Source organism: Delphinapterus leucas, chromosome 11 (assembly GCF_059928025.1).
Source record: "Delphinapterus leucas isolate spDelLeu-1000000601 "Yukka" chromosome 11, BTC_Dleu_Yukka2, whole genome shotgun sequence".
Taxonomy (NCBI): Eukaryota; Metazoa; Chordata; class Mammalia; order Artiodactyla; family Monodontidae; genus Delphinapterus; species Delphinapterus leucas.
The window spans coordinates 82,324,752-82,581,626 of NC_143139.1; the positions used below are offsets into that span (position 1 = coordinate 82,324,752).

Below are 256,875 nucleotides of genomic sequence, written 5' to 3' on the forward strand. Positions count from 1 at the left end.
AATAGATCGGGTCCTTACGGGAAGATACACCTGGAATTTTTTGATTGCCTTACGTGATAAATTGATGGGCGATTCGGGTGACAGTGTGCAGTGAGCTGAGACCCGGTCCTTAGGCACGTAAGCAGTTATAGAGGAGAGGAACAAGTCTGTGCTACTGGTTGCCTGCGCTTTCATTCAACAAACAATTTTGATTCCCAACAGTCTCTCCTACAAATGATAGTAGTTATAATATCAGAAATATTTAATAAGCCTACCATGTGACATATAACATGCTTGGCACCTTGTACATTAACTAGTGTAATTCTTACTATTACCCTTGATATAGAAATCATCTCCATTTTTCAAAAACGGAAGCTGGCCAAAACACTTTCCCAAGGAAACGGTAGAGATTAAGATTTTTACTCCAGGTCTGTTACAGAATTTGTTCTCTTAATCACAATGCTATACCTTTGTAGAGTACAAATGTAGACACATGTTAAATGTAGGCACAAAGATGTACACCTAAATGAAGATACCTGAAAGCATATGGAAGACAAGATCATTTCCGGTAGTAGCACTCAGTATTTTAAGTGGCTTGCCTTGAAATATTACTAATAACACGAGTCATGCCTGTAAAGCAATGTGATCCTCAGGTTTTTCTCCTAAAAGAGGCCCTCCGGCCAAATAAGCCCTGGCATAGGTGTATTTCAAGCCATCCTTGTTCATCTTCATACATCTTTATAATTTACCAGTTGACCCTTGGTAAACAATCCACAGAATGCATTTAGCCCAGCCTAGTATGTGAAGAAAGCTATATCAGACTATTTTTTTGTAAACTGACGTTATGTGTATAACACTTCTGAAAGGAAATAAAGAAGGAAATATAAGCTAAATCCAAGTAATTTAATTATTTAAACAACTACATGGTTTGGAATTATGTCCCAACTGTGTGAAATTTACTATGTTTGCACTATAATATTATGACTCTCTTGGACAGAGACAGTATTTTCTCCTACTGTCACCACCTGGAGCTCAAACTCTCACCATGAAACAGCACCATAAAGTTATAGCATCCACTACATCTGGGGTTCTTCCATCTCCACACAAACTATAGTGCTTTACTTTACGACCCCTCCCAAGATTCACTGTGCACTGCCAGTGTAGTCTACCCCCATTAGCGTCCTGCCAGAGGATTAAGTGAGATGATATGGTCTCCGGAGATGATGGCCTCTGATTGTATGGAGAGAGAGGCATTTTGGTGGAAAACACCCAGACGACAGAGGGTTGGCTGTCCAATTCTCTGATGATGGGAGATGTTATGACTTTGAACCCAGCAATAGTAGTAGTAGTTGTGGGGAGGACAAGAGGTCTTCCCACCTACTTTTAGGGAGACATTTCCTTTTCAAAATGCACCACGATGCATGTTTTTAGTCCAGTTAAATGTGACTTCCTAGCAATTCATCCTACATTTTCTGGCCCTTGACCAGCTCTCAGGCACCTTTTCCTACCACTTCTTTTTTCCATTTACTCTACTCCAGCCACATTATCTTCTCACTGTTCCTGGAACATGCCAAGCCTGTTTCTGTCTCAGGGCCTTTGCATGTGTTGCATCCTCTGCCTTGAATGCTCTTCTTCCAGATATCACCATGACTCTGACCTTCACTTCATTCAGGTCAAATGTCATCTCCTCCAAAAACCTTCCCTGCCCATTCCATCTATCGCTTTCTACTCCCTTACCTTGTTTTTTTTTTTTTAATATACAAATACAATCTGACATAGTTCTTTGTTTATCTTGTTTGTAGTCTGTCTTCTCCCACTGGAATAGAAGCCCCATGAAGGCAGGGACTTTGTCTCTCTTTCGTTCATCACTATACTCCCTGGGTCTAAAACCTGGTACATGGTAGTTATTTTAAAAAATATTTGTTGACTATGTGAATAGAAAAAGGAAGGGATTATTAGGAAATTCTCTCAAATAAATTGACTCAGTCTTGGTTTTTAATGTTGCAAATTTCATCTTTTTTCTGTGTTTCATAGACATTTTGGAGGAAAAATGAGTGAAGCTACATCAGGAACTACTTTTTATTTTAAAGCTACATTTAGACCTACAGCAGTTATCTTTATCATTATGTTTTCTTTACCCATTTTATCAATTAATATTGCATTTGGCTGAGAACGACAGGAACCAAAATAACAATGGTGGAAGCAAGATAAATGTTTACTTCTCTTTCACACTTAAAGATGTCCAAAGATAAGTACCTGAGGATTGAGGTGGGGAGAGGGGTGAGGCTACATGAAATGATTTGGGATCCAAACTCCTCTCTTACAGTTCTACCATCCTCAGATTTGATTTCCATCTCAGCAAGAGGAAGGAAAGGGCTGCTTAGGGTATGTCCACATCCTTCAAGGACATTTCCCGTCAATTTTATGTGACAGTTCCACTTATAGCTCATTGAATAGAACTTAGTCACATGGTCACATCTAGTTGCCAGAGAGACTGGGAAATGAAGTCTTTGTGCTAAGGGGCCACGGGCCAAACTAAATTTGGGGGCCCTACTTCTAAAGAAGAAGAGGAGAATAGACACTGGGGGATGGCCAGCAGTCTCTGCCACATCTAACTTAACCACAACCTTCACCAAACAAACTTCTTTCTCAGGGTTTCCCAGGAATGTTTATTATTTCCCCATGGGTCATCCTTAGCTGACAAAGTTAGAAGTCTTCAGGTTTAAAAACACAAATCAACTGTGCCAATGACTAGTTCCTACCTTACCCTTCTCTACTTAAAGTTGATAGTCTCTGGTTTTTCCTCGTTTTGACAAACAGCTATTCTCTCCTCAAGAAACCACTCAGAAGACCCCTAACACTAGGGCCACACAGAAGCAGACAGGAGCGCGAGTGAAGTGGCTGACTCAGAATGGGGGACACAGAGGGACGCTGCGGTGCCCGGTCACAGCGGGCTACCCCTTACTCAGTCGCTCACAGCCCTTGAAGAAAGCATTTCTCAAGTGCATTTTGACATGTGATCTGCTGGTTTTATAATCAATGTGCATTGATTTTAGGAACACACTTAGTACACAGGATGTTGTAAAGTCAAAGCTCATTAAGATTAGGTACAGGCACTATCCCCAACTGTCTTGTTATACAGACTACATTCTTTTAAGGAAGAGTCATGGCTGTAATAGGAAACACTTCCCGTGATACACAAAATGTTGCAATGACATCCGTTGTAATGGGATTATATTTGTGTCAGACACTTGGTGAAGGAAGGACAGGATTTCAAGCTCACAGAAATTCTAAATACAAGGCTATGATAAAGATTGGTTTGGGGGACTTCCCTGGTGGTACAGTGGTTAAGAATCTGCCTGCCAATGCAGGGGACACGGGTTCAAGCCCTGGTCTGGGAAGATCCCACATGCCGCGGAGCAACTAAGCCCGTGCACCACAACTACTGAGCCTGCACTCTAGAGCCCACGAGCTGCAACTACTGAGCCCGCGTGCTGCAACTGCTGAAGCCCGCCTGCCTAGAGCCCGTGAACCACAACAAAGAGAAGCCACTGCAATGAGAAGCCCATACACCGCAAGGAAGAGTAGCCCCCACTCGCTGCAACTAGAGAAAGCCTGCGCATAGCAACCAAGACCCAATGCAGCCAAAAAATAAATTAATTAATTAAAAAAAAAGATTGGTTTGGGAACAAATAATATTTAAAATTATTAACAAGTCAGCAGTTAAGAAAGTTACATGAGCTGCCTTCAAGTTTAAAACATCATTGGCTTATTGACTAAAAGTTACTTTAGTTTATAAACCAGGTCCCTCCCTAAATAAGGTAAATAATATTAGCTATAGGGTAGAAGGTCTCACTTTTTTTGTTTCTCTCCAGAGCTTTCCTACTGAGTTCACTTTTATCCCTCTCACTAATCAGTGTACTTATAAACATATAAAAATACACAATAAGCTTATTCATGCACAGTTTATTCAGGTTTTAGAAGTATATTCACATTTAATATTTTGTGAAGAACAGCAACTTAAACCACAATAGGTTTATATTACACCTTTTTCCCAGTCCCATTTATGGTATGTTTTTAAAATTTGGCAAAATAAACTTTTTCCCCAGAAAAGTAATCGGTGGCCCTGAAAATTGGTGGCCTGCTACATCTGAAGGCTCTAGATATAGATGGCCAACAGAGCCAAACAGGTTTCCTTGGAGTGAAATGATGTTTGGTATTCCTATTACTCACCTCACACTGCTGGGAACATGTCTATTTACCATTTACCCTGAAACAAGGAAATAAGAAATTTATATTGAAAATTACAGCACTGTATTATTAGTTGCTTCACACATCTTTTTGTCTTCTGTAGAAATATAAGAGTTTTTCTGAATGGCCTCTTTAATTTTTTTTAAAGCAGAGTAGCTAGGGAGGTCAATGGGAACAGACTGACACTTGTTGGTAATTATGCTCAAGTGGAAAAAGGACCTAGAATGTGCTGACACGGGTCATAGCTCATGCGAGGAACTCAAACCTTCACAAGAAGACAACCAACCCCACTCACCTTGGCACATGCCTCGCCCCTAGTTTTCTCTCCCATCTATGGTTCTGTATAAATGCTCTCACCCCCACCTCCTCCTGGGTGAGATGGGTGATAGAGTCTCACTCATCATTAAAGGTGGACTCAATTTTCAACATTCTTCATGAAATATTTCACTATTCCTAATCCTACCAGCCCACAACCAGATGTACTCTCTCCCTGCCTTGAGCGCTTTTACCATGTTTGTACTGCATTTTTGGCCTTCATACTGGTATGGTCTTGTAGTCATTTAATCAAGGCTATTAATGCAGGATAATCTCATAGATTCCATGAGTCCAAAAGCAGGAACTAGAAAGCCACTCTACATACCTGCTTCATTTTCCCCTCTCTCTCCAGATGGGTTTTCTCTGCACTGCCACAGTTATAGGGCCAGAAATGTCCAAGCCAGTGCTTATATGCCCTTAATTCAGTAAACAACAGAGGTTGATTAGCACCTTTGAATCTTAATTCTCAATCCCTTGGAGAGGAAATCTGATTGGTGCAGCTTAGGTCCCATGTCTCTGGACCCCAATCCCATCAGCAGTGGCCGGAAGGGCAGGGTTCCCATTGTGGCTGCACAGATTCACCCTGAGAGCGGGGAAGGGGGACTAGTTTCCCATGTGGGAGGTGGTGAGCTGGTGAGATGCTCTGAAAGGTGCCTCCTCTATCAAACATCTATGCCATTTTGTTATCTCCTGTGAGAGTAAAATAAGCTCCTTGGGAAAAGGGACTGGGCTTGCTCATCGTCATAAATCCCCAGAACCCAGCACTGTTTGTTGCCTAAAAAAAAGTGCTAAACATGCTGTTGTATCGACCCTACTTTACCGTGCTTGTCGGCATTAAGATTTTTGCCTGCTTTCAAGATGGAGGAAGAAGCCACAAGTCAAGGAACACAGGCTGCCCCTAGGAGCTGGAAAGGGCAAGAAAACAGGTTCTCTGGATAAGAGGAGCGGCTGTAACAACACCCTGATTTTAACCCAGTAAGACCCATGTCAGACTTCTGACCTGCAGAACTGTAAGATAATAAATGTTTGTTCTTTTAAGCCACTCAAAAATAAATAAATAAATAAAAGAATTTCTAAAAGTGAAGTTTGGAAACCTGAGAGTGATCTAATTGGATCTTGAAATCATCATACCAAGTTATTTTTCTTGCTGACAGATTTGCAACAGATATAACAAGATTTCATTTAACTTCTATTAAACCTAGGTGCGGTAAACGCATTACACTTAATGTTGATGACTCTAAAGACACATCTATATTAATTAGATCAACAAACTTAAACTAACCTTAATATCAGGTATTAACTTAATAGAGTATTTCCCTGTTCATGTGAACTTGAAACTCGTTTTGTCTAGCTTCTCTTATATTTACTTTGTAAGCACTTAAAGTCAATTAAATAGAGCTCTTTACAAATTCAGGGGTTTTTTGGGGGTTTTTTGGTTTTTTGCGGTACGCGGGCCTCTCACTGTTGTGGCCTCTTCCGCTGCAGAGCACAGGCTCCGGACACGCAGGCTCAGCGGCCATGGCCCACGGGCCCAGCCGCTCCGCGGCATGTGGGATCTTCCTGGACCGGGACAGGAACCCATGTCCCCTGCATCGGCAGGCGGACCCTCGACCACTGCGCCACCAGGGAAGCCCTACAAATTCAATTTTGATAATACTTTCCAAAGGCAGAGATATCTCATATGTATAATGTGTACACAGACATATAAACAAACAATACTAGAGATCTCATAGCGTCACTTAAAAAAACTCAGTTATGAATGGGGTATTACAATACAAACTTACTAGCTTACAAAGAACAGTTGGAATACATTAAAGTTGCTTGCTCAGATGACTAAGGCTTTACTATTTGTTCTTGATGATCCCTTATGAAGCTTATGAATTAATGTTTGGCTGAGGGAGCATTCCTACCAGTTTTGAGGGTTTTTTTTTTCTTTAGTGTTATTCCTGCATCCCTTATTTTCTTCAGTTCCAAGCAATATAGTTTGATTAGATAAACTCCAGAGATCCCAGGTAGATCATTTACATCTCAAAGGCACAGGAAGAGAAATGCAAATTCCTCCTTTAATTACTTATACAAAGCCTAGCCATCTTGGGCTATTTTCAGGGAACTTTCTTTTTTTTTCCAGGTCCCAAATATCCACTTCAGTTTAAACAAGTAACAGTAATAGACAATAATGCATATCATCTGCTCACATTCGCATGCCCCACTTTCAGCAAAACCAGGAAGAGAAAAAGGGATTCGAACTCAGGTACCGAGACACTCATTCACATACACACACACACACCCAAGATAAAAGCAATTGCAAAAGACCAACTTTGATGTAATAGCCGAGCCGTTAAGGGCTTTTGCTCTCCAGATCTCAGAGTATTGAGGCATTTTCTTCCATTTAGGGAGCATAGCTAAAGATCTCCTAGTTTTGCAAATATACCCCAGGGGACTGTAAGATGGAACAGAGCTCTGATCATCCATACTTAATTACTCATGGCCAGTGTTATCAAATATCAAGCAAACAGCAATTCAAATTGGCCTCTCAGGGTCACAGTTCCCTAGCCCCAAAAGGAAGATTCCCAACCGATGCCCCATCAGTCCAAAAGGAGAGAACCCCAACCAATGCCCCATCGGAGATGAAGCTGAATGAATGACCAAGGCTAGTTCAAAAGGGAAAATCCCAACCAATGCTCTGCCTCGGGTGAAAATAATGCAACAGGGAAGGATACCCTGGTGTCATCACACACGAACCCCATTATTCTCCAAAGACGTCTCAACTGGTTAATGCAAGTACTAACACACAAACATATGGTCCCACAAACAAAGGATCAGACAAGGCATGGTCCAGAAATTCCACTTTCATTCCCAGACGGAGGCTCCAGAGCAGACTGGCTCCTGAAAGAGAATGGACCATGAGTGGCTCACCCCAAAATGATACACACAAAACCACAAGCAACTAAGCTACGGTCACAAAGACAGAAAATCTGAAGAGGTATAGTCTAAAATTCTGCTTCCACTCCCAGACGGAGGCCTCCAAACAGACTGGCCCGGTTCTCAAAAGAAAGTGGACCCAGTGGCTCACTTCCCGCAAGGGAAGCAGCCCAGATGCAGTGGAGAGAATTCCCAGCCTGCGCAAGCTGGAGTGACTCACCCAATGACACCGAATGTGGACCATGGCTCCAGACAGACGTTTCTCGGCTCCAAACAGCCTCATGCCATGGGCGGCCGGCGCCTGTTGGGGACAGTGCCTCCAAGATTTCCTGAGCGAAATGGGCTCTGGCAGCTGCTGGAGGCTCAGGGAAGGGGCTGCCCCCTGCTGGGGTCGACCTGCCAGGGGCACAGACTCCTCGGCTGGCTTCGCCAAAATTGTGAGTGCAAGTTTGTGTGCCCGACGCACAGTGAGGCCAAACAAACAAACCGAAACGTTGGAGTTTGGAGCAAAGAAAGGTTTATTGCAGGGCCAAGCAAGGAGACGGGTGGCTCATGCCCTAAAAAGCCCCGAGCTCCCTGAAGGGTTTCGGCAAAGCATTTTTAAAAGCCAGGTGGGGGGGGGGCGGGGCATCACAGGGTATGTGATCAGCTCATGCACAATTCTCTGATTAGCTGATGGTGAGGGAACAGGGTGGTGTCACAGGGGTTCACATTATCAGTCCTTAGGCTCCAGGAGGCCTGGGGCTATGGGCTTATGGTCATCAAGTAGTTAACATCTTCCATTTGGTGAGGGGGGTTTCACATCTGTAAAACAACTCAGGAAATGTGCATCGAATACTGTTATCTAGGTACTTTGGAGAGGAGCTAAAGCAGAGGATATGGGGGAAAGGCCTGTCCTGGGAAGGCCCCACAGTGTCCTGCTCCGTTACACTTCCACCTAGGAACACTGAGTAAAGTTGGGAATTTAAAGCAGTTACAAGAGTCAGTGTTGTCGACTAAAAAAAAATGCACAACCTGAAAGTTGAGAATTATGTTTTATTCAGCGGACATACTGAGGACTTAAGCCTGGGAGATAGTCTCTCAGATAGCTCTGAGAACTGCTCTGAAGAGGTAAGGGAGGAACCAGGATATATAGGAGTCTTTGCAACAAAAACCAAGTAGTCAGAACATCAAAAGATTACTGTTAATTAAAGAAACCCAGACATCCCAAGTTAATGCATTTAGTGCTTTGCCATATCTGGGAAGATGCAAGAGTCTGAGCTTGCTGAAGTCACTCCTTTGGTATACACCTTAACTATCTAGGGCCAGTATCCTGTTTTCCTCCATCCTGAATCCCCTCAGGGTGCATGGTTGGGGGTGGCTTCAGTGACAGATGACTTACTACACCCTTTGTTTACTAATGTGGTAGGTGACATTCATCAGCCACAGGGTCACCACAGGGCTTGAGTTGGGAGAGGTAAATGACTCAGAACTACTCCCGCAGGTCTTCTTTTATTTTGTTTTCTTATCTGAGTCTCACTCTAACCAACTCAGTGTAATCAATTCTGAGTCGCAGTATTAGGTACTTCTTTAGGTAATGGGATCAACCAGCTCAATACATTTAGTAGGAGGAGTTTTATCTGATGCCCTAGTGTGCTTCCTGTTAGGGAATGAGGGCTATGAAACTCCTTATGTTTCTGTTTTTAGCAGAACTGCTATGGTAGCTCAGTAAGGCCAACTCTTGTGCTATCACAGCCCACATCCTTAGCCTGGTTTTCTGGCACAGATATTTCCCTTCTTTTGCTGCTTGACTCCTGTTGTTTTCCCCAGATTTCAATCTTTTTTGCCTATGTATCTTTTATTGCAAGCAATCTCAACTCCTCTTTTGGATATAGAAAGTTAAACACAAAGAAGGAACAATGTCTAATAAAATATGTTGATTGCACATACTCCACTACTTCCTGAAACAGCACTAAGATAACTAAAATGGCATCAAAGGAATTAAAAAAAACAATAAACAAAGAGAAGGTAAGAAGATATGACTGCCAATAAAGAGTTAGGACAATTTTGAAAGAATGAATGCAGATAAACAAGTGGAATTGACTTGGGTTTTAGATTTCTTCACCTATTAAATACCTTAAGGGAAGGAGGCCAACAAGAACAAAACAGATTGTAGCACAGTACCCCCCAGGAAGAGTCAGAAACAGAGGTGCCATATACCTTTAAAGGTAAGGATGGGAGGTAGAATGAAAAACTAGAAGGCTTTTCTGGGCAGCCAGGTAAGTCCCTCTCCATTTCCTTGTCAGAAAACTAAAAATACCCTTCCTGGAAAGGTTAAACTAAAGAACCTCCGGCTGAGGAACCAGTCACAGCTAAAGCCTGGAGTGAGGTGTTTTTCTAGAAAACAGGGATTAGAAAATGTTTGCCTGAAGAATGATGAGACACCCTCCCCATCCTTTCCACTATTTGGATCCCAGTATGCTGACTGCCAGATTTTTATACTCTCTCAGGCAGGACTGGAGAGGGTTCATTTCTGGAGAAACCAACCAGCCCAAGAGAACACTGGCATTTAGGGGTTCTATAAAAAGATAGGGCCGGGCTTCCCTGGTGGCGCAGTGGTTGAGAGTCCGCCTGCCGATGCAGGGGACACGGGTTCATGTCCCGGTCCGGGAAGATCCCGCATGCTGTGGAGCGGCTGGGCCCGTGAGCCATGGCCGCTGAGCCTGTGCGTCCGGAGCCTGTGCTCCACAAAGGGAGAGGCCACAACACTGAGAGGCCCGTGTACCGCAAAAAAAAAAAAAAAACAAAAAAAAACAACCAGAGAAAGCTGAAATTCAAGCCAGCAGTATGGAGGGCCCAGAAGTAGGCTTATTTGTGCCTCAGAGGCCACCAAAGGATTAGGATTTGGAGGTAACAATAATTCTTAAAGAGGGAGAAGTTGATGGGGAGGGGTCTGAAAACAACTGGTGGAAATGTGTACATAAGGAAATTTTATCCCAATTCCTTGCCTCCCCCCCCGCCCCCCATAGGGGGCAGCTGCCCCTTCCCCACCCCAGCAGAAAACTGAAATTTCACTCGCGGAAGAGGTTAACCCAGAGAGACTGTGGACAGAGGTCACTGGGGACAACTGTGGCTGGGCTTCTATGCTGAAGACTGGGAGATTGAGGGAGTATCTACATACTCACAAAAAGAGACCTCCTGCCTCCTTCCCCCAGTCATCTCATTCCCAAACTCTTCCCCAAGTGTGTAAATCTCCATCAATATGTCTCAATACAACATGTAATCACTGTGGACTTACTGATCTCCAGACCTGCTGCACACTTGTTGCCCTGGGATCTCAGTGTATCAGACTCCAGGGACTTGCCCAGTCTTTATCCTGTTGGTCTCTTATTACCTGAATCACAGGTTTCTTTTTTGGTATACTCCCTTTTCTGGGCTGCACACACTACCCAGAAGCTTCCTGAGAGAGAGTCCACAGGAGGTAATTCTTTTGAGAGCCAGTATGCCTGAAAACCCCTTTATTCTCCCCTCATACTTGATGAATTGTTGGGCGGAGGCTTGTCAATTATCCGGCTTTTTTATGGGGTGTTCCGGCTGGGTTCCGGCAAACCCCACATGCCAATATCATTAATGGCTCCTCCTTCTTCTTCCTGCTCTGCCTCCTTTTCCCCTCCTCCCTTTCCTCCTCCTCTTTGTCTTCCTTCTTGCCTGATGCATTCTCAAGAGCAAGAGCTCTGTGATTCCCTTACCTCTGTATGTCTGGTGCCTAGTACCATACCTGATACCCAACAGACATTTAATTTGAACTCAAATTAACAAATTAACATTGACGTCAAATGAACTTTATTCCTCTACCTGGTCCCTTAGCCTTAAATGCCATATATATGTTGATCATTCAGCCCTGGCTTCTCCCCTGAACTTCAGATTCTTTATATCCAACGACCACACAACAGCTCCAGTTGGAGGTCTAATAGGCCCCAGATATTCCTGTCTCAGTTGATCACAACACCACCTACCCAGCTGCTCAGGTCAAAACCTTGCCGTCACAAGAGGTCTTGTGTGCAGCATTTAGGAATCTCGACCCTGTATCCAGAATGCCAGGGGTCAAAGCTCAGCTCCACCATTTCCTATTGGGTCACTCTTACACAAACCACTGAACCCCTCTCTGCCTCAATTTTTCTCATCTGAAAATGGAGACAATAATAGTGCCTACTCTATGGGACTGTTGTAAGGATGATGTGAGTGATGTATGTTAAAGCATTTAGAATCTGGCATAGAGGAGGCACTAGAAAGACATTAAGTATTATTGCAGTTGTGACTAACATATGTAAAGCATAGAAACAGGGCCTGGCACAGACCATGCATTAGGTAACTGTCAGCTGTTGCTATTGTTTAGTACTGATTCCTCTTTTTCTCTGATAGGTCACATTCAACTCAAAGCAAATCCTGTTGGCTGTATATTCAAAATACAACGAAAATATTCAATATAACTACTCTCTGTGTGAATCACTGTAACCCTGATCCAACCTACCTCCTTCTCTCAGCTGAATCCCATGATATTCTCCTAATTTATCTCTCTCACCTATAGTCTTTTTTTCACATATGAATCTGTTTGTGTCACTCCTTGCTCAAAATCTTCCACTGACTTCCAAAGTACTCAGGTCTTGAGCACAGCCAGCAAGGCCCTCCCTAACCTAACACCCGGACACCACTAGCTCCTACCACCTTGCCTCCCTCACTGGGCTCCCTCACACCAGCCTCCTTGCCATTCTTTGAGCACATCCAGCAAGCTCTGCCACGTGACCTTTGCACTTACTTTTTCCTTCCCAGCATGGTCTTTTCCTAGATAGTCCCATGGTTCACTCTCTCAGGTCATTCACAGCTGTGCTGAAATGTCACCTCTGAGCAGTCAGACCTTCTTTCTCTGATTATTCTACATAAGATGTGATTCTGCTCACCCCATCCCTACTCGTCATCATCCCCTATCCTCTTTTATCTGGAGATGTATATACATATATATGTACTCTTTTCCCCCTATCACATCACTACCTGCCATTATACTGGTTAGTCCCTGGAGGGAACTGTGTCGTAGGGTTAGGTGGTGTTACAAGAAGTAGACTTAATCAGTTTGGTTTTTTTTTAACATCTATATTGGAGTATAATTGCTTTACAATGTTGTGTTACCTTCTGCTGTATAACAAAGTGAATCAGCTATACATATACATATATTCCCATATCTCCTCCCTCTTGCGTCTCCCTCCCACCCTCCCTATCCCACCTGTCTAGGTGGTCACAATGCACCAAGCTGATCTCCCTGTGCTATGCAGCTGCTTCCCACTAACTATTTATTTACATTTGGTAGTATATATAAGTCCATGCCACTCTCTCACTTCGTCCCAGCTTACCCTTCCCCCTCCCTGTGTCCTCAGGTCCATTCTCTATATCTGCGTCTTTATTCCTGTCCTGCCCCTAGGGTCTTCATAACCATTTTCTTTTTTTAGATTCCATATTTATGTGTCAGCATACGGTATTTGTTTTTCTCTTTCTGACTTACTTCACTCTGTATGACAGACTCTAGGTCCAGTCACCTCATAAGAAATAACGCAATTTCGTTTCTTTTTATGCCTGAGTAATATTCCACTGTATATATGTGCCACATCTTCTTTATCCATTCATCTGTCGAAGGACACTTAGGTTGCTTCCATGTCCTGGCTACTGTAAATAGAGCTGCAGTGAACATTGTGGTACATGACTCTTTTTGAATTACGGTTTTCTCAGGGTATATGCCCAGTAGTGGGATTCCTGGGTCAAATGGTAGTTCTATTTTTAGTTTTTTAAGGAACCTTCATACTGTTCTCCATAGTGGCTGTATCAATTTACATTCAGACCAACAGTGCAAGAGGATTCCCTTTTCTCCACACCCTCTCCAGCATTGTTTCTAGATTTTTTGATGATGGCCATTCTGACTGGGTAATACCTCATTGTAGTTTTGATGTGCATTTCTCTAATGATTAGTGATGTTGAGCATTCTTCCATGTGTTTGTTGGCAATCTGTATATCTTCTATGGAGAAATGTCTATTTAGGACTTCTGCCCATTTTTGGATTGTGTTGTTTGTGTTTTTGATATTGAGCTGCATCAGCTTCTTGTACTTTTTGGAGATTAATCCTTTCTCTGATGCTTCGTTTGCAAATATTTTCTCCCATTCTGAGGGTTATCTATTTGTCTTCTTTATGGTTTCCTTTGCTGTGCAACAGCTTTTAAGTTTCATTAGGTCCCATTTGTTTAGTTTAGTTTTTTATTTCCATTTCTCTAGAAGGTGGGTCAAAAAGGATCTTGCTGTGATTTATGTCATAGAGTGTTCTACCTATGTTTTCCTCTAAGAGTTTTATAGTGTCTGGCCTTACATTTAGGTCTTTAATCCATTTTGAGTTTATTTTTGTGCATGGTGTTAGGAAGTGTTCTAATTTCATTCTTTTACATGTAGCTTTTCAGTTTTCCCAGCACCACTTATTGAAGAGAGGCTGTCTTCTCTCCATTGTATATTCTTGCCTCCTTTCTCAAGGATAAGGTGACCATAGGTGCGTGGGTTTATCTCTGGGCTTTCTATCCTGTTCCATTGATCTATATTTCTGTTTTTATACCAGTACCATACTGTCTTGATTACTGTAGCTTTGTATTATAGTCTGAATTCAGGGAGCCTGATTCCTGCAGCTCTGCTTTTCTTTCTCAAGATCGCTTTGGCTATTTGGGGTCTTTTGTGTTTCCATACAAATTGTGAGATTTTTTGTTCTAGTTCAGTGAAAAATGCCATTGGTAGTCTGATAGGGATTTCACTGAATCAGTACATTGCTTTTGGTAGTAAAGTCATTTTCACAATGTTGATTCTTCCAAACCAAGAACATGGTATATCTCTCCATCTGTTTTTATCATCTTTAATTTCTTTCATCAGGGTCTTATAGTTTTCTGCATACAGGTCTTTTGTCTCCTTAGGTAGGTTTATGCCTAGGTATTTTATTCTTTTAGTTGCAATGGTAAACGGGAGTGTTTCCTTAATTTCTCTTTCAGATTTTTCATTATTAGTGTATAGGAATGCAAGAGATTTCTGTGCATTAATTTTGTATCCTGCTACTTAACCAAATTCATTGATTAGCTCTAGTAGTTTTCTGGTAGCATCTTTAAGATTCTCTATGTGTAGTGTCATGTCATCTGCAAACAGTTACAGTTTTACTTCTTATCTGATTTGGATTCCTTTTATTTCTTTTTCTTCTCTGATTGCTGTGGCTAGGACTTCCAAAACTATGTTGAATAATAGTGGTGAGAGTGGGCAACCTTGTCTTGTTCCTGATCTTAGTGGAAACGGTTTCAGTTTTTCACCATTGAGAACGATGTTGGCTGTGGGTTTGTCATATATGGCCTTTATTATGTTGAGGTAAGTTCCCTCTATGCCTACTTTCTGGAGGGTTTTTATCATAAATGGGTGTTAAATTTTGTCGAAGCTTTATCTGCATCAATTGAGATGGTCATATGTTTTTTATCCTTCAATTTGTTAACATGGTGTATCACATTGATTGATTTGCGTATATTGAAGAATCTTTGCATTCCTGGGATATACCCCACTTGATCATGGTGTATGATCCTTTGAATGTGCTGTTGGATTCTGTTTGCTAGTATTTTATTGAGGATCTTTGCATCTATGTTTTTCAGTGATATTGGCCTATAGTATTTTTTGTGACATCTTTGTCTGGTTTTGGTATCAGGGTGATGGTGGCCCCGTAGAATGAGTTTCGGAGTGTTCTTCCCTCTGCTGTGTGTTGGAAAGGTTTGAGAAGGATAGGTGTTAGCTCTCCTGTAAATTTTTAATAGAATTCGCTTGTGAAGCCATCTGGTCCTGGGCCTTTGTTTGTTGGAAGATTTTAAATCACAGTTTCAATTTCAGTGCTTGTGATTAGTCTGTTTATATTGGAAGGTTGTGTTTTTGTAAGAATTTGTCCCTTTCTTCCAGGTAGTCCATTTTATTGGCATATAGTTGCTTGTAGTAATCTCTCATGATCCTTTGTATTTCTGCAGTGTCAGTTGTTACTTCCCCTTTTTCATTTCTAATTCTGTTGATTTGAGTCTTCTCCCTTTTTTTTCTTGATGAGTCTGGCTAATGGTTTATCAATTTTGTTTATCTTCTCAAAGAACCAGCTTTTAGTTTTACTGATCTTTGCTATCATTTCCTTCATCCCTTTTTCATTTATTTCTGATCTGATCTTTATAATTTCCTTCCTTCTGCTAACTTTGGGGTTTTCTTGTTCTTCTTTCTTTAGTTGCTTTAGGTGTAAGGTTAGGTTGTTTATTTGAGATGTTTCTTGTTTCTTAAGGTAGGATTGTATTGCTATAAACTTCCCTCTTCCCTGTGCACCCCATAGGTTTTGGGTCGTCGTGTTTTCATTGTCACTTGTTTCTAGGTGTTTTTTGATTTCCTCTTCGATCTCTTGGTTATTGAGTAGTGTATTGTTTAGCCTCTATGTGTTTGTATTTTTTACAGATTTTTTCCTGTAATTGATATCTAGTCTCATGGCATTGTGGTTGGAAAAGATACTTGATATGATTTCAATTTTCTTAAATTTACCAAGGCTTGATTTGTGACCCAAGATACGATCTATCCTGTAGAATGTTCAATGAGAACATTCAAGTTGAGAAGAACTTGTTCTTCTCCACTTGAGAAGAAAGTGTATTCTGTTGTTTTGGGATGGAATGTCCTATAAATATCAATTAAGTTCATCTTGTTTAATGTGTCATTTAAAACCTGTGTTTCCTTATTTATTTTCATTTTGGATGATCTGTCCATTGGTGAAAGTGGGGGGTTACAGTCCCCTAGTATGATTGTGTTACTGTTGATTTCTCCTTTTATGGCTGTTAGCATTTGCCTTAGGTATTGAGGTGCTCCTTTGTTGGGTGCATAAATATTTACAACTGTTAAATCTTCTTCTTGGATTGATCCCTTGATCATTATGTAGTGTCCTTCTTTGTCTCTTGTAATAAATAATCTTTATTTTAAAGTCTATTTTGTCTGATATGAGAAATGCTACTCCAGCTTTCTTTTGATTTCCATTTGCATGGAATATCTTTTTCCATCCCTTCACTTTCAGTCTGTATGTGTCCCTAGGTCTGAAGTGGGTCTCTTGTAGACAGCATATATATGGGTTTGTTTTTGTATCCATTCAGCCAGTCTATGTCTTTTGGTTGGAGCATTTAATCCATTTACATTTAAAGTAATTATCGATATGTATGTTCCTATTACCATTTTCTTAACTGTTTTGCGTTTGTTTTGGTAGGTCATTTCCTTCTCTTGTGTTTCCTGCCTAGAGAAGTTCCTTTAGCATTTGTTGTAAAGCTGGTTTGGTGGTGGTGAATTCTCATAGCTTTTGCTTGTCTGGAAAGGTTTTAATTTCTCTATTGAATCTGAATGAGATCCTTGTGGGTAAAGTAATCTTGGTTGTAGGTTTTTCCTTTTCATCACTTTAAATATGTCCTGCTACTCCCTTCTGGCTTGCAGAGTTTCTGCTGAAAGAACTGCTGCTAACCTTATGGGGATTCTCTTGTATGTTATTTGTTGCTTTTCCCTTGCTGCTTTTAATAGTTTTTCTTTGTATTTAATTTTTTATAGTTTGATTAATATGTGTCTTTCGTGTTTCTCCTTGGTTTTATCCCGTACGGGACTCTCCGTGCTTCCTAGACTTGATTGACTATTTCCTTTCCCATATTAGGGATGTTTTCAAGTATAATCTCTTCAAATATTTTCTCAGTCCTTTTTATTTCTCTTCTTCTTATGGGACCCCTATAATTCGAATATTGGTTTATTTAATGTTGTCCCAGAGGTCTGAGACTGTCCTCAATTCTTCTCATTCTTTTCCTTTATTCTGCTCTGTGGTTGTTATTTCCACTATTTTATCTTCCTGGTCACCCATCCGTTTTCTGCCTCAGTTATTCTGCTATTGATTCCTTCTAGAGAATTTTTTATTTCATTTATTGTGTTGTTCATCATTGTTTGTTTGCTCTTTAGTTCTTCTAGGTCCTTATTAAAAGTTTGTTGTACTTTCCCCATTCCATTTCCAAGATTTTGGATCATCTTTACTATCATTACTCTGAATTCTTTTTCAGGTAGACTACTATTTCCTCTTCATTTGTTTGGTCTGGTAGGATTTTACCTTGCTCTTTCATATGCTGTGTACTTCTCTGTCTTCCCGTTTTGCTTAACTTACTGTGTTTGGGCTCTCCTTTTCACAGGCTGCAGGTTCATAATTCCCATTGTTTTTGGTGTCTGCCCCCAGTGGATAAGGTTGGGTCAGTGGGTTGTGTCAGCTTCCTGGTGGAGGGGACTGGTGCCTGTGTTCTGGTGAATGAGGCTGGATCTTGTCTTTCTGCTGGGCTGGACCACGTCTGGTGGTGTGTTTTAGGGTATCTGTGAACTTATCGTGATTTTAGGAAGCCTCTCTGCTAATGGGTGGGGTTGTGTTCCTGTCTTGCCAGTTGTTTGGCATGGGATGTCCAGCACTGGAGCTTGCTGGTCGTTGAGTGGAGAGGGGTCTTAGTGTTGAGACGGAGATCTCTGGGAGAGGTCTCGCCGATTGTTATTAAGTGCGGCTGGGATGTCTCTGGTGGGCCAATGTCCTGAACTTGGCTTTCCCAGCTCAGAGGCTCAGGCTTGACACATGGCTGAGCACCAAGACCCTATCAGCTACACGGCTCTATAACTCTGTCCAGTGCATTTTTTGCTTTGATAATTCATATCCACGTTGAAAATGAATTATGTCCCATAGGATTCCACTGGAAGTGCCACTTGTGCCAGTCACAGGTAGAGAGACTTAATCAGTTTTATTTAATACCGTCACTTTAGCTTATGAGTCATTCTTCACATTTAGGAGGATGGATTTGGATTTCTGGGGTTTAGGAAGCTTCTGAGCACATTTAGCAGATGCACCCATGTATCATCCTTGCAGTCTTGAAAATGATGAGGGGTGCCCTAAGTTTCTCATTTTAAAGGATGGACCTAGAGTCTGTCATACAGAGTGACGTACGTCAGAAAGAGAAAAACACATACCGTATGCTAACACATATATATGGAACCTAAGAAAAAAAAAAAGGTCATGAAGAACATAGGGGTAAGACGGGAATAAAGACACAGACCTACTAGAGAATGGACTTGAGGATATGGGGGGGAAGGGTAAGCTGTGACAAAGTGAGAGAGTGGCATGGACATATATACACTACCAAACGTAAAATAGATAGCTAGTGGGAAGCAGCTGCATAGCACAGGGAGATCAGCTCGGTGCTTTGTGACCACCTAGAGGGGTGGGATAGGGAGGGTGGGAGGGAGGGAGATGCAAGAGGGAAGAGATATGGGAACATATGTATATGTATAACTGATTCACTTTGTTATAAAGCAGAAACTAACACACCATTGTAAAGCAATTATACTCCAATAAAGATGTTTAAAAAAAAGGACTCATGGAGGTATTCGTCTTGTGCATAATTTCATCCTGTGCATCATTTCATCCATATTTTTAGTCTTTATTTCTCATCTTTTCTTTTTTTGCATTAAACATCTAATTACATAAACTCTGGGTATCACATGGATGCTTTGCAAACACAGACATAAGTCCTATGATAATTAATTATTTATTTATGAGATCCCTGTGTCTATTTTGGTGTTGTTTTTAACATAAAAGGGAGGCTCAAGAAAAAAACGGGTTTTTTTGTTGAAATTAATGTTAATTACATTTTCAGCCTATGAGAATTCATCCCACAATTCACCCTTTTTCAGGCATAATTTATCATCATTGGTTGGGGAATGTCATATATTACTTGTTTATGTGTTCTATGTCCACCCCACTAAAATGTTAGTTCTGTGGCACAGGGACATTGTTTTACTTAGAACAGTACCTGGTGCATGTAGACATTCAATAAAGAAATAGGAATGAACATAAAAATTACTGAAATTGTAAGAAAATGTTTTTCTTTGTTTTAAAAAACGGAAATATATATGGTTAATGATTATGGTAATGTTAAACATATGAAAATAAAGACATATGGGAAGAAAATATACAAAAATGATAATCGTTATTGGAAAGTTGTGATTATGGGTGATTTTTTTGTTGTTGCTAAAATTTCCAAGTTTTTTGAAATGTTTCATTGTTTTATTAAAAAAAGAAAAATAAATAAATAGAAAAGGAATATCCCTGGTGAAAGCACACTGAACCAGAAGTCCAGTGTGCTTTGGACTTCTAGATTCCAATAGTACTGACTATGCTGTGTAATCTTACGTAAGTCCCTGAGTCTCTCTGTGCCTCTGTTTCCTCTTCGGGAAATGGAAGATCTTAGGACTTCTCAGCTCCAAAATTCCGATTCTCCTTTCTGTCAACATTAGTCACTCCCACTCCTTCCCTCTTTAGTGTCTGTTCTTCACTCTGGGCCTGACGGCAGAAATGTCCTAGAATGTCAGGAGGCTGATCTACAGTAAATAAGTGAAGTGGTTTTCAGTACTAGCACTCTTTATCATTATTTTCTTTAATATAATAAATTCTGTTGTACTGCAGTGACTGCTCCAGTTTATGGCAGCGATGGTCTGACCTGTTCTCCCAATTCCATCCTCCCTGACTTCCAGGAACATATCAGGAAGTCCTGCATCCAGCTGGTGGCTGGTGGGAGGGAGAGGCACAGCACATTCCATGGCATTAGGCTCCTGATTTTCTGGTTTGGGTGGGGTGATGGGCTGGCCCTGGATTTGCATGGACTTCTCTTTGCTTTCATTATGCATGGTTTTTGCTTCCATGGAAGCAAAACACTAGAACACTAGAGAACACTAGAGAAACACTAGAGAACCGTGGGTAGGGTAAACTAGCTTCCACTGCCCATCTGATGGGGGAATTCTCAGGGCTAGAAGACCAAACTCGAAAACTCTGTATACTACAGGCTGTATTTTACTTTAAATAGAATCTCTTTTTTTTTTTAAAGCTAGGATTTTTTTTTTAAAGTAGTTATGTATTCAGTATTTTATTTATTTATTTTTGGCTGTGTTGGGTCTTCGTTTCTGTGCGAGGGCTTTCTCTAGTTGTGGCAAGCGGGGCCACTCTTCATCGCGGTGCGCAGGCTTCTCAATGTCGCGGCCTCTCCTGTTGCGGAGCACAGGTTCCAGACGCGCAGGCTCAGCAGTTGTGGCACACAGGCCTAGTTGCTCCGCGGCATGTGGGATCCTCCCAGACCAGGGCTTGAACCCGTGTCCCCTGCATTGGCAGGCAGATTCTCAACCACTGCGCCACCAGGGAAGCCCCTAAATAGAATCATTTTAAATGCATGTGTGATCACTCCATGCCTTATAAGATGAATTAGTCAGGGTGGTACTTGGAGAATTCTCATCTAGTGAGTCAGTCCTCTTTATGCCACAAGGCAGTGATGTGAGACCCAGTAGACTCTCAGTTTCAAAATCTCTACTCATAAAAAAACAATTTCAGGACTTCCCAGGTGGCGCAGTGGTTAAGAATCTGCCTGACAATGCAGGGGACATGGGTTCGATCCCTGGTCTGGGAAGATCCCACCTGCCACGGAGCAAATAAGCCCGTGTGCCACAAGTACTGAGCCTGTGCTCTAGAGCCCACGAGTCACAACTACTGAGCCCATGCACCACAACTACTGAAGCCCATGCACCTATAGCCCGTGCTCCACAATGAGAGAAGTCACCACAATGAGAAGCCCGTGCATGGCAACAAAGAGCAGCGCTCACTCGCCACAACTAGAGAAAGCCTGCGCACAGCAATGAAGACCCAACACAGCCAAAAATAACCAAAAAAAAAAAAAACAAAAACAATTTCTTAGTTCGTTTGCACCTCTACTTATAACACATAATGTGGTGATGAATAGGATTGTACAGTAAGTATGTTACTCTTGCATAAAATCAGGAAATAACCCAGTTTTTGAGCACAGGATGTTTTTTAAGATGATGTTGAGATGGCTGTGATTAGCTGAATCATTTTTAGGATTAAATGAGCTAACACATTTAAAGAGCTTAAAGCAGTTCCTGACATAAAGTAAGTGCTCAATAATTACCTTTGATTATTTTTATTTATGTTTTATTATTACATTCAAATATATTTGTGGCCCATTTGCCCTCTTAGGGGAAAGAATGTTGTCGAGGGCAGAGATTCTCACCCACCCCCAGTCATTGTAGAAAAATTAGAATATGTGCAAAAGAAAAAAAAGACCTAATATACTCTTAATCTAAATCATATTTTTTTGATGGCTATTCCTCAATATTTTGTATAAATAAAAGAACGTATTTGTAAATGTCATTATCAACACACAGAATATACTGAGAACTTAGTATGTATAAGATCTAGGTCAGGAATTGAGATAAAAAGAAATGTGTCATATAGTCCTTGACTTCAAGGATCTTATATTCTAGTTGTGGAGATAGGATTTATGAGGAAAGTTAACAAAGTATTATTTCTATAATAGCAGAAAATCATCCATAAAAATAGTTGAGGGCATTTTTTAATTTAGCATTTATACCCAGCCCTAGCACTACTGTGCTATACATGTCTGAAAAAGATGTATTTTAAGTAGAATTTTAATCAGTCTAATAGCCCAAGTTCCATGGTGAAGCTTTTTATAAAGACACCTATCTCAAAATAGATACCCATTCTCTAATTTACTAGGTAATTCAACTTTTGCATTTCAGGCTTAAGTGAAGATGTGCTTCTACTGTTCCTGAGATCTGGAAATGTCTAAGGGAAATGTCTTATGAATGTGGCACCAGAGAAACACGGTTGTCCTTGACTCTCAAGCTCTACGTGGCATGGGCTGCTGTCACTGGAGATTCAGGCAAAGGTCCCAGTCCAGTCCTCTCTGTGACGGAATGACGGAACTAGCAGAGAACGATCCTACTGCTGCAGTGAATGGGCCCAGAGCCTCTAATATGAGGAGAAGGGCCCATAGCAGAGAACAAACACACCAGAATTTCCCTTCTTGTAAAGGTAGAAGGGAAGGAGTGTCTCCCTACATTGCAAGAGCCCTGCTCACTGGCTCTGTGAGTGTCCCCTCTGCTCCTTTCTTCTCCTCAGGGCAGCCACCTGGATCAGGTGATATGCTGGAACTTTCTCTGACCAATGGGTGTTTGATGGCAAAGGATAACTGGCTCCTGGGGGAAGCCTGGCCCAGCACAAACATGAGAAATGCTCCCAGCTCAGCCCTGGCTGCTTTTCAAATTCTAGCAGTTGGAGGGATTTTGCTAGACAAGTGGAAAGCACCTGCAACCTAACCTAAACCCAAGTGTAAACATAGTAGACTAAGAACTTTCTCTTTTCCCCAGAGATTTGCAGTCTGATTGAACAATTCTGGAAGCTTGCAAAGTCCCACTATGCTGAATGTATTGTCGACTTTTTATTTTCCATGGCACCCCGTTTGCTTAATCTGGAAAAAGTCCTCCCCCTTAAGCGTCATCACAAGTCCCTTTACCTCTCTGAAAAGAGCAAAAAAAGGAAGGAGGTTTGAGTTTCCCAGCTCATTCTCAGATCCAAAAAGGGCCGTTGGGCCTCAAAAGTTCAGTCCCATGTTCACTTCTAGGAAAACTGAGTTTCATGGACCTAGAAACATTAGCTTTGTTAAGGCTGGTGATTTGCAATCCTCCAAGAGGTAATACTGTTCACTCCCAACATGAAACAGGAAAGAATTGAACAAGGTGACAAGGTGGGGGAAGCCAGGCTGTATCTAGAACCTCCCAAGGCAGATCTCATACCATTGTTAGTTTGAAATGTAGAAAGGCCCATCCTTATAAACAGGTTATGTTCCTGAAGTCTTATTTATTTGTGGAACTTATCTGAAACTAAGAATATATTCCATATCCTGCCCCCAAACAGTCATCTCCTCCTTTTGTTTTATTATTATTAAAAATTTTGATATTAGTTTAGTTTTAGGAAAGGTCCTTGATTTTATGAAAGTTTTAATTTTGTTAAGCTAATACGTGTATATGGGTAAAAAAGTCAAATGGTATCACAAGGCTTATCACCAAGCCAGCAATACTCGCTCCCACAAGTGTCCTCACCCTTGATTCTCACTCTCCAGAAAAACCGCTTTATGTTTTTTTAGCTGTTTCTTCTATTATTGACCTCCAGATTTCTAAGTAGCTATGTACTGTAACTATTTCCTGATGTTTTATAGTTTAAGTATGTTCTATTACCTTCCTGCCAGGGAAACTGAAGACTTAGTGCCCTTATCAAGTCCCTCCTTTCCCCACCTTCACACACATATACACACACATCTTGTCTCCAATTTTCCCAGTAGAACTATATCATGATTTGTGTTAGAGAAAATTCAGCATGTATTTTGTATGAATATCATTCACAGCCAAGGCACATAGTGTACTAAGAACAAATTGACTTTCTTATGTAACCTGTTGCTTTTCTTAGAGTTAATAATTGTTTCCTTCTCTTTTCTTTTTCATTTGGTTGTTTTCTTTGAACCTCTTAGCAATTCTTTCATCTCTAACATCTCAGTTACTTTCTACCCTTAGGCCAAGACTCAGATTTGCCAAAGCAGTAACAATTCTCAACTTTCTTCCAACTTTAGGCATCTCACTTTGTAACTAGTAAGATAAGATTGTTGAAAAACAATAATTGGCTAATCAAAGAAAGTCTAAGTTTTTAAAAGACATTTCCTTTTGACAGAATGAGAAAAGATGCCTTTCCTGCTTTCTGGCCAAATTCTTCTACTGATTGCCTTCTATAGAAAAGTAACTTTTCAGGACTTCCCTGGCAGCACAGTGGTTAAGACTCTGCGCTCCCAACGCAGGGTTCAATCCCTGGTCAGAGAACTGGATCCCACATGCATGCCACAACTGAGAGTTTGCAGGTCACAACTAAGGAGCCCGTGAGCCACAACTAAGGAGCCTGCCTGCCACAAATGAGGAGCCCACATGCCTCAACTAAGAAGCTGTCAAGCCCCAACTAGGGAGCCTCTGCAACTAAGACCCGGTGCAACCAAATAAATAAGTAAAATAAATATTCAAAAAAAGAAAAGTAACTTTTTGCTTTTAAAAACAAAACTGGAAACTACTGGAAGCACAAAGAAAATGATTCAAAGCAAATTCATGTTGAGTATAGAAGGTGTACTATGTCAGGAAGCACTGACTATATTTTAATAAGCATTATTAAAATACTTGAAAGTATACAAAACACCTGGCCATATGCCTCAAACCTCACAGCCTCAGACCTCTCATTTCTATAAGCCGGTGGTGTTTTACTGCTGGGGTCTTAATGACAAGTTGCCATCATCAGATGATGGGTAAACAAAGGTATGAGTCACTGGGGTACTCCCTTAGACATTCTCATGCTTCTTCACCACTGAAGTTAGAGGAAACAGAGTTAAGACCAGGAACTGGTCAAACTTAAAGCCAATCTGTAATGCGGAATTCCCCTTCTCATTTGTTGTTATGGTAGTACAACTTTTCTGTTTGTTTTATTCATTGTTCCCTAAGATACTTGAATAAAACCAGCTGATCTGACCAAACTCATTGAGTTGTATGCATTAAATATGTACAGCTTTTTACATGCCAATCTTACCTCAATAGAATGGTTTCTTAAAAAAAAAAAAACAACAGTTGATCTGACTCATTAAATATGCATAGGTTGATTTTAGAGAGGTTGTCAGGAAGTAGTTTGTTGTAAAATTTAAGAAATTGGTCAAGGTATAACAAACAACGTATACTAATGAAATCCACATGCTTTTTGTAGCTTGTTACCTCCTAATGTGTGCTATCTTGGCTATAATGTTATGAAGTCTGACAATAAGATAAGGTGAACCTTAAAAAAAATCTCATAATCTAGATGTGTAAATGAGGATTATCCCCTTTAAGGTAGTTGCCTTGAGAGACTGTATTTTAGTCCTGTAATGCCACCACTACACAAAGCAGTTACAGAAACTCCTCTTCTAGAATTATCTTCAATACCTGGGTAGGGATGCTAACTAAAATACAGGTGCCCAGTTAAATCTGAACTTAGTATACACACGGTACATAGTTATACTAAAAAAGTGTTCGTTATTTATTTGAAATCCAAATTTAACTGGGGATCCTGTATTCTTATTTGGTAACTCTGATAGCCCTACTCTGGGTATGTCTATGAAAACAACTAGTTGATAACAGTCTTCTGTGGAAGGTGGTTGTGATTTCGGACACAGTCTAAAGACTTTCAAAGTGAAGTCTGATGCCAAGAAGGGTAATGCCACTTTTAGTTAAAATAACGTCAATAAACAGACAGGTTTTCTGATAGGCCTTGTAAACTGGCTTTCACGGAAGTGCTTAGAGTTTTCCAAAATGTTTTTTTTGTGTGTGTGGCCGTGCCACGTAGCATGTGGGATCTTAGTTCCCTGACCAGGGATCAAGCCTGCACCCCCTGCATTGGAAGCACAGAGCCTTAACCACTGGATCACCAGGGAAGTCCCCAAAAATGGTTTTAATCAATGGCAGGCTTTGAAAGAGTATTTTGCCTTCCAAAATAAAGAAATAGCTGAGCAGCAACTAACAAAACAGAGCCACAGATATGTACATAGTATCAAGTGTTAGTGTCAGATTAAAGATTTGCATTCAACTACTGAAAATTTTATGTATTTGGCTTTATAAGTTGTGTATTAGTTTTATCATTTGCATTTAACTCTATAAAGTCTTTTGCTGTTGGGAAGAGGTGTACAAAAAAAGAACATTTCTCCAGAGAAAATCAAATGAGTTTACTCCCTGGTGCATTAACTTTCTCCATTAAAAATTTCAATCATTTGTGATACTTTTCTGTCACTCCTGGTAGACAGTAAACCTGAGATTCTATGTCATACTCACTGTTACTTGCCAAAGTTCTTGGCAGTGTATCCTCCAAGTATGGTAGCTACTCCACAAAGTATTGGTGCATTGTAGATACTGTATCATCTTATTGTTACTCTTGTTGTTATTATTTTCATAGGAGGACCATGACATGGTAGAAATTACTCCTGACTTGGCAGAAATTATTCCAGAGCTTTTGCAGAAGAGAGTACTGTGGCTCAAAGAGAGTGGATGATTTGCTACTAAAAAGCATCAGACAAAAGGCCATTGCACTAAATGGATGCTTTTTTCTTTAGGCCAAGCTGTCTCTGGAAAAAAAAAAAAGTTGAGTAAACAACATTTTGAATTTTCTTCTCAATTTGATGGTTAAAAAAATAACCCTCCAGGGCTTCCCTGGTGGCGCAGTGGTTGAGAGTCCGCCTGCCAATGCAGGGGACACGGGTTCGTGCCCTGGTCCGGGAAGATCCCACATGCTGCAGAGCAGCTGGGCCCGTAAGCCATGGCCGCTGAGCCTGCGTGTCTCCGGAGCCTGTGCTCGGCAACGGGAGAGGCCACAACAGTGAGAGGCCTGCGTACCGCAAAAAAAAAAAAATAACCCTCCAAAAAAAAGTAAGATGAAAACAATATTTTACTGAAATGTAACATCCCAAGACATATATGTTGGCTACTGGACTCTACACAGAAACAAAAACTCAGGGATCTTTCCAAAGTTACCGAAATATCAACCCAAATTGATGCCTGTTATTGATAAGGCACCTGAAGTTGTGGCCCCTAAAACAGCACTGTGATATGATAAAACATCACTGAATTAGTTTGCAAAGGTTTCTTAAATAGGATATTAAAACCACTAAGCTCAAAAGTTTAAAAACTTGATAAATTAGGTTATATTAAAACTGATAACTTTGTTCATCAAGAAACATAATTAAGAATGAAAAAGTAACCATAAAGTAGGAGAATATATTTGCAATAATTATACAGCACAAATGAACAGATCCAGAACGTATAAAGAACTTCTACAAATCAATAAGAAAAAGACACTTAATACAACAGTGGCTAGAAGACTTACTAAAAAAGAGATATACAAATAGCTAAGAAGCATATTTAAAAGTATTCATCTTGACAGTGCCCCTGCCCGCCATCCACTACACACACCGGGGTGTTGCCTCCAAAACCTTCCTTAAGACATATTTCCAGCCCTCCGCCAGCGATCTAATTCATTCACTCTGAAGTGACGCAAAGGAATCAGGAAATTCTTTTTTTTTTTTTTTTTGCGGTATGCGGGCCTCTCACTGTTGTGGCCTCTCCCGTTGCAGAGCACAGGCTCTGGATGCGCAGGCTCAGCAGCCATGGCTCACGGGCCCAGCCGCTCCACGGCATGTGGGATCTTCCCGGACCGGGGCACGAACCCGTGTCCCCTGCATCGGCAGGTGGACTCTCTACCACTGCGCCACCAGGGAAGCCCTAGGTAATTCTTAATGGAGTCGATTTTGAGGAAAGACTAATTTAGCTCATCTACATCACCTTCTCATTTTACAGGCAACACTGCAGGATTTGGAACAGAGGCGCTCCCAGTTGGAAGAACTCATTACTTCTGCACAGAAATTGAAAAACAAGACAAGTAATCAAGAGGCTAGGACTATCATTACTGATCAAACTGTGTGGTTGACACGGTCTTGGTACTCCGGTGGGGTGTCAGGCCTGAGCCTCTGAGGTGGGAGAGCTGAGTTCAGGACACTGGACCACCAGAGTCTTCCCGGCCACACATAATATTAATCGGCCAGAGCTCTCCCAGAGATCTCTGTCACAATGCTAAGACCCAGCTCCACTCAAAGACCCAAAAGCTCCAGTGCTGGGCACCACATGCTAAACAACTAGCAAGACAGGAAGACAACCCCACCCATTAGCAGAGAGGCTTCCTAAAATCATAATAAGGTCAGAGACACCCCAAAACACACCACCAGATGTGGTCCTGCCCACCAGAAAGACAAGATACAGCTTCACCACCAGAACACAGGCGCCAGTCCCCTCTAACAGGAAGCCTACACAACCCACTGAACCAACCTTACCCACTAGGGGCAGACACCAAAAACAATGGGAACTACGAACCTGCAGCCTGCAAAAAGGACACCCCAAATATAGTAGGTTAAGCAAAATGAGAAGACAGAAAAATACACAGCAGAAGAGGGGCACAATAAAAACCCAACGGACCAAACAAATGAAGAGGAAATAGGTAGTCTACCTGAAAAAGAATTCAGAGTAATGATAGTAAAGATGATCCAAATTTTTGGAAATAGAACAGAGAAAATACAAGAAACGTTTAACAAGGACCTAGAACTAACTAAAGAGAAAACAAACAATGATGAACAGCACAATAAATGAAATTGAAATTTCTCCAGAAGGAATCAATAGCAGAATAACTGAGCAGAAGACGGATAAGTGACCAGAAAGATAAAATACTGGAAATAACTACCGCAGAGTAAAGAAAAAAGAATGAAAAGAATTGAGGATAGTCTCAGAGACCCCTGAGACAACATTAAATGCACCAACATTCAAATTACAGGGGTCCTAGAAGAAGAAGAGAAAAAAAGGGACTGAGAAAATATTTGAAGGCATTATAGTTGAAAACTTCCCTACTATGGGAAAGGAAATAGTCAATCAAGTCCAGGAAGTGCAGAGAATCCCATACAGGATAAATCCAAGGAGAAACACGCCAAGACTCAAATTAATGAAACTATCAAAAATTAAATACAAAGAAAAAATATTAAAAGCAGCAAGGGAAAAGCAACAAATAACATATAAGAGAATCCCCATAGGGTTAGCAGGAGATCTTTCAGCAGAAACTCTGCAAACCAGAAGGGAGTGGCAGGACATATTTAAAGTGATGAAAAGGAAAACCTAAAACCAAGAGTACTCTACCAAGCAAGGATCTCATTCAGATTCAATGGAGAAATTAAAACCTTTCCAGACAAGCAAAAGCTATGAGAATTCAGTACCACCAAACCAGATTTACAACAAATGCTAAAGGAACTTCTCTAGCAGGAAACACAAGAGAAAACAAAAACAAACCCAAAACAATTAGGAAAGTGGTAATAGGAACATACATATCGATAATCACTTTAAATGTAAATGGTTTCAGTGCTCCAACCAAAAGACATAGACTGGCTGAATGGATACAAAAACAAACCCATATATATGCTGTCTACAAGAGACCCACTTCAGACCTAGGGACACATACAGACTGAAAGTGAAGGGATGGAAAAAGATATTCCAGGCAAATGGAAATCAAAAGAAAGCTGGAGTAGCAATTCTCATATCAGACAAAATAGACTTTAAAATAAAGACTATTACAAGAGACAAAGAAGGACACTACATAATGATCAAGGGATCAATCCAAGAAGAAGATTTAACAGTTGTAAATATTTATGCACCCAACATAGGAGCACCTCAATACCTAAGGCAAATGCTAACAGCCATAAAAGGAGAAATCGACAGTAACACAATCATACTAGGGGACTGTAACCCCCCACTTTCACCAATGGACAGATCATCCAAAATGAAAATAAATAAGGAAACACAGGCTTTAAATGACACATTAAACAAGATGGACTTAATTGATATTTATAGGACATTCCATCCAAACACAACAGAATACACTTTCTTCTCAAGTGCTCATGGAACTTTCTCCGGGATAGATCATATCTTGGGTCACAAATCAACCCTTGGTAAATTTAAGAAATCATATCAAGTATCTTTTCCGATGACAATGCTATGAGACTACATATCAATTACAAGAAAAAATCTATAAAAAAATACAAATACATGGAGGCTAAACAATACACTACTCAATAACCAAGAGATCACTGGAGAAATCAAAGAGGAAATCAAAATATACCTAGAAACAAATGACAATGAAAACATGACGACCCAAAACCTATGGGATGCGGCAAAAGCAGTTCTAAGAGGGAAGTTTATAGCAATACAATCCTACCTTAAGAAAAAAGAAACATCTCAAATAAACAACCTAACCTTACACATAAAGCAATTAGAGAAAGAAGAACAAAAAACCCCAAAGTTAGCAGAAGGAAGGAAGTCACAAAGATCAGATCAGAAATAAATGAAAAAGAAATGATAGCAAAGAGCAGTAAAACTAAAAGCTTGTTCTTTGAGAAGGTAAACAAAATTGATGAACCATAAGCCAGACTCATCAAGAAAAAAAGGGAGGGCTTCCCTGGTGGCGCAGTGGTTGAGAGTCCGCCTGCCGATGCAGGGGACATGGGTTCGTGCCCCAGTCTGGGAAGATCCCACATGCCGCAGAGTGGATAGGCCCGTGAGCCATGGCCGCTGAGCCTGCGCGCCGGGAGCCTGTGTTCTGCAACGGGAGAGGCCACAACAGTGAGAGGCCCACGTACCACAAAAAAAAAAATTAAAATTAAAAAAATTTTAAAAGGGAGGAGACTCAAATCAACAGAATTAGAAATGAAAAAGGGGAAGTAACAACGGACACTGCAGAAATACAAAGGATCATAAGAGATTAGTACAAGCAATTATATGCCAATAAAATGGACTACCTGAAAGAAAGGAACAAATTCTTAGAAGAGCAGAACCTTCCAAGACTGAACCAGGAAGAAACAGAAAATATAAACAGACCAATCACAAGCACTGAAATTGAAACTGTGATGAAAAATCTTCCAACAAACAAAAGCCCAGGACCAGATAGCTTCACAAGCGAATTCTATCAAAAATTTACAGAAGAGCTAACATGTATCCTTCTCAAATTCTTCCAAAATATACCAGAGGGAGGAACACTCCCAAGCTCATTCTACGAGGCCACCATCACCCTGATACCAAAACCAGACAAAGATTTCACAAAAAAAGAAAACTACAGGCCAATATCACTGATGAACACAGATGCAAAAATCCTCATAAAATACTAGCAAACAGAATCCAACAGCACAGTAGAAGGATCATACACCATGATCAAGTGGGGTTTATCCCAGGAATGCAAAGATTCTTCAATATACGCAAATCAATCAAAGTGATACACCATATTAACAAATTGAAGGATAAAAACCATATGATCATCTCAATTGATGCAGATAAAGCTTTGACCAAATTCAACACCCATTTATGATAAAATCCCTCCAGAAAGTAGGCACAGAGGGAACTTACCTCAACATAATAAAGGCCATATATGACAAACCCACAGCCAACATCATTCTCAATGGTGAAAAACTGAAACCGTTTCCACTAAGACCAGGAACAAGACAAGGGTGTCCACTCTCACCACTATTATTTAACATAGTTTTGGAAGTCCTAGCCATGGCAATCAGAGAAGAAAAAGAAATAACAGGAATCCAAATTGGAAAAGCAGAAGTAAAACTGTCAGTGTTTGCAGATGTCATGATAGTATACATAGAGAAACCTAAAGCTGCCACCAGAAAACTACTAGAGCTAATCAATGAATTAGGTAAAGTTGCAGGATACAAAATTAATGCACAGAAATCTCTTGCATTCCTATACACTAATGATGAAAAATCTGAAAGTGAAATTAAGGAAACACTCCCATTTACCAGTGCAACAAAAAGAATAAAACACCTAGGAATAAACCTACCTACGGAGACAAAAGACCTGTATGCAGAAAACTGTAAGACACTGATGAAAGAAATTAAAAATGATACCAACAGATGGAGAGATACACCATGTTGTTGGATTGGAAGAATCAATATTGTGAAAATGACTATACTACCTAAAGCAATCTACAGATTCAATGCAATCCCTATCAAATTACTAATGGCATATTTTATAGAACTAGAACAAAAAATCTTAAAATCTGTATGGAGACACAAAAGACCCTGAATAGCCACAGCAGTCTTGAGGGGAAAAAACGGAGCTGGAGGAATCAGACTTCCTGACTTCAGACTATACTACAAAGCTACAGTAATCAAGACAGTATGGTACTGGCACAAAAACAGAAATATAGATCAATGGAACAGGATAGAAAGCCCAGAGGTAAACCCACGCACCTATGGTCAACTAATCTATGACAAAGGAGGCAAGGATATACAATGGAGAAAAGACAGTCTCTTCAATAAGTGGTGTTGGGAAAACTGGACAGCTACATGTTAAAGAATGAAATTAGAAAACTCCCTCACACTATACATAAATATAAACTCAAAATGGATTATAAACGTAAATGTATGCCAGACACTATAAAGCTCTTAGAGGAAAACATAGGCAGAACACTCTATGACATTTCTCCTAGAGAAATGGAAATAAAAACAAAACTAAACCAATGGGACCTAATGAAACTTAAAAGTTTTTGCACAGCAAAGGAAACCATAAACAAGACGAAAAGAAAACCCTCAGAATGGGAGAAAATATTTGCAAACGAAGCAACAGACAAAAGATTAATCTCCAAAATGTACAAGCAGCAGATGCAGCTCAATATCAAAAAATCCAACAACCGAATCCAAAAATGGGCCAAAGACCTACATAGACATTTCTTCAAAGAAGATATACAGATTGCCAGCAAACACATGAAAGGATGCTCAACATCACGAATCATTAGAGAAATGCAAATCAAAAATACAATGTGATATCACCTTAAACCAGTCAGAATGGCCATCATGAAAAAGTCTAGAAACAATAAATGCTGGAGAGGGTGTGGAGAAAAGGGAACCCTCTGGCACTGTTGGTGGGAATGTAAATTGATACAGCCACTATGGAGAACAGTATGGATGTTCCTCAATAAACTAAAAATAGAGTTACAATACGACCCAGCATTCCACTAGTGGGCATGTACCCTGAGAAAACCATAATTCAAAAGAAGTCATGTACCACTATGTTCACTGCAGCTCTATTTACAGTAGCCAGGACATGGAAGCAACCTAAGTGTCCACCGACAGATGAATGGATAAAGAAGATGTGGCACATATATCCAATGGAATATTACTCAGCCATAAAAAGAAATGAAATTGAGTTATTTGTAGTGAGGTGGATGGACCTAGAGTCTGTCATACAGAGTGAAGTAAGTCAGAAAGAGGAAAACAGATACCATATGCTAATACACATATATGGATTCTAAAAAAAAAACAAACCAGTTCTGAAGAACCTAGAGGCAGGACAGGAATAAAGATGCAGACATAGAGAATGGACTTGAGGACATGGGGAAGGGGAAGGGTAAGCTGGGAGGAAGTGAGAGAGTAGCACTGACATATATACACTAGCAAACGTAAAATAGATAGCTAGTGGGCAGCAGCCACATAGCACAGGGAGATCAGCTTGGTGCTTTGTGACCACCTAGAAGGGTGGGATAGGGAGGGTGGGAGGCAGACGGAAGAGGGAGGGGATATGGAGATATATGTACATGTATAGCTGATTCATTTTGTTATACAGCAGAAACTAACACAACATTGTAAAGCAATTATACTCCAATAAAGATGTTAAAAAAATATATAAAATTAAAAAAAGAAAATGTCAAGAAAAAGAAAAAGAGGGAAATATGAAAGACTTTAAAAAATATATAAGTATTCATCTTTATAAGTCAGCAGGGAATTACAAATTAAAGCCCTAATTTAACATTTCTACTCTCCCACCAGAATGGCTAAAATGAAAAAGATGGAAAATACCAAGGCTTGGAAAGGACATGCAGCAAACAGAATCCACATACAACACTGGTGGGAGTGTAAATTGGTACAACCTCTTGCAAAACTGTTATACCAAACAGAAGCTGAACGTACGCAATCCCTAAGATGCAGCAATTCTGTTCCTAGGTATATACCCAAGGGAAATGGATCCATGTGTTCACCAAAAGACATGCACTAGCATGTTTGTAGCAGCACTGCAAATAGTAGCCCCCAAATGGAAATTTCCCAAATACCTATCAATAGCAGAATGGATAAATACATTGTGATATTTCACACAGTGAAATTTTATGCAGAAATGTGAATGAATAATTTATGACTACAACAATATGGATGAGTCTTAGAAACATAATGTTGGGCAAAGAACCAAACAGAAAACACAGTGTATAGTATTGTTCCCTTTATATAAAATATTAAAATAGGCAAAACTAATCAATGTTGTTAGAAGCCAGGGCAGTGGTTATCTTTTTTTTTTTTTTTTTTTTTGCGGTACGCGGGCCTCTCACTGCTGTGGCCTATCCCGTTGCGGAGCACAGGCTGCAGACGCGCAGGCTCAGCGGCCACGGCTCACGGGCCCAGCCGCTCTGCGGCACGCAGGATCCTCCCAGACCGGGGCACGAACCCGCGTCCCCTGCATTGGCAGGCGGACTCTCAACCACTGCGCCACCAGGGAAGCCCCAGTGGTTGTCTTTGACAGGGGGAGGGGAAAAGGGACAATGACTGAAAGGGAGCATGCAGCAGGGCTTCTGTGGTGTTGGTAATGTTTCATGATCTGGGTGCTGGGTATGAGGGTGCATTTAGTTTATGAAAATTCACTCTTATGATATGTGCATGTTATATATTATAGTTTGATAAAAATTCTCGCTGGAATTATAAAGAGATCTGATATTCCATATTTACCAGAATTTTCTTGGAAACCAAACCAAAAAGTGTCACTCAGAATCCTTTTTAGTAGCTCTGAGGTTGAGGGTTCTTGGTACACCCTTAGATTTTCAGGTATGTTAGCCAATAAATTCCATTTTTATATAAGCTAGTTAGAGTGGGTTTCTGCTGCTTGCAGCCCAAAAGCTCCTTTTGGAGGAAATTTTATATATATATATTTATATATATAATCATTATATTTATAATTTTTATATTTTATATAATACATATAGTACATTCTATATGATAAATAGATAGACAGGACATATTGTGTTCCTGTTAGTTTATAAATTCATTCTTTATCTCTACCTTACCTCCAGTTCAAATTTCACCCTTTTGAGATTATGGGAAGGAATGGAAGAAAAAGATTGCTGTATCTACAATTGAGTGGTTTAGCACAAGGGAATTTGTGTCAGTCAAACAGGGGGATAAAAAAATAAAAGCCTGTTGGCTCATGTCCAATATGGCATGTCTAGTCAGTTCAATGCTGGCACACATTCCCAAATTCACAGGCAATTTCCAACTTATAAATAGGCAATGTTTCAAAAGCTCATTTGTAAGCATTCATTAGATGGTGCCTACTGTTATGATCAGAGGTACACATGACCTGTGATAAATATGGAACAATTCTGAAGATATAGCAGTTCTCTGTCACAGGGAAAGCCTGTGTATGTTCTGGAAGGTCTGAATCAATAGCATGGAGACCTTGGCACTAGGTTCTAAGTGGGGACTCATCAATAGTGTGACTTATGTGAAGTCCCAGTATCTCTGTGGAAACCTGTGCTTTGAGTCCTATGTCCATTCCATCTACTGAGACCCTAATAAGACCAGCATATAAAGGAACAGTGGTAGCAAGGAGAAAGGGGGAAAATAAAGAACTGCAAAAATCCAGGGTCTCCATTCCCATCAAAGTATAAGTGAATGTTACCTTTGGGGCAGACCCTAAGTTCCCCACAGTTAGAAATATATGAAAAGTAACAGAATGAGGTCACTTTTGGGGGAGACCTGTAAATGAACATCTGTTGTTTTGCTTGCTCAGCGTCACCTCCTCACTCTTTCCTTTTTTTTTTTAATACATCTTTATTGGAGTACAATTGCTTCACAATACTGTGTTAGTTTCTGTTGTACAACGAAGTGCATCAGCCATATGCATGCATATGTCCCCATATCCCCTCCCTCTTGCGTCTCCCTCCCTCCCACCCTCCCTATCCCACCCCTCTAGGTGGTCACAAAGCACCGAGCTGATCTCCCTGTGCTATGCGGCTGCTTCCCACTAGCTATTTATTTTACATTGCGTAGTGTATATATGTTGATGCTACTCTCACTTCGTCCCAGCTTCCCGCTCCCACCCGTGTCCTCAAGTCCGTTCTCTATGTCTACAGCTTTATTCCTGCCCTGCAACTAGGTTCATCAGTACCAATTTTTTTGTTTGTTTGTTTCCTGGGTATATATTCTCCCACACTCTCAGTCCATGCAGTTCAGGTAACTGACTACAACACGCCAGGATGTACAGGTGAGTGACTCAGACCTAACAAATCAGAGTCACAGTGATTGGTTCACGGCTTGGAATGTGGGCACGTGACCCAATTTAGATCAATGAGTCAGCCCTGAGACTTTTGCCAAAACAATTCCAAAAGAGGCATTCACTTTTGGGCTTGTAAAACGGTAGGATGGGGCTTCCCTGGTGGCGCAGTGGTTGAGAGTCCGCCTGCCAATGTAGGGGACGCGGGTTCGTGCCCCGGGAAGATCCCACATGCCGCGGAGCGGCTGGGCCCGTGAACCATGGCCGCTGAGCCTGCGCATCCGGAGCCTGTGCTCCGCAACGGGAGAGGCCACAACAGTGAGAGGCCCGCACACCGCAAAACAACAACAACAACAACAACAAAAACGGTAGGATGTAGAACCAGCCTGAGAAACTCTCCTGGGACAGGGTTGAAGCAATATTTGAGGAGCAAACCCCAGTGTTGTACCAAAATTATTGCCAGTAATGAATGAATGGCCTAGGCACTTCAACCTTCTCCTCACTTAGGGTAGTGTCCTTTGGATTCCCCCAAAGGCTGAGGATGACCTTCATCTCACCTTTGCTAAGGAGCTGGACCTTACGTCCCTGGATCTAATCTCTACTTTCCAAAGTCCTTGTTAATAATTTTTCCAGATGGCCAGCTGTGTCTTTGTACTCTAGAATTCCTGATAACCTGCCTTGATATTGCCATTGTTCAGAAAAACAAACTTAGCATAGTGAAATCCACTATCTAAGAAACAATTTTCCAACAGTTTCCCCAAAATGCAATGGGATGTCTCATAAAGTTCACATCACTAGAGATGTTCTGATGTTCTGTTTCACTAAGACTCAAAAAGGCTAAGTAAGTTGCCCAAGATCCACAAGCGGTAAGTGGTAAAGCTAAATAATAAGCAATCACCTCTGGTTCTAAAGGCCACGAGCCTTCCACTATGCCAAGCTACACTGCTTTTCTAGTCTCTCTAGTATAGACAGATTGAGATGGTATTTTGGCTTTACTCTGTCTCTCACTTCCCTAAATGATCAGGGGTGTGCATTTTCAAGATGGGTGCCTAGCATGTGACCACAGAACAATGTGGACTAAATTACACATGATCTAAAGTTATGCCTAATTCAAAGCATAAGATCAGAGATTCTCAATTTCTTCATTAGTAAAATGGGTATAATAAAGAGTATGACTCCATTTTCTGATGTTTGACTACTGACAGCTTTTAGACCTCACCTCTTCCTCTTCCCCTTCTGCCCTGCATCTGGGGAAATGGATCAGAAAGCCCAGGTGCCCCTCCTTGGTGTTGGTGGGAGGTTCAAACCATGTGTGGGAACCCTCACCCTGATCCCAACCCCTAACCACCAAAAAATCCCAAGCCAGTCTCATTTCCTTACCCTCTCTCAAGCCAGTTTTTGCTCTGTTTGGGAGCCACTCTGCTCTCCCCAGAAAGCCTCATTATGTGAGTAATAAATGTTTTCATACCCTTTTGGTGTGTGTGCGACATCATCAGTGTTGACATCCAGACCAAATTTTGGCCATTTCTCAGGAGTAGTCACAACAATGGGAATGATACTAACTACCTTCAAGGATTATTGTGAGAATTAGAGGTAATGTAATAAAGTACAGTACTTTACAGGCACATAGTGGGTGCTCGTAAAGTTATGATAAAGTCAAAATGAGTTAATAATTATAAAGCAACTTAGGACATAGTAAGTGCTTTCTAACTGATAAAATAAAGAGCGCTTATTATCATTTCTGCTAGTGTGTAATCAATGTTTTGATTTTTGCACATGAAAGAAAATCCATAGTTGATATCTATAATTGCATCAAGAAGCATTTACTTAGAATATGATACATACCCAATCCACTTATAAGCCCATTTAAGAAAAACAATTCTGATTCCTAGATGTCACATTTATGAGCTCAGGTATAGATATATATTGAATATACACTTATGCTCCCTCGTGGTAATAACGTGGAGAATATGTTGTGGGGGCTGGCATCATTAGCACAGATAGAAATGCTCTGTTCAGGAATGGAGACCTCCCACCAGGATTCTAATGACAGTAAAACGATGGAGTTGGAATAAGGTTCAAGTCACCCCAGCTGGGGGAGAAGTCAGTGACAGAGATTCACGCGCACACACACACACATACACACACACACACACAACACACCCTAACAAACCGTCCACAGGATGGAACTTAGGAGGAGAAGGTGAGGGCAGCCTTGGAAGAAGCCTTGATAAAGACCAACCACAGCAATCTGGGCAAGTTTCCAATTTGTACTCTCTCATGCAAAAGTTAAATACGCATTTAATGCAGCTCCACTATTAAGTATGTGGTTGCAGCTAATCTGTAATCCTTTATCAAGTGAATGTCTGCAGCCCTTGACTTTAAGTATCCGTGAACTGCAGGGAGAGATGAGAGACCTGAGCTGCACCAGTGAGAACTACCAGGACCTATCTGGAGAAGGCACTAACAGACACAGACCACAGCTGGCAAAACCTTTAGGAAGAAGAACCCTCAAGGGCAGAAGCATCATCAGAATTGTGAGCCGATGTATAGAAGAGATCAATTTAACCATTCCCGCTCTTTCCCCTCAAGAGGTGGGAGGTGCCTCTATGAAAAAGGACTTCCTCCTAAACCAGTAGCGATATTAGGACTACAATGGGCCATTGGTCCCTTATTCCCATTGACTAGTATTGCCTTTCTTCCCTTCTAAGAGACAGAAGGAGGATGAGGCATTGTGGCCAACGTACTTTTAACTGGAAAATTTCTACCAGACACATTAAATTGAAACATCTAAACCTCTACATGGAAGACTACTTCTTCCATTTTTCATGACTGGTGTTTCTAACAAAAAAACCTGTGTATATGCAGCAAAGGTCAAAATCGTGAGAAGTTTCTTCTGTGATAAAACATTTTGCAATGTGTGGGATGATGTATATTACTGGAGATAATTTTAGGTGTGGCTCAGATAGGCATTAAAATTTTTAATTAAGTTAAAATTTAATTTAACTTAATTAAATTTATTCCTTTCAAAATTCTCCTCATTCCTTCTGATTACTTCCAGGGTAAACTCTCAGCTTGCTGCTGGCCTTTTAGCAGCTCTCTAAATAAGGGGCAAGCCTCGGGCTTAGAGAACAGGAAAGACAGGTTTAGTTAGAATTTTTTCTAACGTTTTGCTTTCATTAGATTTAATTTTATAGTTACATTCAATTTTTAGCAAGTGATGCCTGTCTCCAATTTTATGGTAACAATATGAAGTCCCCTTTCCAAAAAAAATTTAATTTTAAGTGAGTTGATTTAAAAATCAAATCAATACACATACAGGTAGAAAGGTATAGCAAGTGTGAATTTAGTCATCCTGCAGTGCAGAATGACTAAACTTTGGGAATCAATCACTGACCTAATATATTTAAAGTATTATAAGGCATAAAGAATTCCCAGAATGATGTCTCCAATTAGTTCATCTTAATTCTAAATCGTGACCGAAATATCTAAGAAGTGTAGGGAGGGGTGAAAGCTGAGCCTATTTGCTCCCTCCTGTGACTCCACTTTCTCTCTCCCTCCGCATTCAACTTTCCAATATGAATGCTTCATCTTCAACTGCTCTTAATGCCAAAATTTCACCATAAGAAGACTGGAGAGTCCTGTTTTATGGGTAATGAAAATAAAGTCAATGTAACCATTTTTAATTAAAAAGTAATATTTTCATCAAACCCACAGATGTATTCAATTTACACTTCTGAAAACATCTTCAGGTTCAAAAAACTATAATAATAAGTTAATTAGCTCTGCAGTTACATGAAATTAAGTATAAAATCAACTATTGCATAAAGAAATAATGGGATGGTCTTCAACTCAGACCAAAGTGCAAACTAAAGAATGTCGCTCGCCATCTGGTTCTAAAAGAATGAAGCCACTAGCCACTGCAGTTGCTGACCCTTAACGCACCCTGAAAGGAGTTCAGGGCAGAGATCAGGAATGAGGCCCTCTGTGCTTTGGGAAAGACCGCCAGAACAGGTCTTCAGAGAGTTAGATATTTTCAGGAGAAAATTTCATGAATCCAATTTCTTGCATCTTCTCATTCCTAGAAAGGCACTAAAATCATTAATGGAGACGTCTGCTCCTCGTGACTAGCAGCAACCTTCTACCAAGATGTATGCTTGACTGCATAGACCCACTTCACCAAAGCCATCTATACATACTGACCTCCCCCTCTCCACACCTCTTTGTGCGGCAGTTCTCAGAGCTATCTGAGAGGCTGTCTCTCGGGCTATAGTCCTCAGTAAGCCCCAAATAAAACTGAACTCACAGCTCTCGTTGTGCACTTTTTTTTCAGTTGACAAAGGTCAATGTAATTTTAAATGACCTGAGCTTTGGCAAAGATTAGATAGATAGGCAGATAGACAGACAGACAGACATGGGTGCACAACATATACATATATATATTCATCTCATTCAATAACATGAGACACCTGCTACAGATAAGGCACTGTGCTAGCAGATAAGTAAGGCATGGCCCCTGGCCTCGCAGACCTCAGTCGAGTCTAGGTTCCCCAAAAGACAACATATATAAACTTCCTGGCATAGAGCAAGTGCTAAATAAATGCTAGTTCTCTTACCCACTCTCCCCTTTCCACATTCTCATCCTTAATGCAAAGTGAAGGGGCCCCATGAATTCCTCTTAAGTAAAATTAAAAGAAATGTACTGCTGAGAGAGTGGCATGGACTTATATATACTACCAAATGTAAAATAGATAGCTAGTGGGAAGCAGCCACATAGCACAGGAAGATCAGCTCCGTGCTTTGTATCCACCTAGAGGAGTGGGATAGGGAGGGTGGGAGGGAGATGCATGAGGGAGGGGATATGGGGATATATGTATATGTATAGCTGATTCACTTTGTTGTAAAGCAGAAACTAACACACCACTGTAAAGCAATTATACTCCAATAAAGATGTTAAAAAAATTTAAAAATAAAAACTGTTCTAAAAAAAAACCAAACAGAAATGCACTGCTAGAGTCCCTTGGCTCTCCTAATAACGCAAATCATTTAACATGTACTAAAGATTTAACTGGAAGAGAGTCAGAATTTTCAGAGTAAATAATTTGTAGCTAGCTTTAGACTAGCTGGAGGAAAGTTTTGGGAAAGTAGGACAGAGGCCACCTCATGGGAGGCCAACAGGGCAAATTCCAGGAACTGTGTGTCCTGTCCCCACACACCAAGCCCCAACATGATGTCACCACATACTGCCAGTGTGGGCAGCTCTGGCTGCAGCAGGGCTGATACAGATGCAGATTTAGGAAGAGCTGGCATTGGGCAATCCCAATACAATCCCCACGTGACCGATTCTTGCTAAATGACAGAGTTCTTTGCAGGTGAGCCACAGAGCATGGTCACATTCCCAGGATTCCCACTCTAGTTACAGGGAATTCCTAGTCACAAAGTTTGAGAAAACAGGAAGGGTCAGCTTTTCTTTTTTAAGGAAATGGAAAATGGGCATTTTCTAGTTGCCCAGGGCCTATCATAGTACCTGACATATCTAGCAGAAGCAAAGGTTCCGCTTATACTGTACCCTTCTTACAAAGAGACACTTGAACATATGTATGGCCATGTGTGTTTCAGTAAACACACACCCACATCCTGTGAAGGTGGCACAGTCTGAAATCCTGAACTCTCTTCAATCCAGTGAGGGTTGCAGAACTTACAAATATATAGTCTCTTTCAACTGGGTTAGGAAGAAAAACCTCACAGTCCAAATTAAGTAATAGTTTGCAAACACACACCTTTACATACTAACCACACATAGAAATTCACGAACCAGACTTTGGTTTGAGATCCTACTGTGAAGAATAATCATATATTTAACTTACAGAAGACCCCAGACTGCCTTCCTGAGTGCAGTCGTTAGCTCCAAACAGGTCAGGGCTGATACAGAGCCATATAGAAAGAAGTCCAGGTTACTACAATACATCGTGAAGCTCCTGACAGTATAAAAAAGTAAAGAAATGCAAACACATGGTTACTTGATGTGTAGGTTTTCTTAAATATTTATAAGTTAATAAGTTAACAAGTTAATTTTTAAACAGAACATAATATGGAGTACAAATCGTGCTATTTAAAAGGCAGTTAGGGGACTTCCCTGGTGGTCCAGTGATTAAGAATCCGCCTTCCAATGCAGGGGACTCGGGTCCGATCCCTGGTCGGGAAACTAGGATCCCACATGCCACAGGGCAACTAAGCCCACGTGCCACAACTACTGAGCCCACATGCTCTGGAGCCCGAGCACCACAGCTAGAGAAACCCCACATGCCACACCTAGAGGAGCCCACACGTCGCAACAAAGAAGAAAACGAAGACCCAGTACAGCCAAAAAAAAAAAAAAAGGGCCTTCCCTGGTGGCGCAGTGGTTGAGAATCTGCCTGCCAATGCAGGGGACACGGGTTCGAGCCCTGGTCTAGGAAGATCCCACATGCCACGGAGCAACTAGGCCCGTGAGCCACAACTACTGAGCCTGCAACAAGAGAGGCTGCGATAGCGAGAGGCCCGCGCACCGCGATGAAGAGTGGCCCCCACTTGCCGCAACTGGAGAAAGCCCTCGCACAGAAACGAAGACCCAACACAGCCAAAAAATAAATAAATTAATTAATAATTTAAAAAAAAAAAAGGGCTTCCCTGGTGGCGCAGTGGTTGAGAGTCCGCCTGCCGATGCAGGGGATGTGGGTTCGTGCCCCGGTCCGGGAGGATCCCACATGACGTGGAACTGCTGGGCCCGTGAGCCATGGCCGCTGAGCCTGCGCGTCCACGGCCTGTGCTCCACGGCGGGAGAGGCCACAGCAGTGGAGGGCTCACGTACCGCGAAAAAAAAAAAAAAGGTAGTTGCAATTTATAAAAACATTAATTCAAAATATACTACAGAAGATGTGACTTGGTAATGAGGTACAGTTTAAAGTTGCTGGTAAATGCAGTCTTTGTGAATGGGCATAAAATCTCATTTGGAGGTAGAATTTTGAGACTCTTTTTGAGTGTCATGCCCTGAGCCAAATGGCCTTCCTAGTACGGTGTAGTAGACCCTGCTGGAATCTACGCATGGCTCTTTCTTCCTGCCTTCTATTCATTTAACATTTCAAAGAGATTATATATCATTATGTGTTCACCGGAACAAAGAATCTAAAAGCCTAAAAATAATTACAGCCAAAATTCTCTCTCCCACCTCTGCCCCCCTCATCCAGCCAGCTCCCACCTTCCCCCAAGAAACACCACTCTCACTAGTTCCTTAAATAACATTCCAGAGATTGTTTTTCTATATATACAAGTGAATACCAATATATATCTCCCCTCCTTTATACCTAAATTCACAACATACTATAGACATCCCTCTATACCTTGCTTTCTTCACTTAATATGTCTTTGAGTTTCCTCCGTATCAGTACATAAAAAGCTTCCTCATTGAACAGCGGGAAAGTATTCCATTGTATGCTTGTTGGAAAATATATTTGGCCAGTGCCCTATTGATGAATATTTGTCTATCCGATAATTTTCTTATTTCCTACAATGTTACAACGTACAAACATGCCAATCATCATTTTACTTGTATAAGGAAACCTTACGGAAGAATATTAGTGGCTAATAAACAAAGACCTCCATTCATTGATAACGTATAGGAAACATACTGAAAGAACTTTGTGATCAAGTACCCATCTAGAATGGCCTTATCTTTACCTTCCTTTCTGTTCAACTCCCCCCAAGGCTGAGGGTCTACCGCCACCTGTTTCTTAAAATGTGCTCTGTGGCTTGTCTGTATCAGAATCCCATGGGGGTAAGGATAAGGAAATGTGGCTTGCTGGAGCCCATTCCAGGCCTGATGAATCAAAATATGCAGGAATGGGGCCTTGGAACCTGCATTCTAGGCAAGTGCCTCCCACTCAAGTCATAATTCATATGCATACAAAGTACCCACTGTTGCTAGTCCCGCCTGTATCCTTGAAGCCCCGTTGAGGGCATGAGCTCCCTCCTCTGAATCCCTGAATGGTATTTATCTTCCATAGATTCACTTAGAGCACTGCTTACCTCTCACTGTTTTGCTGTGACTTAGAAGTGAAATACATATCTGAACTCTGAGCCGTACTCCATAAGTCTTAGGACGTGGCATTTATTTAAGGTTTTAATTTCACATTAACTGATTTACAATTTGGCCAGTTTGCAAGTTCCAAGTTAATGTATGAGGACTAGCTCACAAATGATCATTGGATAAATAAACGACCAACTTACCTTCAAAATCTTACTGGTTTTGTTTTCCTCAATTTAGCATTGGTTTCAATTTAGGTTCTATATTCTTATCCACCTCTTGTGGTTCTGAGAGCAACATTTGTTGCTCTATGCCTTTGACTAAATAAAGTTCATAACGATTAACCCTGGTACTTAAAAAACATCAATATCAATCAATGACAATCACCACTGATTGGGATGCATAATATTTTGCCACAAGCATTTCTATTAATAATGGTTTCTGAGGCCCTTTATGCTGTTAAAAAAAGAAGAGCCAATTTTTGTTGAGCGTCTGTTATTGCAAGGTGTTTATTATGAGAGGTGGTGTAACACAGTTAAGGGTATAGACCAGAGATAGACTACCTGAGTTCAAATCCTGGATCTGCCACTTTGGAGCCCTGTGAGCATAGCAAGTTATTTAAATTCTCCGTGCTTCAGTTTTCCCTTCTATAAAATGGAGGTAATAAAACCATCTTGCAGATTGTAAAGATGGCCACGAATTCGTCCCCTTCCTCCATCTATGTATGCCTTTACACAGATGTGGAACCTGTTTCTCCACCCCTTAAGTCTGGGTTGGCTATGTGACTTACTTTGGCCAATGCAACAAAGGCAAATGTGACACAACATCAAACGTGACAGATGCTTGTAAAGCACTTGGAGAATCAGAGCGGCTGACTGCAGCTGACTGCAGATGTAATAAGCCCAGGTGAGGCCAGCAAAAGCACTACCCCACAGAACCCAGTCCAAATTGCTGACTCTGATTCATTTACTTCCTAACCCTGTCTGTTTCCTTGCTGGATTCCTTCCACTCTTCACTTTAAATACTGGTCTTCCACAGGGTTTTATTTTCTTTTACTACTATTGTTTCTCTTTAGGAAATCCCAACTACTTTCATATCTCAACTACTACCCACGTGATTATAGCTCTGAATTTACATCTTCAGCTCCTACCTCTTTACTGAGCATCGCATATCCAACCATCTAAAGGACATCCCAAACCCAGCATGTCTAAGTACAAAGCTACTACTTTCCCCTTTCCTCCTGTATTCCTATTTCAGTTACCGGTTTCATTTGATAGCCCAGGTTGTAAAACTAGAGTCATTCAAACAGATACCAAATACTTTATTGTGCGTCCTATCAGCTCTCAAATCCACCCCTCTCCTCTTCACTTCTATGTTTTTGCCTTAGTTCAGTCTCTGCTCATCTTTCACCTGACTTTCGACCTTCTAACTGGCCTCCAACTCCAGAATAGGTGTTACAAACTGAAATGCCTACAGGTGCCAGGCGCATAACTAAATGAAATAGGTCAGGTGTAGATATTTCAGTGTGGTGGCAAACTGGGGAACACACGCCTCATCTAAAGAACTTCCAGATCTTTAAGACAGACGCAGGAGCTTGGGTTGCCAGATTTAGCAAAAAAAATTCAGGACATCATGCAATATTTAGGAAATACACTACAAATTTATTGTTTATCTGAAATTCAAATTTAAACACGTGTCCTATATTTTATCCAACAATCCTATCCAGACATTTCTTCCAAGATAAGAAGGAGGAAGGTAGAGGTGACTGACAATACATAACAGACAGTGGAGTTATGAAAAGTTAGGCTGCTGACTCACGAAGGTCTCCGGTGAATCTCAGGAGGTAGAAAAGTCAAAGAAGGAAGACAACTAGTAAAATTGTTAGAAGTTTGTGTAGTGGATACTGATTGGTTGTGGGTTGAATTGTGTCCTACCCACCCCCCCACCCCCCGCAAAAGATATGTTCAAGTCCTAAGCCTCAGAACCTGTGAGTGTGAGCTTACTGGGAAATAGGGCTTTTGCAGATGTAACCAAGTTAAGATTAAGTGATGCTGGATGAGGGTGAGCCCTAATGCAATGACTGTTATCCTTATAAGAAGGAAATTTGAACACAGAGACACAGAGGAGAATGCCATGTGAAGTTGTAGGCAAAGATTAGAGTGCTGCAGCTACAAGGCAAAGAACGCCAGGACTGCTGACCACCAGCAGAAGCTAGGAAAAGGTAATAAAGGATTCTTCTCTAGAACATTCAGAGGGAGCATAGCCCTGCGGACACCTTGATCTTGGACTTCTAGCCTCCAGAACTGTGAAAGAATAAATTTCTGCTTGTGATCATTTGTTACAGCAGCCCTAGGAAATTACACCATAGTAAACTAATTGGCCTAACTCTTCCCCTCCATGACCTCCATGGTTACAGAGGATGCTTTCTGGAGAGATGCTGGTATATGATTGCTCTGAGGCAGGGACACCAGGAGTAAAACCAGCGATGGCAGCTGAGCCCATGTCCCTTCCCCCAGTTTGTTTTGGTCATTCGCAAGTAACTGGACCTCAACTATGTAAACTTGGGAACCTATCTGTCTGTCCTACTATAAGGTCTGGAGACTCAAAGCCAATCCATCTGCAGAGATATGACCAGCTCTGATAATAAATGAGTCTCTGGTTCCAATTTGTGCCTGGTTGAGGCCCAGCCCATACCTTTGCCCTTGGTTTTCTAAGATGACCATCTGCCATTACAACAGACTCCCACTTTTTACCTAAGTTCTATTACCTGCTATCAGTAGACCCCTCCCACACAGTCTATCATTGCCTCTGTGGGGAATGGGAAAGAGTCCGTCTAGGTAGGTATACTAGTTTGTTAGGGCTGCTGTAACAAAGTACCACAAACCGGGTGAGGATAGCAGTCCAAAATCAAAATGTTGGCAGGGACGGTCCTTCTGAGGGCTGTGAGGGAAGATCTGTTCCAGGTCTCTCTCCTTGGCTTGTAGATGGCCATTTGCATGTGCATTTGGTGTTCCCTCTGTATACACGTCTGTCTCCAAATCTGCAAACTTTATACAAGGACATCAGTCATATTGGATTAGGGTCCACCCTAATGACCTCACTTTGACATGATCCCCCCTGTAAAGAAGCTATCTCTATATGAGGTCACATTCTGAGACACTGAGGATTAGAACTTCAACATATTCAACGTATACGTTTTCAGGGGGACACAATTCAACCTATAAAAGTAGGAGGCCCATCTGAGACGAGAAGTCCTGTGACTTCTAAAATGTATTAAGTTACCTTATATGCAACGGTCAAACAAAGGGCAGGTTATTTCTGGCAATGTCCCCCACCTTGTTTTCAGAATATAGCTGGGACTCAGGGCCAAAGAAAACTATGCCAACTCTAATTTCACTATAGAGCTAAGCACAGAAACTTGGTTTAAACCTCCCTGCTTCTCTCACCACCCACTGAAACATCAGTGTTCTTCAAATACCCCCTCAGACCTCTGAGGCTCCATTTCTAAACTCACAAAGTTTCACTTTGTTTAGGTCACCATCTTCGATTTTACAACTATTTTAGATATCAATTATTTTAAAACTATTGAATATTATCAATGAAGGAGAGGCTACTTGTTGTTTAGGCAGGACTTTGGAAGTTACTTTAGGGCCAGGGGTAGAAGGGGGTCCTTAGTCTAGGATCTACTTTGCAGGGGTTGAAATAACAAAACTTGCAACCTCAGATTTTTGCATATTCATTTAAAATTTTCTCTGCAGATTAACTACATTTCTAAGAAATTTCTATTGCTCAGGAAATGCCAAATTTATGGAGAGATAGTTGAATGGAGAGCTTTTCCAAGGGCTTCTAAATACCTTGGCAGGCTCTCTAAGATTCTGCTCTTGTCCTCCATTAATTTTAGGTTCAGAAATCTACCTAGACAAAACTCACGCTAACCAAGCTAATGAAAACTGATGTATAAACCAGAATGTCGAGCTCTTTACCCATGTTGGTGTACAGACCTTTCAGGACAGACTGTACTCACATTTGCTACTCAGGAGAACCCCTTTATACGAAGCAGGTGAATCCACATACAAAGCAGCCAGGTGTGGACGATGATACACACGGCACGCCCCAGTCAACCTCAGGACTGAAGCACGCGTTCCCTCAGCTGTGGAGGCCAGGATGCCCAACAGCTCACACTGTCCTCAGCTGAAGAGAGCCTCTTCATCAAAGATCATGCCCCCTTCTCAGGGGCAGCCTGCGTGTTTTGACTGATTGATACTGTGGTGAAAAGGCTTGGTCCTTTGCTCCAGTTCAAGACAACTCAGAACCAGTCTGCAGGGCCATTCTTCTTCCAAAGGGATTAGCTTAGGCCTTGGTTGTGGCACCCTTGTAGCCCAACTTTTTCCTCTGCCGCATCTTGCTTCATTCAGTACTCTAGAGGTGTTGATCCTGACAGACCTCCCCAGTAAATTGCTTACACACAAAACTCCATCTCAGAGCCTGCTTCCCAGGGAACTCAATCTACAAATATGTGTAGTCGGAGGTGCTTCTACTATCTTTTTTGACCAAAGATAAGAGGGGTAATAAAAACCAAAATCATAACAGCTACTATTTGTTAGGCAGGGCCTGGACTAGATCCTGGGGGATAAAAGGTGAATAAGACCATTCCTCCCCTTCAAGGAGCCTAACATACTCACACAGTCACAAGGCAGGGACGTCTTATGGAAGCTCAAGGAAGGTTTCCTGGAGATGATGTCCCATCTGACTTTAGAGGGATTGGTAAGAGCTCACCAAGAAAAGGAGGATAAGAAAACGTTCCAGGTAAAGGAAAGCATGTTCAGGGCAGTCATAATTATTACTAAATGTACCAGAACATGGCACTGGCTAGAAGTTTTATGCCACTGAATTCAGCTCATTCAGTAAACCAGTCACAGTTACAGAAGTGGTAGGCAGGTGGGTGGTGTGGCACCCTAGCATTCTCAGTGCTTAGGTCTTAAACCTTTAAGAAGGGAGATGAGTGGAGAGGGAGGGGTTAGTATGACCACCCACCTCTTCACCGGGTTTTTCACTTGGGGTACTGTCCACCGAGCAGGCACAGAGGTTTTCCCTTGAGCCATCTATTAGTCCACACCGCATCCTCGTGAACTGGGATCAGGGAATCCCTTCCTTCTGGATGTCTTCTCTCCTCCTCCTCCCAAAGTCTCATCAATCTTTTTGTCCCTCTGTTCTACTTCAAGGCCTCATTTCTAGACTATGACTGAGGCGAAGAGTAAATTGGAGCCATCCAGTTTCCCTCTGGCAGAGCCAGGGGCAGTCTTTGGGTGAGGAAGGAAAGGGGCTTCAAGACCTCTGCTTAGGTGATGGGGAGGAAGGAAACATCCCCAGCCTCAGAGAGAAACGTTCACAAGCAAATCGATTGCCTGCTCGTATCGGCCTACTCAGATGCTCTGGTATGCAAATGGTCTGAATTTTTTCTCCTCTTCTTAACAACAGCTTGCTCGCTTACTCGCTCTCTCTGTCCCTCCTCCCTCTTCTAAATCCTAGAGGTAGGAGCCAGAACCCTAAAAGAAGTGTGGATAGGCACCCTACCCCAGGAAAGGACATCCTCATACATAAAATGAGGCTTAGAGATGCTCCAACAAATAAGTGATAAGCCACCGTCTGACTCCAAAGCCTGTGGAAGTTTCTTATCACTGTCGTGAGGAACGAGGGCGGTGACTCTAACACGCATGGAGCATTTTCTAAGTGCTAAGTGTTAGGCATCTCACATGGGTCACCTCATCTAATTCTCTCAACAACTCGATGAAGGAGATATACATTGAAGAGCAATTCTTCTCAAGCAATTCCACCAAAATGCCCTTAACATGCAGAGGAGAGCCAGCTCTCAACCCTGTGTGATCGGGGCTGTAGGCGTGAGCAGATGCTGCAAACAAGAAATATTCATGCGGCCTCACGTTTCCTCTATAATTTCGTTAAAAATGTAGGCTTCAACTTCACAAAATGTTTAAGGTTTGTTTTCATTTTAAGAAGTGATGTTCTTTCCCCTTTAAACTCTCAAGTGAAATTGACGTTCTGATGCATCACCAAGTAGAAGTCTTAGAGTCAGTCATCAGTCATCAGTTTATAAATGGTTTTTATGGTGGTTTACGTCAGCAAACAGCAGGATATAAGTTGCATGGGAAGACAAACCCTGCCTGTCTTGTTTTTTTTTAATTCTTTTGGCCATGTGGCGTGGCATGTGGGATCTTAGTTCCCCGACCAGAGATCAAACCCATGCCCCCTGCAGTGGAAGCGCTGAGTCTTAACCACGGGACCGCCAGGGAAGTCCTGTCTTGTTTACCATAGTACCCCTAGCACAGAAAACAGTGCCTTGAACACAGTAGGAGCTCCAACAATACTTGTTGAATGATAGTAAGAGGTAATAACTAGAGTAGGCCTTTTATAAATAGTTGGATCTGTCTCTTAATCCCCATCTCCATCTGAGAAATTGAGAAACAATGTATACAACCGCATACTATGCAAATATTATATTGTATCTATTGTTATAGAAAGATGGTCTGGGTTAGTCTAAGGCTTGCCCAAATTAGGGATATAGCCCCTCTCTTGGTAGGATTTTATTCTGATTCTTGTTTTCTTTAATAAGAAAGATACTGAGGATACAAGAGATAGTAGGTGGAACACTAGGCACCATTCTACCTTGGTTCCCTACAAAATGCTTCACTAGTATACAGATGTAACCTGTACTGCTTCTATCTCTCAGCCAGGGGTGAGATTCCTCAACCATCTAAATAGTAGCCTGGTTGCCTGTTCAATTCAATTATTTTTTCCAACAAGATGGATCATGGAAGGTAGCGGTATTTTGCCCCCTTTTATTATCTTTTCTAGGGCAGACGTTATGGTCCTGTAACAATATTTGTTATGGTCTGAATGTTTCTACCCTCCCTCCATTATTCACATGTTGAAGGTGGGCCTTGGGAGGTAATTAAGTTTAGATGAGGTCATGAGGGTAGAGCCTCATGATAAGATTAATGTCCTTATAAGTAGAATAGACCAGAGCTCACTCTCTCTCCACCATGTAGGGACACAGCTGTAAGACAGCCAGCCATCTGCAAGCCAGGAATGGTGTTCTCACCAGGAACCAAATCTGCTGGCACCCTGAACTCAGACCTCCAACCTCCAGAACTGTGAGAAAATAAGTGTCTGTTGTTTAAGTCTCCCAGTCCATGGTATTTTCTTATAGCAGCTCAACCTAAGACAATATCCAATCACAAATCTCTTTTTGCCTTATTTTGAATACAAAGGGATAAGTTTCTTTCTAGTTTTTATAAAACTGTTAAAGGAAAACAAACATGATTTCTAAACAAAGGAGCTTCAAAAGTGGTATCTGTAAATGTCATTTGCTTTTCTTTCGTTATAGCAGCTATCTGGCCTTTCTCTGGGAAAAAGTCACTGAAGTTTCGGTATAACTTATTTAATAACAATAGACAATTGTAATAGTGTGTTAATCTCAACTGCTTCCCATGACAAGGAAGAATTGTTGCCTGGCTTGTCAGGAAAGTGATTTTTCCCAAGGGTTCCTATAAATAAGATCTATTGTCTTTTTGAAAAGCAGGTTATAAAATAATATGTATCGTATAATTATATTTTAATAATAAAAGTATTTATAAAAAATGTTCTGGAAGGATACCTCCAAGGGTTGTAACAGGAGCTATAACTACATATTGGAATTATGTGTAATCTTTTTAGTTTTTTCTTTTTGCTTACCTAAATATTCTAATTCTTGTGCTAATACATTGCTTTTGTGGGACTTCCCTGGTGGCGCAGTGGTTAAGAATCCGCCTGCCAATGCAGGGGACACAGGTTCAAGCCCTGATCCGGGAAGATCCCACATGCCAGGCAGCAACTAAGCCCGTGCGCCACAAATACTGAGCCTGTGCTCTACAGCCCATGAGCCACAACTACTGAAGCCCGCATGCCACAACTACTGAAGCCTGCGCGCCTACAGCCCGTGCTCCGCAACAAGAGAAGCCACCTCAATGAGAAGCCCGTGCATTGCAACGAAGAGTAGCCCCCGCTCGCCACAACTACAGAAAGCCCACACACAGCAAGGAAGACCCGGTGCAGCCAAAAACAAATAAATAAATTTATAAAATAATATATTGCTTTTGTAATAAGACAAAATGTTTCAACTACTAAAATAATGCAAGATTCAGAAAAGCTACATAAACAGTTTCTAAGAATACCAGAATTGCACTTGAATTCTACGCTTTCAGAATAGGGTAAGAAAATGAACACATATTATGTACTTGCTACATTTCAGCAATCCTGCAGGTGAGTGGTATTATTCCCATTTTATAGATGAGGACATTTGAGGATCAGAGGTTGCATAAATAGTCTAAGTCATACACCAGTACAAAGCAGAGCCGCGATTAAATCAGATTCATCTGATCCCAATGGCCTCACTCCTTCCACCTGACTGGACAGCTTCCAGCTCTGCGTAATAGAAAGCACCAGAGATGCTCTGTGACCGCCTAGAGGAGTGGGGCAGGGAGGGTGGGAGGGAGACGCAAGAGGGAGGAGATATGGGGATATATGTATATGTATAGCTGATTCACTTTGTTATACAGCAGAAACTAACACAACATTGTAAAGCAATTATACTCCAATAAAGATGTTTAAAAAAATAAAAAATAAATAAAAAGAAAGCACCAGAGAAATGGTTTAACTCATCACCACTCAGGGTGCCTTGTATACAACATTCTGTCAGTAAGGGCTGCACCTAAGTTGCATCTGAGTCAAGGTCTTTTCTTACAGCTCAGGGAAGGAGTGCGCGTCCGGCTCCCAGGCATGCCATTCACTCCCTTAACTCACCCTGAGTAAAGACGAATGGCTCTGAAATTCTTGTTACAACTGCAGTGCCAAGTGCACTACATGTGGCTTACATTCCCTCTGCCTGTGCTAAAAACCCATTATTAGGGTGACAGAGCCTTTTGATAATTCTGAGATACATATGCTCTTAAGGGAAGTATCTCTACATCATGGTTGATGGACAATTGGCCTTTTATTTTAACAACTGGCAAAGCAGCACAGCATTGCCTCAACTGCCCTTTATTTTCCTGTCCTGTTGGATGTTTTGTTAAGCGTTAATATGACTTTGATTCCCTGTCACACCAAGGAGCTTCGGGCAATTTATTTACAGTCTCTCCTTGCTGTCACATCACAAGGAGATGAAGAACATAATTGCTAAACACTGTTTTCCCATCATTAAAATCAAGGCAGTGAGGCACTGCATGCTGTACCTCTTGGAATAAATTTGGCCAAGTGGAAAGTGATCGGCAAGAAGCCAGTGTGGTAGGTGGAGGAGAAGCAAACTATGAACAGAACATGGACAAGTGCTGACACTTAGAGAGTGGAGGAAAATGATGTGGGACCTGTGGTGAGGGAGGGAAATTACCTGCGTTACAACAGGGACTCTTTATGAAGCTCTTACAATGGGCCAGACCCTGGGCTAAGCGTTTTGCACGTGTTATGATTCATTCCCGCAAGCAGGAGCTGATCCGAGTTGTCTGAGTCTCTGAAGATTATATACTTTGTGGTGGGGGTGAGGGGTGAAGTTTAGATTATAAGATTAGAAATGAAACATGCCTAAGTACCCCCTCCACCGCCATGAGGGGCTCATACAAGTGAGATGCCTTAACGCTTAAATTTCCTTAGCTTCTGGTTAAACCCAGAAGTTAAACTCAAGTAGGTATTATTCAATCTACATATAAGGAAGCTCAGTGAGGTTAGGTAACTTGCCCAGTGACAGAGCTACCAAGTGACACAGCAAGGATTCCAACCAGGCTTCCAAAATCCTTCCAGAATTTCCCAAAGTCTCCAGAGAGGCAATTCATGAGGACAAACTCCCTTGAAACAGCAGCGTGACACCTTGATGTGGTTCTGAGAGCTTCTGGGCAGGGCCCAGCCCCTGGCAGGACCTGCAGGGCTTGGGGGTGTGTAATCCTGCCAAAGACCTCTACAGGAATTTGCTTGCATCTTTCAGATTCATAGAATCTGTAAAGAAAACCTTTGTGGAGGGAGACAGAAAGACAGGTTTTAATGACTGATTGTTGTGTCCACAATCCAAAAAGCAGGGGAGAAAAAAAAATTCTTTTTAAGACACACATACTTAATTTAGCCACAGTCCAGGATAAGAAGCTACAGTGATCAAAGCTGGATGTAGTGATGGGCTGGTAAACCAGCTCCGGCGGTAGAGGGAGCCCCAATTTCAGCGTTTTCCAATTTCTATGTTGTCAGTACTCTTCCCAAGGCTGGTTTCAAGCTACCAATGGTTGTTTGGCTTGCAAAATTCCTGAATATTTAGCAATCAGCTCTCACAAGCAGGCACAAGGTGCTCTAGCACACCACTGGCTGTCATGTCATGGCTTCAAGTTCTTCAGTTTTATGAAGATCTTTCTTAAAAGTTAAAGGCAAATCTTCTTGGCCCTAAAATCTTGTCTAGTTGGTACTGTGGATACATTTCCTGATAATACCTTTAAATGATACCATATCTTCCAGATTAATTTTGTAGCAACATCAGGAAAGTGATAATTTGGCTATTTGAGGCCCTGACTCATTTCCTCTGCCTCTGCATTTTTTAGTTTTCTAGAGCTGGAAATACTCATCACTGCACAGGGAAGCTCAGAGCTTCCCAATTCAAAGACCAACAGAAAGCAGAGCCTGAGACAGGGGCTTGCGTGGAAGTAGGTAGGGAAAGGCAATCCTGGTGTGTTATTGAGTTCTGGGCATCTGGGACTTGACCCCCACTGGAACCTCATGAGAAGTCTTGTAGAATGGCTTTCAGAATTTAGGGGGTTCCTGCAATGTGGGACTCTCGGCGTAAAGACCAGGAAAGTCCCAGGAAAACCAGGATGGGTTGGTCACCCTACCAGAATCATCTACCCAGGAGCTGGAAAAAAGGAATTTTTATCCACTAACTCCTGTCCTTCACTGGTTCAATTGCCCCATGAGATGCCAACTCCTTGCACTCTCGTGTTTGCATATGTGAAAGTCAAAACACATTTCTGGAGGTGTCCAGAGAAGTGGAGTGAGAGCAGCCCCAGGGCAGAATGAGACGCGGGCCCCTGAGGTGAGGGACCGTAGGCTCACACCTCTGGCAGCCAGAGGCTGCAGCAATGGCTGGAGTAAAGCTAGGCTGAGAGGATGTGAGGCGGTGCACAAGGGCAGCCAATGCAGGGCGTGAAGGGCACGCAAACAGCCTTGGCCCCTGAGCTGGGAGGAGCTCAGACGCTCTGGGAGCTGGGGTATGGCGATGACTGAAGCCACTATGCAGTTTACCAGGCGGCCCTTTCATGAATCTACCCATGACAAGATGTTGACCCTTACATGGTTTTCCTTCCTCCCTCCCTCCCTCCTTTCTTCCCTTCCTTCTTTCCTCCATAGACTTTTTTTTTTTTTTAATGACATGCAGAACTTCCCCGGCCAGGAATCGAACCCATGCCCCCTGCGTTGGAAGCGCGGAGTCTTAACCACTGGACCACCAAGGAAGTCCCCTTCTTTCCTCCGTAACTTCCCTTTTTCCTCCTTCAATAAATATTTAGTGAACATCTATCATATCCCAGGGACTATGCTAGGTACTTGAGATACAAAAATAATTAAACCCACTCCTTGCCCTCAAGTAGCATGTAGAGGAGGGACCAATCATACAACAGTTATAATACAATATAACTCTGGGAGAGAAATGGGCAGGAGGGGAAAGGGAGAGCCGAGGCTTTACATAGGAAGTAGTACTTAAGCTGAGTCTCTAAGGATGATGGTGATGACGTAATGGTAATAACAACAGATAACTTTGATGGCTATGGATGGATACTGATTATGTGCCAGGCCATGTTCTAAGGTTGGTTTATAGTACAGTACATTTAATCTTTATAACCGCCCTAAGGAGGTGCTATTATTATCCTTAATTTAGAAGTGACAAAGCTAAACGGCTGAATAATTAAGTTTTCCAAGGTTTAAGGCACATTGGCACAGACTGATATTCACCAAAACCCATTTTTTTCCTTCCTCCTGGGCACATAGCTAGACTACATTTCCCAACCTCCTTTGCAGTTAGATGTAGCCATGTGACTGAATTCTAGCTAATGGAATGGGAGCAGAAAAGACATTTCTAGGCCTGCCCCATAAAAACCCTCTATGTATATCCCCCATATGCTTTTCCCCTCCTGGATGTCTGGAAAGGTGAGCTTGGAAAGCACATGTTGAAAACGGTTTGGTCTCCATCAATCTGGGTCCCTAAAAAGAGGAGGGCTTGCCCCATTGATTATTCACCTGTCCAGCACTGTTCTTTGAGCAAGAAATAAACTTTGATTGTGTTTGAGCCACCATAGATTTTTGGGTTTTTTGTTACAGCAACATTTCCACCTTTTTTATTTATCAAGGAAGTTAGTTTACTGTAATTAGTACAGGAACATATGAGGAAGTGGCAGAAAATTAGGTTGAAAAGGTAAATAAAAGGTGTCATGTACCACATAAAAAAGTCTTATCTTCTTTTTTTTCTAGAAGTACAGAAGAATTCTTTTAAGATGGAGCAGAAGGAAACAAAAAGGGTAGCTATAGCTCCAGTTGGGTAGAGAGGATAGCTGAGGGAGGTCATACCCAACGTATTCTTTTTTCTGAGCAATAAGAAGTAGAGTCGTCTTCCTAGGGGCATGCTGGGTGTGTGGGCATGTGGGTGGGCTGTGGGGGAGCAGGCTGGGAGCATAAGAAAAGCGGTGAAGGTTAATAATGTGAGAGACAGCAGTTAAGAGAGAAGCCTTTGAAGTGTGTATCAGTCAGATTCCTATAGGGAAAACAGATATCACTCTAGGTATTTCAAGTAGAAGAGTATTTAATACAGAAAATTAGGTGCTCACAGAACTGGCAGAAAGGCCTGAGAAGCAAAATTCAGGGGGACCCCCACTAGATTTCAGCTTCATTGCCTCTGAGCCAGAGATCTGCTGCCGTCTGACTCAGAAGTGTGCAGGAAACCATTGCCAACTTCAGAGGCCTCCACAGTCCAAGGCAGGTGAAACGCAGTGGCTACCGAAAAAAACTCATGTTTGGGAAGTCCAGTCCATTTTTAAGAATGTAACTACAAATTCTTTGAAATTCTTTCCACCAAGGCATGTGATCCCTTCCCTTGAGTCTAGGTAAGCTTCTGACTGCTTCAACCAAAGGAGCATGGCGAAATGGAGCTATGTGACTTCTAAGGTTAGTTCATAAATGGCCTTGAAGGTTCTGTCTTGCTCGCGGAGAACACTTGTCTAGGAGCTCGGAGCCGCCATGTAAGAACTCTGTCTACTCCAGGCTACCACGCTGTATGGAAGCACAAGCCACATGGAGAGGTCTGAAGGGGAGGCAGGAGGTTCAGAGAAGGCAATGAGACAATGGAAGCAGAGGGACAGAAGGAGATGTGATGATAGAAGCATAGGGTGGAGTGGTGTGGGCCACAAGCCAAGGAATGCTGGGAGCCTCAAGAAACTGGAAAAGGCAAGGTAACAGATTGTCCCTAGAGCCTCCAGAAAGAATGCAGCCTGGAGGTCCTTGTGACCTCCAGGACTGAATTGCTTTACCATACTGCTTTAAGGCACCACGTCCGTGGTAATATGTTGCAGCAATAGCAAACGAATACAATGCCTGACTCTGAGTACACCCTCAGGAAACGTTAGTAAATAAGCAGATGAACTAGGCTACAAGCATCTCTTCTTATAAGAAAATGTGGAATTGTAATCTAGTATAATTTTAAAAGATTAATTTACTCCCTGATATCTAAGTATTAGGAGTTGTGATACGTTCAGTTCCCCTAAACTCCTAAACCCAGACTAAACGTAGATAGGAGTAAGCCAAACAGAAAAATGCTGTGTTTTAAGAAACAATGACAGGCAAAATTTATTGAACACTTACTATGTGCTTTATTTACCTTCTCTCATTGAACCCTCACAACAACCCTATGTGATAAGGGCTACTGTCATCATCCAGAGAGGGGCTAAATAATTTGTCCAAAGTCTCATAGCTCATAAGTGATAAGGCCTGGACTAGAACCCAGGCTGACTGACTCCAAAGTTCAAGCATGTACTGCCTTGGCGTGGGAAGGGAATAGCACAAGATGATGGAAAGCCTGCTGTCACCAGGTAAGGGTCCAGATCCACCTCTGCATGGCCCTGGGAAAGTTCCCCAACTTTGGGGTCTGGTCTCTTCGTCTAAAAAATGTGGCGGTTGGGCCAGATGACCTTCAAAGTCTCTTTTTGGAACAGGGTTTCTATAACTCTTTCCAACTTAAAGAAAAATCACACATGTCAAATGGGTGAAATAAGGACAGGTAAGCATCATATCCTGCACTGAAGGAACGTGCTACCTTTGGTAAGCAACTGGTAATTTCCAGTATCCATTTGCTTATTTTATCTCTTTACCACCACTGTTTTATAAATGTAACAAGGAGGAGTGTGATGGATTGATTACAAAAATGGTTCTAATTCTCCACTCCTCCCTTTAGTTATGCCCTTTGCAATGAGAACTTGCAGCTCTTCCCATCAAGAGATGGAGACCATTTCCCCACCCACTGAATATGGGCTATTCTTGTAACTTGCTTTGCCAAATAGAATAAGGTCAAAGTGGTGTGTGACCGTCCTGAGCCTAGGTCTTGCACTCTTCCAGGCTGTCTCAGGCCTCTACCTGTCCATGAGAAAAGCTCAGGCTAGCTTGCTGGATGATGAGAGATCACACAAAGCAGAGCTATGTAGCCAAGTAATCCAAGCCAAGGCCACGCGAGATTAGCCAGCCCCCAACCACTTGGTCAGCAAAACACAGATGCCAGCAAGCCCAGCCAAGATCAACCAAGACAAACCCAGAACATCAGAACCACGCAGCCACAGACTTGTTGCATGTCACTGTGGTTGTTTTTTATGCAGCTCTATTGTGGCGATAACTGATACAGTTCACTTTCAGGCAAAGCAGAAAGTCTGGCAAATGAATTATGCCTGTATTAATCGAACAATTAATTAAGCAATCAGGAAAATTAATCTAGGTTGCAAGCAACAGAAATCTGACTCAGATTTGCTTAAACACACAAGGGAATGTATTGGTTCATATTATTGAAAAGTCCAAGGGTAGACAAAGCTAGATTTAGATGCTCCAAATTTGTCATTAGGAACCTGATTCTATCTCTTCATTCTATTTTTATCTGTCTTAGCTTCATTCTAATGCAAATATTCCCTCACAGGTCAAGATAGGCACCGATAGCCTCCAGTTTACGCTCTATTGTATTTAACCATTAAATAGAAAGAGGGTTTCTGTTTCCCAACAGTTCAAGTAAAAGTCCTAGGGAGGGGCTTCCCTGGTGGCGCAGTGGTTGAGAGTCCGCCTGCCGATGCCCTGGTCCAGGAAGACCCCACATGCCGCGGAGCAGCTGGGCCCGTGAGCCATGGCCCGTGAGGCCCGCGTACCACACACACACAAAAAAAGTCCTAGGGACAACATGCACTGGACTGACTAGGATCACAGACCTATCCCCAAACCAATCACTTTATTTTTTCAGGGAGATACACTGGACCTGGGTCTGGATCATGCATCCAACCCTGGAGGTAGGAGATGGGTTGGAATTAAAACCACATGCACTGAGAATAAATAAAGAGGGGATTCCCTAAAAGAAAATAAAAGTAGTGCTACCCAAAGAATATATGGAAACTACACATGTCTTCTATACTCCTCCATATTAGTAATGAATTAAAGAAAAAGAGAGTGAAGCAATGACTTCTCAGCATTGATTCTTCTGCAGAACAGTAGGCTGTTCACTGTTACCTGTAAAAACTTTTCAACATTCATGCCAAAGTAACTATTGTTATGCACAATTTTCTTCCACCCCACCAGATGAATGTCTAAAAATCAAATCTTGATCACATCTCTCTATCATGTAAGTAGATAATATCAAGTAGCCATACACATTAAGCAAGGTCTTAGGATAGTCATTAGAATTATGAGGCATCTGAACTTGATCTCAAAGACTCTTGACGTGTGCCCATGAGTCGTAAAATTGCTTGCAAGTCCTAACTGGAGAGGTAGGATAGTGCAGTGGCCAAAAGCACAGGTTCTGGATACAGTCTATGGATATTTGGGTTCCAGCTCTGACTGCTTTATGAAACTATGTGACTTTGGGTAACGCAGTCTCAGTTTTCCCATCAGTAAATGGGGATAATAACAGAATTTACCTTGTAGAAAGAGTAAATGAGTCATAATATGCAAAGCACCTAGAACAGTATCTGGTACATAGTAAGAGCTATAAAGTGTCAGCTATTAATCATCTGGGCAGACACGTGTGGCAACAAGTCTTTTGAACCTGGAGTAAGAAAGTCTGGCACCATCAATCAAAGGTGCGTGACCTCAGCGGAGTCACTTCTTGCCTCTGGGATTACTTTATCTATAATGTGACGGAAATTATATCTACTCTGCTTACCTTGCAGGGATGCCATAAGGATCAGAGGAGTTGACGGGTGCTAAATTCTTTAGAAACCTCCAAGTCCTTTATAAATAAAAGGCCTTATTAACACTAATTACCTCCATCTAGATTATCTGACTGTGTGCAATCAATGCAGTTTTTCATCCCACACTGCTTTGCGCAAAGAATCATTAGGGAAAAAAACCTGCTGCTGACAAATAATGGATACCCCAACCAAACCCTGTGCAAATGTCCTTAGGGATTGTTTTGTGACTTAATATTCACCATCAGCTTTTATACCTAGCCTGAAGTAAAGTTCATGGTAATGGAAAGGGTATTAAATTGGTGGTCAGGGCACCTGGACTCTAGTTCCCAATGCTGCTGTTAATTTACTGTGCCATCTCAAGTGAGTCAATTGATTTCTCTGGGTTTCCCTAGTCTGTAAAATGGGGAATGCTTATAATGTTGTGATTGCATAGCTCTTGTGACAGAGATGTTCCTGGGCATTGGGATGTGGTCATTCTCGGTGGAGGATTACTCATAACTTAGGTTAAATCCCCACTGAAATTCTGGAAAACACATCTGCCCAGACAGTATTTTATTACAAATACAGTATTTGCTTAAGAGAATACATCCAAGAGTATATGTTGAAATGACAATGTCTTTGTCTCTAGAATTTCCCATGAATATAAGCAAAAATCATCTTACAGATGACCAAGAAGAGGATCGCAATCTTCCTTTCTCTGGTCCCACAAGGCATCTGGTGATGTCCTCTTCCATGGACCTTCCTCCACTGTCCTTGCCTTGGGACCACAGCAGCTCTTTCTAAGAGGCTGTTTCAGCAATTTCCTACCATGGTCTATTAAGCCTTATGTGATCTGCTCCCCAACCCTCTGACTTCCCCTCCTACTTGCTGTGTTCCTGATATGCTGGGCTCCTGGCTATTCCTGGACCAGACTGAAGCTCAATCCTGCCTCAGGACCTTTGCACTTGCTGTTCTTCTGCCTGGAATTATCTTCATCTCCAGAGGTCCTTCCCTCCCTTCCTTCACGTTTCTGCTTCCCTGATTACCTTATATAACATAGCAAACCCTTCTCACTTTGCTCTGGTGCTCCCTGAATTAAGTACCAGCTAAGCTGCAATAATAAAGAAATCCAAACCCAAAGTGGCTTATACTAGATAGACGTTTATTTCCTTCTTGTGTAACTGTCAAGAATTGAGCAGTCCAAAGCTGGGGGCTCTGTCATCTTCCACACTTGGCTTCCAAGGATGCTCCAGTCAATGCCATCTCTTAGCCAGTTGGAAGGAGAAAGAAAGGGTACAAAGCAAGTGGCTTTATCCTTCAGCTAATGACCTGACTGAAAGTTACACAAAACATTTTCACTCATATCCCCTTGGACTGAACTTGGTCACAACACTATATCCAGGTGCAAAATGGAGGGTGGGGGGGAAATGTAGTCTCTAATGCACGGTCATGTTACCAGCTAAAAGTTGAGATAGGGGTTCTTTTTAAAAAAAAATTTTACACAATTTTTAAAGGTTACGCTCCATTTACAGTTATTACAAAATATTGGCTATATTCCCTGTGTTGTACAATACATCCTTGTTATCTATATTACACCCAATTGTTTGTACCTACCACTCCCCCTCCAATGTTACCTCTCCCTGCCTCTCCTCACTGGTAACCACTAGTCTGTTCTCTATATTTGTGATTCTGCTTCTTTTTTGTTATATTTGCTAGTTTGTTGCATTTTTTATTAAGTGATATGATACATTATTTGCCTTTCTGTGTCTGACTTATTTCACTTAGCATAATGCTCTCCAAATCCAACCATATTGCTGCAGATGGCAAAATTTCATTCCTTTTTATGGCTGAGTAGTATTCCACTGTGTGTGTGTGTGTGTGTGTGTGTGTGTGTGTGTTGTTTATTTTTTTGATGTTGACTTGTATAAGTGGTTGAGATAGGGGTTCTTTTTCTAAAAAATGAAAAGGGGAATGAATTCTGTGGAATAATTAAGCTTCTGTCACACTCTCTATCTACCTGCTGTATTTATCTCCATAGCACTTATTGCCATCTGATGGTCTACTAGAGATTTACATATTTATTTTTTGTTTCCCCACACTGGAATATGAGCCCCATGAAGGCAGGGAATTCATTTGTTTACTGTTGTCTCTTAAGCCTTTAGATCAGTGCCTGACACACAGTAGGCACTCAATAAAAATTCACTGAGTATGTAAATACATCTTTTTTTTTTCCCTAGCTGATGTTCTGAGTCACTCACTTCTCTTTCTGATTCACTCTGAATCACACAGATCCAAATTTTCTTGGTTTCTAGTGTTAATGAGATTCTGGTCCTACTTCCTCTTGGAGCTCCCAGGATTCAAGAGCAGGGTGTTGTCTTTCTAGATCCCATCTCAAGTAGCCATGATCTTCTCCAAAGAACTTTTGGGTTTACAAGGAGAAGGAGTTAGGAGGAGATGTAATTTTTAAAAATTAATAGGCTTTATTTTTGGAGCAGTTTTAAGTTTACAGAAGAATTGAACAGAAAGTATAGTGAATTCTTGTATACCCCCTTCCCCTTCCCATACAATTTCCCCCATTATTAATATCTTGCATTACTGTGGTATACTTGTTACAATGGATGGACCAATGTTGACACATTATTACTAACTAAAGTCTGTGTTTAAATTAGGGTTTACTCTTTGTGTTGTACTGTTTTCTTTTCTTTTTTTTTTTTTTTTTTGCGGTACGTGGGCCTCTCACTGTTGCGGCCTCTCCCGTTGCGGAGCACAGGCTCCAGACACGCAAGCCCAGCGGCCATGGCCCACGTGCCCAGCCGCCCCGCAGCATGTGGGATCCTCCCAGACCGGGGCACGAACCCGTGTCCCCTGCATCGGCAGGCAGACTCTCAACCACTGCGCCACCAGAGAAGCCCCTGTTTTATAAGTACTGACAAATGCATAAAATCATGTACCCACCATTACACAAACTATCACACAGAATAGTTTCACTGCCCTAAAAACCCCCTGTGCTTCACCTATTTGTCCCCTCCTCCCAGCCCCTGGCAACCACCGATCTTTTTGTTGTCTCCATAGTTTTGCCTTTTCCAAAATGTCATAAAGTTGGAGTCTACAGTATGTAGCTTTTTCAGATGGGCTTCTTTCACTTAGTGATATGCATTTAAGCTTCTTCTATGTTCTTCTGAAACTTGATAGCTCATTTCACTTTTTTAAATTTAATTTTTATTTTATATTGGGGTATAGTTGATTTACAACATTATGTTAGTTTCAGGTGTACAGCAAAGTGGTTCAGTTATACATATACATACATCCATTCTTTTTCAGATTAATTTCATGTTATCAATGAATAATATTCTATTGTATGGATGGACCATAGTTTATCCATTCACCTATTGAAGGACATCCTGGTTGCTTCCAAGTTTTGGCAATTATGAGTAAAGCTGTTATAAACATCCATGTGCAGGTTTTTGTGTGGACATAAGTTTTCAATTCATTTAGATAAATACCTAGGAGAGTGACAGGTGGCTCATATGATAAGCCAATGTTTCGCTTTATGAGAAATAGGTAACTGTCTTCCAAAGTGGCTGTACCATTTTGCATTCCCACCAGCAATGAATGAGAGTTCCTGTTGTTCCACATCCTCTCCAGCATTTAGTGTTGCCAGTATTTTAGAGCTTAGTCATTCTAACATGTATGTAGTGGTATCTTAATGTTTTTCAATTTGCAACTCTCTAATGACATACAATGTTGAGCATCTTTCATATGCTCATTTGCCATCTGTATATCCTCTTTGGTGAGGTGTCTGTTCAGATCTTTTGCCCTTTTTAAATTGAGTTCTTTTTATTGTTGAATTTTAAGAGTTCTTTGCACGTTTTGGATACACATCTTTTATCAGATACGTGTTTTGCAAGTATCTTTCCCAGTCTGTGGCTTCTTTCCATTCTCTTAAGATGTATTTTTTTAAATAAATTTATTTATTTTGTTTTATTTTTATTTTTGGCTGCATTGGGTCTTCATTGCTGCGTGTAGGCTTTCTCTAGTTGCGGCCAGGGGGGGCTACTCTTCGTTGCGGTGCGCGGGCTTCTCATTGCGGTGGCTTCTCTTGTTGCAGAGCACGAGCTGTAGGTGCATGGATTTCAGTAGTTGTGGCACATGGGCTCAGGAGCTGTGGCTCGCGGGTTCTAGAGTGCAGGCTCAGTAGTTGTGGTGCACGGGCCCAGTTGCTCCGTGGCATGTGGATCTTCCTGGACCAGGGCTCAAACCGTATCCCCTTCATTGGCAGGCTGATTCTTAACCACTGCGCCACTAGGAAAGCCCCAACACAAAAATTTTAAGTCAGCTGTATAAGTATTATTTTGGAGGAAAGTGACAGAACCCAATTAAAATTGGCTTAAGCATACAAAAGTGGAATTAGTGAACTAAGGTGACTGAAAAGTCCAAGGACTGGGTGGATGGATCCATTGGCTCACATAAGCTCATCTCAATCAATCTCTCCCCCTCCCTGTCTCTCATCTACTTTGCACAGAGTTCATTCGCAGGCAGACCTCTCCATGAAGTGACACAATGGCCACCAACAGCTTCAGGCTCCTATCATCTTGCAAAACTTCAAGAAAAAGAAGCATCTCTTTCCCAATAGCTCTCACAAAACTTCCAGATAGGGTCCCTGGCCCAGCTTGGGACACATGCTTACCTCTGAACCAGTTAGTTGGCCAAAGAAATACAACTTAGGACACAGGCCCTCCTAGGTGTCTAGTCTGAACTTCAGACACTAAGAATGAGGGAAGAGTGATTCCTCAAAGGAAAATAAGGATGCTGCTTCCAGAGGAAGAGAGAACAAACACTGTCAAGAAATCAACAAATGTCTACCATAACATCCAAGCATTTATTTCTCTAAACCTGTCCCTGTCCCTTCTAGTTCACACTCTTAAGCTGTGGGGTGGCAAAAAGGCAAACTGAAATTAGAAGACCTGAATTCAAGTCCTTCCACCACTTAGAAGTTCTCCGATCTTCAGATCCCTTATCTTTAAAGTGAGGATAATACAACCTACCTTGCAAATGTGGATAGGAGAACAAAATAATGATAACAGCAAATACTTATAAAAGACTAAACAGTAATAATAGTAAACACATTCTATAGCACATTTGATGTGCCAGGCAAAGTTCTAAGTGCTTTAACATACAGGAGGTCAGTGATTCCCAAACTTTAGCCTGCAGCAGAATCACCTGGAAGGCTTGTGAAAGTACAGATTACTGGGCCCCATCCCCAGAGTTTCTGATTCAACAGGCTTGGGGTGAAGCCTGAGAATTCACACGTCTAACAAGTTCCCATTGGGTGCCGATGCTGCTGCTTGGGGACCACACTTTGATAACCAAAGTATTAGGTTAGTGACTCTTCGGAACAGCTCCATGAGGGGCACCAGTATTACCCCTAACTTGGTGGTGAGTAAACTGAGGTTCACATAGCAGTGACAAGGGTGTGAGCCTGGGACACTTGGCAGCAGAGTCCAAGCTCTCCTCTCCTTCAAAGAAGCAACTAAGATGTAATAGGACAAAAGCCAATTCGGATGCAGATATAACCAAGGGGAGGGTGGGAAAATGGAGAAGGGGAGATAAATCCAAACTGTGAGACCCTTATCCTTCCTACAGAAGATGTCAAGTTAAGGATAAAAATAAAGAGTAGAAATCATGAAAGTGGGTATGTAAAAATATGTATGTGTTTAAATTGTTCAAAAACCAGGTTAATTTAGGTTATCCTCTGACATCTCTTAAAAGAAAATAAGGAATTTAAAGTTCACGACAGAAATGCCAACGGTGAGTGAAAGTGGGGAAGGAAAACAAGCTGAACACAGAAGGCAGTAGCGTGTGTGCACGTCTGTATGTGTGTTTCAGGAGGTGGGGAAGGGTGTTCCAAATATTTTAACACCGACGGAAAAACTGCACCAGCTCCCCTGTAAAATGCTGAGTCACTCACTGTATTAGACAGTAAAAGTGGCAGCAGTGTCAATGATCTGCTCTCTGGAAGAGACATATTTAAAACCGAAGACAACAACAGCCTTCTTCTTGAGCAGATGCTGCAAAATGAAACGCGTAAGGGGGCCAGGTGGGTACCTCAGACATAAACCAGCGAGGGGGTCAGGGCTTGGACTACAGGGAGTGATTGCTGCTCTTCCAAATGTGCGCCCAGGGTTGTGGATTTTTTAAATTTTTCAAGAGAAGCTAGAAATCTGGATTTTCACTTGAAATCTCCAGATGTTTTACAAATTAAAATATTTCAGGAACACTTTTGGTAAGCAAAATATATCTGTGTGTTACACTGGGCTGGTGAAGCCTACCACTTTGCAATTTCCGGTCTAATGTCTCTGATGCCTGAGGCATAAACCGGGAAAGGAGAATAGAAGCTCAATGGTCTCAGTGCTAAAAAGCGATCATATGGTTGAAAAAGAAACAATAAAAATAAGAAAGACTGTTCATATAGGCATGTATAAGTTACAAGAGACTTTGACCTGCTTTATGTCAAAGGATCTCCTTACTAACCAGCAAGTAAAAAGGCAGACTTGGCTATTACTTAAAGGTGAGGAAACTGAGGCTAAGAGATTAAGTCACTGGTCCAATTATCAGCTAATACATGGAAAATCCTAGAATTGGGATCCAAATGTTCTTCTGAATCCAAACTCCATGCTCTTGCTGCCTCCCGATTTATACACAACAGTGAACATGGTTCTCACAAGAAGGGAATGATCTTTGGGTCAGCTTCTCTTAACTACTGTAATTAAGAGTTACTAAAATATCTTCCTTGGCCACGCTTTCTTCTTTTCCCTTCACTCCCCTCTATCAGTTTGAGATCTCACTTCCTTGGTCCCTTGTTCTGAGTCAGAATCATTTCCCGTTTGATATATTGCATCTTTTGAGCCCCACCATGCAGACCTGCCCCCTTCCTGACATCACGTACAATATCTTACTAATCTTTCAAGAGCCTTGGATTACTGTTGTCCCCACTTTACAGTTAAGGAAACTGAGGCTCTCCCTACCTCTGAGTTTCACCCTGTTCTTTGTTTTACTTTTTATTAACCCAAGGATACTAAGGGTGATACCAATGCCCAATGATAACTTGAGAGGATGTGGCTTTGGATTAAGAGCTAAAAACAACCAGATTGGGCTTCCCTGGTGGCGCAGTGGTTGAGAGTCTGCCTGCCGATGCAGGGGACACGGGTTCGTGCCCCGGTCCGGGAAGATCCCATATGCCGCGGAGCGGCTGGGCCCGTGAGCCATGGCCGCTGAGCCTGCGCGTCCGGAGCCTGTGCTCTGCAACGGGAGAGGCCACAACAGTGAGAGGCCCGCATACCGCAAAAAAAAAAAAAAAAAAATTTGTATTTGACTACTTTGAACCCTTGCATATACTGCTCCTTCCCTTGTTCCCTCTACCTAGATAACACCATTTGTGTCCATGCTCCTCCCTTGCCTGGTTTTCTTCTATCCATCTTCCAGATCTCAGCTTAGATGTCACCTCCAGCTAGAAGCCTTCCATGTCTAGGCTAGGCAAACTTCTCATGTGTTCTTATAGTCCCTTGGGCTTTAAATTAGAGTGTGCACTAAGGAAACAAAGATTAAAAAGCAAAACTTCCCAATCAAGCTTAAGAAGGAAGGAAAGAAAGAATTATGTGTCTAAGTGAACTAGCTGGAATGGATGGGGCAGGCAGAACCATTGCGGTAAAAAGAAACAGAGGATTGCAAGGGGTATTTAAGGCCTTGGCATGGAGGGCAAAAGCTGGGGGGCAAGAAGATTCATAAGTAAACAGTGGTGTTTTTCGTGGCTGCTTTGGATATTCCACAGAACCTCAGAAACAGCTTTGGGAGAAACCTTAAAAATCCTGTGGCACAACCCGCATCCAGTGCCGGAGTTACATTAGTCTTGAGTTTGTCAGGGTTAAACAAAGTACTGTACACTTTGTTAATTCAACAAACATTCATTAAACTCTTAAGTTCACGGGATACACTGGTGATACAAAGTTGAAAAAGTACATGGTTTCTGCCCTTAAGGAACTTGTCAGGTAGCCAGACAGTAGACTACTTATCCATTCAGCAAACATTTATACCATTCTCTGTGTGCAATAGAATTCCTTGAAAAACTGGTATTATTATCACTTCCTTTTAATAGATCAGGAAGTTGGGTCTCAGAAAGGTTAGGTAACTTGTCAAAGGTTGTGCAGTTATGGTACCTGGCACCTTTCATCCATTAGCTTCTTTACTCTGCACAACAACGCCCTATAAGGTAGGTGCTTTCATTAGCTCCATTTTACATAAAAGGAATTGAGGCTCAGAGAGGGTAAATAACTTCCCCAAGACTACACCAGTAATAAATGGCAGAGGTAGGATTCAAACCCAGGCAATCTGGTTCTAGCATCTATGCTCTTAACCACCATGTTGTATTGATAAATTGTTCAACCAGAGCTGTCAATATTATATGGATCATATAATGAGTAACAATGCAATATATAACTTGTGTCAGTTTTTTGATTTTCATGTTTCTCTCTACTCCTTATTGTCCCATTAACTCCATTACCAAAAATAAATGACAGAGAAGCAAAAGGGCACAATTATCTGGAGGTAATTTTAGCAATAGGTTGGGAACATTGCTTAGAGTAGGGGCTCTTACCCTCAGGTAACTTCAGACTTCTCTTTGAAATCATCTATACATTTTAGTGTGAATGAGTTTATTAGTACTTTTCTGAAGAGAAGGTCTACAGCTTTCTTAGACTCCTTGAAGGCTCTATGACCCAACAAGGTGAAGAACCACCTAAAGAAAAAAAAAAAAGCCAATTAGCTTACTGGAAGCCAGTCAAACATTGGGCACTTCTATATTTTATTATTAAAAAATAAAATCCATAAATGCTATGAATCCATTAAAAATATTTACAGCAACCCTGTGACAACATAAAAACATTGATGTTGTAATGCCAATAACAATACGGAAGTGTTTTATCTACTTTACTTCTTCACCTGATTGCCTCCTCAATCCATACATATTTCGCTTCCTTTCCTCTACACCGGACCTTACTTGTCAAGGTCATCAGTGACCATCACCTTGTCAGGCTCAGCAGCTACTTCTCTCTCCTCAGTTTTCACTACAGTTGGCCACTGGCTCTGCTTCCAGGCCAGGACTAGTCTGTTTCTACCTCACTGTCTCTCTTTCCCAGTCACCTTTCTGGTCACTGCTAAATGGTGGAGCATTCCAACGTTCAACTTGGGTCCTCTTCTCTTCTTTGTCCTCCTTTTCATCACTCTCTCCCTAAAACATCTCATCCAGTTCCATGGCTTTAAATAACTTCACACTTTCTGTAAAGTGTATTTAAGTCACACCTCCAGCCCTGACCTCTACACTGAGCTCTAGGCAGGAATATATTCAGTTTGTCTACTGACTATCTCTTCTTGGCTATCTAAGATGTAAGCACCTCAGACTAAACATTTCCAAACAAAATTATTATTAATATTATCAGTCTCTTTTTCAGCTCACAGAACAGAGCATGGCCCATAGCAGACTGTCAAGAAATATTTGTTTAATGAGTAAGTGAAAAAACATACACACACACACACCTGTTTGTATAATTACGTTTAACAACAGGACATAAGAATGGTAGGAAAATACCAAAACGTTAACTGGTTTTTCATGAAACCATGAGTTTTCTTTAAAAGTCCTTTCCAATTTTAAATGGAAAAATAGTGGTTAAGAATATCAGACATTGCAGGGGTGGGATAGGGAGGGTGGGAGGGAGGAAGACGCAAGAGGGAAGAGATATGGGAACATATGTATATGTATAAGTGATTCACTTTGTTATAAAGCAGAAACTAACACACCATTGTAAAGCAATTATACTCCAATAAAGATGTTAAAAAAAAAAAAAAGAATATCAGACATGGGAACTCAGTGACCTCTGCCAGACTGCCACTTACCGGCTGCACATCCTTGCTTTCTCCGTATGCCAAAGGGACTCAGAAATATGTACCTCATCTGTAGTCATGCAACGTTCACAATGCGCTTTACTGTGAAATTATGAACGTAAAGAGCTTTGCCTGGTGCAGTATACATAGTGAGAGGTAGTAGTTGTTGGCTGTTAATGATGACAAGCATGTTTTCTTTTATGATAAAAATACATTTTTCTTATAAACCTTTACTGAAGGGAATTCAAAAAACTCCACACCCACATACGCACTGAGCCGGAGCCTCCCAGTCTCCAGCCGGCTGCAGGGGGCGGGCGCGCCTGCTCCTTCCGCTTCTTCCGCCCACGTGACCCGATCAGCCGGCTACCCGTCTCCAACATGGCGGCGCCCAGGGGCTCAAGCCGCACGTGTGAAAGAGCCTGAGTACGTGGGAGTGCAAGTGTGGGAGCCAGTTTCCCTTGTCTACAGTCAGTAGCATCCCTTCAACCCTTCCCGAGATCCTCGCGGGCCGCCGCCCCTCTGCAGCCATGAAGCCAAAGCCAGTTTCCCACAAGATCGAGAACACTTACCGGGTGAGTGAAGAAACTTGGCCGTGGGACTAGTTCTCAGCGGAGCTCCCGGGGCTACAGTGCTCTGGGCCGAGCGAAGGTCATTTGTCCGGAGGCTCTAGCAAAAGAGCCTCTCTCTCTCTCTCTCCGGGTGTAGTAAATATGGGATGGGGAAGGAAGCTTCAACTGCAGATTTCGCGCATGTTTTGTGGCGTCTGGCCTGGCTGAGACTCTTCTTCAGGCCAGAGTTAAATTCAGTGTCACAAACTAACTGCTTAGGAATTCTTTCCTGCTCTTTTATCCTTGAAGACCGAATGGGGGGCGGGCCGGTGGGAGGAGGTGAGTGATTCCAGCTACTGGCTACTACACCACTTTCCCGGTTGGCTCCTTGAGGGTTTCTTTGTTACTCTACAGCCGTAGGTCTGTATATGTTTAAAAACACTGTTGTTGCCACGACTTAGCCAGATCCTGTACTTGCAGCAGGGTATGAAACCTAGCAGTAGATCTGGCGAGGCCACGTTGCTAGCTTTTACCTAGGTCAATCCACCAGTCTAGCATGGAAATTTTGTTTGAAATGACATTTTGCAAATATATCCATAGAACTATTTCATTATCTTCGTACATTAGTGCAGTGCATGTCTTTCAGTTTGTTTTTAAAGTTATCTTTTGTGATTTGTCAGAGATGTCTACTTCTATTTGTAAAACTCAGTTATACATTTTATGATTGATTGAAAATACAACTCTGAAATTGAAAGCGAAGCATAACATTTCTAATGATAGAACGTAAGGAGGCACATTGATCCTTTAAACTTTATACTTCCACGAGGAAATTGTCCACATATGATTGTGATAAGTATAAAATGTGGATGTGTTGTAAATATACTTCTCCCCCACAGTTTCTTACGTTTGCTGAACGATTGGGAAATGTGAATATCGATATTATTCACCGGATTGATAGAACTGCAAGCTATGATGAGGTAAGAGAATGTTAAATGAGCTGATTTTCAAGTATTCATAGTTGGTTTTTTAGATTCTCTTTGAAGTGAATTTCTCAAGCCATTCTTTTATGAACATGAAATGCATTAGACCTGTGCTGTCTCAAACATAACAAATTAGATTTAAAGTAAAGTAAATTAAAAATTCTAATGCTCAGTAGCCATATGTGGCTAGTTGCTACCATACTGACCAAGTGCGGACATGGAACATTTTCCATCATTGCTGAAAGTTCTATTGGGTGATGTGGTGTTAGAAAATTTACTTGATTCTCAGGTGGCTTCTGATTCCAGCCACTCCCTTCCCATGTGCATTCTGAGCACTGCTACAGATCCATATTCTTGAAACTACAACTTTAAAGAGGTTTTGAGCAAGTCACTTTCCTGGGGCTCAGTTTCCTCCTTTATTAATAAACATGGGGGAGCTAAACCACATAATTTTTTCCAGTTCTAACCATGCTGTAACTCAGTCACACCTCTACTCAAAAATCTTGTTTTCGCTGCATCAAGTCATTATTTCTCTGCCAGCCTTTTAAGGTCCTGTATAACGTGCCTTTAAATTAGGGATTCAATGTCAGTTTTTACTGTTTTTCACTTGACTCTAGTCAGACTCCGCTCACTATCTCTTTGAATGCCTTGTCTCCAGTATGTGAATTCAGTGTGTTAATGATGTTATCTAGGTAGGCACATAATGCTTTGGGAACTCACCGTGAAGTGATCCTAACCTAGATTCTGTGAGGGTGTAAGGTGAGGTGTCAAAAAAGGTGAAGTGGACTAGGTGATACCTGAATTGAGTCTTGTTTGTATAGGTTTTAGCATGGCAAAGAGAACAGGAAAGGCTGTTTCAGGCTGAGGAAGAAGCCTTTATAAAGGAACGGAGGCTAAAGAGAGCATGTCACATTCAAGTAACTCCAAAGCATTTCAGTATGCTTATAATTGCCTGTGGGATGTTTGTTTATGTTGATGGTGACTTCAGATGGGCCAAGCGGGTAGCTGGTGAGAGATAAAGCTGAAGAGATAATCAAGGACCATGAAGGGCTTCATATGTCAAGCTAAATTTGGATTTATCCTGAAGCTATGGGAAGTCATTCTAGGATTATAAGGCAGGGGAATGTGTGACATGATCAGTTGTAAATTTTAGATCTCTCTGGCTTTAATGTGGAGGAAAGAACAACCAGTTGCTCTGGAGTCAGGGTAACCAGTTGTGATGATTCGGTAGTCATCTAAGTAAGAACTTTTCTCTCATATAAATATGTACAAATATTTATAGAGGTCTTTTTTTTTTTAAAGAAAAATTGGTTCCTACCATATACTTCACTATGAAACTTGCTTTTCTCACTTTGAAAGTATACTATCAACATCCTTCTAATTTAATAATAGATATAATTCTTTTTAATAGCAACATAATATACCTTATTATGTACAGACCATAATATGTATACCAACCATTTTCCTTTTGTTGGATATTTAGGCTGTTTTATGTTTCCCCCCACTACAATAAAGCTGAATGAATGTCTTTATACTTGTATATTTACAAATTTTATAAGAAATATCTCCAAAAAGGGAATTGCTGGATCAAAGGGCATACCTGTTTTTAATGTTAATAGAAATGCCAGATTACTTATCTATCAGGTTGTAGCAATTCATATTTCCAAAAGCAGAATGAAAGAACTGCAAGAGTCAACATTTTTCTTGGCCTAAAATTGTGAAAAACAGAAAATAATTTTTTTTTAGTGTGACTATTACTTAGTTTTAAATCTTCTGCCCATATTTTATACCTGATGCTTTTTTAGGTGTGTTAGTTAATGCCCTGTTTAAAAAAAAACTAAGAGGAGTTTTTCAACTCTTGACTATCATCACTGTCTTAACGTATTAATATATCATTATTCTTATTTACTCTGATTATAGTTTTTCTTTGAGTTGTCTGATTAATGGACTGCTTTAATCTTGGCAGGAAGTTGAAACCTACTTTTTTGAGGGCCTGCTGAAGTGGAGAGAACTGAACCTTACGGAGCACTTTGGTATTTTCTATTTTGTTTCTATTTTATTCACCCATCATTTGTACTATGTATGGTCAAAACAGCTAAATATTGGTGTGATGGAAGAGCAGAACTTATTCTTTTTTTTTCTTTTTTCCCCACCCAGGGAAATTTTACAAAGAAGTTATTGACAAATGCCAGTCATTCAATCAGCTAGTGTATCATCAAAATGAGATAGTTCAGAGTTTGAAGACTCACCTGCAAGTCAAGAACAGTTATGCCTATCAACCCCTTTTGGAGTAAGTAGCATGTTGAAAGAAAGGCAACAACATTTATCTGAATTTTAAGAAAGGTTGTTTTATAGCTACATATGCTTTAGATCTGGTGTTTGTAATTTAGAAACAAGAATTTACCTTTTTTTGTTAGATGAAAATATTAGTACATTACTGTAAAGCAGAATCTTAGGGGTATACTTTTTTGCTTTTTATACTTTTACAAGAACCTGATTTTTCTTTGACACTATAGGAATGATTGAATATAACTTGTGATGGAAGGTACAAGATCTAGCCTGATTTCTTTGCTCAACTCTTAAAACGTGAAAAATTTTATACCTCTCTTGAGACTTGGTTTAGTAGCTTTAATTAATCCTTTCATCATAGGCGATAGGTTATCATTTGTGAAACAGATTTGTAGTATTTGGTTTTTGATCTACATGTATCAGAATCAGTTACCTCTCCTTATTTTTTTCATCCAGTTTAGTTGTACAGTTGGCACGAGATCTGCAGACGGACTTCTATCCCCATTTTCAGGACTTTTTCCTGACTATCGCTTCAATCCTGGAGACTCAGGAAACGGAGTTGTTAGAATGGGCTTTCACCTCACTGTCCTATCTGTACAAGTACCTGTGGAGACTAATGGTGAAGGACATGTCCAATATATACAGGTGACCATTTCTCTCTCTCACATGGGTTTTTCTTTTCTTCTTCTTCTTCTTTTTTTTTTTTTGCTTTAAAATTTTATATATGATTCAGTGCTATTTAGTAAATCTATAGTTATGAAACCATCACCACAATGCAGTTGAAGAACGTTTCCATCATCTCCAAGAGATTTCTCATGCCCATTTGCAGTCAGTTCTGCTCCCCGTCTGCATCAGTTTTGAAAGCAAAAGCAATATACATATATCGAATAGTCAAGATTGCCTCTGGGGAAACAACTGTGTGCTTGAAGCCCCTAAGTAGAATGATCCTCTTCTACAATGATATTTTTTAGCATTTAATTTTTTAATTTTTTATTTTTCGGTCAAGGGCAGTTTTTATTGATACTGACAACAAGCAGATACTTTCTGACTCCCATCTGTATTTAATGAAAACATGTATAATACCTGTCACTTGCACCTGCTGACGTGGCTACCTAACTTTAATATGTTCTTTAACTGGCCTTTTCCCTGTCTTCAGTCTGACGCCAAACTTCCTTTCCAGCTCAGTCTCTAATTCTTTTCTTATAAAACGTTGGTTCTCCAGCCAAAGTGGTCCGTAGTCTGTTCCATCGGTCTGCATTGACCTGACCTTCTCTTATCTCCAGCTATTGAAACCAGACCCCCCACCATCAAAGCCTGACTTGAATCCATAGCTTCCACATACGTGCCCGGGCACCTTGTCCAGAAATCACAGCTTTGTACTCTGAACATGTCTGGCATTCTATACCACTTATGTCACACAACTTCTGTTATAATCGTTTGTTCTAATGTAATGGTGTCCTCTACAAACCTATAAACTCTTCAAGAACCCCATCTTAAATATTTGCATTTTCCTAGCCCCTAAAATACTGATTAAGACAAAAGAGACACTCAGTATTTGTAAGTAAGTGTGGACAGGGAAAGAGAATGAATTTTGTACCAGCTTGTTGTTTAAAGTAAGGCAAAGATTGTTTGTAATCTATTTCAATCTGGGACTTAATGGAATTTCTACTTGGCGTCCTGATTACTTCTACATACTTCAATTGGCACAGGAACACGTAAGATTAACCTTTTACTCCAACCCAGTATAAGTATGGATATGGGATAGGACTGTCAATTTTGTTTTTGTACCACCTCCCTTCACTCTATCCTCCTTTGAACACGGAATGAGAAAGAAATATTTTTCTGACCTTTACTAGTTCTCTATGAAGATTTTGGTACAACGTATTAGAAACCGAGATTACTTCATTAAACACCAGCAAGATCTCGGGGGATATATAGTTTATTTGATTTCATGACTTCTGCTGTTACTTTTATATCTCCTGAGTCAGGCTCTCTAGTTATAAATTTATTTGCTTTCTGTATGACATCTTCAACAGCCTGGATATTTTCACTTGACTGTTGTTGAAATCAAAGTCTACACATTCCTGTTCAAGCCAGCTCTTCTCATTCATTTGTGTGTTCAGTAAATATGTACTCAATGCCAGGCTTTGTTTGTTTGCCCAGTTTCTAACGGTGATACCAGCATTCTTCCCATCACTGAGATTTGGCCACTTAGAGGCATCTTTGACCCAGTTGTCTTCAAGGACTTTACATCTTTTTGATTCTACTATTCACGTACTCAATCCAGTGACTACTTATTGTACACTGTGTATCAGGCTTGAGATGCACTCACAGATAAACCAGATAAAAATCCTTCTAATGAAGTTTACATTTTATCAGGGGGAGAACATCTTGGGCATGGGGCTGGCATGAGCGAGGAACAGTGTGGAAGCCTGGGTGGTGCAGCAGCGTTTATGGGGGAGAGTAACCAGGTGATCTCAGAGATGTGGTAGTGGGGCCTGACCATAGAGGGCCTTGTGGACACTATAAGGTCTTCGGTTTCATTGCAGGGACTCTTGAAATGTCTCTTGGGTTCATCCATTGCCATTTCCCTCTGCCACTGGCCCTCTTTCATGCCCTTGTTTGCCCAAGCTTTTATGACTTGAATAACTTCCTAGTTGGACTGCCAGCCTCTTCTTTCTTCCTTTATATCACCCTATACTGGTGCCCAATTTCTCTTTCTGAAACTATTCATTTCTTATTCAGCCAACACTTATTAGTACCTGCTATGACCAAGGAACAATTAGGTGCTGGGGATATGGCAGAAATAGGAGAGATATATTCCATGCTCTTCTTTCATTTGGGAGACCAGTTTAAACAATGTGATTATATGAGTCATTATTTAGTTATAGCTGCATGGCTGTATGACCTTGAGTATGTTTCGTAGCCTTTCTGCCCCTATTTCGTTATCTATAGGATGGGGATAATAGTTCCTACACCACAGAGTCGTTGTGCTGATTAGATGAAGTAACATAGTAAGTGCTTACTTAAATGTAAGCTAGAGTCCCCACTCCTTTGCTTAGTGTTCAGAGCCACCTGTTGACTTGAATAGCTTTATCTGGAGCTGCCTTCCCTACCCATATCATCCTTCTTCCTTTAGACAGACCAGCCTCTCTGATAACTCTCTCTCTTTTTATTTGTTTATTTATTTATTTTTGGCCGTGTTGGGTCTTCGTTGCCGTGCACGAGCTTTCTCTAGTTGCAGCGGGCGGGGGCTACTCTTCAGTGTGGTGCCTGGGCTTCTCCTTGCGGTGCTTCTCTTGTTGCAGAGCACGGGCTCTAGGCGCGGGTCTGAGTAGTTGTGGCACGCGGGCTCAGTAGTTGTGGCTTGTGGGCTCTAGAGCACAGGCTCAGTAGTTGTGGTGCACGGGCTTAGTTGCTTCGTGGCATGTGGGATCTTCCCGGACCAGGGCTCGAACCCATGTCCCCTGCGTTGGCAGGTGGATTCTTAACCACTGTGCCACCAGGGAAGTCCCTTTCTGTTATCCCTTGACTGTGATCACTTCTGCCCACCCTGTGTTTGCTCTTGCTTTGATCTCTGGCAATATGCACTCCATTCACCACCTGGATTCTTCCTGTCATTCAGGGATCACTACAAGTTTCATCTTTTCATAGTCTTTCTTATATGACCAGTGCCACCAATCCTAGGATTCTTAATGTCTATGATCGTCAGTCTTCTGTTTGACATGTGGGTGTCGTGGTAATCGAATGAGATTTTAAACTGCTGATGTTATTATACCTGCTACATCTTTCTTGCATGCCTTGCACAGTGTTGGGCATATAGTTAACATGTAGTACATGTTTATTAAAATGATGATTAATTAAACATGTCTTATTTTCTCATTTATAGCATGTATAGTACACTCCTGGCTCATAGAAAGCTACATATAAGAAATTTTGCTGCTGAAAGCTTTACTTTTTTGATGAGAAAGGTTAGTTTGATCATTTATGTGTTTATTGCTCATTAATCCTCAAGAATCTGATGAACGGAAGCAGATATCTTTCATAATATAGTTATTATGGACTAATATTTTTTATATAAAGAGAAACTTGTTACTGTTTTGAGTTTATCTCACCATAAGGTGGTTTTTGCTCACTAATGTGAAATAATTGGGGTTACTCTTTTATTCTTACTTAGTGTATCTATATATTCTCTAATTCAAGTCAGTCTATGCATGAACAGTGAGATTAACAGAAATTTTTATAAAAATTGCCTGGAAGGAACTGATTGTATAGTGTCATTTGTGTTTGTTTTTAATAGAGTTTTTGTAATAAAACAAAAACATTGCTATTAAATTTCTTTTATACTCATAAAATATAAGCATACTATTTACTTTAAAAGATAGAATGTTGCCTTAGGTAGTTTTTCTTGGTACAAAGCTGCATATTATACCAATGAATTAATCACTCTTTTGTGTGACATTACAAGTGATAATATACTCTTGCAGCAGTTTGAAATCATTGCAAGTGTCACTATTCCTTTTAGAATTTTTATCCTAATTACGTTTAAATATGAATCTTTAGAATAGCAAATAATAATTATTCATTAGGATATGTTTATGTTGTAAATACAGTTTTCCATTTGCATTTTGTGTTTTAGGTTTCTGATAAAAATGCACTTTTCAATTTAATGTTTCTTGATCTTGATGAACATCCGGAAAAAGTAGAAGGAGTTGGACAGTTGCTCTTTGAAATGTGCAAAGGAGTTAGAAATATGTTTCACTCCTGTACAGAGATGGTAAATAACTGGGAGGAGTTCCTTGAATCTATGTGAAAGGGGTTAAAAGAAAATAGATAAGATTTACACAGATGACATGGAGAGAGGATTGCCTAGAATAAATAGAAAACACTCAATGGGGCGCATTAGGGCTTTAAAAAACAGTGCTTACCTACTGTAGGCCCTGGGTCATTAGGTATTTTTCATTTAAAAAACAATCACTGCTGGGGCTTCCGTGGTGGTCCAGTGATTAAGACTCTGAGCTTCCACCGCAGCGGGCACGGGTTTAATCCCTGGTTGGGAACTAAGATCTCATTTGCCATGCAGCACGGCCAAAAAATCAATCCGTCAATCAAAAAATTTAAAAAATCACTGCTCTCTTCATCCTGGGTGCTAGAAGGTGACATAAATTGATCGATGGGGGGCGGGGGATATTGTGTGATAAAATTCCCCATCCTAGTTTGGAAATTCTTTTGGGACATGTAGTTAACCACCAGAGCTGCCATATCCTTGATTATCCTGGATCAGATTTTAAGGTAGCTTGAGCAGAGTGGGGAATAAGCAGAGAGGGAAATACCAATGTAATACTTGAGAATAAGAGTGTGCATGTTCATCTTCATGATTCTTGGATTCCCACAGGCAGTGAAGCTAATTTTGCAAAAGCTAGGACCAGTTACTGAAACAGAAACTCAACTTCCATGGACTTTAGTTGGAGAAACACTCAAAAACATGGTCAAATCCACAGCGTTCTACATCTACAAGGAACATTTTGGTATATTTTTTGAATGTTTGCAAGTGAGTTCTGAGTTTTAAGTATTTGTGTGTAATTAGGAGTCTAAGAGTTAATTGTTGTTCTTAATTAAGCAGATCACTCCTGGATATTGTATTTTATAATTGTTGTCATCATATTTTTATATACTTACTAGGATTTTCCTTACCTCTATCCCCTGTACTATTTTTACTTGCTTTGATATCTTGAGATGCAATAGAGCATAGTGGTTAAGAGCACAGGCTTTGGAGCCAGAGTCCTCTGTTTGAATCCTGGCTTTGTCACTTACTGCTAGTGTGACTTGGGAAAATTTAAGCCTCTGGTCCTCAGTTTTTTCATCTGGGAAATGGGGATAATAGTATTCCCTGCCAGTGAGGATTATGAGGAAATACTCGTAAAGAACTTACAACAGTGCATTCAGAAATGTTAGCGGTTATCATTAGTGACTCCCAGTAAATGTGTCTTTTTCTTTCACAGAAAAAGAATGTGAAAATTTGAACTGCTTCACACAATATTTTCATTATTAAATTAACAGATGAGTTTGATCTTTGGTAGTTATTCTTTCTTATAAATTCTTCACTTGCAGGAATCACTCCTGGATCTACATACAAAAGTAACCAAGACTAACTGTGGGGAAAGTTCTGAACAGTTTAAAAGGTTGTTAGAAACATATCTGATACTTGTAAAACATGGAAATGGATCAAAGATAACCAACCCTGTTGACGTTTGTAAAGTGAGTTCCCAACTTAATTTGCTTAGAGCCTATTCATTAGAAGCTGATTGCTAAGTGTGCATTGTTTTTCCTTTTATTTTACAGGTGTTGTCTCAAACATTACAAATAGCCCATCTCTCCACATCTTGCCGGGCGGCCCTCTTGGATGTAATTTCTGCTTTGATCCTAGGTGAAAATGTTTCCTTGCCAGTGACCCTCATCAAAGAAACCATAGAAAAAGTAATTTACTTTTGCAAATATTAACTGAGTAGTTAATACTATGTTTAGCGTTGAGTAAGCCTTCTGGGGAATATAAATGAAGCTTGGCAAAGGCTCTGTCTTCAGGGAATTTATAATCTTGTTAAGGAGATGTGAATCGCGTGCTTTAATGGAAATAAGCAAAACAAAATGTGATAAAAGCTAAATCTGTTCAGCAAATATTCACCAAACAAATATTTACTTAACCAAGTTCAGGCTATGGACTAGATATTGTAGAGTGGACACTTTTATTTATTTATTTATTTATTTTTGCCTGTGATTTTTTTTTTTAATTAATATTTCTTAAATATTTATTTATTTTTATTTTTGCCTGCGTTGGGTCTTCGTTACGGCGCACAGCCTTTCTCTAGTTATGGCGAGCGGGGACTACTCTTCGTTGCGGTGCGCGGGCTTCTCATTGTGGTGGCTTCTCTCGTTGCTGAGCACGGGCTCTAGGCACGCGGGCTTCAGTAGTTGAGGCTCACGGGCTCTAGAGCTCAGGCTCAGTAGTTGTGGCGCACAGGCTTAGTTGCTCTGCAGCACGTGGGATCTTCCCAGACCAGGGTTTGAACCCATGTCCCCTGCATTGGCAGGCGGATTCTTAACCACCACACCACCAGGGAAGTCCTGCCTGTGATTTTTTATTGTTAGGGAAGTGGGGCCCTGGGAGTATGTAGTTAAAATCTGTTGAATCAATCTATTTATGCCACGTCGAAACATAAAGGTTAATTCTGTCTGGGGTTGAGGGACAGAGAAAGCTTTTCAAAGGACTAATATTTTGGATAGTCGTTGAAGGTTAAATAGCAGCCTGCCAGTCAGAGAAGGTGTTAAAAACTCTAGGAGAGAGAATGGCAAAAATGTGTTCAAAAATCTATGTTGCTGGGCACATGGACCCATGAAGTGTGATGTATATCAGCAAGGCTTTGCTTGGCTTTGAAAAGTTAGGTTGGATTTTATCCTCCAAGTAGTGGAGGGCCCTGGAAAAATGTTAAGCAGGGAAATGATTTAATGAGATTGGCATTTTAGTGAGTTTAGAAGATGAATTGGAGGGAAGTGGAATTGAAAATAGATCAGTTAGGTTCTTCCTAGCTTCATGTAGTGCAACAGTATAAAGTTTAGAGGAAGGTGTAAAGTCGTGCTACTTGCCCTTTTGTAATTCTCTGTAGCTGGGAAAGAATGGAGCAGCTCTTAGGCAAAGCCCTGGGTAATCACTAGAAACACAGCCCTTCGCATTTGTAAGTCCCTTTGGAGAAGGCCGAGCACTTAGAATACTGGTTGAAGTGTGCCCACCATACCTTTACTCTAGTAGCTTCTTTCCCGAGGAGGAAGGCCCAGTGCCTGTGTCTCACACCTGGTGTGTCCATCTGCACAGTGGCAAATTCAACAATCCAGTTCTTTTTGCCTTCCATGACTATTTTAACTTGTATCAAGCATCCCACACTTCCTGCTTGCAAGTTAGAGGATCTTGAAGGTTTCGGATGTTTTTATTTTCAGGAATGGGAAAGTACTCTCTTTGTATTTACATTACTATTCTTTGCCTGTGGTCCACAGATTTTTGAGAGCAGATTTGAAAGATGCTTAATTTTGGGTTTTTCGGAAGTCATGTTTGCTATGAAGCAGTTTGAGCAGGTGAGTGAGATATTAAGTCTTGGATTTGTTTTGTTTTAAATCTGTCACGATAAAATGATCAATTTAAAAATCCTGTGATTTTGTTTTTTGAAAGGAATAGAATAAGTATTTGATGTTTTAGTTCATGTATTTTTTTTAAAGCAATTATATTCCAGTTCTAGGTCATATGTGAAACTTTATTCCACATGCTAAGCATTTTAAATGATACTAGGTAACCAATTTGTTTTTCTAATAGTCTTTTAGGAAGTTATAGAACAATGTGATAAATTTGAAAAAAAATGGCTTAAGGAACTTAAACTGTGAATTTGAAGCATAGAAAATAGTTTCGGAAACAGTTTGCATAGGAGGAGCATTATGAATTTATTTCATTGCTACAGAATGAATTGCTACCTGATAGAATGAGGTAGAAATCTTTCTCATCAAATCCTGAGTTTATTTTATCCTTGCCCCTCACCCTCATCATACATTTGCCACTCCTTCTAACTGGTGATTCTACAGTACACTTCATGGAAATCTCTGTATCTCTTCTCTCATTTTTCCCTTTAGTCTTTAATAATATATATTTTCATTTGTCTCAGAAAAATACTTCTTTATACATGTCCTAGCCCTGTTGCTTCCTGCCCAGTGAGGGCTCTTTATTTCTCTCTGGTTTTCTTAGCAGCTGCCTCTTTTCCGTCTCCCCTGTTCCCTGTGGTCTTTTTTTAAAAAACTTATTTTTATCAGAGTACTCTATGTATGTTGTTTAAAAGATTGCACAGGGCTAAAAGGCACTCATTTCATTCCCACTCCCATCTTCCTCACCAGGAACAAGCACATCTAATGATTTTTAGCTATTTTTTTCTAGTATTTACTTTATATTTTTAAATCACCTGAACATACTGCTTTTCCTTGACTCATTAGTTTTAGTCCTCATCTGTAGGCTTCCTCCTGGGTAGGTGGATTTCTAGTTCTTTTACGCTTCTCATCTGCTCAACAGAGTTACATTATAAATTTTGGTTGAATTCATATTCATCAAATACTTAATCCCTATAATCAAGGAGTATTTTATAATTGCATTTCCTTTTTTGTATACCCTTTCGTTTTTCCTGAAGTTACCAATTGCCTCATTCTTTAAAAACTTGAAATTGCTGGTGAGTCTGCCAACAGCATCATAGAATGCCTTTCACGTGGCAAACTGGCAGATCATTTGGCAGCTCTTTGCTTTTCTTTTTTCTTTTTAGGAGACATTCCTCCTAGAGCCATTCAAGTCTGAACATGTTGCTTTCTCTGCCCACTGCACAGATGTCATACTAGGACTTGCGTCTCTCCTGTTTCCTGGGTCCCGTGTCTTTCTCTTATTGTAGTTTCCCCTCTAATTTTGATGAAACACATTCTCCAGAGGTTCCTGAGAAAGGGTGAATGGAAGTAAAATTTTGAGATTTAGTGCATCTGTAAGTGTCTTTATTCTCTCCTCAAACTACATCACCAGTACGCTGGGTACAGCATTCTAGATTGTCGTTTTCCCTCAGTTTTTCAGGCATTGCTCCATTGTCTTCTGGCCTCCACTGTTCCTTTGCAGAGGTCTGATGTCATTACGATTCCTGAGCCTTTATTTATGATGTCTTTTTTTCTCTGTGGAAGTGTTAGAATCTTCTCTTCATTAGGTGTTCTGAAATTTATATCTGTTGTTAATAAGTGTGATTTTCTTTCTTATTTTTAGCTTTTTCTACCCAGCTTTCTCTTGTATATTGAGAATTGCTTCCTGACTGATGACGCTGCAGTCAAAGATGAAGCTCTGGCCATTTTGGCCAAACTCATTCTGAACAAAGCAGCACCTCCCACCACTGGCTCCATGGCGATTGAGAAGTACCCTCTGCTTTTCTCAGAACAGACAGTGGGGTAAGTTCTAAGTCTTTATTCTCTGTATTCTTGGTAGGATTACCCATTTAAAAATAATGCATTCAGAATACTGTAAAAACTGAAGATCTACATGTATTAACTGGAGAGATGTCCGTGATACATTGTTATGTGAAAAAAGCAAGTTGTAGGACTTCCCTGGTGGCACAGTGGTTAAGAATCCGCCTGCCAATGCAGGGGACACAGGTTCGAGCCCTGGTCAGGGAAGATCCCACATGCCGTGGAACAACTAAGCCCGTGCACCACAACTACTGAGCCTGCTCTCTAGAGCCCGCGAGCCACATCTACTGAGCCCACATGCCACAACTACTGAAGCCCTCATGCCTAGAGCCCGCGCTCCGCAACAAGAGAAGCCCGCGTACCACAGCGAAGAGTAGCCCCTGCTTGCCGCAGCTAGAGAAAGCCTGTGCACGGCAACAAAGACCCAATGCAGCCAAAGATAGATAGATAAATAAATTTAAAAAAATAAATAAACCAAGTTGTAGAAGAGTACATGATCCCATTTTGCAAAGTTAAAACCAAAAGTATATATAAGCATAGGAACACGTGTGAAAGGATACAGAAACAGGTTATTTAACTTCAAGAGCGTGGTAAGTGAAAGAAAGAGGTCACTATTAATTTTCTTAACCTTTTATTTTAAAACAATTGTATATTCACGTGTGGTTATAAGAAATAGGACAGAGAGTTTCCATATACGTTTCACTTAGTTTCCCCTGGTGGCAACATCTTATTTGGCTTGGCCAAAAAGTTCGTTCGGGTTTTTCCACATGATTACGGAAAAACCTGAATGAACTTTTTGGCCAACCCAATACAAAAGCTTAGTGCAATATCACAACCAGATAATTGACATTGGTACAATCCACCAACCTTATTCAGATTTACCAGTTTTACATCACTCATCTCTGTGTTTGCATGTATATGGATATATAGTTCTGTGCAATTTTATCTCATGTCTATTCACAACTACCACCAAAGTCAAGATACAGAGCTGTACCATCACTGCAAGGATCTCTTGTGCTACTTTTTAATAGCCACACTCACCCTGCCACTCCCCACTCCATCCCTAACTCCTGGCAACCACTAATCTTATTCTCCATTTTTACAATTTTGTCATTTCAAGAATATTATATAAATTATGCTTTTGAGATTGGCTTTTTCACTCAACACAATTCTCTTGAGACCCATCTAAGTTGTTGTGTGCATCAGTAATCCATTCCTTTTTACGTTGAGTGTCTTTGTGTGCTATTCCTGAGTAGTATTCCATGGTAATGGATGTAGCAGTCTGTTTAAACATACACTTGTTGAAAGGAATAACTAGATCATTCCTAGTTTTTGGCTATTATGAATAAAGCTGTTATAAACATTCATGTACACAGCTTTCCATTTCTCTGAGATAAATGCCCCAGAGTGGACTTATTGGGTTATAGGGTAAGGGCATGTTCAGTTTTGGGGTTTTTGTTTTTGTTTTGCAGTTTTTTGTTGTCGTTTTGTTTGTTGCTTCGTTTTATTTTTCATGTTCAGTTTTATAAGAAGCTGCCAGATGGTTTTCCAGGGTGACTGTGCCATTTTACGCCCCTGCAGCAGCATGAGTGATCCAATTTCTCTGCATCCTCACCAGTATTTGTTATTTTCAGTTTTTTGTTTTTGCCGGTCTGATAGGATATAGTGATATCTATCTCACTGTGGTTTTAATTTGCATTTTCCTAATGGCTAAGGATGTTGAACATCTTTTCATGTGCTTATTTTCCATCTGCATATCATCTTTACTGAAATATCTGTTCATTTCCTTGGCCTGTTTTCTAATTTGATTGTTTCTTTGCTCTTGAGTTTTGAGAGTGCTTTATATATTCTAATACAAGTCCTTTTGTCTGCTTCGTGATGGTGCAAATATTTTCTCCCAGTCTGTAGCTTGTCTTCCTTTGCTTAACAAGATTTTTCACTGATGAGAGTTTTAAATTTTGATGAGGTCCAATGTATCAGCTTTTCCTCTTATGGATAATGCTTTTGATGTCAAGTCTAAGAACTATTTGCCTAACTATAGGTCCCAAGTATTTTCTCCTATTTTTTTTAAGTTTTATCATTTTATGTTTTACATTTAAGTCCATGATCCATTTTGAGTTAATTTTTATATAAGGTGTGAAGTTTGGGTCAAGTTTCCTTTTTTGCCTCTGAATGTCCACTGCTCTGGCAACATTTGTTGAAAAGGCTGTTCTTCCTCATTGAGCTGCTTTTGCTTTTGTGTCAAAAATCAGCTGGGCATAAATGTATGGGACTGTTTCTAGCTCTCTATTCTGTTTCATTGATCTATGTGTCTGTCCTCCTCTAATGCCACAATCTTGTTACTATAGCATAAAATAAATCTGGAAATCTTAAAAAAAAATCCTTTCACTGTATTCTTCTTTTTCAAGATTGTTTTGTCTATTCCTGGTCCTTTGCCCTTTTGTATAAATTTTAGAAGAAACTTGTCTATATCTACAAAAAAAAAACCCACCTTGCTGGGATTTGTTTTGAATTGCATTAAGTCTATAGGTCAATTTGGGGAGAATTGACAACCCCCTAAAGAGACACAAAACTGTTATCTTTGTTTATGACAAGAGGTTGGTAAAGAGAAGAAAGAAGTGACTATTAGCTTTTAGATTATAAACCTTTGCATTGTTTGAATTGTTAAAAGGTCTATGGATTACTTTCTCAATTTCATTAAAAACAGTACATACTCTTTGGAAGTCGAAACAAAGTTTATGTAAATATTTGAGAGGATTCTGCTTACTATTTTTCAAATAGTTGAGTGGGTGTGCCTCTAGAAATTATAGATCAGGAAACCAGTTCCCTTATCATTCCTAATAAATGTAAGCATATTAACTTAAGGCGAGTGCCACAGGTTCTGTATTTCTTTGTCTAAGAAAACTTCTATCACCCTGTAGAATAATATGTGAATGGTCACCTTTGTCTGAATATTCCTGATCACACTCCATCCACTCATCTCACAGATTTATTGTGAGAATAAAAGGAGATAATAGATGTGAAAAGACTCTTGGGAAGATAAATTTATTCTGTCATTTGATAGATATTTATTGTATCAGACACTGTTCTAGGTACTGGGATATAATAAAGAAAAAGGTTTCTTCTTTGGGGGAGATGACAATCTTGGGGGGACAGGCATGTGAGGCAGATAAACAAACAAGTTAATTTTAGATTGTGATAAAAAGAAAAATAAAACAGGGCTTTGAGACAGAGTAGATAGAGAGGCAGCACTACTCCTGTCTAGAAAGGGGACGCTTGGTCCGATTGTAATGGTGGAAGGATCCAACCTGGCAAAGAGAGGCTGGGTGAAAGGCTTTCCAGGCAAAGGGAAGCGTTCCTGCAAAGGCTCTGGGATGGGAATAAGCCCAGTGTGTTTGAGGAACAAAAGGAAAGCCTGTGTGGGTAAAGAGCATTGAGTAAGGAGGAGGGAGGAAGTGAGTGAAGGAGGAGAGGGTCGTATCACCCAAGGCCTTACAGGGTGAGGTGAGTATGGATTTTATTGGAGGAGCTCGTTGGCAGGTGTGACGAAGCAGGGGAATGATGTGGCAACTAATGACTCATCTTTATAAAGCATCTCAATATTTTATTTGTAAGATTTTTTCCGATTATTGAGTCATGGTTAATACTAGAAAGACTGTATATCAAGGTACAGTGACTTTTAGAAATTACCAGTAAAATTAACTTAGTTATCTCTCATAATTTCCAAGCATTCAGTATCCTGATAAGTATGAAACAAAAGAGAATGCAACTTTTTTGGTTAACTTTAATGATAAAAAGGTATAGGAATAAAAACCTGATATTCTACTTCTATTCTGTAATAAGTTAACCAAACTGGACATGGAGAATTAATTATAAAAACAGATCAATTTACTTATTGTTCCTGTGACTTTTATTTCCACTGGATTTCTGTCTTTTAAATAGGACTGAGGTATAGTTCATTGGCAAAAATAGAGGCAAACAAGAATACCGCCAAAGTAACAGATACCTAAACCTGAATGTCATATTAGAAAATAATGTTGGGTAACCACTTATCAGATTAAAGCCTCAGAGAAAGTCACTTCTTGCTTTTTTTTTTGGCCGCATGGCATGCAGGATCTTAGTTCCCCAACCAGGGATCGAACCCGCGCTCCCTACAGTGGAAGAGTGGAGTCTTAACCACTGGACCCCCAGGGAAGTCCAAAAGTTACTTCTAAGCCATAATCATTTTAGTGACATTTGTCAAATTCACTGTGATTCCTTTGCAACATCATTCTACACATTTGTGAAGCAGTAAAATTCATGTCAGAAAGGAAAGGGGGGATGGAGGAAGTCAGTTCATGCCAATAAATTACCTCTCCAGTTCTTAAACACATGTCCATCAGCACAAAATTCAGAAATAATACCTAAAACTGGAAGAGAGTTGCTTTAAGTTATGAAGCAAGTTAAAATAGAAAATAGAAGAAAATAGAACCAATGGTGTTGAAAAAACCTGTCACTGAAAAATCAGTAAATGAGTCACTTTTATTTAGTTATTTGTATTCAACTGTCACCACCAGTTCCTTCCTTCCCACTAATGCTCCATGCATGGAAAGGAACCAATTTTATTTCAAACTTCAGAGGGCTAGAGTGATTATATCCTCTCTTATTTTAAATATTTGTTTATCTTTTCTTCCTTCAGATCCAGTATAAGGCAGAAGAAGACCAGATCCAAGGGAGGAAAGGAACATATCTCAGTATTAGATCATCTTTTATCTATAATTCAGTTACCCCCAAATAAAGAGAGTACTTACCTTTCATGCTCTTGGGCGGCCCTTGTCGTGTTACCTCATATTAGGTGAGAAAATCAACTGTGTTTAATTGTGAAAGGTGTTTTAGCAAGCTGATGAAAACATTTATTAGCCATTTTTTGCCATTTCATGAAAAAGCCATTGAATGCTAGTTTGAGCATTTCCCTTTTTCTCCCCACTTCTTGGACAGACCCCTGGAGAAAGAGAAGGTGATACCCCTAGTCACCTGCTTCATAGAGTCACTCTTCATGACTGTTGACAGAGGGAGCTTTGGAAAAGGTCAGTTACAATCACCATTTGTTCTCTTGTCTGTCTTTTCTGGCACACCCAGAGTAACTGTAAACACATGGATACCAGAGAATAGTACTGCCGTTGTGTTGTGTTCTGGTAGAACCCCCTGTATGTAAATAGGGAAAAAAGAGGCTGAGATGGAGGCGTTACCCTTGTACCTCATAATGTGGTGGCAAAGTCAGGACAGCTTGAACATTTGCTGAGTCCAAAGGTGTAGTAGTAGAAGGCTGCCATGGTCAAAGAAATCAGACTCAACTTCAAGTCCCAGCTTGTGTCTTGTTCCTGTCTTCCACGCCCAGTCTAGCCCTGGTATACACTTGTGCTCCAGGCATTTGCTTACCTAGAGCAAGACACTTTCTTGTATGTCCCTCTGGCTACCATTGCACATGTGTCCCTTCTGCCTGGAGTCCTTTCTAGGTCTTTCATCATTTGGTGAACTCGTACTTAGCTTTCAAAACTCAGCTCAGGGCTTCCCTGGTGGTGCAGTGGTTAAGAATCCGCCTGCCAATGCAGGGGACACGGGTTCGAGCCCTGGTCCAGGAAGATCCCACACGCCGCGGCGCAACTAAGCCCGTGCGCCACAACTACTGAGCCTGTGCTCTAGAGCCCACGAGCCACAACTACTGAAGCCTGCGTTCCTAGAGCCCATGCTCCGCAATAAGAGAAGCCACCACAATGAGAAGCCTGCACACTGCAACAGAGAGTAGCCCTCGCTCGCTGCAACTAGAGAAAGCCCGCGCGCAGCAACAAACACCCAGTGCAGCCAAAAATAAATAAAATTAAAAAAAACTCAGCTCAAACACAGTACCTCTAGAAAGGTCTTCATGACTCATCCAGGCAGAAGTAGACTGCCCTGCCCCAAACACCATTTCCTGTTGTATACTTGTCCAACTCCCCCAACTAGCTGAGAACAGCAATTTAAAGTAGGTATTTTGATCAAAATAAGATTAATAAAAAAATTTTGCTACAAAAATAAGCAAATAATAGTAGGTATTTTGTTTTATTCTAGCATGGTATTTTTTTTCCTAACACATGTGTATAGTAGTCATTCATTTAAATATTAATTGCTAGGTTCTGTGTTAGATACCAAGCAGACGTGTCAGAGAATAAAGTAGACCTGCCCCATTTCCAGTGCTCAGTAGCCACATGTGGCAAATGGCTACCATATTGGATTGTGAGGACATTTGGCAGAAGTATAGAGCCTTTCTACCACTGCAGAAAGGAAGTTCTGCTGGATAGCCCTTTTCTAACTAGAGCAGGTGTTGGCAAAATATTTGTGTAAAGGACAATACAGTAAATATTTTAGCTTTTGTGGACCACATTCAGTCTTCAGTCTTTGTGGCATATTCTGTTTGTTTGTTTGTTGTTTTAAACAACCCTTTAAAAATGTGAAAAGCATTCTTAGTTTGCCGGCCATATAAAAACAGACTACCCGCAAGTTTGTGGGCCATAGTTTGCCAACCTCTGGTCTAGGAGTAAATGATTATCTAATTAATATAAATTGAGTCCGTTATACGTAGTAGCCATTGGTTATGTGATTTCTTATAAATTGGAGTCACAAAATCAACATGAGTTTTACACAAAGATAATTTCTTAGCTTTTGAAAAGTCTAAGTCTATTCTCAAAAGTTCTGATTTTGATAATACCAGTTGGTAGAACCATTGAATTTTCTCTTCATCTCAGTTGAAGGGAACATACATTTTTATTCTCTATTTCTGAATATATTTTTCTCTTAAGAAAGTTAAAATATAAGACTTGGAACCTCTTTTCAGTTCCTTTCTGTTATATTCTGACATTTGACAGATAATCCTTTAGAAGGTACAGATTCACTTTAAGAACTCTGTATAAATACCAAGTGGTAGATAAAATGAGATGTGTATAGTTATTGTGTCAAAGAAATAATGTGTTTTCTCCTGTTTTTCTGCCTTAAGGAAACTTATTTGTTCTTTGTCAAGCTGTAAATACTCTGCTAAGTTTGGAAGAATCTTCTGAACTTCTTCATCTGGTTTCTGTGGAACGTGTGAAGAATTTAGTATTGTGAGTAAACATATCTTACATTCAGCTTAATAATGAATTAAATATAAAGGCTGCTGTGTTGGTAAAATCTTGGACCTATTTTTTACCTGAGTTGTATTCCCGTAGGAAATTTATTATTGATTTAAATCCTCCAGTTAAAATAAGAACATTTTTGGATACAGTCTTTAAATACAGATTCATCTTTGTGAAAGGGTATTTTACTGTGTATGTAAATTAGTGTTGCAGGGTGAAGTGGGTGTATAATGCTGGTCACATGACCTGGCACCGTGGCTCCAACATACATGTTTCTGCTTTCACAGTGTTTCTCGGCTTGACACACTTAGCACTTCAGAAAACTTTCCTGTGGTCCTTTTACTACATACCAAAACAATCCAGTTTTGGGTTTTTTTAAGTTTATTTTGATTTGAATCATAGCACAGGGCTGTTACTGAGAGCCATTCATTGCTCAGCTTAGCACCCTTTCTAAAGGTCAGGCGTTTTAAAAATCTTGTAAAGTAGTTTGCTTCTGTTTCTGGAGTCTAGTCCGTTTTATTTACATGCTTTTAACAACAGATTTGCTCATTTACTTCATTCAATAAGTATTCATTGCTTTTCTCATGTACCAGGCCCTATTCTTGGCACTGGGAGACACAGTAAATGAAACACACAATTCCCTGCCTTCATGGAGCTAACACACTAGCAAGAAGATATACTAAACAAAATCAACAAGTAAAATATATGGCATGTTAGACAGTAGTAAAGTCGGGACAGGGAGAGTCTGGAGGCTGGGGACAAATAGGAGTTTTAACTAGGGAAGGCCTCACCAAGGAGATATTTGAGCAGAAACCCAGAAGCAGCAAGGAAGTAAGCCCTGGGGATGGGATATCTGGGACCTGGGGCACTCTGTCCCAAACCCAGGGAAGATGTGAGTGCCGAGGCTCTGTGTGGGTGCCTTGCTTGAGCAGCAGGGAACTATTGTAGCTGAGTAGAGCGAGGAGAGGGTAGTAGGAGAGGAGAATATAGGGAGCGTGGTGGCAGGCAGTGTTTGACCTTTGGCCATTGTAGGGCCTTGGCTTTTACTGTGAGTGAAAGGGGAAGCCACAGGAGGTGTTTTTGGCAGGAGAGTGGCGTAGGCCAAAGTAGGATCACTCAAGCTGCTATATCGAGAAGAGACTGAAGGAGGATAAAGGAGACCAGTTAAGAGACTTAGTGCAGTAATCCAGAATCTCTGTACATTCCCCAATCTGGGCAAGGCTACTGTCTCTCTGTTGTTAACTGAATTGCTTTAAATTTTTTTAAGGAGGAGTTTTTCTTTGTTGTCTTCCTACTTACCATATTCCGTATGTGTTCCCTTTTTTTTTTTTTGCGATACGCGGGCCTCTCACTGTTGTGGCCTCTCCCGTTGCAGAGCACAGGGTCCCGACACGCAGGCTCAGCGGCCATGGCTTACGGGCCTAGCCGCTCCACGGCATGTGGGATCCTCCTGGACCGGGGCACGAACCCGTGTCCCCTGCATCGGCAGGCGGACTCTCAACCACTGCGCCACCAGGGAAGCCCCCTTTATTTTTTTAAGTCATTCTATTTAAACTTCTCACACTGTATACTTTGGTGGGAACAATTTAAGGCATCTGTGGAGGTTTTAAAACAGAAAAGCATGCATAACAGAGTGGGATTTGTCTGTCCCTTGTGGAAGGCCAGCTGGCCTCTCGGGCAGGTGCTTTTAACCTAGGAGGCCCAGAAACCTCTAAAAGGAGCGAATCGGCTTGGAGGGTGGCAGTGCAAGGTTTCATTCGTGAAAGTTGTAGATGCAGGCCTCAGTGCTGGGTGCTGCGCTAGCTACTGGTTACGCCAGAGGTTTCACAGCCAAGACAACCTGGATTTAAACCTTGTCTTCACCGCTTACTAGCTAGATAGCCTTGAGTAAGTTAGTTAATCTCAACTTTATTCTCTCTCAAAAGGGAGTAGCAGTACTTCCCTCATGGAGATTGAATTAGACTGTGCGTTAACAATACACAAATTGCACTTATTGAATTTTTATTATGTGCCGGTCACTCTTCTGAGTACTTTCCGTACATTATTATTGTAATCCTCACAACAATTCCCTGAGGTATAGGTACTGTTAACATTGTAGAAGGGGGAACTCGAATTCTTAAATAAATCCAGAACCCCAGCTGCTCAGCACCCGCTGCCAGTCTGGTCTCAACCTCCATCTCTCACCTGGATGACTGCAGTAGGCTCCTAACGAGTTTCCTTGCCTGCATCCTTGCCCTGCTGCTGTCTGTTTTGTACCCAACAACAAGGATGATTCTTTTCCGTGAAAGAGAACATGTCACTCTTTTGCCAACAACCCTCGGAAATAGTGATTTTCAACCACGGGCCATTCTGGAGACGTTTTTGGTCATCACAGCTGGGGACTGCTACTGGGGTGTGGTGGGTAAGGAGCGCCCTGCTGTGCACTGGACGGCCTCTCAACAAAGAGTCACCTGGCCTGCGTGAGCAGAGCCACTGCTGAGAAACCCTGGTCTTGTGGTACCCAGCCTACTTGGGATAAAACCCGCAGTCCTCATCATGTTCCTCGGGGCTCTGTGTAATCTAGGCCCTGGCTTCTGACCTCGTCCCCAGCCACTCCTCCTTGTTCACTCCGTCCCAGCTGCACTGGTCTCCTCGATTCTCCTCACAAAGGCAAGCACACCTGTCTGGGACTTGGCGTCGCTGCTCCCTCTGCCGGGAATGCTTTTCTTCCAGGTGCCTTTTGGCTCTCTTCTTGACTTCCTTCAGTCTCTGCCTTCCGTGACCACCCCCATATCAGACAGCACTCCTCTTCACCCCCTCGCCCTCTCGCCCTCTCCCCCACGCACCAGTCTCTCAGTCCAGCCTCCTTTTCCTGAGGTGACCTTCCCCTATTAGAATATAAGCTCCAGGAGGATAGGGACTTTTTCCTTGGTTTCCTGCTATAGCCAGCATCTAGAAAAGTCACTGGTACATGGTAGATACTCAGTAAGTGTTTGTTGGAGGACAGCACATGGTGGTTAAGTGGCTTGTCCAGGGTTACATGGATGGTGATGATGATGGGCTGGCTTCAAGCCTAGGCTGCCCTACCCCAGAGCTGATGTGCCGGCCCCCTGCTCTGTACTGCTTCCCGCATAGCTCAGTACCCGGCACACAGAAAACACTCAGTGGATATTGTATATCCCCCCTTAGGTCACTGTCACTTATGAGTATGTGGATTGAAAAGACAGCATTTGACTTCAGTCAAAACACCATATTATAATCCTGCCTCTGCCTCTGGCTGTGTGTCTGTACTTGAGCGTGTGGCTCACTGTTGGTGGACCTCAGATTCTTCATGTCTCAAGTGATGCTACATGTCCACGTAAAACTTTCACCTGTTCCCTCTTACATTTCTTTCATCGTGATAATTTTCTGTGGTTTCTAGTATAGCCTAAGTTCTCTGTGGTGTATGGTACAGTTTGGATCTAATAAATATCTCGTTGCAGAGCGTTTCCTTTGGAGCCGTCTGTGTTGCTGTTGGCTGATCTCTATTATCAGAGATTATCCTTATGTGGCTGCAGGGGGCCACTTTCAGAGGAAGCTCTAATGGAATTATTTCCCAAGTTACGAGCAAACATTTCAACTGGCATATCCAAGGTACTATGGTTTTGTGGTGTGTTCTCTGCCTCTCATCTTTTGTTTTATGCGCGTATTGCCAGTGGTTGTCAGAGCTCCTTAATCAGAAAATGCTGCTTTGGGGTGGTTTCTGTTTAAAGCAGTGATTCCTAAACACTGACCTACAAACTGATTGCAGCAGGATTAATTGGGGCGCTTACTAAAAATATAAATTCTGGGTCCCAACACCCCCAAATTCTGATTCTGCAGGCATAGGGTGGAAGTGACATATCTGCATGATTTTTCAAAGCTCTGTAGGTGATTCTGCTGCTCATTCAGGTGTATAGAAATACCTGAACATGTTATTTAGAAATAAAAATCATTAATTTCAGTGGAATTGTAAGCTTAATCAGATTCTTTGCGCTTATTTACAGAGATGCCTATAGTGTTATAGTTCAAAGAAGCAGCACCGTTTTATGAGCAACCTTATCTTCTCAGTCTAGTCTGGTCATTAATTGTTCCAAGTACCATTTGAATAAGGTGTTGGTTGGTGTTGAATATGAAATAAGGAATAGAATAAACATGTATTACTCTGACAAGTGGTATATCTTTCATAATTCCATGAAACTTAGGTCTCACTGACTCTTAATCAGTTTCTTATGTTTAAACGTTGGAGTTTGAAACATGCCTTTTAATTTTTCTAGATTCGGCTTTTGACAATAAGGATCCTAAACCACTTTGAGGTTCGGCTTCCAGAATTAATGGAGGTATTTTAAGTGTTCATTTTGGGTAACTTTTTAAAAATGTGACTTGACATATTGTTTTCCAAAATGATAATTTTGCAAAAAATTCAAATACCGTGTAAATATCTATCACGAAGTTTGAAAAAAACTTTTTGCCATTCTTATTCCCATCCCCTCAGCAAGGCCACCACTGAAAATCCATAGTTAGTTGGTGACTATTCTTTCAGACATTTTGTATATACACACATAATTTAAACAAATGGTGTCATGCAAGTTTTTCCATATCCATACCTCTAGCCCTACCTCATTTCTTTTGAAGTTTGAATAGTGCCCCACAGTTTAAAATATTGTATTTAACCAGTTCCCTCTTGATGGATGCTTAGGTGGGTTGTTGGTAGTTTTGCAGCATTTCTAGTAATACTGCCGTGAACATCCTTACACAGATACCTTTGTTCAGGGAAACATGTCAATAATGCAAATGACTACTTCCAGAAGTAGAAATTACTTCTACTTAGAAGTAGAATTGTACAGTGAAAGTATATGTACATTTTCTTTATTTCAAAAAATATTGCCAGTCAACTTGAGTGATTTTGAGAATTACTTTCCTGTTTTTTACTTGTCATGTCTCTGCTAGACACTAAACCTAAATTATCTACCAAAAAGTAAATGATGTGAGGAAGAATGAATCATTTACTCAAAAAATGTGTTGCTTATTTAATTTAAAACATTAACATATGCCAGTTTTTCTTTTTTAGACTTCTGTTCACATTTAATGTTCTTTTGGAAAATCAAAATCCTGACCTGCCTCCTGGTTTCCTCTGGTTGTTCAGGGTGACGAGCTCTCAGAGCGTCAGTCTGTCTTTGCTATATTACGCCAGGCAGAACTTGTGCCAGCAACTGTGAATGATTACAGAGAGAAGCTTCTTCATTTGAGAAAACTAAGACATGATGTGGTACAGACTGCAGTCCCTGATGGGCCATTACAGGAGGTAAAAACAGTGTTTGGGGTTTTTTTTTTTTTAAACACAGTTCATACTTTAAGATCTGTTTAGCTGGCATTTGAGAAAAGAGAAGCATACTAAATAGCCACCAAAAAATTTAAAAAAAGAGAGAGAGAGAAAGAATTTTTAAAAGCAACAGTTATAAAAAAAAGAATTTAAAACTAAGTAAATACCCAGTTCTGTTCAATGCTTTGAGTTAAATGGCTCTACAGCCTTTTCAACAGTAGAAATAATTTACTATCCTCCCTTCTCCTGAGTATGTGCGTAGTATGTGAGGGTAGGTAGTAGGTGGCAGCAGGAGGAACAAGGTCAAGTTGACAGCCTGATACTCTTCTCCAGATTTGTTCACTGCTGCAGGACGTCAGCCCTCTACCTTTTGTATCAGGGATTTTCCGTCCATGACCCTTGAGGATACATCACTATCCCTTTGGGAAGAAGGCCAAGAGGAGGCATTCCCCTTTCAAGCAGAGCAGTTCTGTTCTTAACCTGTTCTGTATATTAGCGTCCTGTGTTATGTTCCATTTGGAAAGGGACTCTGCTACTAAGGTAGACACAAGCACCCCACCCCCAAATAATAATAGAACTACCACTTTACATGATGTTTCCTGAGTGCACGGGGATGCTAGTAACAGTGACTGTCATTCCAAAAGGCGACTGTGAAAACTTCAGACCCTCTGAACTGAAATCTTTTAATGCCTAGTTTTGAGAACTCACACATCTGCTTATAAAGCCTCAGCTGCCATTCACATAGTGCTTTGCTGGGTTCTTTGGCACCTGTGCTTTACTGATTACCGTTCAAGTTTTGTCTTGTCAGGTGATGGCAGTATTTGTTAGGAATGAATTTAATCATGAGTCAAATCTGTTTATTCAAATATATCCTTTATTCGTGAACACCTGGAGTGAGTTTGAATACTATGTTTTCTTAAGTGATTCTTCTCTGTTAAATAGTGAGTGACATTTTGGGAAGAGGAGGAAAATTACTGTACCTGAATTTTGGATTGGCACCTGCAAGTTTTTTCTTAAAGCAGAAGCTTCTTTCCAAACCTCAGGTTGTCCAAGTCAGGATCCTTGCATTTTGGTGCTGATCTAAACTAATTTCCTATGCTTGCAGGTGCCACTTCGTTATCTGTTAGGCATGTTATATGTTAACTTCAGTGCTCTCTGGGATCCTGTTATTGAACTCATAAGGTAAGCCTGGGTGAAATGGATGAAGCTGTTGTGCTTTCACTACTGCAGAATGATGATGGAGCCATTATTATACTCTGGGGTGTGATTTAAGTGAATGGGTGTGTATGGTATTTATAGCTACCTTAAAGCCTTTGTGGGACAAGGTGAAGAAAAAGTAAACATTACTTATTCTATCTGATACCAAGTTTTTGACAATTCAGTTGTTTTGTATATGTTTCTCTGTACTTTGAAATAACTTTGGAGAACTTTTTCTTTTTACTTTATATTATACACCTGTATTATTGAATTTTTTTTACAGTAAAAAGTACTGTATAATAATTGTATGCTTTTATTTATATATATTGAGTCATTGAGCCAAACTTTAATTTAAAAACTAAAAATTTAATTTAAAACCCTTGCTGTCTAGTATCCAAAACCCTTTAGCTCTAAAAAGGACGTTCATAATCACATAAAAAATACATATGTTGTGCCTCATTTATAGAAATCTGTCCTTCTGCAGGCATTTGTCTTCGGAGGGCCTACTCTGGCTTTTTGTCAGATTGGAAATATATTATGTGTGGCCTCTCAAAACCCTAAATATTAGACCTTAGCAGAACAGGCATTTTGAAAAATAAAGTACAAAAGTTGTTTATGACCCCACATTCAGGGATAACTTAACTAGTATTTTAGTTATATCCTTTCACTTTTTTTTTTGTATGAGATATCTCAAAATAGGGTCCATACCACGGGTTTTATTTTATGATCTTTACTCTCAGTTCTCATGCACGTGAAATGGAAAATAAGCAATTTTGGAAAGTCTACTATGAACATCTAGAAAAAGCAGCTGCACATGCTGGTATGTAAAGGGATGTGAAGGAGGGGGCTGCGGGAGGAAATGGTTGTTTATTTAATTTCTATTGCTTAATTACACATAAAATTGGAAAGCAGAAATGAGAAATGTATTATCTTTGATAACCTTTGGATACTGTTATCATTTGCTTGTATTACTAGAGAAAGGAATGCCGTTACTGGCAGAAACACATAGGGTAGTTGTTAACATTTCTCTAGTGGTTATGATGACCTTTTTTCTTTCAGAGAAAGAGCTGCAAAATGACACAAGAGATGAGGAGAGGTCCATTGGGGATGCAAGTTGGGAGCAGACTCAGGAAGGAAACGTTGGAACTCTTTATCATGAGCAGTTCGCATTGAAAACCGACCTTCAGGAAAGACTGGACCATACCAATTTTCGGTTTTTGCTCTGGCGAGCTCTGGCAAAATTCCCAGAAAGGGTAGAACCACGGTCCAGGGAGCTTTCCCCGCTTTTCTTGAGATTTATCAAGTAAGTGTTCTTGCCTAGGAATATGTCTCTGGTAGGGTGTGAGGAAGAGAAGGTGCAAAGTATTAAATTCCCAGATTGGCTGAGTTCTTTTCTTAAATCTGTCATCTTTTCAAATCATTGGCACCTCTCTAAAGCACTGGCTCCATCAGATAACAACTAAACAACTTTTGTTTACCACTTAATCTTACGTAAACCAAAATTTAACCAGCCCACAAACGCTATTAATAAAAAATTGCAGATTTCAAAGTAAGAAAGGCTGTACCGAGTTAGATCAGTGTACAGTGGCCTTGTTATTTCTTGCCCTATTGTTGTTTTCTTGCCTGCCTGGGACTTAAAATTACTTTCCAGTAACTCAACCTCAGCCACTCTGTTTTGAACCTCTTGACTGTTTCCCATGATGCCGAGGAATGTGCTCTCAAAGAATAACAAGAACTTTCTGGAGCACTGTTTTATTTTGACTAGGTATGCTGTGTGAGAGTCAGATTGCTTTAAAACTCTAAAGATAAGGGATGCGGTATATAGAACAGTACTAGTCAATCAATAAAAGTTATGTTTTCTGGAAACATTTCGTTACATGGGAAAATGCTGTAGGGTTAGGTTAGGCAGGCTACAGACCACAGCCAGCCAGGCTAGTTCAAGGAACAGCTAGGGAGTCTCATGGCTACAGCAGGGTGATCCAGGAAGAAAGTAGCTGGAGGTGAGGGCAAAAATTTAACAGGAGACTGAATATGTGTAGGGCCTTTAAGTTTTTTACTCTCAGTGAAATGGAAAGCCATTGGGAGGTTTAAGCAGAAGGATGACATGACTTAAGTTTTCTTGAGGATTTTTCTGGCTGCCATGTTGAGAATGGACTGTGGGACAGCAGTGGTGAGAGCAGAGGGACTGCAGAGTAGAGTTGGGAGGAGACTGCAAAAATCTGGGCAAGAAGTGATGGTGACCAAGGTGGGAATAGTGTAGGTGATGAGAGGTAGTTGAATCCTTGACAACTTTTGAAGGATTTCAATTCAAAAAGATATATTTTTGAAGAATTGCAACTAGATTAGCCTGTGGGACTTAGCAACAGATCACTCATGGGATGGGGGTTTCAGGGGTGCACGAAGGAGGAAGGGGAGGAATCAAAGATGTCTGTAAGGTTTTGGCCTGAGCAACTGGAAGAACAGAGTTACCATTTACTGAGATTGACAGAAATGCAGAAGTTTGCTGACTTGTGAGGAAGATCAAGAGTTCATTATTTAAAGACATGTTAAGTTTAGGATGCTGAATAGACATCTAGGCACAGATCTCAAGTAGGCAGTTGAGTGTAGAGTTTAAAGTTCAGGGGAAAGGTTTGGATTAAAGATAGTAAATTTCAGACTCATCAGTATATGGATGGTTTTTAAAATTATGAGACAGGGAATGAAGTCACACCTGGGGGTTTAAATGTAGAGAGGGAAAATTTCCAGGGACTAACAACAATATTCAGAGGTTGGAAGATAAGGAATCAGCCAAGGATGCCAAGAAAGAGTGATAGAAGAACCAAGACCACTTAATATCCCTTGAAGGAAGTATTTCAAGGAGGGAGTAAACAGTGGAATCAAATGTGTCTGAGACATCAGTCAGATGAAGAATAAGAATTAACCAACACAGAAAGATAGACAAGATGAAAAGGCAGAGGGCTATGTGCCAGATGAAGGAACAAGATAAAACCCCAGAAAAACAACTAAATGAAGTAGAGATAGGCAACCTTCCAGAAAAAGAATTCAGAATAATGATAGTGAAGATGATCCAGGACCTCGGAAAAACAATGGAGGCAAAGATTGAGAAGATGCAAGAAATGTTTAACAAAGACCTAGAAGAATTAAAGAACAAACAAACAGAGATGGCCAATACAATAACTGAAATGAAAACTACACTAGAAGGAATCAATAGCAGAATAACTGAGGCAGAAGAATGGATAAGTGACCTGGAAGACAGAATGGTGGAATTCACTGCTGCGGAACAGAATAAAGAGAAAAGAATGAAAAGAAATGAAGACAGCCTAAGAGACCTCTGGGACAACATTAAACACAACAACATTCTTACTATAGGGGTCCCAGAAGGAGAAGAGAGAGAGACAGGACCAGAGAAAATATTTGAAGAGATTATAGTTGAAAACTTCCCTAACATGGGAAAGGAAATAGCCATCCAAGTCCAGGAAACACAGCAAGTCCCATACAGGATAAACCCAAGGAGAAACACACCAAGACACATAGTAATCAAATTGACAAAAATTAAAGACAAAGAAAAATTACTGAAAGCAGCAAGGGAAAAACGACAAATAACATACAAGGGAACTCCCATAAGGTTGACAGCTGATTTCTCAGCAGAAACTCTACAAACCAGAAGGGAGTGGCATGATATACTTAAAGTGATGAAAGGGAAGAACCTACAACCAAGATTACTCTACCCCACAAGGATCTCATTAATATTCAATGGAGATATCAAAAGCTTTACAGACAAGCAAAAGCTAAGACAATTCAGCTCCACCAAACCACCTCTACAACAAATGCTAAAGGAACTTCTCTAAGTGGGAAACACTAGAGAAGAAAAGGACCTACAAATACAAACCCAAAACAATTAAGAAAATGGTCATAGGAACATACATATCGATAATTACCTTAAACGTGAATGGATTAAATGCTCCAACCAAAAGACACAGGCTTGCTGAATGGATACAAAAACAAGACCCATATATATGCTGTCTACAAGTCACCCACTTCAGACCTAGGGATACATGCAGACTGAAAGTGGGGGGATGGAACAAGATATTCCATGCAAATGGAAATCAAAAGAAAGCTGGAGTAGCTATACTCATATCACAGAAAATAGACTTTAAAATAAAGAGTGTTACAAGAGACAAGGAAGGACACTACATAATGATCAAGGGATCAATCCAAGAAGAAGATATAACAATTATAAATATATATGCACCAAACGTAGGAGCACCTCAATACAATGAGGCAACTGCTAACAGCTATAAAAGAGGACATCGACAGTAACACAATAATAGTGGGGGACTTTATCACCTCACTTACACCAATGGACAGATTAATAAGGAAACACAAGCTTTAAATGACACAATAGACCAGATAGATTTAATTGATATTTATAGGACATTCCATCCAAAAACAGCAGATTACACTTTCTTCTCAAGTGTGCATGGAACATTCTCCAGGATAGATCACATCTTGGGTCACACATCAAGCCTCAGTAACTTTAAGAAAGTTGAAATCATATCAAGCATCTTTTCTGACCACAGTGCTATGAGATTAGAAACCAATTAAAGGGGAAAAAACATAAAAAACACAAATACATGGAGACTAAACACTACGTTACTAAATAACCAAGAGATCACTGAAGAAATCAAAGAAGAAATCAAAAAATACCTAGAGAGAAATGTCAATGAAAACACGACAGACAGTCCAAAACCTATGGGATGCAGCAAAAGCAGTTCTAAGAGGGAAATTTATAGCAATACAAGCTTACCTTAAGAAACAAGAGCAATCTCAAATAAGCAATCTAACGTTACACCTAAAGAAACTAGAGAAGGGAGAACAAACAAAACCCAGAGTTAGCAGAAGGAAAGAAATAAAGATCAGAGCAGGAATAAATGAAATAGAAACAAAGAAAACAATAGGAAAGATCAATAAAACTAAAAGCTGGTTCTTTGAGAAGATACACAAAATTGATAAACCATTAGCCAGATTCATCAAGAAAAAGAGGGAGAGGACTCAATAAAATTAGAAATGAAAAAGCAGAAGTTACAACAGACACTGCAGAAATACAAAGCATCCTAAGAGACTACTACAGGCAACTCTATGCCAATAAAATGGACAACCTGGAAGAAATGGACATGTTCTTAGAAATGTATAAACTTCCAAGACTGAACCAGGAAGAAATAGAAAATATGAACAGAACAATCACAAGTAATGAAATTGAAACTGATTTAAAATCTTCCAACAGGGCTTCCCTGGTAGCGCAGTGGTTGAGAGTCCGCCTGCTGATGCGGGGGACACAGCTTTGTGCCCTGGTCCGGGAAGATTCCACATGCTGCGGAGTGGCTGGGCCTGTGAGCCATGGCCACTGAGCCTGCGCGGCAGGAGCCTGTGTTTCGCAACGGGAGAGGCCACAACAGTGAGAGGTCCGCGTACCACGAAAAAAAAAAGGAAAAAATCTTCCAACAAACAAAAGTCCAGGACCAGATGGCTTCACAGGTGAATTCTATCAAACATTTAGAGAAGAGCTAACACCCATCCTTCTCAAACTCTTCCGAAAAAGTGCAGAGGAAGGAACACTCCCAAACTCATTCTATGAGGCTACCATCACCCTGATACCAAAACCAGACAAAGATACTACAAAAAAAGAAAATTACAGACCAATATCACTGATGAATATAGATTCAAAAATCCTCAACAAAATAGTAGCAAACAGAATCCAACAACACATATAAAAGGATCATACACCATGATCAAGTGGGATTTATCCTAGGGATGCAAGGATTCTTCAATATATGCAAATCAATCAATGTGATACACCATATTAACAAATTGAAATATAAAAACCATATGATCATCTCAATAGATGCAGAAAAAGCTTTTGACAAAAATCAACACCCATTTATGGTAAAAACTCTCCAGAAAGTGCACATAGAGGGAAACTACCTGAACATAATAAAGGCCATATATGACAAACCTACAGCAAATGTCATTCTCAATGGTGAGAAACTGAAAGCATTTCCTATAAGATCAGGAACAAGACAAGGACGTCAACTCTCACCGCAGTTATTCAACATAGTTTTGGAAGTCCTAGCCTGGACAATCAGAGAAGAAAAAGAAATAAAAGAATACAAATTGGAAAAGAAGAAGTAAAACTCACTGTTTGCAGATGACATGATAATATACATAGAGAATCCTAAAGATGCCACCAGAATACTACTAGAGCTAATCAATGAATTAGGTAAAGTTGCAGGGTACAAAATTAATGCACAGAAATCTCTTGCATTCCTATACACTAATGATGAAAAATCTGAAAGAGAAATTAAGGAAACACTCCCATTTACCATTGCAACAAAAAGAATAAAATACCTAGGAATAAACCTACCTAGGGAGACAAAAGACCTGTATGCAGAAAACTGTAAGACACTGATGAAAGAAATTAAAGATGATACTCACAGATGGAGAGATATACCATGTTGTTGGATTGGAAGAATCAATATTGTGAAAATGAATATACTACCCAAGGCAATCTACAGATTCAATGCAATCCCTATCAAATTACCAAAGGCATTTTTTACGGAACTAGAACAAAAACTCTTAAAATTTATTTGGAGACACAAAAGACCCCAAATAGCCAAAGCAGTCTTGAGGGAAAAAAACAGAGCTGGAGGAATCAGACTCCCTGTCTTCAGACTATACTACAAAGCTACAGTAATCAAGACAATATGGTACTGGCACAAAAACAGAAACATAGATCAATGGAACAAGGTATAAAGCCCCGAGGTAAACCCACGCACCTATGGTCAACTAATCTATGACAGAGGAGGCAAGGATATACAATGGAGAAAAGATGGTCTCTTCAATAAGTGGTGCTGGGAAAAACTGGACAGCTACATGTAAAAGAATGAAATTAGAACACTCCCTAACACCATACACAAAAATAAACTCAAAATGGATTAGAGACCTAAATTAAGACTGGATACTATAAAACTCTTAGAGGAAAACATAGGAAGAACACTCTTTGACATAATCACAGCAAGACCTTTTTTGGTACACCTCCTAGAGTAATGGAAATAAAAACAAAAATAAACAAATGGGACCTAATGAAACTTAAAAGCTTTTGCACAGCAAAGGAAACCATAAACAAGACGAAGAGACAACCCTCAGAATGGGAGAAAATATTTGCAAATGAATCAACGGACAAAGGATTAATCTCCAAAATATATAAACAGCTCATGCAGCTCAATATTATAAAACAAACAACCCAATCCAAAAATGGGCTGAAGACCTAAATAGACATTTCTCCAAAGAAGACATACAGATGGCCAAAAAACACATGAAAAGCTGGTCAACATCACTAATTATTAGAGAAATGCAAATCAAAACTACAATGAGGTATCACCTGACACCAGTTAGAATGGGCATCATCAGAAAATCTACAAACAACAAATGCTGGAGAGGGTGTGGAGAAAAGGGAACCCTCTTGCACTGCTGGTGGGAATGTAAATTGATAGAGCCACTATGGAGAACAGTATGGAGGTTCCTTAAAAAACTAAAAGTTGAATTACAATATGACCCAGCAATCCCACTACTGGGCATATACCCAGAGAAAACCATAATCCAAAAAGACACATGCACCCCAATGTTCATTGCAGCACTATTTACAATAGCCAGGTCATGGAAGTAGCCTAAATGCCCATCGACAGATGAATGGATAAAGAATATGCGGTACATGTATACAATGGAATATTAGTCAGACATAAAAAGGAACGAAATTGGGTCATTGGTTGAGACATGGATGGATCTAGAGACTGTCATACAGAGTGAAGTAAGTCAGAAAGAGAAAAACGAATATCATATATTAACGCATGTATGTGGAAACTAGAAAAATGGTATAGATGAACCGGTTTGCAGGGCAGAAATTGAGACACAGATGTAGAGAACAAACGTATGGACACCAAGGGGGGAAAGCCGCAGGCGGGTGGGAGTGGTGGTGTGATGAATTGGGCCATTGGGATTGACATGTATACACTAATGTGTATAAAATTGATGACTAATAAGCTGCTGTATAAAAAAAATGGTTTTCATTAATTTGTGAGAAAATTTTCCACTTATTTTCCTGTATCTAATAAGTTAGTTGTATACTTTTTTCTTCTTTATTCTCTTAATGTAGGTAACTATACTGATTGACTTTAGAAAGTTAAACCTTTCTCGTATCGTTGGAATAAACCTCACTTGTCATGATAGATTAAAAAAAAAAAAAAAAGTATTGACCATTGGCTTTGGAAGTGACCTTAACAAGAGTTGTTTTGGTTGACCTGATAGGGATGACATTCTGATTAAAATGGCTTAAGAGAAGATGGAGAAGGAAAATGGAAACAGCAAGTGTGGGCAGTTCTTGAAAAAAGGAAGTAGACATAGGTGGAAGGAGGTGTGGGAGCAGAAGGGGAGCCGTTGTTGTCTGGGTTGACGTTGAGCTTAAACAGCCTGTGTGTAGGCGATGCTAGCATGAATGATCCGTAAGGGAGGGGAAATGGGTAATGCAAGAGAGGGGATAAAATCGCGAGAGCCCTGCCTTTGAATAGGCAGGAGGAGACAGGATTCTGTGCATAAGTGAAGAGGTTTGCATGGATAATTCATTCTGGGAAAGGTTACAAGCAAAGATGCACACAGGTCAGTAGGTATGGTGGTGCAAGAGTAATGATTTTCTCTTTTTTTCACATAGGTCTTTGGGCTTTATGTCTAAACAAGAGCAGTGACGTTCAGCTTCCTTGCCTTGTTTTGAAGATCATGTAGTGTTTATTAGTTGTTTTGTGAATTGCAAGGGGCTGTACCTATGCAAGCCGGTATTAAAGGTGTTAGTAGGATATGAAGTTCCTATCATGTTAATTTTTCAAGTTTTTCCCCAAAGAAATAAATTACTCCTTAGCTTAATGTAAAGACCTTCCTCTAGTAGCACAAGGTGCTGTGAGGTGTGGATGGAGGGCGGAGCCTGTAACAGGATGTGAGTCTCTGAGTTTAAGGAAACTTAAAGACTGAAAAGACACAATTTTTTTTAAATGTTGAAGATTAATTGGCACTGATTACCTATAACTAATACTTTTGTAAATGATCCAAACTAATGAAAAACCCAAAGGTCACCTTTAATTCTGAATTTGAAATATATTATGGGCTTTTAATTTGGGGGGTTATAAATTTATACTTCTAAATATGTTTCATATAATTTGGTATTAGGACTAATTGTGAATCCGTTATAAACATTCTCTGAGAAGAACCAAACCAGAAGCAGAAATGAATGACTAACAATAGCAACAGTATCTCAGTGATAGGTGACATTTAATAGTACTTGCTGTGTGTTAGACACTCTTATAAGTGCTTTGTATGAATTATGTAATAAATGAATGAGTGAACATGCTGTGCATGGAGGTAAAGGTTAATATGTCATGTGGTTACTTGAGGGCTGAGAGTATAGTACACACGTTTTTAAATGGATAATGGTGCAGTTTTTAAAGGACAACTTTGCTCATTTCATTCATTCATTTATTTTTTATTTATTAAGGGTAAGATCCTGCTAGCTAAGAGTACAGCATTGAGTATGGTAGGGTCTCAGCCTTCTAGGTTTAGTGTTGTGTATTAACCTATAGTGTATATCTTCCAGGTGTGCTGGTAGGATGCTATCCTCAAATATGTATTGTATCAGTGTAATTTTTTATTTATTTATTTATTTATTTATTTTTGGCTGCGTTGGGTCTTAGTTGCTGCGTGCGGAGGCTCTTCTTTGTTGTGGTGCACGGGCTTCTCATTGCGGTGGTTTCTCGTTGTGGAGCATGGGCTCTAGGCACACAGGCTTCAGTAGTTGTAGCACGACGGCTCAGTAGTTGTGGCTCACGAGCTCTAGAGTGCAGGCTCAGTAGTTGTGGCACACGGGCTTAGTTGCTCCGTGGCATGTGGGATCTTCCCGGACCAGGTTTCAAACCCATGTCCCCTGCATTGGCAGGCGGATTCTTAACCACTGTGCCACCAGGAAAGTCCCTATCAGTGTATTTTTGAGTGAGGACTATAAAGTCTATCTGATCAGTTTCCTTATATCTATAGCCCAGTGTCATGCACAAAACAGACAACAAAGTAATAATTGTTGGATGAATGAACCAAAGTGACACAAAACTAATGCACTGAATGATAGCCTTCAAGATAGCATTAGTTACCTACAGCAATGGACCAAAATTAAAAGGATGGAATTCAGTAAGAACAAATGTGAATACCAACTGCACAAGCTTAGTTTAGAGGAGCCAAAATATAAAGCCTTACTGATTTTCATTGCCTGGACATTTAGTCTGAGTCTGTGTCATGTTGTGACTTCCCTCAAAAGCAATGAATTGATAGTCCCACCTGTCTTCCCAGGTCATACCTGGAGGACTGAATACTATAATATAATCTACCCCTATCCCCTCCTCCCCAAGTTGTGGTTCCAGAGACAGGGAGGCTGATATCAGCTTAGTCCAAAGTAGACATTTCAAATATTTTCAACAGTGTAACAATGAAGTGGCTGTCTTCTGCAGTTAGTGATTGACTTGTCAAATTAGGTACTTAAGAGGGGCTGAGTTTAAATGTTGTAGAAGATGCTTGACTAACGTGCCTCTGATGTCTCTTCTGTGTGTGAGTCTGTGAACTGGGGACATACATCTGTCATAAACATTTAGGATATTTAGCTTCATCTGTTTCATATTACTCTCTTTCCACTGTAGCAATGAGTATTACCCAGCAGATCTGCAAGTTGCACCAACCCAGGATCTGCGAAGAAAAGGCAGAGGGCTGGGGGCAGAGGAAATAGAAGAGGAACCTGTTGCCGGAGAGGATGAAGAGTTGGGGGAAGAGCTGGCGCCCCAAGATGAACCCTCACAAAAGAAAAAGACAAGAAGAGCTGCGGCCAAGTAAGTTCAGCGTTGCTGAAAGATTACAGATCCACGGATCCAGGAGGAGCGGGAAGAGACCTCTTGTGACCTCCTGTGAAATAGTCTGGGACAAGATGAATTACTCAGATAATTATTTACCAAAGTGCTGAATCTTCCTGAGATTTTCTTTTACAACCTGAAGAAAACTGCCAGTGTTCTGAGTTTTTTCTTTGCTTGCGTACTATTTATTTTTTCTTGTTTAGCCACAGAATGTTAAGAGTTTGGGGACTTCGGATCATCTGATTGTAGCGCCTTTTTATAGATGAGAGCACTGGGGCCTGGAGCAGTTAAATGCCCTTGACCTTTGTCGTTCACTTTCATAGCATTGGGACATTATGTTCGTGTGCTGGGGCAACACAGAATGGAACATCTTTTCCCTTATAAATAAGCACATCAGCACTCTTAACTTTGCCTTTTGACTTCTTTCCTGATTAGTTTTGGCTTTCTTTTTTTCCATGCTGTTACATTCTCTTTCTGACTCTCTGGTTTATTCATTTACCTGAATTGTTAGAAACGTTAGAAAAAAGAAGTGACTCTGCTTTCAGAAGGTACTCCAGCTTACTTGAATATTGTCTGAATTGGGGTGTCAGAGATCCACCAGACTGGCGCTGCTGTGTTATTTTAACACTTTACATCTCAATCTGATATGCACATTTGTTGAGTCTTTCCCATGAGCCATTTGTTAGCTCATCATTCAGCAACTGTATCGAGGTCCTTTTGCTAAGTGCTGGGCAACAGAGATGAATGGTACCTAGCTTCTGCAGAGCTAGAAGCTCGGTCTAATGCCTGGTGAAATATTTTAACGAAGTATTTTTAAAGGAGTTACAGGAGCACAGTAAAAAAAAATGACTTAATTCTATCACAAAGGGAAGACTTTTACAAAGGGGAGGGCACCTTTGAAGCTGCAAGACAAAAGTTTGCCAAGCACAGAAGGGCTTGCCAGCTAATGGAATTAGTGTATAAAGCACAGGAGTTTATATACTAAGATCATGGCTAAGCTTCATGGAACCATAGTTCCTTCTCTGCTCCTACCTTCTCACAACTCTGAGCATTCTATCCCCTACTACTTCCTCTAAGACAGAGATTGCTGTTTTCGTCTTTGTATCCTTCAGCATAACAGCTATCCAAAGGTTTGTCCTTGTGTTTATTTGTTGAATAAACGAATAAGCTATTCATGCATTCATACCTCTTCCATTCTCACCCCTGGACCTTTGCTATGTCCTTCTTTCTGCAGTCTCCTTGCCTCCTTGCTGCCAAGTGAAATTCTAGTCATACTTCGAGGCACAGTTCTCATTCTGCTTCTTCACTGAAGCTCTTCCTGTCTTTTAAACTAGAAGTTATCTTACCCACCTTCAAGCTTTGATAACAGCTGTTCATACCTCTAACCAGGTGCTGCTCCTTGCCTTGGGTACTAATTTTTTTATAAATCATCTATGTAAATTAAAAGCTCTTTAAAAAAAAGTTCCATGTCTTAATTAATTTTCCTGCCCCCTGTAGCCAAACCTAGAATGTTGCTAGCATTCCCCATCATTGAAAATGTAAGTAAATGGATAATCACATTCTTGGGGCCATCTCAGTATATTCATAGCCCAATTTTATAATCCATGGAACACGTTCCTCACTGGCAAGTATTTAATGAGAACGTGAAAATTAGCTCCTGTTCTCTTTGTCTCCTGAAGGCTACATGGCACATAAAAAATAATAAATGTTGAGGGAAAGGGTATATGTTTCAATAGAAGATTTTAAAAATTTATTTGTAAAACTGAAAAGGCTCAGTGATAAGTAATTACAGAGACATTGTATCAGTCAGAGCTTTCCAGAGAAACAGAACCAGTAGAATGGAGATATATATGGGGTGTGTGTGTGTGTGTGTGTGTGTGTGTGTGTGTGTGTGTGGAGAGATTTGTTTTAAGGAATTGGCTTACGTGATTATAGGAGCCAGCAAGTCCAGAATTTGTTGGGCAGATAGCAGGTTGGAAACTCAGGCAGGATTTGATGCTTGTAGTCTTGAATGTGAAGTTCGAAGGGTAGGATTTCTGTGTGACAGTCTTATGGCAGAATTCCTTTTCTGAGAAACATCAGTTTTTGCTCTTATAGCTTTCAGTTGATTGGATGAGGCCCATCCACATTATTGAGGGTAATCTTTATTTAAAGTCCACTAGTTGTAGATGTTAACAACACATACAAAATATTTTCATTGCAACACCTAGATTAGTGTTTTGTTACATAACTGGGTACTGCAACTTAGGTTGACACATAAGACTAATTATCACAGGCATTTAAGCTAAATATAAATAATAGTGCTTCCCTTACCCCTATTTCTCTACAATATCTTAAAGAGGCCATAATTTCCAGCCATTTTTCTCTATATTAACTAGTAGGGCTTTCACAGTTTTGCTTTCTTTTGCCTAAAACAGAGAAGTGTGTTGTTTGCTAAACCCTTGGGAGCTGAAGCACCACAACTTGTGGTCTTTCATTCAATCCTCACAGAAAATCTGGGAGGTCTTGTCTTTGTCGAGATGAGGAACCTGAGACTCTGAGACATTCAGTGACTTTCCCCAAAGTCAACAGCTCAGAATGGCAGAACCACACATGCAGCTGGTTTCCACCTCTCTTCACTTCTCCCTGCTTAAGTATTTTTAAAGCCTTGTAGAGTCTATGAATTAGAAAGTTGAGCATGTAAATGCAGTAGAAGCGCTCTTCTCGTTCTGTCTTGGTAGATGATGTGGTTTGTTCGAGGCAACCCCATCTTCAGATTTAACTTTTACCACAGAGCATTGCTCTTTCTTCCTCCTTCTTGGTAAGCAAGAGCCGTGGTTACCCAAACTTGGACCTCTGTTGCCTGACATCAGTTTTTATGTTATATAAAAGTGAGGAAGTGTATATTTTTCCACTTTCCTGTCTACTGCATAGGAACTAGATAAGGAATCGTTCCAAAAATTATCTGTGTTCAATCTTGGAATGTATTACCATTTTGATTACTTTCTTTCTACATTTGGTTTAATTTATGGTTTATTCTGAGGACATCCTGAATGATTTTCTGGGGTGGGGAGCCTGAATTTCAGGGGAGGACCTGCCTGAGATTTGGAATTCCTGGAGAATGATTTCCTAAATGCAAATAATTAAAACTTGTCTGTGTAATTAACAATGAAACTATAGTCAAGGTGTTCAGAGTACCTGTCACAGACTAAAATTAGTGGGTACTATCATCTCAAGAAAATAACGTCTGTTCTTAAATTCTGTTTTTTTCTGTTTTTCTCGGGGTTTTTTTGTTTGTTTTTTAGGCAGTTAATTGCTCATTTGCAAGTTTTCTCTAAGTTTTCGAATCCACGAGCCTTATATCTGGAATCCAAATTATATGAGCTGTATCTTCAGGTAAGTAAAATTAATTCTTGCCACTACAGTTACTTGTGAACTTTCCTCTCCCTTTTTCTTTGCCAAAATAACTTTTAGGTTTTCAATAATTGTTGGAATAGGGCCCATATCTACACTTTAAGTCTAATTTTTTTTTAATTAACAGATATTTTCTGTATCTTGAGAAACAGTTTTAGACAGTACTAATTTAGCAGATTTTTAAAGAAATTTGGGGTGACTAAACATTGATCGGCTGTATTAACAGTGAGTATAACAAAGCGTTAGTTGTCTTGTGAGAATTCGTTTTTAGAAGGGAGTGAGGGTTTGTGCCAAGAGAGCTGCTACTTTTCACTGCTAGGCAAGTTAGCCTTATGGAGCGCCAGGATTTCAGGATCTTTTCGACTGAATGAAAAAAGATAGAATAATAGTCCGTGGAAATCACAATATATGACCTTGAATTCCAAAAAACGTTGCAGAAAAAATTAACGTCAGAAGCAGAGTAAGCATTGGATGTCATTCTAAACCATCTGGGGAAACGAGATTTTCTCTTTTCATTTGGATGTTTTTTAAATGAAACATATTATTTCATCAAAATTTGTCCTTGTTTTGCCCGTAATTCAGATATAACTTGTTTATAGAGCCAGAGCTCAAAACTCTCAGTTGTCCACAGGAAACAAAATTCTGAACTGACTGATCAGAGAGGCTTCAGAGCCAGGTCTTCTTTCCTGGCATCTTCCTGACTGCTCTTACCTTCACGGTATTAGAAGAGCTCTGTCTCATCACAGGACCAGCCCAGTTGGTGTAAATCTAGACTCATGTAGGGAATTGGCCTTGGACAAAAGACAGATAGACCTGAGAATCTGGCATGTGGGAGGCAGGTGTCAGAGTTGTGTTTCTGTTTTGTTCTTTGCATATATTCTGTTCATCTTCCTTTACCTCCAGGAAAATGTAAAGCTATTATCAGGAAATCATCCTTAACCCATGTCTAAGAATTTAGATTCTAAGAATTTTAATTGAGCAAATTAGTAGAAGTAAATTATGATCCCATGGTATGTGTATATCTGACTTCACTAATTTATTCTATAAAATATCATTCCTAGTTGTTGCTACACCAAGATCAAATGGTGCAAAAAATAACACTGGATTGCATAATGACATATAAACATCCACATATCCTCCCTTACAGGTAAGTTATTTGAAGCTAAAGAAATACTTGGGGGCTGATTTTTAATCTTTCTACCAGACATCTTCTTATAAAGTAATTTTATAAAGGCCTAGGAAATTCCCTCCTTTCTAAGGTGATCATAATGCTATTTTCAGGTAAGAAATGAAAACTGGAAGTGTATTTGTTTGTTAAGAGTGCTTCTCCATAGATAATAAGGTAGGAGAGAGAATATTAATTGAAAAGTATGTGTTGAGGTGGCTATATCATTTCTTCTTGCTTATACAATGTCATAAAATCTTGGTGATTACTTAGGGAGTCATCAAAATCACACCCTAAGAACTGAAGAAAGCTTTCATATTATGCTTTTATAAACAGCTGAATTATTGACTAACCCCTTATAATCCCTTTTACCTTTTAAAATTTGAAAACTTGCCATTTTGGAAGGTATTTGTGTGAAGACTTTCCTTTATGGATGTCAACTACAGTATAAACTATTCTTAATACCTATTTCATTTATATATGTATAGTACTCTATTAATTATATTTTTTTAAAAAGTATTATTGATTAAGTGATGATTTGTGCTGAATTCTATTTTTAAAGGGAAAACTTACAAAGATTGCTTGAAGACAGAAGCTTTAAGGAAGAGATAGTGCATTTTAGCATTTCTGAAGATAATGCAGTAGTGAAAGCAGCCCACCGAGCAGATCTGTTTCCTGTTCTGATGAGGTATTTATACACTTTCAAAACTGATTTTTTAAAAGTTGGTCACAAAAACAATTGTGAGTATCGTATTATGATTCAGCAATTGTAATGGAATATTTCATTTTGACTTTTATTTAATTATTTACTTTTAAAATTGGTCTTTTGGGGAAGTCAAATTGTTATAGAGACTTATTTTAAATGTTTTGTCCCTAACATGAGGAAGGATCTTGCCATGGTGTTATTTTAATAATACTGTTGAAATTAAATCCAATATTTCTCTAAGGTTCGCTATTGAGAAATAGTAGAAATAATTCATTCGTTTGGTATGTAACTAATTATGAGATATAAAAACTATTGATTTATTTAACCATCCACGTTACAAAACTTTATTACTAGTTTTCATAGTTTTCATTGGATTTTCTGGGTCAAAAAATAGTAGTGAATAACAGTCATCGGTCAGGTTGTTAGTCCCCTGTTTCAAAACCCTTTGAGACCCCATTTTACTGAGAGTAGCAAAGGGAATCCTTACTACGCCTTTAAGGGCCTGGTATGACCTAGGCCAGACCCACCTCTCTAACTACACCTCTTCCATTTACCACCCCACTCAGAGCCCATTGCACAACCTTTCTTCACAATACTTAGTCATCCAGCACAGCCTCTTTTCTTATTGTGTATCTCCCCTGCTAGAAGGCAAACTCCATGGCTCTTAGTAAATAGTGGTCAAATGAATTTTGTGTTCTCTTTTATAATATAAATCCCTCTTTCTCTGTTTTTTAATTTACGTATTCCTTACAGAGCCTAGAAGAATTAACTGTGGTAATAGTGGTTGTGGTTATCCTTGTCTTGCTACTGGCTTTAACAGTAATGGTTCTAAAGCAGTCGTTCTTAAAGTGTGGTCTGCTCCTTCTTGGTGGGGGCTGTCCCAGAGATGTTCTCAGGAGGTCCACGAGGTTAAAACTTTTTTCATAATACTACTAAGACATTACCTTTTCCATTGTGCTAACATTTGTGCTCACCAGGCAAAAGCAATGATGCGTAAAACTCCGGGTGCCTTAGCATGAATCAGGACAGTGGCTCCTGACTGTGCTAGCCATTCTTCATTGCCACAGACCTGGAGTTTAAAAAAATAAAATAAAAAGCTGGTTTCATTCAATACCCTTAGATGAATCTTGGGCCTTGAGTACTTGTCTTTTTATTATTCTATATGCAAAAATGGGAGGGATGCATAAGACACTTCTGCTGCTCACTTGGTCCCATGGAATTTTTTTCATGTTTTCCAAGTAACTGATGCATGTTACAGGATCATTCATGGGTAAAGATCTGTTCAAAGTGCAAGATAGACAGATGGATTTTAATGTAACAGAGTTCACAAAGTTCACTGATACGGTTTCAGATTCCACCTTGCAACCAGCCTTTAAGAAACTGCTTCCTGTTGAGGTTTGGTGTAGTATCAACGTGGAATATCCACAGTTATCTGAAAAGAATTATCTGAAAGTTTATAAAACATTTTTCTCTTCTACAACTACATATCTGTGTAAGGCTGGATTTTCTTCAACCACAATATATTGCAACAGATTGAATGTGGAAGCAGATAGGAGAATTCATTTATCTTCTAATAAGCCAGGCAATAAAGAAATTCGGAGGAAAAAAAAAAAAGTAAAACAATGCCTCTAGTCTCACTAATTTTAGGAGGGACAGGTTTGGAATATATAGAACTAATTTTTATTAGAAATGTTACTTTTGCTAACTTGTTTTAACCTGTGCTATGATAAATAGCAATAAATAAAACTCATGTATACAAAAGCTCTCCAATAATTTTTAAGATTGAAAAGGGATCCTAATATTGAAGAGTTTGAAAACCATTCTCTTTAAATTTTGAATGTTAAGTCAGTAGTTTTATCATGCTAAGAAAGTAGCTTTTATTACTATGCTATTTAGTATTTCTGCTAAATGGATGTTGAATTTTATTAGAATGACTATTAACCATGTATTAAAATGATCATATTAACTTTTTTCTATGAGCTATTGATCTGTATTAATCTAATAGATTTTACTAATGATTCTTTCTTGCATTCCTGGGATAATCCTTATTCAGCTTTAATATCATTTTAATGCAGCACTGGGTACTGTTTTCAGAAATGTCGTGGGGTTTTTTCCCCCAGTTATTTATTTATTTATTATTACTGAATATTTATAATATTGTGTTAGTTTCAGATGTACAGCAAAGAGAGTCAGTTATACAGTTTCCTGTGCTATACAGTAAATCCTTGTTGCTTATCTATTTTATGTATAGTAGTTTGTATCTGTTAATCCCCAACTCCTAATTTATCCTCCTCCCCCTCCCTTTCCCCTTTGGTAATCGTAAGTTTGTTTTCTATGCCTGTGAGTCTGTTTGTTTTGTATATAGATTCATTTGTATTATTTTTTAGATTCCACATATAAGTGATATCATTTAATATTTGTCTTTGTCTGACTTACTTCACTTGGTATGATAATCTCTAGGTCCATCCATGTTGCTGCCAGTGGCATTATTTCATTCTTTTTTATGGCTGAGTAATATTCATATATATATATATATATATATATACACATATGTTTATATATACACACACACCACATTTTCTTAAACTAGTCATCTGTTGATGGACACTTAGGTTGCTTCCATGCCTTGGCTACTGTAAGTAGTGCTGCTATCAACATTGGGGTGCATGTGTATTTTCAGAAAAATTAGAGTTTTCTCCAGATATATGCCCAGGAGTAGGATTGCTGGATCATAAGTTAGCTCTATTTTTAGTTTTTAAGGAACCTCCATACTGTTCTCCATAGTGGCTGCACCAATCTACATTCCTACCAACAGTGTAGGAGGGTTCCCTTTTCTCTACACCCTCTCCAGAATTCATTATTTGTAGACTCTTTGATGATAGCCATTCTGACGGGTGTGAGGTGATACCTCATTGTGGTTTTGATTTGCTAGAAATGTTGTGTTTTTTGTTTTTAGGCAATATTGGTATGTAGTTTATTTCTCTTCCTTAATCCATCTTGCTATCATAACTATACCACCTTCATAAATGAAAAAGGACTGTTTCCTTCTTTCTCTCTGCTGTGAAACTATATCACGGGGATTGTTTTTCCTTGGAAGTTTTAAAAATTCATCTGTAAAACTATGTGAGCTCCAAGTCTACTGATTTATTCAGGGTTTCTTAAGTTCCTTTTTCTTATTTATATGTGTGTTTTTGCCAGAAAATTACCCATTTAATTGAAATCTTTCCAGTTTCCTTATTTTACTTATAGTTATGCTCTTATTTTACTTCCTTTTAATCTATATATTCTTTAAATTTTTTTTTTTTGTGGTACGTGGGCATCTCACTGTTGTGGCCTCTCCCATTGCGGAGCCCAGGCTCCGGACGCGCAGGCTCAGCGGCCATGGCTCACGGGCCCAGCCGCTCCGCGGCATGTGGGATCTTCCCAGACCGGGGCACGAACCCGTGTCCCCTGCATCGGCAGGCAGACTCTCAACCACTGTGCCACCAGGGAAGCCCTAATCTATATATTCTTGTTTTCATTTTTCCTTGATTAGACTTACCTCTGGCTTGCCTAGTTTATTGCTTTTTTTCTCTTCCAAAGAACCACCTTCTAGCCATTGTCTTTATTATTTCCTTCTTCCTGCTTCCCTTAGCCTTGTGTTTGTTGTTGTTATTTTAAATTTCCATATTAAATATCTAATTTTTATTTTCATTCTTCCTTGTTTTAGAATGTATCCATTTAAATCTGTTGAGTTACTATTGTAGCCTTTTAGGAAAATGAAACAACTGTGTTTTAGGGTTAATGTGCAGATAAATAATGTTTTAGGATGAACGTGCAAACAAATAACATTCTTTGGACTTTTTAGAATTTTGTATGGCCGAATGAAGAATAAAACTGGGAGTAAAACTCAGGGGAAATCTGCTTCTGGCACCCGCATGTCCATCATTCTGAGGTTCCTCGCTGGGAGCCAGCCTGAAGAGATCCAGATATTCTTAGACCTGCTGTTTGAGCCTGTGAAGCACTTCAAGAATGGTAGCTCTCAACTAGCTGCCTCTCTGCATGCATGTTGTCTGCTCAGACCTCTGCTGTCTCAGGCTGTTGCCCACGCTCTTGGGCATCTTTCTAAGGGGGTCACTCTTCCTAATCTCGAAGGTGGTCTTTTTGCTGACAAGTTTTTTAAAAACTTTGATTGAATTAGGTGGAGCTAACAAATGATCCTGGGGATTATCGTCACCCCTGTGCTAATAAGCCCCTGATTACAAAATGTGTATTTTTAGGCCATTTGAAAAATGATGCTTATCCATATACGATGAATAAGTTTCTCCTTAGAAACTTAAAGCATGCTGCAAAATTAATCTTAATAGTCTTGGCATGTATTCATTCGCTGAATCGCTCATCTATTGCATAATGATTTGTTGAATACCTCCTGCACCCCAGACACTCTGTTGAATATAGAAAAATGAATATTTGTAATCTCTGCTCTGAGCCTCACGGTCTAAACATAGTGGATTAGTAAGTGTATACAATGAGCTGTGATGCTCTGTGGTATGTTCTCCAGTATGCGATCTTAGTAATTAATAGTGATAATAATGGCTAACATATACTGAGTTCCTACTTCATGCCAGACATTATGACAGGCCCTTTATGTATAACTCAGCTGACTGTTAAAGCGGCCACATTAGGTTTCAGTACTTGGTTGTCCCCATTTTATACATAAGGAGACTGAGGCTTAGAGAGGTAAGTGTTTTGCCCATGGTGAACCTGGTATTTGAACACAGATCTTCCTGACCATAGTACCTCTGCTCCAGTCTTAAAATTGCTTTGTTTTGGGCAAACAAAGATATGTATTTATAGGGTAATGTGTTGCTTTTTTTCCCCCACCTCGGGGGGTGGGGGAGGGGAGGGGATAATAGATATAGCTGTTAAAAGCTTTTCATTCAGTGTAATATGGTCCTGTGAAGGAAGTTGGCTGTAACGAATAGAAGAGTTTTTGTTCAGTGTAATACCTCTGTTGTAAGAGAGTAGCTATTAATGATACCCTTATGGATAGGCTGTTTTGATGTATGAATCAGTAAGCTCATGATCTCATACCAGTTGGTTTGAAGTAAAGCTCAAGCAATAACAATTCAAGTCTTTTAAGTAAATTATGAAATCAGTATGGTACCTGTTTATAAAGGACCATTGTTTTATTTATTTATCAGGGGCTGCAAGAGAAATAAAACACTTGATTCTCAGCCTTAAAGGAGCTTATAATGTAACAAGACATTTTCCTTGAAACTGCTGAAGATAGCATAGTCCATGAAAGCTGAGAGGGAGAAAATGTGTGGAAAGTTGATAGACGGAATAAAATGGAATTCCTTAGGTTTTGAGGAATAGTATAAATAGGGTGAGAATTGGGCTTAGAGGCTTAGTTCTGTCACAAGTTTCTTACTTTCCTTTACTCCTCAGTTTCCTCATCTATAAAATGATAGTAGTAAAAGCCATCACATCTAGGTCATTGAATGTTGGGTAAGAATCAAAAGGAGAAAAAATGAAAGTAAAGTACATTATCATCTGTAAATCATTATATAACAATAGAAAATGCTGTATTATTGAGGGAAAGTGAAAGGAAGCTATAATTATAAATAGTAACAAACTAATGTTTTCCTTCACATGTTATCTCTGCTCCTCTCTGTTTCACTAGGAGAATGCCATTCTGCTGTCATTCAAGCAGTAGAAGATTTGGATTTGTCTAAAGTTCTTCCTTTGGGTCGTCAGCACGGTATCTTAAATAGCCTTGAGATAGTATTAAAGAACATTAGTCATCTGATCAGTGCATACTTACCAAAGATTTTGCAGATACTGCTCTGCATGACCGCAACTGTATCCCACATCCTTGATCAACGAGAAAAGGTGAGAGAGATTCACTTTACACGCTTTCTTCTTGGGTAAAAGTCTGTGTCTTACTTGGGAAATTGGTTGGGGCCTGAATATCTAACATCCTTCTAGGTTAATTCTTTCTTATGTAAAGTATCTCTTTATTTATTTATTTTTTAAGTATTTTTCTTTCTTTCTTTTTTTAAATTTAATTTAATTTCTGTATTTATTTATTTTTGGCTGTGTTGGGTCCTCGTTGCTGTGCGTGGGCTTTCTCCAGTTGCGGCGAGAGGGAGCTACACTTCATCGCAGTGCGTGGGCTTCTCACTGCAGTGGTTTCTCTTGTTGCGGAGCACGGGCTCTAGACGCGCGGGCTTCAGTAGTTGTGGCGCGTGGGCTCAGTAGTTGTGACTCGTGGGCTCTAGAGTGCAGGCTCAGTAGTTATGGCTTACGGGGTTAGTTGCTCTGCGGCATGTGGGATCTTCCTGGACCAGGGTGCGAACTCATGTCCCCTGCATTGGCAGACGGATTCTTAACCACTGCACCACCAGGGAAGCCCAAGCATCTCTTTAAAATGGCCTTCCCTACAATGGGAATCTTCACTGTTATAAATATTTACGAATAGCTAGAAAATGCAGATTATAGCAAGTGTCTATTTAAAAAGGAGGTGAAATGGTAGGTAGGGAGTTAGTTCTGTATACATCTCAGAACAAAGTCAGAGGTAGTTGAGCTGATGTTTTTTAGATCTTAATTTCAGGAACCTAAAAGTGTAGGACATCTTCTAACTCTCATTTAATTCAAAGTGATTGGATAATGAATAGAATACTGTTAGCACTGTCCTTGTTATTTTGAGACAGAGTTTCCCTCTTTTAAAGGTAAATGCTTGCCTATTGTAAGTGTAATGTTTTAAATAAAGGTAAGTAGCAAGACCGGGCAAGACAAGTCAGCTAGCTAACTGCCAGGAGGCTTCGTGAGTTGGTGCTTAGGAAATGTTTTCTGAATTATATTCAAGACAATATATTTATGTTTTGTTGAAACAGGTATGTGGACATAAGTATACACATTGGAGTTTAGGGAAACTTAATGTTTTTATGGACTGACTGAAGGCTTGTTGGAGAAAATGGGACTTGAAGTGAAAACCCAGACTCAGATATCTGCTGTCGATTCTCAGTTAATGACAAATAGGCACAGTTTTGATTTGGCTAAAATTCATCTCATTTGTTTTTAGGGATATGCCTGATGAACTGCCTCTCAAATACATAACTAAAAATTGACAGCCAAAGTTTTACACTGTTTTTTCAGGCTATGCATGGATATAAATCTGCTTTAGTAATGAAATAATATTCTCTGGTTAACAAGATCTACAGATTTAGAATATACCTCCCATTTTGCTAGGCACTATTTTATTTTCATCATTCTTTCATTCATTCCTTCAACAAATGTTAAATGAGCCCCTGCTGTTTGTCAGGCACTGTACTAAGGTTTGGGATGAAGCAGCAAACAAAAGTTCCTGTCCATTTAATTATACAGTAAATACTTATTTCACACCTACTATCTCCCAGACATTGTTGTAGGTGGAGAACGAAATGGTAAGGACTCCGTATCTTGGGGAGAAGATTATAGATAAATACAAAAATATTCAGAATAATGCCAGATGGTAAGTTCTAAGAGGAAAATAAATTCAGGAGCCTCCCCTGCAGATCTCTTAAAATCCTTCTCTGTGTCGCTGTCTCCTCTCCAGTACTCTGGTCTGTGACTTCTAGCCACCTTGGCCTCCCCAAGTCGCACAGCTGTCTCCTCATTTGAAGAAGATTGTTGGATTCTCCCTGGGCTCTTCCTTTCCACACCAAGGCCTGAAACTCTGCAGGCAGGAAGCCGGGGACTGTGTAGGACTCATCTCATCTGTTTCCCCTCTCTCAGGGATTACTGTCCTCTGTTGCCTGCTGTCCAGTGTCCAGAAATCATTGTTTCATATATTCTATTCAGCTTTTTAGTGTCTTGAGAGGGCAGGATAAAATCTGGTCCCTGTCACTCCATCTTGACTAGAAGCAGTAAAACCACGCGAAAGGAGCAGGCAGAACAGTCCTCTGACTTAACACAGGGCTGGGAACAGCTCGTGTTCCCAACAGCCAGAGCAGAAACCTCATGAGACCTGGGGCATCAGGGAGAGTCCTTGGGCGGGGATTGCCTCAGTAGTGGAGCCAGATTAGCCCAAGCATAAAGGCTGCTATGACACCACTAACAAAGCTTAAGAAGATCAAACCTTTTCCTAATAAATTAACTGCATCCCTGTTCAGAAACTTCTAGGTGATTTAAATGAAACTAGAATTCACAGTGTCTGACATCTAGTCAGGTATTACCAGGCATGCAAAGAAAGGAAGATTTTGCCCATAATGAAGAGAAAAACCAGTGGATAGAAGCAGACCCAGAAATGACACAGGTAGTAGAATCAGACAAGGACATTAAAACAGCTGTTAGAAATACACTCCATATATTCACAGAAGTAGAGGAAAGCATGAGCATGTTAGGGAAAGACATGAAGCTGTAAAGAATTTAAAATGAGGGAATGTGGTAGGAAGTGACCCATCTGGAGGTGGATGGGTGCTGCTCTTACTAGGGTGTTCAGGGCCACCTCTAAAGAGGTGATATTTGAGCTGACACCTCCCCAGCCACTGGAAGAACATTTCAGGCAGAGAAAATGACTAGTAGTACAGAGTCCTGAGGTGGAACATTCTTGACACATCCTGAGAAGAGACAGAAGGCTGAGGTGGCTAGAGCACAAGGAGCGAGATGTGTAAGATGAGGTCAAGAGGTGGGTAGGGCCTCGTAGGCTATGATGAGGAGCTGGATTTACTCTGAAGTGTACTCGGAAACCTCTGAGAGGTTTGAAAGCAAGGGAATGATAAGGTCAGTTTGATGTTCCAAAACTTGCTTTGCTTGGTGGAAAGAGGCTGTGTAGGGCCAGGAGTGGAAGATGAAAAGGGGTCTTAGAAGTTTTTTTTGTCTGTGTTACATGAGAGCTTCAGGGCCATAGGGAGAATTGTGTGAGAATTTTAGTTTTTACCTTATAGTGAGGGATAGTGACTACCTATACATGGCTATGTTAAGTCATGAAATGTTACAGGTTGTATAAACCCTCGGTAAGCCCTCTGACTTTCTGGTTAACTTAGAAGGCGTTACTCAGGAATGCAGCCTTTCTCCTGAGTCAACAATCAGTAACTCAAAGGATCATTTATGCAATTTCACAGTTCATTAGACAGTGAGGTGCTAGCCTTCCAGACACGTAGGAGCTTTCTCTTCTGTTCTGTTCTTTTTTTTTTTAGTTCTTGGAAAAGTCCAAGGAATTCCTTGAGGTTCTGTAATGAATTATTGCAAGGTAATATGCTCAAGTGAGTTAAAGTTCTACATTTGTGTGTTTGAGCTAAGTTACTCATTTACTTTTTTGTATCTTTCAGATCCTCCAGGGCATTGACTGACACTGAAATAGGTGTCTTGAGGGTTCTTGAGGGTCGTTTTGGTTTGGGTTTGTTTTTGTTTTGTTTTGTTTCTATACATTTAAGCAATGAGGTACTTTGTAAATGTCCATGAACTCAGTCATATGGACTGTTCCTCTAGGAATTAAAGTCTCCAGTTGCTCATTTTCAGGATTTTTCTCCAGTTTACTCAACAATTACTGAGAAGTCTGGGCAGTTGATTACAAAAGAGAAGAGTACATGCAGATCTTACTTGATTGGATGGGAATAGGGGAAAGGGAGGGGTCTGATTTGATGTCATGTTTGCCAAGGTTAGTTTCTTACTACTCCGGGGGATCATGATACCATGTTTTTTCAAATGTCAGTAATAGTTTCTGTTTTTCACCAAACATGATCTAGCAGATAATGAAAATATTGCCAGTAGAATTGAAGCAGAACAGAATGACTTGTAATTGTGTCACCTTCTTATGCTTGCCTGTCATCTCCTCTCTTTGTAACTTGTATAATTAGATAATTAGCTAAAAGTGAATGGTAGAAACTTGATGAGTATGTGAACTATCATGATTCCTCAGACTTTTGCATAGCAAAGCAATGGCATCCTTGTTCATATTCTCTTGAATTTAAAATGTACAGTTTCAGAAAAGTAAAACAATGTAGAATACAAAACAGCTGTTCCCACTGAGATTTTGTTTTGCCCTAAGGACACAGTGTGATTTTACTGGGCCTGATAATAGAACACATCTCACCACTTGGTTTTTTTAAGTATGCTTTCCCCTCTTGTTCAATAAGGAAAGCAATATGACTTACTCAGTTGGCGTTTCCATGTGGATCAGAGCTTCATAACAGGATCCCAGCTTGATTCTTCACCACCTGAGCAGGAGTGCCGCCCTGAGGAGTCAAGAATAAAAACGATATCTTTTTAATAGAAGATCTTTATTTTACAGATACAGCTGAGGCTTATTAACCCACTGAAAAATTTAAGACGTCTTGGAATCAAAATGGTAACTGATATCTTTTTGGATTGGGAGTCCTATCAGTTCAGAACAGAAGAAATTGATGCTGTATTTCATGGTGCAGTTTGGCCCCAGGTAAAGCTTGATTTCTCTGTTCTGCCTGGATACCTTCTGCTTTTTCCTTTAATACTGCTTCACCAGCACAGTCTGCACCCAGCCACGAATGCTAATCCAGGTCTTTTCTTTCACATCAAGCCTTTCTTTGCTTCTGCAAGTTTTAGAACACTTTTCTTTGCCTCTACTACCACCTAAAGCTCCAGAGCTAGTTTCTCCAATACCATAGCGTTTATACTTAAGGCTAATTTGAATATGACTGTTGTCTCTTAAGCAAATGTAACCTAACTTTTGTAGCACCTCACATAGTATGCCTTTGGGTTTTGACAAGCATGAGGGAAAATACACAGGGTTTTTTCTTATTTCCTTGTTTGATTTCTCTGGTTGTCCCCACTTGGTGATGATAACTGGTGTAGTTATAGCTAAGACTGTAGGAGAGACTTGATTTTAGGAAAGATTTCTCACTACTCAGTTTGTCCTTTAAATGTTTATCTCTTGGCTCTTTTATCTTCTGGTGTGATTTCTGTTCTTGTTCTGCTTTTCAGTTGTTTGGTTTTTTTCTACAATTCTGTGTATGTTCTTATTTTGTATTCTGTCTTTATTTTGTGTCCTAGATCAGCAGGCTTGGATCTGAGAGTCAGTATTCTCCTACTCCTCTGCTGAAGCTAATTAGTATCTGGTGCAGAAATGCAAGGTATAATCTTTTTTTTTTTTTTTTTTTTTTTTTTGCCTTTAAAAAGGGCAGTGTTTTAGACTAACTGGTCAAGGGAACTAGTAATGTAATTTATGCTCTTTCCACACAGTGACCTACTTTCAGTGCAGTTAAAAAGAATAAGGCAGTTGAATCTCAAAATACATAGTTTGAAGAAAAATACAAGTTGCTAAATAATAGGTGTAGTGTGTTCCAGGAAAAATGCTTTTATATGTGTGTGTATGTGTGTATAAATACAAAATGAAATCGAAAATGGATCAAGGCTACACGAGAAACAATGTCACCATAGCAAGTGGAGGCTTGGTGAGCTGGAGTGGGGAAGGGAGACTTTTCATGATATATCTTTGGAGTGTTTGAATTACTTATAACAATAAAAAAAGGAAAAAATAGATAAAACAACATTTTGCAATTTAATATAAATTAAAACTGTAGAGTGTATATTATATCAAGACTTACACATTTTTAGCTATTTTTACAATTTCATTAAAACTTGAAAATTAGGGATTTCCCTGGCGATCCAGTGATTAGGACTCTGTGCTTCCACTACAGCAGGCCCAGGTTCCATCCCTGGTTGGGGAACTAATATCCCTCAAGCTGTGTGGCACGGCCAAAAAAAAAGAATTGAAAATTGAAAATCAGTAGTATTGGGGGGCTTCCCTGGTGGTGCAGTGGTTAAGAATCCACCTGCCAAAGCAAGGGACATGGGTTCGATCTCTGGTCCTGGAAGATCCCACATGCCACAGAGCAACTGGGCCCATGCTCCACAACTACTGAGCCTGTGCCCCAGAGCCCATGAGCCACAACTACTGAGCCCACGCTCTGCAGCTACTGAAGCCCGTGTGCCTAGAGCCCATGCCCCTCAATAACAGAAGTCACCACAATGAGAAGCCCGCACACCGCAATGAAGAGTAGCCCCCGCTCGCCGCAACTAGAGAAAGCCTGCACACAGCAACAAAGACCCAGCGCAGCCAAAACTAAATAAATTTTTTAAAAAAGAAGAAAATTAGTAGTATTGGGATTGATATGGCTGTTCTTCCAATGTGTAGTGATTGTATCAGCAGTTTGATTTGACCTGGCAAAGGGAAAAACAGATGTGAAACACACTAGGTAGTTATATCATCACCCAAATATTACAATTTTGTATGTTTGCTTAAAAATAAAAGCTGATTTGTAATTCGCATTCTGTCATTTTCCCGGTTCCCACTTAAAAATTTCACAAGCTTTCTGGATTCTCTAGGTCATTGTCTTCTCTTCTTCTAAATATGCATACAGCGCTAATGGTCACAAATCAGTATCCTTTTGTGGACATTATGAGCCATTTACAGAACCTTCATCTACTGATGGTTCAGAGATGCTGTGTTACAGACCAAATGAATATTTGCTGAAGAATGTGGGAACTTTCAGTAAAGTGGGAATGTGAGAAACCTATTTTGTTTATCTCAGTGATGGAAACAGACTTAAGTTTGCCCTGGTCTATTTTGAAGAATGAAAGAAAGATAGAATAAAATAAAATGTGTTTATTATTGATTCAGTGTTAAAATCTTGGCATCAGTTTTTACAAAATTGGGATCATACCTTATAGCTAGCTTTTGATTTTGTTTTTTTCATGTAAATTATGTCACGAACGTTTCCCCGTGTCATTAAATAGTCTTCAAAAACAATACCTTGCCATTGGCTTCCTCAGGAAAGCCTGTTTTATTTTTACTGTCATAAGGGCTCTTTTCATTTATTTCCCAATTTGAGAAAGCAATTTCATATCTTGTTTTTTCATTGGACATTTACAAGCAGCACTTCATAGGCATACTTGAGAAATATTTTATAGTTGTGTCATTGTTAATACAAATAAGCCATGAAGGACTTTCATCCAAGAAGACTTTACAGTGGTGACTTGGTTTATATGTTAGTTGGGTCCTTACTCAAGTATAGATCCACATCATTGGATGCCACCTCATTGTCTTCTACAATTTCTCTCTCGTTGACAATGGACATATGATATGTAAAGTATCTTGCTTGGTGCCTGCGCATACTATCCCCAGTATCTGTTGGACAAAGATGTATGAGTATAACCTCTTAGAACTTTTCTCTCAGTCTCTCAGGACTAAGTATGTTAAAGTGCTTGAGCTCTTTTTCCAGTGATGATGAATTGGTAAAGCCAAACTATTTGAATTTTTTCAGTTTGGCCTTCCTACTGATTGTTAGGATTGCATCTCTGGCTGTAAAACAATTGCTAGTTTGCCCGTGGCTGGAAAGCTTTTGTGTTCTCTACCTTTTTGGGTATCGTTCGTGTGAGTCTTTCATTACTGGAGATGGATTCATCTCCCTCCCTTGACAAATGATCCTAATCTGAATGTTGCATATCCTAATTCAGCAAATATTTGTTTGGTCTGTGGTCTGTACTCCTAATTTTCATGTTGTAGTACATGGTTTTTATGTGAGCATATAAACATTCATATTCTAGAAGGCTTACAATTGAAAAATAGCCTGTCTTTAATACATTTCTTTTAGAACTAGGGCTTAGACTGCAGTTCACAGCTCAGGTCTATGACTTATTAGCTCATTGGCTTCAGACAGTTCTCAATTTCTTCATCTGTAATGTGGAGATAAGGATACCACCTTAACATAGAGATGTTGTGAGGATTAAATGAGAAATATACATAAAGTGCGTAGATAATAATAATGGTTGTATGGTGCCTGGAATTATTATCCATCAAATTTTAAAGTAATTTCCCTTCTGAGTAATCTTATTAACATTCATATGCACACATACACATATATATTCATTAAACTCTATGAAAATTCATATGGAACATGTTTTTAGAAATAAACGTATTGAAAAAGAAGATGACTATTTTAGTGTTTTTTCTTGCAGATATTTCCCTTTCCTGGCTAAACAGAAACCTGGGCACCCGGAATGTGATATCCTGACCAATGTTTTTGCGATTCTCTCAGCAAAGAACCTCTCTGAAGCCACAGCTAGTATTGTGATGGAAATAGCCGATGACCTTCTTAGCCTTCCAGATTTTGAACCCACAGAAACAGTTTTGAGCTTACCGGTGACAGGATGTGTATACACAGAAAGTGCAGATGGTATGTAAGCTGTACAGAGCAGATGATTCTTATACTTCTGAGGTATCATTTGTGCCCTCAGAATGGAAAAGTTGATAGAATCTGATTCTTTTTATAACTTACGCTATTAGAAGAGTTTCTTTTCTCTAGGAATTAATACCAATTTATATAAGCTGAATTTTCTTTGCAGTAGGTAGAAATTCGGATTATTTACGCTCCAGAAAGCTCAACTATCCTTCAGGACATTATCAGATGATTTCCACTGTCATGTCTCTGAATTCTTACCATATTATCCTAACAGTTCTCTTACTACTACCCAAAATGGTTTAAATCCTCAAGGGTCTCATATAAAATTTTAATTTAGCTACTGATATAGATGTTTTGACTAAGAAGAAAGTTATTTAATATTTAGAGTTGAAATATATTAAATTTTCATGGTAATTGGGTGCTTTCCTTTTCTGTCATTAGGAAGATATTGTACAGTTAGCTTTTAAGAGCATAGTTAATTAAAATCAGTACATTTATCACTGTTTCAGAGTCTATCACGGTAGGAGGACGATTAATTCTACCTCGTGTACCTGCAATTCTCCAGTATCTCAGCAAAACCACAATAAGTGCAGAAAAGGTGAAAAAGAAGAAGAATAGAGCACAAGTCAGTAAGGAACTGGGCATTCTTTCAAAGTAAGTGATACATTGGTCCTTAAAAGATAACATTACCACCTGTAGCTTTAATTTTTGTATTTATGCTTGGTTTTTCATTTGTTTTAACAAGGTAATAAGCTAAAAAAGTTTTCAGTATTTTAAATGTCCTTCATTTTTAAGTTAATGTAGAATTCTCTTTCTCTGCTGGAATAAACCTTTTATGACATCTGCCTTTATTTAATTATAAAAGATAACAGACTTTTCAAAATTCTAAGGTAGACTAATAGATTTGCCTGTTTATTAGCCTTTACGTATTTTGTTCAATTAAAATTTCGAGTTATGTGAGATCACATAGTTGTGATTTTTTTTTTAAGTGTGATTGATAAAAATAATTTAAAAGAGCAGGTTGCTGTATTTGTTCTTTTAAGCGTCAAGAAGATCTTGCAAGGGTTTTTAAAGATTCTCTTTAAAGATTCTCTACATACTGCTAGACCTGGTAATATACAATTGTGATTTCTACAAAGTGCCTGGTTAGTGAATCTGAGTGCACAAAATGATTCTATCTTAAAATCTAAATTGTTACAGGACTTAGTTGTTGAAAGTTTATTTTTTCTGTTACTTTCAGCAACAATAAAAAAATGATATATTAGAATCTTCCAGGAACTTCTTTTAAATGTTTTATTTATACTAGTGTATTTCTAAGTTTTGCAGAACGGGAAACCATGGGAAATATACTTACTAAATTTTATCATAGGCTACGTGATAGTGAGGAGATGATGAGTGATTAGGCACCAGAAAGACTGGGTTTGAAAGACCTGCTCTGTGACATCAACTTCTCTGAGCCACAGTTTTGTCTGGGCAAAGTGGGGTTAATAATGCCTACATTATAGGGCTGTTTTGGGAGTTATATGGAAATGTATATAAAACCTAAAACAAGTCTTAGCACTTAAAATGTTGTTTCCTTGCGAAATAAGTAATTATCAATTACTAATTATAGGATTGGAGTTTACTATAACCCACCTACACAATCAGATATTACAAAAGCAATAGAATAGTAGCCACCAACCTGAAGTTGGAGGGAAATAAGAGTGGGCACTGCTAAATAACTGAGTTAAGCTTTTTACACATACACACATACTTAAAAGCCACCTGGGTCTTTCATCACTGATGCTTTTTTACAAAAAGTTTAACTTCTTGGAGAAATACTCTTAACTTATATATCTTCCTTACATATTCCATTTTTTTTTTCCTTCTCCAGGATCAGCAAGTTTATGAAAGAAAAAGAACAAAGTTCTCTGCTCATTACACTGCTCCTGCCTTTCCTCCACCGTGGCAATATTGCTCAGGCATGAATTCACAGCACATTTATTTGTCTTTGAAGTGGCACTTTATTTTTAGGTTTATTTGTAAACAATAATTTTATTGGTTAGATTCTGTGATGTATTTATCCCAGAGGATTTGTGAAAAGACTTCATACAGAAACATAAAATTGAAAACAGAGGAGAAAACTGGGGACAGAAAGAGGAATGGGGGCAGGCGAGAAGGTGGAGACCTCATCATCTACCATTACAGTAAAAGTCTCAAACCCTTTATTTTCCTTTGTTTAGCTTCTAATCCATTTCAGGATTTTTCCCCTCTCTGACTTTGATCAATAACAAATCTGCAACCTGAGACACGCATTGATCTTAAATATGGTGACAGTGGCAAACTGAATGAAAAGTCACTGTTTTGATATTCAGGCATAGTGTAGAGTTTCTGATGTGATTTTCAAACCGTAGTTCAGTCTTGATTAAAAGAGTCTTCCCATTTTGCACACTCATTTATAAGGCCTTAGGAGTTATACTGAATGACTCCTACTCTATAGTAATTCAGTTTAGAAGACCACAGATTTGTGAACAACCAGAAGTGTGTATTTTTCCTCAGCAAGTTCATTTTTCTTGGCTCTTTAACTAGAAAATAGAAAAAATTATTTTTTAAAACCCTGCATATTTCCTATTAGAATTAAAGGAAGAAACTGTTCATGGACACTATTATAGGTTTTTGGTTAAGTTAAAATGCTAAGAACTTTTAAAAGACTATGAAATAACTTTTCTAAGTACTACTACTTTTACTTCTTATTTATACTTGTTTTCTGTGCTGTAATATATTAAAGCCAATTTGACCAGTTTTATAAATTACTGAAATATGATTTCTCTCTATATTTTTTCTTAAGGATACAGAGGTTGATATTCTGGTGACAGTACAAAACCTGTTGAAACATTGTCTGGAGCCTATGAGCTTCCTCAAGCCTCTAGCAAAACTCTTCTCAGTTATTAAGAACAAGTTGTCAAGACAGTTGCTTTGTACAGTTTTCCAGGTCTGTAATATTCGTTTTTACCCCAAAATCACCCCTTTTTCAAAAGATAGCTATGATGTGGAATGCATATTAGCAGCTTGCTTGGTGCTGATATGATGTTTCCATATATATTTGAGTGTGGCAGGGAGTCAAAGGGAGACAGGCAGACAAGTTAAGGTTTTATTCACTAATCATATATTGCCTTCATTCCTTTTAGACCCTTTCTGATTTTGATAGTGGATTAAAATACATTACTGATGTTGTCAAGGTAAGAAAGAAAATCTTATGTTTCTTTTGCTTCCAAAGTATTATTATCCCTTATTTAAGATTTATATACCTTCATTTATATGGTTTCAATGGCATTTCTCGTAGCTTAACGCCTTTGATCAAAGACATCTTGATGATATCAACTTTGATGTTCGCTTCTCAGCGTTCCAGACCATCACCTCTTATATTAAAGAGATGCAAACCATGGACGTTAACTACCTAATTCCTGTTATGCATAATTGTTTCTATAACATGGAGGTAGGTTTTTATAGCAAAAATTTATGAATTTTTTAAATTGTTTTGATAATACGACTAAATGACCTAATTTCTTAATTTGGTTTGGAGGGGGATGGGATTTTTAATATAAAATTTCTTTTAGTTGTAGAATATTTTATTCGGCAAAGACCGTACTGTTATGCTCATGATTTGAAAGGCAGATATTTTGAATAAAATAATATATGTGGAAGCACTGTGAAAAGTCGAAAAGCTATGTATTAGAATAGGAAAATCCACAGAGACAGAAAGTAAATGAGTGGTTACCAGGAGCTGTGAGGGGCGGGAGGAACGGAGAGAGTGACTTCTAATGGGTTTCCTTTGAGGGTGATGAAAATGTTCTGAAATTAGATAGTGGTGACGGTTGTAAAGCCTTCTGAATATACTGAAAACCATTGAATTGTACAATAAAAGGGTGAATTTCATAGTGTGTCAGTTAAATATCAATTTTTTAAGTTATGTAACTATATTATTTAACAGTTTGCCCTCTTTTATTGATATAGTAGAAATAAAAGGGGTTTGCAACTATATTAAGTGCCATGTTGCTAAAATGAATTAAAACTCAAAAATGTGGAAAATGAAACCCTTGGTTAATAGTTAACTACGTAGTGACATCAGTAATCTTTTTGTGGCATTTTATAGTTGTTCATCTGATATTAACGATTAAGTAATATAGGAAAAAGTAATCTCCTCATTTGGGCTCATTCTTCATATATCTTATCAAATTTCAACATGAGGGAACCTGAATCAATGCCTGGTTGGCTGAGTTGGGAATACTTTCTCTACACTCACAACCTACATTCCTTAAACCAGGAACTCTGAAGCAGCTAACCAGAATTATACCAGCCAACTGTGTCATTGTAAGTGATCACCTGATTTTGAATATTGAAAACTGGCTTTAGTGAACCTTTTGTTCTGTTTGCTTTGAGAAATAAAGCTAATTAAAAAAACACATCTCTACATCAACTATACTTCAATAAAAAATGAAAAAAAGAAAAATCCATGACAGATAAAATACCAAGTTTCTAAATAAAGGCAAAATCAGTAATAAAAAAATAGTACACCTCATAGTATTTTCTGAAATTACTGACACTTCTCAGTAAGCATGACTTTTCAAAGTCACTTACTGTATTCCTCACAACCCTATGTTTGGTTCTTCCTTAAGTATGAAGTACCTGTGGGACATTTCTTAGTAGAGAGTTTTATACAGAACAGTGGCTAAATATTATAAACTCTTTCATTGGGAAATAATATTCAATATTATAGTTATTATACAGAATAATTTGGGTTTTTTCCTGTGTCCAGTTAGGAGACATGTCTTTAAGTGATAATGCAAGCATGTGCTTGATGAATATCATCAAAAAGCTTGCTGCTTTGAATGTCACAGAGAAAGAATATAGAGAAATCATTCATCGTTCACTCCTGGAGAAATTGAGGAAAGGATTGAAGAGCCAGACAGAGGTATTGGGGTTTGCAATTAAGTACTACTATCTGTGGGTTTTGTTTTTGTTTTTGTTTTTCCCTACTTCTGCTATAGTTGTGTAGAAAAGCAGTCAGGCTTAGTACACGTAATTAAAATACTTGATTGTATAAATATTCAGCAAACTTTTAACAGGGGAGTAGGAACGGAGAAGAGGGCTGTCACTTCTGATTTTATATAGTTTGTTGTTTCAGTGGGAATGTTTTACTTTTTAAAAAATTGTAATGACTTTTTTGGTGTTTCTTTGTATTACCTAAGAAGCAAATTCTTTTTAAAATTAAAAAAAAAATTTTTTTTCTCAACTCCATGTTTGCAGAGTATTCAACAAGATTATACCACACTGCTTTCCTGTTTAATTCAAACCTTTCCAGATCAACCAGAATTTAAAGACTTGGTACAGCTAACTGATTGCCATGATCCAGAAATGGACTTCTTTGAGAATATGAAGCACATTCAGGTAGAAGACAATTCTGCTTTCTTTTTCTTGTCTATAAACAAGTGTTTCAAACCGTTCTGTCTCATTTAAAAAGATATATTTTAGGGAATTCCCTGGCTGTCCGGTGGTTAGGACTCCACCCTTTCACTGCCAAGGGCTGGAGTTCAATCCCTGGTCAGGGATCTAAGACTCCACAAGCCGCTCGGTACGGCCAAAAAAAAAAAAAGGAAAAGGAAAAAAAAGAAAAAGATATATCTTAATTTTCCAAAAAGTTCTGAGCTTCTCATTCCTTGGTCTTTGTGATCATCAAATTTGCATAGGAGATGATTGTTTCCTGGGGTCTGATTTCCTCAGTGGTATCAGAAACCACAATAATAGTGTCACCTTTCCCTGCCATTTCCTAAGAAGGTTAAATGCTCTAGGATCCATTGGTAAAGAAATACTATGGATTATGTCTCTGAAAGCAAATCAAGGCACAAGTGTTTGCTCATGTAACACATGGACTATATTTCACTCTTTTAATCTTTTCATGGAAGAGGAACATGATACTGAAATGGAGCTGGTTGTAGGTGAGATTTATTCAGTAACTAATTCATATTTTATCTGACTCGTAGATCCACAGAAGAGCAAGAGCCTTGAAGAAATTGGCAAAACAACTAATGGAAGGCAAAATTGTGCTGTCTTCTAAATCTCTTCAGAATTACATCATGCCTTATGCCATGGCTCCAATTTTTGATGAGAAAATGATCAAGGTAGGGCATTAGATCTAGAAACCAGTAAGCTTCTCCTTGTACCATGACACACTTTTCCAAACTGTAGATGGGGTTGGTGGCATCCATACTGATGTTGTCACCATAATTACAGTCCTAGAATAGTTCTAAAGCCCTTAAAATTGTGCCTGGCACTTGCTCTAAATATGGTGGCTATTATTTTATTTTCGCTATTATTAGCTCACAAAGGCCAACCACAAAATATTTCCTCGCTTAGAAATGATCACATTACTAAGATGGCATACTATTATTTTTGTATCATAGGCCTTAATTCTCATTGTTTTCCCAAATGGCTCATAAGAAATGAACTAGAACAACAGCTGCCTTTTCTTTAGCTCTATACCAGGTACAGACACAATACTAAGTACTTTAACATGTCATCTGATTTCATCCTCACAACAACTCAACCCTGTGGGGTAGGGACTGTTATCATTGTTTTATAGGGGAGTAAACTGAGAATATGTGAGGTTATAGAACTTTCTCAAAAACATACAGAGTCAGAACTGGTATTTGAACTCAGAGTGTCTTCACTTTTATACCTCATGGTGTGTAAGAACAGTGCCTGGCACATGGTAAAGACTTGATAAATATTTAAGTCTAACTGAGATAATATCAGGATTTGTGACTTGAATTTATACTGTTGATTATATGATCTTGTTCAAGGATAGGTTTCCTCTATTATTTCAGGATATTCAAAAAATTTTTAAGAATTTCGAAAGTGGATAAAAGAATGCATCCCTAAATTCCAGTTTGAAGAGCCAGTAAGCAGCTCAGAGTTAGATGGCAGTAAAATAGGAAAGAGGTGTAGATGAAAAAAATAAATTATATTTAGCTTTAATTGGTATTGTTATGGTATACCTTTCTACAGTCTTTTATTTTTAACGTATTTGTTATTTTACTTTTAAAGTTGGTTTCTTGTAGGTAGCATATAGCTGAATCTTGCTTTTTTTTTATCCAATCTGACAGTTTCTGCCTTTTAATTGGTTTTAGACCATTTGCATTTAATATGATGATTAATATGATTGGGTTTAAATCTATTATCTTGTTATTTATTTTGCATTTGTTCTGTTTTTTTCCTCTTTCCTCCTTTTCTTCTTCTATTGGATTAATTGGATATCCTTTAATGATTTTATTTTATCTCTGTTGGCTTATTAGTTATCTTTGTACAATTTTTTTTCAGAAGTTTTACCTGTATGTTAGTTTTAAACCACACAATACACTGTTGTTGTTTTGGCTTCAAACCATCAATTATCTTTTAAAGAGATCCTTAAAACTAAAGAAAAGATCTTTTGTATTTGCTTCCATATTATATCAGTAATTTCCAGTGCTCTGCATTCCTTTGTGTAGATGCAAATACTCATCCTGTATCATTTTGCTTTTGACAGGAAGACTTTCTTTGAATTTTTTGTAGTGCAGGTCTACTGTAATGGATTCCTTCAGCTTTTGTTTGTCCTTTCTCATCTTTGTTTTTGAAAGATAATATTTCTAGGTGTGGAATTCTAATTTCACAGGTTTTGAGTTTTTTCCCAGTACTTTAAAGATACTACTCTACTGATTTCTGGTTTATATTGTCTCTAAAGAAGTCATTCTTTGTTCCTCTGAGTGGAATATATCTTTTTTTTTTCCTGACTGGCTTTAAAATTTTCTCTTTATCACTGACTTTTAGCCATTAAATTATGATGTGCCTTAGTGTCTTGTGCTTGGGGTTTGTTGAGCTTCTTGGATCTATGGATTTATAGTGTTTGTCAGACTTTGAAATTTTGGGCCATTACTTCTTCAAAGATATTTTTGGTTCCCGTTCTTGACTTTGGAGATTCCATTGTATTCCATTCCAAGTTGTCCCATAACTCACTGACACTCTTTTTTTTTTTTTTTAATAGTCTTTCTTTTTTCCCTTCTGGGTTTCATTTTGTTTCATTTTTCTATTACCATGTCTTCAACTTCACTAATCTTTTCTTCTGTTTTGTCTAATCTACTGTTAATCCCATCCAGTGTATCTTTCCTCAGAATTGTGTTTTCCATCTCTAAAAGTTCAATTTGGGCCTTTTTCTTACATGTCTCTCCTTAACATGCCCATGCTTTCCTTTCCCTTCTTGATCGAATGGAATATATCAATAATTATGTCAGTTGTTTTAATATCTATGTCTAGTATTAAGTCTGTATCATCTGTGTCATTTCTGTGTCCATTTCGATGGGTTGATTTTTCTTCTTATTAGAGTTATTTTCTGCTTCTTTGTATGCCTTGTAGCTATCTTTCAGATGCCAGACATTGTGAATGTGACTTTGCTGGGTGCGGGATGTTTTTGTATTTAAGTGTTCCTGAGAATTTTTTTCAGATGCAGTTGGGCTACTTGTGAGTAGTCTGGTCCTTTTTCTTTTTTATATTTATTTATTTATTTATTTTTGGCTGTGTTGGGTCTTCGTTGCTGCACGCGGGCTTTCTCTAGTTGTGGTGAGCAGGGGCTACTCTTCGTTGCGGTGCGCTGGCTTATGATTACGGTGGCTTCTCTTGTTGCGGAGCATGGGCTCTAGGCAAGCGGGCTTCAGTAGTTGTGGCATGTGGGCTCAGTAGTTGTGGCTCACGGGCTCTAGAGCACAAGCTCAGTAGTTGTGGTGCACAGGCTTAGTTGCTCCACGGCATGTGGCATCTTCCCAGACCAGGACTCGAACCCATGTCCCCTGCATTGGCAGGCGGATTCTTAACCACTGTCCCTCGGGGGAAGTCCTGTCTGGTCCTTTTGAGGCTCGCTTTTAAGCTCTGTTAGGCACGAGCAGCCTTTAGTCTGGTGCTTATTTGAACCCACCACTGAGGCACTAACTTTCTGAGTACCTGAATACCTAATGCTTCATGTATCATGAGGTTTTTTTACTCTGGCTGATAGGAACACGATCTATTCTCGTCCCTGTGTGGTCTTAGATGAGTGTTTCATCTTTTCCTTTTTGGTGGTTCTTTCCCTGTCTCCTTACTCGTGTGTACTGATCAGTTCTCAGCTGAAGCTTAAGGAGCTCTTTCTCTGGGCAGCTTTTCTCTGTGTAGCTCTCTTCCGTCTGGTTCTCTGCCCTGAGGACTCTAGCTCCACAGCCTCAACTCTGCCCCCTTAACTCAGGGAGACATGGGGCCCTTTTTGGGTTTCTTCTCATGTGCTATGACCTGACAGTTATCCCCACACAATGAATTGGGGTAACTATACGGCTCATTTCATTTGTTTCCTTTCTCTCAGGAGTCACTGTCCTGCACTATTTGATGTCCAAAGTCTGAAAACTGTTTCATATATTTTTGTCTACTTTTCTGGTTTAAGGTGTGAGGGTAAATCCAGCTCCTGTTCTCCACTGTCGTCTGAAAGAGCTATCTCCGTTGCATCGTACTTACGAATGCTCAGCGGTGCAATCTGTAGTTGACTCTGACATTTGTCAACTTTTACACATTGAATTTACTTCATTCAGTCTGTAGGCTTGAACCAATCAGGGAGGTCTGAGTGGAATAGAAAACAAAATGTGTTAATATCCTTTAATGGGAGGAAGATGTCATTCCTTTCATTGACAGCATCTTTTCCTAGAGCTAGGGGAAAACAATGGAGTATAGTTTGGGCGTTCTTTCCTTTCTATAATTGCTGATCACCTACTGTCTAAGCTTTTTAATGCACCAAGTTAGCTGTGTACTTTATTTGCAAATACTTACTGATGCTCTTGATTTGTTTTACAGCATGAAAATATAACCATTGCTGCCACAGAGGTTATTGGAGCTATTTGCAAACATCTCTCTTGGTCGGCATATATATATTACTTGAAACATTTCATTCATGTCTTACAGGCGGGACAGATCAATCAAAAGTTGGGTGTCAGGTATGGTCAAACTGCTTATTTTTGTTTTGTTGTTAAAATCTAAATTTTGGATTATTTTCTGAAACAATCTTTTTACAATCTCAGTTTACTTTTACCTTGTATCAATGAGGTGATACTAAGACTTGTTAAACTGAAAAAATACCTAAGACTGGTAAAAATAATTTTAATGTTTTTAAGTCTTTAACTTTCCTCTCTTTTTAATAGTCAAGTGATATTATTAATCAAATGAACGTTTCTGTAAAAATTTTTTTAACAGTTTGCTAGTGATAGTGTTAGAAGCATTCCACTTTGACCACAAAACTCTGGAAGAACAAATGAGAAAACTTCAGAGGGAAGAGAGTAAGTTTTTTAAACTTTCTTAAACTAGATTTCCTTCCTATCCTTGGATACTTTATGATCATGAATTAAAGATAGCACAATTCAGTTTACTCCCTTTTTCTGCTCTTGTAGCAGTGACCAGTGAATGAGTCAGGAGGAGGTTAAAATGAATGGTTTGAGTATTTTTGTATAAAACTTATTTAACAGTAGAGAAGTCCAGACTAAATTGTATGGGTGAAAAAATCTGACCTGTAGATTATTTACACAGAAATTCAATTATATCACCTTAATGTGTAGAAAGAACGTTAAGCAGTGAATGCAAAGAAAGTCTAAGAATTAAAACTTAGAGCAACAGTTAATGAAATATAAAGTAGATATAACAGAAAGGATCATCAAAAATAAAAATCAGTCTTTGAAAAGATCATAAATTGGCAAACTCTGACAAGATTGACCAATGACAATAGAAGGCATAATAAATATTAGGAATTTTAAAAGATCACAATTAAATGAAAAAGGTAAAATAACATTGTGATCTTTGCACTTATAAATTTGAATACTTGGGTGAAACGTTCAAATTCTTAGAAAAATAAAATACAAAAACTGACTTTAGAAGAAATAGAAAATCTGAATAGATCTCTAATGATTAAAGAAATGGAATCTGTAGTTAAAAATTTTCTTCTGATGAAAATGCCAGGTCTAGACTGTTTTATAGGCAAGTTTTACAAACACTCAAGGAATAGATCATTTCAACCTTACATCAGCTATTTCAGGTGACTGAAAAAGAGGAAGCCCCCACTAACTCATGAAGTTGGTGATTGGTTAATGGAACTTAACACATTAGCAAACAAAAAAATGTGATCATCTGTATAGACACAGGGGGAACATTTGATTAAACTCAATATCCATTCATAATAAAAGCAATTATCAAACAAGGAATAGATAGAAATTTCCTTAACCTGTTAAAAGATGTGTTTTAAAAACCTAATGATGGGGGACTTCCCTGGTGGTCCAGTGGTAAAGAATCCACCTTCCAATGCAGGTTGCGCAGGTTTGATCCCTGGTTGGGGAACTAGGATCTCACATGCCACGGGGCATCTAAGCCCACATGCCACACCTACTGAGCTTGTGTGCCTCAACAAGAGAGCCCGTGTGCCACAAACTGCAAAGCCCACGTGCTCTGGAGCCCACGCCACAACTAGAGAGAGAAAAAACCCACACACCACAACTAGAGAGAAGTCCACCCCACAACTAGAGAGAGGAAAAAACCCACACACCACAGCTAGAGAGAAGCCTGCACGCCACAACTAAAGATCCCGCGTGCCACAAGTAGGACCTGATGCAGCCCTAGTTAGATAGATAGATAGATAGATAGATAGATAGATAGATAGATAGATAGATAGATAGATAACCAACCAACCAAATAAATGATAGGACTTCCCTGGTGGTCCAGTGGTTAAGACTCCACGCTTCCACTGCAGGGGGCGCCAGTTCCATCCCTGGTCAAGGAACTAAGATGTTGCATGCCGTGTGGCATGACCAAAAAAAAAAAACCTAATGAAACATCATACTCAATGGTAAAACATTAAAAGCTTTTGCTTTAAAACCAGAATGAGGTAAAGATACCTACTACTACTGCTTATATTGAACACCAGACTCTAAAGGATTTAGCCATCACAGAAAAATAAGGAAAAGAATAAACACTTAAGTAGGCCAAGGTATTTATTCTAATTGTTTTGGCTAAAGACACTGAAATATCTTGGCCCTTAGTTTGCATTACTGCAGTGTTCCTACTCAAAATTTTCTAATTCTTTGATTCATTATCAAATCACTCAAGAGCCACACTGATGAAGAGAAAAACTGTTTTGAATTTGTAGAAACCATTTGTGTTTTAAATAATTAATGTACTAAAGCCCCTTAGTTTATCTTCAGTCAGTTGAATCTGCATTTTGAAATTTTGCATAAACAGAAACATTAAAAAATTAAAATATTAATTCACTTCACTGTTTTCTTCTTAGGTGTGAATGGAGTTTGAAACAGTTAGTGAGCATCTACTGTGAAATGTGCTTTTATAGACATTATCTCATTTGTCCTCATAAGAACCTTACAAGAACCTTAGGTGTTAGTTACTGCATATTTTTGATATGAGAAATTGAGATTCAAGAGTAAAGTAACTGTCCCAAAGCTACACGGCCAGTAAAAAAAAATGAAGACTAATAGCTATCATTATTTTGAAAGTCAATGAAGTGTCAGAAATATATTTTAGGCACAGTATAGGCTTTGTCACATTTAATCCTAACAATAGCCTTGCAAGTAGGTGCCATCTACAGTTTACTGGTGAAGAATCCAAAGCCCATGAGGGTTAAGGTAATTGACTGTAGTCACATGGCTTGTTAGCAGAGCCAAGTCTGGACTTTTCTCTACAATACTGCCCAGGTTTCTTTAATAAATTGAATCCTATAATAAGGTACGTTTCTGCATGAGACTTGTTGGCTGCCATTAGGATTTTCATGTTCATGAATGTAGGTTTTTGCTTTTGGAAGCCTCCAACCACAGTACTTTGGAAGCTTCCTTTGGTTAAGAGCCCTCCTCCCCCCAGCCTCTCCATGTGATCCCAAAGTACCCTGTACTTGCTTACTATTCCACACTTTTTTTTTATAATTATCAGTTTACTTGTCTCTATTCCTCATTAGGTTAACTGTAAGAAAATGAAGGACTGTAACACTCTCATTTACTGCTGTTTCCTCAGCCCTTGTCTTGCCCTTACAGTCAGTGATATTTTTTATTAGATGTTAGTAGAAAAGACTACTTAACACAACTGTGTTGTTTCCTTATTTAATTTAAGGTGATTTTTGTTGTTTACTAAACATAGATACCATAGAAGAGATTGAGTTGCCAGAGCATGAAGCCATGGAATTAGAGCATATGGATGATGATGAGAAGGAAGATGGATGTAAGACTTTGTCAGACAAGAATGAAGAGCTAGAAAACCCTGACCCAGATGATTGTGAAGGGACAGCAGCTAAAGAATCCGAGTGTATCACGAAGTCCATCTCTTTCCTTCCTTGGAATAAGGAAGAATTGGAGAAAACAATTAAAAATATCCAAGGAACCATAACTGGGGACATCCTACCCAGGCTCCATAAATGTCTGGCATCTACGGTAATCATTCTGTTTGGGGCCCAGCAGGTCTGTGTGACCCTGTGGGGTGTCCGTGGGGCCCTGTCAGACTGAGGCTCTTAACTATGTGGATTGACATCAGCTTTTGGATTTTCTTTTATCTCTACATTTCACAGTTCACCTCCCTTCTCTTATCTCATCATCTTCAGGTTCATCTCGTACAGCTAAGGTAGTAATGTTTCTTCTTCATTATGATTTTGATACTGGTAGATATATGCTTTTCTGTCTCCAAAGTAGATATTAAGATGACTCCCATTTCCAAAAAAGGTTATTAAAAATTAGAGTATGTTTCCCTTTTCTACTTCTTGGCCACTTCTCTGCTATTCAAAAATACATTTTTCAGTACTTCCCTGGCAGTCCAGTGGTTAAGACTCCATGCTTCCAGTGCAGGGGGCGTGGGTTCGATCCCTGGTCGGGGAACTAAGATTCCCACATGCCACGCAGCATGACCAAAAAATTTAAAAAAAAAAAAAAAAAAGGAAGAAAACAAAAGTACATCTTTTTCTTGTTTAATAGGGGTAACATTTTAGGAGTGCATTCTCATGAAGCCAGAGCCTTTCCTTCTCAGTGTAAAACTTGAGCTGGCAAACTGTGGCCCATGGGCTGAATCTAGCTTGCAGCCTGTTTTTGTAAATAAAGTTTTTTTGGAACACAGTTACACCCCATTCATTTACATATTTTCTAATTCTGCTTTTGCCTTACAATAGCAAAATTGAGTAGCTTCAACAGTGGCCATAAAGTCAAAATTACTTACTATCTGACCCTTTACAGAAAGTTTTCCAACCCCTGATGTAAAATACTTCATCATTTTGTATATTTGTAAATAAAGTTTATTTCAGGCACCATATTTTTTTATGTACCAACGATGTCACTTAAACACCGGAAAGTCCCAATTAACACAAATTTTATGTGACTTTTTAAATATTACACAACAGTCTTAACCCCACATCAGTGAATACTTGGTTTTATTTATTGATTGATTGGTTGATTGCTCCTTTGGAAAGAATATTCTTATTCATATTATTTTTATAAGTTTTGGAGGGTTATCAAATTGCATAATTGAGTTTGTTTTTTAAGACATTAAACTTAGAAATGGATATAAGATATATCAAAAGAGCTTATCTTTCAACTGCAAGGTTATAGTGTTGGCAGGTCCCTAATCCATTTACTTTTGTTTTAGTTTAACCTAAATTTTTCTTACAGACTAAAAGAGAAGAAGAACACAAACTCATAAAATCAAAGGTTGTGAATGATGAGGAAGTAGTTCGAGTTCCTTTAGCTTTTGCCATGGTTAAACTAATGCAGTCCCTTCCACAGGAAGTTATGGAAGCTAATCTGCCAAGGTATGTTGTGTGACAAATCAGAAAAGTTCAGTGAAACTCAAAAATTGGTTCTATCTTCTCTTTTGTCAGGAAGAGAAGTACTGTCACAATTTGCTGTAATTTAGAATCCTAATTGGCATAGTTTGGGTTATGAGTGATTCAGAAACTAAAGGATATTTATATTTTTATTTGGTTCTGTTAATTTAATTAGTCAATTAATTTCTCATGTTCTAGTATTTTGCTGAAAGTGTGTGCCCTCCTCAAGAACAGAGCACAGGAAATCAGAGACATTGCTCGCAGCACTCTCGCAAAAATAATAGAGGATCTGGGTGTGCATTACCTACAATATATTTTAAAAGAATTACAGACTACCCTTGTGCGTGGCTATCAGGTAAATTGCATCATGTACTTTATATTCAAATTGGGTTGGGGTTCAAATAGTTGCACTTTAAACACTAAGTCATGATACTTTGGGTCTATCTTTTGTAAAGTTGATCTACTGAGAGAACAAGCATATTTAAAATTTTTTAATCAGTATTTTTAAAAATCTGTCTTTTAAGAAGCCCTTATATTTAATTTCTTAAAAGATCCTTATAGACCTGCATTTCATAACCTGTGTTTTTCTCTCAAATCACTTGATATCAAGTTTTGTATTCTCTGAGTTCTTAATAAAATTCTTACTGAATGTATATTGAACGTATAGCCACACATGTGAACAATAAAGAACATAGACATTTGTTTGAGTTGAAATGTATGACATGTCATAAAATTAATAAGAACACCAGGTGGAATACGAAGCTCTCTGAGTAGTTACCTGGCGGTCTTGCTGCTCCAAGTGTGGGCCCCGGACAGGTGGCATCAGCAGCACCTGACCTACAGAATCTGCATCTTAATAAGATCCCTGAGTGATCTAAAGTTTGAGGAACACTGCAACTTGTTTTTCTCAAGTACCCAGCCAAGACTTCTGGTAGTTAGCTTGACCTTCCAAGTCCTAATTTGTTCATAGGTAGTTTCCTCTTCTATAGGTTATAAGTAACACACTAAAAATATCAGTATTCATTGTCACTGTCTCTCTTTGTATAGTGTTTTAGTGGTTGCTCCAGGTTACCATATCCATACTTAATTTTTAATAATCTATTTAGAATCAGTATTTTACCACTTCAAGTGGAATGTAAAAACCTTATTACCCTATAGATCCCTTCACCCTTCCTTTGTTTAAAAGTTGTTTATGTATTACTTTGCTGAAAACTTATATGTTGAAAACTTACCAAGCGGCGTTAGAGTTTTTGCTTTTAATCCTCAGATATGCCCAGATATTTATCATTTCTACTGCTCTTCCTTCATTTCTGAATTTCCCGATTTCTTCCTGGTGTCATTTCCCTTTGGTCTAGGCAAGCTCATAGAGCAAGTATGGTGGCAACGGATGCTCTTCGTTTTCCTTTCCCTGTGAATGTCTTTGTTTCACCTTCATTCCTGAAGGATGTTGTCACTGGATATATACTTTTGCATTGACAGTTATTTCTTTTCTTTCAGCACTGTAAAATTGTCATGCGACTTCCTCTGGCCTTTCTGATGAATAATTAAATTATTCTTCCCCTCTAAGTAATGCATTATTTTTCTCTGGCAGCTTTAAAGACTTTGTCTTTATTTTTCAGCAGTTAGATTATGAATGTGGATTTCTTTGGGTTTACCCTGTTTGAGGTTTGTTGAGCTTCTCAAGCACATTGGGGAGTTTTCAGCCATTATTTCTTCAAACACTTTTTCTGCACTGCACTCTTTCTCCTCTCCTGGGACTCCTGTTTGACTTTTTTGGGGGGGTCCCATCCATCCCTGAGGCTCCATTTTTATTTTCTTTTTCCGTCTCCTTCCTTTCTGTTTGGATAGCATAATTTCTATTGATTCATCTTCAAGTTCACTGACCCCTTCCTCTTTAATCTCCATCCTACTATTGGACCCATCTAGTAAATTTTCTTATTTCAGTTATTGGTCTGTTTGGTTTTTTTCAGTTGTAAAGTTTCCATTTAGTCCCTTATATCTTCTGATTCTTTGCTAACACATTGTTTTTCCACTTATTTCACACCTCCAGCTGGGAAGCTGGGGCTTTATTTCTCCCACTTTGCCATGTACTTCCCACAGCTGTACCCACACAGAGGCTAAGTGGTGTCAAGACAGAGAAGGAGAAAAGCAGCTAGTTGGCCCATCCTCTGAGAACTGCAGTCCCAATGGGAAAGGAAGGTCTCCCGGCAGAGTTGTGGCTGCTGCAGTCCCCACGTCTATAACTATAGAAAACAGGGGTAAACACACTGAGAGTCTGGTGGTACTTGCACTCCGGTGTTCTTCCCCAGTTGCAGCTCTATGCATCCTGTCTGGGGCTTATAGCTGCACTCAGTGGGAGAGACAGGATAGAGTGTGCTTTCTCCATCTCACCTGGAACCGGAGCCCCTGTCAGTGTCCATGTTTATTCTTTCAACCAGCCTGTAATTCTTGGCTATTTGTGTGAGGTGCTCTTGGGCACTGAGCATACCAGCATGAATACAGTACAGCTGTCTTTGAGGATTCATTCACACATTTAATTGAGCGCCTGAGGTATTTAAACAAGTAGCCCATTTTTCTTTAACCACCTGTTCTTCCAGTCTGTCTCATTATTCGTTAAAGTAAGTAAAATAAGGATGAGAGAACAGCAGTTTGGGTATTAGTATTAATCATGTAGACAGAACCAAAATTGTACTCTTCGAGTTTCATTCTTCACCCCCCCAAAAGGATTTTTAAAAATTATATAAAGTCCTCAGCAAATATTTTATATATGTAAAAGTATTTAAAGATCATAAGTAGGTACATATGAAATTATGCCTTTAAAATCCAATCTGTATATTGACAGCCAGGTGTATTTTCTTAGTGTATGATCATTATCTGATGTTTACCTTGATAATTTACAGCACCGGAAGCAGTATACAGAATACACCCTTTTGTGGACTCTGTATACTCTGGCATCATCTCGTTTCAAATCCTGACTCCACCGTTTCCTATTCATGTAACCTTGGGCAAGTTTGATTGACCTTTTTGTGCCTCAGCCTCTTCATCTGAAAATGCTGATAATGTAGCACCTATGCCATAGATAGAGTGGGTGAGGATTAAATGATTCAGTACATGTGGGGTATTAATACAGTGCCTAGCCCATAGTAAGCTCTAAGGAATGTGAGCTGTGATCACTGTGAAGGGCAAAAACTTGTTTCCTTCATAACACTTTTTGTACCAGGTTTGACTGCATTCAACGTTGGCAGGCTCCGTAATTCACAGGTTGGTTTTTAAAAGTTCAAGACTTGTGCTCTTCTTTATAAATCATTGGCCTGATTTAGTCACAATAATAGAACCTAAGCATGGTGATGTGTTTCTGAGCATCTTTTCTACAAAGGGACCATCTGGTTAAAGGACTTTAGGCAGTGATATAAGTATGTGTCATTTGTCAAAGCTTCTCCCTGCAATAATTACAGATATATAATCTGAGTGCGCACCTGCCGTACTTCTAAATCTTGTTTTTTCTACTGGGGTGGTCTTAGCCATCCATATTCTTATGATACATTTCGTTTTAGGTCCATGTGCTAACTTTCACTGTTTACATGTTGCTGCAAGGCCTCACCAACAAGCTGCAAGTTGGGAATTTGGACTCTTGTTTGGATATAATGATTGAGGTAAGATTTAGAGAAAGGAATTCTAATTTTTTTTTCAATAGGTCAAAGAACACAAATCAGTTCACAAAATCAGAAATAATAGCCTATAAATATGAAAATAATGTACTATCTACTATCTCATCTCTTAGGCTAGCAGAGGTTTAAAAAGTTGAGACTTAAGTGATGTGAGATGGGCACTCTGCTGTTGCTAGTAGGTCTCGAGCTGGTAAAATCAGAGGTGTGGTCTGGAGTTTGTACAAAAGTATATTCATTAGAGCTTTATTTAGAATAGTGAAAAATTAATAACAATTTAAAATCAGATAATATGATAATTTGGGGGGTAGGATTAGAAAGACATTAAATTTGGCACACAATCGTTTGTTTATTCATTAAAAATGTAGACACTACATTTTTAATTAAATGCATTAATTTTGATAATTAAGTTAGAAATATGAGAATTTCTTAAAGAGAAATTAAGCTACTCTTTGATAATATCAAAGAAGTGCCTGTTTATATATTATACAATTATATATGTAAATCTACGTGGTATTTTTCTTTTGTTTTCCATTGGTGTAAACCTTGAAGTGTTTCTGTATTTGTTTTTTAGTAATTGGTCCCTAAACTACATTGAAAAAAGTGAAATCTAATAGAAATTCCTATTGTCTAATTTTAATCCTTGACTTGGACATACCACGCATTTTCAAAGACTGCTTATGCTGGCATAAGTTGCTGAGTGCACATAATTGCCATTTGGCTTTTTTTCTTTTAAAGATTTTTAACCATGAGTTGTTTGGTGCCATTGCTGAAGAAAAGGAAGTAAAGCAGATCCTCTCCAAGGTCATGGAGGCACGAAGAAGCAAGAGTTATGAGTCTTATGAAATCTTGGGCAAGTTTGTAGGAAAAGATCAGGTTACAAAACTTATCCTTCCACTAAAAGAGGTAAGGAATTGAATGTAATAAAGGGGATCCCCACCTTACAGTATCATGAGTTCTTGAAAAGAGCCTTGAGCATCATGATTTGCTTTGGTGCTAAGGGCACCAGTACCATGTGGCTGGCAGCTCAGTGGATTCTGGTTCCGCTGATTCTGATTCTTGGATTCTGATCCAAGAATCAGAGTCCCTGATATAAACCATGAGATGCAAAAGGAAAGGCGACAAGAACTGAACTACAGGTGAATTATTGAGCTTGGTCCCGTCAGCAGCTAAGAACATAGCCTTTGGAGTCAGACTGCTGCTCCCAGATTGCCAGGAGGAAGAGAATTGGCATTTATTGAACAGATACCCATGTTCTTAGCACTGTGCTTCATTATCTCTTCTGATCTGCACAACCGTCCCCTGAGATTGACAGTACCTCCGTCTTACAGATGAGAAAATTCAGGCTTAGAAAGATAGAAAGGAACATGGCTAAGGAGAAAAGTCAGGATTTAATTCCAGATCTTTCTGATCCAAATCTCACATTCTTTCCACCATTTTCATTCTGCCTTTCCTATTGGGCAGGGACTGTCATTTACCTACCTTCATAGTGTTCTCTGTGCTAATTCCACATGTTTGATGCTAGATTAACTCCCTAATTGTTCCTAGAATGCATTTAGCTTATCTGAGCCTGATCTAAGAGTGTTATATATGTTTTGAGGATGAAAAAGAGTTGACAAAGCACACTTATTTTCCATGTAAATTATCAAGTCCCTCCAAGGTAATCAAAGTTACTAATCCATGTCCTGTGCAGGGGAATAGCTATGACATGCTGAGGGTTGTACTGGGGTTGATGGTGCTGGGGTCCCATTAAGTTCCTCTGATTTGGCCCAATAACTAATGTACAACCCTGAGGCCTGGCCGTCACACCACTTCCTTAGCATGGTTTCCTGTGAGTAGTGACTGCATTTTGTTGATGTTGTGTTATGTGTACGTGCTTGCCTATAAACCACCCCATTTAATGCACTTGGAAGGCTGACATCTTCCAAGTGTCACATCCTATCTCCAGCCCTGCGCCCAGACCTCATCAACAAAGAGAGTGCCAAGGAGGCACAAGAAATCCAGCGGCATACACAGCTGGCAGTGGTTATCTCTGGGGCTGAGGTCATGGGTATATTTGACTTTATATGTTATATCTATGTTTGAAATTTTATTAAGAATGTGTTTCTTTTTTAATTAGCAAAAAGCATATTTTAAAAAGTAAATATATAAAAGAAAACTACTATTATAACAAATCAAACTGCAGTTCTGTGTTACCTCAGTGTGCATTTATGTCTGCCTTTAGATCTTGCAAAATACCACGAGTTTAAAACTGGCCCGGAAAGTTCATGAAACCTTACGTCGAATCATAGCAGGATTACTTGTAAACCAGGAAATGACGGCAGAATCCATTCTGTTGCTTAGTTACGGTTTGGTCAGCGAAAATCTAATCCTGTTAACAGAGAAGGAAAAGTAAGTTTGAAAAAAAGAAAACAACTATCCTTTAGGTTCATACTTCTAATAAGCCATTCATTACTCAATTACTCTTAAGTGGGTTCATTTAATAATTTGCTTTAGTAGGGAAAAAATGGTATGTTTATCTGAGTTGTAAGATGGTACTACTTTGTGGTGTTTGGGCTGAGGTCCTTCCAGGTAATACATGTCAACACAAGCTTGTTTCTGCTGAATGCGGTAGCTGTGAAGGCAACCAATTATTTTGACGTTTACTTAATACCACTTTTGTTTTAGATATTCATTGAATCAAAGTTGGGATAGACTTAAAATATATACTTCTTGTTCTGATCAGAGATTTAGACCTCCAAAGATTTTAAATACCTTATTTGTAAACTTCCTTTGAATTTTGCTTCTGCAGTCTGAAAGAGACTCCTTGGCATTTGTTTTCAGAAATCAAAGGAAGGGAGTGTCCCCTTGCTGTTCGTCTTCATTTAAATGTGTGTTCATCCCTCTGACCTCTGTTTCTGGGGTTCTAGAAACTTGGATCAACAACCTAATCATCTCTTCGGTGTCTTGTGGTTAAGGGGGAAAAAAACCCACAGCAAAGAGCACATTATTTGGTACTGGACTCACCTCACCAGAAGGGGCCATAGTAGCTTCCAGGGATGCAGCATGCAGTGTGCTTTCTACTAATTTTCATTCCACTTGATTGACAGAAATCCAGCAGCCCCTGCACCAGATCCACGTCTGCCACCCCAGAGTTGTCTTCTGCTCCCCCCAACTCCAGTTCGAGGCGGGCAGAAAGCTGTTGTGAGCAAGAAAACCAACATGCACATATTTATTGAGTCTGGACTTCGGGTAAGAATTAACCTTAAAGTGAGACTTGCTGCACACAGCGAGTCTGTGCCTTTTAATCCTCTGCTGAATTTCCAGTACTGCTCATTTCCGCTGGAAACGCTGGTACTTTGATGATATAACTTTCTCAGAATGAATGATTCTGACCTGATATTTACAGTGCTTTCACTGTTGCTTTGCCCATGAGTGTGCAACTCTGAACTACTCTAAATTTTTTGAAAACACAAATTTGATCGTTTTATTGTATATATTTTTTTACTCCTTCATTGGCTCCCTTTTTTCCCAGGAGAGAGCCCTGTCCTTCATTTGGGCCACAAGGGCATAGCCTCATCCTGTACACGTGGCTTCCCTTCAGTTCTCTAAAGTCACCACACTTTTCCCACCCCAGGACCTCACCATCTACTCCTCCCTCTGCCCAGGTCCCCCCAGAACTCTCAAAGCACCCTGCATTTCTAGTGAATTGTTCGCTAGAGTCTGTCATCCTGGCTAAGATCCACGAGGGCAGTGACCCTGCTGATCTTGGTTACTGCCATGTCCTTCATGCCAAGCCAGTACCTGGAACCAAAGCAAATGCTGAGGAATAACCATTTGGTAAAGGAACTTCGAATCTCAGCTGCACAGTGAGCTCCCACCTTCTTCACATACTGAGACTCCCCCAGGTGGTTCCCCTTTCTTCACACTTTTTATAATTTCAGATAGAAGCATCTTAACATTTCACATTGGCCTCTTAAAATCATTTCACCTTTACCTCACTCATTTGGTCTTAGGGGCAACTGATGTGAGGTATCTTTTTAAATCTTCTAGCTGTTGCATCTTAGTCTGAAGACTTCGAAGATCAAGTCTTCAAGTGAACATGTTCTGGAAATGTTGGATCCTTTTATGTCTCTCCTCATAGACTGCCTGGGTTCCACGGACGTGAAGGTGAGCACCTGTTCCTTCACGGGAGCTGTGTTGTGCAGTATACCTAGAACTTGTTTCTAGGCTCATACTTCACAAGATGATTGAGTTTTTAAAGAGATTTACAACATCATGAACCACCCCTGTTCTCTGTATTAAACTGCTCCCTTAACAGCAATTTAATAATAATAGGTAGCGCTTAACAGTTGTAAAAGCCCTTCATTTGATCCTCACGACTTCATGAGGCTGAGTGGTGCTGTCCCCATGGCAGTAATCACCATCTCATCATCATCATGCTTGTTGCTACTGCTCGCTGCTGTGAATCCCCATAACAACCCATGAAGCATGTATTATTAATGTGTCTCTTGCATAGATGAGAAATCCAGGCCGTAGGCTAAGTGACTTGCCCCATATCACAGATCTAGGATGTAAGCCTCAGTCTGTCGGACTCCGAAGCCCACACCTTTCCCACTTCCTCAGATTGCCTGTTTTACAGGAAAGGTGCCAAGAGGTTAAGTATTTAACATCTCTGTGGTCAAACAGGTAATAAGCTGCAGAGCTGGGTTTTAAGCCCTGGTCTTTTTGACTCCTGAGCTCTTTGCTTTATCTCCGTCTAATCCAGCCCAATAAGGCCATCCCAGCAACCAGGGTGTAGGGGTGTATTAGGTAGAGGTGAACCAGCTGGTCTAGGTAATCTAGAAGGTTTGGCCTGGAGGTTCAGGGATTCTTCTGTAGTCACTTGGTCCCAACACATTTTTTCATACCTTTGGCACTGCACTTAACTATATTAAATTATAGGTCATAGTTCCCATGCTTAATTTCAGCTATCTGCTCCTTAAATGCGGAAAGGCATCCTTTTTATCATCGTATTTCTAACACTCTGTAGAGTGCCTTGTGTACATAACACAAGCTTAATAAGAATGGATTAAATTGAAGTACCATTCTAGAAAATTGGAAAGGCATTTATAATGCGTTTTTCAGGGAAAAAAATGCTAAAATTAGCCAGCCCATCTAATCATTTACCCATAATAGGTTAAGAATATGAGCACCTTTTCTCACTTGCTTGGGATGTACCTTCACTTGCTATGGAGAAGCAGTAAGTTCTACAACTGGGAAGAGGAAACGTGCCTATTTCCTTACACTTTTAGCACAGTTCTCCCTGAGTGGCCTGGCAGAGTGCTTCGTTCCTTCAACTCGATCGCTCAGTGTCTACACAGCCTTAGGTGCTGGATTGTTGAGTTTGGTCACTTCATCACTTGATTGGCTTTGTCTGTTTTTCAGGTGATCACAGGCGCTTTACAATGCCTGATCTGGATCTTGAGGTTCCCCCTGCCTTCCACAGAAACAAAAGCGGAACAGCTAATGAAACACCTTTTCCTTCTGCTGAAGGACTATGCAAAACTCGGGGCTGCCAGGGGCCAGAATTTCCACCTGGTGGTAAATTGTTTCAAGGTGAGGTGTTTTCACTTGCGCTTAGAAAAAGCCAGGACCGGGATTAACATCAAAGTTACTTTTCCTCATCATCTTTTGTGGTCGTGGTCAAAATTTCTTCCAGATTACTTTGCTAGGGCCAGAGTGTTGGCATCCTGTGTGAAAAACATTGCTGTTGTATTGAGCCCCCATCATTCCACTGTACGCTGATCTGTGGGATGTCCTGGCTGCTAACCTCAGTGTTATAACTTGCAGTGTGTGACCATACTTGTGAAGAAAGTGAAGTCCTACCAGATAACTGAAAAGCAGCTTCAAGTTCTACTAGCATGTGCTGAGGAGGACATTTATGATATTACAAGACAAGCCACCGCATTTGGTCTTCTGAAGGTATGGTGTCACCAGAATGTTGGATTGTGCAGTGAATGAGCCTCGTGTCAGGCATTTAGAATAACATGGAACATAGTGTTCTGACTAGCTGTAGATAGTCCTGAAATTAGTTTATAAAGATTATTATGATTTGGTTGATTGATTATAAGCTAACATAGCTGCCTATTAAAATGTTGAAACACGAGCTCTATATTAAACTTCCAGGGCATTCTGTACAAATGCATGTAGTCTGCTTGTATGTATCATAAACTTGACCATTTTAACCATTTTTTAAGCTTATGTTCTTTTTCTTGTGGAGGTACTTTCATTATGTTTGAAAACTGCCTGTGACCGCTTTTAACATCAGGTCAGCTTAGTAAACAACAGGCCATCTGCAGTAAAACATGAAATAAGTATGTGTTTTCCTTTTGTATTTCAGGCCATTTTATCAAGAAAGTTGTTGGTCCCAGAAATCAATGATGTCATGCGCCAAGTGTCCAAGCTGGCGGTTTCTGCGCAAGACGAACCTGTCAGAGTCCAGTGCAGACAGGTTTGTAGAGAGAGCTTATTCCCATGGCAAGGGCTGGGCCCTGCCTTCTCTGTTCGGTTTTTAGGTAGACAGATGTCAACACTGAATTCTGAAGACTTTGTGTCATACTGTTGCTTTATTCTAAGACTCAGGAGCCCATTCACATACCAAGTGTAAGGCCATTTTTCGGTATAAAGAGCATTTTGAATATAGCCCACATGTGGCATGTTTCAGATGGATGAAGAAACACATTTTCCTTCTGCAGCTTGATAACCTGCAGCAAAGATTTCCATCCAGTGGTCCAGTCATTGACCACTTAATGTGTATCACTGTGTACCTGGTATTGCTGGAAGAGTGGTTAACAAAATTTTTATAGTCCCTGTCTGTCCTATAGCAGAGATGCGCAAAGCAGAAATCCCACAAGTAGTTATTAAATTACAGACATCCTAAGTGCCAGGAGGAAGAAAGTACTGTTGTATTTCATCACTTACAAGATACACCATTACTTACGTACCTCAAAGGAAGGGGAAAAAACTATGACAGTGGTAAGATGGCATCAATTGTAAGACATCCCAATTTCAGATATGTTAAAATGTGGAAAACTGTGCTTCTTAAAATTGACAAAGTATGGGAGAGCATATGATAAGAGCATATGACATGGTGGAGGACCGCCCTAATGTGATAGTGGGGGAAAGCTTTCCTGAGGATTGGCATATAAGCAAAGTTTGGAGGAAGAATAAGGCTTAGCCTTGCAGGCTAAGGAAGATAAGCCTTGAAGTGGGTAAGAGCTTAGCCTGTTGAAGGTGAATGACAGGGGAGGGGGTCAGATCAGGCAAGACCTTGTGGTCTTGTTAAAGATTTAGGGCTTTGTTCTAAGAATAACAAAGAGCCAGTGAAATCAGTAGACAGAGGAGTGACACTAGCAGATTTGTGTTCAGATCTTATGAGTGCATATCAACCCGGGAAATGGAAGGGTCTGAATTGGAAATATGAACTCGGAGTTAAAGGAGGGCTTGGGCTGCGGAGGCCATCTTTAGAAAAAGTTAACTCATTTAGCAAGAAGGAGGGTCAGCTGCTATTTATTAAGTACTAGCTGCACGCCCGGCACTTTACCTACATGACTTGTTTGTAACTATCCTTCAAAAGAAACAGTACCACCGTTTTATGGTTGGGGAAAAACAGGCCTTGGCAAGTTAAATGATGTGCTTAGTTCTCACAGTTTATTAATAAAGGAAGCTGAATAATACAGCAGTTTGCAAGCAGAGCCTGTGGATGCAGATAGACTAGGCATGGGATTCTGGCAGTGTCACCCGAGCAGGTTGCTTACCTTCTGTGCCAGCTCCATTCTCTTCATCTGCAAAATGGGATCATATTACTTACTTCCTAAGGAAGTAATGAAAACCAACCAAGAAACACTTAACCCGGTGCTTAACACAAAGAAGTTAGTTAGTAAATGCAAAAGTTGGTAGTAGTATCACTATTATTGTTATTCTTATTTCAGGGGAAATACAGGGTTGAACCACAGTCCATACTCAGTTCACCACAGCCTCCTATCAGAGAGATGAGCTGCCAGTGTGTGAGCTGAGATTTGGAGCCCTAAACAACCATGCTAATGATGGGCCAGGACTTGACGCTTAATCAGGCAAGACCTGAGGAAGTGAAGTGGGAGGAGAGAGGAGGGGCACAGTTATTGACTCAAGAGGTGGACTTCACCTAACTGATCACCCTTCTGAAAGGTCTTTGTAGCCTACCAGTGTGTCCCAGAAAGCAGCTTAGGAAAGAGGAATCCTGGAGGGACAGGATCCAAATAATCTCTTGTGTGACTTCTGTTCCTAGGTTTTTCTGAAATATATTCTTGACTATCCCCTGGGGGACAAATTGCGACCAAACTTGGAATTCATGCTCGCTCAACTGAAGTAAGTTGAAGCCATAAACTACACAAGGCAGTGGGGTAGGTTCTTCTCTCCTTTCAGTGTGTGGACTGTCTTGAAAAGAACCAAGCTGAAATGTAATGGCACATCCTTTGAGGATGCTATCCTATGAATCACTGACTTGACTGTCAAGCATTGTGCATGGCTTCATATAGCAGTTCTGCAAGCTGCTTTTCAGTTCACTCTGACCATCGATTGTCACTAGAGTCCACTTAGGAGGACAGTAAAAATCTAACAAAATTACCTTTACAACTGCATAGTAGCATGGTAAGTACATGTATTAAAATTGGGAAAATGGAGGTGTTTTCCACTTTTTAAGAAATAGACTGGCACTTTGAGACAACATTTTAAACTCTTAAAAATAATTATTGGTAAATTTTAAAGTTACTAACAAGTCCTTCTAATGTTCTTACCCTAGTTATGAACATGAGACCGGGAGAGAGTCCGCCTTGGAAATGATCGCTTATCTCTTTGACACATTCCCTCAGGTACCGTGAATCACAAAGACAAACTCTGTGTTTGTTAACAAGCTGTGGCTCCCAGGAGCCCAGGGTCCTCTGTTTGTGAGACATCTGTGAGAATTCCAGTCTGAGTGTGCTCATAAGTGTCTGTTCTCTTTCAGGGACTGCTCCACGAGAACTGTGGAATGTTCTTTATTCCTCTTTGTCTAATGATGGTGAACGATGACTCTGCCATGTGTAAAAAGATGGCATCCATGGCAATCAAATCCTTACTCAGTAAAATCAGCCTTGAGAAAAAAGATTGGCTCTTCGATATGGTTACCACCTGGTTTGGGGCAAAGAAGGTTAGGGTTGCTTTTAGTCATATGGCAAAGAAAAGTCTGAGCTTTTGGTGTTCATACTTTAAATAAGAATACATATTATACATTGTTGAATTAATTTTTCCCAAATAGCTCTATTGTTTTTACTTGATTATGTTAATAATATATTCTTACAGTAAAATTTCAGAAAATATAAGAAGTTACAGAGAGTAACAGAAATCACCTGTATTCCCACTACAAGGTCAATGTCACCCAGTTACTCTACATGAATGTATTATAATTTACTTAACCAATCCCCGTTGAATATCTTTGTTTCCAGTTTTGCTTATACAATTTATAGGATGTAACTTTTGCCAATAATTATAACCACTTGCTGACTCTACCCTCATCATCACTGGCCCATCTTTGTGGAATATAAACAACACATGTCATAACTTAATATTGGCTTTAAGTATTAAAATCAGAATGGGGTCGGGGGGCTGAAACGTCTTCCTTTTTTTTTTTTTAAATTTAAAAATGAGAAAAAATGTATTATTCAGTGGATACCACTTTTTTTAATGTTGTTCTGGGTGGTGAAGATTTCTCTATATTTTTCATGTTAGCCACCAAAAATCCACATTGTGTTGATTTCTGGTATCATAAAGAACTACTGAGGACAGAGTCATGCCCACCTTCATTTTACAGTTTTGGAAACAGCTCCCCAAGTTGTGCTGATATTGTCTTGTGATGGTTTTATTTTCGATAGAGCTTAAATAGACAGCTAGCTGCCCTGATCTGTGGCTTGTTTGTGGAAAGTGAAGGAGTCACTTTTGAGAGAAGACTTGGAACTGTTCTCCGTGTAATTGAAAAGGAAATTGATCCTGAAAACTTTACAAATGTAAGTTATTTGCTAGGGAGTGAAACTGTTGCTTATTTTAATAGTTTTACTTGAGGTGGTATAGCTAATAGATTAAATATTATTTGAGTTCAAAAATTTTTTTATTAATAAAAGCAAGAACTCAGTGTAGTTCTATCTTCTTTTTAAAGTGAAGATTAAAGTAAGTTATCTTCCATAGTATATGTCGATCAAAATTTCTTAAGCCCCCCAGGAGACAGCAATGTCTGGAGGCATTTTTGGTTGTCACAACTGGAGGGTAGAGGGATGCTACTGTCATCTAGTGTGTAGAGGCCAGGAATGTTGCTAAACATCCTCTAGTGCACAGGGTAGCCTGCCAAAGCAAAGAATTATTTGACCCAAAATGTCAGCAGTGTTTAGGTTGAGAAACCCTGGTATAGATGTACATCCTGGAGTAAAAATGTCCATCAAATACTTTGAAATTATTGTCTTAATTGATTTAACATCCCTCCTAATTTTAGATCATGGAAGAGACTGAAGAAAAAGCTGCAGATCGCCTTCTGTTTAGTTTTCTTACACTGATAAGTAAACTCATCAAGGGATGTAATATTATTCAGCTTATCAAGCCCTCTGAGACTCTGAGTAAAATCTGGAGTAAGTATTTCCTTTTTATTTAAATCTAAAAATAAACACTTTAGAAATATATAATGTCAGGGGAAAAGTCCATGATAAAAAGATTTAAAAGGCCCTTGCAGATTGATTACAGTGAAAGTATTTTTTTCTGGGGGAAAAGACAAACAAATAATATATGCATGTATATATGTATCCTCATAAATAATATATTTCATTTATAAATAAGAAAGAATATTAATTATGGACGAGTAAAAGAAAGGAAAAAATTTCCCAAAGTCCTCCTTGCTACTTGATGATTATATTTGTTATACACTTCCATCCAGTCTTCCTTTTGTCAAATAACCATAGGGGTTTTTTTTTTGAGGTTGCATAATTCCATATAAACTTTTATATCCTGTTTATACCTAAGTAGGCATATTATAGTACTATAACATACTTAGTAGATATCCTTTTAAATGGCTATAAATAATCCATAGTATAAATGTGCCATAATTTACTAAACCTTTTCACTTCTGTGGGAATATTTAAGTTATATATTATTTAAATGAAATAAAATAAAATAAAATTCATTTCTTTAAATGAAAAATAAGATCCTGGAATTTTTAATTTAACGTTTTAGTTTTGATTAATCAGTAGGAAATTGACATTGCAATGAATGTTTTAAATACCCACTTGTTTTAAGAGAACTCATATGATTTTATGAGAAATAATCCAGTTACTAAGTTACTATATGGCCTACTCTGGTATGGCTCCACTGAGATAATTACAAAGGTTCATATAGAAAAAAAAGTAAAACCATCTTCATGAAATAAAGCAGCAGAGACTAAAACTCAGATATGAGGTGGCTCTACTGTACTTTCCAAGTGTGGTATGTGGAGAATGGCCCTGTAGCGTAAGAGTAAGATCTTTAATGGCTCATCCGTAAGATAGTTTAAGGGGTCATGTTTAAGGATATGAGCTCTGGGGCCAGATTAAGCTGGGGCCCAGGCTTGGTTCTGCCTGTTACAGCTTGGCACGTTACTTAGCTCCCTCTGGAACCATAAAATGGGAATGACAGTTCCAACCTCACAGAACTGTTGTGAGGTCTAAATCCGGTAATATGTGTAACACGTTTAGCCTATGCCTGGCACATAGAACACCTCAATAAATGATACCTTTCCAGTCAGCTACTTGGAGCCACTGATTTCAATAGTTATGAGAAAAGAATATGTACCCATGTATTTATTTACCTTAATTTTAGTTTAGAAATTGTAGTTGTCAATGCTACCTTATCTCCTTGAGTCTTCAGCTAGTTCTTATGAAACGGGTCTGTTTTCAGGCTGACTCAAAGCTCTCTCGTATCATTTGCCATGGTAGAATTGGTTCTCTAGTTGCTTCCAGTCTCTCCACGTCACTTCCGGGAAGCAGGGGCTGTTTTGTTCATCTCTGATTCCTGAATCCAAGCACATAATAGATACTCAAGAAACGTCTGAATTAGTCACGCTCACCACCACAGAGTCAGGAAAACCTTGACGTCTGAGGATGCGCTTTGGCTCCCTTAGGTCACGTGCAGTCTCATCTGAGACATCCGCACAACTGGGTGTGGCTCACCGCAGCCCAGATTTTTGGATTGCTCTTTGCCTCTTGCCAACCGGAGGAACTTATCAGAAAACGGAATGTCAAAAAAACTAAAAAGAAACTCTCAGAACCTGTAGCAATCAGCTTCCTAACAAGTGACCTTGACCAAAAGGTATGTTTTCTCTAAGACTCTTTCCTTCCCTCATCTACATGAGATGTTCATTCTGGTTCCTGTAACTGTCTTGGGGTTGGCCTTGGGATAAACTCTTACAGTCAACAACTTGGTGCACATGTGGATCCATAGGAGTGTTAGTAACTAGAGAGGGGTCACCCTCAAGTCCAAGATTTTTCAAAGATAATTTTTAGACCATTGGTCTAGTCAGACTTTTGATTTGCTTATTTAGCATATTTATCTTCCATTATATATTTAAGTTCTTTATCAATACTGGCAAATAAGATACTGTCTGTCCTGCCTCCTTCTGTCGTGCCTCCATAACTTTGTTGATGACTTAATGAGATCATGTTCCTGAAAATGTTAGGTAGGGACCGTGTGTTATCTGTCTCTGATTTCGTAGGGCCTAGCACAATGCCTGGCTTATAGGGGGATCTCCATAAGCATTGAATGAGCAGAGAGTGGAAGGGAAGAAAACAGGGGGGGAAAAGTATTTGAATGTTGTAAAGTTGTCTGCCAGTAATCTAAAGGATTATGATCTATATCTCCCCATGTCCTGGAGCTAAAATTCTTATGGCAAATAGAAGGGAACATTTACGCAATTTCTGGTCATGAAACTTCCCTCTCCAGATCTACACAGGTGGTCATTCGGAGCAAAATCTCCTACCTTAGTTGTATCATTATAGTTACTTGGAGTTTTTAAAAACAGTCAGAAATACCCTGCATTGTGTCTGCCAATGTCCATTTTCTTTTCACAGATGAAAAGTATCTCCCTAGCCTCTTGCCATCAGTTGCACTCCAAATTCTTGGATCAGTCTCTAGGAGAGCAGGTAAGTATTGTAATTCTCCCAGTTAAATAGAAGGGACCTATTCTACCAACAGTATAGGAATAAGCTTAGGTTTGGTTTTTGGTTTGGTTTGGTTTTCCCTAGTTAAAGCTTGGGGAATTAAATGAAATATAAACAAACACTTAAATACCTGTTCAGTTAGGCACATGTATCTAATTGACTCTGGTGTCCATACCGGGATTGCTCCTGGCTCCGTTTAAAATTCCCAATAAAGATGATACAGTGGGAAGCTGGCTGTTTATCTTTTTCATCATCAGTTTTAACATATCTACTCCACGTTGCAACTGAAGCTTTGAAGGACAGTGATTGATTTTTGTGGTTCTTTTAATTATTTATTTTTATTTATTTATTTTATTTTTGCCTGCGTTGGGTCTTCTTGCTGTGCGCGGGCTTTCTCTAGTTGAGGCGAGCGGGGGCTACTCTTCATTGTGGTGCGCGGGCTTCTCATTGTGGTGTCTTGTCTTTGTTGCAGAGCACAGGCTCTAGGCACGCGGGCTCAGTAGTTGTGGCGTGCGGGCTCTAGAGTACAGGCTTAGTAGTTGTGGGCTTAGTTGCTCCGCGGCATGTGGGATCTTCCCAGACCAGGGCTCGAACCTGTGTCCCCTGCATTGGCAGGGGGGTTCTTAACCACTGCGCTGCCAGGGAAGTCCCTGATTGATTGTTTTTATATTAAACTGTAATATTGAATTTCCTTCCCTTATCCCTGGAAGCGAAAGAGAAACCAATAATGTTCATGCTACAGTGTGGTCTGAGAATTGTCTGTCCTTAACAGAAGGCAGATAAATGATTCCATCACTAAAAAGCTTTATGTAGTTTCATATAAAATTTAATTCTAAGTAAAATATGGAGAAGAAAGCATTTGTAAATATGCAGTAGATGTGAATTGCTTTTGAATAGTTGGTCTACTGCTCCATTTTATTTTTTCCTCTTGATAGAGCAGTTGGGCTGGTAGATGATGAAGTGACATGGATGTGGTATCTAGATATAAGCAAAGCACTTGACCACGTCTCTTGTGAGCCATTATGAACAACGGAGCAATGCAGATTAAGGGACGGGGCAGTAGAAACTAGGTGAATGTTGTATCTGAAGAGTGATCTCAGGTGGCACGCCATGAACACTGATACTTCTTTTTTAAATGGCAGGGTCGGGGAGGGAATGGATAGCTATTCAATGGACAGCAAAGTGAGGCCAAAGAAATCATGCCAGGGTGGACAGTGGGTGGGGCCTTACACAATATGAGTTTTAATAGAGGATGACAAACCACACAAACTCGGGACAGGCAGGAAGAGATTTACTAGTACCAGCCCAGGTTGAAAGAAATGATGGATTTTACTTCACCTTAATCTTAGAGTGAGTTAACAGTGTGAAGTGGCTGCCACAAGGAGAAAAGGCCTCCAAATCTGGTACTGTCCTCATGCAGGCCCAGCTTCCAGAAGGAAATGATAATCTTGGCATTAACTCTTGATGGCCAGGCTAGCCTTGGACAGTGTGGTGTTCTGAGTACCACATTCGGGGGAACTCTGGGTACACAGCTCCTCTAGCAGAGTTGCCCGGATGGTGAAGGAAATCAAATTCAACTTGGTTTCCTCCTTCACGTAACGGGTGTGAAATACCCACGTCAGAGATTTCATGCGTGTTGTAGAGTTAGGACTTAATAAATGGGTCCATTATTATAAGACTAAAAAATCACCCCTGGGCAATTGGACCAGATGGTATATACGGGAAAGAGGAGCTCAGTGTTTAAGAACTTGGGCTGGAATTCTAAAGACCTTTGAATCCTGACTGACCACTCACTTTGTCTTTGGCTGAGATTTACCAACTCTAAGCCTTGGTTTTCTCTCCTGATAATAGTACCTAATAGGGATATTTTAAAGTTGAATTGGAATGCTGTATACAAGGTAACTAGTCAGTGCTCAGTAAATGGATCAGTAAAGGGAAACTGTTATTTTGGTGAAGAATGGATGGATGAAGGAATTTAATGGAATGAGGATCAAAGCTCTCTTGAAAAATGTAAATGGATGATCCAGAATGAAATTATTTACTCAGTGGAACCTTAAAGAATAGAAGTAGGCCAAATGGATAAAAGTTACATGGAAATAGGTTTGGACACACTGTAAGAGGTAAACTGAAGAATAATCCAAAAAAAGGCTCGATCGTCAGTTTAACAGTGCAGTACCCAGTTTTCTGTTTTCTAATTGTAGGATACCTATTTTAGCTTCTGCAAAATCAGAATCCAATTCTTACCCTTCCCCTCTGCCCCTTTTTCTAAGGTTGTTAAGAATTTGTTGTTCGTAGCCAAAGTCTTATATTTACTGGAACCTGATTCTGGGGATAAGCAAGGTAACATAAAAGAAGACATGGAAGAACAGGAAGTTTTAGGTGATGGCCTGGCCAGAGAGGATGTGGAAGAACACAAGGCGTGTGCAGACAAGAAAGAAGAGCGGAGCGAGCCAGCCACGCTGCTGTGGTTGATACGGAAGTTGTCCCGGATCGCAAAACTGGAAGCTGCTTATTCACCTAGAAACCCGTTAAAGGTGCGATGCATGCGCAAAATGACTGAAAGTAGTCTTTTTTTTTTTTTTTAAGTATTTTAATGGTTTTAGTTATCCTCCTAAGTCCCTAGGAACTTTTGAACCCAGAACTGCAGCAATAACATCTGCCCCGAAATAGACGTTGTTTTCTAAATTAACTCTGTGTAGCTGCGAGTATAAAAGAAAAATGATCTGTACTTTCAGAGAACATGCATCTTTAAGTTTCTCGGAGCTGTAGCAATGGATCTTGGAATAGACAAGGTGAAGCCGTACCTCCCAGTGATCATAGCTCCTTTGTTCCGAGAACTGAACAGCACCTATTCGGACCAGGGTAATTCTGCGGCCTCTCTTCTGAATACTTGCATGTTAGGATTCCTGTCTTCTCTCCTGAATGCTTCCTTCTTCCTTTCTGTCCTCCCTCTCTGCCAGAGTTTAAGAAAGAAAACTTGCTAGGTATCAAGACAATTAACAGCAAGCAAATAAGGCATATTTGTGTTATTTTTAACTGCCTTTTCTCCTATATGCTTTCTTGTGTCTAAGAGTGAACGTTTCTCTCCGAAAAGATGATGTTTTACTCCTAAGCATAGATTAAATATTCAAAGAAAAATAACTTGGGGTGGTTCTAAACCTCATAGTGCTGTGAAAAATAATGAACAAATGTCATTATATTCTCAAAAATTACAAGGCAAAAATATGAAATAGTTTTTAGTTCAAATATTTTAAATTTTCCAATTTTTTTTTCTTGCCTGGTACATTTGGTACATTTGGTACATGATATTAGGAAAAGTGGGAATTAGGGGTTGGAAAGAGAGGCGGTAAAGTGGATGTTAAGAATTTTAAAAACAAAAATGAAGTGAATGTCAAAATAGAAGCTGTTTTAGTCCTACAGCCTGGAGAGAGAGTTTCCTTCTTAGAGGTCAGGTTGACTTTGGTTCCCAGCCAACATTTATTGAGCACCTAAATAAGGGTTCAGCGGTGGAAAAGGCCCAATCCTCATCTTCAAGAAACTTGCAATCTACAGTAGGTGTCATGAGCTTTCCTGAAATTGAATGCAGAAATCCTCGACTCTGCATTTGGGAGAGAGGAGGCAGGGAAGGGTGGGAGAATATGGTTTTTTGTCAGCTTCTCAAAGGAGTCTTTGATCCAAAAAAAGAGGTTACAGCCAGCGCCAAGCCTCTGTGACCCGGGAATTAGAGAAACACAATTACCTTTCTTTGCCCCCATCTGCAGAGAGCTGAGCAGGTTAATAAAGGTAACCCAAAACATTTGTCAAGTTCTCAAATTACTTTGATGTCTTCTGAGCCCGGGTTCCCTTGGGAAGCTGCTTCATGGTCTCTGATCTCTTGCTGCATCCTGGATGAGGTGTGGCTCAGAGTGCTGTGTCCAGCACTTCTGCTTGTTCTCCCATCTCAGCAACAGAGGCTAGTTTCAGATCAGTGTTTAATGTTGAAGTGATAAAAGTGATAAAGCCTCAGGAGTTTAAATTTTGTGTGTTGTTAATTTTCTACATATTCAAATGTGTCCTTTCCTACGTGTTTCTATTATTGTGTGCGTGATTAGATCCTTCGCTGAAGAATCTATCCCAGGAAATCATAGAATTACTGAAAAAGCTGGTTGGGCTCGAGAGCTTCTCCTTAGCGTTTGCCTCTGTACAGAAACAGGCTACTGAGAAAAGGGCACTCCGGAAAAAGAGGAAGGCTTTGGAGGTAGGCCTGCTTTTTGAAGAAATGGCATATTCATTAGGCTTAACTATTTTTAACCAGGGGTGTGTGCATGCATGTGTGTCAGACTTACCCAGGGAGGAAAGAGGAGTTGGATGTATTTGAGAAGTGGGACTTTATAACTGGGGCTCCAGATTTTCTTCAATGGGCATGTATTGCATTTGTGATGTTTAAGGTGAACAAAATGGTCCATTTCTGCATTTGATTTTTATTGGTTTAACAGTCACTTTAAAAGTGGTATAACATTTCTATTCTTTTTTCAAGTTTGTAACTAATCCTGATATCGCTGCCAAGAAAAAGCTGAAGAAACACAAAAATAAAAAGGAAGCAAAGAAGAGAAAGATCGAGTTCCTGCGTCCAGGCTATAAGGCCAAGAGACAAAAGAGCCACAGCCTGAAAGATTTAGCAATGGTGGAGTAAAGTGCTCCCTGTGTTAATACACTGTCCCAACTTACCCCGAAACATGAACTTTCTAGTGTATCTGCTGGTCCAAAATCATAGGTTTTATTATTTAATTTAAACTTTGGCACAGGTTGTATATTATACAGTTTAATATAATTCATGCTTATTTTTAATTAAAATATTTCATACCACTACTGTATCTTCACTGTCTAAAAAGCATTTGACACTAGTGATAAAGAGCTTAAAATGTATTTTTCTTTTTAAAAATACACATTAAAATAGCAAGACAACATGTAGAAGTTAGGAATAAATCAAACAAATGATTTGCAATACCTGTATGGAGGAAATTATAAAACTTCATCAAAAGGCATTAAGGAAGATCTGCACAAATGGAGAAGTATAACCGTGTTCATGAGTAGGAGGATTCAGTATCATAAGTTGCTTTCATCCCCAATTGGATCCCACTGGGTAAATGCGTATCTGAGCAAAATCCCAAAGGAGTTCTTCATAGCATCCCAACAAGCTGATTCTAAAATTTATATGGAAGATAGTAAATCGAGAATAGCCATGATGCTTTTAAAAAAGGAGAATAGGGTGAGGGGCTTGCCCTCTCAGATATGAAAAATAAGACCAAAAGTGCTGTCTGTGGAGGGACGATGTGATAAATTCTACTTCATTAAAATTAAGACCGTCTACTTACAAAAAGATACAACTGGGACATAGTATGTACCATATACTGATAAAGGATTAGTAGCACCCAGGCTATATAATGAATACCTATGAATCAACAAAGATAATACAGTAGGAAAAGTGGCAAAAGAGAGAAATAGGCATTGCAGAGGAAATATAAATGGCCCTTAAACCTCAACATTTAGCAAATATGGCTATACCAATGTTAAAGTACTTATGTACTGGTTAGTAAGTAGTCACTATCTTGAGACCCCCCCCAGGTGCCACCCTGGCTATATGAGTCCCTAGACTCCATGTCTCCCCATACCAGAAATTAAAGGACTAATACCTGGACTAGTAGGAGTCCTCCTGCATCAGCTATGTCTAGTTAAATATTTTTTTGAGTCACTCCTGTATTTAGCCTCATTAATAATTAGGAAAATGCAGATTAACATCAGAATGAAATTCCATTTTGAACCCTTCAGATTTATAAAGCTGACAATACCAAATGTTGGCAAGCATGATGGAGGAAAGGGCACTCTTATAAACCACTTTGGAAAACAATTTGGCATTATCTTGTTCACCCATATCTTTTGCCTCTCTATACACTTGATGTAGAAGCAATATTCTTTACTGCCCAGTATATTTGGAAGGGAGGGGGGAGAAAGAATCTATCCTACGCTTTACATTTTATTTAATTCTCATAGTCTTCCTGAGAGCTTCCTAAAACTCATTATTTTACAGATGAGGAATCTCATCTCAGATTAAATAATCTACCTAAGGGTGACACAGGTTGTAGATGGCAAGAGTTAAGATTCAAACCCAGAATTGAAAGCCCATGCTCTTTGTAATTTGTAATTATGGGATTAGAAATATTATAGCATAAGGTATAGGAATCAAATGTTCAAACATTCATGAACTTCAGAATTTGTGTTTTGATGTAGCTTATATATCAAACGAGTTCTCACACTTCTAAGGTGTTTGTAATGTGCCAAAAGGATAAACATAGGGCATCTTGGAAGGCAGACTCAATTCTAAGTGATTTAAAGTGCATGTACTGCTTTTATAAAACTTTTTAAATCGGAAAACAAAATACTAAAGCAAAAATCAGGAAGAATAAGTATCTCAAGTATATTGAGCACAGCTTTGTTTTAATCAGTAAATATTTATTGAGTGCCTAGTATGTGCCAAGTGCACCATACTAGATGCAAGGGATTCCAAGAGTAAATGATGTATGGTCCCTGCCCTCAAGGAGCTTACATTTCCACAATTTAAAGTGCATCTCAGGTATTCTGGTAATAGAATTCCACCTCAATTTCTCATTTTTGAAAATTTAATCACATGACACCGCACAACTACCAACCAGAATTATAAAACAGAACGTTAGAGCTAAAAGAAAACTTTGACGTTATTTGTTCAAAAAGAAAAACCAAACAAACAAAAACTGATGGAGTGTGGCCCTTTGTGCCTAGAACTCATGTGTTCTGATTTCAAGTTTGGTGTTTTTTTCATTTTCAGGCTTCTCACAAAACAATACTCGGTAGATTTTTATAAATGAGAACTTTCAAACTCCTGTAACATACCTGTACAGTTGTTTCCTGCTAGATAAGGACCTTATAACTCATACCATATTAAAATAAGTGTATGCTCCATTTACCCCATCCTATTCTTTGTGACAAACCAGAGGGCTCAGGATCATCCAAGTGCTGGCCTTCGCTACCAGGGCTACACGTCAGGCAGCACTTGCCTGCCAGGGCCGCCCCTCCACTGACTTCTACGTTCACAGTGTTCTTGAACCACTGGGGAGTATTTAGCCACTTGGGTACAAGCCCAGCAGTAGGTATGTGCCACTGACCAGACCCAAGTATAAACTGCAGATGTACTATTTCCTAGCTGACAAATATAAAAGCATACTATTTGAGGTACATATTCTGAGGTGCCATAATGTGCCAAGCACCATACTGGATGCTACGGATACAAACATGAAAAAGACAGTCTGCCCATCAGGAGTGCCTTGGAAACCATGAAACAATGTTAGTTATATGCTCAGTTAGTAATATTAGGTGCACTGGGAACACCTGTCCTGGGAAGAAGGTCTCCAAAAGCTTTCCAAGAAATCAAATTAGGAATGGGTGCTAGAGAACAAGAAAAGTCCCACAGATTAGAAAAGAAAGTCACATTCATGTGAGCTGAATGACCACTAGCTTTCCTGAGACCTGAGGGGCACAATGGTATTAAGTTCTCTTTACTGGCATCTAATTTTTTAAATGCTGCTTGTCCAACTAAAAAAATGAAAAAATTGCTCCCAGTTTTAGTAATTACTAAGGACTCTTATTTACTTCTGTCATACTGTAGACTGGGTTGTTTGAAAAGTTCCTTTAAGAAGTCCCTTAGAATATAATTGTTTTTGACAGCCTAGCAGCTGTAAGCCTAATTTTTAAACGAATACTTAATTCTCCCTGTAGAATCAATAAGATTTTGACTTTTCACCAATCAAATTTACATGTTCAGTTACAGGTAGATAAAAGGAATCAAAGGCAGCAAAAACATCTTTTACAATGCTGCTTAAAATACATCTTTTTAAAAAATTTCCTTTCATGTGAAATTTTCTTTAATGTGTTGTGAACTCCAAAAAATATAACCATTTGGGATTGTTTTTACTACCTCTACTAGTAAGGACAAATAAATTTATAGACATTATTTTGATTGTAATGTGTCTACTTCAATTAGCTTAATTTTATATAAGGAGTTAAGCTGTGTTGTCAATGTTGGCATTTTCAGGAATTTATGGTATAGTTTATGGGACAAGCTTCTGACCCTGTGAAGTCTCACTTTAAGCCCTCTTCCCACCTCCCTAGCAGGTGACACTGGTCAAGCCAGTCTATCAGAATTTTGGGTCCATGTCCATAAAAATGAAGATGTAAAAATGATGTCCTAGCTACCTCACAGGGTTCCTGTACAAACTAACTAGGAAGGCCCAAATCTGTAAAAATTTCCAACAACCATAAATACTATAAAATGATAATTACAGATAAGTCAGTGAAGATAGCCACCAAAATAATTACTTCAACTTCACACCTATAACCAAAAGCTTTTAAATGAAACAGCTTAAAGTGGTCATTAAGCAAATGAAGACTGTAATTAACCCACGCTAGGTTCCTAGCCTACTCTATTGAGCCTAATCTTTGGAAAAACTTAATTCATTTTAGGGGGAAAAAAATCTGAGTTAAGATATTTTTTAGTGTTAATACAAACAAGCTACAACCACTAATTTAAAATTGGAGGGCTTTTTCCTCAATAAGAGTACATTCTTTAATAGGACTGTATCTGAATAAGAATTCCATACAAATAGAATATATACCTTAACACAAGATAACAAGGAAGGAATATTTTACATTATACAGAACACACATTCAGTTGATTCAATCACAATGAGTTACCCTTCCAACCAAATACTTATTTTTAATACTTATTACAAATGTTGCAGTCAGTTTGGTATATGCTGACAATCATACAGTTTTAACATTTAGTAGTGTGAAGCACACTTTAACTGTTTCCAAAGGGATATGTGATGTGGTCTTCGTTTCAAAGGAGCAGAAGTGACTGAATTACTGTCTGCTCTTTAGTGTTTCAACTAACCTGTGAAGAGAAAATGAACAGTTTCATAAGATTAACTTCAAACTTTCAGGTATAGATCATTTATTATATAAATTTTATACTGGAGGTGGATTCCAAAGCACTTTAAATGATGAAGGCTAAGACAGCTATATTAAAAGAATGAGGTTATGGACTCAATTGCCATGAGGGTCTTTTAGCTTTCACTTTCTCTATGCTTTGAATGAATAATCAAAAAAGACCAGGGACTTCCCTGGTGGGGCAGTGGTTAAGAATGTGCCTGCCAGTGCAGGGGACACGGGTTCAATCCCTGGTCCAGGAAGATCCCACACGCCACAGAGCAACTAAGCCCGTGAGCCACAACTACTGAGCCTGTGCTCTAGAGCCCACGCGCCGCAACGACTGACCCCATGCACCGCAACTACTGAGCCTACGTGCTGCAACTACTGAAGCCCATGCGCCTAGAGCCTGTGCTCCACGGGAAGCCACTGCAAATGAGAAGCCCATGCACTACAACAAACAGTAGCCCCCGCTCACCACAACCAGAGAAAGCCCACATGCAGCAACGAAGATACAATGCAGCCAAAAATAAATAAATAAATATTTTAAAAATAATAAATAAATAAATAATCAAAAACCACCAGATATCCACTTTCCAGGCTGCTACTACTACAGCCAGACCAGATGTGGATAATTCAGAGATGAAAACTAGTCTCAGTCTTCAAGGAGATGACAATTTAATGAGCAGATGCACAAACCAACTACAAGACAGTGTAATAAGTACTACTGTATCACTGACCTGTGACAAGGACCTCTATGTGTGTGGTAAGGCAGTGGGCATGAAGTTATGTCAGGGAAGGCTCTTGAGAAACACAGAACCTTAACCTAACTCCTGAAGGATACGGAACTAGAGGGTGCGGTGAGGTAGGGGAAAAAGCTAGAAATACAGCAGAGAGCTGGTGGCTTATCTAACTATAATTAGGTGTGGTTGAAATAAAAGCAGATGTACATGAAGACCAGTGGAAGAAAAGGGCGGAGGAACAATATGGTAAACTGATAAATAATCTGAATTTCATCCTTAAGACCAAAGGGAAATGACACATGTATGTACACAGCGCATGTACACACAGATGGCTGCTGGAAACATACTTACCATTCCATTGCCTCATCAAGGCCAGTGCCTTTGGTTGCTGAAGTTTTGAATATTTGCCATTTTCGGTCCTTCAAGGCAGGTAACCCAAGTGAATTTGCCATCTCTGAGGGAGTCATGGCCTGTTCCATGTCCTGCTTATTTGCAAACACCACTAAAATGGCTTTTCTCAGCTCTTCTTCCTAAATAACATAGAAAAGGTTTGATTTCTTCTAATCAATTTGCTCCCTTGAGTTTGGGAAGAAATGCCAAAAAAAATCCATTATTTTAAAAGCATATTTCCAATTATTAATATACAATGTTCATTATAAATTATTTAAAATGATAGAGAAGTATGAAGAAAAGAAACTTCACCCATAATCCTGTCTCCTAAACATGATCACTGTTTAACATTTTGGGTATTTTCTACTGCTTTGTAATTCAGATACTTATAGTTTATTTAGTATATATATACATTTAAGATCACATTTAAATACAGTTCCATACCCTGCTTTAAAAAATAAACTAAACATTAAATTGTGGATGTTTTTCCAAACTATCAAAAAAAAAGTTTTTTTAATTAATTAATTTTATTTATTTATTTTTGGCTGCACTGGGGCTTCACTGCTGTGCGTGGCCTTTCTCTAGTTGTAGCGAGCAGGGGCTACTCTTCATTGTGGTGCCCGGGCTTCTCATTGCAGTGGCTTCTCTTGTTGTGGAGCATGGGCCCTAGGCACACAGGCTTCAGTAGTTGTGGCACACGGGCTCAGTAGTTGTGGCTCACAGGCTGTAGAGCGCAGGCTCGGTATTTGTGGTGCACGGGCTTAGTTGCTCTGCGGCATGTGGGATCTTCCTGGACCAGGGCTTGAACCCATGTCCCCTACATTAGCAGGCAGATTCTTAACCACTGCGCCACCAGGGAAGTCCCTCAAAAAAAATTTTAAAACATTAATGGTACAGCCACTATGGCGAACAGTATGAAGGTTCTTTAAAAAACTACAAATAGAACTACCATATGACCCAGCAATCCCACTACTGGGCATATACCCTGAGAAAACCATAATTCAAAAAGAGTCACATACCAAAATGTTCATTGCAGCTCTATTTACAATAGCCCGGAGATGGAAACAACCTAAGTGTCCATCATCGGATGAATGGATAAAGAAGATGTGGCACATATATACAATGGAATATTACTCAGCTATTGAGTAAAATTGAGCTATTTGTAATGAGGTGGATGGACCTAGAGCCTGTCATACAGAGTGAAGTAAGTCAGAAAGAGAAAGACAAATACCATATGCTAACACATATATATGGAATTTAAGAAAAAAAAATGTCATGAAGAACCTAGGGGTAAGACAGGAATAAAGCCACAGACCTACTAGAGAATGGACTTGAGGATACGGGGAGGGGGAAGGGTAAGCTGTGACAAAGCGGGAGAGAGGCATGGACATATATACACTACCAAACGTAAGGTAGATAGCTAGTGGGAAGCAGCCGCATAGCACAGGGAGATCAGCTCGGTGCTTTGTGACCGCCTGGAGGGGTGGGATAAGGAGGGTGGGAGGGAGGGAGACGCAAGAGGGAAGAGATATGGGAACATATGTATATGTATAGCTGATTCACTTTGTTATAAAGCAGAAACTAACACACCATTGTAAAGCAATTATACTCCAATAAAGATGTAAAAAAAAATTTAATGGTTATACTCTACACTAAGAATTCATGCACCATAAACTATATAACTTTTCCAGTATTAGATTCTTCCTAGATTCTTTTCACTCTACTATTAGAGAAACCAAAGTGACAGAATCATAATACAGAAATCTTTGTGTGAATCTCTATTTCCTTAACACAATTCTCTAAAAATGGAATCAAAGTATGAAATTTTTTTCAGGTTCTTGTTACATGTATTAATAAACTGCTGTCCAGAGAGGCTGTAACAATTTCAACTCCACGAACAGTGTATGACAGTGCCCATCTCCAATGCAGCTTTGGTAGAATTGAAACTATGTATTTTTCCAAACATAGCATTTCATTATATGCTTATTTATTATTAGGGTATTAAAAATACAAATGTTATTAGCAATAAATTCTTCTCCTATAAATTGTAGGTTCATGCCTTTTGCTCACTTTTCTATTGATTTGCAAAAGGTACTGATACGATTAAGATCACTAATCCTTAGTCACTGGCTGTAAAACTGTGTCTTGGTTCCCCATTTTACCCTAACTTGTATTGTTTGGCACCTGAGCTTTGTGGATTTTTTTTGTTTGTTTGTATAATATTAATATAATTAAATATATCTTTTCTTTTGTAATTCCTTCCAATTCTTGGATTTAGAAGGACCTTCTTAATCCAGAAATTTTAAACATATTCCCTTATAATGACTTCCATTTTACATAATTCTTTACTCCATTTAGAATTTTTTGTGTACAAAAGTAAAACAAATTGATTTTGTGTCTGTAAGTTTTAATATAATAGTCCTGACTCATATTCCACATGTACTTTATATCACTAATACATAAATATTAGTTGATTGCATCAATTAAAAGTTACTTCTGGGGCTTCCCTGGTGGCGCAGTGGTTGGAAGTCCGCCTGCTGATGCAGGGGACAGGGGTTCGTGCCCCGGTCCGGGAGGATCCCACATGCCGCGGAGCGGCTGGACCCGTGAGCCATGGCTGCTGGGCCTGCGCGTCCGGAGCCTGTGCTCCACAGCGGGAGAGGCCACAACAGTGAGAGGCCCACGTAACACACACACACACACACACAAAAGTTACTTCCTAGGGCTTCCCTGGTGGCACAGTGGTTGAGAGTCTACCTGCCGATGCAGGGGACACAGGTTCGTGCCCCGGTCCGGGAAGATCCCACATGCTGCGGAGTGGATAGGCCCGTGAGCCATGGCCGCTAGGCCTGCGCATCCGGAGCCTGTGCTCCGCAACAGGAGAGGCCACATCAGTGAGAGGCCCGCATACCGCAAAAAAAAAAAAAAAAAAGTTACTTCCTAGGGCTTCCCTGGTGGCGCAGTGGTTGAGAGTCCGCCTGCCGATGCAGGGGACACGGGTTTGTGCCCCGGTCCGGGAGGATCCCACATGCCACGGAGCGGCTGGGCCCGTGAACCACGGCTGCTGAGCCTGCACGTCCGGAGCCTGTGCTCCGCAACGGGAGAGGCCACAGCAGTGAGAGGCCTGCGTACTACAAAAAAAAAAAAAAAAAAAAAAACAGCAAGCAAATACAAATGATTTACCCACATTTTAATAAAGTTTTCTTACCTCCAACATGGCAACTAACTCTGATTTGGAAATGCCAATTCGGTCTCGGTCACAACTGTCTACTACATAAATGACTGCATCTGTGTTTGAATAATAACATCTCCAGTATGGCCTGAAGAAAATTCAGAAAGGGAGAATACATTATTATTTGAAAGAAGAAGACACTGGTATGTTAATTCATATGCTAGGACTTGGCAGTGATGGGGTGGGGGGTATTACTTGCCAATCCTTCCCCATCCATGCCAGAATCAATGCCATAATGATTGTTTCTGATGGACATATATCATATCCCTCAGATGGGATGGGGTGGAAAGAATGTTGATAAACATAAATCGCAGGACCAAGGAGCTTCAGAATGAGTTCAGACTTTAGGCTGAGAGGATATATTTATAATCTATAAAATCACTAAATGTACCGATAAAAAAAGTTCCACACAGACCTGATTGTTGCATTTTAACTAGAAACTCCTTAAGAGGAATGAGTTCTTTAAAAAAAAATTTTAATATGATTTTATGTAACAGACATTAAACTGATCACTGAAGACACGAAGTAGAAATGGCTAAAATAAGAAACTAGCTCAAAAGTGGTTCAAGAAATAAAATGAGTTACCGGGCAGCAGGATGTCTGGGGAATGCACTACTGATCTTTTAAGATGGTAAGTACCCTAGTGAGTGAGCAGTGACAGTCACTAAACATTCACAGTTGCCATGTCAAGCACAGGATGCTGGGCAGGAGACTTGAATTCCAGAGGGCATTTATGTTCACGTTAGTCCTAAACGGTGGGCCCAAAAGGTATTTTTATGAAATCCAAAACAGTCTGTCTCACAGAGGAAGGGACTGACAAGAACTAACTAGAGGACCCTTTTTATTTCAAAACTACTGAAGTAATTAGGTCTTGAGATTTTCATGAAAAGATTTTTCATTGAAGTGATATCGGAAAAACTGGCTTCCTTAGATTTTAATTCTTTAGTTAAAATCTTTAATTCTCAGATTTTAATTGAGAGAATAAGGCCGTTTTACCTCATTTTAAACTAGGTGTCTCCCATTAAATTACAAAAGAAGACATATTTTGGTTTACTCCTGTTAACCCTAAAAGAGCCAATAAAGAAACATTCAATACTACAAAATGATCTGGCCTTTGCACCATACCTGATACTTGTCTGTCCTCCTAAATCCCAGACTTGGAATTTTAGGTTCTTGTATGTTACCGTCTCAACATTAAATCCAATGGCTGGAAAAGAAATCAAATTAGCAGTATATGTAGACTAATACATTCCGTCTTCAAAGTATCCAATCTGACTTTCAGCAATTAATGGTAATTGCTGAATCACACTGTTAGTTCAAATATCATCCCATTTAAGATAAGACAGTATGCTGTGCTACACATGCACACATATGCACACCAATTAGCAAGATCAACACCACTTTCAGGGTATATAAGAACCCCCAGCTACCTCTGCAATTATATAATCCTTAGCTCAATGGAAACCCTATTATGTTAAACTCCCTTCAAAATACAGTACTGGCATACAAAAGTGTTCAGAAAGTTATATTTAGAAAGGACAGTTGCAGATGTATTACAAAAAACGGAATTTTGGTAGGTTGCAAATAAACAGGGAACAAAACCAAGAAAGCCTAGATAGACTCTAAACTTCAGTAGGTAAGGGCACAGCAATGGCTGTATACCTCTTTATGGAAGCTGAGTTCTCTAAGGCTGGCAATCTCACAGACCCTCTGAAGACTTCCTCAAGAGCTCATTTGTAATAAGGTCATAACGAGATGGTCAAAGGGGAGGAGTCCCATCCCTTTTCCCAGCCATCCTTCTTAGCTGGAGCTCTCGCATCACATGCCTAAGGCAAGATATTACTATCTTCCATTGAAAGGAATCTGAAGGAGGTGGAGAGGTTACTGAAAAAAACTTAGGAGCTACATATACAAATATTACTAAGATTTCACAAACTTAAAAAAAAATCAAAGTAAAAAATGACTTAACAGCTATAACTGGACAATTAATTTTTTAGATTTAAGTTTATACTGGTAAATGATTATGAGTATATGGCAAGTATAAAAAAATTACTATAGCAAACCTGAGCGAAAAACTAAAAAGCAAGTTCATGATGTCTCCCTTAGAATTAAGTAGCAGGGTAATCACTGTCTTCAGCCTCAGTTAGGAATGTTGTTTATTTGCAAAGGACAAGGGCGTGGTATGAACCACATTTGCTGAAATGCAATCCACTGGGCTATGTGTATTGCAGGGGCCACCGTGACTCAACTGTAGCAGATTGAGTTGGGTGATTCTGAGAAGCAAAAACCAAGGAAACTGAAATTTACTGAAGGTGGCATAAAGAACTAACAGATGACACAGGCTTTGAAAAGTTCTTCTTTCATAAAAGCTACACTTTTTTTTTAATCTGGAAATTTAAATAGTACTAAATATAGAAATACCTTGAGTGACAGAGTAACTTTAAAGGCATAATTTAAATATTCTTGAGCAAACTCTACAAACTATTAGTTTAAATGTACTAATCTTACTACTCTAAGTAAATTCAGGGCATCAAATGAAAATAGCATAAGTAACAGAACAGTCTTCTTATGTAGTAAATTAAGACTGTTGGAGAATATTCTTCTAAGATATCAATTGATTTAAAGTCAAGGTGTTTCTTTTCTTGATATTTTTAAGTACCAGATTCAACACTCAGTCTCTTCAACTCAGATCTTTAAAAATATTCAATAGAATTACTAAAGAAAAACTAATCTTAATCAAATAGTAACAAATACAGAAAAAAACCACTTCACATGTAATAATATCACTTCATATCTATATAATTCTTTACACAGGTTTACAAAGTATTTTATATACTAGATTTATTTTCCCCTCAAAGCCAATGTATATTTATTATCTTCATTTTATCAACAAAGATACTGGCTCTCAATGAGATTAGGTGGCTTAACTCTACCCAACTTTTAAAACAGCCCTAAACAGCAGAACCCAGCCATGCACAGGGGTTCATAAATTACACCAAACTGTCTGTAAATTTATGAAAAAAGTGTTATAAATATTATGCTCATAGTAGAAGTTTATGAACCTTATCAATTACATTATATATTTATTCAGAAATAAAGTTATGTTTGATGGAAAGAGAAAGCCCCTATAATTAGTTTATCATACCAACACTTACTAGGAATAGTAGTAACGACTTCTCCAACCTGTAATCTGTACAAAATTGTAGTTTTTCCTGCTCCATCTAATCCCAAAATTAAAATCCTCATTTCCCGGGTTCCAAACAGACTGGAAAAAATGCTTGAGAAAAAGCCACCTTAAAAAATAACAAAGACGTATTTCAAAATCATTTCATGAACTAGGCCCACAAAGCATTTAATCTTACCCTTTGAAAGCTACAGCAAATTAAATAATACTGTAATCTTTTCCTTGATTCATAGGTGCATATTTTTGCTTCCAATGAAATACATTATTCAACATCAAACTAGTAATTACCGATTGTTACCATGTCCTGGATACTGTGTCAGGCAGGCACAGAAGATACACTCAAAAATAAGAGAAACAGGACCACTGCCCTCATGGAGCTCACTTTCTAACCGAGAGAATATGGATATCTTAGCATGATCTCCTCACTACCCCCAGAAACCAAAGGGCAAATCAGAATGACAGTGGGACAATGAGGTCCTTGAACATGAAAAGCAATTACTGTTGTACAGTAAGTACCTTCAATCACTGATGCCACACACAACACCCGGTTATTTTACCAAGAAATGGCAAAATTAAGAGCTGCAAGTCTGGAAAAATGAATCCACCATGGGTTAGAGAACCTTGAACATTTGTAACACAAGGGGTGTGACTTGACAAAATCCTTTCTACCTTTTACAGGTTAAAAAGAAGCAGAAGAAAAAAACTGAAGGGGTTATGCAAAAAGACAAGAAAGCGCTTCTGACGTTCCAGACCAAGAAGTAAACTCCCCAGAAAATCGCTGAGGTATTTAAATAAGGCAAAGAATTTGCATCATTTGGAGGGTTGTAAACAAGTTAAGAAATCTGCACCTTCATTTGGGCTCTAGCGGGGAGGGAAGCTCTACCTGACGCTTGCGATGACAATGTAGTTCCCTCAATTAGCACTCCAAAAACTGAGATTAAAATGTCATCGCTGACTAGTAATACACTCCCTGCCCATTTCCTTCTCCACCTTATCTACAGGAAAAGATACAGGTAAGCAGACAAGTGCCAAGTTGGCCGTAAAACATTACGAGCACCACCCTCTTTCGGAGTTTAAACTGACGCAGTCCCAGCGACCACGGAGAGAGAATCCAGAAGCTCATCCTTCACCCAAGAAACCCGAGCAAACCTGCGACTGACACGCTGCCAAGCTTCGCAAGACCAGCTCCATCCAGCAAGTGGCGCTGGGTCCGAGGGGATGACGGAAAAGTTCACCGACCCGCGCTGCCCTCACCTCTTATCCCGCCGGGAAAAAGGAGAACGGGATAAGACGGGGGCGAAGGTTCGAGGCAGGGTCCACGCACACAGGTGAAAAGCTAAGGTGAGTTACGGCCTCAGCAGTCAGCGCCCTAAGACGCTGGCTACTCTGGGCTTTCCAGGCTGGCCCCTCTCCTCCTCCTCCAGACCCCAGCCCTCGGCCTCGGCCTCGGCCTCTCAGCGCGCCCAGGCTCCCTTCTCAGATCCCTCACCCATGATGAACTGCCTGTCCTCCCTCGTCGACCGGCGGAGACTGGGCCCGGCCTCGGCAGCGACTCCTAATCGACCCTCGGTGCCGCCACCTCCCCTCGCCTGGGCCTGCGCTCCGGCTCCGGCTCCGGCTCGGCCTCGGGCTCTGGTTCCCAGGGGGTTTCCTTGGAAGCCTGGTCAGCCAGCAACTTCCACGTCGGACCTCCCGGCGGGGGCGGGAGCGAGGCCGCCGCGACTGCGCGCCGGGAACGGCGGCCTGAGCGTCCGCGCCGTCACTTTCGACGCAAGTCCCCGGCGCGCAGGGTGTAGATACTGCGGAAGCCGCAAGGAAAATAAAAAAAATTCAAGGACTCCAAGTCTCCCCTGCTTCTGTTTTCTTGGACAGGAAAGGCTTCCGAAATAGGGAAGTTCGAATTTTCATTTTAAATTCTGACACCAAGAAGTGGTGAATCCGCCAACCGGGAATGCGCGTTGGGCCTCGATGCGGCAGCCTGACTGGAAGCGGGCGCAGCTTGCGACGTCGCAGAAATTGCTTGTCCTGAAGCGCCCTGCGGGCGTTGACCCGATTTTCCCCTGGCTCCTTCCTCCGACTAGGAAAGAGGGCTACTTTATAATAATAGGAAGAGCCCCGCGCCACCAATGCGGAGCCGCCTAAACTGAGGCCGCCAACGAGATTTTTGGCGTCGCAGTGGCCTGCAGGGTCAGCGTTAGCGTCCCTCCCTCCTTTCTTCTACCTGTACCTTCTCCGATGCTAGCTAAAGGCAGTCATTACTCTATAGGAAAGGTATGTATTTTGAAGGCAACATCGTTTTTTAAAATGCGGTCATTCCTGTTACTGTTGACCTGTTTTTACAGTTCCTGCTTACCAAAAGGAAACGTTTGAGGAAACAAGTATAGCAGCGTGCTAGAATTAAAGGTAAACAGTTTATAAGTCTGTGGAATTTTATTCTTCAAACATTTGGAATTGACCTCACCTCTTTCAAGTCTTTGCTCAAATGTTATTAATATTTAAAATTGCAACCTACTCTACATCCCCCTCATACTGATTTTTTAGAAGTTGCCACTAAACATAATTTACTTACTTACTATGCTTATTTATTGTCTATTGCCTCTCACTAGAATGTAACATCTATGAATGCAAGTATTTTTGTTTGTTTTGTTCTTGCACTTGGGCGCTAAACAAATATTTGAGAGAATGTGTTGAATTATACGTTTTTAAGGCCAATAACATAAACATTAGTTAACTTAAACATATATTATGCAATATTATTAAACTTGTTTCCTAAACTAGGCATATCTGAACCACCTGTCCTATTTGATAGGAGAGGCCAAGCTCTCTTCTTCAAGAAAGTTGTTATATTTGAAGAGGAACCACCAGATGGTGGTATTGCTTCAGGCTAATTCTCAGCAGAATGAGATCAGTTGGTCTAATTGATTAAAAGTGGAGTAGACAATTTAATCCTTTTCAAATCTTACGGTCCAGTAATAATTTATTAAATTTTAAAATTGAATGTTTAAATGCAGTCCAAGCAAGTAAAACAATTTCAAAATTCTTTTGACTATAAAGCCACAATACGATCAAATAAGTTTAAAATTTTAAAGCTGGAAGGAACCTCAATTCCAAACATCTCAATTGCACATGAAGAAGTAGAACAAGCTAAGTGATAGAGCCAGGACAGCAACTCTGATCATTTGACTTCCAGGCCTGGAGTAACTGCGTCATGATGCCTTCTGTAACTGAGCCGTGATCTATACATTTGGTAAATTGATTTGCAAATACATGACCATACTGTAGTTTCCTAAGTTAGAAACTTAAACATTTCTGTGCGTTACATTACCTAGTGGAAGTTACTTTCTTTTGCTCAGATTTTATTCCATGAAGCAGAAACCTATGAAATATAGTAAGTATAAATATATAAGTATAATAAATATAAGCTTTAGAAGGACTTAATGCTGTGTATTTATAATTGTCTTTTAAACTAAGGAATGTTTTGAAATCATAACTAGGTGTGTGATTTTTCTTTTTTTATATACATCTTTATTGGAGTATAATTGCTTTACAATGTTGTTTTAGTTTCTGCTGTACAACAAAGTGAATCAGCCATATGCATACATATATCCCCATAGCCCCTCCCTCTTGTATGTCCCTCCCACCCTCCCTATCCCACCCCTCCAGGTGGTCACAGAGCACAGAGCTCATCTCCATGTGCTATGCGGCTGCTTTCCACTAGCTATCTATTTTACATTTGGTAGTGTATATATGTCAGTGCTACTCTCTCACTACGAGGTGTGTGATTTTCACAAATTATGTATTGTATTTCAAATGTTTCCTTTCAATAACATGTACTTTGTCGTCAAAGAATTTCTCTTTAGACTAAGGGGTCTTCTTTTAATTGAGAAATAATTCACATACAATAATATCATTTTTAAGTGTCCAATTCAGTGGTTTTTAGTATATCCACAAGGTTTGCAACAGTCACCACTGTCTAATCCCAGAATGTTTTCATCACCCCAAACAGAAACTCTATACCCATTAAGCAATAACTCCCTACTGCTCCCCTCCTAGCTGCTGATAACCTTTCTGTAGCTATGAATTTGCCTATTTTAGATATTTCATATAAGTGAAATCATACACTATTTGTCCTTTTGCGTCTGGCTTATTTCACTTACCATAATGTTTTCAAGGTTAATCCATGTTGTGGCATGTATGAAGTACTTCATTCCTTTTTACTGCTAAGTAATATTCTGTTGTATGGATATACCATGTTTTGTTTATCCATTCATCAGTTGATGGATATTTGAGTTCCCATTTTTTGGCTCTTTGAATAATGATGCTACAAACATTTGTGTACATGTTTTTGTGGAAATACACGTCTTCAGTTCTCTTAGTTATATGCCTAGGAGTGGAATTGCTGGGTCATATGGTATCTCCACAACTAGAGAAAGCCCGCATGCAGCAACGGAGACTCAATGCAGCCAAAATTAAAATAAATAAATTTATTTTAAAAAAAAATTGTCTTGGCTATCCTGGATCCCTTGCATTTCCATATTGAATTTTAGGATCAGCTTGTTTGTTTATGCAAAGAAAGGCAGTTGGAATTTTGATAAGGATTGTACTGACTTCATAGATTAATTTGAGGAGTATTGCCATTGTAATAGTGAGTCTTCCCCATTCATGAATGTGGGATGTTTTTCCATTTATTACGGTCATCTTTACTTGTTTTCAACAACGTTTTATAGTTTTCAGTGTACAGGTCTTGTACCTTTGGTTAAACTAATTCCTGAATATTTTGAGTTTTTTGAGACTAAGGGTTCTTAACCCTTAGTCAGCACTTCCATCGTATTCTCATTTGAGATACAATTTCAAAATTTCATAATATTCTTTTGAGAGAATAGTTAACAGTGAGCACCCATGTACCTAACACCCATCTGTAATAATTATCAGTTTATGGCCATACTTCATAGCCACTCTTGTTCCAAAATTATCCCTACCATTTGCACCCACTCACTAAACTCTTTGTAATCAGGTGCCCACACTTGGACCAGTCAGCTGTGGCTAGGGGAACAGTGTCCACTGGAGGATCATATTTGCTTTCATATGCACCATATGCATGAATAAGGGTGCAGGAAGGGGGAAGTTATAGTAGCTGGACACACTAGGTATTCACAGTTATTTTCTTACCAGTATTTGTCCCCTTGGAGTGGATGTGGCTGGCATTAAGTACAGTATTAATGGCTCTTCCTAAACTATGTCTTGCTGTGATTGTCTTCTGCCCTGGAGAGCTGAGGAAGCAGGACCTCACTCACTAGGGAGGACATAACACACGCCACAGTAGCCCAATGTCCATGGTCTCAGATCTTTCATAAACCACCCTCTTGACCAACCCAGCCCCTTCCTCCCACCTTCCTCTTTTTCCTGAGGGCAAGACTGCCTTGTCTCTCTATCGAAGCTATTATACCAGAAGTGAGAGTTTCTCTCTCATTGCTTTATTTCCTCTCAAATCTCATTATAGAAAGGTGGGGGCATTTCTTATTTTGAAATTCTTGCCAGCTGGAGAAACCTGGGATAAGGAACCATTTTATTTTCTAACCCAGGAAGCCTGGGCTCTCTGTATCTCCTCCAAATTCTTCTTACAAACTGAACAGTTCTCTAGTGTCTTTCTCTCTTCCCATTGCTTATACTCAGCTCTAAGAAGCCAAATGACACGCTCAATATTCTGCCTGGAAATAACTCAGCCAGCTAGGCAAGTTCATTCACTGTGTTATCTATATTTCAAGTTACTACAGGGAACATTTTTATCCACTGTTGCACAGCTGTTTACCCTGAAAGATTTTTGCCAGTCCTTCAGCTCTCACTAACAGCCTCTTCATTTTCCCAGCCTCCACCCACAGTATGGTTCCAAAGTCAATGCCATGTATTTTAAATTTCTATGTACCCCATCTCTAGTACCAATTTCTATATGTCAGTTTATTGCCGTGTAACAAACTGCTTCAAAATGTAGGGACTTAAACCAGCAGTAATTATTACTTATCACAATCATATGGATTGGCCAGGCAGTTCTTCTGATCTTGCTGGAGGTTATTCACACAGCTATATTCAGCTGGTACATTGGCTGACTTGGTTGGCCTCTCTCTCCATGTGGTCTTTCATCCTCACAAAAGCTAGACTGATCTTGACATGACTATGGCAGTGCCATACTCCTAGGTATAGACGTAACAGAAATGGATGCACATGTGTACCAAGAGACATGTATAAAAATATTTACATAGCATTATTCATAAAAATAAAAAACTGTAAACAACCCAAATATCTGTCAATAGTAGAATGGATTCATAAATTGCAATGTATTTACATGATGGACATCTATATAACAAGGCAAATGAAAGAACTACAGTTGTATACTGGAGAAATATAAACACATAATTGAACAAAAGAAGCAGACACCAAAGAAAGCATACTGTATATGATTCCGTGCATATAAGTTCAAAACCAGGCAAAACTGAACTATAATGTAAATTTTTGGAAAGGAGAAAGTGGGTAGGTGGAAGCATGAGGAAAGTTTCTGGAATGTTCTGATATTCTGTTTTTTGACCTGACTTCTTTGCTTCTTTGATAATTCATTGAATAGTACATTTATATTTTGTGTGTTTTTCTATGTGTTATATTTTTAAAAACATTTGAAGAAACCACATTAGGATGACATTTCCACCTATCTGGTAAATTTTTTAAGAAGTGGCACGTGGGAAAATTGTCGCTCTCATCCACTGTGCAATCTTGTGGGTGACCATTCAGCAGCATCTACATACAAAATTTTAAATGCACATATACCCCTGACAAAAATTTCGCTTACGGGAATTGACATAGATATGCTTGCACATTTACACAGCCACATTTGTATTATGCTATGCATATGCGTGAAATTCTGAACGTTTGTACAAGAAACCCTTAGGAATGGTTCCTCTGCAGAGTAGACTGCAGATCTGAAGTGCAGGGAGACACTTTTTCTTGTATACCCTTTGTGCTGTTTGAATTTTATACCATGGATTACTCTTTTAATAAAAGTAAACTACTTGGCTTTTTTGGCTTATTTGTTTCTACTTACCCAAGGTCATCTGGTTAAAACGGACAGAGCCTGGATTTGAGCCCTAATCTAACACCAAAGCCCATACCATCAACCATAACTCTGAATTTTCCTTGTGGAATCTCTGTTTTCTCTCCTAGAAAGTGAATGTATTTGTCTAGATTGCAAGGGTCTCTTTGGAGACCGACATGGAAGCCCTGTTATATAAACTGAGCCAACACTGCAGATATGTAAGAGAGATCTACCACTGAGAAATGGCATTAGTGCCCAGGTATCACCCCTGGACACTCCATCCACCAAGTCTACCACAGCAGGATTCATCCAGTCCCTACCAGATGAGAGAGAATGCCACACGTGGATATGCCAGATAGAGGAGCTTACAGAAGCTAGTAGTTTGAATAGTCAATAAATCTTGCCAGGAGCTGGGGGAGAGCAAGAGCATAATAGGTAAATATAGCACAAAATCTACATGTTAAAATTAAATTACACAATTAACTTTTGAGGAATTTAAACCACTCAGCTATGCATTGACTATAATGACCATTTATACAGTTGTTCAAATCTTGTATGATACAAGATAGCTGTGGCTTTTGAAGTTAACCAATACATTTATTTATTTATTTATTTATTTATTTATGTCTGCGTTGGGTCTTCGTTGTTGTGCACAGGCTTTCTCTAGCTGCGGCAAGCGGGGGCTACTCTTTGTTGTGATGCGTGGGCTTCTCGTTGCGGTGGCTTCTGTTGTTGCGGTGGCTTCTGTTGTTGCGGTGGCTTCTGTTGTTGCGGAGCACAGGCCCTAGGCGTGCAGGCTTCAGTAGTTGTGGCTCGCGGGCTCTAGAGCTCAGGCTCAGTAGTTGTGGCGCACGGGCTTAGTTGCTTCGCAGCATGTGGGACCTTCCTGGACCAGGGCTCGAACGCGTGTCCCCTGCATTGGCAGGTGGATTCTTAACCACTGTGCCACCAGAGAGGTTCCAGCCAATATATTTAAAAAATGAACACACAGACAAAATGTACTAGAGTAGGACTTTGAAAATGGAATTAAACAAAAAAAAAACTTTGTTATTGTCATTTTTTGCTGTTACTGTTGCACTAACAGGAAAAGGAAATAAAGTCATATTAGTGAACATAATAGTCATGATTGAGATCACTAAAATTGCTTGTGTTGTTCGCAGCTAAGAAAGCAAAGGTTTGGAGCTTTATTTAAAAATAAACAAAATGTAATTAACCATCAACGGACAACTTCAAGTTGCACAATCAGTTCTATTTACTTTCCAGTGATTCAAATGGGTTGTTAGGAGGAAAAAGCATCTGATCAATCATTGCCTCAACTCTGCTTTTCTCTTAAGCTACAGTCCTGAACCTCCTCCTCCTTACTAGAGGGTTCTCTATGAACATGCATTCAAGATCCACATATCTAAAATTGAACATATCTCTCCCCCAACTAAAAAGTAAAACAAACAAAACTCCCCAAATATGGTTCACTCTCTCAACTTCCCTATTTCTCTGCTCAGTGATCCAAATTCTACTTTACCTTACCACTTATCGGTTAATGCAGACTTGCTTCTTTCTCTGGCCTTCTGTTGAATTCACAGTGACCAACCCCTATTTATTCTTCCTTTACTTCCTACTCTTAGATGGTAGCCACTTGACTGATCCATCTCTGCTTCTCCCCAACCCCAAATACCCACCATTTTGCATGTACTAAATATTCAATAAATGTTAACAGAATAAATCATGTTTATTTCTCAATTATAACGCTTTAAAACTCATTTGCACAAAGATATTTATAATTGTTGGTTACTTACTTTTCCATAAGATTGTGAGCTCCTTAAGGGCAGGCCTTAAGGAGAGCTTATTTTTCTCTGTATCCCCAGTGCTACCACAATGGAGTTCAATAAATGTTTATTGAATTCATGAGTGGATGAGGCCTGAGCTACTTAACTCAGCAGTCAAATACTTCCACAATCATATCTACCTAACTACCTCTCTCCAGATTAGGCAAACATTGTGGAATTGGCGGGGAAACTCACTGTTTCCAGGAATGTCTAGATTTTGGTTCTAGAGTGAAGTTTGCATTTTCATCAGGGAAGACATCCAATCTTCAAAGCACCCAAAGACCTTGAATATGTGGAATTAGTTTCTGGTTCTGCCTATCTACAAGTTCCCAGGGGATGCTAATGCTACTTGTCCACAGACCCCTTCAGTAATTAGGGTTCTATGTTCTGTGCCCTATTTCTTCAATATTATCTACAGGACATGCCTTCTGCCTGACTAATACTGTAACGTTTTATATATGGCTTCTCCTCCCTGGGATGTTTTCTCCATTTATTTCCCCCTATTCGAATCCAACCCATCTTTTCAGGCTCTTTCTCCCGCGCAAAGCCTTCCCTAGCTGTTCGAGTGCTCCTACTCCAGAATTTTTTTTTTTTATGCTATTAAAGTATCCACTGTTGGTGCTTAGAGTTTGACCCATCTACAATTATTGGTTATCATTGTGTATATGCAAGTACCCAGTTATATACTTCTTTTTCTTTCCTGTGAGGCTTAGCACAATAGTAAATACTCAATAAATTGTTGTTGAATAAATGAATAAATGAATGACTCACTTCAGCATTATTATTCTAAAGAGAAATCAAATGCTTTACTGTTCTATACTGTCGTTTCCCAGAACATGGAGGGAAGAGGCAATATGGAATTTCCCCAGTCTACTCAAATGAGGCAGTCCGATCTAAACAACAATCTATTCAAAAATTAATGATATTAAAATACCTAAAATGAGTTTATATTAAAATTCAAATTTTTCTCTTCAGTATCTGAAACAATGAAATTTGCTACTGCTGTTTCTGCCCCAACTTCCAAAACCAAAAACAAATAATATAGTTTGCATGAGAACTTTGGCATTATAGAGAATAAAAGTTTGGTCCTATAGCATATGAACTGGTATTATAGTGCGATTTCAATAGCCTGGTTAAACAACACGCCTTATACCAAATACCATGTTGCATATAAAATACTGAAGTGACCTCCCTGCCTGGTGAAAAACAAAGAATCTTTATTATTGATATAGAGAAGTTGTTTTAAATTTTAAAGTTAAAATAAGGAAGTTCTTTGAATATTGCCTAACTCACTATTGTGGGAAAAAAGTTAGAAGCATTCCAGAACATACCACCCTATTTTGCATTTCTATTGAACAGTTTTTTATTTTTTTTATCAACTTGCAATATTTGCTTTATAAAATAAAGTCTAACTCAAATATCAAATTACCATTTTAACAAAAGAAAAGAGCTGTATTGTATATTATCAAATTCCTGACCAGATAGACGTTTTGGTTGTAAATTATTAAACTACAAAATCTCTTGGTAAACTATGAAACACCAGCTCCACAAATGTAAAGCACTTTAATCGTTATTATGCATAAGGTATAACATCTCTGCAAAATGCTGGGAAGTATGAGCTAAGTGAGTACACCTGTTAACAGTACGGTATCAATTGAATGGGAGACAAAGCAAAATGAATCTTATTCTTAGTAAATTTTAGTAATTTAAATCTGTTTCTTTCATTTACACTCCGAAGGATTTTCATTCTTAATTTGGTTTACTTCTGTTCACAAAATGAATAACAAAGTGAAATTCTCAGAATACAGACATTAATACTGATTTTTAATTATCTTTTATTTTATTTAGCTCTCTAGCTTCTGATAAAATATTTATGGAGGTTATTTTTAGTTCAGGCTTTGCAAAGCTCTCTTGTCACCTCGCAACCTGAGTTCATCAGAATGGAGCAACACAGGATATAGACTCAGTAGAGACCAGAAGGGCTAAGCAGGCGTGGCATTTTTGTAGAATTGTTAGATCTGGAAAAAACTCGGTGATCATCTGGGCCAGTCTCCCTGTTTTGCAAGTAGGGGCAATATGGCCCTGAGGTCACCCAGCTCATTAGTTATAGAGTCAGGCTTAAATTATTCTCTTTCTCTTCAGTCCATGGTTCTTTCCACCTTGTTAAGTGACACATGGGGAAACTAAGAACAGTAAGAGCATCCAGAAAGACAAGTAGATAACATAGGTAACACAGTCTCTTCTAAACTGACTGGGAAACTCTGCCGTTTTATCCACACCCCATTCAACTCTCAAAGGTCTGCCATCACTGAGAGACCTAAACTTCAACCAGTGATTGGAAATTACTAGATTGTTAATTACACAAATGGAACGTCTCTAAATGTGTTTTATTATCCATATTTGTCACTGGCTGTCCACATTTTTTCAAAAAGGAAAACAAATATTGGCTTCCCACGAATCCTCACTGTTGTGTGCCCTTTATTTTCATCATAATGCATTTTCTAATATTTATCAAGGGTTTACCGTGGGTCAGCCACGGTAACAGTCTATGAACACCCTATTCCTATTAAATCACTTCAACTGCGCTACTTCATTCACTCTTCATAAATAACCCTAAAAAGTAGATACTATTATTCTCCCACATTTTAAAGGCAATGAAATTGGAGCTTAGACAGGTTAAGTTACCCAAGACATATAGCTAGTAAGTGGCAGAGCTAAGATCGGATCCCAAGCTGTTTGACATCAGAACCAGATCTCTTAAGCACTATTGCTGTGTTCTGCTTCTGGGAAAGAAAGCAGCCTACCCAAAATAAGGAACTTCCTTATTAATATATATATATATTTCATATATGTATGAAAATATTTCTCATATATATGAAAACTGAAAATATTTACATAGTTTCTAAATGGTATATCCTTTTCCTTTTATTTGGGATAGATAGTAATAGTCAATATGAGAAAGTTCAGACTAACTTAGTCATTTTCAATTTAAATTTTATTTTTTGCAATGCAGTTTTTAAAAAGTTACATATATGTGATATGTAATAACATATATATGTAGATATGTCCAAAAAAAGAAATTCAAATAATACAAAAAGAGTAAATAATGAAAAGTCTCTCTTGCCCCAGATTTCCACACCATCACCTTCTCAGAATTAATCACTATAAATGGTCTTGTGTATCCTTCCAATGTCTTCCATGCATATACATGTATAATTCCTTTATTATCAATGGAAGCATAATATTTACATTGTTCTGTATCTTTTTACAATTAATAATATATCTTAGCGAATATTCTATATCAATACACATAGATTTACCTCATTCTTTTTAACGTTGGCAAAATGTTCTGCTGGGGAGGCATGGGGGAAGAAAGTGAAATGAAAAGGTGGAAATTTATTAACACTAATAAAGAGCATTTCTTAGGTTCTGTCTTCTAGATGTGACTAGAAGATCGTTAGCCCCCTTACAAAGCCCACAGATATGTCATCTCAGCCTCCAAGTAATGGGGACAGATACAGGTGGACATTTTGGTGCCATCACACAGGGAGGTTCACACTGTGCTAGTTTTGGCAGGAAGAGGTGCAGGAGGACGTTTAGTGTTGTCACTAACCTTAAACCAGGCACCCTATGCTCTTCTCATCTCCAGCCCTAGCACACCTTTCAGATCTTTCATCCACACAGTACCTTGCTTAATCTGTTGATTCTTTCTGTAGATCAAAGAAGTAGAAATGAAAAACAAGTGATTAACAGATGACCAGATCTCTTCCCTAGCTCCCCCTTCAATAACTTCATAAACAAACTGTGTGAACAAGATAGCATCTAAAGAAAAATCACAGGCTGACAAGCCCGCACACAAGCCTGCACACAGTGGGGGATGGCAACGACGCTGACCCCCTATCTCTATGATTAACTGAGATTACTTCCCTTTTTCCCTTTAAAAACTTTCATGGCTGAGCAGAATCTTTGGAAATGGTTTTTGGGGAACACTGACTCCACCATCTCTCCAGATTGCCAGCATTCTGCTTAAAAGCAACTTTCATTTCTACCTACATTTGTCTCTCTCTCTCAGTATTGATTTTTGAGCAGCGAGCAGCCAGACCTGATTCGGTAACACTATCACTGCACTACAGAGAACAGGACATTCCTTCCCCTACTGTGTCCTACTAAAACTTTTGTGTCAAAACAGCTTGTCCAGTTCTTGGTTTTGACACGATGCACAAGTTCTTCAAATCTGAGTGATAGACAACACACAACACTCGAAATTGGCTCTCTCCTCCAGTAACTAATTCCCTTGGAATAAGAGCCTTTTTAGGAAGCTCCTGAGTCTTTCATGCAAACTGGTAGACCCTCTCCAGCTTAAGTCCAAATATTCCCAGTTGGGTCTCAATCCATTTAATAACACTCTATTCATTGGCTCAAGATGAGTCATCCCACCCCCTCCCTACCTCCCATCCCCTAAGCACACACGATGAGGCACTGTTATAGAGTCCCCTTAACCTCATGTGAACCCTATTGGTATGCATGGAAAAAAGGGGGTTTTATTAATGGACATCAAAATTGATGTTATTGTTCTCCTTTACAGCTGAGGAAAGTGAGGTTAAGTACCACAGATGGAAAGAAGCGGGTCTGGGGTGTTCAAACAGGGGACTGATATTAATTGATATTAAAGTCTTCTGTCCCTCCAACTCAAAATATACTTCTCAAATGAAAACGAATTCACTTTGCTTTGCCAAGTACTAAAATGTGTCTTAAGGCTGTTACCTGGCCAATTACTATTATTGAAAATAATACACTAAATAGTTTCCATTATTACACTATTTATTTTTTAATTTATTTTTTTCTTTTAGTGACGTATACTTGGTGTACAATTTATATAAATTACAGGTGTACAATATATAGTGATTCACAATTTTTAAAGGTTATACTCCATCTATAGTTATAAAATATTGGCTATATTTCCTGTGTTGTACAGTATATCCTTGTAGCTTATTTTATACCTAATAGTTTATATCTCTTAAGCCCCTAGCCCTATGTTGCCCCTCCCCTCTTCCCTCTCCCCACTGGAAACCACTACTTTGTTCTCTATATCTGTGAGTCTGCTTTTTTGTTATATTCACTAGTTTATTGTATTTTTTAGATTCCACATATAAGTGATATAAGTGATACAGTATTTGTCTTTCTCTGTCTGACTTATTTCACTTAGCATAATGCCCTCCAATCCATCCATGTTGCTGCAAGTGACAAAACTCCATCTTTTTTATGGCTAAGTAGTATTCCATTGTATTTATGTATACCACAGCTTTTTTATCCATTTATCTGTTGATGGATACTTAGGTTTTATTTATTCTTATAAATGTTCTAATATGTATTATAAGTAGATGATCTCTATTGACTGAGGCAGCATAATAGATTTCTTCAACAAATCTTTCTGCCAGATACTTTGATGGACTCTGGTGATAAAGTAGTGAAGCAAAGTTTATTTGAAATGAATACTGGATTGAGTTTGGGTTGGGGTCCTCAATCGCCTCTCCCACCAGGGTGACTTTCATGTGTTTTATATATTGACATTCCTCATGAGAGTCTTAACATAGAAACTAGTTCCACTGATTAAAAAAGAAAAAGCTGTGAAAATCACTGGGTCCCCAAAGTCCCCTCAGAATCCTAGATATGTGTATTATCATGGAGAAATGTGGGGTTTTTTTTCTTTTTTCCTGGAAGAGTTACTTACAAGCTATATGTGGACATAATGTTTGAGACAACTCAACAATAATATGAAGTAAAGTAAATTACTTTGCTTGAATGAATGAAAACAACATATTTACTTTTAACAAAATATAGCATTTTCCCTCAAGGATACAGAACATTAAAATTCCTTGCCTTCTCAAAAAAAAAAAAACCCTCATATTTTATTGTTTCTGATATCTTAAATTTGCCTTGTCCTATCAGCATTTTTAAAGAACCGTCTAAATGCATTTTAATTGACTTCTCTCCTTTCAAAATGTCTGACAATCTTTTAAGCAATAAAGGAAGGAAATACCAAACTGGCAAGATGTGGGATGTGAAAATGGTTCTATGGGCATGAGAAAACTGCTCCTATTATGTTAGCAAGTTTCGAGTCCTTTACAAAAAGAAGAACTGGCCTTTTAATACCAGCTTTGCTTAGTCATGTAATTTTTCTTAAAGTTATTTTGCAGTTATGTATTGGCTTTTTCGCTGGCATCAACGTGGGAATCAAAGTCACATGAATTGAAGCTTGTGCTAATTTTTTTGTCGTTTGCCTCTTTGACACCTATCTAGGGTATACAAGTGTTATGAAACTCATAGCAAAGACCTCCAGTCATTACAGGGGGGAAGAATCATACCCCTTATTCTTCTGACTTAAAGTACTTTGTTTCTTTCTTTAGATTATATAAGACCACTATTTCACATTATTATGGTGCTTGGTACAAGGTAGTGAACTTCTTTGGTAATAAACATGCCAGGTACTCATTGTTGGTCCTTGGCAACATTGTGAGGTAGAGTTGTTATCCCTGGATCCTTCATTGTGGGCGGTCTCTTCAGCCTGGCAGCCAGGGCCTTCCTAGAGCACGAGACCTCTGCACACAGACTCATATCTGCGTTTTCTGGCCAAGTCCCTCAAGCTCCAGATCTTTCTGAGTTCTTCCCCATCCTTATCCCTCAGTGACTTCCAGCTACCATAAGACATTCACACTGAAGCATCAGAAAAAAAGAACACTGTTGTTCCCAAGTAAAAACTTTCATTGTTGTTCTAGGATTTTCTGAAGTTACAAATAATATGGGAATTCAGGGAGCTAGAGGGGGAAATATTTCCCCCACCCTCAGATTTCTTCAGGGGCTTTTCAAATGCTACCCCCGGAGAGGGTCATCTTTGCTAAATGGATGTAAGACTCCTGCCTTTGTCACTCAATGAAACTTGCTTACTCATAGCTCACAAAGTTCCCCTGAAGGTGATTAGTAAGCATTATTCCAAAGTTTCAGCAAAAGCATTGAGGGAGGCTGCCTGACACTGCCGGATTTACACTAGCAGTAAGAAAAGGAGTCACATTGCCTCACGCGCTAGCCAATGTTTCTGCTAAATTCATTTTTTTTTTCAATTAAAAAATGCTCACACAAACAAGGAAAAAAGAGGAATCCACACAAAAATATAGACTATGCGAGCTGGAAGGGACCTTCAGGACCAGCTAGGCCAATGTACCCATTTTACAGGGAAACTACTAGGCTATTAGGCCAAGTGTTCCAAGATCCCATTGCTAGTGGTAGATCTATTTCTCACTTTCAGCCTCTCATAGCACTGTGGTCCTCTCCCTTCTTCATAGCCTAAGACTGGTTACACTTCTGCATTTGCCTATGCCATTGTTTGATTAAGGCCTGTCTCCCTGACTAGACTATTACCCTCATGATTACAGGAACTCTGCCTGGTTTTCCTGCCACTTGCCAGGACAATCAGGCATGCAGTTAGTGCTCAAGAAATATTTGTTGAATAAGTATCAGTAAAAACACAGAGTTAACTGTCATTAAGGATAGAATCAACAGTATACTTTAGTCTTTTGCATAATTATCAAATCGTTGTTTACATATTATGTGGACATGCTACTTAAATTAATCAAGGAAATGTTAGATTCTACTATAGTAAAATATAATATCCATGGCTTAAGACAAAAAGGTTTACTTCTTATTTATTTAAATTCAGTTTTCCACCTATGTGTCTCTCCCCTGTGAGTCTCCTTTACTATTCACACAGAACACTTAGGACACTTCTGGTCACCAAGAGATTTTTTTCCCACACCAGTTTAAATAGGCAGCCTATCTCCACCTTGTAGCTACTCCATCTGGAACATGCAGCCTTCAAGGTCACTGTGGCAGGGGAAGAGCACCAGCTTGTAAGGTCCTCAGCCCAGAAGTGGCACATGGCACTTTCACCTACAGTCCTGTGGCCAGAATTGATCACATGGCCCGTTCCCAATGGCAAAAGAAGTCAAGAAGTTTTTAGGGAGAACCAGCTGTCTCTGCTTGCCATTGTATGGGTTAATTATAATAATAACAATCACTAATTTTTCTGAGCACTTATTTTGTGCCCAGCCAAGAGCTAAGTGCTTTATTACATTTACTGCTTCCTTGAATCCTCATTACAGATGAACAAACTGCAGACACTCTCATTATGATCAGTTTCCAAATGAGGAAACTAAGGGGTCAATTTGTTCAAGGTCACAATTGCTAAGTGGAATCAGGGATTTGAACCAATGTGTCAGGTACTGAAGCCTGTGCTCTCTCAGGTACTGAAGCCTGTGCTCTCAGCCATTCTGACTAAATCCCACCTATGGGATTCATCAGAGTAAGATTTTGAAGAACAGATTGGTTTTTAATAATACAAATGGAGGATAAGAAAGAATTATAAAATCCATGTATATGATTATGTGTCCTCAATTTACCTACTCAGTTCAAGAAGCATGTATTGTTAATATTGCCAATAGTGGAGAAAACTGAGGTCATTTGCATCCTGATAGGACACACTGAGAACACAATATGTGTAGCATTTCTGCCCAAAGTGCATGATCTGAATCTAATTGTGAGGAAACCAAATGAAGGGACAGCCTATGAAACAATTGGCCTTCAAAATGTCAATGCCATGAAGGACAAAGAAAAGCTGAGGAATTTCTGCAGATTTAAAAGCTATGAAAGGGGACTTCCCTGGTGGCACAGTGGTTAAGGATCCACCTGCCAATGCAGGGGACACAGGTTCGAGCTCCAGGAAGATCCCACATGCCGCGGAGCAACTAAGCCCATGCGCCACAACTACTGAGCCTGTGCTCTAGAGCCCGCAAGCCACAACTTCTGAGCCTGCGTACCACAACTACGTGCCTAGAGCCCGTGCTCCGCAACGAGAGAAGCCACCGCAATGAGAAATGTGTGCACTGCACCGAAGAGTAGCCCCCGCTCGCCACAGCTAGAGAAAGCCCACACACAGCAACGAAGACCCAATGCAGCCAAATAAATAAATAAAATAAATTTAAATAAACTAATAAAAGCTATGAAAACTAAAGAGAAATCTCACTAAAATGGAGTCAGGCGACCAGAAGGGGGACGTCTCTTGCATGTACCACTCCACGTCAATACAGATTCCAACAGGAAGAGACACAACTTACATCTCTGTCAGGAAGTGACTACTTTACTACCACCAGCAGAAGGAAGAAAGATTTTGTCGTTGTCTGGCAAGAGCTCAGCCAATGAGAGACTATCATAACTCAGCCAATGAAAAGCCACTATACTTCTAACTCCCAGTTTCTTCCAGTGAACATTTTGTTTATAAAAGTCCCTCCCAACTTCCCCTTCTCCTCTACAAAATAGTTTCCCCTTCTTTGCTTTACCGAACTTGTATGTGGGTTCACCACAGATGCATGTCCAGAATTGCAGTTCCTTGTTGCTCCTGAATAAACTCATTTTGCTGGTAAAATAACTGGCCGGTTTATTGTTTTAAGTTAACAGGGGACTAAAGAGAACAGCCACAAAGTGTGATCTTGAATTGGATCCTGGAAGAGGGGTCAAAATTGCTATAAAGGATATTCTGGGGGCAATTGATGAAATTCAAATATAAACAATATGTTAGGTGAGTATTATAACTAAAATACATTTCCCAAACCTTATAATTACACCATGGTTATTAAAAAGGAAAAAACTCAGTTTTCCATCTGTGTGTTTCTTCCCTGTGAGTCTCCTTTACTACTCACACAAAACACTTCACTTCTGATGCTTCTGGTCACCAAGAGATTTTTTTTCCCCCACACCAAGCAATTCTCTGTGACACCAGCGGGGTGTCCAGTAATTTAACTCAGTTCTGAAACTGTTTATCTGGAGATAACATCAGATTCCACAGGTTAAGGGCTCAGTTCCACAAGACTGCCCCCCACGCCCTGACCTGACATACTCACTTGAGACACCAGTTGCAAGCCCAGCTTATCACCTGTGCTTCTGACCAACTGGCTGTAGATGGGAGGTTCCAATGACCCCCTCCTTGGGTTCAATTAATTTGCAAGAGTGGCTCATAGAACTCAGGGAAACACTTGTGTTTATTAGTTTATTAAAGGATATGATAATGGATACAGATGAACAGCCAAATGAAGAACATAGAACAAGGTCCGGGAGGATCCTGAGTGCGGGAGCTACTGGTCCCATGGAGTTGGGGTGCGTCACCCTCCCAGTGTGGATGAGTTCACCTACGTGGAAGCTCTCCAAACCCCACACTATTGGGATTTTTTTTTTTTAACTTTAAAAAAAATGTTTATTATTTATTTATTTTTGTCTTTGTTGGGTCTTAGCTGCAGCACATGGGATCTTTCATTGTGGTGTGCAGGCTTCTCTCTAGCTGTGGCACGGCTCAGTAGTTGCAGCACATGGACTTAGTTGCCCTGCGGCATGTGGGATCTTAGGTCACCCAGGGATCGAACCTGCATACCCTGCCTTGGAAGGTGGATTCTTAACCACTGGACCACCAGGGAAGTCCCGCTATTGGGATTTTATGGAGGCTTCCTCCCGTAGGCATGATCAATTATTAACTTCGTTTCTAATCCCTCTCCTCTTTCTGCAGGATGGAGAGTGCGGCTGAAAATTCCAAGCTTCTAATCGTGGCTTGGTCTTTCTCGTGACCAGCCTGCCTCTAGGAGCCATCCAGGAGCCCACCCAGAGTCACCTCAATAGAACAAAAGATGTGCCTAGTGCTCTGTCTTATCACTTAGGAATTTACAAAGGTTTCAGTAGCTCTGTATCAGGAACTGGGGGCAGAGACCAATATATGTTTTCTGTTATTTCACAGCTATATCAGAGAATGTCCTTGTTTAAAGGACATAGATACTGAACTATTTAGACATAAAGGAGCATGATGTTTGTTGATTCATTAAAAATTTATGTATGGATAAAAAATAGAAAGTGAGATAAGCAAATGTAGCAAATCATTAACAATTGCTGAAGCTGTACTGTTCTTGAAGCTCTTTAAAGTTTAAAATTATTTTAAAATACAAAGGTTTCAAAAAGAAGCATTTATTGGTTGGTGCCAGGCACTGCTCTGGACACAGGACAGTACATTTTTGGCAAGGATGTGTACAGAATGCTATAGATATAATTTACTGTTGATGAGGTTGACTGGAAGAATCCAAGCTGTGATTGCCTTCCCTTACCATAAAGGTTTTTGATTCACTGGGCTTGATTTTCAAAGGAAAGTTATGGTTTCTCCCTCCTTAGAAGTTTTGAAGGAGGAAAATAATGAAGTTTCTGAGTGGGGTGGTTGGCAGGGGACATGAATTTTTATGACTGTTTGTCCTATGGCAACATAAAAATTGAGGAGAAATGGAAATCCCATTTGAAAGTAAGGGCATTCTGGCAACAGAAATCCAAGGATCTGGTGGATGGGTGAGAATTAGGAAAAAATGCCCTTTCCATTCAAATCCATTCTCCCTCAAAGCATTAGTGCTCTAAGTCCATCTTTCAACAAAGACCACAGATGCTGGTGGTTTCTCATTCTCCCCTAAAGCATGGAGGGCATATAAACTGCCTGATAAAAACTTTAAGAACAAGCAAGCAATCAACAACGTTTCCAAAGCTCCTTTACACCAAGATCACGAGTTTCTAAATCACCAAGAACACTTCCATAGAAGACCTTTGACTGGGAGAATGAAGTTGTGTTTAAAAGGGACAAAAATAGGTTGTAAATCAGAATATTGCAAAAGCAAAGATTAGTTCTGAGAAAACAAAATCAGTTATATACTAGGAGAAATACTCATTGAAGCATCAATATATGTTCCATTCCCCATGGACTTATTTTATCCAACTAGCCATCACCAATTTTGAAAGAAGATGAAAAGCTAACTTTCAAATTTCTCTTCTTCTGCAGGCATGTATATGACTAATACAAGAAATAAGGATTAAATGATTTAATATAGGCAAGGTGTTCAGAACAATGCCAGGTGCATAGTACATTCTCAACTAATGATAATTATTTTTTAAAAGAGACAAAAATATTAGCTAAGCAGTGTTGAGATTGAGTCCCATTTAAACCATAGTTGCCTGGGAACAAGTAAGAACCCATTGCAAACTGTACTAAGGACCTAGAACTTCATCCAATGCAGGAGGAATTTTGCCCTAGAGAGTCATGGATTTGGGAGTCTAGAGATGCTGGGATCAAACTAAAAGACATTTTTAATGCTTTGGTTCTCAGGTCTGACCCTTCCCATTTTCCTGGGGGATCCAAGATCCTCAGCAGCTAGCTATTTTGATGTTTGCCCAGGATAGAACAATAGTGGAAAAGGTCAACCCTAGCAGGACAATGTCTGGGTTTGGTCCCAACGCTTCCCGGAAGCATGACCTTGAGAATTTGTGTGCCTTGATTTCCTTCATTGCATAATGGAGCTAATGATAGTATTCAAATGGGGGTGAGGTTATTGGGAGAATTAAATGAGCAAACATGTGGAAAATTCCTAGAACAGTGTGCATCTAACGCATTACAGGTAATCAGCAGATGTTAGCAAGCATTGTTATAGTTTACTTCTGCAGCAGCGTCTAACTCTTCCAGTTTGCCCAGGGTTGCTTTGACTCTTCAGTTTCAAAACTGAAAGTCCCACATCCTGGGAGATGCTTCAGTCCCAGGCAAACAGGGACAGGTGGTCACCCTATGTACACCAGACTAGCTTTGCCAATCCACTTTGGAAGGGCTACTACAAAAATTGTGTTAGCAGACGTTGGCAGAGTCCATTGGTTCAAGATGATTCTGAAGAGTGTGTTTTAAGGCTCCCTTTCCAATATTCCTCCTCTTTGTGGCTTTTCCTGATTCACTCCAGGCCCTCACCCCACATCCATGCTTAAAACTAAGCTCCCCGAACTTTTTTCCCATGTCATTTCTCATGCGTAACTAGTTGGACTGTTTCCTCATTCACCTCCTCTTGAGACTATCAAGGTCCAAAGGGCAGAAGTCTTGTCCTGTTTCTACACATGCAATCAACACTGGTGGGTTGAATGTAGTTTTGCTTTCCCGGATTTGAATGGGAGGGTCTGGATTAATTTGCCTCTGCAAAGTATTTCCGTAGAGGTGAGGCTTTTTCCAGGTAGATAGTGCTATGTGACCTTGGCCAAGTTACTTAACCCCTCTGGGCCATATAATAATGTCAGTGATGTTGTCATTGTTATTGTTATTCATATTAGGCATAGGAAAAATTGACTTTGGAAAATGGCAGAGCGAGGATTTCAACCCAAGGAGTCTGTCCCCAACCTTAAGAGTCTGAGCTCTGGACTTCCCTGGTGGCTCAGTGGATGAGAATCTGCCTGCCAATGCAGGGGACACAGGTTCAAGCCCTGGTCTGCAAAGATCCCACAGGCCACGGAGCAACTAAGCCCATGTGCCATAACTACTGAGCCTGTGCTCTAGAGCCTGCAAGCCACAACAACTGAGCCTGCGTGCCACAACTACTGAAGCCCGTGCGCCTAGAGCCCGTGCTCTGCAACAAGAGAAGCCACCGCAATGAGAAGCACGTGCACCTCAACGAAGAGTAGCTCCCGCTCACCACAACTAGAGAAAGCCCACGTGGAGCAACAAAGACCCAATGCAGCCAAAAATAAATAAAATTTAAAAAAAAAAAGAGTCTGAGCTCTTAACGATTTTTCTTGATTTCTTAAGTTGAGAAAAAAGAAAGAGCAAAAATAGATGAGAAGACTTACAGGAGGAAATATAATATGTTAATGAGTTTGAATGAGTGCAGATACACAGAAGCAAGGTCAATAATTCACAGATTCAATTTTAGCTTTATCTTTTTTTAAGCATAAGAAAAATGGGGGGGTATAATTTCTTTAATAGTTTTCTGTTTAAAGGAACCAAAAATTCAGTCCAGAGACCTTTCTTTCTCTCTTACCCACTACCAGATGTTCATAAAGACATATTAAGTAAGATTTGATTTTCTACCAAAGCCAAACTGGGAATTGCAAAGACAGGATGAAAGAAAAAAAATTCTTTGAGACTGTTCTTTCTATCATAATTTTTTAATATCTTGGGTATATACTTATTTTCATACTGAGTTATATATGTCCTTAATATATTTAATCATTTGTTTTTCTTTTGTGCTTTTATAATTAATTTTGTGGGGCTTTTATAATTAATTTGAACAATACATGTCTCCAGGTTTCTGGTAAACAAATATAGAAATATAGCTGAATTTTTTCTGAAAGCAATACAGTATTCATTGATAAAGTTCCTAAGAAAATGGAGGGATAGGGAGTTCCCTAGTGGTCTAGTGGTTAGGATACGGCACTTTCACTGCCATGGCCTGGGTTCAATCCCTGGTCAGGGAACTGAGATCCCACAAGCTGTGTGGTGTGGCCAAAAAACAAAAAATGAAAAAAAATGGAGGGATAAATATGGTTTCAACATATTAACTCAAAACAAAACAAACAAAACAGCAACAACAAAAAAAAGTCCTAATTGTACCCTCTTCACACTTCTGACATGGATGATGCTGGTTTGTTTGCCAGCATTAACTTCTTTTTCACAAATGTACTTAGTTTAGAAAAACCCTCCTATTGATGTCACCTCAGTAAGTTGTGTTTTTCAAAGAATTTGCCCATTTCATATAAATTTTAAATTATGGACATGAAGTTGTTCATTATATCTTCTGATTATTATTGGTTCAAATGTATACAGTTATGTAACCATCAGCACAATCACAATATAGAACATTTCCATAACCCCCCTCTCCTCAAATTTTCCTTGTGCTCCTTTGCAGCCAGTCCCTTCTCCCAGTCTCCCCAACACTAGACAGTTGTTGATCTGGACTCTGACACTATCGTTTTGCCTGTTCTGGAATTTCATATAAATTGAATCTTAAAGTAGTCTTTTGTGTCTGGATTCTTTCACTTAGCATAAAGCTTTTGAGATTTATCCATGTTGAACGTGTGTGTATCAATAATTTGTTCCTTTTTCTCCTGAGTAAAATTCCATTGGATGGCTCTACAGCAATTTGTTTATTCATTCATGAGTGACAGAAATTTGGATTATTTCCAGTTTGGAGCTATTATGAATAAAGCTGCAATGATCATTTTCATACAAGTGTTTGTGTGAACATGTTTTCATTTCTCTCAGGCAAATATCTAGGAGTGGAATGGTTGGGTCATAACAGGAGGTGCATGTTCAACTTTATAAGAAACTAACAAATTACTTTCCAAATGGCTATACCATTTTACATTCCCACCAGCAATGTATGAGAGTTCCGATTGCTGCACATCCTTGCTAACATTTGGTAATTTTCAATCTTTTTAATTATAGCCATTCTAGTATACGTGTAGATGTAGCTCATTGTGGTTTTCAATTTGCATTTCTCCAATGACAAGGATGCTGATGAGCATCATTTCATGTTTATCGTTCATATATTTTCTTTAGTGAAATGTATGTTCAAAAATTTCGTCCCCTTTTTTATTTTATTTTATTTTGTCCCCTTTTTAAACTTGGATTTTAGTCTTATTATTGAGTTTTAGAATTTTTAATGTTCTAGCTATAAGACTTTTATCAGAAATAAGTTTTGCATATGTATTCTCCCAGTTTGTGGCTTGGCTTTTAATTTTATTCATGGGTATTGAAGAGCCAAGGTTTAAATTTTGATGAAGTTCAATTTATCAATTCTTATTCTTTTAGGTTTTGTGTGTTTTGTGTCCTATTTTAGAAATTTTTGGACTTCCCTGATGGTTCAGTGGTTAAGACTCCGTGCTTCCACTGCAGGGGGTGTGGGTTTGATCCCTGGTTAGGGAAGATCCCGCATGCCACACGGCACAACCAAAAAAAATTTTTTTTTGTTTTGCCTAACACAAGGGCATTAAATTTTTCTCTTATGCTTTCTTATTGAAGTTTTATAGTTTTACCTCTTCAAATCTTTGAATCAACTAATCAACTAATTTCTGTATATGTTATGAGGCAAAGATAAGGGTTCACTTTTTTCCCATCTGGATATCAAATTATTCCAGCTTCATTTTTACTTTTTTTTTTTTTTAAGGCTCCGGACGCGCAGGCTCAGCGGCCATGGCTTACGGGCCCAGCCGCTCTGCGACATGTGGGATCTTCCCGGATCGGGACACGAACCGATGTCCCTGCATCGGCAGGCGGACTCTCAACCACTGCGCCACCAGGGAAGCCCCCAGCTTCATTTATAAAGAAATAATCAACCATACAAGTGTAAGTCTGTTTTTGGACTCTCTATTCTGTTCCATTGATCTGTGCCTATTCTTATGCCAATATCACACTATGATATTGATTACTGTAGTTTTATGATGCCTCTAACAAAAGTTCTTCTGTTGAAAAATTGTTTTCTTTTAGATTTTTTGGACTTCCATATAAATTTTATAATCAACTTGTCAATTTCTACAAGTCATGTACTGAAATTTTGATTAGCATTGTCTAGACTCTATAATTAAATTTGAGAGATTTGATACCTTAACAATATTGTCTTCTAATCGATGAACGTTGTATAACTCTCCACTTATTTAGGTCCTCTTTAATTTCTCTCAAGAATGTCTTCAGTATTCAGGTCTTACACATATTTACCCTTAAGTATTTTATGTTTTTAAAATGCTATTATAAATGATATATTTTTTATTATAAATCTATTTATTTATTTACTTTGGCTGCGTTGGGTCTTTGTTGCTGCGCACGAGCTTTCTCTAGTTGAGGCGAGCAGGAACTACTCTTTGTTGTGGTGTGCGGGCTTCTCATTGCAGTAGCTTCTCTTGTTGTGGAGCAAGGCTCTAGAGCACAGGCTCAGTAGTTGTGGTGCACGGGCTTAGTTGCTCCATGGCATGTGGGATCTTCCCGGACCAGGGATTGAACCTGTGTCCCCTGCACTGGCAGGCGGAATCTTAACCGCTGCGCCACCAGGGAAGTCCCTATAAATGACATTTAAAAAATTTTAATGTCCAATAGTTTCTTGTCAATATATAGAAATACAATTGATTTTTGTATATTAATCTCATATTCTGTAGCCTTGCTAAATTCATTTCCTAGTACCAGCAGTTTTTTAGTGGATTTCTTAGAATTGTATAAATAGCTGATCATATCATCTTCATTTTTTTTTGGCCGAGATGCACAGCTTGTGGGATCTTAGTTCCCTGACCAGGGATTGAACCCAGGCCCTAGGCAGTAAAAGCTAACCTAGTAGTCCTAACCACTGGACTTCCAGGGAATTCCCTGATCATATCATCTTCAAATAAAGACAATTTTACTTCTTCCTTTTCAGTCTATACATTTTTTTATTCCTCTTTCTTGCCTTATTACAATTGTTAGGACCTCTAGTACAATATTAAATAGAGCTATATATTGAAATGGGTAAATTTTATTGACCGTAAATTATATCTGTTAAAGTAGCTAAACAAAAAGATTATTTTATGCTGAGGTGGCTCTAATGCCTTGGTAGCCTCCATAAGCAAACCAAAACTTAAGCCAGAATCAGTTGGAAATGCTCTCATATCCAAGAAGACAAGATTTAAGAACAACCAATCACAAACAGGCAACTAGCCTTCCCCAAAACAAGCAAATGCTTAAGCTATAGCGAATCAAATAACTTCCTTGCTTTGCTTCCTTGTCTGCTCCACAAGAGCCTTTCTCTTAGCTCCTGTTGGCAGGGTGCTCCTAACAATTTTCTAACCACTTTCGTGTTGGAAATTGATGTTTGCTCAAATAAACTCTTGTAAATTTTAATGTGCCTCAGTTTATCTTTTAGTGTACCTCAATAACACTGATTTTTTAAAAAAACTGAACTGAATATAACACAGAAGTGAACAGTTAAAGAGGCCTTTTATGGTAGGATGGGCATTGAATCACAGATGCAAAAGAATTACAGATCTTGATCTGAAAAAACATAATAAAAGAAATGGAAACAGTGATGACTGAAATTAAGAAAGAAGTTATTGGGATGTGTGAAAATGATTGAAAAAGTGAAATAAAAATATTGAAGATTTTCAAAAGTATTATAATGGTGGAACAGGAAGACTAATATTAAAAATGTCAACGTAATATTTAACTTGTGATAAACTTTAGGAAATGTTTGAAGATGCTGTCTATAACAGGGATAGAACAATAAATAAGGAGAAATTATTAAGAATGGTTAAAAAACTTTTTTTATCAGTATAGGCAATTTTTATCTTTTTAGAAAATTGTCAATATCGTGTGTGTGTGTGTGTGTGTGTGTGTGTGTTTTCCGGTTTGCGGGCCTCTCACTGTTGTGGCCTCTCCCGTTGCGGAGCACAGGCTCCGGACGCGCAGGCTCAGCGGCCATGGCTCACGGGCCCAGCCGCTCTGCGGCATGTGGGATCTTCCCAGACCAGGGGACGAACCTGTGTCCCCTGCATCAGCAGGCGGACTCTCAACCACTGCGCCACCAGGGAAGCCCCGTGTGTGTGTTTTAATGTTTTCACAATTTAATTTCTTCACAATTTAATTTCTGAGTGTATACCTCCCCAATATTCAGCTTAATGTAGAGATTAAATTCTGACTTTTGGTTTCTAAACCACTTTGGCACACAATTTTCTTTTTTCTTTCTGGTAATATATTTCTAGTCTATAGCATGTAGGAGCAAAAATAAATAAAGCTGGCTACCTTGAACTATGAACTAAGAACAATAGCAATCCTAGTTGCTATATTAAAAGTTCAAGCTCTAGGGGCTTCCCTGGTGGCGCAGTGGTTGAGAGTCCGCCTGCCGATGCAGGGGACACGGGTTCGTGCCCCGGTCCGGGAAGATCCCACATGCCGCAGAGCGGCTAGGCCCGTGAGCCATGGCCACTGAGCCTGCACGTCTGGAGCCTGTGCTCTGCAATGGGAGAGGCCACAATGATGAGAGGCCAGTGTACCGCAAAAAAAAAAAAAAAAAAAAAAGTGTTGTATGATAAAATGCCAGCCTATAATTTTTAAAAGGTTTTTTACTTTTTTAACTAGGTAATACAAATTGTAAAAAGGAAATTCAGAATACCAAAAAGTATATAGTGAAAAGTAAGTCTCCCATCTTTGGTACCCAAACCCTAGTTTTCCCCAGAGATGCTCATTTTTAACAATTTTCTATGTATCCTTCTAGGATATTCCATGCATATGTAAGTACATATAATATTTAATATATCCTTTAAAATATAAATTGAATTATCATATATACACTAGCATCTTGCATTTCTTATTTTATAATGTAGCTTAGAGTTCCATATCGGTATTTAAAAAATGGGTCATTGTAATGGGTACATAACATTCCATTAAAAAATATACCACAAAAGGGAATTCCCTGGTGATCCAGTGGTTAGGCCCGGGGTTAGATCCTTGGTCAGGGAACTAAGATTCCCACAAGCCGCTCAGTGTGGCCAAAAAAAAAAAAAAAAAAGGGTATGCCACAGAAACTATACATTGTTTTGCAAAGCCTAAAATATTTACTACCTGGCCTTTTACAGAGAAAGTTTGTTGGGTTCTGTTTTTGTTACTAATTTTTAACTCAATAGTGAATGATTAGAGAACATGGTCTCAGGGTTAAAAATTAATAACAAAAAACATATTAAAAGGACTTCCCTGGTAGCGCAGTGTTTAACAATCCACCTGCCAATGCAGGGAACGTGGGTTTGACCCCCGGTCTGGGAAGATCCCACATGCCGTGGAGCAACTAAGTCCGTGTGCTGCAACTACTGAGCCCATGTGCCACAACTACTGAAGCCCATGTGCCTAAAGTCCATGCTCTGCAACAAGAAAAGCCACCACAATGAGAAGCCAGCGGACCACAACAAAGAGTAGCCCCCGTTCTCTGCATCAAAACTTGTAGAATAGAAAAAAATGAAACAAAAACAAAAAAAAAAGAAAAAATAATACTTGTGGGATAGAGCAAAAATGCTACTTTTAGCCTTATATGCTCACATTAGTTAAAAAAACAAACACAAACAAACAAACATTAAGGACATGTATCTCAAATAAGAGATTAGAAAAGGAACATGGAATAAATCCAAAGAGAATGAAAGGAAGGAGATAATAAAGGTGAGGATGAATAGAAGAAAAGAAGCATACAATAGAATCAACAAAGTCAAACTTTTTTGAAAAGGTCAACAAAATTATTTTGGTTTGTTGTATTTTATAGAATATAGAAGACATGAATGGATGTACTGAGTTCTTATTTTAGGTTATTGCATTTTTCAGTTCTAGAATTTCTATTTGGTTTTTCTTCACATCTGTCATGCCCCTAACGTCTGCTATTAACAAAAATAATAATTTCCAGTTCTCTGCTGAGATTTTCAATCTTGTGTTTTATCTCCTTAAACACTATCAAACATAATTATTTTAAAGCCTGTGGCTGACAACCCCAATATCAGAAGCCCCGGGGTGTGGCTACCTCTATTTTCTGTTGTTACTACTTATTTCCCTTCAAATTGCCTAATCTCCTTAGGGGCTTAATGATTTTTTAATACCTGTGGGCATGATATTTGAAACACTGTAGAAGTAACCAGGTAGAAGCCATTGTGTTATCTTCTATCTAAAAGTGCCACAGGGCATTTGCAACTTAGATTCCCTAAATCCAATTTCGGGGATTAAAATGATAGCTACAAACTGGGCTAAAATTCCAAGCAGTGTAATTTCACTTCCAATTTTGACTTAATTGCAGTGTAGAAGCTTATGAGCTCTCAGTTCAAAGCTAGAGGGAAAACTTATCCCTCCGCCACCACAGCAAGCCACTCTGAATGTTTAATGGCATCAGAAGAGAGAGAAACAAGTGGGCAGCCTGAGTAGGCATATCAATTTTGTGCACACTCAAATCGATATGCCTGAAATAGTAATGTGACATTTAGAAGTGAGTTCTGAGTGCAAGAAAGGTGGAATAAAGATGACTTTCTTCAGTGTCCCCAAGCAACCAATATAATCCCAGTAATTAGTGTGACTCTCCCTCCTTCAAGAAGCCCTTGGTCCTAACCTGTCTTTCAGCCCTTGACCTGCTGTCTCCCTGGCTGCTGAGCGGTTCACTTCCTCACCTCCAGTGAGGACACAAATGCTACCTCACCTTCCAGTCTTGACACAAATGCTACCATCGTAATATGGCATGGCTGATGAGCCTATTTAAAAGGGGAACCTCTCCCCTTCCTGCTTCTCCTTACTCTACTCAGCTTTCCTTTTTTCATAAACTACTTATTGTCTACTATGCTATGAAATTTACTTAGTCATCATGCCCATGTTTATTATCTGTCTCCTCATGCAGAAATGCTACAAAGACAGGAATCTTTGCTTTGTCCACTGATATATCCTGGCATCTAGAACAGCATCTATTTGAAGGAATAAATCAAGGCAGCTCTGAGACCGCCATGGATACAAGAGGGAGTGTCTCAGAGGTCTCACTTCTCACCTCTAGCCCACAGTTTATTAAACCTTCTTTCCCAACTACTTACAATCCTGTCCTCAAGAAGACCAGCAGCTTCTGGGAAGAACAACTGTCAGAAGTAAACACGATCTGAAACACACTAGATAGTTACTAGCAAGTGTGCAAAGAAAAAGTGTCTAGGGAGTTCCCTGGTGGTCCAGTGGTTAGGACTCTGTGCTTTCACTGCTGGGGGCCCGGGTTCAATCTCTGGTTGAGGAACTGAGATCCTGCAAGCTGCGCAGCGAGGCCAAAAACAAAGAAACAAAACACGTGTCTACATTTGAGTAAAATTTCGACACAGATAATATTCTGTGATTGGAATACAGTAAAGGGCAGACATTTCAAACACACCTGAAGTCTTTTTACTCATTAAGTTTCTTGTTAAAAAATCACTGACGTGCATGATTTCTATTCATACTGAGTGCTCTACGTTTACAAAGGTACCTGGCTACCTGTGTTCATGTGACGTAGTTGGGGAACAGGAGGTAAATAAAAGATTTTGCTGAAAACCAGAAAAACAAACAAAACCAAAAACATTTCCCTTACCTCTGTATGTTTGTGGTCTTATTTTAGATTTAGATATTGTAGGTTGTCGTTGTTGGATCCTGCCTGCCTGGCCCACCCTTAATCTGGCTTTGCACTCACGATAAAGATGGTCTTAGAGATTCCTGCAGTATTCTAATACTCATGTGCTACCACACCCTGCATCTATCACCACAATATCGATTCTTTTGCCCAGAAGCGGATTACTTCTCCTTCTGGATACGTTTTGGATTGTTCTAGAATAGGCTGTTCCTTAGGTAGCAGCCCTCCCGTCTGAATGACCCATTCTCCTTTTGGATATTCCTCCTTGCCCTTCTCTTTCAGGAGACTTTGAGGTTGGTTTTATTCTTCTTGCTGTTTCACCTAATGGGCGCAAGATTTTCCCTTTTCCAAGTTCCTGGAGACTCTCACTTGGACCTCAACTGATAATGATCCTCTCAAATTCATGAACGTTCTGGCACAGCAGCATCTAGTACTGCAGATCTGACAACTAGAATCTGAATCTTAACTTCCTCTTTTCCACAGAAACCTTGGGAATTCACCCCATGAACGCAAAAGGAAAATAACCAAGCTCTTTGGTTTCTCATTAAACAAAATAAGATGCCTTACCAAATGTATTTAAAACCAGGTGGGTCTGCTTTTATATTTTTCCAAAGTAGCATGCCAAGAAACATGAATCTGAGGTTCATATGTGAGGTATTGTGTTATCTGATGGCAAAATTATTCCCATTTGAATTTAGGGCTTCAAGTAAGAAATAACGCTAGGAATTGATTGGAGGCTGAGGTGAAAAGGACAGAACTGGTTTTCTAAATTTTATACATCTTTATTACTGCCATACGTCTTTATTTCTGTCATAAATTTATAGATTATATTTAAATCATGCAGGAGTTTTAATAGAATTAAAAATGTAATTTGGGGAAATTCCCTGGTGGTCCAGTGGTTAAGACTCCACGCTTCCAATGCAGGGGGCACAGATTCGATCCCTGGTTAGGGAACTAAGCTCCCACAAGCTGCGCAGCACAGCCAAAACACTTTAAAAATTAAAAAACATTTTTTAATTAAAAAAATTAAAATGTAATTTTATAACACCGACTGACGAGTGTTTTCATTGCCCGAAGCAAAATTGTTTCCTTAGAATTTTCTTTTTTGGAATTTCATTTGCCTTGTTAGATAACCTTTCTGTAATCCCTTGTTCTCTTTGTCTATTGTTTACTATTTTAGTATGTTATTTGAAACACATAAAAGCATATGTATGCTTTTACTTTAATGAAATGAACACCTATAAAACCATCCCCTGGTCCAAAAACTAAAACATTTTAAATAAATGGTGTGTTTACTCCCTAGACCATCTCCCTGCTTGCCCCGTCCCAGGAGTATTCACTGTCTTTAATTTTGTGTTTATTATTCACTTGGTTTACACACACACCATATAAAGATAGATAGATAGATAGATACATAGGTGATGAATAGAAACAAAGAAAAGAAAAGCTGATTAAAAATATATTGTTTAGTTGTTTATTTTTGAAACTTGTAAAAATCCTGTCATATTTTAAGTGCTTTTCTGGGTTTTATTTTTTCACTGAACTTTATGTGTTCAAGATTCTTCTGTGTTATTGCAATTTCACTTTTGTATATTATTCCATTATGTGAACACACCTCAATTTATTCATTCTCTTAGTGTGTGTATATGTATATATCTATGTATTATTTATCTATCCTGTGTGTGTGTGTGTGTGTGTGTGTGTGTATATATATATATATATATATATATATATATATATATATATATATAGAAAGAGAAAGAGAGATGAGTTGTTTGCAGAGCTTTTCCATTATTAACATGGCTGCTAACATCTTTCTACATATATCCTGGCTTTCATTTACAAAAGTATCTCTTGTGTATGCTCCTAATAATTAGTTATCTTCCTAAATGATTGTCCCAGTTTAGACTCCTACCAGTAATGTGAAGAATTCCCACTGATTCACATCTTCTTCATTTAGTTGGTATTGTCAGACTTCTTAATTTTTGTTAATCTCAACCACAGCATTAAAAACAGAACAAAACCTTCTGTCAAAGTTGACGGATTTGTGGGGCTTCCCTGGTGGCGCAGTGGTTAAGAATCTGCCCACCAGTGCAGGGGACACGGGTTCGAGCCCTGGTCTGGGAAGATCCCACATGCCATGGAGCAACTAAGCCCGCGAGCCACAACTACTGAAGCCCGCACACCTAGAGCCCGTGCTCCGCAGCAAAGAAGCCACCACAGTGAGAAGCCTGCGCACCACATCGAAGAGTAGCCCCCTCTTGCCGCAACTAGAGAAAGCCCGCGCGCAGCAGCGAAGATCCAATGCAGCCAAAAATAAATTAAAAAAAAAAAAAAAGTTGATGGGTTTGTTTCCAAACTGAAAGTCTTGTAACATCTGGCCATGAGAAACCAATTGTCCATATGGCAGCTCCCAATTACCCCCATGTCACCAGGTGGGAAGCAGCTGTCACAGCCCCTGCTACTCTTACTGGCAGCATCTTATTTGGTATACAGCATAATGTATACCAGTTAATACTTCAGAGTGACTTCATCTGTATCCAATCTGGGCATTAGAGTCTCATATTTTGATAACACATGCACTTTTTTTCTTCCTTTATTTTCAAATAGATTTTTAAAAAACCCCAACAACAAAAATTTGACATGGAAAAGCAGTTGTGTAATGCTTTTTTTGTGTTTTTTAAAAACATTTTTTTCTTATTAAAAATAAACCTAGTTTTACATATTAAAACTATTTAAACTTGTATTTGTCCTCCGCTTGGCATATTAGCTTCCTAAGAAAATACAAACTTAAAAGTCAGTTGGTGGGGACCCCCCTGGCCGTCCCGTGATTACAGGACTCCTCACTTCCAATGCAGGGGGCGGGGGTTCAATCCTCGGTTGGAGAACTAAGATCCCACATGCCAAACGGCGTGGCCAAAAAATTTTTTTAAAGTGTGAATTAAAAGTTAGTTGGGGGCTTCCCTGGTGGCACAGTGGTTGAGAGTCCGCCTGCCGATGCAGGGGACGCGGGCTCGTGCCCCGGTCCGGGAAGATCCCACATGCCGCGGAGCGGCTGGACCCGTGAGCCATGGCCGCTGAGCCTGCGCGTCCGGAGTCTGTGCTCCGCAGCGGGAGAGGCCACAACAGTGAGAGACCCGCGTACCACAAAAAAAAAAAAAAGTTAGTTGGTATCTGCCAATGTTCCCCAGAGACGATATCTGAAAAGCTGAATTGAGAACAAGGAGATCCCAATTCTAAACCTAACACTCACTACTCACTCACTGAGTGACCCCCGATCTCCCTGGGCATCAGTTTCCTCACCGGCAAAATGGGAATAACACCTGCCCTGCCAGCCTTATGGGCTGTTGTGAGAGTTCAGTGATACAATGTACTCATTCACCCATCCAACCTCCACTGAAGCCCTATGTTGTGTTATAGTGTTTTACCACCTGCTTTGGGAAAGCAAAAGACATGTAAGAATTGCTCCCTCCACCTGCCCCCCAAAGCTGGCAAGGTACTATAGCAGAGATAATGCTGGAAATGACAGAATCTTATGAAAGTATAAGGTTATATGATCGTGGTGGTTATAATGAAGATTATAGGAAAGTTGTAAAAAACTGGAGCAAGACAGTACTGAGAACCCCTTGAAGAAAGTCTTTGAAAGGTTTCTCTCTTTTCTAACCGCACCAAAGGCACTTTACAGATTTCTCTTTTAATGAGTATTTTCATTGCTAATTGTAGTTATCTGATAAAAGTTAAATACAGAGAAGCTGTAAATATCATGATGATGAGTAACCGGAACCAGAAATGTCTAGGCTGTTATAGGCACACAGCTGTAACTTGGGATCCCATTAATGTGTCAGTTTCCCAAACTATTCTGAGCTCAGAGAATCCCCTCCCCACCCCGTCCCTATCAGTTCCCTACCCAGTTAACTTCTGTAGGAATGGGATGCCGCTTCTCCATAATGAAAGATATCTGCCCTGCTAACCGATTTTGTTAGAACATAGGGAATTGCCACTCACAAATCGCTAGGAAAAAAAAAAATCCTAGCCAAAAGGGCCTGGAGATGAAGCAGAATCACTTGCAAGCCTGTCTTCTTAGTGAACTAGAAAGTGAAAATATGCATGATGACCCCAGTAAGAGGGAAGAGACATTCCTCTTGCCTTTCCCAGGCCAGTGAATGGTTTAGGTTCAGAAGCTTCTGAGGCTGGAAGGGCTGAAGTGGAGAGGCATTCTTGCTCTTGGGGTTCCAGATAAAGATGTATACAAATTTCACAGTGGGTTAGCTCACCTCTGCCTGCCTAGAATGCAGCCAGGTACACCAGTAGGTTGTCAGAACTGAGCTGTTTTAGGACTAGAGACAGCCCTTGCACAGGCTCTGTCATGGCTCTGAACACAGGACTAACAAACCAGCACTCCTTCAGCACCTCCACAGAAACCAGGAGAGTAAATCTGCTGGCTCCCCGCCTCTCTGTGGAGCTGGGTGGCTTTTTTTTACCAGTCCTGTGTCAGAGGAGTTTCCTCCATTGGTGTGAGCAGTGGTGGGAGCTATTACAGTAATTACAGTAAATACTAGAGCCTATGGAGAATTCGTTTTCTTGCCTTTGCCTATTTTTTTTTTAATTTTTAAAAAAGTTTTATTGAAAAAAATTTTTATTGGAGTATAGTTGATTTACCATGTTGTTATGGAGAATTTTTACACAGCCTGGTTGTTGGGAAGAGGCACCAGACATGGCAGGAAAGACCTGGGTTTGAGTCCTGGCTCTGCCACTTGCCAGGTGGCTGCAGGTCCCAGGTGTGGTGAGGGTCCCAGGTGTGGTAAATAGGAGCAGTTTTGTGATTAATAGCTACCATCGGGTGTGTTTACTACTCTGTTCCTATGCTATCTCAGTAAAACCTCTCAAGAGCCCTTTGACATAAGGCCATTAGCGAATTCTTGTTCTCATGCTTGTTCTCAGTCTTACTCCATAGATAAGGAAGCAAATTCTGGTTGAATGGTTAAAAGGCTTTGGTTGGAGTCAGGTAGAACTGGTTTGAAGGCCTTCATTTCTATCACTCACTGTGTGATCTTAAGTCATTTAACTTCCCTTGAGGCTTTGTTACTTCATCTGCAATACGGCGATAATTATAAAGCAGGACCTAACGTTCGTTCAACATTTATTAAATGCTTGGACTGTCCAAAGTACATGATATGAATTCACTCAGATTTTCACAATAACTCTATGTGGTAAGTAAAATCATTATCTACACTTTATAGAGGAAACTGGGAGGTTAAATAACTTGTCCAAGTTTACACAGATAGGTGCTATGGAGCCACAGTTGGAACCCAGGGCATTATTGTGAGGGTTAAATAATCTATTATGCTGGCCTATGTAGAAGTAAATATGTGACAGGAGTAGCACAAAGGATAGGAGGGGAAGTAAATGGAATTATACTGTGGTAAGTTTCTTACGTTATGAAGTGGTATAACAGTTTCTTATACATGACGTGGTATAATAGTGGTAGACTTGATAAATGAAGAATGCATATTGTAACCACTAAAGATAAATTACAGAGGTATGTCATACCGTTATTTTACCATGACATTATAAAGAGCTAATGAAGGAAATATAATGAAATAATAAAATACTTATTTAATCCAAAAGAAAGCAGGGAAGGAAGAACAAAGGAACAAAAAATAAACAGAACAAATAGAAAACAAATAGCAAGATGGTAGATTTAATCCTAACTATACAGTAATTACTAAATTGGACTGAACACTAAAAAGGCAGAGATCATCAAACTAGGTAAAAAGCAGCACCCAACTCTATGCTGCTTTAAAGAGACATACTTTAAATATAAAGACAGATAAAGAGAACATGTTGAAAGTGAAAAGGATAAGAAAGCTCGTGTGGTTACTATCAAAGTAGACTTCAAGGACTACCAGGAAGGATTGCAAAAAAGAGAGAGAGATTTTATAATGATAAAAGGCTCAATTCATCAGGAACACATAACAGTTCTAAATGAGTCTGCATTTAATAATAGAGCTTCAAAATACATGAAATCAAAAATTGACAGAATTAAAGGGAGAAATAGACAAATCCACAACTATAGCTTGACATTCCTCTTTGTAATCTCTGTAATCTTTGTAACTGATAGAAAATGCAGAGAAGGGCTTCCCTGGTGGCGCAGTGGTTTAGAGTCCGCCTGCCAATGCAGGGGACACGTGTTCGTGCCCTGGTCCGGGAAGATCCCACATGCAGCGGAGCGGCTAGGTCCGTGAGCCATGGCCGCTGAGCCTGCACGTCCGGAGCCTGTGCTCCACAACAAGAGAGGCCACAACAGTGAGAGGCCCGCGTACCACAAAAAAAAAAAAAAAAAATGCAAAGAAAAAAATCAGTAAGGATATGGATGATTTGAATAACATTATCAACCAACTTGATCGAATTGACATTTATCCAGCACTACATATAATAACTATAAAACACATATTCTTTCAAGTGCAAATGGAACAAGATAGGCCCTATATTGGGCCACAAAACAAGTCTCAATAAATTTCAAAGAGTAATCTAGTGGAAGTTATTATTAAAATGAGGGTGAGGATTAGCTATTTGTCTCATAACCTACGGTTCTATGAATTCTACTGAGACATAACAAGTTTTCTAGCACCTTGTTCCCAGTCTTGCAAAATTATTTGTTTATTAGGTTTTCAGAGGTCTTACTAAGATTAAGACCCACTTCTTAAGTCCCCTAAGGAATCGAATTATTTACATAGAAACTGCAAAGAAAGATAAGAGCTTGAGTTTAGTCTCCCTTTTCTTGGGTTCTGAAGTTCTCTATTCTCAGAAAAAGCAATTTTCCACCTGAAGCTTGGCACCATAGGATTTCGACTCCACCACATCTGTTGCTTACAATTTTCTAAAATAATATCAGTTGCCACTGAGGACAATGAACTTCTGCAAAAAAGAATCTGTTGATCAGGGATCCTCTCTGTAGAGCTCTTGTTACTCAGCTCATTTCTAGAGTGAACAGAAACACTAATGGCCACCCCTAAAAAGATGCTTTGTGTGTGTATTGGGTACAAGTGTCTCAAGAAGCAGTCCTTAGATAAGAAGGCTTTGAAAATATTTACAATACAGTAGGAGTTCCTAAACTGGGCTCTATTGGCCTGACTGAGAGAGTTTGCCTGAAAATGTGCTGATGGCATTTTCCTGGAGAAAGAGCTCATCATAGCTTTCATCAGGTTCTCAAGGAATAGGAGCCTTACTCTCTAGAATGCTAAAAGGACAGTGTATCATTTCTTTTTTAAGTTGCTGAAAGCATTTTCTACTTTATCTTTACAAAGGACTCAAAACTGCATTTTTATTTTTCATCTGTAATATAGAATTGTGCCCCCAAAACATCATGTGCTCATTGGTTTTGCTCAACTCTTTTTCAGGGTCCATTTATTTATATCTTGCAGAATAAAACTTTGGAGACACCTGTTGGGGAAAATGTTGGCTTAGAAAATTGACTTTTTTCCATTGATTTCAAATACATAACAAGCCTGTACTACTATGAGAATCTGCCGGGTGCTATGAAGTCTGCCGTCGGGACTAAGAACCCTAGTCCAATGGAACATAATCTGCGGACATAGGGCTCCAACGTGGTTGAGAGCGTGTGCATGAAGTCATTTGGGCCTAAATCTGGACCCAGCCCAGCCCATTTCTCACTAGCAATTGGACCTTAGAAAAAAAATCATGAAATGTCTTTGATCCTCGGTTTAGATTCTTCATCTGTGAAATGGAGCTAAGGAGGTAACTACTATCATATGTGATGTTTATATTCTTTTGAAAAAGTTTTATATTATTTTTTGGCTTGATGTGTGGATTGATCTGGATCCTTCCTCCTCCCTCTCTAACTTTGCCTCTTGGACCCCACACTCATTTTGCTGCACTGGCTTTCTTGTTTGTGCCTTGAATAAACCAAACTCATTTCCACCTAAGGCTCTTGGCGTCTGTTGTTTCTTCTGACTAGAGGTGCTTCGCTGCATTTCTGCTTTTCTTTTGCTCACTCTTTCTTATCCTTGGATATCAGCTCACCCACACTCCCTTAGAATTTTTGTGACCATTCACCATGACTGTATACACTTACTATGACCGTTCTCTTACTGTTTTCTCAGTACTTATTGTTAATAACACTTTTCTAGTTTGCTTTAAAAAAAAAAATCATTTTTCCTCACCAGAACTTGTTCAGGGCTGTGGTCCCTGGACTCAGGACAGTGTCCGGCAAAGAGCTCATTTATATATATTTGTTGACTAAATGAACCAAACAAAATAAAGTGGCACGAAAAGGGCGTAGACTGGCAGGGCGTAGACTGGCGATGGTACAGATTAAAAACTCATCAACATTAGCGATTTGGTTTTATACACTTTTTACTTAAACATCTACATTTCAGAAGAGGGGATGTGTGTTTACATTTGCATAATAAAACTCGGTCAAAAAAGTAATTGGTGTAGAACAATAGTCCCATATCAAAGGTGAGCTCAGATTCCAACTATGCAAAACAGAAAATCTCTCTCCCCACCCATAACATTTACAAAAAATTCTTAGGTGGTTTTCCCCCTGGCTAAATGTGACATCTATTAAAATGACAGAAGGTTACAGTTACTTAAGGGTGTTGCCTACCTGTGCTTCAGAGAGGAAAGTTATTTCCACCTGGACTATACCTAAATGTTAGATTGGCCTCTGATGGACAGGTAAGATAAAATAGGTAAATGGGCAGATGGATGGGCTGGGAAGGAAGCATTATAGGTGGAGGAAGTCCCCAATAATTTCCATCAGAGCCACCAAAAACCATCCCAAATAAACCTTCAAGCTAAATAAGAGAACTGGACCTGGTCTATAAATGCAGCAGCTTCAAGCATGTCCAATCAGATCACTACCCAGAAGCTTCTCCTGTTTTGGAGTTGTTACTGGATCCAGGTAAGAAGTGAAGACCATAGCATGGATTCATTTCCTCCTCTTAAATGCATGGTGGTAAGTAAGATTAAGGCTGGAATCAGGAGCCTCGAATACCAGGGCAAGGGTCTGCGCCTTTAAGATCTCTAAGTAGGGCGATCAGTGAACGACATTAGAAGTAAAGTGGTTTGAGAGGAAAGAGACCAGAGTGAAGGCTGTTAATAGTTCAGTCAAGAAAAGCAACGTAGGCTCCAGAATCAGGGGAGAAATAATAGGAGTAATAGAAAAAGAAAGGTTGACAAGGGTTGTACAGGTCAGAGGTGCCCAGTGGGGCTGTGTAGGCCGGAGGAGCCACAAATTATGCTCGGTGGCAGGCGGGTTTCATGGGATTTGTTCTAATGCTTTTGGCCCATAGGATACAAATATTCTGTGCCTCTTCAAAATAACAGCCTCTGGTGTCCACTGGCCATATCATGAAATAGAAATAATGAAGGCACTGTATCTTTTAAAAAAAATCCCCTTTTGTAGCACTTCCTTAAAAACAGCTACTTAATGAAACTCTGCCAGTGAGCTCTTGACAGTTCTGTCTTATTTCTGATATTAATGAAACAACTTGGTAAAGGGCTGAAGTGTCTTCCTGGTAAGTGTTTAGTTTATGCTTTTCAAAATTCTTTGTAATAAGTGTTAATTTTCTTCTCTGGCCTAATGAGTGTTTCTCATTGACTGCCTGTTCCAATACTAGAAATATTAAGCAATTGAAGTGATCAATAATGTTTTCAAGCTTTTTTCTTCCCTTTGGGTTTGCTACTTTTAAGAGTCATGATAGTTTTGTGGGGTATTTTAGTCAAAGGGAGTAGTCTCATTTAAGTATTTAATTCAAAGTACAACACTCACCTGAGTATGTATTTGCTTCGGTGCTTATGAGCTGAGGCATAATTAATTGAAAGTTATTGACATGGCCTTTTAAAAACATATGTACTGATAATATTCATTAGGGACTATAGCCCAAAATGTGATTTATGGATTTTCTTCTTTTTTTTTAAAGTTTTTGCTAAATTCTTCAACATCTCCCACATGGAGAAGCTGTATTTTTTTTCAGCTTTCTTGAGATATAATTGACATATATCATTGTGTAAGTCTGAGGTGTACAACATGATGATTTGACATACATATACACTGAGAAAGGATTACCACAGTAAAATTAGTTAACACAGTCATCACCTCCCATAGTTACCTTTTTTTATGTTTTTTCTTCTCATATTCTCTTTTAAATGACATAGTGATTTCAAAGAGCAGAACAGAATTTCGATGTTTGACATATTGTATCGCTACATTATGGATATGTATAATAATAGCATTAGATTATATCATCTAATCATATTATGCAGTGTTAAATATTAAAGAGTAAGGCTCATTGTGTTTGCAGGATAAATGCTAAAAACTTGTATAAACAGAGTTGCTTCATGTGCTAAATGAAAGGATAAGCAATGTGGACCCACCACCTGCTCTTTCTTGTTCTGTGGATTTGTTTGTTTTGTGTAGTTCTATAGAACATAAAGTTTGAAAACATTTAATGTGGGTCAGTATGATAATTGTTTATTTAAAACAAAATCTACATTACTTACAGAGATAAGAATGTAGATAATGTAAAATTATAGACCAGAGTTCTTAACCTAGGATTTTAGAAAGTCCACGGACAGTTTTCATAGAGTGCATTTTGTTTGTAATGTAAATTCAAATTTCATGAGAGAAAAAGCATGTCTTTCATCAGATTCTCAGAAGTCCATATGACACCAGAAACTTAAAAAAAAAAAAAAATCACTGTTATAAATGGAGAGCCATGCTAAGGTAAAAAAGATTTTGATTTCCAGAACTTTTTAATACTTTAATATTTAAAAGAATTTTAAAATACTTAAACATACTCAAATTATTTCTATATTTTCATATCAATATAGTTTGTGTAATTAACTCTAGCTATTTTATTTATTTTTTAATCTCTTTTTATTGAAGTATAGTTAATTTACAATGTTGTGTTAGTAGTGATTCATTTATACATAGGTAGCTATTTAACATTTAAGAAGTTTTGTAGGACATCCCTGGTGGCACAGTGGTTAAGAATCCGCCTGCCAATGCAGGGGACATGGGTCCGAGCCCTGGTCCAGGAAGATCCCACATGCTGCGGAGCAACTAAGCACATGACGCCACAACTACTGAGCCTGCTCTCTAGAGCCCACGAGCCACAACTACCGAAGCCTGTGCTCCTAGAGCCCATGCTCTGCAACAAGAAAAGCCATCGCAATGAGAAGCCCGTGCACCACAACGAAGAGTAGCCCCCATTCTCTGCAACTAGAGAAAGCCCACGCACAGCAGCAAAGACCCAATGCAGCCAAAATAAATAAATTAATTAATTAATTAATAAAAAAAAAGTTTTGTCATGACAGAAAAGCAAAAATAAATTTTTGTAGGAAATTTCTGTAGAGAGAAAATTTGTACTCATCAAAGAGAATTCAGACGGCACTTTTGGTTTATATAAGGTATATTCAGAAAATAAGTAAAGTCTTTTAATTCAGAGGCAAATTAAATAGAAACACTATTTAATTTTGTTTTTTAAATATTAATCTTTTTCAGAATTGTCAATTTATTAATGAAGCATGGTAAGTTGGCATATAAAAATCTTTACTCTTCCTCCATTTTGAAAATAAAATATATGGGCTAGATTAATAAGGGTATGAAATGGTTTGCAAAACAGTTCAATTTTAGGTCTTGGAGGCATGCTTTTGAAATTAAGAGCATTTCATTTTTAAATAATGATTCAGATTCTGTTTGATTAAAGATATTTCCCTGATCCCTTTTTCCAAGTCAGTCTCCTGCTATATAACTCCTTGCTAAAAATTTATAAAATGTTGAATACTGTACTATAGAATGAGGTTGCTCTCTAAATACTATGTTACAGAGCAATGGATCTCAGCCAGGGTTGATGTTGTTCCCCAGGGTATATTTGGCTATGTCACAACTTTTTTTGTTTGTCACAACTGTGGGAGTGCTACTGGCATCTAGTGGGTAGAGACCAGGGATGCCGTTTAGCACCCTGCAATGCACAGGGCAACCCCTCTGCAACAGAGTCTTCGTCAATCTAAAATGTCAATAGTGCTGTGGTTGAGAAACCCTCCTTTATATCAGGAAAATTAAGTTCTACTGGTAATTTCCTAACTCCAGAGTTCTGCAATTGTTCTAACAGGCTTGTGTTGAACAAGACAAGCTGGGTCAAGCATTTGAAGATGCTTTTGAAGTACTGAGGCAACATTCAACTGGTGATCTTCAGTACTCCACAGGTAAAGATGTCAGTCCCCTTCTGCTGGTAGTTTGTATTTGTTTATCCCACACTGCTAAATTGTCCCTCTCTGTGCTTTCCTCTCCCCTTTTGTAGCCCCAAGTTTGGTTTTGTTTTGTTTAAATTTATTTATTTTATTTATTTATATTTTTGGCTGCCTTGGGTCTTTGTTGCTGCGCATGGGCTTTCTCTAATTGCGTCGAGCAGGGGCTACTCTTGGTTGTGGTGCACAGGCTTCTCATTGCGGTAGCTTCTCTTCTTGTGGAGCACGGGCTCTAGGCACGCGGGCTTCAGAAGTTGCGGCACACAGGCTCATTAGTTGTGGCTCACGGGCTCTAGAGCACAGGCTCAGTAATTGTGGCACACAGGCTTAGTTGCTCTGCGGCATGTGGGATCTTCCCAGACCAGGGCTCGAACCCGTTGGCAGGCAGACTCTTTTTTTGTTTGTTTGTTTGTTTGCGGTACGCGGGCCTCTCACCGCTGTGGCCTCTCCCATCGCGGAGCACAGGCTCCGGACGCCCAGGCTCAGTGACCATGGCTCACAGGCCCAGCCGCTCTGCGGCATGTGGGATCTTCCCGGACTGGGGCACGAACACGTGTCCCCGGCATCGGCAGGCGGACTCTCAACCACTGCACCACCAGGGAAGCGCCCCCAAGTTTGTTATCTATATCTGAGAGTCTGTTTCTGTTCGTATTATTTTTTAGATTCCACATATAAGTGATATCATACAGCACTTGTCTTTGTCTGACTTATTTTGCTAAGCATAACATTCTCTCAGTACATCCATGTTGCCACAAATTGCAGAATTTCTTTTTTTTTTATATAGCTGAGTAATATTCCATTGTGTATATATACACCACATCCTCTTTATCCATTTGTCTGTTGATTGGGCACTCGGGTTGCTTCCATGTCTTGGCTACTGTAAATAGTGCTACTATGAACATTGGGATGCATGTATCTTTTTGAATTCGTTTTCATTTTCTTCAGGTATATTGAATATATCCAGGAGTGGAATTGCTGAATCATATGGTAGTTGTGTTTTTGAGGACCCTTCATACTGTTTTCCATAGTGGCTGCACCGATTTACATTCCCACTAATAGCATACAAGGGTTCCCTTTCTCCACATCCAGGCCATTTTGACCTGTGTGAGGATATTTCTCATTGTTGTTTTGATTTGCATTTCTCTAATAATTAGTAATGTTGAGAATCTTTTCATGTGCTTATTAGCCATCTGTATGTCTTCTTTGGAGAAATGTCTATTCAGGTCTTCTGCCCATTTTTTGATTGGGTTGTTTATTTTTTTTTGATATTGAGTTGTATGAGCTCTTTATATATTTTGGATATTAACCCCTTGTGAGTCACATCATTTACAAATATTTTCTCCCATTGTGTAGGTTGTCTTTGTTTTGTCAATGGTTTCCTTTGCTGTGCAAAAGCTTTTAAGTTTAATTAGGTCCCATTTGTTTATTTTTGCTTTTATTTCTTTTGCATTAGGAGACAGATCTGCCTATGTTCTTTATCCTAAATAAATTTAACATCTCAATATAAAAATGCCAAGAGCAATCACATATATAAGCATATAAACATGTATAAGCATCACACACACACACACACAAATATAAACTTTGACTTTGTCAGTTTCTTTCTCTGTTTTTAAATAGATTACAGAAATTACCTGGCTTTCATCAACCACTGTTCTCATGTCAGAGGAAATTCCAACAGCTATGGTGTGCTGCCCACAGAGGAACCGGTCTACAATTGGAGAACAGTAATAGTGAGTACTTTTACCAGGGGACCAGCATCCCTCAGTAACAGGCAAATTTCCTATTTGTCCCAGCCTTCCCCTTGGTGAATTTGACGGTCAGTGTGGGGTACCATCAATGCTGTCAAGAAGGAAACTGCGCTTTATCATTGTTCTTCATCTGACTTCAGATGGGTTTCAATGATTTCTATAGAGGAGGTATTTTAGGGTTCTCACATCAACACTTCTCCTCAGTCCATCCGAAAAGCTGCAGGAAAGTTACGGATCTCCTAAAACGTTCCCTCCACTGGCTTTACCCACAATCTTGTATTAACCTGCTCTATTTCCCCTCCCAAGCTCAGAGCTAGCTATGTGTATTGGACCAATTCATTTCTATTTTAGTAGCCTTCTGCAAACGGGAGTGTCCCCACCATCTACCTCTCCTTCCATGTGTTCTTTTACATTGTTTACTTTCTTTCTTTCTTCTTCTTCTTATTTTTATTTATCTATTTATTTATTTTGGCCATGTTGCGGCATGTGGGATCTTAGTTCCCTGACCAGGGATGGAACCCATGCCCCCTGCAGTGGACGCACCGAGTTCTAACCACTTGACTGCCAGGGAATTACCTGCATTGTTTCCTTGATGTGTCCCTTTTATCAAGCAGTCTTAATGTGGTAGAGTATAAATATTAAAAAAGGTTTTTTTTCAGTTATTACCTTCAACCATAGTATGTCAAATGTCCTTTTTCTGTCCCTGTAAATTATACTGTTCGGGCGTCTCCAACAAGACATTTCTTTAAAAAGGGAGTTTTGGTTTTGCTTTAACCTCTCTCACCTCCCCTTAGGGTTGCCAGGTAAAATATAGGATGCCTAATATTTTTATTTGCTAGATCTGGCTACCCTATTTCCACTTCAGCTTCCATCCCCAGCATACACTGCACAGCCTCTTGTGGTGGGGACTCCTTACCTGCTGGGCAGCCCTCCTGTATAGGGAGGGCTCAAGTCCACCCCCTTCCACCACCATGTCTAGTTAACCCATGGAGGCCCACATTTCCTTGCCATATGTAATGGTAGGAACTCAGCCTGCTTCTTCCTGCCTCTCTTACCTCTGTCCTCCCTCAGCTGCCATCTTTCTCCTCTTATCTTCTCTTGCCAGATGGGCATCCAGTTCAGGAATGGAAGCCCCTCTTCCCTTTTTGCTGGCACCTCAGTTTCTACCAATGATTCTTTTGGATCTTTCTTGCTGGGCATTTTTAGGGGAAAAGAGGGAAGCAACCCACTCTCCTTTCTCATAAGGAGGGGAAGATACAGAACTCACAAAGCCTCAGATTACCCTCTGTCCCTTGGCCCTCTCCATATATGTGTTTGATGCTAGCTCTGCCCTGGGAGACAGCAGTTGAAGGTAGTGATTTCCAGAATTCGAGAGATGCTGAACACTCTTTTTGCCCTCAGCTTTTGACTTTGGCCACCAATCAAAAGTGGGGCCACACGGGAAGTCCCACTTAACATCCTGATACATTATTTATATAGAACAGTGCTGCGGACCTCTATTTTGAAGGAAATGTTCATCAGTCTCTGCAGAACATCCCTGAAAACCAGCTGGTGCAACCTACTCTTCTCCAGCAAAAGGGAGGAAAAGGTATGTGGATCCATTACTCCTTGCATAGGTAAAAGAGTCAAATCTTCATCAAAGCAGCTTTAAGGGAATTTCATATCTGAGTTTGGAATTGATTTGCAAAATATTCTCTTCTCACAGTTGAGAGTAATTTAACTCTGACAGACAAACTACTCCAAGCTGTTTATCTTGGGTGAGCTTTCCTATAGCTTCATAGAGATGTTGTAAAGGTGCAAAGTGTCACTTCAGTCAAATAAATCTGTATTCAAGAATAAGGTGTAAGATATGGAGAACAAACTAGTGATTACCATTGCGGGGAGGGGCAGTATAGGAGTAGGGGATTAAGAGGTATTCTGTATAAAATAAGCTACAAGGCTATATTCTACAACACAGAGAATATAGCCATTATTTTAGAATAGCTTTAAATGGCATATAACCTTTAAAAATTGTGAATCATTATATTGTAAACCTGTAACTTATATAATATTGTACCTCAACTATACTTCAATAAAAAAGGAATAAGGTATATAAATTTTAGGTATAGAAGGGGGAACTTTTCCGTAAATTATTTTAGCAATCTTATTTCAACTGTGAAGCCCTCAGGATAGAAATCATCTCTATTAAGTTCTCCACAAACTTAATCATCTCTATTAAGTTTTCCAAGTTCCATAACAACTTAATTTCATAAATTTGAAATCCTGATTTCATAAATGAAGATGATCTCATCTAACAGGTAGGCAAAAGTGTTAAAGTAGGATAATAGCCTCTGTTGGCTAAGATGTGGGCCACACACATTCACGTGCATTATTAAAGAGAGTATAAATTTTTACCAAGGCAATTTAGCAATACCTACCAAAATTTTAAATGTTCATATCTTTTGACTCTTAGTGACTATATAACTCACTCACTGGGTTGATTATGTGAGCCTGGCCAGATCACTTACTTAACCTTCTGTACCACAGTCTCCTTATTCAAAAACAACCAAACAAATAATAATAATTGTACAGACATTGTAAGATTGCTATAAAAATTAAGTGAGGACATCCACGTAAAGCATTAGGCTCATAGTCTGGCACTATGGATATTTCCCAAAATACCTTAGATGCATGTGTGTGCATATATATGTATTAGGATGTTCCTTGCAATGTTGTTTGTGATAGTAAATTACCTCCGATATACAAAGACATATAAGATGCATCCCAATTTTATAGTGTAATTTTAAAAATGATACCTTATCATAGCTACTTAAAATTATTATTTTTTTAAATTTTTATTTTATTTTTTAATTGAGGTATAGTTGATTTATATTATTAGTTCCAGGTTTATAACATAGTGATTCAAAATTTTTATAGCTTGTACTGCATTTTTGTTATAAAATATTGGCTATATTTCCTGTGCTGCATAGTATATCCTTGTAACTTATTTCTTTTATACATAGTAGTTTGTACCCCAATCTTGCTCCTCCCTCCTTCCCTCTCCCCACTGGTAACGTCTAGTTTGTTCTCTATATGTGTGAGTCTGTTTCTATTCTGTTACATTCACTTGTTAATTTTTAAATTTTTTTTGTTTATTTTTTAGATTCCACATATAAGAGATAACATACAGTATTTGTCTTTCTCTGTCTGACTTATTTCACTTAGCATAATACCTTCTAGGCCCATCCACTTTGTTGTAAGTGGCAAGATTTTATTCTTTTTTTAATGGATAATATTCCATTGTATGTATATATACATCTTCTTTATCCATTCATCTGTTTATGGACACTTAGGTTGCATCCATATCTTGGCTCTTATAAATAATGCTGCTATGAACATTGGAAAGCATGTAACTTTTCAAATTAGTGTTTTCATTTTCTTTGGATATATACCCAAGAGTGCAATTGCTGGGTCATAGGGTAGTTCTTTTTTGGTTTTTTTGGCCGTGCCATGCGGCACGTGGGATCTTAGCTCCCCAACAAGGGATTGAACCCGAGCCCCCTGCCTTGGAAACGCGGAGTCTTAACCAGTGGACCGCCAGGGAGATCCCTGGTAGCTCTATTTTTAGTTTTTTGAGGAATCTCCCCACTGTTTTCCACAGTGGCTCTATCAATTTATATTCCTATCAACAGTGTACAAGGGCTCCTTTTTCTCCACATCCTTGCCAACATTTGTTATTTGTGATTTTTTTTTAAATTATAGCCATTCCGACAGGTGTGAGGTGATATCTCATTGTGGTTTTGATTTCCATTTCTGAATCTTCAGCGATGTTGAGCATAAACATCGCACAGATTTGCATGTGCCTGTTGGTCATCTGTACGTCTTTGGGAAAATGTCTATTCAGGTCTTCTGACAATTTTTTAATTGGGTTGTTTGTTTTTTGATATTGAGTTGCACGAGCTATTTACATATTTTTGATTTTAACCATTTATTGGTTATATCATTTGCAAATATTTTCTCCCATTCAGTAGGTTGCCCTCTTGTCTTGTTGATGGTTTCCTTTGCTGTGCAAAAGCTTTTAAGTTTAATTAGGTCCCATCTGTTTATTTTTGCTCTTGTTTCCTTTGCCTTAGGAGACAGATCAAAAAAAATATTGCTACAATTTTTGTCAAAGAGGTTCTGCCTAGTGCTTTGTTTCCTTCTAGGAGTTTTATGGTTTCTGGTCTTACATTTAGGTCTTTAGTCCATTTTGAGTTTATTTTTGTAAATGTGTGGGAAAATCTTCTAATTTCATTCTTTTACATGTAGCTGTCCATACTTAAAATTATTTTAAATGAATATTTTTTGAGATAACTAGTTTTGTTCTTATAAAACAGTATACTGTATCCTAGAATTGTAAAAGTCTAACTATGCAGTAATATTCTAATCCAGCAAGGAATAATGTATAAAATCACATAAGTAAATCTACTGAATATTACTATTGAATATTAAATAATGGTAGTAATTCAATATGAGGCCAATAACACTTCTACCTCTGTCACCTATTTTTTCTTTAAACAAACAAACCAACTAGTTACTAAGTCCAGGGTGTGGCGCCTGTATCTTTTCACTGATGTTTTCGGCTGTGGATCTTTGCCATTAGGGAATGTATCATTTACCATTTTCTGTTTATAGAGCTTAGTCTTCCACCTGAAATAGTGATACATTTAAAACAATGAAATTTCAAAATAATTCGGGAATTCATTATTGAGAGAAAAATAGTACATGCATAAAAATAGAACATATATAGTTATTAAAGAGAAAAAGGAATACTTTAAGTATTGAAACAGAAAGAGCTCTAAATACATTTTGGTTTTTGTTTTAATCCTTTTTAATCCCATAATTCAAAAGTAATAATGCTTATTATTAAGAATTCAACTGATTCAGAAGTATGTAAAGAATAAGTGAAAAAATGTTCTTCCTTCCCATGCTATGCCCCACAAGTAACCTTTGTCAACAGTTTAGTATTTCCTCTATCTATAGCTAATCTCTATATTGTTCTATGATTTTATTTAAGATATATTATACACTGGAAAAAGTACAAAATACTGTGATACCATTTTTAATTTTTAAAGGATATGCATATGTTTATATAGGCAAAACAAATTATTTTCTAGAAATATGTAGGATAGATTGGAGTTTTTACTTTCCGTTTGTGCTTCTGTTTGAATTTTTTATCATATAAATACCTTTAGTTTCAAAAAGTAAAAATTTAAACATTTCTTTCAAAATTGAAAAACAAACTTTTAAAGATGAGAATCCATTATAATTGATTTGACCACTGGGTGAGAGCCAGAGAACTTCTTTAAGGCTGTGACTTTAATTCATGATGTATTTTTTGGTAAGTCCCTTTCATTTCTCAATTCATAAACTCAAGATAATATAATGCAAAAGATAATCTTTGTAAAAGCCTTTGAGGTTTTTGGATGAATGATGACAGATGCATGAGTATTACACCCCAGAGACTGTTTAAAGCAGTTTGAGAATCCACTATTCTACTTTCTCAAGGGGAAAATGGAATTTGGCTGTGGAGCTTTTAGCTACTGACAGATCTGGTGGGACATGGTATTTACAGGCCAATTCAGAAGTCACAAAACCGGTTGTCACCTTTGTTCTCCAATCCACCAAACAAGCAAAAACCATAGCAACAAATCTTCCCAAAGTTTCCTTTTTAGTTATTCTGAAATATAAAGGGCTATGCTCCTAAAAGAGATTAAAAACTCTGGCAGTACCATTTTATTTCACTGCAATGAAAAAATACCACAATGCCCACTGTCATTGCTCACTAATAATGTCAAAATGTCATGAAGGTATTTTGGCATTTCGGCTCTTGTTTTTTTCTCTTCTTTATTTTTTCAAGTAGTTATGCAGAACCGGAGTTAGCATTTTTACATGTCTGTTACTGATTTCATTTGTATTTGCACACTGTTTTACATTTTGCAAAATACATTCACCTTCCTTACCTCATTTGACTTAACTTATTTGAATAAAGCCCCTTCAAATGAGTTGTCTTTTGGAAATGGCTTTTGAGACTTCTCTTTAAAACCACTAAACTTTGCAGTCCATTTTGCTCAGTCTTGTTGTTCTGTAGACAGTTTAACATACAACATAAAATTAGAAGTCAAGATTTAACTGTGACAAAAGACCACATGACAAAAGGGAGACTCAAGTAGAGAGGTGCCATGCTTCCCTTCTCCAGTGAAGGATGGTACAAAATTTTGGACAACTTCCCTAACAAAGAAAGGTTCAGTTGAAACTGCAGTAGGCCAAATAGACCCTTGATTTTCAAGTCCCATAAAATGATACCATAAATGCATTCTAAGGGGTGAGTAGGAAGAAAACCAGTCCCAATGCAACTTTGAATTCTGTAGTCACTCAACAAACACTTCCCGAGGATGTTCCTTGTGTAGAGCCATGGTGAAGTATGACATTGTTTTCCTATATTTTAGGCAGGAAGAAGCTCCGACTGTTTGAATACCTTCATGAATCCCTGTGTAATCCCGAGATGGCATCTTGTATTCAATGGATAGATCAAACCAAAGGCATCTTTCAGTTTGTATCAAAAAACAAAGAAAAACTTGCCCAACTTTGGGGGAAAAGAAAAGGCAATCGGAAGACCATGACTTACCAGAAAATGGCCAGAGCACTGAGGAATTATGGAAGGACTGGGGAAGTCATCAAAATCCGGAGAAAGTTAACTTACCAATTCAGTGAGGCCATTCTCCAAAGACTGTCTCCATCTTATTTCTTGGAAGAAGAGATCTTCTACTCACAGTGTGTTCAACCTGATCAAGGATATCTCAGTTTAAATAACTGGAATGCAAATTATAATTATACATATGCCACTTACCATGATCTAAGTCACCCTGATTGCTAAATATACTCTTATATATCAAAATTTTCTGGCATCAGAAATCCCTACAAGTTTTAGGATTTTTCTCTGAAGACAGATACTGAAAAACAAAACAAAAAACCCAAACTTCGTTATTGCTATCTTTTATGAAGTAGCATATAATCTATACTAACTTGGTGAAAAATTTTGCCAGTGAACAACTTTAAATGATCAAGTCCCATTTGAAAATATAGACTAAATGTCCTTCCTTTTACTATTGTCTATGTAATACTTCCTTCTAGATTAATAATGCTAGTGGAGATGCTTTGATTTACATATTGATTTAAACATTATTTTCCTGTCATACACTCAGACAAAAAAAAATCATTCTAACATGTATCCAACAGCTTTAGCAACAAAACAAAAAATGATTGCCTGTGATAGTGTTCCTGCTAAATTACATTCATGGCTTTAAAAATTTCAGTGACTAAAACTAGAACTACCATATGATCCAGCAATTCCACTCCTGGGTATACATCCAAAGAAAATGAAAACACTAATTTGAAAAGATACATGCACCCCAGTGTTCACAGCTGCATTTTTTTTGGCCACACCGCACAGCTTGTGGGATCTCAGTTCCCCGACCAGGGATTGAACCCAGGCCTCTGCAGTGAAAGTACAGAACCCTAACCACTAGACTACCAGGGAACTCCCATAGCGGCATTTTTTATAATAGCCAAGATATGGAAGGCAACCTAAGTGTCCACCAACAGATGAATGGATAAAGAAGACGTGGTATATATACACAATTGAGTACTACACAGCCATAAAAAAAGAGTGAAATTTTGTCATTTGCAACAACATGGATGGACCTGGAGGGTATTATGCTTAGTGAAATAAGTCAGGGAGAGAAAGACAAATACTGTATGTTATCATTTATATGTGGAATCTAGAAATTGAAACGAATATAACAAAATAGAAACAGACTTAAAGATATAGAGAACAAATTAGTTATCAGTGGCGGGAAGGAAGGAGGGAGGGGGCAAGATAGGGGTGGAGTTTTAAAAGGTACAGACTACTGTATAAAATAAATAAGATAACAAGGATGTAATGTACAGCACAGGGAATATAGCCAATATTTTATAATAGCTTTGAATAGAGCATAATCTAGAAAAATATTGAATCACTATGTAGTACACCTAAAACTAATATAATATTGTACGTCTGAAACTGATATTGTAAATCAACTGTATTTCTATAAAATAAATACATAAAAATTAAAAAGTAAATACTTTAGTGGCTATTCTGAACCTATCTTTTTTCTGCACTTCAGACCTCATGGTCTGTAACCCTGCGGTGCTAAAGACACGATGGTCTAGGGAAAATGCCACTTATAAACTCCAAAGTTACACTTCCCACAAATCATTTGCTTGCATTTCTCTCTTGCTTTGGGTAGATCCAGGAGCTAAAGTTTCTTGCTCTCCTGCCACTCAGCCACAGGGAGGTGCTCTTGCACTGTTACTTCTCTGGCCCAAACTTGGGCCATGATCTCTTCCTTCCTTGAACTAGCCCAGCTAAACCAGATTGGAACAGTTGGAGGCAAAAAAAAAAAGAAAAGAAAGACTTTGATAAAAGATGGAGGGTAGCAAATAATAAACCCTAGAGAGGAGCCAGGATTTAGGCAGTCTTTCTTGGAAGCTATGGTTTATCCTCAACATTCCATAAGAAACCCTGGGAAGAAACCCTTTGTCTCTTACTTGCTGCTTGGCAGGTTTATGCATATGCCATCTGTATTACCATGAAACAAGAGAGCTTCATGGACTATATGGGTCATCTTCAGTCCAGACCAAGAGGGCCTGGCCAGCAGGTCAAGAGCTCCTTGGAGCTTGCCCTATTAGATTTTCAGCACTGGGACTTTGCTGAGTGGTGTAGTGGTTAAGAATCCACCTGCCAATGCAGGGGACACAGGTTCAAGACCTGGTCCAGGAAGATCCCACATGCCGCGGAGCAACTAAGCCCCTGTGCTGCAACTACTGAGCTTGCGAGCCAAAACTACTGAAGCCTGTGCACCTAGAGCCCATGCTCCGCAACCACAGAAGCCACCGCAAGGAGGAGCCCATGCACCTCAACGAAGTATAGCCCCTGTTCGCCACAACTAGGGAAAGCCCGAGCGCAACAACGAAGACCCAACACAGCCAAAAATAAAATTAATTAATTAATTAATTAAAAAAAGATTTGCAGCACTGCCATGGTCGTATAGCGGTTAGTACTCTGCATTGTGTCCAGCATTCCCAGTCTCCCCTTTTCTTTTGTCCACTCCTGGTGCCCTTCCTTCCCCAGGGACTCTTAAGAAAGAGCATGGTAGACCCAGAGTGACTAAATGGAGGCTAACTCAATATTGGCCATATCCACATGTAGTCTGAGTTTGTTATAGACAATCTTCGTGTCCTCCCAAAATTCATGTTGAAACCTAGTCCCCAGTGTGATGTTATTTGGTGGTGGGGTTTTGGAGAGGTGATTAGGTCATGAAGGTAGATCCCTAATGAATGGGTTTAGTGTCCTCATATAAGAGATCACAGAGAGCTCCCTTTCCCCTTCCACCATGTAAGGGTACGAGAAGACGGTTGTTTGAACCAGGAAGTGGGCCCTCAGCAGACACTGAATCTGCCAGCACCTTGATCTTGGACTTCCCAGCTTCCGGAACCGTGAGAAATACATTTCTGTTGTTTATAAGCCACTTGGTCCATGGTATTCTGTTAGACCAGCCCGGACAGACAAAGAAAGTTTCAATTAGTGCTAAAATCAAAGTAAGACTCAGCTTTTATACTCATTCTCCCACAAAGAAAATAGGCTTGATAAAATATTAATCAAGCACATAAATTTTACCAAAGATTTGAAAGAGGAAATGGTGAAGAGGGTTTACAACAGAAATCATTCAGCCAACAAATTAATAAAATTCTATCAACATTTTTCCTCATGCCATAGTCCCTCCTATACCCAATGCAAGCCTGAGGGGTTCATCTTGACAATTTTCCCCAAAGCCCCCAGTCAGCATCAACTCTCTTTTCTACAGAGTTGCTTCCTCTTGGGCAAAAATCTGGGCTCTGCCTTTTACCTAAAATACATTGATCAAAGCCCATTTTCACAAACAAGTTCTTATAAAGATGCTCATACTAGCTGCTCAAAGACTAACCCTCTCCATATATTATGGGAAATGTTACTTCCTGCCACCACCCAAGGACAAGGAAGAGAGACTTCTTAGCCTTTATTCATGGCCCCTCATTTTCTGGTATATGAAGTCCCATCCTCCGTCTTGTCACTTTCATCCGGTTGAACAGATCAGTTAAACTCTTCTCTAGAGAGCAGGAGTTCCAAGAAGCAAACTCTATCCAGTTACAGGGCATCCCATGGGCAGCTTCCCATTATTTGGTCTTTTGGCCCAGGTATTAAGCATGAAATCTTTCCTTCCTTTAAATCACAGGATCCTCCTCTGGGCTCTGGTCCTGGAGCTTATGGTTCTGGTTAGTTTATCCTCTTTTCTCTCTTCAGTTATTCCTATTCATAAGGCATAAGGAAGGGCTGAGAATATTTTCTTTTTCCTCATCCCAGCCATTCTGTGGACACATTCTATGGGGCAGCCTTGCTCAAAGCCATCTCCTTTACTAAATTAAGGAAAAAACCAAATACACAAAGTGGATGGCAGCATTAATTACAATACATAAACTGAAAAATAGCTAAAATAAAGTCCTTTCTTTCTTTCTCTCTCTGTTCCTTCCTTTCCGTCACCCTGTGCCTGGTAGAATATGTTGTGCTCTGGGTATCCAGTGCTAAGTGAAATAGATATTGTTCCTCTGTTATGAAGTTTCAGTTCTATCAATATTGAATCAAAGATTTATAAATTCTATTATTATATAACCAACATGTACTTAATGGCTGACTGATGAGCAATTTCTTGATTAATTGGGTACACATATGTAGTAAAGTATGTAAAGTGTATTAATATGACAGCATTAATTATATCTAAACTTAACTGTACAGATTAATGCATATACCCATATCACCATCATCCAGATTAAGGTACAGAAACATTTCTAGCACCGCATAAGTTTCTCTCACTTCTCTTCCCAATCTATGCTTACCTTCTGAACATCATATAAATAGAATTATACAACATATACTCTTTTGCATCTGGTTTTATTTTCCTCAATATAATATTTACAGAGTTTATCAATGTTGCTGGGTATATCAGAAGTTTATTCTTTTTCATTGCTTTTCAACTGCTGACTTTTAAAGGACAGTACCAATTTTTTTTTTACAGCCCTGAAACTTCTTTTAATTTCCAGACTTTATAAATATAAAATAGACCCTGATCATTCCCACACTCACATGGATAGTGTCGCTTTACTATCAAACATCATCCATACCTGTCCTTCAAAGATCTGGAATGACTTTTATACATTCATATAGCCACCACTTTAGTTTATATTTAGATATTTTGGTTCATATATTTTTTCCAACTCATATAATCTAGGTGGAATTTGATTTTGTATTTTGATGGTGTGGATTCTGATAGCAAAGATTTTAATGTAAAATAGGCTTTAAAAATTCACTCCTTTTTCATACGTTGATGAGTGTTAATGAAAACATTTTTTTTTTTTTTTTTTTTTTTTGCGGTACGCGGGCCGCTCACTGTTGTGGTCTCTCCCATTGCGGAGCACAGGCTCCGGACTCACAGGCTTAGCGGCCATGGCTCACGGGCCCAGCCGCATGTGGGATCTTCCCGGACCGGGGCATGAACCAGTGTCCCCTGCATTGGCAGGCGGATTCTCAACAACTGCACCACCAGGGAAGCCCTGAAGATTCTCTTTGATAAGCAAACCCATCCAGGATTTGTAGTGGTGGATTAACCAACAAAAGGCCAGTGAGTTCATAAACAGCTTAAGTTAACAAACTGAATAAACATTTTTATGATCTGTGTGAACAAATAAAATTTTACCTAACAAGTATGTTTTACATAAACAATTAAATTATAACAAGTTCATGTGATGAAATATCGCATTTACAAAGTTTAGTCAGACTGATATCTTTTGGAACACTTTGTTTCTTCTCATTAACTCTTAGTAAAATCAGGGAGATCAGTTGGGATGCTCTGGGTTTCAAATAACAAAAAACCCTGACTCAAACTGGTTTAAACATTTGCTACTGACAACACCCTACTTCCTGGTACTGAATTTTGAAGCAGTAAACGTTCTTGGTTGTAGCTAACTGAAATCAGCTTTGACTCACTGAAGTATTCACTGGGATTTATTGAAAGGTATTAGACTGCTTACAGAATTTCTGAGAAGGCTGGAGAACAAGCAGCCAGACATAAAGCCCCAAACCACATCAAAGATCTGGCCAAGTGAAGACATCACTATCATTGTTACCAGTCACTAAGTGCCGCAACTTTACATCATCTTGCATGTCAGTGAACAGAGCTAGCATAGCATGACTGCTGCCCCAGAAACTATCTAGCTGCAACTGCCATGGCATTCAGAGACAGTTTTTTACCCTCCTTGCTTCTGTACATCACTAGATCCTCATTCAAATTCTGGGAAGGGAATTTCTTTTTTTAAAAAAAATAAATTTATTTATTTTATTTATTTTTGGCTACATTGGGTCTCTGTTGCTGCACGTGGGCTTTCTCTAGTTGCAGCGAGCAGGTGCAACTCTTCATTGTGGTGCGTGGGCTTCTCATTGCCGTGGCTTCTCTTGTTGTGGAGCACAGGCTCTAGGGGCACGGGCTACAGTAGTTGTGGCTCACAGGCTCAGTAGTTGTGGCTTGCGGGCTCTAGAGCACAGGCTCAGTAGCTGTGGTGCACAGGCTTAGTTGCTCCATGGCATGTAGGGATCTTCCCAGACCAGGGCTTGAACCCGTGGCCCCTGCATTGGTAGGCGGATTCTCAACCACTGTGCCACCAGGGAAGCCCCGGGAATTTCTTATTGGCTGAGGCTTGGTCATGTGCTTATGCTTGGCTGCAAAGAAGGCTAGAAAAGGGACTATCTAGAACTTTCAGTTCTTATACTGGGAGACTGTTTCTGCATCCTATCAAGACTCATAAGTTCAAGAATTCCCCAAACATAGAAAGGGGTTCAGATGCTGGGCAGCCAAAAGAATGACAAAAGTTCATTAGAATTTTAAACTACAATAACAAGGATCAGAGCATGTATAGCTTAATTTTAAAGACCTTTGCCCTACCTGGCTAATCTCCAAAAATACTCTTTGTTCTTAGTACTTCTGTGGTCACAGGAATTTAAACAGTTTCTAAACAAATTTTCCTTATCTTTCTGAGAAGGCAATTTCAGCATAGTATTTAAGTTCTCTAGATATCAAGTAAACTTGTAACATATTTCTAGAACTGAAGCTAATCTAAGAAATTAAATCCCATAATTGGTAACTTTCACACTATGGAGTCTTTACTCATATCTATTTTCCTTTGTTCAGGGAATTCTTATAATGTTCCAGTTTCATGATTTAGTTTCATTGAGATTGTTCGAAGAGCTAAAACTAATATAATCCAGTTACAAGTATAAAAGTTAACGGATATTCTTTTCCCAAGAGCATTTTTCTGATTGCCAGAGCTGGCCTTGAGGATGTGAGGAGTACACAGAAAGTGCTAAGAGTTCAGTGGTGTCTCGGGACCAGCTCTCAGCCAGTGAAGGTTGGGGGTTGGTAGATACTTACCTCTGCTTCTTCACCTCTTAGTTAGAATAATGCTGAGACGTGTTCTTACACTTTCCTATTCCCCTAATGCTGTTTCCTGGAACCACCTCTCAAACCACTAACATTCACCTTCTTGTCTCAGTTTTGGCTTCTGGAGGAAGGGGAGGACCCAACCCAATCCATTAAGTGAATCAAATTACTTAGGACACTCAGTTTTATCAATTATGGATGGGAACAGCGGGCCAGCAGTTAGAACTTACTGGAATACTAGTATGTTTGCTGTCTCCTCTCTCTCTCTTCCAGGCAGGCTATGCCATGAGTCACACTGGGTGTTAACGGCCCCATTTGATAGATGGAAAAACTGATGCTGGAAGAATTTAAGTATCTTTTCTAAAGCCACCCTGCTAATGAGTGTCCCACTGTGAATTTGAACTCAGGTCCATCTAATTCTTTCTACTATGCCATACCATCTGCTGATGTCAAGACCATCTTAAGTATGCATGAATACAAGTTCTCTCCTGTGCCAGTGCTAGATCTTCATAACACTATCATTTTGCAGAAAAGCCTTTGCTAAATTTATTAAATGCCATTAACAAAAATCATATATAAAATCACCACCTGCTCTCCATCACTGTTGATGGGGGTGTATATTAGTACAATCTTTGGAGGACAATGTGACGATATTAATCAAAGTTTTAAAACACATAGCTAAAAAAATTACAGTATTTTTAATTTATATCAGGGTTCTGATGTACAGAATTTAAACTTCAAATAGTTCTGAAAGGCTTATAATGGGAAACAACAGAACCCTCCTCCAGCCCTTTCCTCTTCTTTTAGCTGTTTCTTCTGTATTTATGACACATGTCTAAATAAATGTCATTTCTGCTTTTTTTTTTTTTTGGTTTCCCAACTTTATATATTATCAATTGACATTATCAACCTGCCTCCACTTATAGGATATCAGGCTCCCTCTCGTTTTGCTAAGGCACATCTTCAAAGAGCTTCTTTTTTTTTTCTTAAGTTTATTTATTTAATTTATTTATTTTTGGCTGCCTTGGATCTTCGTTGCTGCGCATGGGCTTTCTCTGCTTGCGGCGAGCGGGGGCTACTCTTCGTTGCGGTGTGGGGGCTTCTCATTGCAGTGACTTGTTGCGGAGCATGGGCTCTAGGTGTGCGGGCTTCAGTAGTTGTGGCACGCAGGCTTCAGTAGTTGTGGCTCGCGGGCTCCAGAGCGCAGGCTCAGTAGTTGTGGTGCAAGGGCTTAGTTGCTCCGCGGCATATGGGATCTTCCCAGACCAGGGCTCGAACCCGTGTCCCCTGCATTGGCAGGCGGATTCTTAACCGCTGTGCCACCGGGGAAGTCCCAAAGAACTTCTTAATATAGCTTCATAGCAGGTTAATGTTTTTAGCACCTGTAGGTGTAAAAATACCTTCATTTTATTCTCATGTTGATTTTTAGTTTGACTGGGTAGCAGGTGTCCTGAATTTGGGAGGCATTTTTTTCCATCACCGTCTCACATCCACTGTTTTTCGAGACATCAGATGCCCTTCACATGGTGGCTCCTTTTCTTTCCTTCTCTGAAAGCTTTTGGATCTCCTTTTTAACCTGGGTGCTCTAAAATTTCTTGATTTTGCCCTGGCATGGGGTGGTTTTTTGTTTTGGTTTTTTTTTTTTTGGGCGGTTCGCGGGCCTCTCACTGTTGTGGCCTCTCCCGTTGCGGAGCACAGGCTTCGGGCGCGCAAGCTCATCGGCCATGGCTCACGGGCCCAGCCGCTCCGCGGCACGTGGGATCTTCCCGGACCGGGCACGAACCCGTGTCCCCTGCATCGGAAGGCGGACTCTCAACCACTGCGCTACCAGGGAAGCCCGCTTTGTTTGTTTTTTAGTACATCCTTTTCTATTACCCACAACCCTTTCTCAATGTTTCCTTGGCTTAATTAAATTAAATCCTAAAAAATGTTGCTGACTTGTAGCTTCCAAGTCTGCATAACCTTGTAGCTCCTGAATCCACAAATAGCTGGTATCTTCTGCCTTTATCTCTAAATTCAAATCCCCAAACATATAATTGACTTGAGCAACCTGTCTTTGGTACTAGTTTTCAGATGTCATTAATTATTGGCTCATCTGTAAAAGGGCTCCTTCTTCAGCTGGGTGCTCACCCTAGTTCCATGTAACTGTGACTGGTGAAGATGGGCAAACATTATTTGAGAAAGGGTATGCTTAGGGTGGGCACCCCCAACACATTTCTACTGCAGCTACTGTGGTTAAGAGAATACAACACCTTAGAATGGTGATATAGGTAGTATAGCAACTGCCAGAGATGGCCATGTCCTGATCTCCAGAATCTGTGAATAACTTACGTTACATGGCAAAGGAGTACTTAGGGTGCAGATGCAATTAATGTTGTTGATTAGCTGACCTTAAAATAGGGAGATTATCCTGATTACCCAGGTGGGTCCAATGGAATCATTCACAAGCATCCTTAAAGGTATAAGAGAGAGGCAAGAAGAGTCAATGTTAGAGTAATGAGATGTGAGAAAGACTCAACCAGCGGTTGCTCGCTTTGAAGATGGAAGGGGCCCAAGAGCAAATGAATGTAGGCAGCCTCTAGAAGCTGGAAAATGCAAGAAAAAATATTCTCCTCTAGATCCTCCAGAAGGGAATGCAGTCCTGCCAACACCTTGACTTCAGCCCACTGAGACCCACTTTTTGGACATCGGTCCTATAGATTGTAAGAATATAAGTTTTCCTTTCTTGTTTTAATTGAAGCAGAGTTGATTTACAATATTGAAAGAGTTCCCTTTCAGGTGTATGGCATAGTGATTCAGTTTTTTTTTTTTGCAGATTATATTCCATTATAGGTTGCTATAAGATATTGGATATAATTCCCTGTGCTGTACAGTAAACCCTTGTTGCTTATCTATTTTATGTATAGTAGTTTGTATTTGTTAATCCCATCCTCCTAATTAGTCCCTCCCCCTGCTCTGGTAACCATAATTGTTTTTTCTATGTCTGTGAGTCTGTTTTATATATAGATTCATTTGAATTATTTTTTAGATTCCACATATAAGTGATATCATACAGTATTTGTCTCTCTTTTTCTGACTTATTTCACTAAACATAATATTCTCTAGATCCATCCATGTTGCTGCAAATGGCAATATTTCATTCCTTTTTATGGCTGAATAATATTCCAGTGTCTTAAGCCAATTGTCTGTTGATGGGCACTTGGATTGTTTCCATGTCTTTACTATTGTAAATATGCTGCTGTGTACATCAGGGGGCATGTATCTTTTCAAATTAGAGTTTTCTTTTTTCCTGTATATATACCCAGGAATAGGATTGCTGGATCATATGGTAGCTTTATTTGTAGTTTTTTTTTAAGGAACCTCCATACTATTTTCCACAGTGGCTACACCAATTTACATTCCCACCAACAGTGTACAAGGGTTCCCTTTTCTCCACACCCTCTCCAGCATTTATTTGTAGACTTTTTGATGACATCCATTCTGACCGGTGTGAGGCAATACCTCATTGTGGTTTTGATTTGCATTTCTCTAATAATTAGCTATACTGAGCATCTTTTCATGTGTCTGTTGGCCATCTGTATATCTTCTTTGGAAAAATGTCTATTTAGTTTTTCTGCCCACTTTTTAATTGAGCTGTTTTTTGATACTGAGTTTTATGAACTGTGTATATATTTTGGATATTAACCCCTTGTCAGTTACATCATTTACAAATATTTTTTTCCCATTCTGTAAGTTGTCTTTTCATTTTGTTGATGGTTTTCTTTGCTGTCCAAAAGCTTTTAAGATTGATTAGGTCCCATTTGTTTCTCTTCTATTTTTCTTTTTTTTCTCTCTTTCTCTCTCTCTCCCTCTTCTATTTTTCATTTCTTTTCAAGTTTCTGGGAAACTTCCTTAACTTCATATTCCAACTCCTCAACTAAATTTCATTTTAGATATTATTATTATTATTATTTTTTTTTTTTTTTGCGGTACGCAGGCATCTCACTGTTGTGGCCTCTCCCGTTGCAGAGCACAGGCTCCGGACGCACAGGCTCAGCAGCCATGGGTCACAGGCCCAGCTGCTCCGCAGCATGTGGGATCTTCCCAGATCAGGGCACGAACCCGTGTCCCCTGTATCGGCAGGCGGACTCTCAACCACTGAGCCACCAGGGAAGCCCTAGATATTATATTTTAAATATCCAAATGTTTTATCTTGTTTTCAGACTTTTCATTTTCATTATGTCTTGTTTTTATTCTATGGGCACATTATCCTCTCTCTCTAAAGTTATTAAATATATGTATGTAGCTTTAAGTTTTTCTCCATTTCCAGTATAATCTCCTTTCTTTCCAAGCACCCCCCCCACTACTTTATTTTTCCTATTTGCTTTTTCTTCTTTGCTTCCCTTTGCTTTTTATGTTTGTGACTTTCTGCAAATGTATGGTGATTCTTATCTCTCCACTAATGTGTAAGGCACTAAAAAACATTTTCGGACAGAACTTGCTGACTGTGGGCTTCACTTCAAGATGTTATGGTTGGGAGCTGGCTATTTCTTTGGGGGTCCCAAATATCACCACCAGCAAATGATTCTTTCTGAGATGAATATTACTAGGGAGACTGAAAAGGCATAAAACCAGTTCCTGGGGTTCTCAGAGCAGGTTGAATAAGGGTCTGGAGATCCCACCATTCAGTAAGCAGATGTTCATTTAATATTAGTGTTTTCGGCTTCACCCTTAACTCTACTTTCCAACCTAAGTTGGAGCCATTCTGATACAATTTCTCTACATAATAAATCTGTGACCTCCTATTAGATAGAAGAATTATTTTCTGGATAAAGGACCTGGGGATGCAACTTCCCCATTTAAAAACTTTCAACTAATCACTCTATTTTCAACTCAGTTTTGCTCACTGCTTTCCATGATACCTGGTGCTTCCAAGTTTTGAACTTCTCAGGCAGAGGCAAACCAGCTTGGTTCTTAAGTTTCTTCTTCGGTGTACATGTGGATTGAAGCTTTCTCTTGGCCAAGGCAGTTAATAACCCTCCACTGGATCATTTGTGAGTCTGTATCTACCATCTGTTTTTGCTGTTGGTTCCATTTCTCGGTATGTCTGGTAATTTTAAGTTGAATGCCAGACACTGAATATGAAAAATTATAAACTCTACATGATATTATTTCCCACCAGAAAGGATTTATCTTAGCTTTGATTAGAAGATAGATTAGGAGCAGATCACCTTAATTTAGTCACGGACTGAAATAATACAAGACTGGGTTTCAGTCTTTATAAGGTATAACATTTTTTATACAATCTCCTAAATTATAGCCTTGCATATATGTTATACCTAAATCTTAAAATTTCACTTTAAGGGCCCTGAACCAAGATGGCGGAGTAAAAGGACGTGCTCTCACTCCCTCTTGCAAGAACACCAGAATCACAACTAGTTGCTGGACAATCATTGACAGGAAGAAACTGGATCTCACCAAAAAAGATATCCCACATCCAAAGACAAAGGAGAAGCCACAGTGAGATGGTAGGAGGGGCACAATCACAGTAAAATCAAATCCCATAACTGCTGGGTGGGTGACTCACAGACTGGAGAATACTTATACCACAGAAGTCCACCCACTGGAGTGAAGTTTCTGAGCCACACATCAGGCTTCCCCACCTGGGAGTCCGGCAACAGGAGGAGGAATTGCTAGAGAATCACACTTTGAAATCTAGTGGGATTTGATTGCAGGACTTTGACAGGACTGGGGGAAACAGAGACTCCACTCTTGGAGGGCACACACAAAGTAGTGTGCACATCGGGACCCAGGGCAAAGAGCAGTGACCCCAGGGGAGACAAAACCAGACCTACCTGCTAGTGTTGGAGGGTCTCCTGCAGAGGCGGGGGGTGGCTATGGCTCACCGTGGGGACAAAGACACTGGCAGCAGAAGTTCTGGGAAGTATTCCTTGGAAGGAGCCCTCCCAGAATCTGTCATTACCCCCGTCAAAGAGCCCAGGTAGTCTCCAGTGTTGGGTTGCCTCAGGCCAAACAACCAACAGGGAGAGAACCCAGCCCCACCCATCAGCAGTCAAGCAGATTACAGTTTTACTGAGCTCTGACCTTCAGAGCAAGAGTCAGCTCTACCGACCACCAGTCCTTCTCAACAGGAAACTTGCACAAGCCTCTTGGATAGCCTCATCTACCAGAGGGCAGACAGCAGAAGCAAAAAGAACTACAATCCTGCAGCCTGTGGAACAAAAACCACATTCACAGAAAGATAGACAAGCTGAAAAGGCAGAGGGCTATGTACCAGATGAAGGAACAAGATAAAACCCCAGAAAAACAACTAAATGAAGTGGAGATAGGCAACCTTCCAGAAAAACAATTCAGAATAATGATAGTGAAGATGATCCAGGACCTCGGAAAAAGAATGGAGGCAAAGATGAAGATGCAAAAAATGTTTTAAAAAGACCTAGAAGAATTAAAGAACAAACAAACAGAGATGAACAATACAATAACTGAAGTGAAAACTACACTAGAAGGAATCAATAGCAGAATAACTGAGGCAGAAGAACCAATAAGTGACCTGGAAGACAGAATGGTGGAATTCACTGCTGCAGAACAAAATAAAGAAAAAAGAATAAAAAGAAATGAAGACAGCCTAAGAGACCTCTGGGACAACATTAAACACAAGAACATTCACATTACAGGGGTCCCAGAAGGAGAAGACAGAGAGACACAACCTGAGGCAATATTTGAAGAGATTATAGTCTAAAACTTCCCTAAAATGGGAAAGGAAATAGCCACCCAAGTTCAGGAAGCACAACGAGTCCCATAGAGGATAAACCCAAGGAGAAACACGCTGAGACACATAGGAATCAAATTGGCAAAAAATTAAAGACAAAGAAAGATTATTAAAAGCAGTAAGGGAAAAAAGACAAATAACATACAAGGGAACTCCCATAAGGTTAACAGCTGATTTCTCAGCAGAAACTCTACAAGCCAGAAGAGAGTGGCATGATATACTTAAAGTGATGAAAGGGAAGAACCTACAACCAAGATTACTCTACCTGGCAAGGATCTCATTCAGATTCGATGGAGAAATCAAAAGCTTTACAGACAAGCAAAAGCTAAGAGAATTCAGCACCACCAAACCACCTCTACAACAAATGCTAAAGGAACTTCTCTAAGTGGGAAACACAAGAGAAGTAAAGGACCTACAAAAACAAACCCATAACAATTAAGAAAATGGTAATAGTAACATACATATCAATAATTACCTTAAACGTGAATGGATTAAATGCTCCAACCAAAAGACACAGGCTGGCTGAATGGATACAAAAACAAGACCCATATATATGCTGTCTACAAGAGACCCACTTCAGACCTAGGGACATATACAGACTGAAAGTGAGGGGATGGAAAAAAGATATTCCATGCAAATGGAAAGCAAAAGAAAGCTGGAGTAGCAATACTCATATCAGATAAAATAGACTTTAAAATAAAGAATGTTACAAGAGACAAGGAAGGAAAGTACATAATGATCAAGGGATCAATTCAAGAAGAAGATATAAGAATTATATATGCACCCAACATAGAAGTACCTCAATACATAAGGCAACTGCTAACAGCTATAAAAGAGGAAATTGACAGTAACACAATAATAGTGGGGGACTTTAACACCTCACATATACCAATGGACAGATCATCCAAAATGAAAATAAATGAGGAAACAGAAGCTTTAAATGACACAATAGACCAGATATTTTAACTGATATTTATAGGACATTCCATCCAAAAACAGCAGGTTACACTTTCTTCTCAAGTGTGCACAGAACATTCTCCAGGCTAGATCACATCTGGGGTCACAAATGAAGCCTCAGTAAATTTAAGAAAATTGAAATCATATCAAGCATCTTTTTGGACCACAATGCTATGAGATTAGAAATGAATTACAGGGAAAAAAATGTAAAAAACACAAACATATGGAGGCTAAACAATACATTACTAAATAACCAAGAGATCACTGAAGAAATCAAAGAGGAAATCAAAAAATACCTAGAGACAAATGACAATGAAAACATGTCGATCCAAAACCTATGGGATGCAGCAAAAGCAGTTCTAAGAGGGAGGTTTATAGCTATACAAGCCTACCTCAAGAAACAAGAAAAATCTCAAATAAACAATCTAACCTTAGACCTAAAGGAACTAGAGAAAGAAGAACAAACAAAACCCAAAGTTAGCAGAAGGAAAGAAGTCATAAAGATCAGAGCAGAAATAAATGAAATAGAAATGAAGGAAACAATAACAAAGATCAATAAAACTAAAAGCTGTTTCTTTGAGAAGATAAACAAAATTGATAAACCATTATCCAGACTCATCAAGAAAAAGAGGGAGAGGACTCAAATCAATAAAATTAGAAATGAAAAAGGAGAAGTTACAACACACACCGCAGAAATACAAAGCATCCTAAGAGATTACTACAAGCAACTCTATGCCAATAAAGTGGACAACCTGGAAGAAATGGACAAATTTTTAGAAAGGTATAACATTCCAAGACTGAACCAGGAAGAAATAGAAAATATGAACAGACCAATCACAAGTAATGGAATTGAAACTGTGATTAAAAATCTTCCAACAAACAAAAGTCCAGGACCAGAAGGCGTCACAGGAGAATTCTATCAAACATTTAGAGAAGAGCTAACACACATCCTTCTCAAACTCTTCCAAAAAATTGCAGAAGAAGGATCACTCCCAAACTCATTCTATGAGGCAACCATCACCCTGATACCAAGACCAGGCAAAGATACTACAAAAAAAGAAAATTACAGACCAATATCACTGATGAATATTGATGCAAAAATCCTCAAGAAAATACTAGCAAACAGAATCCAACAACACATTAAAAGGATCATACAGCAAGAACAAGTGGGATTTATCCCAGGAATGCAAGGATTCTTCAATATACACAAATCAATCAATGTGATACACCATATTAACAAATTGAAGAATAAAAACCATATGATCATCTTGACAAAATTCAACACCCATTTATGATAAAAACTCTCCAGAAAGTGGGCATAGAGGGAACCTACCTAAACATAATAAAGGCCATACACGACAAACCCACAGCAAACATCATTCTCAATGGTGAAAAACTGAATGCATTTCGTCTAAGGTCAGGAACAAGACAAGGATCCACTCTCACCACTATTATTCAACATAGTTTTGGAAGTCCTAGCCATGGCAATCAGAGAAGAAAAAGAAATAAAAGGAATACAAATTGGAAAAGAAGAAGTAAAACTGTCACTGTTTGCAGATGACATGATACTATACATAGAGAATCCTAAAGATGCCACCAGAAAACTACTAGAGCTAAAGAATGAATTTGGTAAATTTGCAGGATACAAAATCAATACACAGAAATCTCTTGCATTCCTATACAATAATGAGGAGAAATCTGAAAGAGAAATTAAGGAAACACTCCCATTTGCCACTGCAAGAGAAAGAATAAAATATCTAGGAATAAACCTACCTAGGGAGAGAAAATACCTGTATGCAGAAACCTATGACACTGATGAAAGAAATTAAAGATGATACCAACAGATGGAGAGATATACCATGTTCTTGCACTGGAAGAATCAATATTGTGAAAATGACTATACTACCGAAAGCAATCTACAGATTCAATGCAATCCCTATCAAATTACCAATGGCATTTTTTATGGAACTAGAACAAAAAATCTTAAAATTTGTATGGAGACACAGAAGACCCCGAATAACCAAAGCAGTCTTGAGGGGAAAAAAAGGAGCTTGAGGAATCAGACTCCCTGACTTCAGACTATACTACAAAGCTATAGTAATCAAGACAATATAGTACTGACACAAAAACCGAAAGATAGATCAATGGAACAAGATAGAAAGCCCAGAGATAAACCCACTCACCTATGGTCAACTAATCTATCACAAAGGAGGCAAGGATATACACTGGAGAGAACACAGTCTCTTCAATAAGTGGTGCTAGGAAAACTGGACAGCTACATGTAAAAGAATGAAATTAGAACACTCCCTAACACCATACACAAAAATAATCTCAAAATGGATTAGAGACCTAAATGTAAGACCAGACAGTATAAAACTCTTAAACAAAAACATAGGAAGAACACTCTGACATAAGTCACAGCAAGGTCTTTTTTGATCCACCTCCTAGAGTAATGGAAATAAAAGCAAAAATAAACAAATGGAACCTAATGAAACTTAAAAGCTTTTGCACAGCAAAGGAAACCATAAACAAGACGAAAAGACAACCCTCAGAATGGGAGAAAATATTTGCAAATGAATCGACGGACAAAGGATTAATCTCCAAAATATATAAACAGCTCATGCAGCTCAATATTAAAGAAACCAATAACCCAATGAAAAAATGGGCAGAAGACCTAAATAGACATTTCTCTGAAGAAGACATACAGATGGCCAAGAAGCACATGAAAAGCTGCTCAACATCACTAATTATTAGAGGAATGCAAATCAAAACTACAATGAGGTATCACCTCACACCAGTTAGAATGGGCATCATCAGAAAATCTACAAACAATAAATGCTGGACTGGGTGTGAAGAAAAGGGAACCCTCTTGCACTGTTGGTGGGAATGTAAATTGATACAGCCACTATGGAGAACAGTATGGAGGTTCCTTAAAAATTTTAAAATAGAATTACCATATGACTCAGCAATCCCACTACTGGGCATATACACAGAGAAAATCATAATTCAAAAAGACACATGCACCCCAGTGTACATTGCAGCACTATTTACAATAGCCAGGTCATGGAAGCAACCTAAATGCCCATCGACAGATGAATGGATAAAGAAGAGGTGGTACATATATACAATGGAGTATTACTCAGCCATAAAAAAGGAACGAAATTGAGTCATTTGTTGACACGTGGATAGATCTAGAGACTGTCATACAGAGTGAAGTGAGTCAGAAAGAGGAAAACAAATATCGTATATTAACACATATATGTGGAACTTAGGAAAATGGTACAGATGAACCGGTTTGCAGGGCAGAAATTGAGACACCGATGTACAGAACAAACGTATGGACACCAAGCGGGGAAAGTGGTGGGGGGTGGTTGTGGTGGTGTGATGGATTGGGCAATTGGGATTGACATGTATACACTGATGTGTATAAAAGTGATGACCAATAAGAACCTGCTGTATATAAAAGTAAATAAAATAAAATTCAAACATTAAAAAAAATTTTCACTTTAAAAAGTCTGTTGTGTGGGGCTTCCCTGGTGGCACAGTGGTTAAGAATCCGCCTGCCAATGCAGGGGACACGGGTTCAAGCTCTGGTCCGGGAAGATCCCACATGCTGTGGAGCAACTGAGCCTGTGGGCCACAAATACTGAGCCTGCACTCTAGAGCCCGCGAACCACAACTACTGAGCTCCCGTGCCACAACTACTGAAGCCTGCGCGCCTAGAGCCCATGCTCCACAACAAGAGAAGCTACCTCAATGAGAAGCCACCTCAATGAGCAGCCCACACACCGCAACGAAGAGTAGCTCCCGCTTGCTGCAACTACAGAAAGCTTGCGTCAGCAATGAAGACCCAACGTAGCCAAAAATAATAAAATAAAAAAATGTAAAGTCTGTTGTGTGATTTTAAAAAATAAGATGAGAGTTTTGTAAACATATACTTTTCAAACCTATATATTTACTTTCTAGGAATAATAGGAAATATAACATATTGGAAATTGGTGTTAAGGTATAGGATTAACATGCTACTTTATTGTGGAGAATAAATTTTACTCACAGATAGAAATAATAAAAATCATTATTTTTTCATTAAAACATTTCATTGTATTAATGGTAGAATACAGTGATTCCATGAATTCTTATGCTAAATCATAAAATGATTTTTCACTTCCGGTGGATTGTTTTAGTTTACGTATCCCAGGAGTCACTCTCCTTGAAATTTAGGGGGGGATGTTTGAGAAGCGCCGATTACATCTCATCTTCTTCTTCCTCCTTCTTTATTGCTCTGATGGCTAGGAAATTCAGAACATCATATCCCAGACATTCAGTAATATGCAATCCCATTAATTTTGTTATCCATTTATTTAAACACTCATTCATGACTTCTGATTTAACTATCACTCTAGTTTGTATTTGCTTTCTGTTTTTTTTTCTTATCTTTATCAGATACATCTTTACGTGTATTCATTATCTGCTGCTTTATAGACTTTTTGGGAAGTAGATGGGGGCATAAACTATATCTATTTTTATCTACCTATCGCATTATTTTAGTCATTGTCTTTTTGGGTAAGTTTATTTTAAGTTTTTCTTCAAAGACAGTGACATGACTTACTAATTTTGTATCGCACTTTTATTAAAATCACTAGGAAATTAACCTAATCTAATACAAGGAGGTTAGGTAATCAACATAAGAGACATTAATATTCCTTAGGCTATCTAAAAGGAATAATTATATTGCTGTACTTTAAAATACGTAAGGCACTTTAAAATACAAGAAAAACCATCAGTTCTATGCATTTGGGCACAAGAAATTTGTATTTCTCCGAGGTTTTCCTATGCGATTTTTTTCAGAGGCAAAAACAACCCAACATTTTAAATGGGTATTTTTAGAAGCATTTATATGTAGGGGCCACATGATATCATGATGATGTAAAAACATTTTTGTAGAGCAGGAATATCCTATCATGTCCCCTGAGTGGCAGAAGGAATATGTCATTCCAGCCCATAAAAATATTTTTGCTATCTTATTACCTCCATACTGAATAACTTAATCAGATCATTTGACTTTGTGGAGTACAAAGCGACCCATTTTGGTTGCAGTAAATGAGATAACTTTTAAAATTATTTCTTAGATTGGCATATGACTTTTGATAGGGGAATTGTGACTACCTGGGGGGGAAGTTGTAGGAGAAAGGAAATGACAAATAAATTAAATAGGTGAAAGAGCATTACAATGAGGCTTATGGCATAGAAAATATCATTCACATAACAAAGTATAGGGGCGTTATGCTTTTTAAAAATGAGTGTGAGTGTATATCAGACTTAGAGTAGAAAAGATTGTGTTTGAATCTTCAGGATTGGACAGTGACTTAAAATTTTTGACACAATTTATTCATTGTTATAATGTAGATATTACTCTCTCTCAAGGCTGTCCTGAGAGCTAAATGACATACCGATAATCACTCCATTTAAAAGTGGCCCCAGGCTTCCCTGGTGGCACAGTGGTTGAGAGTCCGCCTGCCGATGCAGGGGACACGGGTTCGTGCCCCGGTCTGGGAAGATCCCACATGCCACGAAGGGGCTGGGCCCGTGAGCCATGGCCACTGAGCCTGCGTGTCCGGAGCCTGTGCTCCACGACGGGAGAGGCCACAACAGTGAGAGGCCTGCGTACCGCAAAAAATAAATAAATAAATAAAGGAAAGTGGCCCCAATATAACTTAATCTCTCATTTTCTCAATGCAATGTTCAAAAAATGTTTTAAGTCACTTGAAAACATAAACTTCTAGAGTGTACATTAGTTAAATGACTATGTTAAGTATAGTAATTTTGTTATGACTTCTGGCTTGACTGACCTTGGGCAAACTCTTTACCTATGACCTTCGGTGACATCCCCCATAACGGAGGAATATATGCTGACCCAACTCAAATGTCTATTGGTAGAATTCAACACACACATATCCTTAGGATATGTTGCACCTTGTATTAGTATGCTAAAGCTGCTGTAACAAAGTATAACAAATTGGGTGGCTTAAGCAACAGAAAATCATTGTCCTACCGTTCTGGAGACTAAAAGTTGGAAATCAGGATGTTGTCAGGGTTCACAGATGTAGAGAACAAACATATGGACACCAAGGGGGGGAAAGTGGCAGGGGTGGTGGTGGTGGTGTGATGAATTGGGAGATTGGGATTGACATATATACACTAATATGTATAAAATGGATAACTAATAAGAACCTGCTGTATAAAAAAATAAATAAAATAAAATTCAAAAAAAAACTCATCTGCACAACATTGTAAATCAACTATACTCCAATAAAAATTAAAAAATAATAATAATAAAAAAAAGAAAAGATGTTGTCAGGGTTGGTTCCTCTGAGGGCTGTGAGGGAAGGATGTGTTCTTGGCTTCTCTTTTTTGACTTGTAGATGGCCATCTTCTCCCCATATCTCTTCACATTATCTTCTCTGTATGCATCTCTCTGTGTCCAAATTTCCCCTTTTTATAAGGACACTAGTCATATTGGATTAAAGGCCACCCTACTCCAGTATGCCCTCATCCTAATGAATTACATCTGCATAGATTCTATTTCCAAAAGGTCACATTCTGAGATAGTGGGGGTTAAAACTTCAACATACGAATTTTGGAGAGACATGATTCAACCCATAGCATGCCCACATAGAACTCTGTGCTACATATCACAATTGTGTAATGTTGAATATGTTCTTATACCTTCCAAAGTATTCATGAAAAAGACAACCTCTTTCAGATTAAATATTTGCTCAAAATGTTATGCAGTTTAAATGAATCAACATTTGGGCAGAATATCCAGTCAAGGAAAAAGTTGAGGGGAAAAAAACCCTCTCTCTAAATTGAAGAGGTAAGAAAACTGAATATGGAGGATGAATTTGACACTGCCACATGGTGCACTAAGCTTCCTGTTTCCCCTCCGCCATGTGTCCTCCATGTTAACTCTCATGGTCAAGGTGCCTGCAGCTCTTTCATCTCCTACCTTGCAAGTTTCATCTTCTCCTCTCCCAGTGTTCTATACCTTTCCTAGGCTCCTATGTAAACAACTGTCCTTGCCCCAAAGATTTCAGTGTTAATTAGTTCCTATGAATTACTATAAACGTGTGGATATGATGCCGATCAGTTAGTATTTCTTCTTTTTCCTCCATTGACTTTTCAGATGTTCTTCGAACCCAAATCTACACATCTACTCAACACAATATATAAGCAAGTGGGGGATAATTTTAGAAATAGAACTTTCTTTCATGAGAATATTAGAAATAATGTTTGAGCTAAGGACCCTTACCGTACAGGATTTCCCTTAACCACTTGGTCAGGGACCAATTTGATCACTGTCTTTTCCCTTCAAAAGGGAAATTGCTTCATTTTTTTTTTCTGGTTTTACACACACAATCCATACTTCTTGTAATAAGTTCAAAAGATAACAATATAAAGGCACAGTAACAACCTTTTATTATTTTTATATCTCCTTCCAAACTTTTTCTATACATTTATAGCCATGCACATATTTTACAAAATGGTGCCATATGTGTACACTCTGCTTGTAATGATCTCTCTGCACAGAAAAATGCTGCATGAACATATTTCTTTGTGGCCAAAGGGAGCTTCATATTATCATTTTAATAGCTACATGATATTCCTTATGTAGCTATGTCATGATGCATTTAATAGACTGACCCTTCAATCTTGAGCTATGACATCTTTTTAGAAAAGTTTCCAGATTTCACACCAATTTTTACCTCTTCGTTAGGGGCCAGCCTTTTAAGGTTCAAACTACTGTTAGGGGCTGGCCTTTTTAGATTCAAACTACAAGTTTTCACAATAAAAATAGAAACCCAGGGCACTGACACCTGAGCCACAACTCCTGTCAAGTCACATCCTGTGCAGAGTGCTACCGTTTTTCCACTGTGAAACATTACTTGAGCAGAGTCTCAAAATAGCCCTCCCTCTGTTTAGCATGCCAGGGTCTTACTTGTGTTATCTGGCCCTCCCAAAGCGGCCAGCAAGAATTCTCAACTCCTCAGCCTTGGAGTCTCCAAGTCCCTGTGACAGACCAGACTTAGCAATCAGGGTATAATGTCAGGGGAACTGTGGGCAGTTGGAACTTCGGGAGAGCAAGTTGGAATGCACTCGCGTGGAGCCAGCCAGTCCCCTGTCTCCACACGTGGCAAGAGATCCCAGCGTCATGCAAAGAAATATTCTGAGTTGGGGATAAAGGTCAGGGGTACAGGCTTATGGTGTGCCCAAAACCCAGCCTAAGCAGCTCACACTTTGTACATGCTGTTACCTATAAATGACAGACCAGGTTTAGGGGGATTATAGATTTTTCAAGTCTTTAATTCTTTAATTTCCACTAGTAAAACTTAGTCAAAGAACATGGGCTTCAAAATCAGACAGTCTTAAGTTCAAGGCTAGATTTGCCACTTATTGTTCATGAGAACCAATACTTCAGGCACTCAACAAATACTTATTAAATAAATGTGTTAAATAAATGTGTCTGTGAATAACAGTTTCCCCAGATGTAAAATGAGGATGATAATCGTACGAATTCATGGGGCTGTTGTGAGGACAATTTGATGAATGTACAATTGGCATATAAAAGATGCTCCATAAATTACAGCTGGTACTTTATTATTCTCAGAAGAAAAATTAGAACTTTTCTTCCCAGAATCCTTTTTTTTTTTTTTTTTTTGCAGTACCCAGGCCTCTCACTGTTGTGGCCTCTCCTGTTGTGGAGCACAGGCTCCGGACGCGCAGGCTCAGCGGCCATGGCTCACGGACCCAGCCGCTCCATGGCATGTGGCATCTTCCCGGACCGGGGCACGAACCCGTGTCCCCTGAACAGGCAGGCGGACTCTCAATCACTGCGCCACCAGGGAAGCCCCCCAGAATCCTTTTTATAGTCCTCTCACCAGATTTATTTGTTCAACAAGTAGTTATCAAATAGACACCATGATAAGTATGGGGAAAACATGTTGAATAACACACTGTCCAGGACTGCAACCTAGAAATATCCATTCATTCATTCATTGAACACTTATTTATTCACCACTTGTTAGTCAGGTACAGAGCACACAATCTACCTCCAAAATATTTTTTTTGTATCTGTCTACTTGCTTCCATCACCATCGTCATCATCCTATGGACCAGAGACACAGGTTCCTTACTCTTCTCCCTGCTTCCATTCTTGACTTTTTAAAACCACTTCACATCCAAGGTGATCTTTTAAGACTATAAATCAGAATGTGCCTTCCCTTTGTTAAAGCACATCCATTTAGAATAAGATACAAATGTGTTACCTTGGCCCACATGGTCCTACATGACCTGGTCCCTTCCTACATCGCCAGCCTCAGCTTAGCTCACTCACATCACACTCTCCCTGCCCCTATGTTTCACAGCCTCAGTTCCTAGAACCAGTCAAGCTTTCTTCACGCTCAAGGCCTTTGCCCATGCTGTTCTTTCTGTCTGAAATGCCATCTCCTTGGCTCTTTGGCTGACAGGCTTCATGTTTCAGTCAAAGGTCAACTTTTCAGAGAAGGTCGTCCCTAATGACCATTATTTATTCCTTCACACAGCATCTTGTATATTTCCTTCTTACTGCTTTTTGCAATCTGCATTTACTGTTTTTATTTATTTGCTTACCTTTTTATTGTCTTTCTCTCCCACTAGACCATAAGCCCCATGAGGGCAGGAGCTTTGCCTAGGACTGTGCCTGCCACAGAGTATGGGGTATGAAAGAATGAATGAGTGAATTTCCATTGCTCGATAACCTCCAGGAATAGAAATTCTTCTTTTTTTAACTTTTAATATTAAAAAAACAATACTTTTTTGGCGGCGCCATGCGGCTTGCACGATCTTAGTTCCCCAACCAGGGATTGAACCTATGCCCTCGGCAGTGAAAGCACAGAGTCCTAACCACTGGACTGCCAGGGAATTCCCAGGAATAGAAATTCTGAACTTCAGGTTGGTACATTCTAGGATTCATAGCTTCTGATGTGAAAAGTTATTTTTATGTTGGACTAAGTTTAAAAAATGGATAGAATGTGACCTGGAGAGGAGAAGGGAAAGTCAGTCTCCTCTAGGAGAACAGAAGGGTGGAACACACTGCAGCAGCAAAGAATTTTAAAACTCATTTGTATTTAGGGACACAATGACTTCCTTCTCCACTGTCCTCTAAGTAAGGTTAAGGCTTCATGGTGAAGAGGATGGGCTTTGGCGCCAAGAGCCTGGATTCACATCTCTGCCCTACCATTTATTAGCTGTGTGGCCACGGGCAAGTTAGATAATGGCTCTGAGTCCATTCGAGTGAGAAATGGACCCCTGAGCCCTCTACGGAGTAAGCACTCAGTTCATGTTAATTAAATATCCTTTTTATTCCACCCAAAAGATTTTTTTAGGCTTATCATTGCAAGTTTAAAAGACACCAATAGCCAAGACCTAGCACAGTGCTGGGCGTGTCATAGATGCTTAAAAAGTGGGAGTTCACTGGTGGGGATGTAAGTTGGTGCAGTCACTGTGGAAAACAGTATGGAGGTTTCTCAAAAAACTACAAATAGAACTACCATTTGACCCAGCAATTCCACTCCTTGGTATATATCCCCCAAAAATGAAAACACAATTTGAAAAGATACATGCACCCCAATGTTCATAGTATTATTTACAATTGCCAAGATATGGAAGCAACCTAAGTGTCCATAAACAGATGAATGGATAAAGAAGTTGTGGTATGTACACACACACCACACACACACACACACACACACACACACACACACACACGCAATGGAATACTACTCAGCAATAAAAAAGAAGAAAATTTTTGCCATTTGCAGCAACATGAATGGACTTGGAGGGTATTATGCTAAGTGAAATAAGTCAGACAGAGAAAGACAAATACTATATCATTTATATGTGGAATCTAAAAAATACAACAAACTAGTGAGTATAACAAAAAAGATGCAGACTCACAGGTATAGAGAACAAACTAGTGGTTACCAGTGGGGAGAGGAAAGGGGGGAGGGGCAGTATAGGTGTAGGGGATTAGGAGGTACACATTATTATGTATAAAATAAGCTACAGAATATATTGTACAACACAAGGAATATAGCCAATATTTTATAATAACTATAAATGGAATATAACCTTTAAAAATTGTGTATCACTATACTGTATACCTGTAACATATAATATTGCTCATCAACTATACTTGAATTAAAAAAAAAATAGAATGTACTAGCATCAAGAAAAAAAGTGGGAGTGCAACATAAGGGTGCAGTGGTTCTCATACTTGAGTGTGCATTAGAGTTAGCTCGAGGGCCGGTTAAACCACAGAGACCTGGGCCCCTCCATGAGTTTCTGATTCAGTAGGTCTGGTGGGGCCTGAGAATGTGCATTTCTAACAAGTTTCCAGGAGATGCTGATGCTGCTGATACAGGGACCACACTTTTAGAATGACTGACAGGGGTTAAATACGCCAACCAACTCTGGGTGCCAGACTGGTTGCATTCAAGTCCTAAGTACATCTCCTCACTAGGTATGTGATCTCCAGCAAGTTGCTTAATCTCTCTGGCCTCAGTTCCTTCATCTGCAAATAGAGATAAAATAGAGCCTTCCTTTAGAAGGTTTTTTTTTTTTTTTGCGGTATGCGGGCCTCTCACTGTTGTGTCCTCTCCCTTTGCGGAACATAAGCTCCGGATGCGCAGGCTCAACGGCCATGGCTCACGGGCCTTAGCCGCTCCGCGGCATGTGGGATCTTCCTGGACCAGAGCACGAACCTGTGTCCCCTGCATCGGCAGGCGGACTCTCAACCACTGCGCCACCAGGGAAGCCCAACCTCTAGAAGTTTTTATGAGGTTTAAATGAGGCCTTTCACCTTGTAATTGTTCAATACACATTGACTGTTATTTGAAAATAAAAACCAATTAAAATGAATTTATAACAATGCTATCCAATAGAACTTTCTGGGATTATGGAAGTGTCTTTGGTGCTGTCCAATTTGGCAGCCATTAGCTGCACGTGGCTACAGAGCACTTGAAATGTGGCTAGCACAACTGAAGAGCTGAATGTTTAATGGCAATTTCAATTAATTTGAATTTAAGTAGCCACATGTGACTAGAGAAGCACAACTGTCCAGTTAGCATTCCTCCCCGAGACCCGGGCAGAGCCATCTTGGTGGCAGCTCTTTGGAAAGCTGACAACGCAGGGTGGCGTGAAGACCTGGGTGTGCATGGATCTGCCATTTTCTGACAGCTGACCTTAAGCAGGCAGCTCAACTTCCCAGTAACTCAATCCCATCTGTAAAATGGGAACAGTAACACCTGTCCTGATTCCTCAGGAATTCTCTGCGTGTTTTAGAGGGGTAATTAATGTAAAACCATAAATGCAGTACAACTGCAAGGATTTCCTTAAAGATTTATATCACTTATTCAGATTTTCTTCTCTAGGACCTGTTTTAAGGGTTATGATTCTTCAGCCTTTTGTGTCCACAGTGTCCAACACATAGTAGGTCCTGAGTTAAAATGCAGCCTCCACACAGAACGTCTTCTCAGTTGGCCTGCGTCTGATATTGGCTCTAGGACATGTAGTTGGCTCTAGGACATGTAGGACAGTTGGCTCTAGGACATGTAGTAAAAAAGGAGGAAATATCTATGTTATTTTAAATACACCAATATTCCTTTTAAAATTTTACTGAGGGAATTCCCTGGCAGTCCAGTGGTTAAAACTCCACGTCTTGGGGCTTCCCTGGTGGCGCAGTGGTGGAGAGTCCGCCTGCCGATGCAGGGGACGCGGCTCGTGCCCCCGGTCCGGGAGGATCCCACATGACGCGGAGCAGCTGGGGCCGTGAGCCATGGCCGCTGAGCCTGTGCGTCCGGAGCCTGTGGTCCGCAACGGGAGAGGCCACAACAGTGAGATGCCTGCGTACCGCAAAAAACCAAACCAAAACAAAACAAAAAAACTTCACTGCCGAGAGTGTGGGTTCGATCCCTGATCCTGATCTAAGATCCTGCAAGGCACACAACATAGCCAAAAAGAAAAGTTACTGAGAAGACTCTGGGGCTGATGCCCACCACTGGCAGGTGAAGCCAGGTCCTGGGGTTAGTTTAGTGCCGGTCTATGAGCAGGCAGAGCTGGTTCCTGGAGTCTGGCTTCAGGGCCCAGCGATCCCAGAACTCGTTTCAGATCGTTGAGGGAGGGTTGGTTCCTGACACAGTTGGGTATGTGTTCTTCAGTGTCCTGAAGGTTGCGCTGTTCTGCTAGTGGGCAGGGCCAGGGCTCAGATGGTCCCAGGATAGGATCTGGCCTGTGTTCCGGGAATCGTAGTTTCTTGCTTCTGGTGTCTGCCCCCTGGTGGATGCGGCTGGTGTAGACGCTTATGCAGGCTTCCTGGTGGGAGGGGCCCGTGCCTTGGCCCTTCGGTGGGCTGGGTGAGCCCAGAGGAGGCGTGGGCCCTTTAATCTTTAGAAAGCCTGTCTGCTGATGGGTGGGGCTGTGTCCCAGCCCAGTTAGTTGTTTGGCCTGAGGCGTCTCTGCAGGCTGCTGGGAGGGCCCGGGTCTTAGA

At 39.5% G+C, this 256,875-nt stretch overlaps 3 protein-coding genes and 2 long non-coding RNA genes across 6 annotated transcripts; 4 read left to right on the forward strand and 1 right to left on the reverse strand.

The window, feature by feature from the left end:
• Positions 1-71,197: 71,197 nt before the first annotated feature.
• On the forward strand, positions 71,198-165,360 carry UTP20 (UTP20 small subunit processome component). 2 transcript variants are annotated; one of them, XM_022599776.2, is made up of 62 exons: positions 71,198-71,426; positions 72,299-72,379; positions 74,349-74,415; positions 74,540-74,672; positions 75,128-75,316; positions 78,561-78,642; positions 79,311-79,448; positions 80,067-80,222; positions 80,783-80,929; positions 81,014-81,148; positions 82,718-82,795; positions 84,495-84,673; positions 89,370-89,525; positions 89,669-89,757; positions 91,701-91,806; positions 95,280-95,430; positions 96,093-96,155; positions 96,962-97,120; positions 98,244-98,320; positions 99,076-99,155; positions 99,395-99,638; positions 109,117-109,302; positions 112,608-112,698; positions 113,778-113,863; positions 114,444-114,569; positions 118,435-118,601; positions 120,253-120,461; positions 124,843-124,986; positions 125,580-125,659; positions 128,547-128,764; positions 129,280-129,424; positions 130,644-130,731; positions 131,598-131,741; positions 131,938-131,988; positions 132,093-132,245; positions 133,566-133,721; positions 134,057-134,197; positions 134,791-134,928; positions 138,650-138,789; positions 139,046-139,128; positions 141,977-142,266; positions 143,488-143,627; positions 143,841-143,997; positions 147,197-147,295; positions 148,046-148,213; positions 149,532-149,698; positions 150,397-150,538; positions 151,340-151,456; positions 152,714-152,884; positions 153,119-153,250; positions 153,669-153,779; positions 155,595-155,674; positions 156,108-156,177; positions 156,312-156,494; positions 157,216-157,347; positions 157,827-157,959; positions 159,480-159,667; positions 160,426-160,497; positions 162,786-163,049; positions 163,251-163,377; positions 164,607-164,752; positions 165,032-165,360. In XM_022599776.2, the coding sequence occupies exons 1-62, from the start codon at positions 71,382-71,384 to the stop codon at positions 165,185-165,187; spliced, it is 8,346 nt and encodes a 2,781-aa protein (XP_022455484.2). In that variant the 5' UTR covers positions 71,198-71,381; the 3' UTR covers positions 165,188-165,360. The 2 variants fall into 2 exon arrangements, with proteins under 2 accessions (XP_022455484.2, XP_089777292.1); XM_089921166.1 differs by lacking the exon at positions 79,311-79,448.
• ARL1 (ARF like GTPase 1) lies at positions 165,250-179,148 on the reverse strand. The gene is made up of 6 exons (XM_022599778.3): positions 178,551-179,148; positions 177,033-177,170; positions 175,003-175,084; positions 173,854-173,965; positions 170,607-170,785; positions 165,250-169,477 (listed from the first exon to the last, which is right to left on the reverse strand). Exons 1-6 carry the CDS (start codon positions 178,552-178,554, stop codon positions 169,447-169,449), a joined length of 546 nt encoding a protein of 181 aa, XP_022455486.1. The 5' UTR covers positions 178,555-179,148; the 3' UTR covers positions 165,250-169,446.
• On the forward strand, positions 177,340-184,127 carry LOC149748063 (uncharacterized). Its single transcript, XR_016395034.1, has 2 exons — positions 177,340-178,402; positions 179,404-184,127. It is a non-coding gene; the product is annotated as an uncharacterized LOC149748063 (long non-coding RNA).
• A 1,693-nt stretch (positions 184,128-185,820) lies between these two features.
• On the forward strand, positions 185,821-210,688 carry LOC149748064 (uncharacterized). The gene is made up of 2 exons (XR_016395033.1): positions 185,821-202,184; positions 208,441-210,688. It is a non-coding gene; the product is annotated as an uncharacterized LOC149748064 (long non-coding RNA).
• Positions 210,689-219,445: 8,757 nt separating this feature from the next.
• Positions 219,446-230,764, forward strand: SPIC (Spi-C transcription factor). Its single transcript, XM_022599976.2, has 5 exons — positions 219,446-219,513; positions 220,098-220,191; positions 221,854-221,966; positions 223,464-223,572; positions 228,452-230,764. The coding sequence occupies exons 1-5, from the start codon at positions 219,511-219,513 to the stop codon at positions 228,877-228,879; spliced, it is 747 nt and encodes a 248-aa protein (XP_022455684.1). The 5' UTR covers positions 219,446-219,510; the 3' UTR covers positions 228,880-230,764.
• The last annotated feature ends 26,111 nt before the right edge of the window (positions 230,765-256,875 follow it).

Excerpts from the sequence above, each read along its gene's own strand:
- UTP20 (XM_022599776.2), top strand. The coding sequence starts at position 71,382 with ATGAAGCCAAAGCCAGTTTCCCACAAGATCGAGAACACTTACCGG. Across the intron at positions 78,643-79,310 it reads TTACTTTTTTGATGAGAAAG|GTTTCTGATAAAAATGCACT; the intron begins GTTAGTTTGATC and ends TTTGTGTTTTAG. Across the intron at positions 118,602-120,252 it reads TGTGAAGCACTTCAAGAATG|GAGAATGCCATTCTGCTGTC; the intron begins GTAGCTCTCAAC and ends CTGTTTCACTAG.
- ARL1 (XM_022599778.3), bottom strand. Across the intron at positions 170,786-173,853 it reads AGTTAGTTGCCATGTTGGAG|GAAGAAGAGCTGAGAAAAGC; the intron begins GTAAGAAAACTT and ends TATGTTATTTAG. Across the intron at positions 169,478-170,606 it reads CTTGATGAGGCAATGGAATG|GTTAGTTGAAACACTAAAGA; the intron begins GTAAGTATGTTT and ends TTCTCTTCACAG.
- SPIC (XM_022599976.2), top strand. Across the intron at positions 220,192-221,853 it reads TGATCTTCAGTACTCCACAG|ATTACAGAAATTACCTGGCT; the intron begins GTAAAGATGTCA and ends GTTTTTAAATAG. Across the intron at positions 221,967-223,463 it reads ACAATTGGAGAACAGTAATA|AACAGTGCTGCGGACCTCTA; the intron begins GTGAGTACTTTT and ends TTATTTATATAG.